Source organism: Manacus candei, unplaced genomic scaffold (assembly GCF_025592945.1).
Source record: "Manacus candei isolate 608988 ecotype Guabito, Panama unplaced genomic scaffold, ASM2559294v1 h1tg000024l, whole genome shotgun sequence".
Lineage (NCBI taxonomy): Eukaryota > Metazoa > Chordata > Aves > Passeriformes > Pipridae > Manacus > Manacus candei.
Genome location: NW_026138072.1, coordinates 2,253,630 through 2,533,804, shown reverse-complemented (window position 1 = coordinate 2,533,804; position 280,175 = coordinate 2,253,630). Strand labels below are relative to the sequence as shown.

Below are 280,175 nucleotides of genomic sequence, written 5' to 3'. Positions count from 1 at the left end.
ATCCCTTTGCCAGGACCACTGCCGTTGCAGTAGAACACTATGCATGCTACGGTAGGCAAGGCCCAACACTTTAAATAAAAATTTAAATAAAGTTTAAAGTTTAAATAAATTAATCCACTGAAGCAGATACAGGAATTCTAGCTCCATTGACAGAACGCTCTTATATGGGGCCATATACTCTCACAGAGAACCAGAGCACGTACAAGGAAGAAGTAATCTCTTCTCTTTGTTAGACCTCCTAGCCTGTAGTCGTGATTGTGGCTTCTTGTACTGATTCAGAATGAATTTTAAAAAGCAAAAGGAAACAAATCGGCCCTGTGGAAATGCCAGATCTCAGATTCATACTGTAAACAAGGCACAGCTATAGATGAGATTGCTATATCTCAGATAATTTTGGGCACTGCCACCAGTGAAACCATGACATATAGTCTGCATTAGTGAAAGCTGAAATAGAATAGGATAAGTGCTATCTACCACAGCAAGTACCCAACAAGGAAACAGCAACAAAGATCAGAAACATTAGAAAGAACAAATTATAAGATCCAAATGCGAAATAAAGGAAAACATATGACCAAAGTAAGAAGAAATGCAATAGTCTTTGAATAAAGAGTAGACTGTATTTTTCATATGTATTGGGGAAATGTGTTCAGCATTTGGTTTGACGTATGCTGTCTGTTCAGGAATATTTTCACCCCTTTTAATTCTTGAGCCTTAAAATGTTTACCATAACTCATTTGTCTTGTGATAACAAGACAATGTTAATTACTTTAAGAGCTACAACTTTTATGTTTGCTTATCTTTTTTTTTTACCAGCACTGTTCTGGTGTCTTTCTTTGTTCTGTTAGGTCAAATTTTTTCATGTACTGAACTGGGAATTGGGTTGTTGCCTGTGTTGACTCGAAGGAAAGAAGTCTGTCCCATAGCAACAAAAACCTTTTATAGCCACACAATTCTGATTCAGTTGATCTGGTGACCTGAGGTGTCCCCTCTGCAAAATGGCAGAAGTTACTGATGGATCTTCTTAAAGCTAGATTATGGAAGCCCAGTCCAGCTCTGATTTGATGCCAATATAACAGAACTTGCTGTGGACTTGAAGCTTACTTTCTGTTAAGGAAAAATATTTTGTATCAGCTTGCAAATGTTGCAGCAGAACTGAACCAGCACCATTAACTGAGCAAGTTAACTAAGCAAGGTCTTTCAGTTTAACCATTAAGCTCATAATGCATCACTAGTATAGTACACCTGAGTTTTAGATGAAAACATATTTCTACAGTTGTTTCATGTAAAATGTCTTTCAGATAGAAATATGGATACTCAAAATTAATTCAGCCGTTCCCCATGGTGCTGTATTTTGAAGTTCAAATTCTCATTCTGCCACTGAACAGGATATTCCAGTTCCTCTTATAATGCAGTTATCATTTGAAGAATGGCATAGACTTACTATAAGATGATGATTGTTAACCTGAGCTATTGAAAAAAGCATCTTGCAAAAAATTTCTAAAAGTAAATTGACTTAACTAAACCACTCCAAGAATTACAATACAATTAATGTATTGTTTTGCTAATAAAAGCAAAACCAGTTTTAAAACCCAGTACTTCTAAATGAGGCATTTCCTACATGTGAATACTTTGTTTGCAATCACCTTTGTTTCAAAATGTAAATTACTTAGACTTTAAAAAAAATCTAGAAGAGAATAAATTGAAAAATTTGTAGGTATTTTGACTGACTTGATCTGTCTTGTCTTTCAGCTCTCAAATAAAAGTCTTTCAATGCAAGCCTTTCTATTATTGTTAGAAAAGGCAGAGAAATTGTATTTTACATTTTTTAGGAAAGTTAGTTCCCTAGTAGTGGACCTTTATTGAGAAGTATGATCTCATGGATACCACAATTCAGGTTGTTTTCTGGAAATTTTACTTAGTCACCACTACAGTTGTAAGTCTCTAATTACTGTGAAATTGTTCTAAGGAACATTTTCACGGAAACTTGCATGCAAATTGATTTACAAAACTCAAACACGAAAAATTCCCTGAAAACATATTTCTGATAACTGATAATTGATTTAATGCTATGTCAACATCACTGCTCTGTGATGTTGTATAAGTCAGGTCCGACTTACAAAATTGCCTGTTACTATTCATCTAATCGGGAGAAACAAGGAAGGAAGGAAGGAAGGGACTGAGGAAGGGAGACAGGATAATCATCAATCATTAACCTAACAGAAAAAGCAACTGTTGTAAAAAGAACATCCTCCAAAATGTCCAAATACTGCGGGAAGTTTATTCAGATAAATTTGTGCATAGCAGAGAAAATCAAGACCAATGTCCATTTCAAAACTACAACAATATCGTCACTCAAATTAGATATCTTAGAATCACTGACTAATTTTTTCTTTTCCAGTGTTACTGACAGACCAGTCCCATCACTCTTGTTTTCAACAAGTAATTCCACAGAAATACTCATGCAAGGGCATTGAATGCTAGGCCAATGTGGGGAAGAAGCAGAATCTGAACATGGACCCAAGCCATGGTCTCTGTCCTCACTCTAGTCCTGCCATGAGTGGAGCAAGCAACTGACTCTTTAATTTGCCTTAACAGCAGCTTGGAATGTGACTCACCAGCATGGGAGAGAAAACAAAATGTAATTCGTGGGAGTCGAAGTAAGCTCATTCTCCAATCATGCAAGGGGGTATGCAATGCTTCTCCTCTGAATATGTCACCTTATTAGCAAGAGCACCATTTTGCTTATTTACACAGCTTGCTTAGATCACTACCTGTTATGCATTCTTTGTAGGTTAAGGAAAAATAAAAACTGAGAAGTTGAAGTCTTACTCCATGTGCTAGATTTGCTAGATGGCTATGTGGACCAAACCAGGCACTGCTGTGCAATGACTTTTGCTGAATATCTGAACTCCACGACATAGTGGATATGCTTCTGGACCGCTTCTCATTAGGCAGACCATCTGGATTGGCACAAGGGGATCAAGGGTGGAATAAATGCTTAATTGATAAAAATACTGTAAGTAGTATATGGTTCAAATTTTTCCTGGTATTGTTCAGTAACATTTGTTTAAGATCTGCTAGATTCAATCAGTCAAATGAGCTGTAAAATTTGTATAATTGTTTAGACTCACACTAACCACTTAGGACATTTGCAGAGTGCATCTTCTGGGAAGAAAGTCTGATTTTTCACTTGAGTTTATGTTGTGAATTATACACAGACATGAGTTAGGGTTTTTTTTAATCTTTTTTTAGTGGGGATTAAAAATAAATTAATACCAGAAAGTTCAGAATAGAATGATGACCCATCAGCACATGCAATGTTTGTTGCTGTCATTTAATTAAGTACCGATTGGGAAGTAACATGATTCAAGGGTGGAAAGAGTTATAATGGGGAGTTATAATGAGTAAGGAAAAGGCTAGGGATGGGAAGGTAGTATACAGCCTCATGATCTCCTTTCTTGAACTCTGTTCAAGAAAGCCTGACAGAGTTCAAGAAGTGTTTGGACAACTCTCTCAGACACATGGTGTGAGTCTTGGGGTGTCCTGTGCAGGGCCAGGAGTTGGACTTTGATGATCCTTGTGGGTTCCTTCCAGCTCAGAATATTCTATTATTCTGGGGTTCTGACTGGAGGAGAAGGCTGTTTGTACTGCCAAGTAAGCACCATGTTGTCAAGGCCTGATTTAGGAGGAACTTACTTCATATACACTGTGGAAGACTTACACTTCCATTTGTGGTTATTTACCAATTATGTCATGAGTTAAGAGTAGAAACTTTATCTATATGATTGGCATTCCAGCACATAATGTGGAAAGAACAAAGCACAACCTACAGACTGTTCCTACTGCTGCAGACCTGCAGATTTTAGATCTGATTTTCAGAGGTGCAAGAAATAGGTACTACCAACACCTCACCACTGCATCCAAAAAGAGTGACATATGATTTGGCCTTCCAGGCTGTAATGCTCAGATGGCATCATGTTCTGTAACTATGACAAAATATGTCTTACAGGTGCTGCTAACTGAATGGCCTCTTGTTATAGGTTATAAATCTGAGAGAGAAATTTTTCTTTCCCTGCTTCCCTGTAAGAGAAACAGAGTTCGAATAGGGAAGGGGAAAGGGAATCAATTAGCCTTACAAAAGAAATGGCTGGCCAGGCTGCATTCCATGCTAATGGCCCGTTGAATGCTGGAGTGAGGGGGGGAAGGTTTTGGAGATTTGGGGAGCTGGCCACTCTGACAGAGGACAGGTCAGACTGCGGAGTTCTCTCACCAAGTCAGAGACAGGGACTGTGTCCGGGCATTTCTGGAGGAAAAGCCTGGGAGCCAGTCTTTCTGGTTCTTTCGTCCTGGGGAGGCCTGACCACTGGCCTTGCGCCGCCACTGCCTCGTGACTCCAGCTGGGACCTACTGGTTTTTTTTTTCATCAGAGAGGTCTGTGCTTGCTGGGAGAGAAGGGGAGAGCCTTGGAACACCATCATCTGGGAACAGTGAGTCCCGTAGGGGTGAACTGCTTTCCCTTCTGCCTTTCTCCCATTAGGAGAAGGGTCCCCATTTTCCTTTCGGCTTCTCCCGCGATCCCAGACCCCCCCAGACCCCCTTCCCGCGCGGTGACCGCCAGAGCCCGACAGCGCCCCCTGCAGGCCAGCACCGAGAACGGCAGCTCTGCACCTCCGGCGACCCAACAGCGCCCCTGCAGGCCACGGTCAGGACTGCGCCAAAGACAGAGGAGTATTCAGACCTTTTCTTTTGTTTGAAGGGAACTTCTGAGTACAGGACTATTGTTTAGTTGTTTTTATGTTCTGTTACTGTTCTTGCCAATATACATATATCTTTTAATAAAGGGTTGTTATTTCTTCTGGTTTTTTTCCACACTTCCTCGATTAAAGCCCCTTAATTTTGAATTTACAATTGTTGAGAGAGAGAAGTTTGGTCTATCTCATAACTCATCCTCTTTAGTAAACATTCCAGTCTCATCAGACTGTGACACCTCTTCCACATCGTAACCCACTTGTGCACTGCAAATTCCTGGCAAACAAATAACTTCAAGGTCTAAATTCCACTCCTTACAAGTGAGCACATTCTCTATGTATGTCTATCTTTCTCAGTGGTGGAATTACTGAGTGAAAATTACTGAATGAAAATCTCAGCTGAGACACAATGATTTGTTTGATCCTGGGAGCCTGGGCAGTGATAATACAGAAATGAGACACTCGTTCTCAAATTCATCCTGTCTATCTACCTACTAACCCAGGGATGCTAAGTAGTAAAGGTAGCAGGAAAACTGCTAGGTTTCTTGCTGTACTGACAGATTAGTACATGAAACAGAGACTGAATTTATAGTAGAGATCTATTGTCCATCCGTTTTAGAAGCCCATGATTTTAACATTAGGTCAAAGCCTATAAGAAGTTTAAAAACTCAGAGGAAGAAATGTTTCCACAACACCCCTTCACAAACATATCTGAAGGAAATTACACACTCAACATAACGATTGGTTCAGGGATTCCTTGTCTTATACCAGCTTCTACAACAACATAGCAAGGTAAGTAAAGCAAAATGCCATTGCCCTGCTCTGAGTCTAAGTGTCTCTGACAAGAACTCAAAGCAGTATGTAAAAACAACTCCTTTGAATGGGGGAGGATTTTAAAAGTAGCTTTATTTGGGAGTTTTTGGGGAAGTCACAATACGTTTAAGTCCCTCAATTTACCAATCAAGTTAACTGGTGTTTTAGAAAGCACTTAGAGACCTAGGGATTAAAATGCCCTATTTTAAACAAGGCTCCCAAACAGAATTCCAGTGATCCTTAAAAAGTGTCAATTTTATGGTTTTGATCACTTTGCATAGTTGCTTAACTGTTTGCTTTCGGTGTTTTTGCACCCACTGAAAAATGAATAGTTAACTTCACTATATGGGCTGTGTCTGACCCGGACAAAGCACGTGAGATTTTTCTCTTCTTAAGATTTCTCCTCCGCCTCATGTCAAAGGTCAAGTAATTTTTCAGCATACATAATCTAAATTCTACATGAGAAATTGATTTTGCCAGGGAACTTGTTGTATACTCTGACAATAGCTGATGAAAAGAAGAAAAATTTCTCACAGCAACACACCATATCTGCTAATAACCTTTCCACATCCAAGTGAGTCTGTTTCTGGCCACCAATGAGGTTAGACAGCACTGCTTCAAAATTATAAAAATAATCCAAAGGTCCAAACAAAAATCAGACAAAATGAGTCAAAGATGTAATTTCCAGATACCTCAGGAGATTTGGGTCTGAGCCCTGGTTTGCAGCTGAAACCCCCACGTGGCTGCAGGTGCCACCATGAGGTGGGGAAAGTGGTAAAGCAGCGCCTCCTTCTGTGGGGATATCTTCTCCATCAACCTCTGTTGAGGCTCTGCCCACAGGAAAAGACTGATTTCATTTTCCCTTATGTACCATATCCTCTGGCTCATCTCTGAGAAGTTTGCTCTCACTTCTCACTACCTGCAAGCCAGGAAATGTGCTTGGTTAGGTACGGCAGATTAGTTGGAGGGGGAACCTTCAGGCCCTGGGTGCCAGCCCATTACTTGGAGGTGAATGCTCTTCCCCCCTGCCCCCACCACGTGGCCCGGCGACCCATAAGGAGCTCACACAGACCACCAGGGAGGGACGGACGAAAGAGGAAGTTTATTGTGGGGATAGGGGTTTATAAGGCTTTTAGGAGGGTTAAAAGGGGACCAATTACAGGTTCAGGGTCTTACAGAAAAACCAATCAGGTAAAGAGTTAACAGCCAATAGGAAGGGATTAACAAAGGCCAGTGAGAAACATCTCAGGACATCTTCCCAGGGCACTCCTGCATGGGAGATAAGAGTCCTTCACAGAGGGTGTCGAGAAGAAGGAACAGTGACTTTGCTGAAATACAAAAAGCCATTTTGAAACGTTTAAACCACAGTTTCTCATATAATACAGATTTACTGCCACAGTTAGGGATAACCATTTGAATGTTCACCTTTGGAAACTTTTGTCAGACAAACTAACTCTTTGTTTTGGTGTGTCTTCCATTCCTGGTCTTGCCTAACCTTTCATCTAGTCTCAGATAAACCCAGGGTAACTTCAGATTTTCTTATTTGTATTCTTATATTCCATGAAAGTGTAAGTGGAAAAAAAAATTGATGTGCTGTGGAAAATAAGTGTGGCTGTACTTGGCAGTTGCAATAAAAGGATAGCTGAAGTAAAATAATAAAATGCAGGTGTGAAGTAGGGCATTTCCTTTAGATTGCCAGAAACACTGAGTTAATGTATATATTTATACCTGTAGTCCACACCTGTGTCGAAGTCTTCAGCACCTACTGCTGCAAAAATGAATTTGTCATGGAACTGGCTTGAACAAGTCTGTCATGTTTAGACCACAATGCATTTAGGGAATTAACAGGCTGGCTTACTTATTCTAGAACTACCAGTTCTTTTTCCCAGGATGCTCCTCTTGCCCAGAAGTGGAGGGTTATTTCTATCTACCTCTTTTACCAAGGGTGCTCGTTTGACTTGCTCTTGTTGACCTTTTGTGGTGGCACATCCCCCACCCCCACCCTAACCCTGTTGCCTGTCAGGTTTTACTTTGAATCAGATTATGTCGATAATGCCAATTCCCATCTAGTCTCTTCCATGGCCACATGATTAATGAGCAAACACCTACTAGACTGGCAATGTACTAGGGCTTCTGGACCTTTATTTTTAGTTTTTCTCCAGTGTTGAAGCTATCCCTGCCTCAAGACAAAATAATTTTTCTGGCATGACTTGGGCCAAAGTTTACAAGCTTGTCTTTCAGTATTCCTAAGATCACATTCAAGTGGAAGGTGCTGGAAGCATACTTAACAACATATGACAATTTCTTCTTTACAATAGCCATTGTTAGAAATAGTTGGAAAGAGGCTCACATAAATTTGGAGTTGGGTCTTTGAGGACCCCATACACATTTTCTTCGTGTAATCTCTAAATCAAGGGTGCATTATGGCAGAGCATAATTTCTCATCCATCCTACCCTTTCCCAGCAGCGCTGTATGCATCCTTTCCTGCATGCCAAACCCTGGGTAGAATCCAGCATCCCAGGTTTAACATTTGTGATTTTCCTGATTCCGTCAGTGTAATTGCCTTTAACTGGTCCAAAGCAGGGGTGCTTTATTTGGCAGTTCTTCAAAGAGCATAAGCCGATGCAGCTTTATTGATATATGCAAAGCTAAACCAAGCAACAGGAGCTGTAAACCACTACACCATGAGTAGTATATTACAGATGAGAGTACAGACGATTACAAACGATATGCCACTGTACATCCTGTAGCATCAGGAATAACTGGGGAGAGTGGGGAGAACAATAAACTAAAAAGATGCTATAGAGAAGCATCTGTCCAGTTTTTAAAGAACATGGTTAAAGTTATCCCTCTTCCTACAGTGGGGGGTGTGGAAAGCTAAAGCTTACCTTCTCAGGCACCTTTGACATCAAAATTCAATCATGTAATGATGTCAGTGAAGTCCTTCAAAAAATGTGAAGTCAGTATTCTATTTTAGAAGAAAGGGGAAAGAATTTGCAGGGAAAAAAAAATCTCACTGTGATTTTAGACTGAACCACCAGTAAAGGGATACAGGTTTTTTTAGTCTTCATAAATCCTTTATTATACAGAAAGGGCATAACATTAAAATCAGACATAGAATTTCCTAGAAGACTAAATCCACATCATTGCAAAGCTAACAAACAGTTGCTGAAATAAATGTTACCACTAGATGACAGCAAATATCTGTTTACTGTGACATTTTCCTACCTGTGAGCAGATCAATTACTAGAAGGCAAAAACAGGCAAAGAAATGGAGGAGCTGGGATAAATCCCCATTTGGAAACAAATTCTGTTTCTCATGGAGACAACAGTTTTTCATTGAGTAAAATTTACTTACTGGGTAGTAAATTCTTTTTTAGCCCAGGTAACATGTGGCTTTACAGTCTTAACTTTCAAGGAGTTGTCCTCTGAGATATTAGGTTTTCTGATAGTCTTGTTTGCAAACCGGAACTCCAGAAACGGCGTCAGTTTGGATTTTTACTCACCTTCCTCCAGTTCCTTCTAAGGCAAATGCTGATCCCACAGGTGTGTTTTTGGGAACAAGTAGCAGAATTTTTACAAAGAGGCAAATAAAAATATTATGACTTAAGCAGCTTTATTTATCCAGGCTATTATTTCTAAGCAACCTGACCTAGTCGAAGATGTCCCTGCTCAGTGCAGGGGGTTGACTTTTAAAAACTATTTTATAATTCTGTGATTCTATGGTTATAACTGAGTCCTCCTGGAAAATACAGTTTAAATGTCACATGAATGTCCAGCCTTGGTTCAGGTAGCCCCCAATACACTGATGACAGCAATATCAGTCAACAACAATCAGGTCCCTTCATCTTGTTATAACATTAGAATGGCATTAAGTTGTTATACAACCCACATTTTAGACCAATATTTATAAGTAAATACAAGCAACAAGTGGGTTTTTTTTCATTTCTTAACAGGCAATACTCATCCTAGACTGCTTGATGCTTGATCTGTTACACTTGCATTCTTTTCCCAAAATTTCTATGGATGTTGGTGGATGCAGGACTGAGATCATGGTGCACTGGAGCACTGATGCCTCAAGCAGGTTGTCTTTGTGAAGCTGCTGGCCACAGCCAGACTTGGACTTCCTCTTTGTTCCCCTTACCTGCATGTTCACAGCTGGAAGAACAAAGGACCACATGTAGGGCATTGGGGTATAACTTTGTCATCATGTAGTATGCCACTGCCACTGTCAGTAACAGGCCATAAGCTTTGAACTGAGTGTGCAGCACATCAGGGCTGAGGTTTGTCACATCTGGTCTGGCAAATCTTTTCTTGGCCTGCCTAAAGTTTTGTGTGACAAAGAGAAACTGTGACAGCAGTTTCTCTAACTGGCCGTTGATAAATTGCTAATGTGTTTTACTTTTTTATTCTTATGTTACAACCGTAGTTTTTTACAGCTAGCAGTAATACGCTGCCATTCTGTGTAGGATGAGGTATTTATGGCTGTAATGTAATGAAGAAGGACAGAGAAACACGACTGATACAGAATCAGTGGCCTTCAGAAGTAGAGACAAGGACCTGGTGTAGTGGAGTACAGGCATGAGGTGAGTAAGAAAGGGGCACAGGCACTGGAATGCCACTGTTATAAACAATTCACCTACAAACAGTGCAGACTGGGACCTGTATATAGTGTATATAATGTATATATAATTTATATAGTAAATTTGGATGCAGTGTGAAGCTGCAGAGCAGTGCAGGATCAGCAAAGTATGGTAGCAAACGTACAAAAAATGATGCCTAAATGGATTTTAGGGAGGAAGAAGAAACAATGGACACTGCTTAGGCCAACACTCCTGGTAGCAGGAGTGGCCCATGAGAGGAGGCAGGTGCTGCTGCTGTGGGCTCTGCAGGGCACCTGGGCTGATCACAGCAGCAGAGAAACAGGGTGGCTCATGGGGACAGCAGGAGGCTGGGACCCCACCGCCAATCTTCCTGTCTCCTCTAGCCACATCCTGCCTACAGGAATTGGGAGGGGACATGCACAACAACCTGCTCCAGCGCAATGAGAGGTTATAAATAAGGATTAAAAAGTAAGAATCTAGTGCCAAATCTACCAAATTCAGAACTGCTTAAATTTTAAAGGGCATAATAAAACAGAAAAATTAAACCTCATCCATCTCCTTGGGCAATTCCTGAAGATTAAAACCGACGGGTGATATAAACAAATGGCACAAGAGTTAGTGCAAGGGCAACATTTCTGTTAGTTTCACATTTAATAGAGCTTACAAAAACATGTGGAAAGTAGAATACTGTGGAGAAAAACACTGTTATGGAAAGTTGATTTCTGTAGACATTTGATATTCTTGAAAGCACAGTGGTGATTAAATCATTGCAATTTGCCTCTAAGACAGAACCGCCTCTGCTAAGCAACAAAATGTGTGTGATTTGTTGACAAGATCATTTTGTACCTATTACTTCATGTGTTTTGATAGAGGGGCACAAACCACTATTATCCTGGGAGTTATTTGGCTGGGAAGTAAACCCAGGTGTGGGTGGCCACCACTTCTTTAGGAGAAGGTTCAGCTTGCTCCCTGCTATGACCCTCTTAGGACCTGCAAGGGGAGAAATGCTAACGCATTTCCTCACCAGACTCCTCCTCATCCCATCCTGAGCATCCCTGAGCTGCCCCACCATCCATGCCACCACAACCTCAGGACAGGACTGAGTGGTGCCAACCTGTCCCCTCCAGTCTCCTGCACACTCTCACCTTAAACCAATTCCAGTTCCTTGGAGAAGGGCATCCTTGACATAACTCCCAGTAACACAAATATTGCAACCAGTTCACTGCAGGCAGCTTTTACTGCTGTCATTTACCTTTCCTCCTCTTTCCGTTTTGGCATGATGCAAAACAAGACTTAGGACCCCAGGCTGGACATGAAGAACAGACCGGAAAACACTGGTAAACAAATATCCCAGAAAAGAAAACAGTGGTCTTCTTGAGAGAAGAGGATAAAGATGAGGCCTTTGGCTGTGACACCAGTATCATTATGTGTCAAGAGAATGGAAGACAAAGCACTGGGCCTCCTGTCAGCTAGCAAGTACAAGAGGCGTACATACTCCCACCCTGCCTGGGAGCTGCTTGTTCTCTGTCCCAAGGGATCCCTGGAAATATGAAGGCAGTTTACAAGAGACAAGCAGAGACAAAGCCGTGCACATTGACTAAAGATTCTCTGACACTACCACTTGCAAGCAAGGCAGGTAAAGTCCTAGTGAGAAAGAGCAGCATCAAGATGAGCTATACAGATTCCGGCTGCAGAGATGCCCCACTACAGCAACAACAACAAAAAAATAACCCAGTGTACTGACAGTCATTGTGGGAATTTTAGAGTGTGTTGGAGTGTGGGGCTGGTAAGTAAATATTAAAATATAAGCATCTAAAATATGACAGTGGCTTTTGCCCTTATGACTCATGGTTGAAGCTCTTCTTATTAAATCTCTGAACTTTTTTTCAAACAGAAAGTTAATGATAGCTGGGCATTTCAGAGACTAATCTTTCTAAAGAGAACAGAGTTCTTCAATTACATGAGGCATTGCTAAAGATAGAAGGTATTTGATTACTTTCCCTATGACAAATGGCAGAATTAAAAAGAGCAGCAGAAAATACAAATGCATTATCCATAATTTTACGCATACACGATCTTATTATTCAGTCAATAACACCGATGGTAATCATTTGACAAATTTTCATGCAGGATTGTCATTTATGCAGTCCAAAACATATATCAGTGTGAGAACACGTATTAGTTTTCAAAATTAAGAGATGCAATTGCTAAGGTAAACTGTCACAGTATCACTCAGAAATATACCCACTTCACTGAAATACCACGAAGCTCTGCTAAACAGAAAGGAACGTTGTAAGCAGGTTGTTCTTCCTTTTTACCTTGCTTTAGTTTAGAGAAAATAGTTTCTGGAAATTACTTCAAGCTATCTAAAATTACTTTCAATGTGAAGAATGAAGTCATGCCTGCTAACATATCCACAGGGAGACTGAAGAGCTCTATCTTAGTTAAGAACATGACAAATATTTTAATCAAATGAAACACCAACTCCTGACAGCAAAAGATTGTCTCCTTCCGCAGCTCTTTCAAAAACAAACTCCAAAGTCATATATTTTAATAAAAGTAAAATGAAAAATTTTAAGACTGTTGATAAGGCAATGGCCCCCTTTCTTTTTTTTTCATGTTGGGTATGGGACAAGTAACAGATCTCTAGAACCTAAAACAAATTTCTACTTATTTAGACATCAGCAAGCATTCATGTAGAACCATGTAGTAAGACTTCATTCTTCAGAATTGCATCTCCTAGTGTTTTGCTTAGAAACATTTTTAATTCCACATTATTTTTTGGAATTCACTCATTTTGCTTTCACCCAGCTGCAGTCAAAATATCTCTAAAGCTAATGGAAAAGGAAGAATACTGCAGATGGTACAGGGCAGGAAGTTCAATTCTAAATTGTAACGAGTACAGAGATAAAAAACATCAAACTAAGTTTTCAAAGCAGTGTCACAGAACCCCATAACAAATCACGCAGGGCAGCCTGGACAACACAGTGAAAATGTGCTGTTGCTGATCCCCCAGATCCTGGACTGGGAGGGTCGTGGCCTAGAAGATCTAAGAGTTCAGCTACATCCTTCAGCCCATTGACTATGTGATCAAACACTGCATTCACAGCTTTTATGCAGATAGCATATATTCCACGTGGTCTTGAGCCTCTGCTATCTATGTATTTTTAGTTTCATATACACAACAGGTTTAGTGGTACCTGGGATGAATATTCATTCAAAAATCACAATACAAGTGGAAAGAGATGGAAGACAGTTTAATAGTAAACACTAAATAATTTTTACTGTGATTACATCACTGGTAATAATAACTATTGCTTTATTTCAAGTAGTAGAAGACAGTTAGTTAGGGAAAGCACTAGGCTTCAAACACATTTACCATATCCCTATTACAATATTTCATGTATAGCATAAGCAACAGTCTTTTGCCTATCTGCACTTCTGCACAGGTGCATGATGTAACTGACATAACTTAAGCCAAATCCAAAATGGTAGAACTGTGTTTGATTCTAGACCATAGGAGCTAATGTTTAAGTAGTCAGTCAGCTTGGATTCTTAGGAAGACTTCAGGGTTTAACTGTTGTATAAACTGAAAAAGGACAGAGAAACTGCTATATCCCATGTCATTCAGTTTTCTCTGTCATAAACAGATTGTAGGATTAAGAATAGACATTTAATCTTTTCCGTAGTTTGATGTCAACTGTTTCGTTGTTCTTCTCTTACAGTGGCTATGAATACTTCTTTAATGGTCTCTTTGTCCAAGTTCCTGCCTAAAAAGAGAAATAAAATAGCTAACTGTATTTTAAAGTGCATCAGAAAAAAATGCATGTAAGTAGCAACCTGCCAGTCTTCTCAGCAAACAAAATATTTATTATACAAATGAATGAGAACAGCAGTAATAAAATTAAGCTGCAGATAACAAGGTAACTTTAGATTTTATGGGCAACAGCAGACTTCAAGCTGTACAAGGGAAAGGAGGAAAAAATGGGTTATTTTTGATCATAAAACACTTTGCAAAGCAGAGATTAGTAAGTAGAAAATAGAAACACAGCACATTGCTATGAAGCTTTTGAGAAACAAAACTGATTTTACACATTTTAATGGCTATAATCACTTTCCTTACAGTTGCTGAATATTTGATTCATTCAAACCATCCCAATCACCTAATTTATAATTACGGATTTTAAAAATAACATTAAAGATGCCAAAATAATTTAAAACTACATGGAATTTTATCTTCTTTTAGTGTCACTAAAACAGATCATGTAGATCCATCTCATCTGGAATATTAAAACTGCAGGAAGTTTTGATGAATAAGCCTTTGACTAGAGGTTATGCTGAACATACTGCAATTATTCTGGTGAGTTTAATCTGGTTGCTTTTCATTGGACAAGTCACAGGACTGCCTGTGAAAAAACAGCTTCTTAAAGTCAAACAAGAAGATGTGTAATTTCCTCTTACCAATTAGAACTAGTCTATTTGTCCTCTTTTCATCTTCTTTCCAGGTTACTTTAGTCTCTTCCAGATCATAGAGCTCATGGACAGCTTGGACAATCACCTGATGAGATTTGCCTTGAATAGATACCAGTCCCTTATCAGAAAAATAACTGTTAGGATATATAAACAAACCTTCAAAAATAAAGTGTGTAAGAGGGGGGAAAAAACCTTTGAAACTAGTCCCAGGAGAGAATAATATTTCTAGCAATATCACCCGTTAGTCAAAATAACCATGTATTATCATCACTTCTACTCATAACATACATTCTCACACCTCCTTATTTTGTTAGAGACTAATAACTACACTTAACCATACTGTGCTTTCTATCCCTCGTTTGGTCAGTACCTAGCATGCTTGGGCAAAAATAAAATGTCATCAGCTACTACGCCACCTTGAGCATATATATGGTGTATGACATGGGAGCCCATGAAAGCCTGACTGACAGCAATGACGTAAAATGAGCAAAATACTTGATTTCAGATTATTCTGATTAAGCTCTCATGCTCAACTTTTCTGAAATACAGTCTTTGAATACTGGAGAAAGAAGTGAAGTAAAACAACTAGTAAAAGAATTAGAAGAGATTACTGTCAGAGTGAGTCCATTAACCCCCATATCAACTGTTCTATTAAAGCAGTTTTCATCACTTCATAGTAAAACTTTCTGAAATATTCTAGTGGAACACATTCTGTAAAACATGTCTTATACTTCCCCTAAAAAAAAAAAAAGGTTTAAAATATTTAATATATAAAGGTCTGCATTTGACCTATCAGTTTGAATTCTATGTCTATTACTGCCCAAAGGATTATGACTGCAGATAAAATATAAATATAAAAGCAACAAACTTTGGAACCCATTCTGTAATGAATTACTTGGGGGTCATTTTCTTTGCCATATGGGACAGCTGGCTCTGTGACAGAGCCAGCACACAGCTTATCAGAGGTCTCAGATTTCCTAAAGAATTATTTTGATTCCAATGCTCAGCACAACGAAAACGTACTTGCACATGGCATTACTGTTTTCAGATGGCTTAAGGTGCATCAGTGGCTATTTTCTTCTATTTATCAGGAAGGGGAAGGCAAGGATATTCTAATTTTGTTGCTGAAAGAGCAAGAAAACAACCTGCCTTCCAATGAAATGAAAATAATTATGTTGCTATCTACAATGCACAAGTCTTCTCAGGAAACAAATCAGAGCATACTTTCTTTTATTTCTTACAGCCTACCAAATGACTGACTTGATTCTCATTTTTTAATTATTTACTTGGCAGCTTGGTATAAGGAAAATGATAATAAATCCTTAATTGTCATCTCTACTCCTCTCAAAACCATGCAGCTGAGAAACTTATGAAGTGCCCACAAAGATGAATCCTTACGAGATGCATCTTTAAAACTACAGTCTGACAATATTGTAAGAAGTTGTTAAGTGTAGATCACAACTAGTATTGCACTCCTACGTTATGCCAAATTCAGCTTCTGCATATTATTGCAACAACCATAATTACACCTAGCAATCTATAGGACCAATCTATGGTATCCAAACCCTAGATATATGAGATGGATGGAATCTTTCAAAGGAATAGAGATGAAAAATGGAAAGTAATATAACCATATCTTGATTATTAACTCTGCCACTGATGTTTGGGACTGTATATCTGCTCTCTCTCTCTCCAAAGCAAATAGGATCAATATTTGCTTTTATGCCAGCTATCTCCTTCTGAGTTGTCCCTGGAACAATGGCAATTAGCTATTCCCTACTTCATATGCTCTGCTACAGTGATCCAGTAACACCTTTGAAATGTCTGGTACTGACAAAACACTGCAGCTTTAGTTTTTTTGTAAAGAGAAAGAGCAGCTGATAATTTCTAACTAACCTTCAGTCTTATGACATCCATGGTGCGTCCAGTCTTATCTTTCACATTCTTTTCCCACAGAAGATTCTATGAAAAGAAATGTTGTTTTCATAAACAAAACAGCATTGGATGATATCTACAACATGATTTTTGAGTTGACAGTGATGTATTCCTTACCTGAATAAAGAGATTTAAGTTTTCCTCTTTTATATTTCCTGGAACTTCAAATGTTACTGTAGTTATAGCCTGCAAATTGAAAGATCCACTTATTATTACCTATTAAACTGAATAAACATCTCATTACAGTCATTTCAAAAGGTGTTCTTTGTAACTTGGCCTCATGAAAAATAGCAACTACATACCCATGTCAAATTAAAAAAAGAAATCTCTATCTCTGTTCTGCTCTAATTTTCTAAATTATGCTCTATCTTTTGTTACTTGTTTGGGTGTGCACTTAATATACGCAATACTTTGAATAGTTTAATGCCATTAGCTTCTAAGATGCAATGTTTTGCTGTAGCTGATGTTTGTTCTCAAAGAAAGCCTACAAATCTTAATTACTGGACGCTAGTAAGCTCTATCTTTCAAATATGGATAAGTGCTGTATTCTTGGCATACTGATCTTCATGACAATTCTGTCAGACAAAAAATAATCAAGATAGTTTTCATCCATCTGCATAGATTCGGAAAATAAACATGTCTGAAGTTATGTTTCGTTCCAAAGCAACCACTGGCTTACTGCTCAGGACTAATTATTATCAAAAGAGAATATGAAAATAAAACATGTAATATAAAATTAACAATTTATTTTAAAAAGAAATAATGTGTTTAATTTTTGTCACTATTACCTCTCAATGGCATGGAAGAATAAAGAATAACTTTCAGTACAACTTAAAATTCTTTCAAACAATTACTTTCAGTTGACTCATCTAACTTAAGGAAAAAAAATAAAAGCAACAAGCAGCAAATGTCTATCTAATGACCAAGTAAAGTAATCTAAACCACCAAAAGCCAACACAAGAGCAGCTTTAAAACACAACAGAAGTTCACTGGCTCCACACATAATGCAGTTTGCTTCTGCTGACCTTCCACATGAAGATAATAAGCACACACTATCAGCCAACAAGGACTTGCAGCCTACCACGAGAGCTGTTCTGCTCTCATTTATGCCTCGTCTGTCTCAACAATCATCTTAAATATGTGGGTGTTAAACTAAATAGAGATAGTAACAATCAACTCTCACTGTTTCCTACTGGTTGAATGGCTCCACACTACAAAACTAACAATAATCTTTTTAATAATACAAGGACGCTATAACTTGTAACATTCAGGAAGGCTTCTACCTAACTTGTTTAACTACTTTAGGGAATTATTAAGACTCTATAACTGAGTATGTTTAAGACTTTTAATGAAACAAAAACTGTGAACTTAAGACTGTCATAGCAATTATAGTTAAGCATGAAACTGATTTTATATTTAATCTTTAGTTCCAAAAGGAGATTTGCCTTTTCCTGTTTTCAAGACTAGTAACTTCACAGTCAAGATCTGCAGTTCAAAAAGAAAAATGAAGGCATTGTATGCATCATATTTTAAACTTAAAATTAAATTTAATCATAGCAAGTTTCTAGAAGGAAAGCACACTTTTCTAAGATAATTTACAAAAATAAAAGTTTTTATTTTTTTGCAGCCCTTGAAGGAACTGTTACCTATGTGTGAATCCCACCCATCTGGGGATACCCCAGGGAGGACTGTGACCCACAGTTGAACCACAAAGATTTTGTTTTGGACAGAAAACCTACAAGATAAAGACTGGCTACAAATTTAGGATTTGTTTCTACAAATATTAAAAAGAGTAGTGCTATTTATTTCAGTAATACCCTCTATGTGAATCAGTGAATGATGTGACTGTCTGGAGCAGTGGAAGCCTCTAAGCTATTTTTGAAAGTAAGACAATATAGCCATTTAGAATCTTGTCTAAAACAAAGCACATTCTTTTATGTATCCTAAGTAATCTTCCAAATATCTTAGAACACATTACTTCCTAACTGAAGCCTTCTGAAAAGGTACCATAATCAGCATGCAAAGCTTGCAATTACCTTGAACAACCCTGTTGTTACAAAAACATGGAAGGAGTATTTTTGGTAATTACCTTATCCAGATGCGCATGTGTTGTCTTCACATGCTCCAGCTTTTTCTGCAAACTGAAAATAAGTAAAGTTAAATGTCACTTTTGAGTAAAGGTGGGCAAAGTGTCATTTCAAAATTTTAAAAACTCCAGTATTGCAGAGCAAAACTAAAGTATCAAAAATATACCCAGAAAAAGCTTCAACTGTTAATTCCATTTTAATCTCAAAATAGAAATGTTTGATTGTATTTGTTTGATATAGTTAACTATTTGTGTTAGAAAACTATGTTCTTTTAAAATATAAACAGAATCAGAGTCCTGATGTGCAGTGTCTTTGGTATTAAAAATATGTATACTTCAATGAGTATAGGACCCTGGATGTTCCTTTGTGTAAGAATATTGCCCATAAAAATGCCTCCTCCTAATTTGATGACTGTAAAATTTAAGAAGCCTTTAATGGTGGGGAAAAGAGGCATTCTAGGCTACTGAAGTAACATTTCACATTCCTACTTCTCCCATCTTCCTTGCTTTGCTGTCTTCTTCTCATACTGCCCTCCACCGAACACAGAATTCTTGATCCGTTTCTGTGACTTCAGGGGATGTACAGACTGCAAGGTTGTACCAGTACAAATACACTGATCAGATGTTATACCTCTCTGCTATGCTGGCAGAAATCCTTACTGCAGTATGCAGTTAAAAGAACAATTTTATTAGTGTACTGGTTCTGTATTTAAGAACTGATACGAGGGTAAGCAATTTTCCTGTACAGAGTTCAACCATAAAGTAAATTGAACTTCTTGGTGCTTTTAGAATGTGTCTTTAAATGTTGACATTTTAGAGTGTTTCCTTTGGTTTAATATCAAATATCGAGAACCTCTAAAGGAACTATGAGTGAGATATGAGAGAAGACTAGACTGAGGAAAGCAAGAAAGTTTTGGTTTTGGGTTTTTTTGTCAGCTACTTAAGAACTTTCTCAGATTTGAAGAATGCAGCATTTCCTAGTAAACCTTGCAGACCACCACCTAATATTACATGTAATCAGATCCAGCTATCAATTGACATTATCAAGAACAATTCTTTTCTGGTTCACATCTTCTTACTGTTTTATCCCTGTCGTGTGGCTTCAGGACAAGTCAATTTAGTTAGCTGACTCATTATAAGAACTCAGGACATGGGTTTATGATCTGGCTTATGAACTAATATCTATCTATTGCCCTTAAAGGATATATTGGCCTTCCTTTCTCTTGGATGCCTAGTCTGTAACTTCCCTGGTGTTGCCATTGGTACCAATCTCAGTGGGCCATTTAAGGAGCACAAAAGAGACAAACACTACTTTTCACTGATCAGACAAAAGCCGACGGCAGTAAAAAAAATAAAAAAAGAAAAAACAAAAAAAGGGTAGCACTTCGGATAGTACTGCACCAGTTCACAGGGAAATCTCATAAGCACCTTACCTACTAGAGGTTACTAACTTGCATGTCCTGCAGTTCTCCCTTCTGTGAGTAAGGAAGTGGCTACAATTCCTTTCCTGACATGAACAGTCTGCATCTAGGAAGAAAAATGAAGCTGATACTGCCCTCAGCTGCATATTCCTTCCTTTCCTTTATGATTACTCCAGTACTTCTCATTCTCTTTGCTGAACAACTTAACTACGCAAAATAAACAGAAAGCCCTTTACCCTTGCTTCCAGTTTTACTTTTGCATCCATCCAACATGCTGAAGCATGCAGTTGGCATTAAAAAAACCCAGGACCATGGAACACAGTAACCAGAATTTGCAGTGCCTTTGTTCGCTGTGGAACCTCAGTTCTTCATTCTTTTCTGTGAAATCTAAAGAGGCCTCCAGGTCATCAAGATGTCACTTTAAAAAGTGACTAAATTCGAGTTTTTAACAAAAACTCAAATGTGAATTTGAGCCAGGATTTGAGGGTGTCTATTTCATATATGTATTTATACAATGGTTATTATTTCTAATAGAAGACAGCAAAATTATCACCCTACCTTATTCCAGATAAACTGTCAAAAGCATGTAGGTCCAAGACATTGGAGAGATCAACTCTAAACAGAATGAAAAACAAAAGCTTTGTATTTTAGATGCATTTAAATATCATGTATACTTAAATAATAATTTTTAAAGGGGTTCACTGAAGCTTTGTTTTCCTGTCGATCAGACTAATGCCATACATACTTAGCCTTATTGTTGGATGTTGGTGGTTGGTACTGTTTCCTACAAGGAAATGCTGTGTTTATTTACACAGTAAGTACAGAAACAAAATTTTTAAAAATACAGCAAAATACAAAATATTTCCAAGAAATATGATAAAATCCCCTATAATGGATGCCTGAAAAAAACCCTGATTTTCCCTAAATGGGAAAAGGAATCCTGACTCTCTCAAGACAGACACAAACCCCTGGAATATATGTAGCTTATACTGACATGCTGTTAGCAAAGAAAACTGAAATAACTATATGAGGCAAGTGCTACTAAGTGGAATTTCAACTCTAAAATCTGAAGCAGACAAATGAAAAATTTAATACAGAACAGACAATTCTGATCATATTTGCTTGTAAGAACAGCTATGTATAAACTTGCATAAGAAACTTTTTTTTATAAAGAAATATAGACTATAGGTTTCACTGCCAAAAGGAATTGATAGCTTATCAAATGCAATTAGTGGCATGTGGCTAAATAAAAAGAGGATGAAAGGTTTAAAAAAGCCACCTCCAGAGCATAGCCAGAATTATTAAACTTTTACATTCAACAGCAGTTTTACAAAGCAGTTTCTAAGATAAAAGATTTATAATGTAATACACAAACAATTCCTGTGTAAAATTCATGACCAGCTCAGTGCCAGTTGTTTGTTCTCAGTAGCTGTCTGAAAAATCATACCAAAACTCTCAAGGAAGTGCTATGTTAGTCCCTTTTAAATGTGGGCTTTTGAGGGACAAACTCTCCTAATAAAAAAAGATATGTTCTCAAATAAAATTCCAATAAGTTAATTTTGCGCTTATTTCACTTTTGGAATGTTTAATCGTGGAAGAGACATTATGTGTCATTTACTAAAGAATATTTACAAGTAACAAAGAGTCGTCAATGAGGACTGAATCTGAGTCCCACTTAATCTCATATCCAAAATTTAGTGCTGGTTGGCATCAGATGCCAGAGAATATGTTAACACATCTCATACTGGATGTCTTCCAAACGGACATTTAAGACACAAAGCATGGTATTTAATACCTTCTTCAAAATTGGTCATTCCTGATCACTCAACAACTGCAAGTTCTTTTGTCTACATTTTCCAACTACATTTGACAACAACTTTAAAAATTGAAGTATATTTTATTATGCCTACGATTTTCCCTTTAAAAATTGCTTGAATCAAGAACCTGTATTATGGAAACATTTATCACAATGTAGTCAAATAACTGATGTAAAAGTACACAAATCAGTCCCTAGCAGTCTGGAAGATACACTGTTCTCGTAACATTCCTGAGAGTACAATATCAATTTAACTCCTTATTAAAGAAGAAATCTGAGTCAGAATTTCAATTTAAAAAAAAACAAAACCGGTGCAATGATTTTCCTCATTCTTATAAACTTCCTTCCATTGTTTTCAAAGTAATTTTGCAGTAACAACTCATTTGCAGCAGCAATCATGAGAAAAATATTTAAGCTGACACAACAGAAAGAAAACACTATATTGTGTATGACCCATTATTAGCTCATAGACACTGCGGCCTTGCAAGCTGCTCTTCAGTTATAAGACCTGGTTAACAGTGTGCCCTTGTGGCCAAGAAGGCCAATGGCATACTGGAGTGTTGCCAGCAGGCTGAAGGAAGTGACTCCAGCCCTAGCGAGGCCACATCTGGAGTGCTGTGTCCAGTTCTGGGCTGCTCAGGACAAGAGAGACATGGAGTTCCCACAGCAGGTCCAACAGAGGCTACGAAGATGATGAGGGGATTGGAGCATCTCTCTTACAAGGAAAGGCTGAGGGAGCTGGACCTGTTCAGCCTCAAAACAGATGGCTGAGAGGGGCCTCATCAATGTATAAGAGTATCTGAAGGGGGGGTACCAAGAGGATGGAGCCGGGCTCTTCTTGGTGGTGCAAACAATAGGACAAGAGGCAATGGGCAGAAAACCTGATGCACAGGGAGTTCACCTGAACACGAGGAAGAACTTCATTACTGATTCTTTACCAAGCACTGGAATAGGTTGCCCAGAGAGGCTCAAGAACCCTCTGGATACAATCCTGTGCCATGTGCTCTACAATGACCCTGCTGTTTGATCAGGGAAGTGGGACCAGATGACCCACTGTGGTCCCTTCCAACCTGACCCATTCCATGAGTCTGCAATATGAAAACTAACAAAAAAAGAAAAGAAAAATACATTTTTACTTATTTAAAAGAATTCTTTTATCTGGATGTTTATTCATAAAATGAATATTGAATTAAATATTTCTAATTCAATAGTTTTTCTTTAAGCAAGCTGATCTAATAGAACACTTAAAACTGTCACAAAAGAAGCAGGATCTAGTACCTAGTAATACTGGCCATTTAATACCTTGATCTTTGTGTCTCTAGAATTTTAACAAGTCCATTTATTGACCTAAAATAAAACAGAAAAATCATTAGTTAGATGAAAATACAACTGTGATATATTGCTTGAATATGTTAACCATGGACAGCACCATGTAAAATAGCACCCCAACTCTGTTATCAACCTGTAGGTCAAACCAAGACAATTGGTTTGAGATAACTGGTTTCCCCTCAGAGTTGGGAAACTACAAGTTCTGACAAGATAGTACCAGTGAGAACAGCATTTTCTTATCCAAGGCTCCTCAGGATACGCTGTACTGGGTCTAAGCATTTTTACTTTCAGATTTCAAACAACTATACAGTTGTAAAGTATTTAAAAATTTAAATATTTTATTTGGGTTGTCATGGTATTGATAGAAAAGGGTCATGTCTTTGATCACTAATTTGATTCACACTGGTTCAGATTGGTTCCTCTGCTCCCATGACAATTTTTTGTGACTTCCTTGGTATATCTTTGCACTTCCTAGTGAATTCTCAATTACCATCAGGGTTTTTTTTCCCTGATGCTAATTCTGAAAAATGGCAACAGATGCCCAGAAATGTAAAAGTATGGACACTTAAGACAAAGGCCTGTACTTAGTAAATAACATCAGATCTTACCTAAAGAGGCAAACTGCTAAGGCTGTATAAGCACACAGAAGTATTGAAATTCCATTAGAAAGAGGCAGTCTCTTTTCCCTTACAAGCTAACAATTTGTGTCAATGTAATCATGAGATCTAATTTCTGTACCAACAGCAAGAAGTAACTAACTATGTTTAAATTAAAATAATGTTATGGTTATACCAAAAGCTTCGTACCTCACAGATGTTCTGACTTTATTCAATTCTTCCTCTGAAACCAAATCTGTTTTATTGATAATTATAAGATCAGCTAATGCAACCTGCCTGTGTATTAAAAAAAAAAAAGACAATGTGAACAAACACTATATCTGTAAGGCAGAAACATCATCTCTCCCATGGCCCCAAAAAATAATATCAACTTTGTTAATACAGAAGGGCAAGCATTAATCAAACTATGATTAAAGTACTACTGGCTTCTCCTTGAGGTGTTATTCTATGTCCTAAGAGACCAAATCAAAGTTTGCTAGATTTTTTGTTTCAGGGTGTTTTTTTCAAGGGTTTTTTTTTGTTTGTTTGCTTAGATGGGTTTTTTACATCATCTAATCCAAAGTGCTTACTGATCTAACAACTTCAGAAGTTCCTATCTCTCTTGCATGCAGTCTTTGTAAAGTGATACTTTAAGTCTCTTCGCTTTATGAAAACTTCAGTTGTTACAATTATACTTAATTATTGTGGCTCCACATCTATCAAAAAATATTCCTCTACCTCCAGTTCTACTTTGAGCATCAGATAGATCCTAACATGAAATTTTTTCTTCCCCCCCCTACACAGGTGTTTTCCCCTCACTTACGCAAAATCCCATCACTTTTAAAGCAGAAGAGTCAGATCTTGGCAGAAAGATCAAATGGAGCATGAAGTCACTTTTCTATATTCTGCCTCATTACACCATAAACCAACTTTGGTTTAAAGCAAAGGAGGAGAAAAAAACCTTATAAAAGAAAAAGAAACCAGTTCCGATGAACTTCTATACAGTGCAATTCCTAACTGTGATATATATAATTAATTTCTACATCCATACCGAGATGCTTCATTGACAAGGCCTTCTGGCTTCTCCTCTGTCAAGTGCTAGATAAAAAGTAAAACAATTGGATTAATCATATTCTAATTACATTTAAATTAATTTGAAACTAAGGGAGGTCAAACCCAATTCAGCTCAGGTTTTTCGACAAGGTATTGAGGAAGATGGCACCTATAATTTTTTCTGAAAATTATGGTGATAAAGTATATTTATACATTCACCAATACAGAAGCTTATAATTACTTTTATGAAAACTATTCTAAATAATTTTATTATTATAATGCAAAAGAGTTGAAAAACTGTATTATATTTTAATTACTTTTCAGCTTTATAATGCAGTAAAAAAGTCACCATAACATACAGTAACCATGAAAAAAATGAAAGTTCAGTAGTTTCACAAATCAGTGTGACCTCAATTATCTGTTAAAAATGGGTTAGGCTTGCAGTACAGTATTTCATATGCATAACTTGAATCACACTCCTTTTCTCTGAAAGAGCTGACAAACTTTACTTTGACAGCAAAAACTGGTAACCCTTTTTCCAGGTTTGTATGAATAAACCACTACTCCTTGGCAAGTCTGCCCAATATCAGAAGCTTCTGGTCATGCCGCACGAGTTAAGTATCATCTGCAGTTTTGTGCTCCACTTGTCTGCCCAAGCTAATGTCCTCAAAGAAGAATCAGTGAAAGGGAGAAAAATTCCTGCATCTCAAGCAGTAGCCTGAAGTTTAGCAATATAAAGCCTTATTTAATTTAGCCACAGCAACAGACTATGCTGAAGCAGCAAAGGTTTAGCTTCAAGTTATTCTCTGCCCCTTAACATGGAGGCAGCAATCTACAGGAGAGAAATGTTACAGACATCTGGAGGAAGTAAAACTTTAAACCAACACTGTACCATTAGTAAGAACTCGCCACTTACACCTCTGGGAAGACTAGAATCCTTGCGTTCCTCCATCAAATATAAATACACCAGGAATATTACTTTAAAATTTGACTTTCAAGATACAGAAATACCAAATTAAAGTGGAATTAATTGTCATGGAAGATATATAGATTAAAAGAAGAAACCCAGAAAATTGGTTTTTTCTTCGAGTGGAATTATCAGGTATCTAACAATATTTTACTTGAAAAACAAAAATAGATTATTGAGTGAGTCTGTCACCTTAAAACAAATAAAAGTGCTTTCTGATTTTGCACAGCCTAAGCAGAGTGTAACTACAAGATGTCTGTCAGGAAACCTCTCCTCTGACCTTTTCTTTGTATTCCTCTGTGTATTGATTCTATTGAATTACATGTTGTCAGATTTGTTGTCCTGAAAAGAACAATGTCCATAGTCGAGATGTCAAGTCGGGGAAGTAGACAAATGCGACTTCAAGTTGTCCAGCTGTTCGCCCTCGATTAAAAAACTGAGTATTTCAGATTGCTGGGTGACAAATTCATTACAGTGATAACCCATGATATCAATTACCACTTCAGTTTCAATTTAGCTGACTGGTCACAAGGCTATTTGTCAGCTTTTCTTTTGATGGGTTAGTTCTTCAAAGCATGACAACTTAAATTGCAGCCTATTATCTCAATATCATTACCTGTACAGCTTTCAAAATTCTTTGAATCACAAGCAGCTGTTGAGGTCAAGCTTTGCAATCAGAGGAATTGCTCAAGTTAGCACATCCTTTATACAAGGCAAAAGTTGTTTACTTGGTATATAACTGAGAAAATCTGGAATTCCTACTATTCTGAGTAAATGTCAGTGTTTTACAGGCTTCCTGACTAGATAATGTAAGAGCTTTCAGTGAGCTGTCAAAGATAACAGTACATTGAAAAACCGAATGTTTCTAAACATTTTTGTGTTGTTTCTGATATATTACTTGAAAGTTTAAATATTTTTAAAATTATTTTTCAAACAGTAACAATGTAGTGCTGCTACGTGCAACACAATTATATTTCATTCAAGACAAGAAGTCAGTATTACATGAAAAGAAAGACAAACAGAACAACATTCCTGCAAGTAATAAAACACATCCTAATTAGTATGTGGGCACTCTGCTGAAAAGGGGCTGACCTAAGACACAACATGATTTCTTGTGATGGTTGAGCTGATTTAGAAGATGGTTCTTGCTTAAAAGGGCCAACCCTTTCCCCCATGTAAAATGTAGAAATATTAAAAACACTTCCATAGCATGACGAACTTTTCAAACCATGGAGGCATCTTTTCTTGTGGTTACTTTTATTTTGAATCCTGCAAAATTAATACCCAATCGAGGCAGTAATTTCCAAACTTATTATGTTGCTGATAACTATATTAACATGTACCTATTATAAAAAAAAAGTTGAACTATTTGATTTAATCATAATTTTTTTGTTAATCAAGTTCACTGTTCTGTATGTCTGTTTTTACACTATACTTTATATAAATTACTCTAATGCCTACCCTTTTTGTCTGCTTCCATAAAATGAAATAATAATTTCATACAATGCAGTACCAGGACACTGGTGTTTTCATCGCCACAACTGCCATTACATCAGCACCCTTCCCAGTCTAAGCCCTAACTCAATTGTTATCACATTGGTATGCCTGTTCTCAGTCCTCTCCTTTCAACTAATATGGACCAAAGACACTCTGCAAGACCAATTTCTTCACTGTTTTTACAGTAATCCAAATGCCTATTTGGAATAAAAGCAAGATTCCTGAGTGAAGTGATAGAACTAGAAGGAACCAAGTACTTAGCAACCTGACAACTCTTAGCAAACATTAGTTGTGTCAGTAAGAATCTAAAGTCCTATGAATATCAGTAACCCCTTGTTCCCATTCAAAACACAGTACTAATGAAACATCCTCATTCACAGTAAGAATTACAGCTACTGTAAAAATTAATTCATCCACAGAAACATTATCGCAATAGGTGTTCTAATGCTGCAGTTTTAAAACATGTAATAAATCCAGTAACTTACCTGCAATCCATGCTTTGCGTCAACAACACATAAAATTCCTAAAAGAAAACATTAAAATGGAATAGAAATTTGCTGAAAGCAGGCGACAGTTTTAACAACTGGTAAACAATACCAGCACATTTACAATTGGTTATAATAAAATGGAAGCATTGAAAGTATCTGAACTCTAGACTTGTCACCCAAACATTTTTTTATTTGTCACTCACATCTGTGGTAACAAAATGTCTACAAAACCAGGTGAGATAAATTCTCACAAAGTGGATGCCTCTTTTTCCACAACAGCAAATTGGCAAAGGTATGCTTTTACAGGATATTGAAACAAATTAAGAGAACTGTCTGAGGTATGCAGATATTCTAAGTGACCAGGAATTTGCAAGTCTCTGGCAGAATTTTAGGAAGCTCTTTCTTATTCAACTCAGTGTTTCCTTCCTTGGGCAAATGGGTATTTCACAGACTGACCAAAGCATTGGTAGGACATTTGTTTAAGCCAAAAATTAAATATTTTTTCCTACATTAAAAAAATGCCCTTTAACTACATATAGTGATGATTTATATTTCAGTAAATGCAGATTTTTATTGGAACACAGCAAATACTAGAGCTAACAAGAGTCCAGTAGGCAGAGAAAGCGAAAAACAAAAGGCAGAATCATCCAGATGTTGACAAGTCATGAGTTCAGAAAAAAAGGAAACCACTTAGGAAACATTGCATGGGGGGGGGAGAAAGAAAAAGGAAAAAAGCATGCTCTAATATTACTCATAAATAATGTTTTATAACATCTAGCTAATGAGGATCAAGAGACAATCAAGATCTCTCCATATCTGATCCCCTGGCAAAGCACTACAAAACTTCTATTGGATTTAGCAAACTGAAATATTTTGTCAAGGAGACAAACAAGCATCAGAATAAGCAAGGGTATCTCTGTGGCCAAAACAGATGTGAGAACCAACTTCATGCATTTCAAACATTGTCTGAAACCCTGCCTTAAATGCTAAGACTATATTACACCAAACGCAGATACGGAATGCAAATACATAGGAAAACAAGTTTGCACTTCTTACCATCAAGGTAGATGTCACTTCCCAGTTCAGAATCAACCCAGAACATGGAGGCCACAGCTCCTAAGAAGTGTAGTATACATACAGTTGCAAAATTGAGATTTTCCAGTAAACTACCACCATGCAGACATTTCATAGAAAAACTGCATTTGTAGTGCTGTACTTGAAATTGCTCTCTTCAAATTCAGAAATCACAGATGTCAAGTACCCTGTGTCAAGCCACACATTTGACCTAACAAAAGCTACCAAAGCATTGCACTGGTGTACACGTCCACAGCTATGACTACAAAAAGCTTTAAAAATCTTTAAAATCTTCATCATTTCTAAATAGCCTGTACTTCCCCTCTTCATCTTTCAGCCCCTGTTTATAGGTCATGGCACAGAGATACACACGTCCACTCCCACCCTACCAGCCAAAAAGGAGATATCCACTGAATTTCCATGAAGATGAGGTGTTTCTGAATAATGAAACACACAGTACTCTGTCTTTTTTTGTACAGTAAAATGTAAAATGGCAAATGTTAAATTGACAAGTCAGGAGAAAAAAAGAATTAGCAAGTATTTGGACAAGTGGGACCACATCCTATCAAAGACCTGGAATGTGTGACCTGACACCTGTACTACACATGGCCTAGGAGTAGGCTAATCCTTTTTTCTGCTAAAATAGCCCTGTAAAGCAGATTCTAGTTCAAACTCCTCTGCCATGGGCAGGGACACCTTCCACTAGACCAGGTTGCTCAATGTCCTATCAGGCTAAGACTGTTGAACATGTCAGAAGAAAAAAAAATAAAATCAGTAACTAAAGTCATTCCAACACCTAAAATTGCCCACCTGAAGTGATAACATGCAGTCCTTCAAACATCACTCTGTATCAACACCAAATACCTGTCAGTTGTTCACAGTGCTTACTCATGCAAGATATAGCAAGGGCGACAACATGTAATGGTTTTCTGATATCTATTGATTTTTTTCCAAAATGCTTAATAGTTTTCCAATTTGATTCAAACAGAATTTGTGTGTAACAGAGGCCAAATCAATATCCTGTCTTTTGAAGAAAATTACTTTACCATGACAACTATTTAGCTTTGAGCTGAAAGGCATCAGTCTCCTAAAGGGGAAACAATTGGATTTCTGATAAGAATTTCCTTCACTCTCCATCAACAACACATTTTTAATTGGGATGGTTTGGATAAAATTGTTTTAGATAGTTATTATTAACATGAGCTTAAGTTTAAACACCTTTTTATAATAAATATCACTAGAGTACACAAAGACTTTGTAAAATGTATTACTGCTCTGTAAGAAGAATGTATTGGTCTGTTTCACACTGTATTTTAGGACTTCACAAAACATAAGGCCTATCACAATCAGTGTAACAATACAATAGATGATAACAATTTACATTTTAAAAGGAGTAATGTAGAACATTAAAAGTCTACTGAAAACTACTAGTTTCAGAGAGTGCTCCTCTTCTCTAAGACCAGTGTCTTTTCTTGATAGAAATATATTTTAACTGGATTTCTGTTAACCTTTAGAGTCAATTAGGAGCAACTTCAACAAAACAAAACACAACTAAACAACCCATACACAATCCCACATCTGCCCTTATCCACACAGCAATCAAAGCATATATGCCTGACAACTCACCATTTTATATTACATTTTGCAAAGTGAACTGACTGGTGAGCAAATAAACATTCCATAAAAACAGAATAATTATCATGGTTATTAAAGTCAGAATGTGAACTACCTGGATCTGCCAAACCAGTTGTTTCTAATAATATATAGTCAAATTTTCCTCTCCTTTGCATCAAGTTCTCAATAGCCTTCACACCATTGTCCCTGTAAGAAGAAACAAACCTCAGAACAGAGAAAACAAGCTAAAACGTGCATTAACATGTATCTTCTGATGCAGAACACAGTGTTAGTATCATCAAAGCCAAAGTCCTGAGTCAGGACTTACAGTCTACAATGAAAATTTAGTCATCATATTGCTACTATAATATTAGGCAAATTTTAGTTTTCTATTTTATTTTAGTCTGAAAATAGTACTTGCCTACTCTCACCAGGCATAATAAAGGTGACTCAAATGAAGATTTATTTTCAAACACTGAATACTCTGTAAAGGACAGTAGGGACCTGTGTAGATATGTAATATATCTGGGTTGGCAGCTGAGATTACAGAAAAAAGGGATGGGGTGGAACTGAACCACGTTCCTCTTCCCACCTTTCCATCTCACCTATACCAAAATTAAGATGTGCCATTTACTCAAATCGCAGCTGATGAAGTCAGCCTGAAGCAGAAATTTATAGCATAAGAAACAATGTATATAGAACATAGTAGCAATGGTACCCTTCCTTACACTCCAGCAGAACACAATGCAATAGGGACTTCCGTTTACCACTTATTACCTATTATTAGCTTAGGCACAGGACCAATTCTTCCAAATTTTTAGGACAAACACGCCATGACTTTTATTATAAGGTTAGCACAAACAATCTAGCATTCAAACAAATAGGGTAAAAACCATGCCAAAGAAACAAATACTCTCCTGCTTTTTAACATGACCATCAGCTTACAATTTTGAATATTGTGTTTCATTAGGTTGCAAAAGGTTCTCCATTCACCCCTTCTGATGCATACAATATGCAAGTATTAACCACCATACAGAGAAAGAAACACAGAGTAAGTATTTAACGTGAAAACTGGAAAACCTGAGTCCTAATTCCAGCCTCCTTGAATCTTTAGCTCTCTATATGCAAGTACATAATACTAATAGAAGAGGGACAGAATAGAAGAGCTCTCTACTCTCCAATACCCCAATAGCGTATGCACCAGTATTTAGATTAGTTTTCTAGAAGACACTAACTCCACATCAGTAAGGCAACAAAAGGAAATAAATTTCTATCTCCCTAATTCCAATTCTTGTTTCATCTGACAAAAGTCTCAATCAATACTACCCTCAGTTTTAGGAACTAAATCCTGGATATCTTTTCCTTTCCTCAATTCCCCCCAAGACTCACTGTAAGAACTTGTACAACAGTCATTCCTTACTTTACTGAACAGCACAGGCAGCCATTTCTGAGCTCCAGCCATTCTTCATAGAGTTCTCCCCCTTGACTGATTGCCAGAGATTTCTCCAAGGCACTTCCTGAAAATACAAGTAGTACTATATTTTTAATCTACAATCTTGCATGCCAATGCCTGTAAGAGAAAGAAAAAGATTCAAGTTGGTACACATTACTACTCTTAAATTATATTCTTTTCTTCTGAGACCATGCTTCTGACATGTGCTTTGGAAATTAGCATTTTCCATTTTATGACAAATTTAAAAGCCAAGGTAAAGTTGGTTCTACAAAGACCAAAACTCACAGGATGATGTACATCATAAGTGCCACAAACTTTGCTAAAAGAAAGGGAATTTAGCCAGTGCCTCTGTATCAAATAAAGGATCTGTCTCTACATTTTATTTAGGCTCCAGGACCAGAAAAACAGCATGCATCTTCGCTGATGAAAACAAAGAAACAAAGAGCCCAGCACCAACACAGAGCAAACTGTAAGCACCTCTGACTACGGCACAGATAGGAAATTACAGCCATAGCAATTAAAAATCCTGAAAGCAAAGAGTTCAAAGAACCATAGATACCAAGCACACGTTTCCCCCCATTTCTTGGTCTAAGATAATTTGTGATCTGTAAATGGCTCAGGGGAAAGTAAATAAAATATTATCTACCACCACGTTATTTTAATTTCCATTTGCTTGAAACTGGGTTGGACAAATGGAGGTATAGCACTTCCAACAGGGTGATATATTCATTTACTTTACTCTGAGAGCCTGAATTTAAGTGCAAAACAGATTAATGTGTAGCACTGTTTTAGGAACACCAGCAAAAGGATTTTCTGCACTTCTGAAGACTATGGGGTATATCAATAATTTCATTAATGGATTTCAAATTACAATGGTCTTGATTACAGCAATTTTATATACTTGTCATTTTGTGGCAAAAAAAAAGTTTCTGCATGTTTACATACCTTCTCCAAATTCATTCAGGATAACTGCTATTCTTTTATTATGCTGTTCTGTCAGTATGTAATTTAGAAGAGTAGTTTTCCCAGCTCCTAGAACACAGACCATATTTCTATTAAAATGTAAAAAAAAAAAAAAAGGCTTAAATTTTCAAATAAAAAACAAATACTGTTATGCACATGCACAGTTCGGGTAAATCTCTTCTGAAATATTAGTTCTCGTTCTAATATCCTACATTCTATTGTAACGATGTAGAAATTAATTTGTAGAGATATTTGACCTCATGGACCCCATTAAATCTCAGTCTTAAATCATGCATTGTTTTCCACTCACTAAGTGTCAGTGCTTGATACAATTCAAAAGTCCACTGTGAGCTTGGCAGTCTTTTCACAGAAAACTAACTTTTGTGTTTTTTCTTAACAAAAGGCACACTTTATCTTCTCCCTCCCATTGCCTTCTCTGACAACTCTTCTGTCGTTAGCAACCACAGACGTGCCACTAGCTGCCTTTAAACAGAACACTGTTAAACACACAACCCATAACTTCTGCAACACCACCTTACCAACATCCATCCCATGCACAAAATCACAGAATTGTTACGTCTGGAAGGCACCTAGACTAGATCATCTAGTTCGAATTGGATGATCATCACATGTTGGGGAATTTGGTAAGGCAATCTTCTTTCCCTCCCCTTAGGGTTTTCCTGAAGGAGCGCGATGCAGCATCAGAAAAGTGCTGGCGATCCTACATTGAACCAGATCCTTACCGTCCACAACTGTGACTGTGTAGCACAGAGTAACCGTGTTGGTCTGAGGGAGGGACGCCGAACCTCACTTTTTCAGACTACAAATCAGTCTGCATTTAACTGAGCCAGACATGTTACAACACCCTGACGTTAAGTGGTCAAAAGCCATTTGTCAATCGTGACCCGAACGAGGCGCACCGTGAACACAAAGTGCTAAAAGCAGCGCTCAAAATCGTCCTGCAAACACACCCGTGGCGGTGCGAGGGCCCCGCGCTGCTCCCCCAGCCCGCGGAGGGGTGGGGGCGGCCGCGGGTCCCGCTCCCTCGCCGCCGCCGCACCGGCCGCGCTGCAGCCCCGGCCCCGCTCGGGGCTCCCCTGCCCGCACGCGGTCCCTGCCATGCGCCCCTCACGCTGCTCACCCAGGTACCCCGTGATGATCGTCACCGGGATCCTCCTGCCGGGGCCCGGCTCAGTGTCCCCTGCGCCGCCGATCGGCACCAGGTCGGGGCACTCCTCGTCCTCCATGCGAGCGGAGCGGCCCGGCCCGGCCAGAACGGCCGCGCCAGTGAAGCCACCCGAGTGACGTCACGCCCCCTGCGGCGGCCCCGCCCCCGCCGGGCTCTGCCGCGCAGGCGCGGTAGGGGAGCGGGGCGGTGCCAGGAACAGATGTCGGCTTAGAGCCCCGGAGCGGGCCCCGGGGGGACATCCCGTCCTGCTTCCTTGCTCGAGCACACGGCGTGGGTTTGCATCCAGGCGGTTCTTGGAGATCTCCAGTGAAGGAGAGTCCACAACCTCTCTGGGCAAGCTGTTCAGTGCTCGGTCACCCGCACAGCAAAGTTGTTCTTCCTCATGTTTAGGTGGAACTTCCTGTGCATCAGTTTTTGCCCTGTGACTGCTCACCTGTTGTTTGCACCACTGAGAAGAGCCGGGCTCCATCCTCTTGGCACTATCCCTTCAGATTCTTGCATACATTACCATGGTCAGCTCTGAGTCACTTTTTCTTCAGGCTGAACACGCCCAGCTCTCTCAGCCTTTCCCCATAACTGAGGTACTCTAGTTGCTTAATTACCTTAGTAGGCCTCCACTGGACTTGCTCCAGGAACTCTATGTCTCTCCTGTCCAGAGGAGCCTAGAACTGGACCCAGCACTCCAGATGAGGCCTCACCAGGGCTGAGTAGAGGGGCAGAATCAGCTCCCTCGACCTCATGGCAATGCTCTTCCTAATGCATCCCAGGATACCATTGGCCTTCCAGGCCACAGGGGCACACTGCTGGCTCATGGACAGCTAGTTGACCCCCAGGACACCCAGGTCCTTCTCTGCAGAGCTGCTTTCCGGCAGATCAGCCCCAAGCTTGGTTCAGACAGACCAGGAGCACTGAAGGCACCAGCCCCCGTTTGATTAACAATCCTGGTGCAGGTGCATGCGCTGTCTTTTATCTGTAATCAAATAAAGATAACCAACAAGTTTGCTGGCTTTCTCTGTTCTCCATTAGGGACCGTGAGGGGGCACATCCATGTATAAGACATAGCTAATTGCTAATTTTAACAGTGTTGTGCATTCCTCAGGTTTTTGTGGGCCATAGGTTTAGCAAATAGGTCACGCATCTTCCATTTCTCCGTGTCAGAAGGTATAAATTTAACAGCATTGTGGGAGGCACAGAGGAGAGATTGGCCTGATGCGTGCTGATATGCCCCAAAACCCAGGTGGGGTTCTCTGCTCTCAAAATAAGGTCCAATAGCCCTGGTTTGAGTATTGTTATGGTAATGTATGCTGGGCTTCATCATGTTTGTATGTTTATTGGCTAGTATGGCAGTAAATACACTTAGTATTTATCCTTGACTCTTCATCTACTTGTGTAGGTTAAAATAGTTAATACTGATAATATTTTATGACATTCCACTCTAAATAGTTGGCTTCTACCTTAGTCATTTTAATAACAAGTATGTGAAAGTCTGCTTTAAAAAACTGTAAAAATAACTTTTAAAAATTATAAAATAACTTATTTAATCTATTGATTCAGCTTGTCTTTGGAGATACAACTGCATTTATTCCAACAGAAATACCTATAGCTACATGACTGTGTATATAATAAGTTCAAAAGCAAAGTATTAAAATCTCTATTTGTGGGAGAAATGGGATTTTTTTTTTTTACATGGGTTGTGGTTGAAATAACTCATGTTGTCCTGCACTATAAAATCTTCTGCCAGCTCTGTGTCAGCAGTGGCACCAAAGTGAAACTTTTGAGTTTAGCAAGCCAGCAAGGTTAGGTATCTTTTAGTAAATAACGGTGACTGACAAGAATCAGCTGTGGAGTTCCTGTTCCCTTAACTGGAAGATGGTAAATCTCAATCATTCATTATAGGGTCTAAGTATATAGTCAGTTGATTTCTAGACTTTTAGGTCCAATACATGGTTAAATTTCTCTTTTGCATTCTTGTTTCAGCCACTCAGGTTATCCTCTTGTATGATACATCCTATTTTAAAGGAAAAATCTGATCAGCTTCTCAAAGCTGTATCTGTTAGAACCCTGCCTGATGGTAGTTTTCCTGTCTTGGGACTGCACAGCTTTACCTAGTTCTGTTATTAAGGAATTGATTATGGAAAATTAGAAGATTTTCACTGCAAGAAGGCTACGGGGTAAAAGAGGAAAAACTCAGAAAGGCATTGAGAATGTGCAGTTTGGCATTGCAGAGTATATAAAAAGAAGGGTGTAAGTTGTTTTAAAATTGAGACAAGAAATACTGAAATTTCAGTTACATGTCAGTGAGATGTTGGGTATTGGAAAAGAAAAATGTGATGAAACCTTTGTCATGGTTCTTTCAGCAGTTCTGCTTTTCATCAGCTCACATAGCACTGTTCAGTATTTTTTCTTTTGAACAAAATTACCTAAAATAAATACTGGGGTTTTGGGCTTCATTTGGTTTCTTTAAAGTTTATATTCAAATACTAGAACTTTGCTATAAGTATTAACTGTCATTTTATTTCTGCTGAACTGAATTTCTGCAATGAAATCTACTTTGTAAATATAACTGTAAAACCTGCATATTTTATTGTGGTGGCAGCTCAAATGAGCATAGCAAACTAAAATCTGGGTACAGTTGAAGTGTTTTATGCCAAGATATTTGAAGACAAGACATACAATATCAAAAACCAGTAAAGTGTTGATGGGTACCAGGAAGTTGTATTTAATTATTACCTTAGATGGCTGCAATTGAAATAATCTAGTCTCTTCCCAAATACTGGAGGTCTCAGTGCAAGCAAAACCATTTGCTTCAGACTAATTTGGATGATGGACAAAAGAATTTAAGACTTTAGAGGAGAATTGGGGAAAATGGCTTTCACGAGAAAATAAGGAAGAGGATGCATTGAACAGCACTGCAACTTGCTCATTCCTGATACGGTAGCAAGGGGAGCACAATCACATCAAAACAGCAGGAGAAGAAAATCATTGGCATTTCAATATTACGTGGAATATGAGTTTTAAAGCATAATGGCTACGTGAGAAGGAGGTTCCTATACAGTACAATGTACAAAATTCAGAGAAATTTTCCTCAGAGAAAGGAATTGCAAATTCATACAATGATACCAGTTAACCTGCAAAGCAATGTGGAAACAGACATCAAGTTAAGTTTTGTGATCTCAAAATATAAACTTGTAAAGAGAGGCATAACTTCAGTATGATTTGCATACCCCTTAGAGTAAATTTACTTCCTCCTTTTCTGTTATCTGTATTAACTATTCCTATATTAAACTATTTCTATTTTCTTATCTGTACTTGCATTGACAGTTTCTCCTGACAACTAGACTTTATTTTTCTTTGAAGAATGTAGACAATTCACATGCCATTTAAGAGAAGAAAGATCTTACTTCAGCCAGTGCACCTGCTTTTTAACACTGCTGCTTTTTAGGACTTATGTGCTCAATATGCTGTTACAATGTGAAACTTAGTAAAACTGACAATATTAGAATAAGGGTATGGCTTACTGTAAAGATTTAAATATCATACATTATTTAGCAAGTTGCCTTGTATTTGAGAAGATGGTGACAGTAAGGGAAAATTTTGTTCTGCTTGAGTTTTGTTCACTGTGAAGGTGAACAAAGAAACATTTCTGTTCGAGAAACTGTCTAATGTGAATCTGGCCAGTAACCTTTCTATTCCTCCAGAATAATTTGCACAGACAAATGGACAGTCACATGGACTGTTTTTCCTCTTTTAGAGTTAAGTGTTTCATAAAAAAATCCCAGAAGCCTGAAAAATGATCTAAGTTCCTTTTCTTCTGTTTCACCAACACAAAAATGAAACTTAAACCTAGGAGGTTTTAAGTCTATTTTTTAAGGGCAGTTTTGTATTGCATTGTCAATCTATTTAAAACATTAATAGGAATAATGGAAAATTACACTTATTTTTCTGAGATTTAGCCTACTAAATTTCTTATGATATTTTTTATTTAAAACAGTCTTGAATAAATCACTTAGATTTTACTAGCTACATTATAAAAAATATTGAGAAAACTCCCATGGACCTAACTCAGTTGCTGGTCAAGCATCAAAGGTACATCCTCTGCAAATAAGCAGGTGACTTTTAAAACTTAAGCAGGGCTTTGTTGGGATACAATCCATAAGTATGCTGAGACAGAATGTTGTGTTTAATGATGTGCATGGTGCTATGATAATCTACCATGCAGTAGCATTCTTTGCAGGGATACCACCGCTAATTTTCTCTTTTAAGAGAAAAGATGTTTGGAAATATGTGCCTTAACAGAAAAAAAAAATAAAAATCCCCTGGTAGGTGGCACGTAGACATTCAAGTTATTGTCTCTTCCAGTGTTTCCTCTACCCCAGCCTGCAAATTCCTTCAAAACAATACACAGCAGTCATCTTTCTGCCCAGGCACTCATACCCAACCTGTGCTGTCCTTACCACCACTCAGCTGCTCTTTGTGGCTGGGCCTGCAACTCCTCAGCCTGCCCAGGTACAGCAGCCAACTGGCCATGGAACCACCACCTCCAGGTCAGGTGGCAGAAGGAAGACCAAAGCATGGTGAAAGCAATTGAAACCCAAGAGGAATTACAGAGAAGTGTAGCTTTATGACTGATTCTAGGGCTGAAGTGATGTAGTAAGTTTGGGACCATCATTTGGGACACATGTGTGTGTGATAGAAGGATGGGGGTGAGGAAATGGGGAATGTAAGCATGGTTTCCACTGTATTGCATACAAAACCTACCAATAGCTGTTGACATCAAAACATGCTAATTTGGAAAACCATGGCCTGTTCTGAATTGCACTGTTTTCTTTAGTTTTGATTTTTTGCTGCCCTTACTGGAACCTGGTTTGATATAATTTTTAAATCTCCTGACTGGAAAGATCTTGTTCTACTTTTTGTTCTAAACGAGTGTTTAGACTTCATTGCCTTGTATTTAGTAGGTTGGTTTGTTGCAGAAATTCAAACAATAGTGTTTGTTGAACAATAAACTGGAGCACTAGTATTGACGATATTTAATTGAATAAGATAGCTTAAAAAAATCATTTCACCAACTTCTCATCTCATAGTATTCCAATAAGTTAAAACCATGTAAACTTTCTTGATAAAATTCTTTCCTTTTTCTTCTTTTTTTTTTCTCTCCGAAAAAGGCAATGTAATTGATGACATAATCAATGAAAAGGAGTATTTGATGAGTTTTGCTGCTCATATGTTGAAGTAGGCTTCTGATAATTCGGTTCATCCAAAAAGATGAAAACATAAAATAATCTAAGTGTTTGTTCTGTATTTGCTGAATATATGTGCTGGTTTTGGCTATTTGGGGGGGGGTTGTTTTGTTTTTGTTTGTTTGTTTGTAGAATTAATTTTCTTCATAGTAGCTAGTATGGGGCTGTGTACTGGATTTATGCTGGAAAAAGTGTTGATAACAAGGTGATGTTTTGTTATTGCTGAGCAGCACTTTTCTACTTCTCACCTCACCCCACCAGTGAGGAGGCTGGGGCTGCACAAGGGGTGGGGAGGGGGACACAGCAGGGATAGCTGACTCCAACTGACCACAAGGATATCCCAGACCATAAGGCATCATGCTCAGCATACAAAGCTGGGGGAAGAAGAAGGAAGGTGGGAGTTGTTCAGAATGATGGCATTTGTCTTCCCAAGTCACCATTGCATGTGATGGAGCCCAGCTTTCCTGGGGATGGCTGAACACCCACCTACCCATGGGAAGCAGAGAATTAAGTCCTTGTTTTGTTTTGCTTGCATGCACACCATTTGCTTTTCCTATTAAACTGTCTTTCTCTCAACCCACAGGTTTTCTCACTTCCGATTCTCTCCTCCCCACCCCACCAGGGCAGAGTGCGCGGGAAGCTGTGTCAGACTTATTTGCTGGCTGGGGTTAAACCACAACAGTACACTGGCTACATACTAGCCAAAATTATAAAGTTTTGGAAACTACTTTTGTGTGTCTCCTCAGGCATGTTTTCCTGTATGTGGCAAAACATTTTTGAGCAATCTTTTTGTCCATGCTTACCAAGAATGCATGAAACTGCAAAATAACAATTGGATCACTCCTAAATGGATGTATTTGTGCACACTGGTATATTATCTGCATTGCTGCTAGCTCTATTTCTGAGGCAAGATTTAACAATCAAGGAAAGTCCTATTTCATGCCACATGAGCTGCTGAAATGAAGCCCAAACTCTTTTTTATAGCTTCAATAAAAAATGAGGTAATATCTTGCCACAGCCAACAATTATGACATTCAAAATTTTCTTGTCACCAATACACACGTCAAATCACAGCTACTGATTTAGCTACAAATCAGTGATTTGTAACTAAGTGATATTTAAGTTCAGATTACATGTAGGTAAGTGGCTTTAGCTTTATCTTGGTGACGTAAAGAAAGGATGGGTGTGGTAGATAAATTCCATGAAATAAAGTGTCCAATTTATTCTTCCCAAAGCAAATATTTGTTAGTTAACAACATTCTATTAATAGTAGGTTTTAAGATTTTCTTTCTGAAGTTTCTCTGAAGTATTTTAGGTCTTGTTCTGCTGTAGATCCTTGTGGGAGTTTTCTACAAAAGATACCCATATTTATTTTCATTTTCAACTCTTTTTATTTAATTCTGGGTTTTTGTTAAGTCTTTTACCTCTTATGCCTCTCTGCACTTCTCTAAGGGCTGTTAGCTACTGCTCTTCCAAGACTATAGAGGTCAACATTCATATTTGAGACCACACATACTTAATAGTGCTCTAAAGAATAGTGAATCCTACACAGTAAAAGGTAATTGTTAGTCACACGATTTTAGGCCTTCACTCTTTGATAAGCTTCTGTTCCTTGCCTCATATACCGCTGTTTTCCTCTAGATACTCTTCAGTTTACAGTGGAGATGTCTGCCTTCCAATAGGTGAATCCTAATGCTGTTGCTACCAAAGCCCAGATGTAAAACATGACAACCTAGAACTGAATTGCTTCTACTACCTCAGAATTCATCTGTAGAAACCATGTTTAGCTTCTGTTTCCCCTTTCAAATGAAGTCTGAGTTCTGCTTATCTGCAGCAGCAGTTAAATCTGCACCATGGCAGAAAGAAAAATACCAGTTAGGAAATGTCACTTGGTAACCCAACCTCAAGATACTCAATAAAAATGGCCTTTTTAAAAATCTGAGCAGAAAGTGCTAGTGAAGGGAGCAGCAGTGAGGCCAGCTTTGTGCCAAGCTGAGCTGGTATCTGATGTTAGTACTGTGAGTTCTTCTTACACACTTAGTTGATGTGTAAGAGAAACACACAGTCTGGGTGCACCCGTGTATTGGCAAAATATCATCCCAGGTAAAGAGCTGACATATATTTACTTCTTACGCCTTGCTGTCCCTATCTGTCCGAACAACTCCATCCCTGGGCCAGCACGGCCGAAGGAAGGACCGTAACTATCTCTCTTGCTTGAAGGGCGGTAGACGCGGTTCTGCCCTGCTCCGAGCAGCCCTACTCAGGCCTACCCTGCCCGATCCTGCTTGGCCCTGCCCGGCGGCCACGCCTGCTCCGCCTGGCAGGACGGGCTGGATCGGCGGCGCCCGGGGGCGGCGCGGGGCCGGTCTGGAGCCCGGTGGTGTCCGCTGCTTCCCCACCTGCCGCAGCAGAGCAGCGCTCGACCTCCGGAGGGGGCGTGTGTGTATGTGTGGGGGGTGTGGTGGGGTGGAGGCCGAGGTGTCTGACACCCGCACTGCGTTTTCCAAAAGAAAAAGGGCTGGTGGGATGCGTAGGGATTCCCGCAGCTGTGCGCGTCCAGAAGTACACGGCGCCTTCCCTTCCTGACCGTGCCTAAGCACTTGCCTTCCTCGCTGCTTCCCTCCAAAATGCCCACGGGCGGTTCGAAGTTCGCCTGTGTTAGAGAGGGAGGGGACGTTCCCGCTCCCTCCCAGTGCCCGTGGGCAGCCGGCAGGAGCCCCCGGGGCACAGGGTGCGCGGGATGCCGGGTGGGCGCTGCTGGCGGCGGGGCAGACGCGCTGGGGCAGAGCCCTCCCACTCCAGCCAATTTCGGTGAGGAAGGTGAAATGCGGAAGTTGACACCCATAACTGTCAGCAGATCGTCCGGTTTTTAGCCCGGAGCATGCAGTTAAGAAAGATAAATAAATGAAATAAAGCCGTCCTTCGTGCGTACAGCTGGTCTCGGTCCTCATCGGCAGGCGACACGCGCGGCTACTCGCCCGTATGGCGACGTTACCCGCCGCGGACAGGAGGGCGTTCGCCCTGAAAATCAACAGGTAAGGGGCTTTCACGATTCCTCGCCACTCTTAGCCCCGCCAAGGCAGGTGATCAGGTGGCGGGAGTAGGGACGGAACGGCTCCTTCCCTGGAGACCCCCGGGAGCCACCTGCCAGCTCCAGACAGCTGGGCTGGCCAGCCCTCGGGCGGCATCCCTCCGCTGCTGGGCTGCTCCTGCGGGGAGTTGCACCCTCGGGGTGCGCTTCTGCAGCAAGGTTTGCTCTGACGAAGCCGGTTGAGGGTCCGTGTCCTCCCACAGGGACATGACTTGCAGTCTCACCTAGGAGCTTGTTCCCCATCTGTTCTGTCTGAGCAAGTCCCTGGAGGGGCTGCTCGCTGGCTATGAAGTGGGGCGTTGGCGTTCCCCCTCCGCAAGAAGTGGCAAAATGATGTGGTCTCTAAATTAGCACTCCTGAGAAAATGAGGACTTTATGTAGGGCATCAATACTGCAATGACATACATCCCCGGGTTGTTTTTTTTTTCTTTTTTTTTCTTTTCATCCTTCCATCTGTGAAAAGAAAAAAATTCCCGGATGACTGAAAATATATCTACCTCCTCCGTTCCCTCCGTAAATCAAATAAATTAGAGCTCAGCTGTTGGAACACCATACTCTTGAAACTAAACTTGCTGTCTCATAGACTTTGGTGTCTTTTCCCAGGGAAGTGCTGACTCTCAGTTGGTCTGTGCTCTGTGGTGGCACTATGAAATCAAGACCATTATTTTTATATTGTTAGGTTAAAGGAAAAAACAGGCCTCCTTTTCAAGAGTCTTGTTATCTTGAGACAAAAACTGTGTTTCCAGGGTGTTGATGTAAGTACCAGGTATCTGAGTTTGCTGACACATAAAAGAACAAATAGTATAATGGTAATATAAACTGAAGATTTGTGAACTGTGCCAGAGAGAAAAGTATGCAGAGAAACTCCACCTCCTCAGCAATTTGTTGGAAGACATGAGGTTTGCAGTCAGAGAGGATAAAATTAGCTCCTCTGTGATGTGCCTTTCCCATGGCAGAATATGCATCAGTGTACCTTTCTGTATCCTTCGGGAGTTATTTTTAAATTTATGGTGGAATATTCACAAGAGTGAGACCTCATATTTGGGAGCTGTCAGATGAACAGTTCACTACAGTATCCTGCCTCAATTCCTGATCATTTGGAGACTTGCTTGAACAAAAAGCATAACTAGCTGATATTTAAAGGGTTTGAGTTATTTTCTTTCTTCCTATTTTTAGGGTCAGCTTTCTGGCAGCTTTCCTGAGCTGTGGTGAGGGTCACAAAGCCTTACAAAGTAGTGGAATCATAACGATTAATCCAGCTTCGTTTCACAAAGGCTCACAAAAATTTTGGTAGTGAGAACTGTTGTGAAATTAAACTACTGTTATAATTTTTTTAATTTCTTTTTCTTTTGAGTTGATAGTGAAATATTCAGTATTTTTCATGGCAAGTTAAATGTTGAAATATATTATCAGTGTGTTCTGAATATTATTCCGATTTAACCATATGCCTGTTTATTTTGCAAGTATGAATATTCTCTTTGACACAGTTTAGTAGAAAGTAAATGTATTTGCTAGCAGAACATGTTTCCCTTTCTTCAAAAGGAGCAGGACATTTTTACGTGACTCTAGTGCAGTTTGTTCCGTAGAGTGATAGATCTTCACAAGACGCATTTTTAATGTAGTGTTTTAGATTTTTTTTTTTAAGTAATCTTCAGAATCAGGGGAATAATAGGTCAATGTGTTAGCTTTCTTCCTATACACAAAAGACTATTTTACAGCTGTAAAATTTTGTTCCTTTCTCTTCAGAGTTCCGGAATCTACTTCTTCAAAATGCAACTCTGAGTGAAAATTGAATGTTACTGGCAAGGCATCATTTACAGGAGTTAGTATATTGCCCGTATAATTACTCTGCATTCATTACAGATTCGCATGCAAACTCTCCTGGTTTTTTCCTCACCTTTTCTCTTGCCAGTGACTTAACTAAGCTATATACTGTTTTTATGAGGAACAACAGAATTTTAGGCTCTGTTCTGGTTCCTCGGTACATCATCAGCCTGCTAGTTACATAAGTTGTACCCTGTATCTTGGTGAGCCATGATACATATCTGACCAACCTATGAACTATGCATAACACTGTTCTGTAAAAAATTAGCAATGATGTTATCCATAATGTGTTAATGGTCTCATCATACTTTAAATTTAGTGTGTGTTATCGATCATGAGCACCAGCACTGCAGATGCTTCAAGAACAGCTGTTGCATGACAAGCAAGACGTTTGTCTAAAGCTAGGTCAAACTTTAAAAACAGGCCTTCAAATGCCTTCAAACTTGTGTATGCAGCCTGCCCATGTAACCATGTCTTCCTATCACTTTATTCTTCCTTCCACCCATCTGATGTCTGTTGCCCCAACCTGTTGCTTCCTGCCTTTTTTAATCCTGCAAAGACTTGCACATATGTTTTTAATGCATGTATGTGAGTAGTTCCTTCTGTTTTAATAGCATAGCTTTTATGAATAATGATGTTCATCTCATATGTAGAAGTGACGGAACAAACCTTTAGTGTCCCTCAAGTTAGGCAGCTAGAAGTCAGCATGGGGCGTGAAAAAACAGATCTTCCTTGCTGAGTTGAATCCAAGATAGTAATTAGGTATCTGCATTGTGTAATGTAAATTTATCTACTTTCCAATCACAGCATTTGTACCCAGCAATCAGGAAAGTTGAAAAATAATTTTATAAACTGCTGAGAAAAAAAACAAATCGCCATTGCTAGAAGTGTGGGCTCTAACATGTACCAGCTGAGCAGTTTGAGAGACCAGAAAAGATGAGTTTTAATCAGTTTGCCTCAGCTATGTGTTGGGATAAACACAATATTCACGGAAGAGATTTTATATTTATTATTATTTTTATTATTACACTTTAGCTAGTGTAATTTACTATGTTACTTTTTATATAGATTTTGCAGTAGTAGTTATTTGTTTTGACTTCAAGTGAAGAAAATTGTGCTTTAGGCACCTACCTGGGGCACTGGTCACCAATGCTGTACATTCAAAACATTTCAACATGCAAATTCCAAAACAGAAAATTATCAAGAACAGCAGTACAGCTCCCTAACATTTTTCACTTCCAGGCATGTTAACTTCTGCAGTTAAAAACCCTCCCAACAGACATACTCCTCAACTGTCTCTATGGAAAACCATTGCCTGCATTTCACAAGTGTTATAAAACAAATTTTCAACATTTACTTCTATAATTTCATTTCCTTGTTCCTGAAACGGTCCAGTTGCCAAGCAAAATTTTCTTTTCCTGTTCTAGTTTTAAGACGTGTACTTAAGGATGAGTTTATATGCATAGATTTATATTAAAAAGAACAATGATCCCACACTACCAATATTAAAGAAAACATTTAGCTAAAGATTTCAAATTTTAAAAAGCTTACATTAAAAGTCGAACTCATACCAAATTCTCAAATTGTGCCATGAATCCTTCTTTCCATTAATGATGAATATACATTTAAATTATTTCTACCTGAAATGAAAAGGTGAACTTAAATATTATATTATACAAAGTTTCAGGTCTGAAGATTCACAAGAAATTACCCTAAATGATAAAGGCTGTTGGAAAGGAGTTAAGTACAGTGCAAGAATTGTCTTGGTGGCAGAACAGGCCATTTCCTATGTACTCTGACAGCAGATTTCTGTTCAGTGCAACCCCTTTACAGGGCTAAGGCCAGCAAATTTTGCTTGAATTTCAGTAAAACCCTGGTTATATGGATATTAAAAAATGTGAATTACTTATAAGCATTGTCCAGACTCCATTGTATACACCAAGCTATTTCTGTTAATTATTTTTTCTTTTCAAACTTTACATATATTAAATAAGCTGCAGAGAGAACCTCAGTCTTTTGTACATGTAATAAATTTATGTAGTAAGTATAAAAATCTAGTACACACACACACATGTGTGGAATAGTAGTGGGTTTGTATTTGGTACAAATATTAAATGTAACAGATTAAAGAGAAAAAAGTAAGATGTACATGTTTCATATGTTAGGTATAGCAATCTGTTAGTAATAGTTTATAGTAAAAGGGCATTTTTCGTAGACTTCCACAAAAATAAGTGAGATTATTTTTTTAAATCCTTTGGAGAATTACATGAAGTTCATGTGCATGGGATATAAAGATCAAGTTTACGTCTCAGAACCCTAAAAAGGCTTGGGTTGGAAGGGACCTTCAATGATCATGTAGTTCCAAACCCTTTGCTATTGTGAGGGACATCTTTCATTAATCAGATTGTTCAAAGCCCCAACAAGCCTAGGGCATCACAACTTCTCTGGGCCACTTGTTCAAGTGCCTACTCACCCTCACAGTAAAGCATTTCTTCTTAGTATCTAATCTAAACCTACCCGCTTTCACTTTAAAGCCTTTCCTCCTTGTGCTATCACTACAGGCCCATGTAAAAAGCCCCTCCCCGTATTTCCTGTAGGTCCCCTTTAGATTCTGGAAGGCTGCTATTGGGTCTTCCCAGAGCCTTCACTTTTCCAGGCTGAACAACCCCAGGTCTCTCAGCCCCTCTTCACAGGAGGGGTGCTCCAGCTCTCCTCTGGACTCACTTTACCAGGTCAATTTCCTTTGCTGTTCTGGGGACCCCAAAGCTGGATGCAGCACTCCAGGTGGGATCTTACAAGAACAAAGTAGAGGGGCAGAATCCCCTCCCTCTACCTGCTGCCCACACTGCTTTTGATGCAACCCAGGATGCTGTTGGCTTTCCAGGCTGTGAGTGCACAGGGCCAGGTCATGTCCAGCTTTTCATTCACCAGTACCCTCACTTTCTTCTCTGGATAACTGCTCTCAATCCATTCATTGCCTGTCTGTACATGTCTTGGGGGTTGACCTGACCCTGTTCAGTGCCTTGCACTTGGCATTGTTGAACTTCACTAGGTTCACATGAACCCGCTTCTCAAGTCTGTCAGGGTCCCTCTCTCTTGGCAGTATCTCTTCCATCATGTGAATCAGCTGCTGCACTCAGCTTGATGTGCCGGTTGAAAAGTAAACTAGCAGGAGTAATTAACACAACTCAAGAGAGATTACAAGTCAGAGTTACAATTTACTAAAAAGATTACAAAAAAATACAGTGATACAGAATAAAACTGGTGTTAACCCACAAAGACAGATGTATAACCCCGCACCGTGGGATAAGAACAGAATGGTGTTTGTCAACCCCTGTGCTCAGCACCACATGGCCTCCCTGGGTGTGAAGTAAAAGGAAGAGAAACCTCTTGGTCCAGATGATGGTCACAGTTCTGTTGAAGTAATGATCACAATCTTGTTGAGAGTGGCAGTCGCAGTCCTGTTGGAGTTCTGATCCTCCTCTGGATCTGATGAGTGGTACTAGAAGTCCCAAACCCCCAAGATTATATATGCTCAGGTTCAGGTGGGAATGCCCAGTACCTCCCCCGGGGGGAGTTTCACAATGGGTGATTTAACTCTGTGAGTCATGGGATATTTTTGGAGTCTGATGGTCTAGCTCCTTACAGCTGCCTATTATGCCAGTCCAGTAGTGCCCATTAGCAGAGATGACCCCTCAGGCTGAGTGTGAAGGTGCTAAGGCCTCTCCAGAGGGAGTTATCACAGTTGAGTCATTAGTGTGAAGACAAAGAAACACTCCTTGCAGAGTTCTTTAACACCCAGCTTGTAGCCTGAGCTGTCAGGTGTGCCCTGGGCAGCTGCTGCAAGTGATCCATTATTAACAGTCCATCAGAAATTACATAGAGGGTGTAGAATACACAGTTTTAGTTATACCCACATAGTGATAAACTTGTCTGGGCCCCTGTAACCAGAACATCTGCAGGCAAGTCGATGGTGCACTCCCACTATCTATGTCATTAATGAAGATATTAATTAATATTGCTCCCTGTACTTACCCTTGAGGAACACCACTCATTACTGGTTTCTGTTTGGTCATTGAACCATTCACTGCAGATGAAGCTGTCAAGCGAGTTCTTTCTACTGCTAAGACTCCATCGATCAAATACATGTCTCTCCAATTTAGAGATAAGAAAGTTATGGGGGATCATACAGAAATTCAGGTGGGTAACATCAGTTGCTCTTCCCATGTCACTCCATTGTAGAAGGTCACTAGGGGAATCCAGTACTACTTGTCCCATTTGTTTGAGAATCTTTTAATTTGGCTATAGAAATATTGGAGTATACAGGAATATCACTATAATTTTCTTCACCTTTCATTAGCTTTTATATTCAATTTTATCCAGTTTTTCAGCTGAGTTCAGCATGTGTTTCTTTCCAATTGCCAGAGTGCGTATTTTCCATTTCTGGTTTATAGGGATAGATTATAAACTGACCAAAGAATCTACTTATTTCTTGCACAGATTCATATAATAGTTGAGGTTGGAAGGGATCTCTGGAGGTTATCTTCTTGTCCAGCCCTCTGCTCAAGCAGGGTCACTTAGAGCTGGCTGCCTATGACCACATCCAGTTGGCTTTTAAGACCTCCAAGGAGTCAGACTCCACAGTTTCTATGGACAACTTTTGCCAGGGCTCAGTCACCCTCATGGGAAAAAATGTTTCAGGTGGAACCTCCCATGTCTCAGGTTGTGCCCATTGCCTCTGGTGCTGTCACTGGGAACCACTGAGAAGAGCCTGGCTCTGTCTTCTTTACTCTGCCCCCTCAGATATTTGTATACATTGATAAGATCCCCCCTGAGCTGAGCCTTCTCTAGGCTGAACAGTCCCAGCTCTCTCAGCCATTCCCCACTGGAGAGATGCTGTGGTCCCTTCATCACCTTCATCACCCTTGACCAGCCTCTGTCCAGCACATCCATGTCTCTCTTGTACTAAGGAGTCCAGACTTGGACACAGAACCTAGACATGTCTCAGCAGCACTGAGCAGAGGGTGGGGATCATCTCCTTGAACCTGCTGTCAGTACTCCGCCTGCTGCACCCCAGGATAACATTTGGCTTCTTTGCCACCATGGCACACTGCTGGCTCATGCTCAACTTCGATGAAGTTGTGGTCTCCTAGGACCAATGTGGTCATGGTCCTCTAGGACCTGTGGGTCCTTTCCTGCAAAGTGGCTTTCCAGCTGGGTGCCCTCCATCATATATTGGTGCATGGGGATGGTCCTGGTGCAGGGCTTTGCACTTGTTGAACTTTGTAAAGTTTCCATCAGTCCATTACTCTAGCCCTTTGAGGTCCCTCTGAATGGCAGCATGACCCCGTGGTGCATCAATCTCTCCTCCCATTTTTGTGTCATCAGCAAACTTTTTGAGGGTACACTCTGCCCCATCATCCAGATCATTAATGAAGATGTTAATCACGACTGGACCCACTATTGACCCCTGAGGTTTACTGCTATTTAATGGCCTTCATGCCACTGATCATCACTAATGATCACCAGCTCTTCGTGAAGTTTTCAGTCCAACTCATTGTCTGCTCATGCAGCTCATACTTCACCAGCTTTAAATATGATTCCTTTAGACAAATGAAGGACCCAATGTCCTTCGCAGAAAAAGTTACTCCTGTCTTCCTGGCTTACTTCAAGCTGTTTTGTCCTAGCTTGTTACGGCATCACTGTTTTGGTGTCTTCTGGATTTGTATTGAGCAAAGGAATAGATTGTACCTGGCTCTAAAGCAGGTGTAGAGAATGGAGAGAAGACAGGGAGCTCTGCTCCTTCATATGCTACTCATAAAGGCCAATCCCCACTGATGCCTCTGCAAATGGATGCTTTACTGTCCGTCCCACCTCTGTTTGGAATCAAGGCAATTTGAGTGAGCAGAAGACATAAGGAGGACTTCATACCATGTTTTCATCCCTGCTGTATCAGTTTACAAGTGCTCACTACATGTGAATGACTAAATAGCCATTAAAAGTCACAAATGGCTCTTATTAACCTGTCTCTCATCTTTTTGGACGTTTTTACAGGTACTCCTCCACTTCAAGGGAGGGATGTAAACTGCAAAAATAACAACTTTCTAAATCTACCACAAAGTCAAGAATATTAAAGCACGCTAGGGATGGATCCAATCTATTCTAAATAGCTCTAATGTTAATAGAGGAGACTTCTTAATGCCTCTGAGATTATCTTTTTGTTAGCCCTAGAGATAGTTCATTTGCCTTTGCTAGAGTGTTTCCAGTGAGCAGTCAAATTAGATTAAATCTATGTCAGTGCAACACTTCTAAATATGTTTTACATGTTTTGAGCAAACGACAAATTTATGCAATATACATTCGCTGGTCACTGTGTATAATTGAAACCAGTATCAGCTGATTTGCATCTCACATTCTGGCATTGGTAATTATTGCAGTTCAGATCAGCTATATCAAAGCCTGTCTGCATCCTCACAGCCTGTTGAATGGTACCTGAGAGCAAGCTGTGCTGTAGGCCATATGAGCTTGAATGTGTCTAGAAGCCACAAGAGAGACAATTACATGAAAGGAGGAACACTGCTGCAATATTTCTTGCGGCCTAGGCTCGGGTTGCAAGCTGTCGTGTTTTACACAAGCACAAAAATAATAAAAAGAAAAGCAGATAATGTGCAAAGCCATGTTAGTCTGTGCAAGACTGTCCTTACTTCTAATTCTGACTGGAAACTCTGTGAACATTGCTTCCTTCTCTAGCAGAGTGGATTGTAAGTAAGTTACAGGAGTAAGCTGAAGAAGAAAGCAATATCATATATCAAGATTATGCCATAGATTATTATTTCATACTGTTGTTAGAGATTCCCGTATCTCCTCATTTTTCAAAGATAAGGTTATCCAAGATGCTCCTTCTACATTTGACATTGTAGTGTCCATCATGAAGACTTAATGCACAGACCTTTCCTTTGGCACACTCTGCAAAAGATTGTGACACTTCCTGCCTAAAATACAACTAACTTTTAGGAAGTAGAAAAGAAACAGCAAGAAAATGCCCTCTTAATTACTTTTCAGAGGATACTAGTGCCTTTGGTTATTCACAGTGACTTACTTTTGGTTTGTATTGCTTACCCCAAATTTATGATTGCCCTTTCTGGAGTGGTCTGCCTGCCACACAATCAAGGTGATAGTAGTCACATTTTTAAATAACGAGTTGAAGACAAACAGAGGCCCACCCAGCCATATCTGTGAAAAATTACAAGTGCAGGAAAGATAGGCTCCATAATACAAGTGTACACTTTATCGGCTGGTAGGCAGCTGTAGAAACAGTCTTTAGAGAACAGTTGGTCATGCAAGCAGAATACTGCTGTTACAAGTGAGACAGATGTCACTGACAGCTAGGAAGCTCTCTGACTGCATACTGAGTACTTACATAGTGTTCAAAATATAACCATCTATTTTCTATTACAGTTGTTAAAGATTGGTGTTCTGTAGTACTTGCATATCTGTGCAATCACTGGAATCAGACCTGATACATGATTAGAGTAATAAGATTTTTACTTTTTCTCTGGAAGATGGTTGGTGAGCAGGAAATAGACTTTAGGCTCTGAGCAGAAAAGCTGCATTCTAAAATCATTTTATAAGACATTATGTCCCTCCTAGACTTCAGATATCTATGTACATGGTAAAGGTTAGGCCACAGTTTAAGATTGTGAAGTTCTTTTTTTTTTTTTTTTTTGGCATATGAAACCTGAAGCTTACCAAAGGAAAATGTAGATGCAAATGAGAACCATTTTTATGTCCACCAGGTTCTGTGTATGGACATTTTTTATTTGTCATTCCGAACAGTTTCCATTTTTGACTATGAAGGGAGAACTAGCAAGAAAGAAATATTTAATGTTGTATTTTATACCTTCTACCATTTTCAGGTTTTAGGGTCATTAAAAATTACAGTTCATGAGCATAGGTCAGTATAGTTGTCCTTTTTTTCTGTTCTGACTTGATTTTTTTTTAAATTTGATTTGAAAAACACACACCAGACTATACAGTGGTCTGTAGCAGTAAAAAAAAGGATAGCCTGTGAAAGTGCTTACTGATAACATAATTACACTAAATGCTTGCCATCATGAATTCAGTTACAGAAAAATAATTTTTGTAATTTCTGGACTGATCCAGGCCTAGATCAGCTTTTGGGCCAAGTTCATGCAAAAAAGTCCACAATACTTTTCCTCATGACTTTTGTAGAATAATACTTGCATATGATGAATCACAGTTTTCTGAACTTCAGTAATAATGGCCTGGAGACTTCTTATAAGGGAGTAAGCACACCTGGACTTAATATTAGTATTTTTCCCCAAAGTCAAGCAAACTGGATTAGGTAAGAGCACATATTATTTCAGTTGTCACATGATCTGAGCTTTACAATCAGTATGGAACCAAAACCTCATGTTTATAAGATTTAGTAAAATGTAGCTTTTCTCCACGCTTGAAATTTTCCAGATAAATCATTAAGTGAAATTCAGTTTATAACTTACGATGTAAAATGTTTTACATCATCCAAATATGTTTGTGAGGGTATGTAATATAATTTTTATGAAATATTTGTCATTGTAGTGATAGCTAGCAGATACAAAAATACATTCTTTTTAACAACATAATTGTTAGCATATGCCAGATTCTTTAGACAGATTCTTATTTTTAAAAGTGTGAGCAAAAGATCCAGCTTTCAAATGTGTCTTAGTTATTGCTCAGGCTCTCACTGAAGTTGAATCAAAATTCCGTGTTCTAGAATCATAAAATCATAGAATCAATTGGGTTGGAAAAGACCTCCAAAATCATCAAATCCAACCCTTGACCAAACACGACTGTGGTTACTAGAAAATAGCAGTATATCTTCACATACTAGCAATTGGGCTAATTTTTCTTCAGGTATAATGTCTTAGTAAATGATTCTACTTTTGCTAGTTAAACTTACATCTCTTAATAAAAAAAAATGTTATTCTAAGAAGTAACTGGAAAAAAAAAAAGAAAGCAACCCTCATGGATTTCCCTTGACAGAAAGGTCACACTGAAGCTCTGCAAATTTGTGTTCTTAGGAAATGAGGGGCCAAATATTAACAGAAATTAGTTTTCTACTTCTGTCCCATTTGCATTATCTCCTCCTCTGGCTCTTCAAGTACTCAGTATTAAAGACCCATTTGTAAATTTATTGTGAATTTCTTTGAAGTTGACAGCCATGAAAGAGACAAAATAGACTTTTTTTTGATTGATAAAAATACCAACCTTAACCTTGATTAAAAAAAAATAAAACCAGTCTTATAGGAACAAAAAGAAAAATTTCCTTAGAATAACAGTTACATGGTCTTTATTTTGGTATTTTTTATTGTTGTTATTAATGAAGGCTTTTTTCACTTATTAATAGTTGTTTCTTATGAAAATAAGGCACAAGAACTGTTAAACTTTTTATGGGTTTTACAAAATTATCAGCATTACAGTAGCATTTTCTTAGTGAAGCCCTTTGAAGCTCAGATAATACATGTGAGCTGGAAGATAAGTCCTTACACTTATTTAGTAATCACCATGTTATGAATTGGTGGCATAATGCAGACAAAACAAAAATCTAAAAGAGCAAACTGTTTTTTAAACTATTACTTTCAAAGCACAGTGCAAAAGGAGGATGGCACATGTATTCAGTGATGGTTTTGAAATTGCCATTATCTTTGTTGCAGAGAATCTAAGCTTTTGGAAGACTTTTCAACAGTTTAGCAAGGAACAAGGGGAAGGGGGAAAAAAAGGAGGGGGGAAAGAAAGCAAAGTTTTGGAATGGAATATAAACGTGGAGAATCATCTAGAGACTTTAGTGGCACATTTGTTAGAAAGCCTTTCTTCAGACATCTTGGTTGAAAGAAAATAATGAAGAACTAATATGAGCTTTAGTACTTCAAGCAGAGAGTGTTCTGACCAACCACGGAAAATGATCCTCAGATAAACTGAGGTTAATCCCTTCAGAATGAAAGATTTGCATACATATTGCTGTATGCTGATAGATATTAAGGCAGCGGGGACAACAAAAGAATTCTGATGTTTTCACTCATTTATCTTCTATTAGGATGGTTAATTAGCACATGTGAGATATTAATTAGAAAGTTTGTATTGTGTATCAGTTTAAGTCTGTAATAGGATGACAGATAAGATTGATTTATACTCTCTGATTTCCAGAGGTACCACTAAACTATCATATGAAACATTACACCTAAAACCACTTTCATTGCAACAGCCAGTCACCTATGCATACGCAGTGTCTTCTCAAATAGCTTTTCCATAGTTTCCATATAGTGAATAAAAAGTGCATAAAAGCATTGTTCATCAGTACCAAATCATAAGTCTTCAGTTTCTCTGCATAGCTAGGATTTAAAAATTATTTTTATGTGTGCTTATGTCTCTTCCTGAGGGAGAAACAGCAAAACTGAAAGGCATAGAAAACCAGTCACTTAATAAATGTCATACATGACCTGGGACAAAAATAAAAATTGACCTCTTGCCCATTTTACTTTATAGCAAGTTGTTGACAGCATGATGAACTCAACGATTTCCTCTTCTAGATTTCTTTCTTTGTTCCCGCACCATTTCTTGCAGGAAGATTGTTGTTAAATTTCAACCATCTCGAATAGGATCTTTATTGCTTTAGCTGATACAGTCTTAATGTGGTAGACCCCGAAGTAGGTGTGTGCCTGAGGTCGTACAGCCTGCTGGAGCCATCAAGGAAACAGCAGCGAGTTCAGATCGACCACTGCTGTAAACAGTGACTAACAAAGCAGAGCTCTGGTGCTTTAAGGACTAATTAGAAACTTACAAGAAAAACAGGCAGTTCCACTGGCGGTAAGAAAAGGACTTCTAAACAACATTCCCATATTTGCTAGTTAAAGATCTGGATCATTGCCCAAAACTTTGTGTGTGTTTGCATGTGGGAGTGAAGGAGAGCAGTAGGTAATTGTTGTATTTTTCTCTTCCAGAGCTTTTTTAGTTGCTTGTTTTCAGCTGTAACTGGAGCAGTTTCATCCTAGGGTCAGAAAAAAAAAACAAAAGTTAGTTGTGAATTTTGTGTGTCAGTGTCAGATGAAAGGGATTGTTCCTCAGGGTAGCCAAGACTGAATATTTTACCTGTTAAGTAAAAGTTTTCACTATTTTGCTTTATGATTCCGCCATCTGTGTACATTTAAATGTAAATGTTTCTCCATCTTTGGGGATAGTTCTTGTACTCTCTTTTTATTCGTTTTTTTCCATCTTTCCTTGCTGTCTAATTGTGTATGCAGCTTTTGCAGAAGACATCTCACTGTTTCTCAGTCTGCTGGAAGGGATTGTAAGGTTGTTAAGGATTACACTTCCTGCCTCTCTTCTAATAGTAAGTAACTTTGGAGAATTTCATCCAATAGGCATGTTTTTTTTCTTATGAAGTTTGTGATTTGCAGTTAATAGCTGATCTTTAAAGCTGTTCTCTTTCTCTTTTATTTCTAAATCACTGCTCTCTGTTTAAATTTTCATTTTATATATATATATTAACAAAATACCCATTGTACCTGCTTTTAAACTACATATTTCAAAGACCTATATCATTGAGCAGAATTTCAATGAAACTGCAGAACCAGCTTTTGCATTATAAGCATTTCTATAATTTTAATTATAGAACCAGCATCGTTCAGCCACAGATCTAACATATGTTAAAGGGAGAAAATAAATGGCTGTTTTATTTTCCTTTCCTGATACCTCATCTAGGCCCAACTAATAACCCAAATCTCCAAATTCCCAATCCTTCAATGAGCTCTACCCTGAGAAACATCCCAGAATTTGACCTACAAGATGAATTTAATTTTAAGTACCTCCAGGTGTAGTCTGTTATTTTGGTTATACTGTTGTTTTAATATATTATGCAAACTCTACACTTTGCATTGGAGAGTATTTGTGAAATACAGACTCTGTTTCAACTTTTTGTTAGCAGTTACTGAAGTTTTACATCTACCTGTGGGACAGACACTGGTGAAATTTGAATTAAGCAGCACCAGTTTTGGTTTTGGGTTTTGTTTTGGCTGATTGAGTTTTTTTGGGTGGATCAGGAAGTCTGGTGAGTTCCAGCTTTTTCAATATTTGCATCGGAGAAGTATGTCGTCATCATTCAGGTAGGGTCATGACATCGTAGAGTGGAACAATGAATTCCAGTTGATGTTATTTTGCTCCAACACCATGGTTCAGCCAAGGACCTAAACCCTCCAGAAGATCCATAGGTTGCTATCATCTCCCATCTTTCTACAGGCTTACACTATTTTTCAACATGCCATGTAAATGGTGATGAACTGTGAATTCAGAATGACCTTTGTGAAAAAATCTTCAACAAATCTACACCTTTTTAGTTTCAGTTAGTGAAAAGGGACAGCTGTCAGTATAGGTGGTCTCTAGAGCTATTGACACTGCTGAGTCCCGTTGCTGGTCTTAGAAAGGGTTGCAGTTGCCCAGATGCTATTGCTCCAGGTAGTTCAGAGACATGATTTACACCACTGTGCTCTTGTCACTGTGCATTCTTACTTAGCTACTTACTTGGCTACTTAGTATCACAGAATTGTTTGGGCTGGAAAGTACCATAAAGATCATCTAGATCCAACCCTCCTCTTCCTTGCAGGGATACCACCAACTAGATCAGGTTGCTCAGAGCCCCATCCAATCTGGCCTTGAACACTTCCAGGGATGGGGGCATCCACAACTTCTCTGGGCAGCCTGTCCAGTGCATCCCCATCTTCACAGTAAAGAATTTCTTCCTAACATCTAATCTATATCTCTCCTCTATCGGTTTCAAACTGTTCCCCCTTTGTCCTATCACTGTTTGCCTGTGTTGCAATCGGATATGCCTATCTCATATTGGCCTCATAAGCCACCAGCGTGCCTGTAACAAATGTGGATAGAGCCTTCCTAAATCTTCGTTCACGAAGCCCAGCCATGATTTGCCTGTGTGAAAACTTGCTCTCCCTTCTTTAAACGTGCTTCCTTTAGGTACTGAAAGGCCACAATGAGGTCTCCCCAGAGATTTCTCCAGGCTGAACAATGCCAGCTCTCTTAACCTGTCTTTGGCTGGAGAGGTGCTCCAGCCCTCTGATCACCTCCATTGCCCTCCTTTGGACCTGCTTCAACAGATCCATGTCTTTATTGTACTAAGGACCCCAGACTTGGATGCAGTAATATAGGCAGGTCTCACAAGGGCATAGTAGAGACAAAATCCCCTCCCTCAACTTGCTGACTGTTTACCTTTTGATGCAGCCCAGGATGTGGTTGGCATTCTGGGCTGTGAACACACATTGCCAGCTCATGTCCAGGTTTTCATCCATGAGAATCCCCAATTCTTTCTCTATAGGACTGCTCTCAGTGAGTTCTTCTATCAGTTTGTACTTGTGACTGGAATTGTCCTGACCCGAGGGTAGCACTTTGCACTTGGACTTGTTGAACTTCATGGGGTTCTTGTGGGCCCGCTTCTCAAACTTGTCTGGGTCCATCTGGATGGCATCCCTTCCTTTTGTTGTGTAAACTGCAGCACACAGCTTCATGTTATCTGCAAACCTGTTGATGTCTTGATGAAGATATTGAAGAGAACCAGTCTGAGCTCTGAAAGGCACCACTCCTCACTCACCTCCGCCTGGAGGCTCCACAACAGCCGTCGACTGCAACTCTTTGGCGATGTCCCTCCAACCAATTTCTTATCCCCTGGATAGTCTATCTGTCATAGCCATGTCTCTCCAATTTGGAGATAAGATGTCATGTGGGACCACATCGAAGACCTTACACAAACAAAGGTATATGCCATCCATAGCTCTTTAGTTGTGGACCATTGCAGACACTCCATCATAGAAGGCTGCCAGATTGGCTAGGTAAAGTTTGCCCTTAGTAAAGCTGTGTTGGCAGCCCTGGATCACCTCCTTGTCTTGCATGTGCCTTAACATTGCTTTCATGAGGATCTACTCCATGATCTTCCTGGGCACAGAGATGAGGCTTGCCAGTGTGCAGTTCCCCAGATCTTCCTTTCTCCCCTTTTTAAAAAAAGAGAGCAATGTTTCCCTTTTTCCAGATAGCTGGGACTTCACCTGACCACCATGACTTTTCAAATATGATGGAAAATGGCTTGGCATCAACATCAGCCAGTTCCTTCCTGTTGCAGTAGGAACTTTTTTCCTAGTAACTTATTAGCACTTTCTTGCTTCAATTTAAGCACATTACTTTTTCTCTCCATGGATATGAATTACTCACTGTTTTCTTTACACCTTGCTACCTTTCACATAGTCAAGGACAACTGCTGTCTCCCATCATCTGTTTTATGACACATCTGTTTTTTCAGTCTTTCCTCCTCAGTCATCCTTCCCAAAAGTTTTAGCATTCTGACTGTGGTCTTTTGAAGCCTTTTAGATTTTATTGTACCTCACTCTGCGGTGTTATAGGAGTGTAAATCAGCCTAAGCACTGTCTCATTGGCTTAAATTAACAGAAATAACATCACTTTTTCATCGCTTGTGGTACTTTGTTAGTAAGTATCCCCATATACTTCCCAGTAAATGGCATGCTATTTTTTTAGACAGTTAATTTTCCTTTCTGTATTTCTGCATTTGATTTTTTTTCCTTCCTAAGTTTAGGGCTTTACATTTATTGTTATTGAATTTAGCTGTGCTGATTTCAGACTGTTTCTACAATATTTTAGAGAGTATTTTAGTGTGATGTGATGCCCAGCTTTTAGTCCTGTGTTATCTAAATCATCATCCATGTTGTAAAATAAAGTATGTACTGGAACTAGACTGAGGAAAAATTAACTTGCTTCTCACAGTAAAATTTCTTCGTAATCTTCTTTTGAACTATTGATGACTATGCCTTGAATATGTTTTATTAACCAGTTCTGGAACCAACTGTGATGATTCCATCTAGCCACTATCTCTTTACTTTGTTTATGGGAATGTCATGAGGGACAGTATCAAGAACCTTACTGAACCAGTTAAACTATCACAGAAAAGCATTAGATTGGCTTTATGTGACTGCCCTTTGATAAATCCATATTGGCTGTTCATCATCTCCTAATAATTGCCAGTAATACACCAATAATTGCCAGACTTTTTGGACCATAGTTTTCTACAGTCCACATTTTCTAGTTGCACACCATGCATTTCATCATCAGACTATTAATAAACAGGCATGTCTAAGGTGATGTACATTTTAATGTTTAGTGCAATTTCATGCTCCCCTTGCTGTGGATGGAAACCACAGGGTTTTTCTCAGATTTTTCAGTGACTTACCTTCATTTCTTATTGCCTTCTTTTCTTATGGCTTTTTAGCACATAAAATAGACCTTGTTGCAGCTAAGGGTGACTGTAAAGCTCTCCGCAGTATCAGACAGGGCTGCTGTACAGACAAGGAGGGTAAAAGTATAGCCATGGACTGCAGCCTCCACAAAAGCTAGGGCATGACATGCACTAGGTTAATATGAACCACCATTTTCCTGAAGGTACAAGGGACAGTGTCTAAGGTAGTTGTTTGGTCAGAAAACAGGCATGTCACAGACAACAACCACTCTGGCATTATCAAAGAACCACCCAGAAGGACCTCTGTTTACACCTCACTTCTCAGGTTTTCCAAAGTTTCTATGCTTGTCTCTGACTGTTACACCCACCTTTTCTCCATGTCGGTGTACCTAACTTGTGCTTGTGGTTTAGTGTCTTTTAGCAACTGTGTCTTTCAGTTGTATAATCCTAGCAGATCTAACCAGTCATTTCTGAATTGGTTCAAACAAATTTTACTGTCTTCTTAGTGTATTTTGCTGTTATTCTTACTGTATTTCTTCTCCCTTTCTTCCTTCAGTCACAGGAAAGCTATGAAATCAATCAACTGAACTATTCTTATCTGAAAGTCACCATTATAGATTACAAAATTTGTTGTCTGTTGGACTGATTTAGTTTGCAGGTTATTTCTACTGGTGAGACAGTGGAACTGATGTCAGTGCTCCTGAGAAATGTATTGCTCTCAATTAGCTGGCCTTGTACAAGCTTTTACCAGACAGCAAATTTGGCACTTCATCCATATTTGTGCTTCCTCTTGTGTAGTTGAAAATTCATACAGTTTTTCTCTTCAAAGGGTCTGATGACCCCATATCTGGTGTAATTCAGGGATGACTTATATAGTTGTTTACAGCAGCAACTTCTGCAATAGACTTTTTTACATACATTAAGCCAACATCTGCTAGTACATCTGTTATTTTCATCAGTAACAAATACTTCTACACAAGGTAGAAACTGACTCTGCAGGAAATTAATAATTTTGAATAATTTGAGTTTTGTACATACATTCATTATCAGAGATTATTTGCAGTGGAAAAATGAGTAACAGTACCCCTAATATACAAGCAGGTTTGTTTGGTTTGGTTTGGGGTTTTTTTAATAGGTCAAAGATAATATAAGGAGTGCACAGAATTTGTTACTTTCCCTACATGGCTTGTTGCTTATATAATTATTGAATATCCTTTAAAAAAATCCCATTTTTATTTTTGATATGTCAGTGATGAGTAGAAAATTCTCTTCCAAATGGACCTCTTCTCTTTGTAACTCTGGCTTTATTCTGTCTGCAATTACTTCTGCCTTCAGGTTGGAGCGATGTCTCACTCACACCTGGCATGGTCTTTTGGCCTACAAGGAACTACTCTCATTTATGCAACTTTTGTTTCCTCAATCAGGCCTAATACCTCTAATGCCTTTAATACAATGCCTTCTGTAAAGTGCCTGTCTCTTAACATGAGCAGAAATGCATTGAGCCAAGTTTAGATTTTTGTCATGCTTGCTAAGAAAAGCAGTAGTAAGTGTCACAGAATAGGTACATGACTCATACGAATCAGGAGGCCACAGAGGAGAGAAAGTGCAGACCAAGCAGGCAGACTGTCCAGTGGTATCTGGTGCTTCTAAGATGTCTGTTAATGCTTCCTGGAGTTGGAAGAGTCTCATATGACAGGGAATGTCTTTTTACCTCTCTATTTTCCTGTCTCCCATTTGACTGCCCTGGTGGGCTGCAGGCTATTATTTTTAATTGAAATCTGCTTAACTGCATTTTGTGTTAAAAGTCTTATCCTGAACACTCATGGTGAAATATATTGTAGATGTTTTACCATTTCATATCTGATTGTTCTTAAACTGATTATTCTAAACTAAATAATTATTAGTTTTCATGAAAAATGACCAAGCTACTCTGATTACTGAATTTTCAGACTGGGTACATTATCATCAACCTGGGATTACTGAAGAATTCTGTACTGGCCTCTTTCTACTTCCAATGAGATTGGTTAATTAACACTTAAGAAGACTTTCCCTCAAGTGTTCAGCTGATACAGTGTAGGCTGATTTTTAAATTCATACTTTGGTTTGTCTTGGGCTTTTCACAGCAAGCTGCATTATTAGCATAAGTCGGGGCTTACACTGTTCAGTGAGTGGTCTTCTCTTGTTTTTAATCCCTTGATCAATTAAAATATTTGCCTCTGTGATGTTCATTTTCCTTCCTCTGCTTTATCATCCTGTATTTCTGCTTTGCAGAAGTGAATCTTGCAAGTATTGCTATCCGGGTTGCAGTCACACTTCACTTAAGGGCAAGGTTGTTCTTTCTTGCATAGCTTTTCCCAGTTGTGAGGGTTGCAATATAGTGATAGAAATCTGTTGGAACAGTGACAGAATCTTAATTATATAGAACTGCAAATGTTTTTTAAAGTTTGCATCAACTACAAGACAAGAGGAGTCTAGACCATCACCAAAATACACTTCTAAACACTGGGACAGGAGACCAAATTGACTAAACTCTGGCATTTGTTATTTGTATGGGAATAATTGTAATTACAAGGATTTTTCTCTGCTTAATTAAAGGCACTCTTCTGCAGAAATAAGAAAGCAATTTACTCTCCAGCCAGGCTTTACACAGTTCTGTCAACGAAGTTTAAGCACCCCTGGCTTTTCTGCACTTCATCTGGTAAGTTTTGCGTTTATCTTCTTTACACTGATTTGGCATCTACATTGCTTGATGGTTTTAAGGTAAATAAAGTGATTTTCTGAAGTTGTCTTGCTTTCCACTATCTTCTGTCTGAAACTGGTAAAAAGTACTCTCAGGTGAGCTGAGGAAATTATGCATTTCAAAAAACTGAGAATGTTCCTTGGAGCCTGAAATAGATAGTCTTTTTGTATATTACTATAAATCAAAGTTAATTAGTAAATGTTGGAGTATATTACATTCTTTCCTTCTTGGAAACATTCAGGTTCATCAAATAAATGCTTTGTGTGGTGATCACAGGTCATTTGCAAAGGGAGGTTGTGTTGCCAGGCAGCAGGTAAGTTCCAATACAGCCTCTCACTCACACCACCACTCTCCTCCTGGTGCGATCGGGGAGAGAATAGGAAGAGTAAAAGTGAGAAAACTCATGGGTTGAGGAAAAGACAGTTTAATAGGTAAAGCAAAAGCCTTGTGCACAAGCAAAACAAAACAAGGAATTCAGTCACCACTTCCCACAGGCAGGCAGGTGTTTAGCCATCTCCAGGAGAGCAGGGCTCCAGCATGCATAATGGTGACTTGGGAAGACAAATGCTATCATTCTGAACATTCCCCCCTTCCTCCTTCTTCCCCCGGTTTTATATACTGAGCACGATTCCATATGGTCTGAAATATCCCTGTGGTCAGTTGGGGTCAACTGTCCCGGCTGTGTCCCCTCCCAGCTTCTTGTACATCTCTGCACTGATAGGGTGGTGTGAGGAGCAGAAGTCTTGGCTCTTTGTAAGCACTGCTCAGCAATAATGAAAACATCACTGTGTTATCAAACTGTTTTCAGCATAAATCCAAAACACAGCCCCATAATATTTACTGGGAAGAAAATTATCTGTACTGTACCCTTGCCAAAACCCACACAGAGAGAAAAAAGAAAGGTGGAGGCTCAATTATCTTGACTTAATACACCGTTTGCAGGGCTAGCAGCAGGGACAGCACGCTGACTGTTCTTCAGTTCTGTAGAGGAATCATGTTAAGTGAGAAATGCCCTGATTGGCATAGATGTAATTGAGTCAACTGTTACATGTCTCCAAATCATCTCCAGCCCTATGACACTGCCCTTATGACAAAGGGGAAAAATCCCAGATCTTTTTATTGCCTTTCAGTAGTATAAGTATTCTACAAACATACTATAGCATAAATGAAACTAACTACAATTTTGGTACTCTTCCTCTCTCTACCCTTTTAATTTTTATTTCTTTTTGTGAGACCTAGTAAGTAGAAGCAGGAAAAGTCTTTGTGCACCAGTGAATGTGAAAGATGTAGAACACTAGATGTAAGCAGTTGCTTCCTGTGTGTTGGGGCCTCCCGCCACTACTCACTTCCTTAATCTGAAATGCTGTGGTGTCTAACTTGTTCCTTGCGGTTAGAGGCTGGGTTCCTTCTTCTGCATGCAGACAACTGCTTTTGCTCCTGAGAAACCTGGTAACGTTGCATTTACCAAGTATTACACCGTAGCCGCCATTTTGTGTGCTGTCACAATCTACATGCCTCTAATTCATCATCCTTAAAAAGGTATGTTTGCAGTAATGATTTATGGCATTTTCTGTGTAAAATTGTTTTGCACACTTCTACGATGAGTGAACAGGAGTGTTGGCTTCTTAGTTAAACCATTATCTCTGTTTCCTTTGAAAATTTGCACCAATTGTTAGGGAGACCATTACCCTCCACCTGCATTTACTTTTTACACTATCTTTTTTACATTTGTGACTAATTTACAATAGTCAAAAGCACATATTACTAATGATTAAAGATTATTGTTAACAGTTGAACTAGAAAAAGAAGACAATGAAATGCGATGGATTTGACTCATCAGAATGGAAAAGTGTGATTTCTGAAAGGGAGTGCAATGCTTAATTGAAAATTAGATTGAATTAAGCAAAAATATTTTGCATATAAAACATTACATCTTCAGCAACTGAAAAGATGTAGTATATGTACATTTTAAGCAGTTTTGCTTTAACCTTTTGGGATTTACTTTTTTAGTAGATCTAAATATATAAGATATATTTATTTTTAATATACTTTATTTATATATTTTTAATATATTTAGATCTATAAATCTCTACATCTCTAATCTGTACATGTATATACACTAACATGTAATGTTTTACCTACTGGAAGTAGGAGAGCTTCAGGGATATTATGCTGATAATTAATAAAAAAAATAGCAGTAGCCACAGTATCGTGGCTCTTTACAGGCAAGGATGATTTGATAGCTAGTGTTTGCTAGAATTCTTCCTCCTAGTATAAAAGTTATTCCAGTGCTATTATTCAAATGCTGTAACTAATTTTCTGCATTCTTACTATGCTGAGGTTTCATCAGCCTTTCTGGAACTCACAGAACATTAACTATAAGTTTTCTAAAGCTGTAGTTTTTAGATCTGTTTTTGACTTGTCAAGAAAATCAACTATAAGAGATTTTAGTCTCTGTACTCAACTGGACAGATGTTTTATTTCCTAAAGAGATACACAGTATTTTTATTGACTATACAGCAAGTAAAATAATTTTCAGTTTTATCTGAAGACAGAATAACATATACTTACATGAAGTCACATTTATGTGTATATGAAACCACTCTAGGTACCAAATCAAACAAGATTTTCTGCCTCTGTTTTTTACATTAAACAGATGAAAAGAACCAGACAGCTTAATAGCGTGTGTGAGTGGTAGAGCTTGTACTTGTTGAGCTTTGTTCTGATCAGACATTCTGTGTAAAAATGGCTAATTAAATGTAATGAGATACAACAATGCCATGTGGTGTAGAAATGGTGAATATCTCAGGTTTGCAGTAACAACTTTAGTAGTTCCATGTAATATTTTGCGCATGTACTCCACAAACCCTTGACAAATATGATAAAATTAGAACTCCAATAATATACAAATCAATAACATTCTTACTGAAATAGTTAGGAAAAACCAATAGAAATAATCATTTTTTCTGATTTTGAGTATAGTCCTCAACTTTGTTGGCAGTTGAAAGCACACAGTCTTTAGTTGGTCCTTAACTCTGAAGAGTTAACTTCCTTGTTATTCACAGTGTGTTTTGTCTCCTCTCTCCTGTCCATCGGCAGCTCCCTGCCAGCTAGTGCTGTCTGTCACTGTCATTTTGGTCACCTTCCCTTATCCTTTTTTATTCCTAGGTGAGAAGGTTAGAAGTTTGTTTCTGATGTTTAATACATAATGGGACAATTACAATAATTAAATAAATAAGCCTAAATTACACTATCAGGAAAAACCATCTGTTGCTAAAATAAATGCCTCTTTATTTCTCATTAGCCTTCCTTTTATGACGCAGTAGACCCAGTAGATTTTGAAGGCTTCCTAATGACACAGCTGAACAACTTGGACTCAGAACTAGCACAAGAACTTGGGGATTTTCCTGAAGATGACTTGGATGTTCTCTTTACACCCAAAGAGTGCAGGACTTTGCAACCTTCTGTGCCAGAAGATGGGTAAGGAGAGTTTTTCTCCCTCTGAAATGCAGCAGGTGTAAAAATAATTTTGAAGATGTTGATCCAAACACTTCACTCTACCATCCATCCATCCACTACACAGTTGATGAATGTTTGAACTTTGCCATTGATTCTGTTAGGCCTCTTTACATGCTTAAAATTATGCAAGTGTTTACACAACTTCCTAAGCTTGCTGGTAGCGGCAGAAATGAGATAGATGTAAACCAGAAATAAGAGTAAAGAAGGGCAGGAGAATAGTATGAAAAGTAATTTTTATAGCTGTGATGCCAGAGATGGAAGTTGATTCTGATTATGTAGTAAGCACAGGATTGAAGGGTTTTACTTTTTTTTTTTTCTTTTTTCAGCTTTGTGTTACATGACATTGATCAGATCACTAAGACACTTTCTCAGTAACTGTCTTGCTTAAATGGGGTGAAATAGTTCATACTTCTCAAGGTTTGGAGAGAAAAAAAGTGTTAATTTCTAGTGTGGAAGTAATTTTTGGTTTCCGACTGACACTGATAAAATAATTCCACTGCTTTCAACAGCTTCAATTAAATGGGTAGCATGTGCTGACAGTAGCGCTCAACGGTCCTGCAAATATTTAAACAGGCACATCATCAGCAACAGAATTTTTCAGAATAAGAAAATCCGTAAGAGAGTTTTCTGATGTGGTTTAAGTGAGTCTATCGTTTGTATACAAAATACTCTTCAAGGACTGTTTCACTGTAAATGGTACCTTTAAGTAGAACCTCAAAGACCTATTGAATTTTGCAAGCAGTAACCATGAGATAAACTTGAAGTCAGCACCAGTTTAACCCCAAACTGTTATGTCTGTAAAGATGGCTAAGTGTGCAATGTGTTTGGGATGGGGGGTGCACTCCTACCAGTTTATTCAGGAAATGAACAGCACAGTCTATATTCTCTGCTGTGTTGAGCCTGAACAATGAAGGGACAGACTTAGTTTATGGTGTCTTGGCTCACAGGGCAGACCTGCATTCCCCTCTGTTCCTGCAAATGCTACAGGCTGCTCTAATTCACCAGCCAGCTGTATAAATTAGAGACCTATACAACAACAGTATTTGTGCAGTGTTTTCTGCCCAACACACTAAATGCAATGAGGCTAAGCAGGAAACAAAGTTTGTATGATTTTTGCCAGCTGTATGTAAACTAGCTGAGAATCCCTCTCTAAACAAGGTCTTGGTCTGCAAGTCTCTTCTTGGCCCAGTGCATCTCTCGGGAAGTTCAGGAGAGCAAAGGCAGTAGAGATGAGGTGTCACACTAGGTCACCTGAGAATCATACAGTTCCTAGGGGATTGTCTAACCTTTGCAGAAAAGGTGATTTTCACCTGAATTTACTCACAGAAAAAGTTCCGATCTTTATAATGAATTCTTGTTTTCCTGTGCATTGGAGAGAGAGAATTGATGTGGGAGACAGTGAATATTTTGCTGCTTGAAGTTCCCATTTATTTAAATGATGAACAAAAATATTTTAAAAAGTATCCAGCTTTTGAAATTAGATCTGAAATATTTTTCCCTGTTTCCAGGGTTACTTCCCAACATACCTGATGTTTGAAACAGCCTGATGTTTGAAAATTATCTGTTTGTTTTTCCAGTAGGAGAACGTGTAGACTCATGCTGTACAATCAGTTTTAAGCCTGATTTACACCACAGAGACATTAAGGGGTTTTTTTACACAGTAGCTTGCCATTTAGCTGTTCACATTGCTATCACTGATATTAGTGTTTTCACAGAAAATCCTGATCAAGGATGCGAGGATATGTTAGGGAAGATGAGAACACAGAAGGAGCATGCACCAAAGATTGGCCTGCAGGCAGTGCAGTCTTTGATGTCTTTGTGCACCGAGAGCAGGAAGCAGATACCACTGACCGAACTGGGTTAACATGCTGCCTGCTTGCAAACATACCTCCTACCCAAACCAGATACAGAAACCACGATGGCAGGGCCACAGAGCAGCCTGGCATCAGCCAAGCCTCTGTCCTGCACACATGAACCCACATCAGCTGTTACCCGGTCTTGGTAATCAGTTGCAAATCTATGACATGTTCTGTATGGAAAGTGTATTTTGCAGCAACATCAGTATTATATTTATGAAATAAATAGTGTGGCACATGGTTACCTCTATTAATGTATGTTTGTCAATTTATAAATGCAGTAACAAAAACATGCAGCAGGGAATTCATGCAGTACACAGAATTTTTTGAACATCAAACAATAGTTTAGCAGTAAAATAAATACACAGAAGAGGACTAATAGAGAGTCCTTTTTCTGAACAGCATGTTTATATAAATTTCTTTGTCCTGAAAGTATGACTTAGGTGCTAAAATATTTACAATATGTTGCTTTTTCCACAGGGTTGAACTGGACTCACATGTCAAAGACTGTGTTCAGACATATATCCGTGAGTGGCTGATTGTGAATCGAAAGTAAGCTACATATAATTAAATAAAATCAAAAATACATTCCATCTTATTTATCAGAGAGGAGATCTTGCTGTTATAAGTAATCCTAAAGACTGATGATTTTAATCAGTGGTTGAAGACAAGAACTGACTTTTCATTGAGCTATTTCATCTGCTTCTTAATTATCAGGCACTCTGGGAATTAAGTAGGAAGAAATTCACATCAACTTATATAATGCTGATTTATCTAAATCAGGAATACTAGTACAATGTGATCCCACTAAAAGGAAAGATAACAGGGATAAAGATTACATTTGCATGCTTTTCTCCTATCCATGCCCTGAAAATTCAACACAATCTGATTTCTAATGGTGTCTGAAAACTCAAGGACTATGGGCTTTCCCATCAGTGACTGAGTGTATTCATGGGATTATTAATGTTATAGCCTACTTTACTATTTTACGTAAGTAAAAAAAAATTATTTCTGCATTTGAGGTCAGTGTAATTCAACACACAGAACTGCATCTGTAGTCTTTCTAAATGACTTAATTTCCTTTCATTTACCATATTATATTATATTATATTATATTATCCATTACATATGGTAAATGTGAAAGGTACTCTCAGTCAGTGTTTTCTATGCAAGGTTGCCTGTCCCCAGACTCTTAGGGGAGTCTGGGGAATGGGGATATCTTGCCTTCTTCCCCGTCACCCCATCTTGTTCTTCAGAAAGAGGGTTTTGGAGCTCTGTTTTTCTGTAATACTTCCATTCATCCCCTCATGCACTCGTAACCTGTTCTCAAGAAGCAGTAGGAGCAGGTGATAGTGGAGTGCTGGCACATTTGCTGCCATTGTGTTGTGCCCCTTCACCCGCCCTTGCTGCTCTCTGCTTTTCTGACATAACGTACATCAGCAGTCAGTGCTGTATGGGTTGACTCCTGGTTATTGTAAAGGAATTGCATTGTTTAACTGCGCAGCTTGTGCTCCTCAGCGGAGCAGCTGCTGAGGGTTATCAAGATACTTCCTCCAGGGGTGCTGATGAAATTGATTGAATTCTCAGAACTGTTTCACAGTGAGTCACCAAAAATAGGCTCATGGGTTTTGCAGGCTCTCCATCTATATTGCTCTTTCACACAGCATTGTTCTGAGCACACTGTAAAGAGCGAGTGTGCAGCTTTGTTCATGCACTTTGTTGAGTGAACAGTAAAGTAGGTAAGGTGAAAAATAGAACATAGCTGTTTCTGCATTCAGGTGTACTGGTAGAAATGTGAATGGAACCATAGAAATATACATATGTGGAAAGTTTTGTTGCATGTTTTAGTATTTCATTCATTCAGATAAGGTAAATTTGCATTCAGAAACTTTTTTTGCAGTGGACTCTGTGGTAAACATGATGATGGACTATGCCAGAGAGCTGAGCTTTGATGGCTGTGGCTAACAATGCAAGCAAGTTATTAAAAATTGGAAAGAACAAGACAGTGTCAAATATGCTGCAGTGGCACATAAAAAAATTATGGATTGTTATTGGTAATCTCATGTTAGTGCTTGGACACTACTCTCAGAACAGGAAGGAGAAGAAAAGATATCAAGAGAGGAGTGAGAAAAAAAGTAATTATAGAAGGCTTTCCATTGTCTTGAGAAAGGCTGGAGAAACTGGAGTTGCCTACATAGGAAGCAGATTCATAGGATAGGTTGCTGATTGGTGAGCTATGGATGAGAGGAGTGCGTAAGTGATTTTCATGTATTCATGAATGAGAAGGTTCAGAAGAGGAGACTGGGGAATCTTCAGTGAGTGGTGTGAGCAGAGGTGGTCCTTGTGCCTGAGAGCAGAGAGATATGTGGCAGAGAAGCTGGACACAGGTGGAGTCCATGTGTTTTTGCCAGAGGCTGCATGGGGGGCTTGTTCCTGTGCCTGTCTGTTTCTCCTTTCAGTTGTCCTTTGTTCCTTTTCCTCATTCCATTTACTTAATTCAGTGTGTGGCCATTAAATTGACATGTGTGGTAAAAGCATGGTTTGCCACTTGGTGAGTTTTAATTGCTACCATGCTTTTCAAAATAAATAAACAATATAAATAAATTTTCCAGGATTACTTTAGGGGAAAGGCATCTCTATTGTAGCTTGTAAACCAGAGGCAAAGTGTGAACTCAGGTACATAAATTTCTTGATTAATCATTTGCCACTGGAGGTAGTGAGAAAATTATCTACACAACCTCTTTTGGATGCTTAAATACCTTAAAGTCATGCAGAATTCCTGTCTTCCATTTTGGAGTATTATGGTGGCTCCAAAACAAGGTCACATCCAAGGAGAGCTGGGATTGTCTCTTTTATGACTTCAGTTTTCATTGCAGTGAACTGATAAATGATTAAAATGCAAACAATTAAAACTAAAACACATCAGAGCATATAATTCAGTTACTCCCAAAATGTAATAAAAAAGGTGTCTCCATGATCAATAATTGCTTATTGTGGCTTCTTTATGAAAGTACTCAAATGTTTAACTATCACCTTGGGAGGGCAAATGAACAAAGCAGGATCATGTAACTAAGGTGGCTGATTGTAAAAAGGCCATCAAAGGATTTAGCAAATTGTATACTAAAGTGAAAGAAGCAGAGCTCTGGGTGCATCTGGTATATTTTTTTTTCAGGATTTTCCATCTGCCTCAAAAATGGAACTTGAAATTGGTACCTTGCTGCAAAATTTTGCAAAGTTGCCAGCAGAGAGCATTACATTGTGCCATAGCAATAGCCCTCTTCAAAAACGGGCATTGTTTGAAAGGTGTAGATTGTTGCCTGTGTTTAACTTGGGATGCTAGCTAGGTCCAGGATAAGAGCACTAAGCTTTTGGATGTATAATTGCAGAAGCAGATCCAGCCAAAAGATAAGTGATCCAAATCCATGTTCTTAAGGTCACTGAAATAATCATTGTGTCTAATGAGGAGATCAGGGCTGAATTTGTACCTAGGTCTGGTTTTGGTGCTGTCTCAGGTTCGTGGTCTTTGCAAAAGTGATCTGAATGAATTTGCTTCCTTTTAAAACTGTTCTTAATATACATGATAGAGTTGCAGTGGTTTGTTAAAAGAAATTAAAGTTGTGAAATGTCACATTTTTGCATAAAAGCTGTGCCGTGCTGCTCTTTTGCAGAACAATGTTTACAGTTCTTTAATATTTTTTTATTTGTCTTTTCTGTTTTATTTTCCCTTAACTCCTCCTCATGATATCCTGACTTTCTTGGGCTTGTCTGAGAAAGGAACCAAGGGAATTCAGATACATGTAGCCTGAAAAATAGGGGATCCCGAAAAGATTTTCACAAGACGCTTCAAAAACAAACCTTTGAATCAGAAACAGTGGATTCTGGCGATGCAAGTTTCCAGGTACATTTTCTTAACTTTGGGAGAAGTAACCAAATACTGCAACTTCCCTCAAAAGAATCATCCCAGGATCTCTGTAATGGCATCAAGCGGATTACCATGCTCGCCATTAGGCCTCATGGCAAAGGCGGCGTTAAGATCCCCTCTGCCAGACCACCAAGAGGCGTTCCCTGGCACCCTGGTGCTCAAGCCACAGCTTGCCATGTTGCTGCTTTCCAACAGGTGGGACCCCAACACGTCCATGCTCTCCCTGAGGAGGCCTCCAGGACGACCCTTGCCTCCTCTTACTTCGAGCTCCGCAGCCTGCAGCCAGACCCCCGCTTGGAGAATCTGCTGCGGCACGTCAGCGCTGAGGAGTTTGAGAGGCAGAATGAGGAGGCACGGCGCACCAACAGGCACCCTGAGCTGCTCGCCCTCTACCCCTCTGTGGATGAGGTGAGCTGGGAGGCTGGCTGTCCTATTGGTTTTCCCCAGCTGGCTGTCCTGGCATTAGTCAGGTTAAAGCTACACCACAGTTCAAACACAGGGTTTATGGTCTGGATAGGTGTCTCCCTTGGATAATAACAGGGTGAAGACATGTCATCATGGGCTCCTGTCAGCTGTCTTCAGTTTTCATGGGGCGGTTTGAACTTGGACTCGCAGTGTTGCCTGAGGCCCCGTTGTACCCCTCTCAGTGTGGGTCAAGCCACATGCTGGTGATAGGGCTATGTGAGGGTGTTACCCTTCCCTGTAACTCTCACTGGGGGTCCAGAAGTGTAAATATTTGGTGTAAATGCCAGATGGGGGTTAGGAATGTAAATATTTAGAAATAGTAAATCAATTATTTTTCATCTCTGGAGAGATTAAATGCCCACTGAGTGGGGGAAGGTGCTAGTCTGTAGCAGCAGCCCCACTACCATTACATAAAGGTTTTATCCAAGTATATAAATTTACAGTTGTTTTGATTGAGTATTACTATAATTACTGTGTAATTATAGGAAGATGCAGTGGAAATACGGCCAGTGCCGGATCGCCCAAAGGAACATCTGGGCAACAGGATTTTGGTGAAGCTGCAGACTCTGAAGTAAGTATCCTTCACAAGCTTCGATCACCATTTCTCAGAAATTCTCTGCCCACTGCGACACCACTGCAGGTGTCCTGTACAGCAATTCACATGCTCACATGTTCTTCCTTAGGGTAGCAGAGGACTATTTCTGTCCCTCTTTACAGAACTCTTTAACTTGTCAGGGTGAAAAGGAGTTGGGAGTGAACCCAAATTATATATTTCAAACAAACCAGATTGGTTCCTACACACTACTGGACTTTTGTCATGGTTTCACCCCTGCTGGCAACCAAGCCCTACGTGGCCACTCACTCACTCCCCCACCAGTGATACTGGGGAGAGAATCAAAAAGCTAGAAAACTCGTTGGTTAAGGCACAGACAGCTTAGTGGGAAAAGCAAAAGCTGCATATGCAAGCAGAGCAAAAAGAAAGGAATTAACTCACTGCTTCCTGTGTGGGCAGGCATACCCAGGAGAGCAGGGACCCATCACATGTAACAGTTATGTGGGAAGACAAACACCATCACTCCAAACATCCCCTCCTTTCCTCCTTCTTCTCCCCACTTTTTATACTGAGCATGATGTCATACCTGGAATATGGTGTGGAATATCCTTTTCATCGATTGGGGTCATCCGTCCAGGCTGTGTCTCCTCCCAGCCTCCCATGCACCCTAGTCTCCTCACCATCTATATGTATAACATCCCTATATTATCAACACTGTATTCAACCCAAATCTAAAACACAGCCCCACACCAAGCACTGTGAAGAAAATTAATTCTACCCCAGCCAAAACCAGCACAACTTCATACACAGAAAAAAAAGCAAGAAAGATACAATAATTTTAACTGATATCTGAGGTCAGTTTCTGTCAAATTTAGAAAATACACAGAATACAGTTTACTTCCATTCTTTTCCTCTTGAAATCTTATAATATAATGCACTAATAAAAAAATCCTCCACACTTGGAGAGAGCTGAGGTCTGGAACTAAGTATTTCTCCTTATTTTCTAACAAAAGTGCCAGTCAAAATAAAGCCCTTTTATTTTTTTTTTTTATACGTAACCACAGGAGTGCAGTATCCATCAGTGTCTTGTGTGTCTGTCCCTAACAGGTTTGATATAGAGATCGAACCTTTATTTGCATGCATAGCTCTCTATGACATAAAGGAAAGAAAAAAGGTAAGTGTGCATACAATATTTTTGTGGAGTTGGCTTGGGTTTTTAGCTCTGGAGTAGTAATTTAGGAAACCTTACAAAAAAATCTGCAACTGTTTCACACGTAGTCTGATCCACGATTCCTTTTATTTAGTCAAGGTCACATGCTTGCAGTTGTTTGTAGTTCTAGATACTGCTTTTGACTTGTTTTAAAATAAAATTTGAAGCACTTTTTCTCTGCAATGTATTTTAATCCTTTTTCTTTTCAAGATCTCAGAAAATTTTCATTGTGACCTCAACTCTGACTCATTAAGAGGATTCTTGCGTTCTCATACACCCTCCATTGACTTGTCTACTCAGGCAAGATCGGCAGTATTTTCTGTCACATATCCTTCATCAGATATATATCTGGTAATAAAGGTATGTTACAGCGCTGCTTTGACACTGTCCTTCCAGTTTTCAGCTGTGCCTGTTGTCTGAGTTCATGAAGCCGACAAACATGGGTTTCCTCTAGATGAGATGAATTCTAGTAGTTTTAATAGTATCTGTGCAGGTGTCCACTTGGTATACCTCACTTTAAAGCTTAGAAGTTATATCAATACCCTGTCTTCTAGTTATACAAAATACTTAGAATTTCCTATCTTTGCCAAAAGGAAATTAAAAGTATAGTGAAATAAGGCACTTTTAAAAATTTTATTTACATTCTGTGGAAGTTTTTTGGCTCTGATTTATTTCTCTTTGCATCATTTTGTGTGTTTAATTCTGAAACTTATTTAACCTGAACCACTTAATTTGGAATGTGTTAATTTTCCTGATTTCAGTGAAAATGCAGTAGTAACTGATTGACAGTGTTGTCACATATATGTTTTCTGCCCAACAGATGGAAGACTAAGAGGTCTAGTATCAGTCACTCCATAAACATTTTGTGTTGTACATTTAGGCAGGCTATTTCATATTGCTAGAGAAACAGTATGTTACTATTTGGGTGATATTTTTTATGCGTGTCTTATTTTCCTGGGTTTTGTAGATAGAAAAAGTGCTTCAGCAAGGAGAAATTGGAGACTGTGCAGAACCCTATATGGTTCTTAAAGAAAGTGAGGCTGGCAAGGTAAGTAAATAACTATAAAGAATGTTTGGATGAAAAAATGCATGATCAAGGTGAAAAAAAACCCAAACAGATAAAGATCAGACCCTTTGGAATAGGATAGAATATCAGAAGCACTGGAGGGGAAGCCAGTTAGTGTATCCATGGTTTGGTGTCTGTGACCAACAGAAGTCAGGAGAAGGGAAGGTGCATTTTCATTACTGACCCCTTTGGAAATTAATGCTGACAAAGTCGTGAGTTATGAAGCAGGTAGGGGTGAGCAAGGGAGATGACTAGAATGTAGAATTCACAGAAATATTTGTACCTCAGAGACATGTTACTGGTTTGGTTGGGCAGACAATCTGTTGTGGTGTGTAGTGGCTAGTTCAGTACTGTCATTCATAGATAACATGAGCTCTATTCAAGGAATTCATGGTCACTTACTTCCATGGAACAGGCTGAAACTGTTTGTTGGACTTCCATACGTCTCACCTTTAGAATATTGCTTTCAATAGCAGTAGAATATTTTTTCAATATCTGATGAAAGATATAGAACCTGCTAATGTTTCATGGTGATAGTTCATACTGGACTTGTTGGTCACTCCAGAAAGATCAGATGCAAATGAACTCATTGAAAAGAAATCTAATTGAATGTACAAATCAAAACAGCTACAATTCTGACAGTGACAAGAAAACATGAGAGATAGCTGCAAATTATTTACTGAACTGTAAACATGTAATTTACATTTTTATCTATGATAGCATTACAATAATTGATAGCTTTTTTTTTTACCAGTCATTATTTTATTTGTCTTAGACAAAAGAAAAGATTGAAAAACTGAAAGCACAAGCTGAATCCTTTTGTCAGCGGTTGGGGAAATACAGAATGCCATTTGCCTGGATTCCCATAAGCCTAACTAATTTCTTCAACCTTTCAACACTTGAACGAGAAATACCTGACACTGAAGGTTTAAACGGTAATTGTCCAACTTTTCTAAGTAACGCAAAATTACTCTTCAGTAGGACTGAATATAGGAAACAATATCATTCACTCTAGCATCGAGAGTGAATAACAGATTCAAAGTCATGTCTTCTCAATCTTCCTTCAGTGCTACAACCACTTACAAGTCAGTGTCCTCACTGTTTCATCTCTGCATATTAATTTTTATGTCTGCTAAATATTCTTTGTTGGTTTACACCTGATTTTCACTGAACACTGGCTTTGTAGTAGTAAAACTCCCTTTACCACATGGAGTTCGTTAGCTATACTGGGCAATCAAAATACCTATCATCTTAGTTTCTGGGGTATTCAGGACCATTGTTCGACACCGTTGACTAATGGGCTTCATAACCCATGAACTAAAAATTTGAGTAAACTTGTGCTCTGCAGCAGAAATAATGTCACTTCTCTAGGTGTGTCCTGGCATTCCACTATTTCACATAGTCTGAAATAAAAGTGCAATGTTTTAGGTACTCTATCCTCTGATGTTGCTGGGAAGTTGTGGTTTTCTAGGTATTCTTGTAATCTTTGTACTGCAGCAAAAGCAAAAAGCAAGATGACGTTTCATTTAATTTCCATTTGAAGGGAAGGGGTCCACTAGTGACAAGAGGGCAACACTGCTGCAGGCAAGAAGGCCTTCTGAGAGAAGTCTCGGCTCAGAGGACAGCTATCCAGCATCCAATTTCAAAACAATCTCTCTGACCCTTGGCACCTTCTTTAAACAGGTACTGGATTCTCTTTCTGTTTTCCTTAGAAATTTTTCATCTATGTAATGTGAATTGTGTTGGGAAAAATTACCAGTTGTATTTGTGTGGGGACAGAGAATAACATGTCAAGTGCACAGTAATGCACTTGCTTTGCATGCCTCAGGAACACAGTTCACTTACAAACCTTTTCTCAGTGTTATGGTGTGTTGTTATAAAGGTACTGATTTTTGTCTTTCTCCTGGTAGGAGGGAGACAGGCTCAGTGATGAAGATCTGTTCAAATTTTTAGCTGATTTCAAAAGATCATCTTCCTTGCAAAGACGAATTAAGACTTTACCAGGTATGTAGTTAATTGTGGATGGAAAGGGTTATGTGTATTTTTCTCCCCTAAATTGTTCTGTAAATTCCAACCTCAAAATATAATTAACTTGGGTTTAAAGCCTATAATGGGTGCCATTTAGGAACTTCCTGGGTTCCCAGTGTCAACCTGAACACAGATGATTTTGAATTTTTTTTCTGTGTGAATTAGTATGCAGAGTTATATTTAGCTTGATATTCTAAAATTATTTGCTTTCCTTGCTAATTTACAGTGTATCTACTGGATGTCTTTTCTTATTGTTCAAGCAAATTTCTAAGATCCTTGTCATTTCCCTTCAATACTTTGAAATGGCTCATATTTTGTAGAGAGAGATTAAAATGTATACACTGTTCATCTTAGTTTGGTATTTGAGTCAGTGTTAGTTAGCAAAGTAGAGAGGCAGAGACAGTGTTTGGCTACTGTCAAACCCCTGACGAGCTTAATTTTTCATTTTATATAAATTACAGTTCAGGCACTTCTGGGTCACAGAGGAACCTTAAAAAATATGAACTGAGGGCAAAGCTGCTTTTCCTTTCTAACTGATTGCCAGAAATGGCAAGTCTGAGCTCCACAAACGGTTTTCAGTTATCACAGCACAGAATTTAAACAGATAGTCTGTTGATACTTGGGTAAATGTTATCAGTATTAACTGTTTAACTGCTGACCACTACAAACCTGGCTGTCCTGGTGGGTGGTGTCTAATTTGGCAGAGATTAATCAGAGCAGAATCTGAGGGGAGCGAGTAGAGTGAGAGAGAACTGTATTAGACAGCAGCCCTTTTATCTTTATTTGTCTCCCAGACAAATGTTGTATTATTTGTGTGTAAAAGATACTAGAATATCAACCCAGCATATAGTATTCCTTCCTTTTTTCTATTTACCTGAAATAGTACAGGGTAGGCATAAAAAGCCATATTTTGTCCTGATGTAAAGGGATGTGTGTAGGCTACTTCCTCTGTAGTCTTTCTACACTTATGCTTTCCTTCTCATGCAGCCCAAGATCCAGTTCTTATTCCTGCTCCGTTGCTATGTAACCTCATATATTGTTTTCATCTTTCTTTTATTATACATTGATTATTTTTTATATTTTTACTGAGATTTTATGATTTAATTTTAAAGGAACACTTAAACTGGAGATTTCCCCAGCTCCAGAAAACCTTAGTTATTGTCTGACACCAGAACTTCTGCCAGTGAAGCCATTTCCAGAAAACCGTAATCGTCCCCACAAAGAGATTTTGGAATTCCCAGTTAGAGAAGTGTATGTTCCCCATACCATTTATAGGTAAGAAAGAATGTATATTTTTTAAATTTTTAAAGATCTATTTTAAAAAATAATTGTGACTTAGATTTTTTTTCAGAAATAGAAACTAAATATATATATAAAAAAGAAAGACTATGCATTAGGCTGACAATTTAACCGTATTAGCTATTTCAAGATAAAATACCTGCAGGATATTCCATAATGCATTTATTAATCTAATTGTTTTGTCCCTTGAAAATTTTTCTCTTTCTCTTTTTCTCTCTTTCTCTTTTTCTCTCTTTCTCTCTTGGAGTCTGAGATTAAACTAAACTATGCAAAGTGACTCTGAATTTAAATAGAACCACATATGAAGTGTTTTTGTTATTTTATTCCCTTTCCTCTAATCTGAAAAGTAGAATCATCCTGTCTTATTTAAGCAATTTAGTCATAACTGATTCTCATGGTCTCGTAGTGTGATACGGCTGATTTAATGTTTCCTAATTTTTTGATTGTAAGTTCTGCAAACCATTGCTATGCATGCAGACATTAAAAAGAATGAAAAATGAATAAAATAATTACCTGTTTTCTATCAACATTACCATGAATATAGAAATGTACTTGAATACCAAATAAATGAAAACCTATAAAAATGCAAACTGGCATAACTATGCCTGTGCAAATGTCCAGACAAATACTAGTGAAACACCTATCTTCAGTTTTATTCCTGAATCTTTAGAAGAAATGCAAAGGTTGTGTTTACTTCTTTGTTGGTTTTTTTTGCCAAAGTAAGGTATTTCAGAGGAAAAAAGTCTCCTTTTTTTCTAATAATAGCTTTTTCCTTTGTGATAGGAGAAGTGGAGTCTTCTGTTATAGTCTTTGAACTCAGCTCTTGCTAGCTTTTTTTACTGGTGTAATGCCATTATTTTAAATGATGCTATTTCTGATTTATGCCAGAGAGATCAGCCAGCCCACTGTCTTTGTGCTCTGTGAAATTGAGCACTTCTTTTTGTTGTGTACTTATATTTCTTTAATAAAAATACTTCCCTGAAAATGTCAAAACATTCCAAGATTTATTTCTTTCATACCCTTCTATTTTTAATAGAAAAAATCATATAATTTAAAGGTTGTTTGTCATTTTATTTTCTCATTAAGTATAAATGAAAATTATGCTGTTTACTGCCACTATGAAATGTTGGTGCTGAGGAAGAGGGATTTGTCACATCACTTCAGCAGTAACTCAGCTTAACCAGCACAGAAGTCCTCTCTTTAATGAGGAAGTGGCTAACACTTTGGGGACTTTTAGAGGAAGGGGGAAAAAACCCTTTCCTTTGCTGTTTTGTTTCATTTAATTGCAAACCACTCAGTGCTGCACTCAGACTTGCTGTAGTCTGCAATGTGAGCTGGAGGCCTTCTACTTTGGTGGTAGTCATTCTACCCCATTCTTGACTAGTTTGGGATGAGGAAAGACTGTTGGTGTATAATGGTCTCTCACTCCTGTTACTGCTGTCACAGCATTATCTACTCTTTTCTGCCTCTCTGCCCATGGAATCCAGAGATAGCATAGTAGCCCTATGAGTCTTCTGCAGGCCCATTGGTCATCTCTTCAGGTGATTCAAAATTTTAGCAGCGTGAGAAAAATCATTCAGATGCTTATCCAAATTATCTATAGTAAGGTACAGAATATATGACACATGCCCATCCTCTTGAATGTGACAAGTTGAAGTTCTGTCATTGTGCTGACTAGAGCAGGTTTCCATATTTAGTTAACTATTTATGATGTGCATTTTAACTTTCAGGGGTTTTTTCCCTGAAGATTCCTCACCAAAACTGTAGAGGAATCAGTGAATAATGAAAATTGTAACTAATGGATGTATCAGTTTTTGTTTCTAGTACCGTAAGTTTTACATGTCAACATTAACCCATCCATCATTGTTCACCTGCAGGACATTTCTGTTTTTTTTCAATAGGGACTACTTGCACATATGCTGTATTTTGTTATGTATGGAATTCTTGTCACAGTCATCAATGAACATGCCTACTATTCAGTGGAAGTTTGAGATGCGCTTGTTGACACCTCACACAAGGTGTAATTTAGCAAGGGGAAGGATTTTGTTATGTCACACATATGAACAAGCAATATTTATAAATAGGAATATTCAATGAGAAGGGTCACAGACTTGAAACTCTGAATGATTTTATTTTGGCAGAAGATAGGTCTGCATTGCTTTGCCCATAGGAAGTGATCAAATCACTGCTAAGTCCCATGAAAGTGTAGGAAGGTCAGCAAATTTGAGTGAGAATTGCTGCATTGTGTCCTGTACGAGGCTGGGTGGGCCCTTAGCTTTCTCTGCAAGTAACTGATTCTGAAATAGCCTCTTCTCTATCATACATCTGCTGGGTCAGTCTCCAACCCAGAGTAGCTGTCTGGATCTGTGTCTCACCCAGGACTCTGCTGGCCTTTGGGACTCTGTTCTCAGTGATGTTGGGTACTCTGCCATGGCTTTTGTAGACTCATGCTGACCCCTGAATGGCTCTTTTGCCTTTTAAGCACATCTAACTGTATCTGGAGGTAGAGCTCTGCACTTTCTGTATGGGGAGTGAGGGGAGAAATTTAATCACACTGAACAAAAGTAATTTCTGTGGCATGTTGTTTGAATATTTCTGCTCAGCGAAGAACCTCAAGGGAAACACAATGCCTCCTGGAGCTCACTACATCCTTATGGGTATCCTAGCTGTCCTGTTATTTAAAAGACAGCAGTATTTGCTGCCCCAATGCCCCTGCTAACTGCCATGTGAAATGCTCCTTGTCTTTGCTTCCTCTCAGGTTTTTGGAGTTTATGGATGCTGGCAGGCAGTAGGACTTAGGCAGTGGTCAGCAGTAGGTCTACAATTCATGCTTGTGTCAGGGAACCTCTTTTGATCATCTCCTCACCTTTCTGCTTTAGAAGTCAGCCATCACTTTCATCTCTTCGGGATATCCAGTCAGCATTTATCTCTATTCTTCTTCAGTGCTGATGTGTTTAATACACATGTAAGCAAAATCTTTAAAACTGCTTGAGCATAAATGGCACCAGCTTCAGCTTTTCAGTAGAGTACTTACTGGAATAATGCTTCCTTGGTTGTGTAGTCAGCAGAGAGCTCTCTATGTTTTTACATATCTTTAATCTCAAGCCACGTCTAAAGGTAAAATCCAGTGCTCAGGTACATTATATGGATTTGTGACATCTTGTCCCAGGCTGCAGATTAATGAAGCAATGCCTGGATTATTCAGCCTCCCCCACATGTATTTCTTCACCTCTGGCAGATGTAATATTGACAATATCCTTCACTTAATACGTCATTCCCCTGAGTATAATTCAGTGGAGGTTACCAATATATTTTTCTCTTTCACTTAGCTTTCCTTAACATCATATTGGAGAGAGTTTGGCAAAGCAGAAATTGCACTTGAGATGGTAAGGAGGAAAGTGCATTAGTGTGACAGGCAGGAGTACCATTCTGAAGGAAGGGAAAGGCAAGTTACATGCTATTTTTTTTGCTAAGGCATGCCATGGCCCATATAGGGTATGTTGGTTAAAAGAAGTAGCTTGGACTGTGTAGTATCTGTTGTGACACATTGCAATAAGGAGAATCAACAAGAGTTTTCCAGGTCTTGGGATATAATAAATGGAAAATGGACTGACTTAATGGCAATATTCTCCAAAGCTGCTCACCCTTGTCAGCTGATAGTGGTGCTGAGGAGATGTCTGGGATAAGAACAGAGCGATTCTGTGTGCAGCTTCTGACTGTCACAAAGAGAAAGCATGAAAGCCCATGAGAAGTCTTCATTGTTTCTCACTGAAAGCCAGCATGCTCCCACCAACACTAGTCTTATTCCTTACACTTGGAGGATGAACAGTGAAAACCCTATACCAGACTGGGAAAACAAGACACTAAATAGACATAATCATGATTCCAGAATGTATGTGTAATCCAGGGTTACCTGAAATCCCATATTTGCCATAAACTTTACTGGAGAAAAATCTTTCTGTTAGCATTTTGACTCTTCTACTAGAATTGTTGGGTTTTGAACTTGGAAGACTATCTACGCTGCCAAATTCCTCACAGAAATTTGAAGTGTAGTGATGTATTCTCATACAGAAGCTAGTAAACAGCAAAGTATGCTGTGTTTCAAAGCGTTATTCATATACATTACTTAAAAAAGGAAGTTTATAGAATTACAGTTCAAAATTTCTTATTTGTATTTACTCAGGTTCATTGATACTGCTTTTTGATTTGTATAATCTAGAAATATATGCTTTTTTTTTTGCTATAAGCTACAAATGTATGAACTTCGGTTGTTGTTTTCCTTGTTTTTATCACCTCTGAGTGATTCCTTCCCCCTTCCAAAATCTGATTATTCACATCTCAGAAAGGAGCTGCTTTCTCGAGAGGTTCCTACTTTTCATTACATGAAGCAAAGACAATAGTTCATTTGTAACAGTTCATTTGTTACATATTAAAAAAATAAAAAAAAGAGGCAGAGAGGAAGACTACCTTCTCAAAGACATAGCTTACCGTATGAGAAATCTTAAACATAGAATGTTCTATGTGTCACAGCAAGAACTTAGCTTTTCCTTGTGAACTTTTGAAATGAAATTCTGGCAAATCTCTCACTATGTAGGTGGAATTGAAGGACAGGGAGAGAAGTCAGCAAGATGCTAGTTTGTGCACCTTATTTTCAAACAGAAATGCCTGCCATTTACCCATTCTATTCTTTCTTATCTTTCTTTCAGAAATCTCCTGTATGTTTACCCTCAGAGGCTGAATTTTGCTAACCGCCTTGCTTCTGCAAGAAACATTACCATCAAGATACAGTTTATGTGTGGTGAAGAGCCTTCCTGTGCAATGCCGGTAATAAGTGCTGACATTTCTTAGCAGACTTCTGTTTACATGCATTCCTGAGGAACCTCTGAAGAGAGGAATCATCATTCACCACAGTTTCTAGTGGGACCCTAGGAAACCTAACATCAGAGAGCTTGTGAAGCTTTCCATGCTCATCAGAAAGCAGGGCTGTACTCCTTACCCACAACAAGAAAAACTTGTCATTCTAGTGGAACCAGAGGCCTCTCTTTCTTAGATAAGTCTTCCTACCTTTTGACATCATATTGCATCAATATTCTGTTGGAAACTCCAATGGTAAAATTCACAGAGCTTCAGAGACCTTTTAAGAATAGGTGCACAATCATGCAGTGTAGGTAGAGTTTTCCGTGTTTGAAACACACTGTGTTTAAAGGCGTATGTGTACACTACTAGCAGAGCAGGCAGTACTGTCTGTGTTTAGGTTATGCAGCATCTCTTATTGTAACATCCTCCATTCAAATTTACCAAGCTGGAGATCTTCAGTTTGAAGTGTTTAAACCCAGATGTCTCTTCAGCCTGAATTTTTGGGGACATTTTCTGACAGTGTTTTTGGCTATTTGAGAATGACATTGAGAAAAAAGTCTTCTGTGATTTTATGTATTAGAGAAGGAAAAAATGAGTGGAAATATTACTTTGAGGAGACTTTAGTCCAACAATTTGTTGTACCAAGGACTATCACCCAACCAGCCTTTATCAGTGAGCTGATGTTGCTTCACAGCCTTACTCCACATGACCTGTGGAACTGAAATCAGTGTTTTCCCAAGCCACACTTCTTCCAGAGCTGGAGCTGTGCCTTTTGAGTGTCACACCTTTTACACAATACTGCATCATTAGTTTCCTTAGACTCTGCCCATACTATGATTAGGTTTTTAACAAATGCTTGGGACAGACACAGTTCATCTGGCTTCCCTCTCCACTGTGAGCTGCATCTCAATACATATGGGTTTGCACCGTACAGAGATTCTTGTATAAGCTCATGTCTCAGGGCTCCCTTTAAAGTTACTGGATTCCAGGACCTTACCATGGGCCTGAGTATGAAATGAGGGAAGCAAATCTAGCACCAGAAATGCCTGTTTCTCCTCACTGATTGTAAAGGAACTTTAGAGCTCTAAGGTAAGATGACATGTGTCTCACCCTAAATAAACAGACGACAGCTGAAAAACAAAACTTTAAAAAATACTTTAAATTTGAGCACTTAGTTAAAGGCAGTGTGATAATGTGTAAGTGGCTTACCATAACTTTTTTCCTGCAATTTCTAACTTATTAGTGCATGACTGGAGAATGATGTGAGGGAGTCAATGACTCTGAAGATAACTCTGCTCCATTTTTCTGGCGTTTTACCCTGAATGGTGTGTGGGGAAGGTGCTTGGTAATAAGACATTTGTGCTAGTGAGCTAAGATAAAATTGAGGAGTCATTTTAAGTCTTCAGATACCGTCTTAAAATTTATAGAAGATGATGGTGATTAAATGCTTTAGTTCTGATTGCTGTGACTTTCTTTTCTTCATAATGTAGGTAATTTTTGGGAAATCTTCAGGTCCAGAATTTGTCCAAGAAATATACACGGCTATCACATATCATAATAAGTAAGTGTTGTTACTATTCCTAGGACTTGAGAAGTATTAATCATTATCTCTTTACATAATTGTTAGCCTACATAGTTCATCAAGGAATGCTGTTACTAATCCATTTTAAACAGTTACATTTTATGTGATTTATGATATCTAATTAGGTTTGCTACATGCATTTGCATAAGCAACCATTGCTTTTTTTGTTTGAAGCTTTTCAGTAGTTGAGAATATTCTTAATAAGAAGATTAATAAGCAGGAACAGAAAGCAATACAACTTTTAATGTAATTCACTTCAATGAATTCACAGATCTAAAAGAGCTGATGGGACATTGTTGTTCTCATTCTCATTATTGTGAACTTGGGATTTAGGATTTGCACAGCAGTAATTCTGGAATCCAAAATTAAGATTGAATGTTTTTGAAAGTATAGAGATGGGGGTGAAGCTAAAACAGTCCAGCTGATACTATCTATTCTCTTCCTGATTCAAAGCTGTACATAGTTCACAGCTGCTGGCAAATTTGCCTCTTGTTCCGTCTCATGCTTGCATAGGAAACATGCTTGGCATTTTTTTTAAACAGGTCCCCTGACTTTTACGAAGAAGTGAAAATTAAGCTGCCAGCAAAACTCACAGAGAAACACCATCTATTGTTCACATTTTATCACATCAGCTGCCAACCAAAGCAAGGAGCATCTGTGGAAACCCTCCTAGGGTATTCAGTAAGTTCCATGTGATGCATAAGTGTGTGTATGTGTGTGTGCATATCTACATCCCATGCAAACAGACTCTTTGCTTGTGAGGAATTTTGTCATTTATTCTCTTTCTGGTTATGGCAATACATCAAAGCAAATGGAAGGTCTTAATGTGAATTCATAGAAACTAGATGCAACCTGAGCTAGATTATATCCTCATCCTGTAATTTTACAATGCTAAATGTCTTTGAACTTAATGAATTCACCTGATTCAACTGAAGCATGTACCGAAACATTTGTGACAACAATACTTTATAGCATATAATCTAATTCTGTTAGATTCCATTTACTGCAAAAAAAATACCTTAAAACATATGCAATTACATTTATTACTGTTATGTTCATACATGAGGCAATAGCTAATAGAATACTCTAATGAGGTTTTATACGGTGTATAACTTCTGTTCTAAATTGTCTTTTATCCACATAAAAATTAAAAACCCAGAAAGAATCTAAAAACTAAAATGTAATTCCTTTGCATTCTTTATCTTCATGTTGAGACTAGCATGTTGTAGGTTTAGAAGTACATATTATAGCATAGTCTCTTTGACCTTTTTCTTTATCAATCAGTATTTCCAACTGGAGAGAATATAAAAGGAAAGCATAGAAGATGATAATACCTCAGATTTGAAAATGTCCTAGAGCTGTGGTCAGCAATTGAGCTGTGGGGCCAGAGAAGCACTTTCCATGAAGTTTGGGTGTTGTTTGTGTTTGTGGATTTTGTTTGGTTGTTGTTGGCTTTTGGTATTTTTTAATCCCAGTACTGAAAATCCTTTCAAATTGGCTTTATTTTATGGACAGTTATAGTCCCACCAGTGTCAGTGGAATTGTTAAGAAATAAATTAGTTTGTAGTTCAGGAACAAGACTTGACATAGGCGAGGACTTAATTTTCAAGTTTCTGTTAACCTAAATACAAAATGTTTCTTCCCTGTGATATTCAAATGCACAGCCTCTTTCAGACCTGACTAAGACAAAAATTAAATGCATCCAAATATGAATGCAGGGTCATATGAATATGAATGATAAGTCAGTCTGGCTTTAATCCTCATAGTGACCACACTGAAGATGTTCAATTCATGATAAGCAAAACTTCAAATCTGTTGCTTTGCTTCAAAACCAAGGATCAGTGTATTCAAGATACACAACTTTTTATATAAAAACATGAACTCTGCTAAATCCTTCTGGTAGGATTTATTAGAAAAATATGTGTCACACATGAGAAGCTCTGTGTTTGTTTTCTTCAAAAGAGATGGTTTGTAAAGCAGCTTTTAACATTTTTGCGCAGTAGCTATCAGTGAATTTAAAATACAAAGAAATTACTGTGGAATATGTTAGAGCAGTGAAACTTGGGTCAATATCTCATTTGTTGTTTTGTTGACTGTACCTAACAAATTAGATAAATAGCTCTTATCATATATCATGCTGAATATTGCTGTGTTTTCTCTTCATTTGTTTCAGTGGCTGCCAATTCTATTAAATGATCGTCTTCAAACTGGACATTATAGTCTTCCTGTTGCATTGGATAAGCTGCCTTTACACTATTCAATTCACTCTCCTGAGGTAACAAACAAAATTATTAAAAGATAATATTTTCCTAATGTAAGTGTTTTACAAACTAACATTGTTGTCTGCTTGTAGGCAATGCCTCTTGTTTGTCCTTTAAAAGGAGGAAGGTCTGGAGAAAAATGTTGTTGTTATTATTGTCACTGGTGTTATTATTTTATGTTGTTATATTTTTTTTTAAAGTTAGTTATTCAAGCAAATTCTCGTAAATTGTCTAATCAGGGATACATTTGTTTAGAGAGTGTCAAGTCAATAATTTGATTTCTTCCATATAAGCATGATTTGCTCGGGTTTCTTTGTGGCTGTGTGGGAGAGGGAATCAGGTGCTGCTACTGGAGGAGAAAACTGTGCCCTCTGAGTAAACATAGCTAGTAGGAAACTGTCCAGAGGGTTTAAACTGCACCACAGCACCATGGAGTGCCTTTGGTGGTGCGTTGACTGGGAAATTTTAGCCTTAAAAATATCCTATCAGAAGATGTATGTTCACACAGTCTGTGCTAGGCATCCCACTAAAATTCTCAAAATTTCCCCGATCAGTGCATCAACTTCTCTCCAACTACTGTATCAGAACAAGATGATGCCTAGCTGTGGACCTCTGTGTGGCACTGAATTTGGACATCTAAAGTGAAGTGAATACTGTGAATAGACTATAGAACCCCATGTAAACAGACTTTCTGTTTCGTTAAAAGGAAGATGACTCCCATATTTCTTTTCCATCACAGAAAATGCCATCTCAGACACCACCTATTAAGTGGGTTGAAGGACACAAAGGTGTTTTCATTGTTGAAGTGCAAGCTGTTTCATCTGTTCATACTCAGGTAATCCATCAGAAGCAACACATAGCTGTAGTTTCATTTCACAGAAAATTCAAATATCCTAGGCCAACTTTGTAGGTTTATGAAATGAAGATGTTTAAGCTCACACAGGTTTAAAAAAAACTTAAGAGCTTTGGAAATAACCGGATATCCTCGGTGAATGAAATCCTTTGGTGAAATGAAAGAGATACTAAGCAAGTTTAGAGATGACACAAAACTGGGAGGAGCTGTTGACTCCCTCGAAGGCAGGGAGGCCCTGCAGAGAGACCAAGACAAATTAGAGGACTGGGCAATCACCAACCATATGAAGTTAAACAGGGGAAAGTGCTGGATTCTGCACCTGGGATGAGGCAACCCTGGATATATATACCAACTGGGGAATGAGATGCTGGAAAGCAGTGCCATGGAAAGGGACCTGGGAGTCCTGGTTGATGTCAAGTTGAATCTGAGTCATCAGTGCCCTGGCAGCCAGGAGGACAAACTGTGTCCTGGGAGGCATCAGGCAAAGCGTCGACAGCTGGTCAAGGGAGGGGATCGTCCTGCTCTGCTCTGCACTGAGGTGACCTCACCTTGGATATTGTGTGCAGTTTTGGGTACCATAATGTAAGAAAGATATTGAGCTATTAGAGAATGTCCAAAGGAGGACAACAGAGATGGTGAAGGGCCTTGAGGGGAAGGCTGAGGTCACTTGGTCTGTTCAGCCTGGAGAAGAGGAGACTGAGGGGAGACCTCATTGCAGTCTCCAACTTCCTCATGAAGGGAAGAGGAGGGGCAGGCACTGATCTCTTCTCTGTGGTGACCAGAGACAGGACAGCAGGGAATGGCCTGAAGTTGTGTCAGGGAAGCTATAGGTTGGATATCAGGAAGAGGTTCTTCACCCAGAGGGTGGTTGGGCGCTGGAACAGGCTTCTCAGAGACGTGGTCACAGCACCAAGCCTGACAGAATTTGAGGAGTGTTTGGATGATACTCTCAGGCATATGGTGTGATTCTTGGGGGATGGTCTGATGCAGGGCTAAAGGTTGGACTTGATAATCCTTAGGGGTCCCTTCCAACTCAGCATATTCTGTGATTCTATGAAATCTATTGATAGAAGTGAACAAATGAGCACTCTCAGCAGCAAGTCACATCAAACAATAGGGGATCCTGGTGTCCTCTCAGCTCAGCAGGAGTCTGCTTAAGCTGTGTTTGAAAGACATTGGCAGGGCACAGTGCCAGTTTCTTCAGTCTGCATCTTCTATTCTGCAAGGCTGGTTCAGATACTGTGTCCACATCTCCAGAGACAGAGCACCTCCCTGCCTCCATGGACAGGTTCTACACTGCCAGCATGCATTAGGCAGCTCACTTGTGAAAGCCACATCATGTGGTAACATAAGCTTAGTTCTGGATGAGAACTCAATGATTCTGGTCATTCAGGACATTGGATCTTTGCCCATCTCATTGAAATACTGGTTTGAGGCAGAGCAGCCTTATTTTATTTCTGCTGCTTTTCGGTGTCTCTTACCCATCATGACATTGTAGTTAATCCCGATAGCTAGTCCTGTCAGCTAGAGCCTTGTGTCTGATGCAGGTCCATCACCTCTTTGCAGCATGCTTTTTAAATAAATACAAGTAGGGCATACTCATAGGGCACATAAATTATATGCAGCTGGAACTTAGATGTGAGTTGCAGGGGGACTATAGACGTATGATGACAGAGTTTTATCTGATAGAAGGAACAGTCTTTTTGATAAATGAAGCAATCACTTTAGTAAGGGCTTTAACTTTTCTGCCTTTAAGTTGATCTAACCACAGTCTGCAGTTGAGCCAGATGAAAAGGAGCAAACAAAAGGCTGTGACGGTTGCTTTACAAATTGATCACAAAGAGCAGCCACCACTGAAAACCAGGTTGAAAATCTTTTCTTTCACCCATCAGATGGTACAATAAGGCTTTGCTTAGCTACCAGTAGCCTGAACTGTATCAACTTTGTTAACTGTGAGTGCACTGTATTTGCAGGACAACCACCTGGAGAAGTTCTTCACTTTGTGCCATTCTCTGGAAAGTCAAGTGACGTTCCCCATTCGACTGATGGATCAGAAGATTACAGAGGCTTCACTGGAACATGAATTGAAACTCAGCATTATTTGTTTGAATTCTTCACGCCTTGAACCTCTTGTCTTGTTTTTGCATTTGGTACTAGATAAACTTTTCCAGCTGGCTGTGCAGCCCATGGTTATAGCTGGCCAGACAGGTATTTACTGGTTCATGGCCTTCAAGTGGCAGTGCAAGCAATCTAGAAATGTGGGGGAAATGATTGCTAAATATCCAGGCTCAGATTTAATATTTGGGGTGGTCCACTGCAGAAAGAGTCGTGCTTCTCAAGACACAGTTTTGCTGCACAATTTAATCAGGTTTAGCTGAGTTCCTGCCTTCTCTCCTTTTCCCCTACATATAAGACTCTCAGACTCTGACTGGGAGATACATTAAACTGTAGTAGTTTACTTACCTGAAAATACAGATCAGAAAGTGGTTGCGGTTCAACTTTGTATGGAGTTCAGTTGTTTTGCAAGTAAAACAGTAGCAAAATCATTATCGTACAGCTGACACTTGCTGTCTGCACCATATCTTCTGTCCAAATATCTTTAGAGAGTGTTGAATGAGCACAAAACAGAGGCTATAGTAGTGCACACTGATTTTTCTGTTACTGAGGGTGCCAGTTACCTATCACATATGTTAGCTCTGGAGGGAAGGCATACTTGGAGACAGTGGTGCAGTTTGTTTCCTATCTTATTTTGGTAATCAGTGCTTGCCATCTACTACAATATTTGTGCAAAAGCTTGCTACCTTGTATTTGTCGGCCGGAGAGCAATGAGTCTTAGTGTTCTTTAGGTAGGTAGTTTTTAGGAAATGTGTGAAGGCTGCTAGAAATTATAATTAACAGTTAGAATCTGCTTTTATGTAGCACAGAGTGACAGAATAGCAGTGATTGTGTTGAAAGTCAGTGGATCTGCTGAAGAGTGTTTATTGGCCTATGTAGACTTTGGGTCTGGTCAGGTAGAGCACTTACTGTCTAGAGCTCTGAATTTTTAAAGGATTGAATTGAAGCTTATAGGATTAGTTGTTGCTGCAAAGAATACCCTCACCTAATTACATTATACCCTTCAGTATTATACCCTGACACTAATTCTTGTCTTTGTTTCACAGCCAACTTCTCACAGTTTGCTTTTGAATCTGTGGTTGCAATAGTGAACAGTCTTCACAACAGCAAAGAGCTGAGCAAAGATCAGCATGGGAGGAATTGCCTCCTGGCATCTTATGTGTACTACATATTTCGTCTGCCAGAACCTCAAAGGGAAGTGGTCAAACCAGGTATTATTGGTGCAAGGGTTGCAAAAGTATTCTTTTTTCTTGATACATGCTATTCAACGTGATACTTGTAAGAGGAGGACCTAAGGAACTGATCTATAAGATAGCAAACAACTTCTTAGACCCTAACTGCATACTGTTTAAGCACTGTACTGTTCTGATGTATCATTTTTCTCAGAGGTAGCTCAGGAATATCAGGGCTGCAAAGAGCAACATGGACTTGCCACTCATAATCTCCAACTCTCAGTTGTTCATTTAAGATGCAGGGTTGAGGTGAGAAAACTCCACAGCTTCAGGCAATGTTGTAGCTTAATGAAGATGAAAGCAAGAGATGTTGCCTAAACTGAAGCTTTCTCTAGAGGAATTTCCTTCATAAATTAAAATGACCTTAAGATGCCAATTTCTTACTGGCCTGTACATCGGTAAATTACTTTCTGTGCAAACTAACTTACTGCCAAGTGGTATAGGGTCAAGCTCAACCAATTTCTCCATTGTATTAAGGATGTCATAAGAGGATAAAATGCTGTATGCTGGCCAGCAGGTTGAGACAGATGATCCTTCTCCTCTTCTCAGCCCTGCTGAGGCCATACCTAGGGTGCTGTGTACAGTTTTGGACTCCCCAGTACAAGAGACACATGAACATGTTGGACAGAGACCAGCCAAGGGCGACAAAGGTGACAAAGGGACCGGAGTGTCTCTTCAATGAAGAAAGGCTAAGAGAGCTGGGACTGTTCAGCCTGGAGAAGAGAATGGTCAGGAAGGATCTTCAGCGTACACAAGATGCTAAAGGGAGAGTGCAAAAAAGACAGAACGTGGCTGTTTCCAGTGACACCTAGTGACAAGATCAGAGGCAATGGGCACGCACTGAAACACAGTGAGCATGAAGAAGTACTTCTTTCCTGTGAGGATGTCTGAGCACTGGCACAGGTTTCCCAGAGAGGTTGCCCAAGCCTCTCATCTTGGAGATAGCAGAAAGCAGTTTAGACATGGTCTGGGCAGCTGACTGAAGGTGATCTTGCTGGAGCAGAGGGTTTGGACCAGAGGGCCTTCAGAGGGCCCTTCCAACCTCAACCGCTCTGTTATTCTGCTGCAGTCATTGTCCTAAAGCCTACAGGATTCATTTAATCAATTGGTATATATTAAATGACTTACCACCAAGCAGCTGTGCCGTGGGAGCTAAAGATATGTACGCCTTTTTCTCTTGCAAGTATTCATTTAAATCCCCCTTGAGGGACATTTAGGCTGATGTTACGATGTGCTAAAATCTCTGAGCTCGCATACACTTGGAAATTCTTTATCCTGGGAAAATAAGGTCCATAGTGAAACTGAAAACTAGATAATCATTTAGTGAAATTCCTGATGGCAGTGCTCCCTGCCTCCTTGGACACTTTGCACGTGGTATTAAATGTTATATGTTGAAGGTGGTATTTTGTGTTTAGGCCTGTGAATATTGTCTTCATCTACAGCAAATTAAAAGGATCTGAAGGGAAGAAAGAGCTATTGTAATAGTGCTGCTGCTCAGGTAGCCATATTAATCTTTTGTTACTACTTGTGCAATCACCCTGTGAACTGTCAACTGCGATAATATCTGCAACTTGTCATTCAATGCCTGTGTAATTTGTTAATGAAGCAGTTGGTGGTGGGATTTTCAGAAGCTTTCATCTTTTCAAAATGCTATAACAGCACTGAGCAAAACTGGCTTGAATCTCATGTTTGTCTCATATATATGTCCTTTAGTCTTAATTCAAACATCTCCCTATGGGCAGGTGCAGGCAGCAGTACCATTTCGACCGAGTCTCGTTATTACACATTTGGACGCACTTCCGCAATGTCTGTTGGAAGTAAACTCCTGCAGAGCCGAGTGATCAGCTGCAGCAATCCTGACATCACTGTTACACAAACTGCTACTGATGAGGAGGTCAAAAACATCATGTCATCCAAGGTAAGAGAACAAAGTCAAATATCAGGAGAGTGGTACAGTCCAAAACTTAATAATCCAGATTTTGTCTTTGAGGGTTGGATTTGCGTCTTGTAAATGCTTCTGGTATGTATCACCAGAAGCATTTGCTGTTTATCTGATGTGTCATAGACCCATGTTAAATCCCAATGCTAAATTCTGATGTCTCTTATCAGTGAAGAGCAAGAGGTAGGAACTCTGTCTCTTGTTTGTGGCTCAGACCTCCCACTGAGGGATCTGGTTTTTTGACATGCCTCACTCTCCTGTTATTCCAGACATTTAGGTTCTGTTCATATCTGCTGACCTGGTCTGCTTCAAGTTGCACAGAGTCAGTGCAGCCACAGACCTTCTTTCTTTTTTTTTTCTTTTTTTCCTTCTTCTATTTTGTTATTTACATATTTATTTTTATGTTTGGTGCTAAATAGTTTTGTGTTTAAAAAAAAAAAGTAGGCAATTATATGACACTGGCCCTATAATTTTATACTGGCTATAGTACAGGTGCCATGTGCTTAGTTTGTAACTGGTCTTTTCAAACTACTTCACTCAACCACAGAATGAAACACAAGCTTCTTCTGGCTTTCTCATCCGCAACTACATATGCCACCAACAGCTTGCAGGACAGAAAGGTTGATGACATCTGAGAAACGGGATTTTGCTTCCCTGTTTGGTACCTGGTACTTCCTGGTCTGCAGCATCCCAGGCTCGTCTCAGAGCTTTATGAAGATGGTTATGCTCAGCTCTCTGGGGAACCAAAATCTAGAGGTTCCCGTTCAGCTGGAGCTGGGAAGCTGTGCCTCTGACAAAAGCAGGATTTTTTTTACCTGTGCAGGGAGCCTGCTGCTAGCTGCACCCCTGGCAGTGCTCTACAGCAGCAGGTCTGATGAACTCTGAACCCTACCCCACCTTGCTTTTCTGTGTTACATTTGTAAAATACTGCTTCTCGAGTAGGTTATTTTCAGAAACATTTTGAAGTCTTTTCTCCATGGAATGACTATATGTCTTTCTGGTTAAAGTGAATGGGTACCTGTCTTTGGCAAATGAAACCAGAACTAGTATGATGCACAGGCTTTGACAGTTTATTTGGTTTGTTCATATGGGCATATGTATTCACCCATAGCAACTTTTAATAACATAGACTTGAATTTAATAGCCTTATGACTTTTACTCTAATGTACTCTGTCCTGGGGGGGGGGTGAACCCAAACCCCAGAGCTCAAGGCATGCTTCCAAATTAACACAAAATTAAAATGTTTCATATTACAGCTCCATCCCATTGATAAATGTGGCAATTTACAATTGGCTACTGCTGTTTCACTGCCTTTTTAATTTGCGTTGCTTTTAATGGAAGGAAGACTAATTTCAGATGTAGCACCAGAGGATAAATTTACACCCTTTTCAAGGGTGAATCGTATCTTTGTAAGTACAGCTGCAGTGCTGCCATTGGGCACGCGATGGCAGTGCTGGCATTTGCACCCTCCTGTGGCTCGTGCTTTCAGGGGGTCTTCAGCCTCCAGGGGGAAGAGGGACGGGGAGAAGGAAAGAAAAGAACTGTTTAGGTGAACATCTGTGCATACCTTAAAAAAAATCCAACAAACTACAAACAAAAAAACCCCAAAACAAACAAAAACCCTCAAAAAACAAAAACCAAAACACAAAACAAAACAAAGAACAACAACAAAAAAACCACAAAAACAAAAAAAGAAAAAAACAACCAACAAACAACCCGCTGCTGCTGATTTCTTCTCTGTTAATGAGCTTAAGTCATTTATTAACTTACTATTATGTTTTTCTTCTGACTGTGTCCCCCAGCCTGTGGATCACAGCTCCAGTCGGATGTCTTACTATGTTGAAGGGACAAATGACATGTCAAGTATTTGTGCAAACCCAAGACCATCCAATAAAAAGGTAGGCTAAAAAGATACCACTATGTGTGAGGGAACTCATTAACAGAACATGGAGCATCCTGTGGCAGTGCTGGCAATTGGCATTTCTAAATGAGGAGAGGGGAGAAACAGAACAGAATGACAACCAGTTTTATCAAACAAGGCATTTGTGGTGGAATATTGAATCATTGGGTAAATATTACTCAAACTTTTCTGCTTCTACTCCAGAGTCTTTAGACTGTTTTTCCAGGACAGATTTAGACAAGTAGCAGCGGACTGTTTGGATCCTACTTTGCTCTCTTTCTCAAGATCTTAGAGCTTTTCCACTGCTGTTTACCCTTGGATACTTGCCTTTACATGTTACAGTAAACTCGATTCAGAAGTATTTGCCACCTCTTTCTTCTGTAGAGTGTTCTTCTTTGTCCCTTTTTGTAGCTTTTAGAACCAAGAAATTCCATCCTGACCTCTGTACAAGGTCTGCTGTGGTTATTGCTGTGTCCTTCCCTCCCACCACAGACTCAATCTTACTTCTACCTCCTCTCAAAAACACATGGATGTGCTAAATGAAAACACTTAGTGGGTAGTGGGAAACATGACTACTCTCTGTCATACAAACAGCCAGTGGCCTGAGGATAGACCAAAGGCATTTCCCTGTTCAGTTATTCGGAGTTCTGGATCAACAGAAAAATGGGTCCCAAAGGCTGTGTGTCACTAACATTCTTTAAATGTCATTTTGGTCAAATCTACCTTCTTATCCTACATCCACACATCCCCATCCAGCTGCAGACTCCCCAGTATGGAGGAGTTTCCCACAGGGAAGATGGGGAAATGTTGAAAATGGAAGACGAGCTGATTGAGAAGCCATTTTCCAACAGTCTGTGTTTATTATCTAGCATTTCCACGAGGAGCTGGCACTGCAGATGGTGGTCAGCACAGGCATGGTGAGAGAATCTGTCTTCAAGTATGCCTGGTTCTTCTTTGAGCTTCTGGTAAGATTTGACAATGATATTTCACAGTTAGTTAATGGTGAAATGCAGTAGGTACTTCAGGCACAGATTTAGTTGGGTGGTGACCTCTTTAGTTATTCAACCCCACTGCATAAAGGAAGGTCTCAAATAATGGAAGTACAACTAAAGAATTCTTCATATTCACCCCCATTCCACACTGATGGCTGTGGTGCAAAAGTTCTGCATGAACTACATGAGCAGTGGTCCACAGCTTCCAAAAGACTGAGACACTCATCAAACCAAGCCCTTCCTTTTCTGTGAATACCTGTTCCTGTCTTTTCCATTTTGTTAATAACATGGGAGCAGTGACAAAGCTCCACAAACACACAGTTTTACAGAGCCCTGAGGTGATGTATGTCAGTGGAAATTGCATACTGATTTCCACTGGCAGCATATATGTAACCCAACATCAAGTCAAAAAATAAGAATTCCACGCATGTCACTCCCTGTCCATCATGGAGGGAAAAAGATGCAAACGGCAGCATTTCAGAACTGCAGATGTAAGGGTCTGGGGGAGGGTGATTCTGATTTCAGGTGCTGAGAGTAGCCAACTGCATGAATATGGACAGAAATCAATGTCTGTCTGTGTTTGAGTCTTAAGCTCTCTCTTGTCATTGCCACTACAAGTAGGATTTATCACAACAGCTCTGAGAAGACGAGTGATTACATTGAGGGAAAAAGAAGTAGGAAATATTACTTCCATGAACAAACTTAAAGCAGAATTTTACCCCCGGTTTGGGCATTTTTTTAGTATTTTTTTCTACTTTACAGATAAAAAGTATGGCTCAGTATGTTCATAACATAGAGAAGCAAGACAACCCACGAAGAACTCGGTTTTCCGATCGCTTCAAAGATGATATTACCACTATAGTTAGTGTGATTACTTCAGAGATTGCTGCACTTTTAGTCAAACCACCAAAAGTAAGTGCATGGAATAATCAACATGGATCCTTGCTACTGACCTTGTGTAACCCTGAGCTATATTTAATCCCATTTAAACTTCAGGAGTCTTGCTAGAATTAGGCCAATACTGAGGCAATATTTTCACATGGATCTTAAGTTAGAGTTGTGGCAAGGCAAAGGTCAGCCTTGCACTCCTTTGGCAGATCGTTTTTCTTCAGCTCAGTTCCCCAGCTTGCTTCTCAGTGTGGCTGCAACATGGAGGGAGAGAACTCCCTTTCCCATTGACAGGAAAGGCTGAGCATCCATTTTCAGTGGCAGTGATGCTTTATGCCAGGTTAACCAGAGCATCAGACTGCAGCCCAAGCAGGGCTTCTTGCTCTTATCCCCCTTTACAGTCACCCTCATTCCTACTGCATTGTGTTTTATTCCTCGTTTGAGTTCTCTGTAGCAGTGGACTCTGCAATATTAAGGCAGAGTTCCTCATGAGGGTTGCAAAAGCAAGTGATCTAACCCCTGATCTCTGTAAAGAGGCACTGGCTACTTGAAAGTTAAAGACAAAAAATAAGCCCTAAGTCCCATGAAATTCTTTCTCTTTTTAACGAGTTGCACTGATATAACAGATTATAAAGTGGAAGGGATCACAAATTGCAGTTTATATTTTAACATTGCTACTGTCAGCTTATACCACTGATACCACTCCACACTGGCCTGTAGACAAAATTTAGGCTACAGTTAGGCATTGAGTCACTGTTTGCTTAGTTGTTGCAACCAACTTGATTTCATGTCCCAGAGCTGCCAAATGCACTGTGCTAGCCCAGCAGAGTGCTCTACCACAGAGCAGAGCAGGCTGGAGAGCTGGCCTGCCATATCACTTATCAACCAGCTCAGTTTCCTGATCCACTTTCTCCAAGTGTGCACTGCCGTGCTGTTGAGGAGCAGAAACTGGGAAAAGGCAAGACCAGACAAATGGAAGCAGAGAATGGCAGAAGGGGTTGTCACTGTCCACCAAAAAGTTGTTCCTAAAGCTTTAACCTTTGCTCAGTCATTTGATGTGCTTCCGTGATAGCACATGCAGAGAAATCATTTCCACATAAATGTTTACTTAAGGCACCAGTGACTTTTTTTTTTAAATATGTTATGAAATAAAAATTTGTTACATTAAAAATATTTTAACAGAACTGTAGTCTCTGCTAACACACTAGTATTTATTGCTTCCTTACAAGAAATACACAAGTTATTGTGGCCTGTTAGTTCAATTTGATTTTGATAGAGTGAGTTTGATAGAACCTGCTTATGTGTGAAAATCCCACTGCAGTGTCTTCAGTATTAGGGCCATTGGTTAGTTGTACGAGCAGTAGGTAATGGGTGTTTGATTTTTAAATCCAAGCAGTAATAATCAATGTTATGATACGTGGTTGAGCATGTCAGATTGCCCTGGATTTCTACAGTTATATGTCTGGCATATGCTAGCCTGTCCAATAAGGTCGTGGAAACTAGTTTTTTCTTCACATATTTTGCTGTGTAAATTCTGTACTGTGTATTCCTGAAGAGCAACAAAAAGGTTGAAAAATGAAGAATTAAATTGTGGCCACCCTGAGGTGAGGCACACCTGTTCTCACTAGTCAGAGGTGCCAGTAGGGGCAATATTTTTCTCAGTCATCTCCTCTGTCAGTTTTGAGTGAGCTCCCCTGAAGGCTCTGAACATTAAATGAGTGCAGATCCCTCAGGCATCTCCATTAATTCCTCTTGGGAAACTACATATGCTACTGAGATTTTATGATTTAAATTGGTATGTTTGAAGTAACTGTAGCCTCATTTTAGAGACCACATGAGTTCTGTGTGATTGTTACTTGAGGCTGTGTATCTCTGGTAATCAGGCCAATTCTAAGCATGCAACAGCTTAGCTGCTGAATAATAAACCTCTCAAGATTTATCTTAGCAGTGTTTTGTTACTGTAAGTTTTACACTTAGAATTTCTAAACAAAATACTTGGCATTCCATCAGCAAAGACAGCACAGGTTTTTATTAATATTTTAGAGCAATATTTTATGTTTTAAGTACCTGAACTGGCATTCTCTGAGACTCAATAGGAAAAAAAAAAAAAAGTCATATGCAGGATTGCAGCCAATAGGGAATTCAGAAGTCTCACATTCCATTTCATTGTTGTCACCCCAAAGGTTTGCATAGATGAACTTGTTCATTCATCCCATGATATTGCTCTATGAAAGCTACAAGACTTGAAATAATTTACAGAAGTGATTTTGTGCAATTTTAATAAGATTATGTGAACTGGAGAGCCGAAACAATCTTGTTCTTTATGTCCCATGAGATGAGGGGAGCTGGCCCCTATGCTACTTTTTCATGACTCTAAATAAAGTCTTCCACCTTTATGTAAGTTTTATACATCAAAACTGATTTTTTTTCTTTTTTTTTTTTCAAGGAAAGTGAACAAGCAGAAAAAATTAATATCAGCCTGGCATTTTTCTTGTATGATCTTCTTTCTTTAATGGACCGAGGATTTGTGTTCAATCTCATCAAGCATTACTGCAATCAGGTAGGCACCATGCATGATTGGGATTGCATTTGGCTTATGACCAGTCCTGTATTCTGTTCTGTTTGATTAGTTTATCCATCAAGATCCTTTGAGTTGTGTTAAAGGTCCAGGTAAATTTCCTATTTCCTATTGCATATGCAGTGAGTTTAAACCTCTTTTGATTTGTAGTCTGCCGGAAAAACAATTGAGTGGAGGTGAAGACTCTTTTAGAAATGTCATACTTTGCACTGCTGCAGAGCATCCATGGAACAACTTTTCTTCCCTTACTTTTTTACATCCCTTAGCAGTAGGGTCTGCAGGCTGTACAGATCAACTTTTAGTCTCTGAGTCCTCTACTGCAGTGAGGACAGTATTTAGATTTGGGGTAGTCAACCAAAATGATACATCTCTGTCTTCTCCAAAAAATTAGAAATAGATGATGATGCAGGATGTTGTGACAAGATTATTTGTTGTATTTGAAGGGGAACGTTTCCTTCTGTTTTGTGAACCCTTACACATGCTGTAGTTTTCTACCAACGGAAGGCCCTCTGTCAGCTGATGGTAGGAGAATGCAAGGTGGCTACCATCCCATTTTCTGTAGTATGTACAATACTTCACTGATGTCACTGCTGATATGAAGAGACATGACAAGACCACTGATGCCCTGTGTTGCTTAGCAGGACTTTTTATGAGTTTGCCACAGACTCAGAAAAGTTTAGTTTGTTTTTCATTTTTGTGATAGGCAAAAGAGAAAAATATTGTCTGTTTTTCTCTTGGGACAAAAAAGGAAAGAAACAATTTATTATCTCTTGGGAACTTGGGAAGTCAGCTGGGGAGCAGGGAGAGAGACACCATCACTTTGAAACGAAGAGCAGCTAATGTATGGAAGCTAGTTAGGTACAGTGAACGTTTTAATGTATGCTGGGCTATATGTCTATTTCCTTTTCAGGGAGCAGGATATTTCACTGCATGGTAATTGCATGTAAATGCCCATCACTTTAGACTTTTTTGTTTGTTTTTCTAGCTTTCAAACAAGCTGAATTCACTCTCCACCCTGATTTCCATGAGACTTGAGTTCCTGAGAATTCTCTGCAGCCACGAGCATTACCTCAATCTGAACTTCTTCTTCATGACATCTGCATCTGCTCCAGCATCTCCTTCTCCCTCCTTATCCTCCCAGGTAGTCATCCATTTGATTATATTGTATGAATGTCACATGAAGCACACATGTAGAGAAAGACTTCTGTTGCTCTGCATTCAAATATTTAGTTTCAAATTAGGCGCTGTTGGATCAGGGAGAAAAACTTCCCTCTTGAAAAAAGAAGGAGGAATAGGAGTACTACTGCAAAACTGCAGCTACACAAGTTAAAACTTAACATGATCCAGATACATACTTTTCTAGAAACATGCACACAGAAAATGACTGTTAAGGTAGACATAGCAGGTCGAAAAGGAACATAGCTCTGAAGGCTAATTTACAGGCACACCTTTATCCCATCCATACACAACCACAAGTTTGGTTACAGTATGGTGCTAATAACACCAAGATTGGGGGTTTGATCCCCATTTAGTTGAGAATTGGACTTGATGATCCTTGTTGGTCCCTTCCAACTTTGAATATTCTCTGAATTCTGTGAATTTCATTATCTGTTTTGGAGAATTATGGCATGCAGCAGTGCACAGAAAACTTTCTGTGTGTTTGCCTTCTAACTGATCTTCTAATTCTCCAAGTGGATGTGGATGTTACCATTATTAAGTTAGTGACTAATACACTGCATTTTTCAATATCTTGGAATAGTGAATTTCTGTTGCACCTTCCTGTTGCTTAGAGCAGGATTATCATACTTTCTTTTTCCAGTAGCAGCATTCTTTGTTCTGGGTTCCTACCCCCTGCAGTAGTACACATGATGCTGTGACTTTGTCCATGATTTCTCTGTGTTTGGACAGTGTTTTCATTTTTATTTTTAACTTTATGATTTTCTGTGTGGAAACACTCAGGTATCCTGAGTAGATCTCTCCAAGCAGTATCCATCATTTCTCATTTCTCCCAGGATGTCATCCCCAGTACATGCAGATTTTTCCAGACTTGGCCTGATACTGACACAACTCTAGATTTCCTGAATATCAGGACCTTCCTGACCATGGAGTTCATGAACACATTCAAAAGAGAAATATTGACTGGCATGCCACACATTATTTTACCAGTCTTGCGCTCTTCTCAACATTTTACTTAGATGGTATCTTGCTTTTTTACTATGGGGCAAACCCTCTATCGAAGGGTGCTAGCCTGTCTGTTTTCCACGTCGGTGGTTTTGCAGGGGTCAGGACTGGGATGAAGCAATTCAGTGCAATGCTCCATAACTGCCATAACCCTTGGAGACAGGGGAATAGAATTGAAACTAAAAACAATGGGAAGTACAAAAACACTCAGAGTAATGGAGCAGTTAAAATTCATGGTTTCTTTTTCAAGTATCATTCCCAAAGAATTGGTTGAATGCTACATCTCATACCTTAAGGGTTCTCACAGGTCAATAATAGTATACAGTATTTTCTTGAAGTTTTTCCTGGTCTTTAAAGTAAAGCTTGAAGGTCGTAGAGTTGAGGTTTCCCAATACATTTGGTTAATGCTAATCCCAGATGCCAAAGAACGAGAAATGTGACTCTTCAGCTTATGAGGCAAAAAAAGGTCAGCATAGCTTTTATAACTAGTTCTAACAAGTCAGAGCTGGGAAGACACCAGTTTAATTAATCATTCCTTCAAGCAACATCGTCAACTTTTTTTCTCCTTTAGGAGTAACCTATTTTTTTGGCCCTTGGATGATTTAATATGTTAGCTGACCACCCTTGCAGTAATTTTGATCTGTCAGCAGGAGTGCTGCCTACCTAGAGTGAGATTTTAAGTAGAAATATGGCCTTGTGAATAAATCTCTTTAAATTCTTGGAGAGAAGCCAAATGCACTTAATGGGTGCTCTACACTTTAGTGTTATTCCACACAAACATAGTGCAGCCATAGTACAGTCTGCTTGAGGTTGAATTTGAGTGGGTTGAAGCACAAATATGGGGCTGCTCAGAGACATGCATCTTATTTGACCCCATATGCTGGAAGACAGCTGCCGCTGTGCGGTATACTGATACTTTATGTGTTTGTGTTTTGGGACTATTCTTAGGTGACTGGCAGAAATATTGGGGAAGAATATTGAAGAGTATAAATTAAAAGCTAAATCTGGACTCTTACAACCAAGAAGTTGCAGTGGGAAATAGAGTTTAAGACTTCTACTCACCTGATCAGGGTGACAAAAACATTCCAGGTGACCTGTGGCACACACCGGTGATTGGAGAAGCTAAGAAGTTCACAATACATATATAGCAGCAACTTTCCGTTCCTGGGCTGGCTGTATATCAGTCAAAGCTCTAAGTTACAGCAGTTTGAAGGCTGTTCTAAATTGTGCCAGCTGCCAGCAAGCTCAGCCAAGGATTTCCAGGCTGAAAGGAAACACTGTTCACATCTTTCCTGGCCTTACTTCCATGCTAGGCATCATGGATGCTGAAGACACCAAAGTCCCACTTAATGTATAGGCAGCCTCTTGCTGTATGATACACAATGGCTGCTCTGCAATAGTAAGAGCAATATTAAAAATTGTAAACATGGAGAAAATTTTCACTTCACATCCTTTCGAAATGAGTGAATACAGGGTAGGAATTTTACATCTCAAAAAATGTCAAGTACTTGAGTTACTGGTACAGAATGAAAAGGATGAGATTGCATCCTAGCTGGAGACTCATTTGAAATTAGGTAGTTTTTATTTCACACCCAGTTGTTCTCCTCCAAAATGTCCAACCTTTCTTCAAGTCTGTGGTTTTCCTCTGGTAGAGATTTTCTGTTAGCTACATGGACTGTGACTATAGCCTCTTTAAGAACCTTGATTTTGGTGATCATACTTTAACACTTCTAATATACTTCTGCAGAACTCCAGCTCCTGCTCTAGTTTCCAGGACCAGAAAATCACTGGTATGTTTGACCTCTCAGCCGAATATCGCCAGCAACACTTTCTGACTGGCTTACTTTTCACTGAATTGGCAGCAGCGCTGGACGCAGACAGCGAGGGGTGTGTATCTCAATTTGCAGATTTTAGAATGGAATTGAGTCACATTGTTACTCTTGGCAAGGTCATACTTTGATTCCAGTGCAGTCCCGTTTCCCCCACTCTTTTCAATGAGTCACTCTGTAACACAGCAATGACCCAGTCATTGTTTTATCTGCTCGGAGTGAATAAAAATATGCTATTTGTTGTGATAGTATTGGCTAAGTATGTGAATTGAGAACACAAAATTTCGGTTGCTCTTCTCTCTGAGACACTTATGCCTTTGTCTGAGCTTACGAGTTTAACCAAACCTTCACCAGAGTTTGATGGTTTTCTTTAAGCACCTCTCTTCACCATACTGAATTTTTATGGGAAGTTTGAAAGACTTAGGTACTCCTTGATTGTAGTAAAGGAGCTTGGAGATTTAAGATACCTGTCTTTTGAAGGAAACATGAATCTCTGATCAGAATGGAAGGGATTATCCAATGAATATTGGTGTATTAATTTGTTTCTTTAATCTCCACTCTGTTTATTACATCTTTGATTTATAAGTGATTTGTGCATAATCCATAAATGGAGCTCATGGATGGTTTCTATGTTGACAGGATTAACAAGGTGCAAAGAAAAGCTGTCAGTGCTATCCTTAGCCTGCTGAGTTCTCATGACCTAGATCCACGTTGCTCCAAAAAAGAGGTGAAGATTAAAATTGCAGCTCTTTACCTCCCTTTGGTTGGTATAATTTTGGATTCACTACCACAACTCCATGATTTTACAAGTAAGACCTTTTTCCCTTTGGATTTTTTAGCTTTTTAGTGCAACTTGTTTAAGCAGTTTATCAAACACAAAATAGATCACACTAAGTGCAGAAATTCCCTATGGTCTAGTAAAGCTGAATATTTATTTACTTAGAAGTAAACTGAATTTTTACAGACAGGAAAAGCTTTGGTGTCCTCACTTCATGAGTAAATGATAGACCAGAGATGAAACTGTAAGTACTCCTACATATCTCTTAGTGTAAATTTTATGATCTTGCAAATAAAGCCTACAGGGTCTGCATGAAATATTGAGATCTAGGTAGGCTTAGCAGACAGTAGGGAAGAAAACAAGAGTGATACTGACATCCTGTTATATCACAATTAAAGAAATTGGATTGTATTCTTTCTGTCTTCTTCTATTGCTCCTTAGTGCTATTAACATGATACAAAAATTAATTAATTAAAGGTATAAACTCTGAAGAATATATTTTTGTCACTGTCCTGAAAATATTTTGTGTTTAGACATCTGAACAAAAAACTTACTAATGTGAAAGTATTATTTAGCACTTTCAGTTTGATAAGGTCGAAGTATTTAGTCTACACTAACTAATCAGATCTCACATCATTCATCTAATCTAAATATTATCCTCATACCATAGACGAAAAGAGATATTATGAGGAAGCCCAGGTGTACCCATATGGCTAAGTTTTAGAGTGTCCTTCTTTTTAAGTATCTGTTGCAAGAGGCTGCTGATCTCATTCTGAACACGCAGGGTCCAACTGGTCACTCAGTTTCACTGAAACACAGGACTTGCAAAACACAAAATGGATGCTTAGAATCAGAGGAGATTTTTACAAAACTTAGGTATAAGTAACTTTATTTGCTGATAGTGATGTCAAGACTAGTAGGGAATAGAAGCAGCTAGATGCTTGAAATTAAACTTTTTCTTTAGTCATCAGGCAATACTGGCTCTGTCACCTGTTAGTACTGACTTACGTACTTTGTTGAGTATCACCAAATCCATGTATGGCTTCTATGTTTATTCTTTTCTTGGAACTGGGTGGTTTCAAGTCTTACAAAGCACTGCCTTAGCTTTGAATTTCGGAGACAACCTCACATTTGCTACCACCTTTTATTTATTTGAATAATTTGGCAGTCTTTGCAGATAGCTGCAATCTGTCTTGCTAATGCTGTGCCTCTTTTACGGCTTGGTACATCAGCCAAACACTCTCAGGGGTGGAGGCACTAATTGTTTTGTTAGGTTACAGACGAATGGAAAACTGTGACGTGAGCAGCAACAACTGGATTGCTCCTGAAGTTCCAATGGGATATTTGAAATCTAGTTTCAGATATCCGCAGTGGAAAGGGACGCACAGGAAGCCCAGAAGAGGAACAAGAGTCTGCAGGTGCAATCAACCAAAATGTGGCCCTTGCCATTGCAGGGAATCAGTTCAACATCAGGAACTCTGGAATACCTCTGGTGTCCCTGGTATGTCCACTTCTCTACCAATCTCCTTTCTTGTATCTGTTTTCCTCTTTCTTTTTTTCTCCTTTTATCCTTTCTTGTCACTAATAACTACAGTCATGAGAAACTGCATTTTTGTTTCCTCCAGCCCCAAAGAATCCCTCATATTCCGCCTGTCATCTTCTCCTCTTCTCTTCTAGTCATTTAATTACTGCTTTACCACACAAAGTTCTCTTTTTCTCCCACATTTGTTTCAATTTCCACACCAAGCCTAGACTCACTTCCAGATCAGCAAATGAGTGCCACATTGCTTCCCAGTTCCAGCCTCAGCTGAATACATGGATCTAGGACTCAGATCCTTCTTTTTCTCTCTCTATCTCTTTCCTCATTGTTTTTTTAATCTACTGGGCAATTTGACACAACTAGATGGCAGGAGGAAACCAAACAGTTAAAGAATCTTCTTCTACATTATTCCAGGGAAATGAAAATACAAATGTCTAGCAAACAGTGCTCTTGTGCCTCTCTCAGTCTTTCAAATGCATTCAACTGCTCCTTTCACTAATGATACATACATTCAAAAAATACAATAATTGTAAACCGGAAGAGGTCAAACTTACTGAAGTCCAGTTCTGAGATTTGATTTGACTATCATTTAAATAACATTATCACCTGAATGACCTTCTTCTCCTTTTTCTTTTTTCAACTGACATTTATCTGCTTCTAGCCCTACAGACAGAGTGCCACATTAGGTCCTGAAACTACTCGCAATCTTTTGATCTGTTTCCTCTGGATCATGAAGAATGCTGATCAGAATCTAATACAGAAATGGATTGCAGACCTTCCACCCATGCAGTTGAACAGAATTTTAGACCTTCTCTTCATTTGTGTCTCATGCTTTGAGTACAAGGTAAGTGAAACATGGTGTGGTTTTGTGGTCCTGCTTTGGTTCAGGTTTTTTTCCATAAATTCCAGCTGTCTGGGGTAAATTTGTTATCAGCAGTGGTTAGATTAGCACTACTGCAAATGGACAAATTAATTGAGATAAAATAACTGACACTAGCCTTCAAGCAAAATACAGCCAAAACCTTCAAGGAAGTCCTATGACTTTGGCTTAAGCTGTTTTATTATTTTCCTTTACCTGGGTATTTGAGGGCTATTTTTGGTGGGAAGTATATGGACAGCTCCTGTAAGTAGTGGACAGGACACTAAGAATGACTCTTTAATTAAGAGCTGGGACTTGATTTCAGGCCTCTGTGAGAGGGTCTGTCTGAAACTGACCAAATAACCTTCACTCTGATTTCTCTCTCTAGTACTGAGCTACATCTATGTGTCTCTTAGCAGTACATATGCTACCTCTTTCCTTATTTGCAACATTTATTAGCCTTTGTATGTTAGTCAGTCATATTCATTGCTTTCTGCCCTTTCTACAGATCTCTCCTCTTGTGTCTCATTCTGGAGATGTAGTTTGGACTCAGGTCCAAAGATGGAGGCATTGGTAGCAACTGGTTTGACTTTACTTTCAGGGCAAGCAAACCTCAGATAAAGTTAGCACCCAAGCACTCCAGAAGTCCCGAGATGTTAAAGCCCGACTAGAAGAGGCTTTACTGAGAGGTGAAGGAGCCAGAGGAGAAATGATGAAGCGCTGCAGAATACCAGCTGGTACTTCATACCCCTCTTTCCCCATGTCTTTTGAGAGGAACTCAAATGGTTGTAGACATAAATGAGTTTGTTGGGTTTTATGCACATTACCCATTTTCATCCTTATATTTTTTACCCACAGTCCTTTCTCTTGCAAACCTTTGTTGGTTTTGTGTGGATAAAAATATCTTTAACTTTCAACTATCCAAGGTGTAGCTAGGACTGAACTCTTTTCATGTAAAGAATATGATCCAAGAAAGAAGTTTTAAGATGTTCTGAAAAATTGTGGTGGTGTCTAATCAAGAGCCAAGAAATGGTGTCAAAATTATCAGTAAGAACAAATTGTTCATAGCAAAAAAGGTTGTTTCATTTAATAAATGGAATAATCTGTGGTTTGATTTTTGAAGATATTAAGCAAGCTAATGTTCTAAAAATCCTCAATGAAGTAAGTGATGGGGTCCTGTCTTTTTACTAGAGCCTTGAAGCTGTAAAGTTGGATGGTTTTAATTCTGACAGAGTGCTACAGAAATATATCTCCTTCTCTTGCTGAGTTATCAGACTTTAGGTGTTGCTTTTTGCTTTAATCTCACTGACATATGTTGCACTCTCAGGGAATGACAGATCAGCGGGGCTAAATGAAAACCTGCGCTGGAGAAAGGAGCAGACTCAGTGGCGGCAGGCAAATGAGAGGCAAGATAAGTAAGTAATTTAATAAAGACATATTGCTTTTATTAGAGCCAAGCTGTTTGGGGATTTTATGTTTTATTCTTTCTCTTATGATATTTTATTACAAAATCAGCAGTTTCAATCCTTTCCCTCTTCTGTCAAAGAGGACAAAATAGAAAATGTTAATGTAGCTGTTGCTATGACACAACAAAGAGGTCACAAATACGTGAATGAGAAGTTTAAATAGCTATCTATGCATTTTTTTCCTTCTTCTTAACAGTGTGGAAAACACTAGTTAGTGATACAGGTTGTATCAAGTACTCCACAGAGGCTTGGTATGACATTTATTTTGGTGTTGCTGTGGGTTCTTCACTATATACAGTACTGTAGTATATGCTTTGCCACATGAAATCAGCTAAGCTGGGTTTGACATGCCGTGTTAATATCAAGAAGCACTGTTAGCAGGAGTCAGGGAGGATAATGTTTTGGGATTGTAGTAGCAGCTGTAAACTATGTGTCATGTCAGGGAAGATCTAGTCAGCATGGTCAATGTGCAAGGCTCCGTGGTTGCTGGAAGTGGTTCAAACAGCTATACTGTTCGCTCAATTTGTTCAGTTCTTGCTCATGTTTGGTGATCTCTGGCTTGATTAGAGCACCATCCTTTTGGCAGATCCTTCTGTTCTTTGTTGCTTTGAGTCAGTCATTGTAAATAGTAACCATATTACTACCCTGATTTCCTTTCCTAGCCATCAGCAGAATTATCTGCTTGTGCCCTAAAGGATGGCTCTACTTTTCTGGTTTTATTTTTGGGTAAATGAACGTAGCAGAGCTGCTACAGATTTTGAAGTTGCTCAGAAGTGTGATTGTAAGAGTGTTGCTCCAACCACAGAAATGCACCTTAGGAAATCTGTCCCAAGTCAGAGGATCTCTGTTCTCAAGCTCTAGGCATCCTCTGGCCAGGCAACATTTTTTGAGCAGTTTAGGGAAAAGTACAAAGCCTCCTCTTTGTGTTTCTGGCATAAAAGAGATGTCTGAAAATGCACTTTTGTTAGGAGCTTCACCTATGCTTAGAATATTCAGCTGCACAGGAGCTATGTTGCAGACATTGTCCTTGAGTCTCAATGAAGAAGGTATTATGCATTGCCTTAACCACCATTTTCTATATCTTTTATACATATTTCAGTTCTCTTTTAAATGGCCTGAGGTACTGCTGTATTGACCCCAGTGGACCTGCTGTCTCAAGAAACATTTTAAATTGCCTACGTTAAACACTGCTTCTGTGGCACTGAAGCAATTTCCACTTTGTCCTAGTCTGCCGTTGTTACTTTTTTTCTTCTGAAATTGTCAGAACAGTCACCCTTATTCCATTTCAGGTTTTTGTGTCCTGCTACAGGCAATGTATTCAGAAATTACAGCGCAGTTTATTGAACAATTGAACATGATATTGAGTAGCCATTACCCAGAGGACAATTAAGGAAGCAAAAGGATCTATTTGAGCTATCTAGAGGCCTAGTTTTGGATGTTCCCTTTGAGACTTCCCTTCTACAATATCAGCTTTCCTCAACTGACTCTATAGTTTTGAAGAAATACTGTTGAACACTATTGCCATTGTTTGCTCTTACAGGATCATTCAGAATGGTATCATTTCTATTTTGGCTTTGTTTAAAGAGCTGTCTGTCTGCAGGGTACTGTCTGCATGCTTAAATTAGGACATCTTTTTGCAGGACCAAAGCTGAGCTAGATCAAGAAGCCCTGATCAGTGGAAACTTGGCAACTGAAGCTAACCTGATCATTCTCGATATGCAAGAGAACATCATCCAGGTGAGAAATGGCAGAGCTGGCTTGGTACCAGTCCCTGCTCCCTCAGAAGGCAGTGGAAGCAAGATTCATTTCTTCTTTTGTTTCTTAGACAATGCAAAATATTTTAATTCAAGATCTTCTGTAAACTTGTATAGTCTTGAAAAGAAAAAAAAAAAGAAGATAAGAAAAATATGAATAAGAATGAATCCAAAGATTAAATTGCTGCCTGTCTTATACTGTCACTACAAGACCTTTCTGCTATAGGTATTGCACTACTGTGAATAAAAGGGAAATCTACCACCTTGTCTTCAGTAGATGTTTTTGAAAGCCTTTTCCACTGTCTTACAATGATCCTGGAGTTTGGAGAGGATGAGAGAAGAAAAACCTTCATTTATGCCAGGAATGTAGCTGAAGATATTAGAAATCTAGAACTGTAGTGCTGGATGGCCTTTGGGCCATCATACATCATACTCACATGTATGATCCTAGACATAAGGATTTAAGAGACAAAAAGATTTAACCTTGAATGCTCTGTGCAGGAAAGTATCTCCCACCTCTGGAGTCCTGAAAAGAGATGTGCCCTCCTAAAGCAATGTAATGTGCAGAATGTATTTAACAGCTAGGAGTCAGATGCAGTAAAATTTCACAGGTCCTTTGACCCCTGTGAAAAGTGATAGTTGACTCTGCTTAGGCATAACCTCCCAGTTTAGGAGAGACAATCCAAATTCATGGATATGGGAATACTACTGTGGGACCCACACACATAGATAGTGAGGAGAAAACTCGGTGCTTGAAAACATATTAGTAGAAGAGCATTTAGCTAGTAGAATGTTGTTGTACTGGGCATTGCTTTCACATGACACCACTCACAGCACCTAGTCTACCCAGTATTTGGGTTGTGGGTTGGATCAGAACATACCAGTATGCCTGTTAGCCTAGATGCCCAGGAAATCAGAGCATGAGGAGGCAAGGGAAAGGATGATGCTTGCCTGTCACAGGATCAGTTCCTAATACAAGGTACATGAAGGATTGGACAAAATGTGAACAGAGCTTCAAGAATCACTGCAGAAACTGGCTGAGCTTAAAAATACATTGGAGGGGCTGCAGAAATTGGGAAATGTTTGGGACATGTTCTGCTCTGTCTTCCTGATCACTACAGAATTGTTTTGAAATTCCTCTGAAGCAGATGTTAACAAGTGAAAAAACTGCAAATTCTAAACTCCTGGATGTCTCATGGACTGGAAAGCAGAACTTCAGCTCCTATGTTCTAGTTCCTTGCTGAACTATCTCATACAGTTATTGTTTTTCTCCTCCATATGTAGGCAAGCTTTGCGGTAGAGTGCAGAGATAATCTTTTGGGAGGAGTTTTGAAGGTCCTGGTAAATTCTCTTGGCTTCGATCAGAGCACCACTTACCTGACTCATTGCTTTGCTACACTCAGAGCACTCATTGCCAAGGTATGCTCCTGACATATTTTTGTTTTCTTGCTTCCAGTCAAATTATTAGAGCAGCATTTCTAGAGCAGAGCTGTGTGCACTTACTACTTTTTTTTGGCATTCATTAAATATATTTTGCATATGTAAATACAAATTACTGTCTATAGGGTTGTTACAGGATTTCTACAGCTATTGTAAGGTTATTTCACTGAGCACACATGATGGAATAACTGAGTCGGAATAATCTTGTGAGTTTAGCAGTCTGCTCTCAAATATAGAAGATTTACTAATAGAAAGATAAAAGACTCCACATATTTTATTTCAAATGCATTCTGATTTTAATGAGGGCTCTTAATGCCAGGGTTTGCACAATTTCCATAAAGTCAAATTTAAGTTATTATATCATCAGGACTTGTTTCCAACCAGTTGAGCAGCAGAGAAATCAAAGATCATGAGAGATCTGGGGCATCATGCTAGGTTTCTACTTCTAAGATATGTTCCAAAATTCTAAGTAGATTCTAAGATGTTGACAGTTTTCATCTTTGTTCTACCTGAAAACTAGGCCAAATCCTAGTCTCCCTTTTATTTCTCTATCACCAATTTACAAAACCTCCAAAACACAACAACCACCAAAACCAAAAGATCAAAAGAGAAAAAAATAACAAAACAAAAACAAAACAAAACAAAAAAAACCACATGAACTTCAAAATGTATATGGGGATAGAAATTGACCCAATGTTTCATAATGTAGGTCAAAATGGGTTGGGTGCTTCATGAAGATTCTAAAATCTTTTTAAGATTCATTCTCCAACAAAGAAAAGCAATTCCACAAAGGAAGAATCCATGAAACGTTGATTTTCCTCTAAACTATTCTGAAATGCAAATAAGAAACAGGATACTCCTGTCCAATTAATGTCTGTCTGCTCTCAAGTGCAGATTGGGTGACAAAGTCTAATTGGTAGATTGGGTAGATACCTGAGTAGTTATGAAACTAATAATTATGTTTTCATTGTACTTTATCTTTAAAAGCTAACTTCCAATTACAATAATGAATTTTGTGAAGCAATCATTATTCTCATTGAAATAGATCTTCTAGTTAAGCTGACTCAGTTCTGTATTTTCTGAAGCAATCATTGTAATTATTTCTATTACTTCTATTACACTGTAGGCATGTAGATGTTATTTTACAAATAAAAATGGTAAAACCCTGTGCCACCAGGCTTGTAATATAAATTAGACATAAAACAGTGAGATAATGGACTGAAAAAAGTTGAGAACTGGAAAATGGGTCTGCAAATTAGACCCATATAATAATATCTTGTGTTCACTCACCCACCTTTATCAGTCCTATGTGTGTGTATGATACTGGTGCATCTGTGCTTCTATGGTGAGAGTTTCTTAGGACAGACATCTTGCCCCCTGAGCTTATTGTCTGCTGTGTGCATTGTGAAGACGCTGTAAAGGAGGGTCTTGTGTGAAAACTGGGCAGTGGAAGTTTTGTGGCACACTGTAGGTGGAAGAACATGCTGGAGGCCTGGGGAAGGGTAGGGCGTTGGTGTAAAAAGCTAGTAATTGCTCCATATGCTTAAGGAAGTATTTGCATGTTTCATCAACCATTATGTATTCTGAGAATAGCAACTCTACTACTTCTAAGAATTTTACAATATTTGATGTTTTTGAAAGTGCCTGGGGCCATCCCACTCTGAGAAATGTTGTCATTCTGTCTGTTTCTCTCTTTTTCAAAACACAAAGGCTATTTCCAAACCCTTCTTTTCTGTAGAAAAGCTTAAAAATCAAACCTATAGCATCACAGGAATCAGAAGTCCAAATTTAAAAAAAAATATAAAATGTTGATTTTGAAAAATTTAGTCTTTTGCTGAATCCCGTGATTTTTGTGCACTAAGCTAATGATGTTTTAATGCTAGAAATGAGAGTAATGAATGTTTTCTTCTCTGTTTCCCTTAGTTTGGAGATTTGCTGTTTGAAGAGGAGGTTGAACAGTGTGCTGACCTGTGTCAAAGAGTTCTCCATCACTGCAGCAGCAGCATAGATATTACACGGACTCAAGCCTGTGCCACTCTCTATCTCCTCATGAGATACAGTTTCAGCTCTACCAGTGTAAGATTTTTAGAAAGCAGTATGTTCTGTGACACCTTTTTGTGATCAATTGAAACAGAGACTGCAGTTGCCATAGCAAATAGAATGCATCTGCAGACAATCACATGGTCTGCTGTTTCATACATTTGAGCCAGGAGAAGTGCTAGAAGTATAGGGGAAAAGTAGTTTTAATTATTTTTCATTGCCTTGTTTAGGAAAATGTGACTTTTTCCTGCAACATCTGTAAATGCAGCTTCAAACGGAACGGCATTAGGCCTCTGACAGCAAAGCCTATACAATGCTTAAGCAATACTCTTCATTCTCTCACTTTTTTTTTCACTTCTGTGTCACAACTACTTAGTCTAGTTCTATTCTAATGCAATTACAATCTCAGTAGTACTGCATACTTGTATTAATGGGAATTCTTCGCCAAGTTCTTGGACTCTGATTTTTGCCACACATATGAAATAAAAATGTGTACATTATGCATGTAGGTTCATAGTGTTCTAGCATGAAAGTACATGCATTAGCATTTTGGACAGCATCTGATCTCACGCAATCTAAACTGTTAACAATCTTTAACAATTGTTAAAGTAACAACTCTACTAGTTGTTACTTTAAAGGCCTTGGATATGTAGGCCTTGGATATTTCTTCTTTGCAGAAGAAAAATGTACTGTGGAGACACTGTGATTAGCAAGGTGTAATGCATCACCGATTGAAGCCCTCAGAGGCCTTTTGCTTCCTAGACCTGTTTCCAGAATGTTTTCCCAGTCATGCTTCCTCTTCTTCTCCTCTGTGGGTGATCTGATCGTCACACCCACTGGCCTCAAGCTTTTTTTGGTCACTCCCTTTGTCTCAAGCAAGCATGTGTATTCGAAAGAACACTCTAGTCCCAAAGTACAGACATGTCAGAATTAGGAAACTTTGGCTTAAATGGGTAAAGCAGGACTGGATTTGAAGTACCACAGGCCACTTGTATGAGTGGCAAGTTTAATGCACTCAATGTGGGCAGGAGAAAGTGGGTTTGTTTTAAACAGGAGACAGAGATATGCATGATGCAGTGCAGCCATCATTCTTTCATGTTGTTGTTTTGTCTTCTGAAAGAATTTTGCAAGAGTGAAGATGCAGGTGACTATGTCACTAGCTTCTCTGGTTGGAAAATCACCTGAGTTTAATGAGGAATTCCTTCGACGGTCCTTACGAACCATCTTAGCCTATGCAGAGGAAGATATGGATATGCAGGCAACTCCATTTCCCATCCAGGTAAAATCTTCTTTAACACGTATGTCTTCTATCAGGAGCTTTCACATAGGAGTGTGCTTGAAGCGAGTTCTAGATTTTGGTCTTTCAAAGCAACAAAAATAAGGATGCACTGGTTATTGCATGAGTTTACACAACAATAAGCAGGGAAGAAGTGGATGACTAAATTCCTTAGTATAAACTCTTGAGAATGTCCTCTGAAATCACATTACAGGAGAATCATCTCTTAGTTTTGAGTACAGCTTTCTTCTGGACCCCAGTAGGAACTGTAAGAATATCCCAAGGTGGAATTTGATTCATTATGTTTTCAGACAAGTACCATGGAAATTTCTCTCTCTTTGCCAACTCATAAGGTGTCAGCAGCAATAATGACAAACATTTCAAGCAATTGTCAGATGATTTGCTAAAATTCTTACAGTAACTCAGCTTGTGCTGAAGACTTACAAAAACATCTGGTTTATTATCAGATCAAAGATCAACTAAAGCTGAACTCCATTAGCACATAGGTTTGATTTTTTTCATTCAGAAATAAATAGATCAAAGGATTTCAACTCATTTTGTTTAATAAAAATATGTGTGTAAGATTTGCTATGTCAGCAGTCTTCGCTGCATTGAATATAGCTGAAAAAAAAACATATCTTGCAGCAATTCAGCATCCTGACATTCCCTTGGGTAAAAGAGACTTAAAGAGAGTAACATCAGCTGGTGCATATGCTGTTATTTTTCCAGAAGGAAAAAATGAACCCCTGAGAAATGCACATTGATCTTTATATTACTGCAGGTAGAGGAGCTACTGTGTAATCTGAACAGCATCCTATCAGATACGGTGAAAATGAGGGAATTTCAGGAAGACCCGGAGATGCTGATGGACCTCATGTACAGGTGAATCTGTTTAGAATTGCAACTGAGGGAATTCTGCAGTGAGGTGAGCACAAGACCTGTGCATTTTAGGGACATGCTGTGGACAAACCCTCTAGCTGTTCTGGATTTGTACATTCCCTCTTTAGCACGGCTGATCTGTCACAGGGAGCCCAGGCTGCAGCAGTGAGCACACTGCAGTGGAACCACTGGGAGGTCGGCATATATTTGAGCAAGGATGGAGTCAGGGACTGGTAAACACTGAAGAGTGTTAGGTGCAGCAGTTTTACTATTGTCATGGGCCCTGGGTATCCTGCCTACCACTGCCTAACCATTTCTTTTGCATCGTGTTTAGTGAATTATACAGAATAAAGACAGAGATGGCTTCCTCCATTTCACCCAGGTGAAGAATTATGAAGGTATTTCTGTTATTTGAGGAGTGATTGTTCACAGCTCCTTTCTGCCCTCTGTTGTTAGAATTGCAAAAGGATACCAGACATCACCAGACTTGAGGCTGACTTGGCTGCAGAACATGGCAGAGAAGCACACCAAGAGGAAGTGCTACACAGAAGCAGCCATGTGCTTGGTCCATGCTGCAGCACTGGTGGCAGAGTACCTGAGCATGCTTGAGGATCGAAACTATCTCCCAGTGGGCAGTGTCAGCTTTCAGGTAAAAAGCTTTGACTACATAAGACTGGGATGATGTGTTCTGATGTGTGTATTCCTTCTTGCGTTAAGTAAAGTAGAAATGCATGTATGAGGGGGAAAAGTTACAATGGCAGTGTAGCAACACTACTCTTGGTAGGTTATTCCAATGATTTATGTTGATAAAGCCTAGTCCTTTAGTATCCAACTGCTTCTAACTTTTATTTCCAGCATTTCAGTACTGTAATCTCTGACTTGCTAAGTAGAGCCCCTCTGTTTTCACATGCCTTTTCTTAGGGCTGTTACTTGTCAACTGTGACAGATGCATCGTTCAAACTCCTTTCTTAAAATCTGGGTAATTGGAGCTACTCAGTTCTTTTAGGCATATTCTCCAATCCTTTGATGGTCCTCGAATTACTAACCAGCCCTTTTTTATTGATGAATAACACAATCACTGTAGTCTATACACAGTACATCCAAGTCCAATAAAAATGTCCCATGAATTCTTTCAGTGTGAGAAGTAGCTCTCAGATTATCTCTCCAAAGACTCCACTGGTTCTTTCGGGGTTGTTGAGCTCTTTACTAAGTAATACATTGATCTTTTCCAGACAGTTTTCTTGTGTTTTGTTTTTCACCTTACTCTTCTACATCACATAGATGAAAGCATAACTCTTGATTGTTAAAGTTAGACATTTTGAAATGCAGATATATATATACTTTTTTATCAAGTTATGCATTTTTGTTACTCTTAACTGAACTGTCTTCATATGCAAATTCAATGATTTTACTGCTTTTTTTTTCACATACTATTAAAAATAGAAATAGTCAAACCCTTAATACATTCCCTTGTGTTAATTCCTCCTTTATCATTATTTGCTAAGACCAGTGGAGACCATTGTTAATTTACAGAGTGTTGGCTGCAATGATTATAAATCATTTCAACTAATTAGTGGAAATATTTTGCAGAATCAGCTCAGATGTTGTATGGATATCTATTATTACCTTTATAAGATTGTAATCTCTTTTTTTAGAAAGTATCAGGTTTCTGTAGTCTAGTGTTGATTCAGACTAACTACAATCCCTTTAATGTTTTCTTTAGTAATTTTGTATCAGTATTTCCACCATTTTGTAGGTAAACCTACCACTATCTGCTGCATCTTGTACACTTTTAACAACATGGGACCCGAAAGGGTATTTCCTCTTCTGGGACTTCTCCAGTTTTCTAAAACATGGCAAGTCTGTATTCATTGCTTGATTACCCTTTTGCTGAGCTCTTTTGAACAGTTAAAGAGCACATTTTATTGTCAAGGTGATTTTGAAATGGCTAATTCTAAGGTTGGTGCATTCATCATCCCTTGATATAACTATACCACCTGGGGTTTTTTCCCTTCAAAATAGTAAATGTGAACATGATTGAACCACTTTGCATTTTGCATTTAATTTAGTTTGTTGGGCATTAGTATTTGCAATTTCTCCTTAGCAATTGGGTGATGGACTAGTGTTATTCTTGATTTTCTTCAGTATCAGAATATCTGTTTGTACTCTTTTTATCGGCTAAACTTCCGACCATAGATTTATACTTCTGCCATTTTGCATCCCTTGTCAGTTTTGTATATCTTCTAACTTCCATTCATTACTTCTATTTACTTCTTTTCTCTCTGCTTGTTACATACTATCATTATGTAGATATAAGTAAACTCTGCATTCCCTTCGAAATGTCATTCTGCTCCCAGGCTGCCTTGAGTACTTGTAAACTCAACACATTTGACCAGAATGCAATTCCTCCCTCCATTGCTCCTAAACTATGCAGATTGCCATGAATGGATATGTTTTCAATTATTTTAGCAATCTGAAGTCTATTCTACAAGGCACTAGGAAAGCAAAAATGTAGGAGTTTAAAAGCAGCAAATCAATCTCTCTCATCAAAATCCTTGTGTAAATACGTGTTTGCCAATGGAACAGTTGCCTCATAGGAGAGAGGTAGTAAAATGCCTTAATGACCAGAACCTGATTGCACAAGTCTTCATCTGACAGCATAATTTTGAATTTCAGTTTGCTCAATAACAATAATTAACTATAATAACACTTTGCATTTCTACATAGGCTTTCAAGAAAAGAGCTCCCATTCTTTACAAACAGGTTTGTGTTTTGTAGCACCTGTGAAGTTCTTACTCAGTTGACCTTGTTAAAAGAGAGAAAGACTGCGCAGATTGCCATGGCTTTACCCAGAGTTACAGATCTCTGCCCTAGACTCTTTCTGTGATCATTTCTTCATTTGGCTCAGATATGAAATTAATTAATATCAGTGATATATATTTAGTTGTGGAACTGAGGATGATAATAATGTGTACAAAAATATTATTCTGGATGAGCAGAAGTGTTATCTCCTTTTTACAAATGAGTAAAATAAGGCAGCAAAGGATCAAATCAGTTGACCTAGGTCTTCTGCAGTGAGTCTGTTAGCATTCAGAAAACTGATTATCACTAGACTAACACTTTTCCTTTTGTGCCAGACAAAACTATCCCTCAAAATCAGAATGGAGTCACTTTCAATGAAATTCCCTTTGAGCTTAATTCATGTTTACACTAAATCCCCTTTGCAAGTGATAAAGCAAAATTAGTGAGAATATGAATTGCATATGGAATGGTTTTAAAGTCATTTTATATTACCACAGATAAGTACTTAGTGTGTGTGTGTCTACCTGCTGAGGCAGAGCTAATTAGTCATGGCTCAGCAGTAGCTTAATTGGACTTTGCTGTTTTGGGGATCTAGGTTGCAGGTTACCATGGCCACATTTAACATGGTGATATGGGCTGGGGATCACGGGGTTTTTTGAGTTTACATAAGTGGTTCTTTTTCTTAAAGAAAACTAGGCCTTGTGAAGTCCAAAATAATTGCTGATGAAGTACATGGCAATTTATATATTGCCTTTATTATATAAGGGACATATAAAATTCTTCAATATGAAAGGTAGATCAAGGCTAAAGTTGGTGAGGCATGCCCACTTTGCAAAAGATCACACAAGCACTAGGAGTACATCATGAAGGCTCTCTCCTGCTAGAGTGCCCGGACTGTAAAATGCCTGACATTAGTTAAAGGTGAATAAGGGATAATTGGTGTCTGTGACTTTCTTGTTACTTTCATGAATAAATCATTTCTCTGGACTCTTTTCCATTTGCTACAAAAGGGGGGGGGGGGAAGGGCCACCAGAGATCACATGAAAATTGTCCTTAATGACCACTGTTAAAGAAAGGAAAACCAGAAATTGATCTGCAACATGGGTCGTGAGTTGCCATACGTATGTGAGGCTAAGTCTGGTTGAAGCCACTATCTTCAATGAGACTGGTGGGTAAAAAGTGGCATGGGTGTGCTACATGTGCTGCAGTTTTCCCTCTGGCCAAAATTCAGACATATCCTTAACTCCCGTGAATATTGTCCTGAGGTTTATGCTCAGCCTTCCAGTGGAACTGACAGGATGTGCAGATTAGGCACTGTGATGGCAGCACGGTTGGAGTAAATTTCACCCATGGAGAAATAAATACATCCACAAAACCCAAGGGGGAAGTCCAATGTTGCTAGTGATGTGTGGTGCCAATTCTTTATCTGAATCTGATCAATAGTAACAGCCCTCAGTGCCTCTGCCATTTTATAAAGATGTCTTTAAGGACTTAGCTAGCTAGCCAGCTGGCATCCATCTTGCACTCAGACAGATCGTCATTGCCAGTTTCTGCTGAAGTGAGACACTATGACACTAATATAACTCCTTTTAATTAATAGCAAATCGAAGCTTAGCATTTCTGCTGCTGTTGATAGTTACATATGCCAGTCCCATACTGTATGCACACATATTTTAGTGTTAATGTACATGTACTTCTATGTATTATAAAATTTTTATTGTGGATGCTACCCAGTGTCATTTATTCAAAGGAATCCTGAAGAACAATAGACGTGTTATTCCATGTTTTAGAATCCTGAAACAGTGACTGACACTGTGTACTTCATTTAGTTCTATTTAAATGCATGATAACTTTAACAAGAAACCAAGTAAATTCTGCAGGATCAAAGTGTAATATGGCAGAGGATGAAAAAAGAAGCAGCATTCAGTTATTGGAGATTTTAGAGCAATATGGTCTGTGTCCTACTTCTCCTCTGCTTGCAAAAGTCTAATCAAAACTTGAAAGCTCAAGTCAAGTAGTAAAGCTAAGTTCAAGCAGGTGGCAGGAGGTCCAGAGTGCAGCTTGGAATTCCCCACCCCCAGGTGCCAGCAGCAGGAAGGGCACATTGGTTGTGACCGCAGAGGCATTGGAGATTGAGCTCACTGTAGCTCCATGGAAATCCAGCCACCAGAGGAGAGCCAGTTTGAGACCCACAGGAGCCTGCCTTTTAAACCTTAGACAAGAAAGAAAATTCATGATTCTTGTAGCAAAACTCATGATCTGCCATTTATAGAGATTTATGATGTTATATTCAATTCTAAAAGGAATTTAACTGTGTGTCCCCTGACTGCACTTGTATAACCTCATTCTTCTTCCTATCATGTAAATATGTTGAAACTGTTTCTGCCTCGATCTTTATAATATACTGTTGATCTAGGTTTCTGATTTCTGTGCTCTGTTGTATTTTAGAACATTTCAACCAATGTACTGGAGGAATCTGCTGTTTCAGATGATGTTTTGTCTCCAGATGAAGATGGCATATGTTCTGGAAGGTATTTCTCAGAAAGCGGACTGGTAGGGCTGCTGGAACAAGCTGCAGAGCTCTTCAGCACGGTGAGTGAGGGCCAAAATCACCAGGAGGGGATAGTGGACTACTTGGGCCACATCCATATTTTCTTGTGCATGAGGAAACAAAGTCTTACTGCTAAACCAAGTGCTACAGATCTGCCACACTCCAGATAACAAGAGGCCACATTTTATAGCCATCCCAGTCCTGCTTCAGTCAGATCAATGAAGCTAGGCTTTTCAGGTAGCCTAGTTTAGCCATATATCTACCTCTGCTGTGCATACTACAGGCAGCATCAAGAGAAAGTGGTTGTCTCATGCATGAACAAAGCTTTTTGATTAATATTTTCATGGGATAGTATATTTAAGAAAAAATCTTGCTTAAACTATAATTTTTACAAAGCATGTGAGAGTTACTCCTATGTTTTTGCACAGCATGCAACCACCAGTCTCATAGTTTCCACTTAAAGAGTCATGATATTAATACTGAAGTAGCTCAACATTTTAACATTGTGCTAAAGAAGATGTGTGATTTAGCACCTCTCAAGATATCAGTTGGGCTCCTTTTGTCCGGACACAGCTCTGGTTGGCCTGCATTTCTAACTCTTCTAATCCTGAAGTAGAAACCATGTGCATTAGACAGGAGTTTAGGCTTGAGAGCCCAACAGATCAGAAATCCCAAATACATCCATATGGTTGTTTGCTATTCAAAACTACCCATTTACTATTACTAGTTTTTAGAAAGCTAAAACAAGCAACATAGCAGATTAACAGATGAGTCCCATAAATTCTCTTTTCAGACAAGGCATTAATGAAGATGTAATTTCTTTTCAGAGTGCATGGGGACTAATTTCTTTTCTTCTTTTCTTTTTTTCCTTTTTTATTTTCTCCCAAGGGAGGATTGTATGAAACTGTGAATGAGGTGTACAAAATCGTCATTCCCATACTGGAGGCACATCGAGACTTCAGGAAACTTACCTTGACTCACAGCAAGCTACAGAAGGCCTTTGACAGCATAATTAATAAGGTACCTGTGAGGCAAAGCACTGCTAGCAAGACACATTGCTGGGTCACACTGTTTGTTTAAGACTGGTGTTAATAAAACTGTGAACCCATATGTATTGGGTTTGTGTTGGCAGCTTTTGGTAGTGGAGGGGAAGGGTTACAGGGATGGCTTTTATTAGAAGCTGCTAGAAGCTTTCCCGGTGTCCAGCAAAGCCAATGCCAGCCGGCTCCATGATGAACCTGCTGCTGGCCAAGGCCGAGCCCATCAGAGAAGGTAGTAGCACCTCTGTGACAATATAATTAAGAAGGGAAAACAAGTTATTGAAGAGATGTAATTGCATTCAGAGGAGAAAGCAGTGAAAATATGTGAGAGGAACAACTGTGCAGACACCAAGGTCAGAGGAGATGGAAAAGGGAGGAGATGCTCCAGGCACTGGAGCTGAGATTCCCCTGCAGCCCATGGTGAAGACCATGGTGAGGCAGCTGCCCCCCTTCAGTCCATGAAGGTCAGTGGGAGTGCAGAGATCCACCTGCTGCCCATGCAGGACCCCACGTGGGAGCAGGTGGATGCCTGAAAGAGGATGTGATGCTGTGGGAAACTGTCATGGTTTGAGATAGCCCCAAAATCCAATTCCCTAGCTCCATTCCCCCCTCCCACATCTCAACCTAATGTGAGATGGGTTTTTCCAGACAAAACACACCAGACTCAAAGTGGGGGAAAAGGGAATATATTACAATGACTGTACAAATAAATACCATATCACATTATACACACGATTACAACTATCTCTACCATGACATATCATATGTATCTACACTGATCAGATCTCTTCTCCCCTCCAAATAAAAGTCCAGGAGGGAAAGAAGGGCAGATCCCTTTCAGTCTTTGAACAGCAGTATCTTCTGAGGCAGCAGTCTGTCTGTCTTCTCCACATGCAGCAGCTGATAGCTGGATCTCTGCCAGCATCCACGAGGGAGGTATTCAAGCCTCTCTCGGCCCCATCGCCTCCAACCGAGGGGTCTTCCGTGGGCTTCGTAACCCCAGACAAGGTCGTATCACCACGTCATATCACGAAGACACAGGGGGGTCTTCGTGACGGTCTGGTATCTCCAGGAGACTCAGCTCCTTGCAGGGCCTCTGTGCCCTGTCTCTCAGGCTGCCACCATGGCAGCAGTGCAAGGGGGGGAGCCAAGGTCAACTCCCCCCGCATTCCTCTGGCCGTCCTGGTCCAGCTCCAGGACGCTCTGAGCTTCTCAGCTCCTCTCTCTCTCTGGTGCTGCATGTCTAAAACTCTTCTCCTAAATAGGAGTCCATGTCCCTCTTCTCCAAGAGGGGTCTCAAGGGAGTTTTACGGGATCTGGTACAGTCTTACCCCCAGAACTCTGTCTCTCAGCTGCTGGCTCTCTTTCTCCTCGGCTCTCTTTCCAGGAGTCCTTTCTGCGGTGCTCCATGTTGGTTCTGCTGCTCCCCTGGTTCAGGTTCTTATCTCCTGGCTCTCTGCCACCGTATCTCTGGTCAGTGCTGGCTGCTGCTCTGTGCCCATGGAGAAAACATCTCCCGGCATAACTACAGGCACCTAGCCCAGCTTTATGCTGTTCCAGGTCCCTGCAGCCCCCCCCAGCCAGGGGCTGGGAGGGCCCAGAGGGCCCAAGGGGCTCAGAGCCCCTTCCTCGTGGCTCTACAACATGGCCACCTCTCCTCAACAACCAAACTACAACTCCTCTCTTCCGGTGAGCTTGTGATATGTTTACATTTCTGCAGGAGCGCCCATTGGGCAGAACTTCAAAACTTCCAGGGGTTTCCACCCCTTGGGGTCTACCACTTAATTTAGCCTCTGGGGGAAAACAAGATTCAAACCACGACAGAAACCCACACTGGAGCAGGCTCCTGGCAGGGACCTGCAGGCCCATGGAGAGAGGAGCCCATGCTGGAGCAGGTTTCCTTGTAGGACTTGTGACCGTGTCAAGGACTCACTCAGGAGCTGACTGTGCCTGAAGGACTGCACCCCCTGGAAAGGGACCCATGTTGGAGCAGTCATGTAGAGAACTATGGGAAGTCATGTAGCCTATTGGAAGGACTAGCGCTGGGGAAGTTTGTGGAGAACTGTCTCCCATGGGAGAGACAGCACAGTGCTGTGATGTAATGGTTTGTGATCTCTGTGCTTCTAATCCATCTGCACTGTTGATATATAGAAGTGGCTTTGAAATGGGGAAAATGTAGGACTAGTGGGGTTTTTTATACATCAATTGGGAAAAAAATGGCATCCAAATACTATGACATTCACATAAAAAAAAATCAGTTGTAAATTTCCTCTTTCTTTTTAATAATTAGGGTCAAAAACGAATGTTTGGAACTTACTTCCGTGTTGGTTTCTATGGATCCAAATTTGGGGACTTGGATGAACAGGAATTTGTTTATAAGGAGCCTGCAATTACCAAGCTTCCTGAGATTTCTCACAGATTAGAGGTAAAGATAAAAACATTATGTTAAGATGGTCTCAAATGTTATGTTATACTTTCCAATGAACCCACACACTCCTAATAGTATTATTGCTATATAATCAGTAACTAACTGATTTGTATCATAAGATACAATAAAAACATTCTAAATAAAAACATTTTGGGATAATTCTGTTCCCTTTCCAGGGATTTTATGGCCAGTGTTTTGGGGAGGATGCTGTGGAAGTGATTAAGGACTCTGCTCCTGTCGACAGAAGAAAGCTGGATCCCAATAAGGTAGGGAAAGTACTACCAAGAGTGTTGAGTGCTTTGTCACAGAAGAGAAAGGAAGAGAAGGGCCCCCCTTGCAACTTTTATGCTTAAACATTAAGGCACCAAAAAACAAAACAAAACAAAACAAAACAAAACAAAACAAAACAAACAAACAAACAAAAAAACCAAAAAAAAACCAAAAAAAACCCAACCAAACCTGACAATATCTCTGTGCCCAGGAGTGTTAAAGCCTCTGTGACAGGCTTTGTTTGGTAGCTTATCACAGAGTATGAAAATTAGAAGATCTGATCTCTGGTCTCTGCTCTGGTCCTGATCCAGGTTAAGCTGTACCCTCCTAGATGCAAGTTTCATCAACTCTGAATACGAGAAGGATCCCTGAAGGATTTGCAGCTCTGTGGTCTTCCAGACCATCCTTAGCCAATGCGAACTACAGGATATTTCATGTGCCATTCCTTTTACACTCCTTGAGCTGTAAAGTAGTGTAATGGTTCTTCCCTCTTTTCATAGGCATACATACAAATTACTTTTGTGGAGCCATATTTTGATGAGTACGAGATGAAGGACAGAGTTACCTATTTTGAGAAGAACTTCAACATCTGTCGCTTCATGTACACTACGCCTTTCACCAAGGATGGGCGTCCCCGAGGAGAGCTTAGTGAGCAGTACAAGAGGAACACCATCCTAACCACAATGCATGCTTTCCCCTACATCAAAACTAGAATCAATGTCCTTGAAAGAGAAGAGGTAATTGGGTTTTGAAGACAAGATCTAATTTCTCAGGGGCTGAATGAGTCTCTGGGTAGGAAGACTTTCAAATTCTATGCTTGGCAGAAAAAAAAAGAATGCTGAATTTCTCAGATGTTGCTCTCATAAACAGGAGTGTTACAGAAAGGTAGAAAAATGCAAAATAGATACTTACTATGGAGAAGAAAGGATAGTAATTGTACATTCTTCTTCTGGCCTCCTAGTTGTAATGCTGCGTAGGAGGACGAGTGGAGTTCTGTTTATAGCTGATAAAGTAGAATTAGCTAGAAGTACAGTCAGAGAACTAGATTGGGATCAGAGCTGGTTTAGAGATGGGAAGCTTTATGCTGTAGAAAGGGCAATTTCAGACATGAAGTCAGCAGAATAATAATGAATTTATGCAAACAGGGAGTCTGATTCACACCCTATTATTGCAAATGATAAGATGGGAAAGAGCTTTGGATCAGATGCAGATATCTTCCAAGATGACATTTAGATCGAACAGTCTTCCTGGGTTTTGCAACTATTGCTTTTGACATGGAAGAATGATAGTGATATTGTCAGATTTAGAACAAGTCAACTGCATGCATGATTAAGGTAATGAAGCATCTTTTCTTCCATTTCCATTAGCTTGTTTTAACCCCAATTGAAGTTGCCATTGAAGATATGCGTAAAAAAACACAGGAACTAACTGCAGCCACCAACCAAGAACCACCAGATGCCAAAATGCTCCAGATGGTTTTGCAGGGCTCAGTTGGAGCCACTGTAAACCAGGTAAGGGATCCAGATAAGCCAGATGAAGAGCTTCTGCGTACTTCTCTCATTGTTTCTTTTTTGTTGTTATCTCTTGCACTGGAAGAAGTACATCTAGTCAGATACGTTTAGTCACAATGTGCATTTGAACTTCAGCCCTTGATATTTAGTCGTTGTATATTGTTCATTAGGTATGCTTTTGGTGAAAGTGCTTGTGGAAACGCTGCCTTGATTGTAGACGCTCACAGAAGCCTTGCGAATGCAACCAAGTATTTTCCATTTCTAACACTCTAGCCATCTCAGCCATTTTGTTCACTCCAGAGATATCCTTGGGCAATGGGAATAATAGTAACAATTCTGCCGTGGGACCACTGCAAACTCAGTTTTACAGAAGTTAAGTCAATAAATGAAGTCAAGACCTGAATGCCCAAAAAGAAAGCTGAGATGCAATAACTATAACTTAAATATACATGCTAACAAAAAACCCCAGGCAATTAAAATTTTTTTAATGAAAGCATGGAGACATAACTGAGCAAAAACTTGGTATTATGCACAATTTCACAAAGCTTGGTTTCTTTGCTAAAATCCTAAATACTCTCAATTTCTCCAGATTCTTCATCAACCAAAGTGTCTGAAATAACACGTTGCTATAAGCTTTGGAAAGAGTGGTCCTTTTCTGTGCTGGGCTTATTTAACTCCCTTGAGATCTTGTAATACCACACATAGGAGCTGTGTTTCTCTAACCTAACCGGGTTTGTCAGTATCCCAGCTCTTCTCTGTTGAGTAGGATTTTCTGTTCCCTTTGTTGTGGGGCTGGAGGAGAAATAAAAACAGGAGAGGATAAGATGTGATGGGCAAAAACTCTGCTTGCAAAAGGAAATATCGGGGGTAAGGGAGCAAAAACCTGTTATGGTAACTATGCATGGGATTTTTTTCTTTCATAATCCCACTCATGAAATAACAAACAGCTTGAACAACGTGTGGTCTGTTTTCAGTCTAAGTGTTTTTAACATTTTCCTGTGTTATTCCTATAAGGGACCGCTAGAGGTAGCACAAGTGTTCCTGGCCGAAATTCCAGCAGACCCCAAACTTTATCGACATCACAACAAGCTGAGGTTGTGTTTCAAAGAGTTTATAATGAGGTCAGTAAAACAAAATTGAAATGCTGAATTGCATCAATAAAGTCAATAATAGCAATAATTCAACGATAATATAACTAGTTATTAATTATACATGTTAGCATCATGAATTCTGGCATCTCACACTTTAGACACTTGGGCCAGACTTGTTATCTTCTGCTTCGTGTCAAATGCTTAGGTAGGCATTGCATCCCAAATGGGAGAAAAATTGAACACTCCGAACAAATAATGTATAAATTAAGATGTTCCATTTGTTTTATCTTTTGACATTTTTACAGAAATCAAGCATTTCAGACTACACCCTTGATTTTACTTTCAATGAAGTGACATTTAGAAGCTATAAAGAAAGGTGTTCATAAGAAAACATTTGACCCTATCTGTCAAACCTACACAGTGGTAGTGGCAGACATATATGTCCTTTGCTTCAGATATGCTGGTAAATCTTAACAAGCATACTCTTATACCAAAGTACTCCTCTCCTTAGTCCAAACAAAGCATAATTGCTGAAGCATAAGCTTGAGTTAAATAATGCAACAGATACAGCTTCTGCTTTCTGCTGTTGTCACTGCATCTGTTTATGCTAAGTAAGCAGCTAGCTCAGTATTCTGCAGTCATTGTATTTGTTTTTACTAGGTCTGTCATGTTTTTCTGATGTTTAAAAAATATAATCTCAATTTGTGTACTTGGAAAAGACAGAGGTTTCTTATTAATTCATTATCACTTTGGTCTTAACAAGTTACCAGAGGAGTGCCTAGATCAAAAGACCTGTATCCTTGTCCGTTCAAAATACCTAATACAAAGTGAATGAGTTTAACAAAAGTAGAGATGATACATGACATTCCTTTCTGATTTTTCTTTTGCCTAGGTGTGGTGAAGCAGTGGAGAAAAATAAGCAACTTATTACTGCTGACCAGCGGGAATATCATCAAGAGCTCAAAAGGAACTATATGAAGCTGAAGGAGAATCTTAGGCCCATGATTGAGAGGAAGATTCCAGAGCTGTACAAACCTGTAGTGAAAGTCCATAGCACAAGGTACAATTAGGGCAGGGTTATCTGTTGTGGGTATACAAAAATATGCTATTTTTTGCAAGGAAGAAAGGGAGTTTCACTATCTGCTGAAACCAGGCCATAATATACACTGCCAACTCCATTCCTGATTAAAGAAATCTGCTGACTTCCACTGGAGCTGATTGTAGTGTTAACTGTGTTTCTCAAGCTGCTCATTCCTGGTGTAGAGGATTTATGTAATTTTAATGCATCATTAGATAAGATTTCCTCCTTACCCTAACGAAAAGATATTGGAAACATTTTGTGATTTCTTCTGCATTTGAAGCTAGAAGTAGATAGAACAGGTATGGCACCATGTGGTATTAGTTAGCATGAACTAAGAATGATCCTTTCATTCCAAGAAAACATAGATCTTTTTAGTCACATGACTGAGACAGAATAGTCTTATGTTCTTATGAATATGTGCTTCTTCACAAAGCCACTGTGCCCAGTGTGGGGTGAGAGGAAAAGAAGGAATGACAACTCTGACCTGCCAGCACATAACATGTTTCAGCTGAAGATTTGTCAGCTAGCTGCTTCTTTTCACAAGGCAGGTATTTCTTGGACTGTTTTTCATGTGCCAACTTTATTTCATTGCAGGGAATCTTTTCGTAACCACAGTTTTAGGAAATACGATGCCCAGACTTCTTCACAAAGCACCTAAGAACCAGCTGCTTTGGCCAAGGAAGAGCTTCATGCTGCAAGCCAGAAGTGATGGAGTATTTTATTCCACATCTGTGAAATCAGAAAACTCTCAAAGGACAGCATGTGCACTTTCTGGACAACATGCAGAAAAGCATTTACACAAGATCACTGAATGAAAACTAGGGGATAATTCCTAATCAAGCACAAAGCATGAGGGCTTGAAACGAAGGGGATGCTTTTTAGATACTTTTGTATATATTGTAAAATAATCACTTACTGCAGAAGGGGTGGACAAGTCATCACTAACTAACAGACGTAGAATTTGGCATGGTTTGGTTGAGGTGAATCCAAATAACATGTCTAAAGAATGACAAGTTGTATGTGTTTGTGGTCCCTTTCCAAGGCAGCATTTATCTATGTGCTTTTGGCAATGCTGCACATGCTGCAAGTTAATCACATGCCTAAATGTTGTCTTAATGAGGATAAACATGGTCCTCTGCTCTGCGTTTGCTGAGTTGACACTTCAGGAAAGAATAATTTCCTCAGTCAGTTTCTGTCACCAGTTTCTATCATGATCCTTAACTGCAGGGAGTTCTGCACAAGTTTTCTCAACCAAAGCTTGAAAAGCAAGAAGTAGTAATAAATAATTCTTATAGATCTTCTAAATTTTTTTTCTAAGTATACAGACTATGCAGTTGGGTTTCCTAATAATCTGTGACATATTTAGCAGAGAAGCTAACATATAATAGTTTAAAAAGAAGATGCTAAGCTATGAGTGATTGTTTTATTATACAATGCTTTTATGTAGATAGCCTTATCCAAAATTAGCTACAGGAGCTCGCAGTGGGGATTTCCTGCAAAGCGCTTAGCTCAGGCTTTACTGCAGCCTAAGAGAAATTAGCACATAATTTATAATACCTAATAGTTAGTATTTTCTGAGCCATAAGCAAACACTTTGCTAAATAACCTTTAGAGCGCTTCTCTGAAGTATGAAAATGTTGTTACAATTTTGCAGATGAGGATGCTGAGAGAGATTAGAACTCATTTAGTGAGGCCATGACAGAGCCACAATTTGTACTGTGACTATGCTTACCACATAATATTTGTATTTTGAAACCAAGTTCCATAAAAGCATCCCTCAATATTACTTCCTCCCATCCATGTTTTCAGTGTTTTGGAAATTATAATTTAATGCTGATTAGAGAAACCAATTCCATTTGCCCAAACACAGAATTTAATGTTAAATTTAATGCTGGAATTTTTTCCTTTATATTTCATTTTAGAAAATGACAGTGAATTTTCTGTGAGCTGATGCCATGTGTTTCTAAAGGCAAGGCCTATTTGCTCTGAAAGTGTAAGGGAGATTGAGGCTGTTGATTTTAGGGGAAACATTTTGACTTTTTACAGTCACCTGCAGCCTTGGCATTTGGTAACAGGAATATTCCAAGCACTTCATTGACATTTGTGTCAGATTTTGAATGTGCTATGTAGAAGATTCACAAGGATGATCAAAAAAGATGAGACATGGAAATAGGCAAAATAAACCGTACTTACATGGCACTTGGAGTGTAAGAAAATAATTTCCCTCCTTATTAACAATAGTATTGTTAAATGCACTAATCAGGAATAAGTACTTTCTGATTTTGAAGTGAACACATCCAAAGTACATAAGCAAATGGTATAAAAAGCTCAGAGCAAAAGACGCCTCCATGGCAGAGTGGCTTCTCTATATTCAAGTTGGTTTGAAACAGCTTTAAATTAAAAAGCTTACTAATTTCCCAAAGTTTTGAAGCTATGAGATGTCTGCCTATCAGAACCTAGCCCTTTATCTATCACTTTTAACAGCCAGTTGAGGAGAAAGGTCAGAATACTGTAATCTATCAACCCCATAGTGCAACCTCATTGTTTACAAGATGCTTATACTTTACAGCCTAATTAACAGAAACCTCAATTAAACAAAATCCCTTGCTGGTGTACAATATACTAGGTAAAAGTAATGAAGTGTTTCCACAAAGTGAAATAACACTCAAGATAGTATGAATACTGAAGCACTCTTCACTCACATTTTACAAGCTGAGCACCCCTCAGTCAGTTGGCCAGTCTCACTCTCAGTTTGTATTTCATGTTGTCCATTCTACAAATGGAATATGGCTTGTATATTTCTTTCAAAAGCTGAATTATGTCAAATGTAAATTTTCTACCTTATGATACTCATTTTGCAATAAAGTGACTGTTACACAGGATATTCAGAAGTTCCTTTGTGTTGCACCTTATACCTCAACAGAACACAGCTAGAAAGAAAATTTCAGTAGGAACAATCTTTTCTTGTAGAAGCACCATTTTGCAAAAAATACAAAAATCTGGGCAGAGAACGTGTTGGTCGGTCTTTAGGATAAATTGTGTCTATTGCAGCAATGACAGGTAACAAGTTGCTTCCTAACTGTTTTTTCATCCAGTGTTCATGAAAAATGTCAGTGGGACACTCAGTGATAGGAGAGCCCTCCTTTCTTCTTCTGGTCTGTAGCTGTAGAGCAGAAACATTCCTGATTCCTGAATTCAGTGTCTGGGTGATTCAAGACTAGGTAGAGTTTTGTCCACACTAGGTCCAGGGCTAAACTGCTGAGGCTGTCTTAGGGAACCAGCAGGTGAGGCACAGAATTACACCATCCTGGCCTAGACATGCCCAGAGCTCACCACAGCTCTTACTCCTTGCATTTAGCATCAGCAAGCACCAGTTTTAGGGAGCATGGTGCTGGTTATGGGGCAGGAATCCTCTGGCTTAGCATGGGTGCCTCTCTGTTGACCACGCCAGCCATGCCCCATCCTCCTGCAGTGCACAGGGGCAAGCAGTGACCAGCAGTGAAAACCGGTGTTATTATCACTCAAAACTGGTAGGTCTGGGTTACATGTCCGCTTCCTGGAAGCTGAATGCTTTCTTATTTGGCTTCTCACCAGCTGTGAAGGTTTGGAAAAGTGAAAGCAGACATTTAAACTTTTTTTGTTTTTCTTTTCCTTTTTGTCTGTTTGAAGTATCGTCTCAAATATTTCATGTAAGGGAATTAAAGCTTAGCAGAGAGCCTGCCACAGAGCCAGCTAGGGATTTTTTAGGTGCTACAATCTCTCAAAGCAATGCTTGTTATGAAAAGGAAGCACACAATAATAGTGTTTTACTGGAGTTTACTGCACTACAGTGCTGATGCCTTCTGGTAGAGAGATACACATACAAAGAGTGTTCATAGGGTGTTGCCCCTAGGACTGAATTTGGGAGTGGGGCAACTCAGGGAGTAGCTTGGCTGACTATGTTTTAACTGTCTTTTAAACCCGTCAAACAGAATGCTTAAAAAATAATCAACAGGTCTTGAATAAGTCATCTCAGGTTGGGTAATGCTCCAGTCTAATCAGTGCACTGAAAGGAGAAGGGCGCCTGTGAAAAAAGTTGTTTATGATTACACAAATAAAGGTAATACACTCTCACAGTAGAACCCAGTTAGTGTTTGGGAAGGTTACAGTGAATTCTGGCATTTATTGAGCACTTGACATAGTGAATTGAATATGTTTCTGTGACTCTTCATGTTCTTAGTGAGGTTTAAATGACTCATTTCTCATTCAAAACCAGACTGTTTGCGCCAAGTGTTCAAGAATCAAAAAAGTAACCTTGAAGAAGTTTTTTACAAAGTCATCACTCAGTAATGCTCAGTAAAAAATCCTGAAAACCTCAAACTGTTTAGCTGATCAAAACAAGCAAACTAAACCTCCAAAGATCCCCAATAGTAATTTTTCTAGGAAAGCTTTGAAAGTTGTACCATTTTGTTCTGCTTCTCTGTTCTAAGCAATCTGCTGCTTTGCACCCTTCAAAACAAAATCATCCCTTTAGAAAAAAAAAAAGGAAAGTTGAATTCTACTTTTATTTTTCTTTAAATTCCCCTTTACGAACTTAGAAGATACCTAAATCATTATACAGCATTTTTTTATGCTATAAAATTGATTTAATATTTCTGTGTATCTCTGGATCTAATACTTCTTTTAGAACCATGTCTTTTTACAGGAATAAGGTTTTTCCGTATCAACTTCTATTAATGGAATATTTCTAAACATGCACTGGATGCCTACTACTCATGAAATCCAAATTACAAAGAAAGTTAAGCCCTAATAATCAGAGGGACAAGGTATTTCAGCTGGATGAAAGGAGGACTATGTCTTGTGTATTTAACAGACACTTGCAAAACAACTGGAAGGGAAGATTTTCTATCACACATTTCCAGCTTTCCCAAATGTGAACATCTGTGGAAATTTCTGTTTGCCTATGAGAGCTCAGTGGGGAAAAAAAAAAAAAAAAGGAAAAAAAAAAAGAAAAAGCAAGCTTAGCATTGCTGATAAATCTAGTATTTGAAAGTGACACAAAGCTATCTTAAAACCTCAAGCAAACAAGTTCTTTTGGACTTAATGACAAAAGGAAGTAGGCACAAAACCATATCCTTTACTTTGTTTGCAGCTCAACTTTTAGGGAGAAGAACCCCTTCTCAGGTATCAAAGTAAGGTTGGAAATGCTCCCAAAGGAGTGTGTTCCTTCTCGAGTTAAGGTATAAAATCCTGGACTTAAACCTAAATCCTTGGGATGGCATTTTTCCCAGTGGGGGAAGGGGAAGGGGAAAGGAAAGGGAAGAGGCTGCCAGCAAGAACAGCTTTACAAAAATTAAGTCCACAGTGCTTAACTCAGAGGCTGGAGATTTCTTGGCAGCCTAGAAAGATGGCATTTTCACTGTACTTCAGCCAGCCAGCTTTTAACATTGTGAGAATAACATTAAATCAGTAGTGTCTAAAAGATTTCAAAGAGGTTGGTTTAGGTAAGAGGCTTCAACAACTTAAACTAGGAAGAACAAAACTCTTGTAATCTGTGGCAGGTTAACCACTATTAAAGTCAGTCCTCCATGACCACGTAGAAAGGATTGCTCAGCTCAGGTTGTAGGGAAACCCAGTTGCCTCAAGGCCTGCTGCAGCCTAGGGCAAAGGCTGCAGCTGAGTGAAAGAAATCCATCCATAAAGAAATTAATAACCAATTAGAGAGCAAAATATCAAAAACCCAACACACTGATGGGAACAAAAGAAGTAGTACTTTAATTCTATGGAAATGGAATTAAAGGCAGGATAAGTGCTGAATGCATCTTACTTTCTAGACCATGTGGGGCACTTAGCACCAAACCAAGGACTGTTGTGCTTTAATGAAAGCTATCAGGCAAAAAGTAATCACAAAAGAGCTAAATAAAGAAATAAATACAATAGAGAAAACTCTGTTTTCCTAATAAAAATATTTTTAGCTTTTGTGGATTTGGTGGGTTTGGGGGTTTTTCTGGTCTTATGTTTTTAATGCTGACTGCCTGGATTTTGCGAGTTTCCACCAAGAACTGGCAAAGTGCAAAAGCAACAAACAAAAGGCACACTGTACCTTCCCTTTGCTCCTTTGAAGGAAGCAGACTAAGCATTGGGATTGTTGCTTCCAGTGCAAGATCCAGTCTGTCTAGGAGCAGTGGCATGGCCCTGCAAGTCTCCTGCAGTAACAGATGCCAAGAGTGACTACTTGTTCCATGTCCTATGTGCAAAAGGGATGCTATTGATGGAAATACAGTCATAGACAGGCATAGTTTGAGGAAACAGAGGGCAAAGGCAGCATGTCCTGTTATTCCCACTAGTTTTGGTTCACTGATAATTTTATGTATTACTAATTAGTGGTGGATGCACCCAAATGTACCCACCAGTGGTTTTGCAGTTACTGAGATCCTTACAAGCCAGGTACAATCACTGGGGTACTGGCCCTGCAGCACCAGCTGTGTTTCACTGATAGAGGAAATCTTCCTAGAAAGGCCATCTGAGCCTTCCTACAATGCTGATCATTCCCACAGCCTGGTAAGGAAAAGCATTTAACATAAGGAAAAGCATTTAACATCAGGTACTCATGGCTGCAAAACTGGAGCTTGTTTAATCCTCTGTTTAACTTCAGCAGTTCACTTTCAAACAGTTCCCATCCCTGCTCTCCATGACACTGCTGTAACTCACCCCCTGCCCAAGATCCCTTTACTGGACTTCTGTGAGCGTACATGTGGTTGGGTAGGACAGTCCAGTGTAGGAGGGAGCATCCACGGGAATGGTGGTGTGGCTCACAAGTCTGCGGGCTTGGCTGCAGGAGAGCACTGTGGGGACTGCGCAGAAGAGCCAGGACATGCCACTACATGCTACTGAGGGGGCTGCTCCATGCCTCTGCTGGAAGGAGGGTGGAGAACTTCCCAAACGCAAAAAATGCTTTGGGGATTAACTCATTTTTTTGAATCCTCAGCAGTGCTCTGCATTAGTAAAGTACCAAAGTGCGCTTCCTGCATCCAGAGAGGAGAATTGCACACCACTGTGTTTGAAACGGGGACTCTTCATGTGTTCCAGGGTGGTCTGAAACAGGGAGGGAATGCCTGAAACAGTGAGAAAACCTGTATCCATACAACTGCCAGGTCCCAGATAAGCCATCTGGCTACCAAAAATAAAGTGATGAGTTAGCTTAATGGAGGAATCCGCACATTGTCAGAAGGTACATTTGAAGACTGAAGGCTTACACTGATAGTCATGAGTTTGCTGAAACACAAATGTATTGTTACTAGACCAGGCATGTTGTACCCCTACTGGTGCAGAGCCAGTATTGGATGCTTCAGGATGAAGAATTTCTGTGAGTTATGAGAGCAGATCTAAATTCACATCCAGCGCTATAAATCACAGATTAATCAGTATGGCATACATTTTAAGAACATCTCAAACTGTCACCAGTCTCTGCAAAGCAGCTTCACACTGATGTCTATGAAACATGAACAAAGGATCTGTTCTCTTCTTCAGCTTGATCTCTAGTCAAGGCAAGACCTTTAGTGTTCAGAGTCATCCCCAAAGGATGACTTTGGGGCCTTAGTTGTTAAGTCAGTCATCAGGTAAGAAAAACAGAAGATATCTCCACCACCCTTCTAAAAAAATGCCCAAATACATCAAGGTTTTTTCACTTTTACAGGCCCTCGATATCCCAATCTCATTTTTTTAAAACTGATACCATGCCTTTAAGTTTAAATCCTCTAGTGAATTTGGAACTAGAAAGAAGGTTGAGAAACCCCATTCAAAGACCAGAATTGGCTAATGAATTTGATGAAATCAAAATACCATTACAGGAATAAAGTCATCATTTGTACAAAGTAAATAAATCTGCCTGTGCATAAGAGCAGTCCTTGCTCACCCAGTTCTGGCACAGAGCACATTTTAATTTGAGAATTTGCAGTGTACGAAGATAGAAAACTCCAAATATCTCATGTGTAAAATGCAAGGGTCCTCCAAAATGTCCTTCTGATGTGGACATCTCCTGATGTGGAGCCAGCATGAGGGAGGAACTCCTCAAACGACCCATGCATCAGGGAAAAAAAGGCTGGGGTCATTAGTTTCCCAATTCTGCCATTCCTTGGTGTGAACATGTACAAATTTATGATCATGCTAACTGAGTCTAACTTTGGGAGTTAATTTTACAAATTCCTTGCTCCAACAAGAAATTGCCAAGGCTTTTTCTTTCCTACTTTCTTCCTGTAGTTGTTGCTTTTGCCTTTTACTATGGGTCTCAAGTTTGCTGTCAGGGTGCTGTGAAGTATTTTCTGCTTGCCCTGGTATGTAAGACAGGTGTCCTGTGAACTCAGTCAAGCCAACTCTGCCTCTCATGAGCTGGCATGTGGACCTGCTCAACTCTCCTAGCACAGGCATCCAAATAGACTTTTAATGAGAACTTTAGCATGATTTCCCAATGTACTTCAAGACCCCAGTTGCTGTATGCACATACCCATTAAGGAAATTAATCTCTCCGACAACTCATGATAGACATTAAGTCCCAGTAAAGCTTTTTGCAGAGACTAAGCTTGGTAATACAACTTCATTACAGGCTGATACAACTACATTAAACTGCAGTGGCCTCTTCACCCTGCTCAAAAATAAAGGTCTGGAAGCTCTGGAGAATCAACCATACTTTACAATATTTCAGGGATGAAAGTTTGATAAAATCTAGAAAGCAAAGTTGTGGCAACTTTTCCTCTATCTTATTAGAGGTGGTCATACCAGGAGGAATGTATTTTGACACTGGTCCTTTGAAGATAAGGGGAAAGGCAAGTGCTACATTGCACCTAGTAAATAATTTCTGGAGTTACATTCCTGTGCATTCATGCACAATCAAGAACACTGTTGTGCCTCAAATATCCATAGGCCTAATGGTGAAATCCAAGACAATGTGTGGCAAACAGCAACGCATACCCTCTAGCACTGAAAACTCCAATGATGGAAATTCAGGAGCACTGCTGTATTCTTTCATTTCACTGTGGACTGTCAGGGAAGCATATGGTACTGTTTCCCTGCTGCCACCGATGTGAGCCCTGAACCAGGGCAGAAAAAATGCCTTGCCTTCTTTTGTGTTTGTGTAACATCCCTCCTTTGCAGATGGGGCTCAGAAACCAGCCATGCAGTGTGAATTGTCACTAGTGTGCTGTGCTGAGACAGGAGAGTCAGAGTGTACACCTACTGAAACTGCTCCATCCCTAAAAGCAAGTCAGAACAGCAGGTGTAGAGAGAAAGAAAAAGCTGGGCTTTTACAGACTTGCCAGAGGAGAAGATTACTGTGCTTTCTCAGCTGCCATGCCCACTGTGTGGGGTCATTCACACCAGTGCAATGTATTACTCCTGCTTTTCACTATGGTGTGCAGAATATTCAGGTCCAGTACTTTTAAAATTGAGTTTTACTTAATTCCTAAGGTTCCTACTCAGCTTTGGCATTGGCAGCTGCTTGGCAAAGATCAGCACTTCAAAATGTCCTTCAGAGGTCGAGGTGCAAAGCCCCTGATAGGGAACACTGCCAGCAGCACAGCCTTGCCCTGCTCAGCCCCTCTCTGTGTCAGACACCACAAAGGCAGGGAGGATTTGTGGGGGCAAGGACAAGGGTCACAAGGACTTTATTAAAGTCTTGTCAGGCTCAGGCAGGTGCTGTGAACACCACTTCCTACATGCCAAAGCTTCTTTTTGTGTAAAAAAATACTGCTTTTTTCAGGTTTTTTTTTCTAGAATGGACAAAATAAGGCACAGGAAAGCATTATCATTTCCTATGGAATGAACATTTCAAATTTTGTTTTGTTTGGCAAAACCAGAATGGTTCTTGTTATAAAATTTTAATAGGATTGATTTGGTTACAGGCAGGGCTGTTTCCACTACCTCAACAAATCAAGTGAAGTTTGCTGCAGCTTCAAGGGCTTCCCTGGAACTGTGGGCCTTGTAGGACTGACAGCATCTCAGATTTTCTGAATGTTGTGGACGGGTGGGAGAAGGGAACATTATACAACATGTGAGTTAGCCTGATGAGTAGCTGCTTGGTGGGGAGCCATAGACATATATCCCAGTTCATGGAAGACCTAAGGCAACTCATCTAAGATAACTGTGGCCACTCATGCTCCTGTATGGTGGCAGCAATGCAAAAAATTGCTGTCAAATACAGCAGCAGAGGGAATATCTAATCCCTCTCCTTCCCACTCTTCCAAAAAGGCCACGGGCCACAGCTGGGAGCAGCCTGCCTCTAAATTTATCCCCCAGGTCACATGCACTCAGGTGCACTTCCAGAATGCTGATGTGATTGACCTTCATGTTCCAGCAGCCCAGTAGCTCCTGAGTAAGCTGTGTGGGATGTCCAGCACAAAACAGTTTTCAGGCATGGTAAGTGTTAAAACCCAGAGGGATGGGGCCTGAGAGTCCATGGGAACTCCGTTCTGCCTAAGCCTCTGCTCAATGCACAGCAGAAGGGTGGGATGACTTAAGTCTTGTATTTAATATATGTGCTATATGTGCAGAGGGTTTATCTGTATTGTGGCAACCTGAAATCTCACTGAAAACTCTGCCAAAGCATACACGATATTTATCTGGACCAGATCCAGATCATAGAAAAATGCAACATGTTATCTCTCTTCAAAGTATTACCTTTACTTACTTCTAGACGTGCCACTTATCATTTTCTACTCACAGAGACAGGGCATCTGGCTTTTTGAAGGAAATACATGGGTTTGGGTTTTTTGGGGGTGGTAAGAGCTGTTTTTTTCTGAATGGTTAATAGTCCAGACTTCCTACTTGCCAGAGAAGGTCCCAAATAAAAAACACTCCAGGGAGCTAGAAAAACCCTGCAAAAGCACCCATTCCTGCTCAGTGTCTCTTGCTGGTGCCTAGGCTGAACAAAGCAAACTCACTCACTCCCACAGCCCCAGGTAGATGGTGGGGGCATCTCCGAAGGTCACAAGGCCAGTGCCAGTGGCCCAGCCAGGGCAAGCCCAGCTGCGAAGGAGCACCCTGCTCCTCACAGCTCAAACCTGTGAAAGAGTAGCAACACACTGACATCATACTCCTCCACTCTTCTTGAGGCTTTGCCTGGGTTAATTTAGACTGAAGCGAGTTTCTTTTTTTGTGCTCTACAGGGTGGGGTCTATGTCTCCTCTCCCAACTTTCCCTATGTGCATGTGCTTGGGAGACCAGGGCAGATGGAGCAGATTGGCAGGTGCTTACTGGCCCTCCTCACTTTGTGCTCTGCCCCACGTGGCAGATCCCCAGGCTCCCAGTTCTGCACTCTGCAAGATCTCTGCAATGCCAGATGAGCCCCAAGTAGCTAAAGGGTGAACAAAGACCTGCCGGTTTTAATTGCACCATCAAAGGAAAAAGTCCCATCCACTGCATGACCACACTGAAAGTCTTTCCCTGTCACTGTTACATAGGTAATGCAACAATTGACTTCTTCATTTAATTTCAGTTGTTTTAACTATCAAGAGCTGGCAGCTCCTGAAAGAAAGGATTAAGTGGGAGAAGTGGAAAGAGTCCTATCTGCTTGCTCTGATGATTGCCATAGTTTGGAGTGCTTTCATTCTGTGTTTGTACAGTTTCTGGTATGACATGGTCCTGACCCGACTGTTTGGATCAATAAGCTGATGGTAAGGAGTTGTTTGCTGCTCTGAGTATACTTTCTTTTTGGTTGTTAATATAAATAATTGTAAGTGGTGCTCACTGTTGTTTCAACTACTTCTTTCATCAGTACCACATTTTTTCTAGAGCTGGTAACTCAGCCATAAAAAATAGTCTCTGGATGGAAAGTTAGCAGTCGGGATTAATAATTATTAGCTTCTTAAGGAGCTGCAGGGCAAGGTCTGCTTGCAGATTGAGACTGCAAATATTTCTAAAAATATATAGGTTTGAATTAAAATGTATAAAAGCTTATGTTTTTAATAAAAGCTCAGCTTTTAATAAAAGCTCATCTCTCAGGTTTGAGATATGGTTTATATCAATGTCACAGGAGCTTTACTTACAAAAATACTTGATGTGATTTAATCTCTAAAATGTTCTAGCGGCTTCAGAGATTTCAGAAGAAATACTGGAAACTGTTTAGATGGAAATGTCACTGAGCCTATTAGCTTTTTATAGAACCATTACTCACATGAGGTCCACTGGAAAAAACAGAAAGATTTTCAAATTTCCTTAATATACTCCTTACTCTATTCTGGAATCAATATTCTTTAAGAGAAACTTTGCTGGTCTCCATTCACGAGCTTCAGGTATCACGTCTGAAAAAAAATAAATCTGGAAATATGCATAGCTTCTGGAAAATTAACCAGGGAAAGGAAGAAGAAAAGCAGAGGAATAACAGAAAGAAGGAAATGAGAAGGGAGGATCAGGAGGTGCCAGCATTTCACAGCACAGTACAGGGAAAATCAGAAGAAGTGAGGAAAGAGACACGACAGCTCTGTCCTTTTGCACTGCAAAGTAACAATAATCACCTTGCAGGGTCTCATATCCAGAGCTGGAAAACAAGACCAGATGTTGTCACATTCCTGACTTTGATGAGTCTCCTGCATCTTGCTTACTCCTAACCTGTGGATTCACTTTCTAACCTGCATTTGGGACAGACTGTCCTACTCTGTGCTATGAAACCCTTCCTGGCATCACCACAAAGCTTCTGAGTCATTTGCTCCTGGAGACCTTGGAGCCCTGGAGCAATGAAGATAGTACCTGAGATAAGAGAGGGAGGGGTGAAACAAACCATTCTGAATATTCAAGCCCTTAAGCAAAAAAATTCAAGGCACACAAAACCAGGGACTTCTATCATTTCGCAGCCAAAAAGGCTTTAGAAATGGTCTCTTTTGGCCAGTAAAGATCAAGGTACAAGTTTAAAAACTTTGCTTCTAAGTTGAGGTTCACAAAGCAGTGCAGAGGGAGCTGATGGTAAGTGGTGCTCTTTTTGAAAGCCTTGGCTGAGGACCCCGTCCAGCCCTGCACAGAATAGCTGGCACCCGGAGGGCACATTCTGCCGAGGCTCTGACACCGATAAAAGCACTTCACGTGACAGCCTTCAGTGGGGAATCCCAGTCCCTTGGCACTGGGCCATACCAGCCTTAGCCAGATAGTGAATTCGACCCCAATCCTGCTGAGGCCAACGCTCCCTTCGTGGGCTTCGAACGACTCCCTCCAATAGAGCAGACTTCAGCTGCGTTAGTTCCAGGCAGGTTTTCCCAAGGATGCTGCGTTTCCAGGCGCAGCCCCGACGGCAACCCTGCTTTCCCTGGCAGGGAGCTCCTACATCCCGGCGAGCCGCTGGCCCAGGCTCTCAGACAGGAGGCAAGAACGCTTCTCTCTGACGCCGCCGGCGGCCCCCGCACTCCACCACATCTCCGGGGCTTCAGGGGGGTACACGCCGCGGCCACCCACGACGTGCCGAGCGCCCACCTAACCTATCCAAAACCCTCCCCACACCCGCGGCGGGGCAGAAGGGATGGGGGAATGGACGAAGGCGTGGAGAGACCGCACTATCCGAGCACTGGGGGTTGCACTGCTAGGATGTGGGAGGGTCGGGGGTGGCCCCAGGCGAACACACGTCCCTGCCGGGGCGGGCGGGTCGCGGGTCCCTGGAGGCGCCGTGTTGATTTTGGGCAGCGCGCAGTCGCAGTGCGGCCGCCGGCGGGTACAAAGCGGCGGCCGGAGGAGTTTGCGGAGTCCCAGCGGTGCGGGCTGCCGGGAGGTAGGGGCTGAAGTTTTGCGGAGGTCCCGAGAGCCCCCACCACTACCATCCCGCCACCACTTCCTCTCTGGGGCGCGGAGCCTAGAGGTGAGCGGCGGGCGGGGGTTGGGATGGGATGCGGCGGGAGAGAGGCACTCGGTCGAGGCGGGGGGGCAGCGGCAAGGGCGCTGCTGCCGCCCCTCTCGTCGGACGGAGCAGCATCGTCGCGGGGAGCGGACGGTCTGCTGCGGCGCTGCCCCGCTGCCAGGGAGGCGGCGGTCCCGGCGGACCGGTATGTGAGTGTGTCGCGGAGAATTGTTGATACCCATCCCCGTTTTGAGTAAAAACGCTCGATTTTGCCGAGCGGGGCACGGCCGCGCGTGTTCGGTGCATCGCCGCATCCTGGCGGCGCTCGGAGCAGCGGAGGCGCGTCCCGGCCCCGCGCGGGCCCCCGCCGGCCCCCAGCGCTGGCTGCCCATGGAAGTGCTGCCATGGAAGCACCTGGGCGGGGGAGAGGAGGGAGACCGGGTACCGCGGTGGGCGGAATGGATCACGTGTGGGAGCTGTGTTCACCGGTGCTTTGTTCAAATGGACCGTCGCTAACTTGTGAGCTGGCACTTCAGAAAGAGTAGGGACTTTTTTTTTTGGGGGGGGGGGGATTGGGACAAGGGCAAGGCTTTGATGCTCAGCCTTAACTTTGGCTTCTCTTCACAGATCTCAAAAAAACGCCAACCCCCCCCACAAACTGTTACAGACATCCTGAAATGTTTGAAAACTGCTTTATTCTTTTTGAAACAACATTGTGAGACCCTATAGCTTGATACACACTTACGTGTAAAATCTAATTCAGGCAATTACAGGCTTCAGTAATGACAGTGGCTTTCTTGTGACTGCTTTGTCCCTGAGTTACACATAAGACCAATTTTTCTTGTACTGCTGTTAAGGTCAGGGGTAGTGTGCTTTTTGTTAAATTGAAACTCTCAAACATTTAAATAACAGCAGAGTCCATCTGGCAGTTCTGTAGCATAATTGACAACATTGCATCTTGGCAAGCCATAAAAGGTACCATGACAAGTTGCTGATTAAAAATATCGGGTGTATCTTACCCTTTTATTTCACTGTTTCTGGCAAGATGACTGGGTCTAACTAAAGGTTGTGCAGGTGCGGGTTGTGAAGAAAGGAGAATATGAGAAAAGTGAGAGGAGGCTGATTGGGTTAATGTGAGTTTTAGAAAGGTCAAACTAATTTAATAAGTGCTCAAGGTGTGCAAAGAAGGACATGACATTTTTGTTGGGGTGGGGTTTCAAGCCCTTAGAAATGCTGCTTGGGTCTTCAGGTCTGGAGTTAGTTTTTCAAAGTGAGTGGGTGCCAGCAGGGCACAGTGGGCTGTTTGGTTGGAGTCAGGCTGCACCCAATCCATGCTGCAAGCAGCATCTTTGAAGTCTTGTCTCTCTCCTAGCTGGGAACATCTGCTAGACATTAGTGATTAAGTGAAATGGGATCCTACCCAAAAACTGCATCCTCAGCAGGAGATGGGGTGGTGTTGTATGGCAGGGAAGCCTGGGTCCTTCCTCCACTGGTTTTGAGTGAGAGAGGTTGCAGTTCTGGTGCATGAAGGTGTGGAGGAGATTGGGTGTGGAAACTTGTTGTGTGAGCATTCCACAGAGTGCTGCGTGTAGGTCATACCAGCGCTGGGGGCAGCAGCCCCGAGCAGCAGCACAACCCCAGCTGCTGGAGTGCAGCTTGGGCTGAAGTGTGGGTGGATAGTGAAGTGAGGCTCTTGTACACCTCAAAATCTGTGACTTTGATGACAGTTTGCTTGGTGGGATTTGATACTATGTTGAACTCTGTTTCATTTATCTGACATCACAGCACAATTTACCATCCCTTTTTATTGCTAGATATCTAACTAGATGGAATTTCATACTAAGGTGGATGTTCCTTCTAGTGTCAAACAGGATACTGCCATTAAATAGATTATTGGTGACCACTCTGTGTAATTTAGTAACAACTTCTGTAGCATTCCAGCCCGTATGGGAGTCCCTAGTGTCTTAGTTTTTAAATTTGTATGCGTCTGCTTTCGTTTAAGATTAGGCTTTACTTTGAAATTGCACAGGTTAAACTGTGAATGAAACCGGGTCCTTAGATTGAAAACTGAATATGGACTGGTTTTATGTGGCAGTTTAGTGTGTCTCTAAAAATCCCACCTCCTTTGGAGAAGCAGCAGTGAAGGTATTTCTCATACAACAAATGACTTCTGTGTGAGATGAGTTGGTTCATTTGCTCCCTCTCAGTATCTGTTTGCCTTTTTCCACTCTGGAAGTTTTCTCAGGTTTGTAAGCTTCTGGTACAGCTTGTGGTCTCAATTTCTGCAGTGCCCTGCATGTCTAAATAATAGATGCTGAAAGTGAAATGAAAACGTCTAAATGAAGAGTCTATTTTTCAAATGATGCAGAGCCACTGTGAAGAGCTGTCAGGAATGGGCATCTGATCATGCTTTTAGTTGCTAAAACATTAGTTGTTAATTGAGGACAGTTGCAGATTTTCTTGTGGTGTCAGCACCTGTTGTAGCCCTAGGTCAGGGAGAAAGAGGGCTTTTTTCCTACTCATTTAGCTAATGGAATTGACTAATGGGCCAGAGGAGGTGTTTGAGGCGTCACTGCTCATGCTGTCCAATTCTAAAGCCTGTATGCTTTAGAAAAGGAAGTGGCTTGAAAGCCTGTGTGACTGTAGGTGCAGGGGTATGAATTTTATCTAAAATTTTTGTGGGTTGTGGCAAGATGACAAGTACTAAGCTAATAACTAGATTTTCATGTCATAATGATGGGGAGAAGTTCAGGTGGAATTGGAACACAAAATAGCAGTGAACAACTTGCAAAGTTTTGATTCCACCTAACTTCCTAAAGTTGCAATACATGTAGTTTACGAATGACTTTAAATGACAACTGTAATTTTTTTACAGGATTTACTTGAAAAGTTTTCTGTTTGAGCTATATAAAAATATATCTAAAAATCATAGTATCTTTTTATGAACCATATGCATATAATCTTATTTCATAAGTCTTTATGAAATAAGAAAATTATTGAGCATTATGAAATAAGTTTATCTTGACTACAGATTGAGGTCTATGATGAGATTTATAATGTGCTTGGTTCTAGTGGAAAATGATTAATTTTAAGTATCTTTTAAGTATCTTAATAGTATCAGCTTGCATGATACTATTGAATAATTGGCGGCGCTGTAAAAGGCATTTAGGCATCTCATGGAGAAATAGGGGAAACAACTTAGGCTTGTCAACTCTGATGTGTCACAGTTGTGTCTTGCTCCCATTATGGAAGCTATACATTGAGGGGAAATAACATGCAAATTATGCGACTGTTCCCAGCTGTCAAAAGACTAGCACCTGAAGAGAAATAAATATGTGTTAGGAATGAACAGTCAGCTAATTGATTTTTTTTTTTTTCCCCAGCTTATATATTTTATGCAGACTACTTACATATACAGCAGTGTTATATTATGAATTATACTCTAATGTCTATCTAACTCTGAATGCTACCTGTGTATTTTACCTTGGGAAACTGTGTCTGCAATCATGACAATAGTTTTGAGGCTCATGGTCAAATCTGAATACTGATTTAGGGCATTTTTACATTTTTACTTTGCCAAAGGTTCCCTGTCAAATTCCGCATAGCAGAAAGATGTATGTGGTGATAGTTACTTTTTCACTATTAAAGGTGTACTTATCTGTGATAAGGAAAGGGGGAAATTACATACAAGGTGCTGTGGGGAGTGCTGGAAATGTTTTCTGAGCTTTGCCAGTAGTGAAAAAATTTTGTCATTTCAGAAGGGGTGGCAAAGGCATCTGATCTTTCTTCCAGGCTGCCACAGGCTCTGGGCTCTTAACCTTGTATTAAGCCCAATAACTATTTTGGCTAAAGCACAGCTTAGAAGGCGGCATCCTGTTAGACTTAAAATGCACCCACAGGCTTCCCTTGTCAGTAAATGCCTTTTTTTTTGGTGTCTTTCTGAGCTCAAAAATTTGTTTCTGATTTCTAATTAGAGCTGTACTGAGGAAGGATAGCTGACAATTAAACATGAGTCATGAAAGCATGTTTTCAATGTCCCTTTAATTCTTTTTTTTATAAGACAAACTGCTGTTCACATACTTTTCTGGTGTATGGGCTCCCTATTGCACCCAGGAGCCAAAACTAGACCTGGATATCTGCCCTGACGGGTTTGGTTGGTCTTTCCCTGAAAAAGGCATCCCCACAAAATGTTCTGGTGAGGGTGATGGTAGGAGGGAGGATATTGGCCAGTGGGAGTGTCCCAGCCTGTATTTTAGGACTCAGGGATGGTGCCTCTGTTCCATTCCATACACATATGGAGATGTCTGTGCTGTCCTGGAGCACTGGGGTGTTGCTGCATGACACACAGAGCTCAGGAGGAAGAAATGTGAGAGAAGTCTCCTACATGCAAAACATGGACTGTTTCTCCATCTCCTCTACAGCTGTGCATGCCATGAGCTGCAGGCATCTTTGGTGGTGTTCGGAGGTGGTTGGTGTCCAGGAGGGCAGTGGGGACACCTTGTTGGGTTTCTTGGGCAAATGCTTATAGCACTACACTTTCTGGGATGGATTGCTAGTCTGCTCTGGGTTAGTGGTATCTTGAACCTGCTTTATCCTGTGCTAGTGCTCTGAAGTAGAGGATGTTCTTTCTGGCTGTAGATGCCCTGCTGTTGGTTGTGGAAATCCAAAAGGATTTACTGTTGAGTTCTTCACTGCACAAATGTACACACTCCTCATCCCAAGGACCTGAGGTTTTCTTACTGGTCTACCATCTTCTATGCCCAAAGGGTCTGATGTATTTACATGAAGCAGTATTGCCCTGGCAGGAATGGACTGTGCTGTGCTGCTGAGTTTTCCAAGGAGATGCAAGCAGTCAAAATGTTGGTTACTGGACAAGGTGCTACCTCTAGTAAAGTTGCTTTGTGTTGAGAGGTTTTTTAGCAGAGGCCTTTAACAAATTTGAGGTAACCATACATGTAAGACTAATGAGGCATAATCTACTCCTTATGTCTTGTACGTGTTTGTGATTAGTAAACATTGACTTTTAAACCCTAAGTCCCTGGACTCTTCTTTTTTTTTTTTTTCCCGGAATACTTCAGGTAGTGTTCCTAAGTTTAGCTCCAGACAGGGCTGTTACCCACACAAGTGACCAGTCCTTCTCATGGTCTCACTGAGCTGGTAGCCTTCATGGCTGCTATGCACTGATAATTACTTCTGTAATGTGTGCATGCACACATTTCAACCTCCTAATTGCATAGCTTGATCATCCCTTCTTGACATAAGGACAAACACTGATTTAGCTTTTATGCACCATTCGTTATTTTGCATAATTCACCACCCACTTCCAAATTATGTCTGTTTGTTCTGTGAAAAACTGAAGTGTTTTTTGAAACCTCTTTCATGATTTATATGTATTTCTGATCCTTTCCCAATTCTGCAGTGTCATTAAGGGGGAGGATGTTGCCCAGATTGACTCAGATAATTTTGCAGCACGGATTCCTAAGTGGCGCCAGAACTGTTTTAGTTGGTATCCATACAGATCTGCACATCTCCTAGCTCTTTCCCGTTGACTGCAGCTACCTATGCCACAGGGGCCATACAGGGACTACAGATAGGCAGCAAATCTGTGCCTGGCTGAAAGCAGCGAGCTCTCCTCTTGCACTTCTGCTGCCAGCTTCTTTGTCTTGTTGCTAATATTTATGTGGCTCCGTGACAAAACAGATTGGAGCACTGATCTGGCTGGAAACAAACGTGCTAAAATATGCAGCCCCCACCCCGGCTGTTTGCTGTCCCATGTGCTGTGCCAGCATAGCATGAGAGGGCGAGAAGCCTCAGCAGTAGTACAGGGTTGTGTCAGAAATTAATAGGCATGAAATCATGGTGCTATGATTGCCTCCCGAGCCTGGAAGCTGTTGGAAACCCATGTGATGTGTTCTAAAGTTTGGTCCATTGGAATCTTCTTGGCAGACGCTGATCAGAAGCACCCTGCTCCATGGGTGGGACTGGGAAAGCTCCTTGCTTTGCATTTCCTACTCAGCATACCACCAGCCTGCAACTTGTTATTCTCAAAGGTAGAAGAGTTTAGTTTTAAACAATTATTTCCCCCGAGTTATTCTGATTCTTTCTTTTTTTTAACTGCAAATCTTTTCCCAGTTAACAGCTGGAAGTCTCCCTGACTTGAGAATGTCAGAGGTTGAATGTGTTTGTTTAGGTGCATAAACATGGCTGTACATGGTGGGGCTTCCATCAGTGTTTTCATTCACTTTGTGAGCTGTTAAATGAGAAAAGGATGGTGCTCATTCCTGAGCTGTTTTGGAACAGCTGTGTCAAAAAGCCCCAAGGACCTCAGACAATAGTGAACTCTCTGCAAATGATGCTCTTTTCATCCCTGTCTCAGCGTATGGTGATGCAGAGGATCTCTAAGAGTTATACCAAACTAATCTATTTTGGACAGTGACGGAAAGATACATGAGTGTTTTATGTGGCTCTTCTTCTCCAGAGAGAATTTGCCAAGTAGTGCACTGATTGGGGAACATAATATTTGGATTCAAACTAGAGAGCCTTTCTATTTGTGGCTTTTGAGTGTTTTAAAATTGCTGATACCACCCAAGGAGTCTTTCTGCTGTGCCTTTTGCAACCAGACTTGTCTATCTCGCGTTGGCCTCTTTAGCCACCAGCGCACTTGTAGCAAATGTGGGTAGAGTCCTTCCCAAATCTTTGTTCACAAAGCCCGGCCATGATGATGATAAAAAGCAGCAAAGGACAGTCAAGATGTTGATTGTGAGACAAAAGTATGGGCACTTGACCCATGCATAGTTGTTTAATGAAACAATATTGCAGAATTTTTCTCCCAATTTCCTGACTTCCAATAGAAGAGAAATTGGAATGAAGGAGTCTCTGTTTTGCAGCTTGGCAAATGCAATTTAAGCCTTTGGGTGTTTTCTCACCAGTGCTTTGTTATTAACCCTACTGCTAGTAGACAGGTATTGTTTAAACTCCTCCTCTTCAGGATCCTTGCAATGTTAATAGATTGATACATTAAGACATAACCTTCTCCACTTCAATCCAGCTTTTGCAGGGCTGCATTAGAGCACAGCCTTGTTTTTTTCTTGGTTTTTTTTCCTTTTTTTTTTTTTTTTTCAGCGTGCATTTACCTCAATAGACACAGCAAAATACCTGCTGAGAGAAGATGCTTAATTTAGCTGAATCTTTCTTCAGAGTAGAAACTGATGCTGGGGTCAACCCTACTGTGGTGGGTTTTTTTGCTTGGTTGATTTGTTTGTTTGTTTTAGCAGAGTGCTTCAATGGATGATGACTCATATATTGGAATTTGACTTTTCACTCCAATTAGCCACAGATACACCAAGATGCATCTGCCATACTGCAATAGATAACTTCAGTGTGCATTGTTTACATTCAGATACCAAACCAGGGTGAAAATCAGGCTGTTCATTCATTGGGACATGTCATGTAGCTGAGTGTGAGTGCACATCCCTTCAGGCTCCATTAGCGTGAGTTAACTTTGTAATTGGGTTTCTGGGGCAAACAGGGACAGGAAGCAGAAGTAATTTGGCAGGCAAGGCTTAGATTTTTTTTTTTTTCTGGGTGGTGTAGGTGCACAAGAGAGCAGAAGTAAAAGATGAGTGCAGAATGGCTGGAGAAACCCTAAAAAAGTGGAAGACAGTTGTGTAAACTTCATGTGGATATTGTGGAATATCATGCAGCTATACCAAGGTGGGATTTTACAGCTATATTAAAGCACAATTTCTGTAGCTCCCATGCTTCTCTTGCTGCTCTGTTTTTCAGCTTGCTGTCTGGCAGTAGCACTGTGTTTTGTGGAGTCTAGCAACCAAAAATGAATTTGCTGAATGAAAAGCAGTTGTCACTGAAACTGCTTAACTGTGAAAGTTAAAGAACTGTAAGTTTTGAAGTTGTTCTTAAACTCTGTTCATAATCTCTAGTTTTCATAATCTCTAGTTTTCCACGACCAAAGGGGGGGAAACAATCCAGCCCAAACTGTAAATTGTTAGTGTCTTGGGCAGGGGAGTCAGGTTTTTTTGTTTCCTTTTTTTTTTAGGGCATTGAGAGTCATATGGCTCTTTTCAGGTGTTCAGTCTGGATTTCATGGCTAGGCTTTGCGAATGAAGATTTGGGAGTCTGGATTTACATGAGTGTGATTAGAATTAAGCTGCTTTATGGTATTTTTTTTAAAACCACACTTAACATTTTTCAATAAATAACTTCACTTTTAAAACAATAGCCTTTATCTTAGACTAATCTTAAGATTTAAGCTAAAAATCTCGTATTGCTTTTTCCAAGTCTTAAGATTCCATAAAGGTCCATTCCTTCCTGACATGTGGGGCTGAACTTGTTCTTAAACTTTTAACTTTCTGGTTGGTTTTTTATTTTCCCCTCATGATAAACTCCTGAAGGGTTTTCTCTCCTCGGATGAACGTCAGTCTTACTCTGGCATCCTGGCCATTTTCTCAATGTGTATTCTACCAGCAGTCTGCTCAGACTGCTTTCTATGCATGGCAAGTCGGTAACATTCACAGATGATATAAAATCACCTTCGGGAAAACCAAGATCGAATCTCTTTGAAACCTGGAGATGCTGGAAACGATGTAGGCATGATTAGCTGCAGTTTATGTATTGTCAGCATCGTTTAACCGGGCTGACAAACTTGATGCATACTTATCACTTTTTTCTTGTGGTGCTGCTTTACTCATGATTTTTTTACCAGTAGACAAGGGCTCTGCTGCGTGCCCGTGAGTGGAGTGAGAGTTGCCTTAGTCTTGATCCTGATCCCATCTGTGATTTATCACTGTCTTTGTCTCCTTTGTGTTTTTCTTGCAGTTTCTCACCCTATCACTGTTGGTGCTTGTGCCCACTGTCATGTTTTTAGGAAATGTTGCGAGATCACATCAACAAAAATACTAGTGGCTGCCGGGAGCCTTCTCACTGGGGAAATTTAAGGAAAACAATCCCTTCTTTGTGTCGGTGCACACATCATGACTGTCACGAGTTATGCGGTAGGCGTGCTAAGGAGATGCAGTCCGTGCTCACTCCGGCCAGATCCGACGGTGGGAGGTGCCCACCGGCTGCTGGCATGAACCCCTTCTGGGTAGCTGCTTCTCCAGCCAGATAGGCAGTGCTCAGTGGTTGGACGAGGACCGAGGGATCAAGAAAATGTGGTAGAAATAAAATGGAGTTCTTCAAGAACCTTAAAAATAAGCAGGTGACTGAATGTTTTGCATGTTGTAAGGGATTGCTGGTTTTGGCTAAAGCAGAGTCGAGAGGGTTTCAGGTCTCTTATTTGTAGCAACTCCATTTTTTGTTAGCCTGGGGGAGGAAAAGGTTTGTTCTTGTGCAGCTGAATATTAAATCTCTGGCTCAGAAAGTGTTAAGTGTATGTGTTTATTACTCTTAATGCTGGTATGTTTTTCATGTCAGCAACTAGCCAAAAACTGGGGAGATTTATGCAGTTTTTTTCAGCTGGTAGAAATTAATGACACACAGATTTATTGCAAAGCTACATGTGAAATTTTGTTTCCGCAAGCATAGGGTGAGTGGGACAAAAAGGGACCCTTGCTGGTTTGCAGCCTGTAGTTGAGCCTTGTGACCCCTCCACAGGGAGCCCTATAATTCTGCAGCAACCCCAGCTGCCTCTTGGTCTTTTTGTGTTGTTTCCCTAGTACCCACTCCCATCCCTTTCTCCGGGGCAGCAAAGCCCCCTGGCCCTCGGTCCACACTGCTCACATTCCCAAGCTCTTCGTGCACACCCATGGGGCAGCTAAGCTGGTCCTCTGCTCTGGCTAGGAAACGGCTGTTGTGAAGCAGTCTGCCTGCTCCTGTCCTCCCTTCATACCCATCTGAGCCCCCGCTGCCCACATACCTCACATTCCTGAGCTGTGTTTTATTTGGGGTGGTGTTTTGCTTTGGAGGCTGTTACTGCTTGGTAAAGAGATTTCCTTGTAGCTACATCTTCATGGAAGGGCAGTGATTTATATGCCCTGGTTTAACACATTTGGTGCCCGTTCTGGGTGGTTCAAGGTCTGTTCAGTGACTGCAGGTGAGCGAGATGGCAGATGCATGCAGCAGTGAGGAGAGTGCAGTCAGGGGCCAGAGGTTTGGCTGTGCAGGGATGGAAGGAAAGCAGTGGAGTCCTGGAGGAGGCTCCATAGGAGCTGGTGTCTGTGACTGTTGTGTAGGGAGGAAGTTGCATTGTAATTTTGCTTAAAAGACTTTTCCCCCCTCACCTCTTCCTCCAAGCAACTTGCTAATTTGCATCACAAAAGTGAGCTGGGGTTGTCTCCTTACTGTGTAGCAGAAAATATCATCTCTTCAGCTCTTTGGGGGACAATGAGACAATTTATGGGTTGCTTTATGCATACTGCTGCATTCAAGTGCAACTATAAATATTGTTTTACCATAATGTCCAGTTATGGCCATTCTTACATCAGTGCTGAGAGAGTCTCATTGCAAGGAGGAGACCTGGCTGGCCTGTGTTACTGTTGTTGCTGTGTAGAAGAACCAGCTGGGTATGTAAGGCACATCCAGTCTTTAGAAACAGTGGGCTGATACTCTCCATTTCTTACTAAAGCTCTGCCAGAGATTCTTTGAGCAAATAAAAAATAGCAATAATAATGTATTTATACACAGCTAGGAGTACACTGCTGCTGCTACTAACAATGTTCTGTCACCTAACAACCATTTTGTATCTATATTAAAGCTTAGTCAAATTGACTTTGGTGGAGCTGGAGCATCTCATCACTTGGATTTCAGTGCAGAAGTTGTCAAGCCACAAAGCTGTTCTGATATTCCTGCCTGGAGTTTCTGTAAATAGGTGTGTGACCAGTGTATATATACTGTAGGTCAGAGGCAGTAGTTACTCTCCCCTTTGTATAAATCTCTGGATCTTTACCTAAAACCCAGAATAGTACAGAGACTACAAAAGGGACCAGAGCTAAGGGATGGAGTCTGTGTTCTGCATTGCCTCAAGATTCATGTTTCTGTGCTGTGTTGCAAAATTGTCGTGTTTAATGCTCTTGCTCTGAACGGAAAGCCTCTTGTGGCTGGCTAAACTTTGGAAAAGCAGTAGGTTCAAGGAGGAACATTTTCCTTCCTTCCCCAGGTAAAATGTTCTCCTATACTGATGCTTGAATGCTTATGTTTGGCTGTCTTTGCCCTCTCAAAATCCAACTGTTTTTCTTTGCCAAAAATTAGGTAAGCTCCAGATAAAACTTCACATGTAATGAGTTATCTAATTCCTTTAAGAACTGTGTTCTCTCTCAGTGAATTACTCACATAAAAGCACTTGCTAAACCATGTCTAGACTGCAAAGACCTGGATTTGACTGAATCTAATTAAAGCAATGGTGGCTTTCAGGTGCGGATTTAACTGCAGTATGTTATCCTGGCTTTTGCTAGAAAGAGATTGACCTTAGCTGAGGTGGGTTTGACTTGCATGCAGAGGTAAATTGAAGTCACATACCTGAAATGGTACTTCTTCCCACCTGCTTAGCCTGCCCCATGTAGAGCATCATCTGCCCACAGAAGGATGGCTGAGCAGCTCATGGAGATGTGGGTTTCAGCATAGTCTGAGAAAAATTGAAATCAACTTCCTGCTGGTTTTGGAGAGTTAGTTGAATAATTTTGAGAGTTACCAGGAAGTTTCTGACTGCAGTGGAGAGATAGGAGGAGGCTTAAAATATCGCTTCTAGAAAGACTAGTTTTGATACTGGAGGTTAAACATGCTCAGTGCACACAGCTCTAACTGGTCCATGCTGGCCAGCCACCCTCATGACTAGGCTTATGAGTTCATTGTCCCATCTGTGCCCATCGCCTCATCTTGACTACTTAAGCCAGGGTGATGACCAGCTGCCTATTGATTAAGAGGGATTAGAGGAGGCCTGGATGTCTAACACAGCTGGTTTCTCCATCTCTGAATAAGCTGCTGGATTGGAAGTTGCAGGGTTGTCCGTGGATCCCTCCTGGGAGATATTCAGGGTAGGTTTTACTGGAGTATGAAGAAGCACAATGTAACTCCAGGCTTCTGGTAGTTTTACCTCACGGCCTTGAACATTTGCCCAGACACGTCTGTGAAGCATCTTGGCTGTTCTCATGCTTTTGCTATTCCTCCGTCTCGGCTCTCTGGACTCCTTTTATTTCCTGTAACTTTTCTATCTAGTGCACACTTTGTTCACTGTCCATCAAGTTGTGCCTGTTCCTCTTCTTTCACCCTGCCCCTCTGAATGCTTGCTCTGTTTATTCAAAGTCTCTAAGACAATACAGAAAAGGGAGGGCAACAAGAAGAAAATGGAAGAAATAAAAGGGAGAAGTGAAAGAGCTGTCTCTGACAGAATTCAGGCTCCTCTGTCTAAACTGACAAGTAAAACTTTTTCTTGAGAAACTGTCCTTTGCTTTACATTTTCAGCCTGTCATCAAATTTCTACCAGTTTTAAACTGCAGGAGCAGAAGTAATGAGCCAGTAGTGCAATTCCTTTTCTCCTCACTGCAAGTGTGTGTGTGTGTGTAAACACACAGCTGCCTCTCACTGTAACAGCAATAGTGTGTGACTACCGTGACTTTTCAGACTGCTGCAGTCTTACAAGATGTTCTAGTTTGGAAATGGAAAAAGAATACATACTGGACTATTCTTGGTACAAAGTTCAAGGCTCAGCATTGCAAAGAAAATTTATGTATGGCTAATAAAAGATACACATACTACTTCACGGCAGTGCGCAGAGAGGAAATTTTTCCTGGCAAGTAATGTTGGCCTGATCTTGTCTTGTCCGTGGGTGTCTTGAGAACTTGCATTTTTGTCATCTTCTCAGCAAGATAAACCACATAAGGGCCAGGGATCATAACACAAATACTCAGAGGTACCACAGTTGCTTTAGTGAGTACTCCCTAGCCTCAATTGTTTGCAGCTGGGTAGTGGGGGCTGTGGACTACCCCCTTGCTGCCCTCTCCTCTGGCCATGGGCTGTGACCAGCTGTGCCTGTGGCACAAAACATGTGCTTGCTCTGCCAGCTGCTCTCTTAAGCTCTTCCTACTTTCTGCAGGAATCTGGTGTTTTCTTAGCTGTGAACACTCCTCCAGCCTGAGTTATGCATGATTTTTTGAACTGACCTTTTGATTTCCTTTCACTATTAACGTGTTAATTGAGAGCTTGTTCTTACAGGGCATATGTTCCGGATGAAAAATAGCCCCAAATTGTGTTGTACATTCCTGTATTATGTTTTGTTACTGTGGAAAGAAGGCTGTTGTGCTGCATGACTGGTTTATAATTCCTCTTGGATGGCCCAATCAGGACTGAAGTTGGATGAAGTGAATGGTGGCTGGTGCTGATGTTGAAGATGGAGTTACAGGCAAAGAGGCTCCAAGTTATCTTTCTTACCATAAAAAAAGCTATAGTCTTCATTCGCTAGGCTGAGATGCTGAGCTTCCCTCTGATCTAGAAAACTCATCTATTTCCTCAATAGTTTCTTGAAAATTTAATTTTAAATCATGGCTGTTTGTGGTTTTTTTGTGTGTGGTTTTTTGTTTGTTTGATTGTTTTCCATAAGGGAGAAAACTTCGCTTACTTTTGTCTTGCTGTCTGTCGGAAGTGACAGAAATTGCATCAGAGCCTGGATGGGGTTTTTTTGTAGATGAGTTTGTCTTCCTTGTGGCTCTGGCATTCATCACTTCTGTTCCTGATAGAAGTTGCAGGTCATTGAGATATTTTAACTCCTGACCTAATACCATGTGAGTGTTTTCTCTGCTCTTGCCCAGTTTGCTCAATTCCCTGTTTGGTCAGCAGCTGGGGAGCTGCTGGGAGCTTGGCTGGAGATGGGCTGGTCTTGGCTCCAGGTCACACACAGAGCTGGCTTGTTGCTTGTTGCTGGTATTAGCCTGTCTGCCGGCCGGTGTGACTGGCGGGCTGAGCAGAAGGCTGCAAAGTTAAAATGCTGTCAGTGCTCTCAGCCCACGCGCAGGGCTGGGTGACAGGGGGAAAGGGTGACGTGAGTGCACACCTCATACTGGGGAAGCGAAGCCGGCTGAGCCTGCGGTCGTCATACCTGTGTTTCCTTACGTTTGCTGAAGTGTAATTGTAAACAGCTGTTTCCTATTTTCTTTGTAGATCTTTCTTTGATGTTCTTTTTAACCCGGATTTTTCCTTCAGCTTGCCAGTTACTTATAACTCCTAATTCTAGTTTAATGACTTTTTTGTGTCTGGGGATTGTACATTATTTGCATCACAACAGAGCCCCATGAAAGGCTTGGAGTAATGTCAGCTCTGGATCTGGTGTTAGGCAGTTCAAAGTGCCGAGCATGAGTTTTGTCAAGTTGGTCCCTTTGTGCTGCTAAGTGTAAAGGCACTGATCTCGTTGGAAGTAGGCAGGTGGCAGGTCAAGCAGCACATCTGAGAGTTGCCTGAAAAGTAATAGGTTTGTCATAAGGAGAACTTTCAGGAGTTCTATTTTACGACATCTCTAGTAAAAATAAGCTAATAAACATCAAGAGATCAAGAGCATCTCAAGGGTTAGTCAGTCCCCTCTTTTTCATTTTGTGTATTATGGCCTATCGATTTAATGGGATTGTAGAATCAATTTCTCAAAGGCTGGTGATAAAACACATCAGTTAAAAAGAGAGTGAGATTGAAGCTTGGAAGGAACCACATAGTTCTGTGGACTGTTTCTTTCAACACTTTGAATTAATATTTTCTTTAATTAAGAGTTCATCATACTAGAACTATGTAGCAAAATATGTTTCTAATCTGCTTCCCCCCAAGCTGCATTTCTTTTTAATTGCCAAGTGCTCTATTTACCAGTAGAAGTACAGGGAAATATTAATATATCTGTACTGAGAATATTTGAAGAATAATGTTGAAGTCTGCTAGCATCAGGATTTTTTTTAAGGTACAAGTGTGTGAATGTTTCATTTTAAGCAGGAGGAAAGGAGGTCTGCTTTCACTTTTCCCAGCTACTGTCTGAGATCTCTGTTAAGCTCACTTCTTGTTTTCCTCACTCAGCTCAGGCTCAAAGGTTGCAAATGGGTCATTGCATTTTGAAATCTTTCTATTCAATTTCTAAGCATCCTTTAGAGATCAAAGCAAAAAAACCCATCTCTAGCTCACAACATCCCCAGCTGTAGTACATCCAACAAGTTTTGCAATACTTCAGTACTGTCAAAGTAGTGCAGCTACTTGCTTTCTGTTGGTGAGTTTTGATGGATCCCCGTTCTTTCAGCTTGCTTCAGATAGGTAGCAAGAGCAGGAATCACCTCTCCGAAGGAATTTCTCACATGCTGTGAATGCAAAGGGACCATTTGGTCTCCTCCCACCATCTAAATCTTTCCTCTTGGCTCTATGGGATTTAGTGCCAGCTCACAACACAAGTGTGACAGCTGGTTGGTGTCCAAAGTCCTTTGTATTGTTCCATCTTTAACTAGGAAATGTTTTATCAGAGGATCAAAATGCTCTTGGGTGAATTAACTTTTTTTTTTGCCAAACTGTTATTTGACACGTGTAAATATTGTCTAATATTTATAGGAAGTACCAGTACTCCTGGCACAGGAGTGATTTTTGGCTATCACCCAAATAAAATACTGGGTTTTACACTGCTAATTTCACAGAGTAGCCTGCATGGACTGCTAGAGATCACATCTGGAAATAAGATCAGGTGTGCCAGTAAGTTGCATGCAGATAGACAGGTGAAGGTCTCCTAGCTTGTCTCATGATACAACTCTGAAAGCAGCAAACGAGCTTCCATTGTCAACTGTGACTTGTTTCTTTGCCTTCCCTTCTGCTTCTGTTTCTGAAAGAAAGTCACATATCACTTTGCACTGCTCTGGCCTTTGGAGACTTTGTGAAGCTATGGAGGTGTGACATCACTCCTGCTCCTCTGTGAATTGCAGGGTTTATGAGTGTTCCTTGTGCAAAAATGCAGTAAAAGAAGACCCCTTGAGCAGGATTTTGCAAACACGGAAGCTGTGAACACTGCAGTGTTTTATTGGAAATGCCACACTGTGGAAGTAGAATGAGAGAAGGGGTGAGATCCTGTGCCTGGGATTCCCTTGGGATTCTTGGGACAGGTTGTGTGCATGCCAGTGGAGGTGTCAGTGCTGGTGGGAGAAGCATGAGCTGCAAGCACAGATGGAGGTGGTCTTCAGCTCAAGGCTGTGTGCTGCGAGGAAATGAAGCTGAATAAGGTTGTGTTGGTGCCTGGGGAAAAGGTGGGAGTGGGGAGGTCAGGTTGCAAGGCAGTGAGGTACTGCCTGGGGTAACACCACTTTTCAGACTTTTCAGCAGCTGTTACTGGAAAACTTCTTGGGGGGGTGATGCCTTTTGTCCGTACCAGCACATAGCTTTGGATGACTGTTCAAGAGAGCAGTCCCATTATGAAAGATAGACACCTTCTCTTCAATATTTAGGAACAGGTTGATTTTTTTTTCCTATAGAAATTGAATTTGGGTGAAATAGACCCAAAACTGAAGTATGCTGTTTTTCCCTGCTCTCTGATTTGAAGTATCATGTTTGTCAGTCACCTTGAAGTAACTCCCCTCCACGTACAAGCACACACACACTCTCTGGGCAGGAGGCCCCGGCCCCACTCTCCAGAAACAAATGGATGATACACTGCATGGTGGTTCAGCTGCTGGTGTCTATGAGGTATCTGCACGTACCGTCCCCTGACACCTCTTCTTCCCATTTTATGCATGGAAATCTGGGATGGCAGCACTGTTCTGCTGCCTGCAGTGCCCTTGGGGATGTGAAAGGCTTGTGCTGCAGGACTGTGTAGTTGCAAGAAGGTGGGGTTTGTCCTCTGGAGAGGGGGGGAGAAAATTGCTGGTACATGGTGAACTCTGGGCTATTGAGTTAGTATTTGTCTGATACACCTGAGGGCAAAATCGTAAGAAATGCATGGTGTCAGGATGCCTGACTGATGTGAGAAGAGTTGGACTGGGGCACGCAGAAAAGACTTTAAGTGAGATGTTAATCAGTAACAAACTGAGTCATCCTGCAACAGCTTGCAATGCCAAGTAGAGACGAACACAGTATAAAAGGAAGGAATGTTCATAAGTGTGTTTATTCCAAGTAGGAGAGGACTCTCCCTCACTCTTACACTCAAACCCAGGGCATTTGATTGCTTTTGAAAAGAAATAATAGAGTTCAGTAGGAAGCGTGTCCCTATACCTTTTGTTCTCTGTCATGTTCTCCAGATCTGACAGCCTTGGTGTGAAATGCCTGGTAATCACCCAGAGGGTAGTGTATTATTTCTCCTTACCCAGTCTGGGTCCTGGCTACCTGATCAGCATTCCCGATCCAGCCTGCTGCACCTTCAGGGTCCTTTAGCTGACCTCTTACTGGTTACCTGTCCAAAGAAGGGCTTGAAGCCAGTCAGTTTGTCAGAGAGAGGAGCTGGTACAGGGGAATTCATTAACCTACAATGGTGTATCCTGCAGTGGAGCATTTCTGCATTAAAAGGAAAGAACCCAGAATAAATAGTATTCCTATTGTTTGCCTGGCACAAAATCTGGTTTGTTTTAAGAAAATATCTTGTCCTTGACATTTTTATTCCCCTGCTGTTGGCTCTGAATTACGCACCTGAGACTGAACTGCAGGTGTCTTCAGGTTCAAATGAAGTAAAACATGCTTGCTTCTCAGATTTCAGTGAAATTTGTGTGCTGTGGTAAGGCCAGAAACTATAACCCTTTTTTTTTCAGGGGAAGATAGGTGGCTGAGATTGCTCTGTGAGTGAGTAGAAAGAAAAGGATGGGGACAAAGGGATGAAAAATTGCTGTGAGAAAACACAGCTGGCTAGGCTGCACATCTCCTGTGCTTTGAGCAAGCACTCTGTGTACCCATAGGGTGATAACACAGAAAAAAAAATCCTTTCCATTGCCTGTGTTTATCCACTTGGCCTGTTGCCCACTTGCACTTAGGCAGTTGTGAAGAGGTGGTCTTGATGCTCCTGCTTCACCCCAGGTAGTAGCAGTAGTGAAGAGAAATAGTGCTAGGAGCATTTAAATGTAACTGGAAAAGGGTGGTGAGATTAGAGCTACTTTGGGTATGGCACAAGGTTATAGCCTGTCCTGCCTCATCAAAAAAACCCACAATCTAAATATTAATTTAAATAACTCCATGGTTTTTGTGCCAGCTAAAATGAGGGACATCTCAGTCTTAAATAAAGTGAGAAGAAGGAAAATATTTTGGATTATTGAGTCTTTGCTCATGCAGGATTGTTCTTCAAATTTTTAATGACTGTGGTGTCTCTTTGACCCTCCAAAAGGCTACAGCTGAGCTGCAGATGTTTCAGATGATATTTAACTTTGAGGCTATATCTGCCTAATGACAACTGGGAGTTTTGACTCTTGCTATTGAGTGTTCTATTGTTTCTACTGTGATAGTACTAACAGTGCGGCCTTGATATGCAAACAAACTATTGCTAGTTGCAGAGTGCTGGAGGTCCTCAGTGCTAAAAGTGTGCTGAACTCTCTTTTTGTTGGGTCCATTGGTGTTTTTCCATTATTGTTCTGTCTGACTCATCTCTTGTTTTAGTGCTGTATCCAAGGAGCTTTTTATAGCCTTTGATCCAAGATAACTGAGCACCTAAGACAACAGTCTTGCTTCCTTTAGCTGCCCATGTCTTAAATTGGCATGTCACTTGCAATTGCACTCTGGTTCTGCCCTTATGCCAAGGCATCTCTATGCTGTTCCAACTTGTTCAGAAATAGTTTATTTCAGGGAAGCTTGTTCAACTAACAGATGATACGAAAACTCTTCCTCGTGTAAAGTTACACTTTTGAAAGCATCTATGCCTGTGGTGTGCTGACCTCCCATCAAAATCACTGTGCATGGTAAGTTGGTGCTCTGAAAACTAATCAAGCAAGAGTGATGTTGCTTTTCATTCACCTTTTCTCACTGCTTATAGGGAAAATCATCTTGTGAGATGATTTAGTCTCTAAATGGCATTTTTCAGAACAACTGAAGCTTCTCTTTTAATGCTGTCAAGTGCTATTCCTACATGAGCAGATACTTTGCAGCTAGAAGCTTTGCCTGGATGAGGAGGAATTAATTAGCAGCCCTCTTGCTAGATGGTGTCCTCTTTCAGTCTTCTCGGATTGCAAAGGTTAAGAATGAGGAGGAAAAAACCCTTCTGATTATCTCTTTTCATGACTTGATGCTGGCCAACCTGAGACAGTTTATACCAAGCATGCTGAGTAGGGTTCAGTTAAATTTTCCACCAGCCAGAGCCTTTGCAAAGCTGAGCTGTTGCCATTCTCACCTCGCACACCCCTCCTGCCTATGCTGCCCTTCCCCTGGAGCAGTCCTTGTTACTCACTGCTGAGAAGTGCTGGGGAAGGAGAGCATGGCTGCTGTGGTATGAAGGGCAAGTAGCAGCATTGTCACTGCAGGCTGCAGCTGTGCTTGTGCTCATGAGATTTCACCAGGGATTTACTGTGATGTGGCCCAAGGGCTAAAAAACCCAACACTTTTTCTCCAAACTCTCCCTCTCTCTGCTTAGCACTTCACTGTCAGAGCAAGAAGTAGCCTTTCCCTTGGCTTCATTTTGTTCACTAATAATTGCTCTAAGAAAACAAGTCTTTAATTCATTACTGCTTTGATAGGGTCTGGATATTCGAGAATAAAACATGAAAGTGAATCTAAATTTTTTTTCCACCTGCAGAGTAAAAATGAAATACCTGCAACTGCCTTCAGAAAAACAACTTTTAATTTATGGTTATGTATAAGCTGTTGCATGGCAGTCTTTGAGTGTGTCTGCATGTCCCCCCTTACCTCCCTAAAACTTGTTGGCCCTATTGTTAGAGAAGGGTTTTGCTGATAGTACAGATATATTAGCTTTGTAGCAGGACATGCACAAGCTGCTACTCTTGACCCCTAAGGTTTTTGTGGAAGGTCACAATGAAGAGGCTGGAATTCCTGCCTTAATTACATTGAAGCAGAATATCCATGCTGGTTTTCCCAAAAGATTAAAAGAATGATACTGCATTGCTTTGAAATGTGATCTCAGAGCATCCAGCTCTCAGGACAGCTTCTCTCATGTTTAACACATGCATGGATTTTGTGTATTTTTAAATGTAACTACTAGTCATTGGAATAAAATGTGAAGGGTAGTTTATCACACTGGTTGTCTGCTATTGTCTTTGTCTTTCTTGCCAGAAGCTTTAGGTGCTCTCCTATGGTGCAGCAGTGAAGCAGAAGACTTTGTTTCCCTGGTTTTATGGAGGGAATATTTTAAGGTAGCTAAGCTACACCTATTATGCTGTTACTGTAATATGCAGGAAGGTACAGCTCTACAGGTTTGAAAAATAAACACGCAAAGAATTGCTCAGTGGTTAGGCTTGATAGACTGCAAAGATGCCTGCAGGACTGCAGCTAAACAGAAGGCCCTGGTGTTGCTGTCCTAGGACTTTGTGGAAAACATGCTAGAGAGAACTGTGTGCCTTTCCCTCCTTATATATAGATTGGCTCACACAGCAAATAGATTCTTGCCTCCAATCCAGCTATGCTGTGAAATGTGGTATCAAAGTATCTGCTGCATGGTGAACAACTGTTTTATTAATTGTGGGCCTTTGCATGGTCAACACAGCTTTTGTGTCTTCTTCTTTAACTTCTGGATGTCAAGAGCACTTCCATACTGGACTGCATCTCCAGGGCAAAGCTGAACATACCTATTTTCTCTGCTGTTTCCCCCCCAGAGCAGTCTAGTCTCCAACCATTCTGGAAATAGTCTCTTTTTAATAATGATACAAGGCTCACTCTTTCTCAGAAGTTAAGAACTGATAAGGAAGATTGGAAAACTTTTTTGTGCACCTGAATTACCCCTCCTCCCTTTCACCCCAAACCCTTGTGTACGTATAGACAAGCTACAGATGACAACAGTTTTTGGATTGAAGCCCACAATAATACCGTTTTCTTTTTGTCACTGTTGATGAAACAGTGTCATGAAGATGCTGCAGGGCAGAAGGGGGGAGGGAGGTATTCGAGGTTCTCCTGGGTACTCCAGATGTTTATGTAATATGCCTAAGCTTGTAGTGGAATACAAACTATTTGTTAAAGGCCCCCAGGTCTATCCATGGATAAGCTATTTGTCTAGGTTTTCTGAGCAGAACAGAAAAAAGAGCTTAACTGGCAAGCCCTAATTAGCTCTGTGCTCTAGCAGCTCTTTCCCGGGAAAATGACTTGAGGAAGGCTGTTACCAAACCACTAAACTGAAATTTAAAACTCTAACATTGACTTTTCCCTTCTTTTGTGTTTATTCGAATAGCAAATACTGAAATGGACTGGAGAAATTCCTGCTTTTACACAGTGGCAATTAAATTATTCCAACCAGGATTTGATGCAGACTTGGATCTTTACTCTGTTTCCTCTCTTTTCACCACAAGCCACTTTTGTTTGACTTAAAGCATTTTCATCACATTGCTCAGACATTCTGAATAGATATTTTAAGTAGGGCTTAAGATGGTTGCTCTGTCACCTTTTAATTCTTTTTTAGGTTATGTGGAAGAAGGAAAGAACATTCAAAATAAAGCTATCTGCAGTTTTCACAAGTATGTATGAAAGAATGCAGGGTTTAAACTCTGCATAAACCATTATTTGCAAAAACAGATTTAAAACTCACAAAAAAATTGTTCAGCAAGTTCTGTTTATATGGTCATAATAATTTGACAATGACCAATTTTCATATCTTGAGATTTCAAATACATGTGGAAAATAGTCCCCGAAGTATTACCTTCTTTCTACATGGTCACTGTGGCAACTTGTGTTCCCTGAGATACATAGTTATCCTGCTTAAAGGGAAAACACAGGTCATTGAAACTACAAAATCTGACTTAGGGAAGTACCTCTCAATATTCTATGTGCATTGTTATGAATTCCAAAGTTTTTGAAGTATATAAAGAAGGGCAAGAAATACAGGCAACTAGACTGCTTGAAAAACAGCAGAAGAATGATTCTAGAATTGTTCATGTGTCTCTGCTGGAGCAGTGTTCCAGATGCATGCATTGTCCCTAGTGCATGAGGAATCAGCTGAAATAAATACCTTGTATTACATATGTGTTTGTACAAAGCACCAAGAATGAAATGAGCTGAATCAAGAATGCTGGAATTTCCATCATAGAAAGGGGATACTTGAGTTAGTTGCCCAGAACAGCAACATACGGATGCTGGTATCAAAATAAGTTCAGGGACAACTGGGATCTCAACAGCTATAGATACTATTGCATCTTATTTGTCAGGAGTGCAGCTAGGTCTTGGTTTTGAGGAATATGAAAACTTAATATTACAGAAGACTGAGTTTGACACGTGTATGCAGTTCTCTTGTTTGAACTGCATTTTCTCTCTCTGAAGAAAAAAAGCTGCATTTTTATGTTGTCTTCTAGCCTTAAAAGTTCTGAAAGTTTTGTGTATTTCACTAGGTTTCAGCTGTGAATACTGGATTGTGGTATTTCACTTATCTTCTGCTGCCCAAAACTTGAAAGGTGAATGCTGTTTTCTTCTAAGAGAAGGCTACATGCAGAGGGCACCCTGTATGCTTGGTGAGAAGGGGGTACTGCCATAGGCATAAGCAGCTGTGAAGTGAGTTGTGGATGCTGGTGGAGTTAGAAGCCATGGTGTCTTCTCTTCATGCATCTACCCCGTTTCCCCTCCCAGTGGGTCCCATCCAGTCCTGTGGATGGTCTGATTCTGCCAGAAGTCCTTTGGTTGTGCTGAGGAGCAGGCAGGCGCCACACAGGAGTGCAAGAGGCATCACAGCGCAGGAAGAGGTGGATGATGAATGATGGGATGTGGCTGGTCCTGTGGCAGGCATCCTCACAAGTGCTGCATGAATGATTTGTGGGGTCAGAGGAAAACAAAGTGACACTATGTTATCACTGGTGGGCAGAAAGCTCAACATCCATGGTTTAGCCCACTTGGCTTTGTGCTTCAGCAGTGACATTTTGTCTTTGTAATGTATGTACAGTTAAGTCCAGAGAAAATTTCTCCTGCCCAAAAAATTTTGTTCTCTCAGGAGCTCACGAAAAACCTTCTTAATTGATGGTTTGGACATAATCTAAGCCTGGAGTGTCAGTGTGACTTTTCCATTCATATTGGTTCACGGATGAAAGAATGTGTGGCAAATACTCAGCGTAATTATGCATGTTTCTAATGTTTCAGCTTGAATAATACCGCCCACCTTCCCAGAGAGGTCAAGTTACTGTTTCAGGCATTGCAGTTAAATAATGTACGTTTTGGTGTGCCAGAGAAAAACGGTGGACTATCAGACCTGTAAGTTTAGTATTTTATTTCTTGCTCTTTGAAGAAATAGTGAAAGCTGATCTGGTTTGTGTCACTGAGTAGGTTTTGGTGTTGCAATCTAATGGAATATTTAAATTATATCTAAATGAGAGAGTATTTGTAGCTTGAAGTGGTGATTTGTTTTTGAAAGGCAGTACTTAATGTCGAAGGTGTATTAGAGTGTGTGTGTGTGCACGAGCATGCAAAATCCCCTGGTTGGTATCTCTTTCTGGTGGACAAACTGTTTGCAAACTGCTGCAACAAGCCGGATAGTCCTGCATAAATCAAAGTATGCTCAACAGAAGCTGTGGTGGGACAGCAATTAAACTGGTAATTTTTCATCCACAATGACCCTGAGTACCTGCAAGTGTGCTGAACCCTCACACCAGTGCTGCAAAGCTTGTGCTGGCATTTTCATCTGCTTTTCCACTCTGTCCTCTCCCTCCCCTGCCTTTTGCTGGCTGCCCTCACAAGGGAGAGCCTGCAACTTTTCAGGAAGAATCATTTGAGGTTGCTTTGCTCGGTGACCTTCATGTTTTATGCATTGTATGAGTCGAGGGGACTTTTGCAATTTTATATGGCATATTTTTTAACTGCTCAGGAGAAATATATGTTGAAAATCACTGTACATGCATGTTTTCCCCAGTCTAGTTTGAGACATTATGTTGTTAGACTACAACCTTAATGTCTGTGAGCTGGAGCATGAAAATCTAGTGTTTAATGTATTTATTTATTTTTTTCCTGTATGTGGAGAGAGAGAGTACTAACTTCATTGTTATGAATCTCACTACTTATTTTTTGGCAGAAAGGATGGGAATATTAGTGGACGAGAAGCTGGACATGAGCCAGCAATGTGTGCTCACAGCCCAGAAAGCCAATTGTATCCTGGGCTGCATCAAAAGCAGTGTGGCCAGCAGGTCAAGGGAGGGGATTCTGCCCCTGTACTGTGATGAGACCCGCCTGGAGTGCTGCATCCAGCTCTGGTGTCCTCAGCACAGGAATGACCTGTAGGAGTGAGTCCAGAGGAGGGACACTAAGATGATTAGAGGGTTGGAGCACCTCTCCTATGAGGAAAAGCCGAGAGAATTGAGTTTGTTCAGCATGGAAAACAGAAGGCTTAGGGGTGACCTAATTGTGATCTTCCAGTACCTGAAGGGAGCCTACAAGAAAGGTGGAGAGGGACTTTTTACAGTGACATGTAGTGACAGGGCAAGGGGGAATAGATTCAAACTGAGAGTAGGTTTAAATTAGATATTAGGAAAAAATTCTTTACTGTGAGGGTGCTGTACACTGGGACAGGTTGCCCAGAGAAGTTGTCGGTGCCCCATCCCTGGGTGTGTTCTAGGCAAGGCTGGACAACTTCTGAGAAACCTGGTCTAGTGAAAGATGTCCCTACCTAGAGCAGAGGGAATGAGGTGATCTTTAAGGACCCTTCCAACCCAAACCATTCTATGAATATTGCTGTTTGTGGAGTTCCCAATCAATGCCATTGCTAAATATGCTATTCATGATAACCATTTCAGCAGAGAAGAACATCCTGACCAGCACTGCCTGTGTCCTGTTTGTCCTCCCCTTGCTAATCCTTCTTGCTTATGCTAGGACTCACTACTGTCCTGCTTTGTTTCTGAGGGACACTGACAAATGTCTTAGAGTGACAGGACTTGAAGTTTAATTGGAGAAAGCTGTTTTCTTAGGAGCTACTAGTGGAACTCTAAGGAATAATATGTCCTTTTCCTTGGAGGCCACATGTTTGGTTATTTAATTTTCCTGGTCACTGAATCCTTGGAAATGCTTGGTTTTGTCTACCACCCCTCATCCAAAATGTCTTTTTTACTGTTTTGTCTAGAACACAGTGCTCTTGAAGGAGTAAGAACATACAGTGTTATCCTGGATTAGCTTGCTTCACAGGAAGTAAATTCAGAATGACCTTATTATTAGTTCTTCTTGTTCAAATAATTGATTCAGAACATCAGATGAGACAGCTGTCATATTTGGCTGTTATTAGCTTTTACACAAGGGAAACAGTATTACCATAAGAGTGGCCCTCAGTGATATATGACTTTTGAAGATCCTTCTTGCAGCCTCCTGTAGCAAGGAGCATACCACCCAATAGCACTGTGCAGTTTGGAGTTCATCAGTTCATTGCTTTTTCAAAGCTGTCTGCCAGCTGAAAATCTGTTTTGCAGTGGTGGTTGTGTCATGGCACTGTTTGTCCTACCAAGCAAAGATCTCCTTTCACAAAGCCCACGGTGGACTCCACAGTTTGTATAGGGAAGGTACTGGAGGAGGAAGTGGGACATCTATCTGACCTGAGTGTACAATGAATGGTGCTTCACCTGACTTGGCAGCTAAAAGCGTTAAGATTCAGCACATCTGTTTGTATGGCTTGCTGGGTTTTACTGTATTGTCACAATCTTGACCAGTTTTTGTTTGGAGACTGAAGTGTTTACCTGTCTTGTTACTTTTACTGTGTACAATTCACAGTCAGCCTTTGGGTAAAAAAAATCTGAAGGAAACAGCCCTTTATTAGGTAGTTGTAAACTTACATGTACATCTGATGTTTTGATGCCTTAATGTTTTTGAAAGTGACTGGATAGCAAATGTATCTTACGCCATCTTCCTATTTTTCATGAGCTGAAGTATTTGGGTCTAAGTGTGAGAAGTACTTCTTTAACACCTACTTATCAAATGCAATTTAATGTCTCATAAGTGAATGATGATGCTTTTTACAGGGGTGTAGGATTTGTATTCATCCATGCTGGATCTGGTAGACTTACTTGAGTATTTGTCTGCTCTGCTGAGACTGTAAAAGTCTCAAGAAGTCTTTTGATACTGCTTAATTGACATGACTTCTCCTTGTCTCAATGCAGCACACTTTGTGCTAGGTAGTTGTCCCTGTGCTTTTGCCACAAGAAACAGCCTACGTGTTGAAACACTGTAGTACAAGCCCTGAACACTATAGTACAAGCCCTGGGCCAAAGCAAAACTGCCCTTTCTGGTGCTGTGACCTCTGTCTGTGCAAAACTGACTGACACGTGAGAAGCCAGCCTTGCCTGCCAGGTTCTAGCTGAACTGGTGTATCGCATTTACCAGCAACATGAGTCACCTTGCTCAGGTAACTCCTGCTAAATTCATGGGGCTGTGCTTTGCAGAAGGTCTGTGTTTACTGAGAGAGGCTGTAAGAACAGGATTGTCTCAGAAATACCTTAGTTTTAGATATGTATTTGTGGGGAGGAGGAAGAGGGGACTAGACAGGGACACTTCAGAATCTGAAATTGTCTGTTCTGCTTGGCAGTAAAACAATTCCCTGGCTTTGGCTTGTCTGTGCCCCAGGGAATGACCCTTCTGCGCCTTTCTATCCTGTAGTATGGGCAGGCTGTGAGGCTTTGTTCTGCTGCAGGTTGTAATGTGTGTGTTCCTCTCCTCTTGCTCTCTGGTTGCTCAAAACCAGTTCCTATCGGGATAAGCACTTCAAGCTACTGCGGAGTACCTTATTCCTTAATGTATGTGTTTTAACAAGTCATAAGAAGCTCAAAGTCCATTTGCAGTACTGGAGGAGCAGGCCTCTCTACCAAGAGGTGGCATCAAGTACAGCAGATAAAATGTTCTGGCATTAGCCCAGGGCTTGTTTTATCACAAGAATGTTGAAAGGAAAGTCGCTTTGGCAACACTTTTAACTTTTTCTACTGTGCTAACAACCACACTATTATCTGCTACTTGGAGCTGACTAGGTGGAGAAAAATTATACTAGTGCTAGAAGGTCTCTCCTTGCTTTATTTTGAGACTAGGTGAGAAATTTAAATGTGGTGTGAATTGCCTCAGATGATTGTCAGACAATCACCATTATCATTATACATAGCTCCTCTGAGGTACTGTCCTGGACCTTTCCTCCTGGGGCCCAGGAGAGTGTCCATAGGTATACCCTGTCACATTCGTCCTCTAGCAGCCAAGGATCCTCAGTAATACCTGTCAATTATTTTACTGTTTGTCAAGAATTGGTGCAATGTACAGTACTGACTGCTGAAGGTCATAGACCTCAATAAAAATGAGCAGTGCCACAGTTTCCGAGAGGAAACACCCCTCCATGGAGGGTTCATCCTAGGTGGAAGACCCGTCTTTCATGTGAAAGAGACTGCTTGGGGTGGGAGGTGGGGTATCCAAATGGCAGCAAGGATGCATCACCATGGGGAGATTCCCTGTGCAGAGTAGTCATGTTACTGTGGGCCCTGCCGAGATTAATTAGTGTCTCTGCAGGGTTAATTAGTATGGTGCTTTGTGTCGCACAGACATAGCCTTAGTTATTTCCTGTAGCAATTATGAGAACTTATGCCAGTGAAGTGTACAAAGGCTGAATAGTGCTTTTGACTACTTAAAAGCTTTCTGTCCAAAAATGTAGAATATATTCACCAAGAAATAGTGTTTTTACCATTGGAAGTGTTATCTTCAAATTTATTTTAAAATAATGTCTTCTTCACACCAAAAATTTAAATACCTTCTGGTGCTATGCAGGGTGTCTTTAACTGACTTAGAAGATGTTTGTTGGACACAACATCTGAGGCATATCTCAATAAGTTATCCAGCCATATCCTTTCAGTTGAGGGGGCTGGTGTTTTTTTCAGACCAGCATAAATTCCTCTTTAGATAAGTGAATCAGGCTGCAGGAGAGAGGTGGGTGTGTTGGAGGAACATGTGGGAGGAAGTGTTAAACAGTGTTAAAATGAAAAAGGAGAGAGGATGGAATACGTGTGTTAGCTGCCTATAGTGAACTTGTCAAGCTAGTGAAGTATGCTGTGAAATATGTGGACTTTCCATTAAGATTGGTGACAACATGTCCTTGAGAGTTTAAGGAATATCTGTTGCATAGTAAGCTTTGTTTAAATCTAAAATTTTATGAAGGTTATGACTTTCTGTAAAAATTACAACTTTATCAGCAAATAGACTCCTTTTCTGTATGCAATATCTCTGCTTAACTGTTTGCCCATGTTTGTTTTCATTTCTGCTTTTCTTTCCTTCTACTTAGGACTTGGTAATACTAATCACTGAGTAAGTTTTCTGCTTGGAAATGAAATCAGATTGCCATTTGTGAAGCAGTTTACAAGAACAGTTACTTTTTTATGTGAGAAACATACATCCATTTTATACAGATTAAAATTTTGCTTACAGTATTACATATATTTTTTTAAATCCCTATTGTAACAGAATGTTTTCTAATGTTTAGTGTTTTTGTTAATACCTGTTAGGTGTGGTTTGTTCTCCCCTTAAGGGAAAAAATGGGTGTGCATTGTAATGTTTTTTGTTTTGGTTGTGCTTGGATGTGTAGGAGTCAGATGATTGTGTATACATGTATGCTGTGATTTGTTTTGGATAAAAAGCAAAAGTGAAGCATTCTTTCCATCTGGCATGGAAAATATTAAGGTATGTGATAAATCTTAGCTCCCAGAGGATTTCTGACTTTTGATCACTCCTCTTTGATAAAGATGGGCAATTTGCACAAAGTTCTCACTACTTCATCTTGTGGCTCAAACTGTGTCCTAGTTCTGGCTTTTGGTGTTGCACAGTTACTGTGTTTTCAAGCTTATCTGGACCAGGTCGGGGCACAAGGTCTCTTCAGCTGAATTACAGAGAGTGCCTGGTACAGAGTTTTGGTAGCTGTGGGGAAATGTGCAAAATGTGAAATCTGCCGGAGAAAAATTAACCTGTGCAGAATACCTGAATGATGGTGACATCATGGTATGGGAACACATGGCACCAGGGGTTTGAAAGTCAGGTTTTTATGTCCTTGAACAGCAGCTGAGGATGTGTGACCATTGATCTGTACCGCTTTATACAGAAGTGTAGTGCAGAGGTTATACAGAAATGCAATGATTGTGGTACTTCCTATTATCTGTGAATATATAGCTCCAAGGATATAATTTGCTTTCTGTAATCTCAAGTTCCCTAATGCATTACAGTTTTTAATATTATGTATATGGAGATACTTGTAATCAGTTTAGAATGTACCCCTATTCTAAGAAAAGCATTTTGGAGGTATCATGGATAGGTAACATGCTGCATAAAACGTTTATATTTTACATGAATAGCTAAAAGTATAACTAAATGTATTGAGAAAGTGTTAGAGAGAAGAAGAAATTGAAGAAATTGACTACCATTCCTTGGGGTAACTTTAGAACACTGTTTAAAGCTCATCTAAACTTGGGGCTTTTGGATTTCTGGGTTTGTAACAGATGTTACCTTTCTAGACAGTAATTTTCCCCTCCCAACCTCACAAAAACAGACCCTTGTAATTTCCCTTCAAATGCTACTTGTTATTTTAGTTTATGAAGACAACCCTTAGGAGGCTGTTTTAGGGATTTGTAAGCAGTGTATGACCAGAACAATGCATGTATATCTATGTAGGGACAGGGGTCTGTAACATGCTTTTGGTACTGGTTTTTTAATTAATTTATAATAAAAATTCTTTAGTTCTTAACTGGTATGATTCTCTTGCACTCCATGAAGGTCCCATTTCTGTAGTTTTACAGACTGGGACAGCAATCACCCTGTATGTTCATACCAAAGCTTTAGCAAAGTATTTAGTAACCTGGATGATAAGTGTCTTTTACTTGAAAATGATCTTTAAAATTCTCCTGAGTAACCATGCTAGATATAGAGGAGTTGTTCTGCTGGCCCATCCCTCCATTGCTGTCAGATGTCAAAGCAGAGTCATTGTGTAACTGTTCAACATCAGCGCTGCCTCAGGGTGCAGCTGACTCCCACTGTACCTGTGAGTGGTTGTGTGCTGGGATATCTCAAAGCAAGGAACCGTGTCTGTGTGTATGTGCACACACCCTGTGTGTGTATGTGCACACGCTTGCACTTTTGGAAATTTACTCGTTTGAGGATTAAACACTGCAAATGAGTTGGAGCTGAAAAACAAATGACTAACTCTTTGTGATGGAACATCTTAGTTGAATTGCTGTGAGAGAAGAAAGCTGCCTTACGTGCTATAGCGGTGCAGGCATGAACTCTGCTGCCGTTGGAGTGTCTTTATGCATTATGAGTCGAGATTCATAAGTATGAGTCCTTACAAGATGAGAATTTTGAAAAAAGCCTGTTCAGGAAAATGAGACGTGTCTGTAGATGTCCTTCCTTTTCCTGTAGTCTATAAAGTACTTCCATGTGTCTTCCATGTACACCAACATCCTGGCTTATGTAGCGCTAATACTTAGCTCACATGGCCTTCTGATGCATTTCCCAGTTCAAACTAGTACTGGGTTACACACATTTACTCTTGTGTTTCTGTGACTGGCATGGCTGGTGTATCCTGACATGCCTGGAGCTTTGTTTCTGTTCATTCACATGGACTGTTGTTTGAACAAAGAAGATTTAAATTGGGAAGGCAGTGCATGGTGACCTAGCTATTGCAAGATGCATGCTTTCTTTCCAGGGTGCTGTAGCCAAAATGTGGCTTGTGCATTTCACCTTGGAAACAAAAAATGCCTCAGCTTTTCATATTTGTGATTGTTGGTACCTTTTTATTGTTTAGCAGCATGGCTCTACCAAGCATCAGAGGTTTTAAGCATGAGATATAATGCCCAGCATGTACAATTATTAATCGGTGCTTTTCATTTCTCTTCTTGTAGGATGACTCTCAGATTCCTGAATGTTCTGTCAACTACCGACACATTGCATTAGCTGAATCTGCTGCATTATGTTTGATGCCTAAAAACCCCTAAAGGAGAGACTGGCACTTCTGTTACAATCTTTTAAGGTAAGATATGATTTCTTTTGCTGAGGGCAGAGGGAAGAAGATAGACATGGTCGCACAGACTGTCCTAGCCCCACCTCTTGCTCTGTAATCAACCTGTCATGGTTTAACCCCACAGAGCTGCTCGCTCACTCCCTCACCAGCAGGATGGAGGAGAGAACTGGAAGGGTAAAAGTGAGAACTTGTGCACTGAGACAAAACCAGTTTAACAGGAAAGCAAAAGCCATGCGCACAAGCAAAGTAAAACAGGGAATTAATTCACTCCTTCCTGTGAGCAGGCAGGTGTTCAGCCCTCCCCAGAAAAGCAGGATCCCATCTCACGTAACAGTGTGACTTGGAAAGACAAATACCATCACTCCAAATGTTCCCTCTTCCTTCTTTTCCTGGCTTTATATGCTGAGCATGATGCCATATGGTTTGGAGTATCTCTGGGATCAGCTATCCTGGCTGTATCCCCTCCCAACTCCTTGTGCACCCCCACCCTCCTCTGATGGGATGTTATGAGGAGCATAAAAGGCCATAGCTGTGCATGCATTGCTCAGCAGTAACTAAAAGGTTCCTGTGTTATCAGTGGTGCTACCAGCACATATCTAAACCACAGCTCTTTATCAACTACTGTAAAGAAAATTAACTCTACCCTAGCCAAATTTGGCACAGAACTATATGAACCTCAAGCCATGTACTGAACCAACTATCAGTATTTGTTAGTTATAAGTAAATTCACTGACTTCGGTAAGGCAAAATTGATGCAGTGAAGAAACAATTTATTTTCTTTCTCTAAATCACAAATTCTACACTCTTAAGTGCTTGTATACCTTTCCATTAGAATGCCTTAGTCTTTTGATCCGTGTATTAATAACATTTTAGTAGTAAAAAGATGTAACCTTCATTCTCTGAGATGCCAGACTGAGATTCTCCACCAGGAAAAATATGGATAAGAAGTTATACGTAAGTGCAGCTAGAAAAGTGACCATTCTACTTTGACTAGAGCTGCTGCTGCAATCTTTCATTAATTATCCATGTTTGTACCCATATACTGGATTCAGAGCTGGATCGTCGGCTGCACTGCAGTGCTGCTACGTTTTCTCAGCAGCACAGCAGACTAGCCAAAGACTAGGCTAACAGAGTATGTTTGTGCAGTGCCCAGTGCACAGCATGGCCTCTTATCACTGCAGAATTGTTTCAGTGACCAGAGACTGGGGGTGTAAGTTTCTCAGCAGGACAGAGCTGTACAGATTTATTTTTTTTTTAAATAATGTGCAAAGATCAGGTTAAGAGCAACACAAAAAGGAGGGCCTAAGTTTAAATCAGTAGTAAATAAAACCCAGATGGGTAAAGGCTGTGTAAAGCCTCTTTGCTACAGACTCCTGGATTCCCTCAGGTTTGTCAGCTGCTGTTTGAGGTGGCAGCTGAATCCTGTTTATGCTTTCTTTTGGTGAATATCACTGTCTGCCCACCTTGTTACATGCACTGCAGTATGCTGCAGGTTCGGATGAGAGGTAAGATGCCTAAAACATTTCTTGAAGAGCGAACATTTCATCTCTGGACAGTTCTGACTATTTAGGATAGCTAATTGCAGGTTAACTCTTGTCTAGTGCTGCTTTTGCTGCTTTAATCAGTGTGCAACCAAGCAGTGGGGACAGTCTGTTTGGTTTTTGGGCGTAAAGTAAATCTTGTGCTTACAGATGTGGCCTTGAATTGCTGACAGCTTTTGGGGCAGGTAGAGGGCTCCTGAGTCTAGTGATTCCAAAAATGCAGGGGCACCAGTTTTTCCCCAAACTGTGAAACTCATTAAGCGTGGAAAAGCAGATCTCCTACCTTTCTTCATTACTCTCTGAACTTACCATTTAGATGAGGGGACGCATGGGGGGTTGTGTATGTGCATACATGCAGACTCCACTGACTCTCCCTTTGGCTATCTTGTTCAAAACTCGGTTCAGAGAGGGGGCAGAGGGTATTGCAATGCACCTGGAGCAAGCTTCTGTGACTGGGAAGCTTGTGTGCATTTCTACTGCAGACCTCACACCAGCATGTTTTGGATTGGGCCTGGGCTCTTGCTTATAGAGCAGTGTCTATTCTTCCTTGCAGGGTGCTGTTATTTACTTGGGTGTACCAGGGCTCTCGCTCTTCTGGGGATGATTCTTTTCATCTGTAGGTGAATTTTTCTTTTCTGGTGGCAAAGAAATGCTTTGTTACAGGAGTTGGGGGAAAAGCATGACTGCTTCTAGGCCTCGAGGCAGGGCTGTAGCTGGCAGGGAAGATAAATGCTCAGAAAAGGCTAAATAAGGAAACTTATCACTGTGACTAGACTTGTCCCAGTTCCTCTGTGGCTGTGTGCCACAGCCATGTCCTGGCTGTAGAAGTGAATAGCCTCAGCCAAGTGTGGGCTTCTAAAATGAAGGAAATGTGTGTATGTGCCTAGAGGGGCTGCTCAGGTTGCCCTTGAGGGTCCCCAGACGTGGCTGCCCAATGCACTGCAGCAGGTGCCAGTAATGTAGGGCAGTCACAGCCTGGATTTCGAGTGGGGTGCAGTGGGTGCCCTGCAAGGTACAGGGTTAGGGTTGGGTGAGGGTGCTGTAAGGGAACATATGCAGACAGAGAGGAAGAGTATGATTGCAGAAAGGCTGGAAAACCCAGAGCAGACTTGTGTCTGCTGTGGGGGAGCTGACATCAGGGATGATTGCTGACTTGCCTGGTGGCCCGTCGGAAAGCACAGGACCGCTGTGTACAGTTGCTAAGAAATGGACAGTAAGGGCAACTCCTGTGTCAGCTCTTGTCACAAGACTTGATATGGAGAGGAGCAGGGGGAAAAGATTTGCTTCTCAGGTGCTCTGAATTTAAGTACTCTTCAAGTTATATAGATACATATGTATCTTTGCTTGTCCTTAATCGAGTGGCATAGTGAGCTCTCCCATTCTATATTTCAGTAGTGCTGGATTGTAACTTGGTGTTAGAGAGAGCAGGAAAAGTGCAGGCACTAATGGCAACAGCCATCAGTGCAGAGAGGTACTCCAAATTAATGTCAGTACCCTAGGGGTACTAATTTAGCAAGTCTTTGGAGAAGTGGGCTTAATTTCTTTCCATAAAATACTGTATTTCAAGACAGTGTGTGCCATTATTGCACGTAACACAGTAACATTTCATTGTGCCCAAGGTGTTTTGCATATATACAGTTAACTGATAACTTGAAATACTAATGTTACCACCTCAGTGGTTTTTGCCTATGAGTTCTAAAGCCAGAATCCCACTGGTGTGACACTCTGTGGAGAGGGCCCAAGAGTATTTTGTCTGTCTTTGAACTTCACTGAATGTGACCCCTGTGCAGGTCATTAAAGCAATGCACTTCTAATTGGATCACAGACTTTGGCAATGTGAGATGAGCAACGGACTTATTAAAATTAATTTCCACTCATAAAGCCATGGTTGCTTCACTGGCATTGCCTAGGCTTTCTCAAAGCTGTGTCCTGCAGCCTTGATTTAGCCAAAGATTTTACTGCAATATCATCAGACTATAAAACAGCAGTTTCACTTTTCACAGCAGAAACTCAACCTTTTTAACAGAAAAAAACCAACTAAAGAAACAAAAAATGACAACCAACCTTCTGAAGAAAAGCTAGCACTTCTGACAGATTAAAATACAAATGCTCAGCAGTTGCTTTGCTTGGCTAATTCTTAATCCGTAGGTTTCTTAAACTTCTGCTTACTTTGTAATCTGGCTCTTCACTTTCTGAATTTTCTAGGCTTGATGGAGCAGTTAAATAGGAGTTTTACACATTGATTAGTTGGCTTTAGAGGTCCATGAGATACTTTCATGTGCAAAGGAGATCTGATTTTTGAGAAAGTGTATGTATTGTAAGTGAAGTTAAACTTTGCTCAAATCCAAATACCACTGAACAGAGTTGATTTTTCTTCTCTCAACACCTGCACAATAAATGCAGTAATGTTTTTTTATTTGGCCAAATATTTCCACTTGACCAACTTAAAACAGATGTGGCTCAAGCTCTGGCTCTTTCATCCTTCCTGCTCTTATTTGTGGTTGTGCTTAGATATGCCACAAAGCCATTGAGTGTGCATCCATGCTGCACTATATCTTCCACGTTCCCATGTTGTACAAAAGCGTTTTTTCCAGGCACGGATGTCATCTTGTCATGCTAGTTGCCAGAGACACCTGCTCCCACCTGGAGTGGTGCTCTGGGTATAAAAAGGTTGTCACAAACCTCATGCTTGCCAATACTTTTTATAGGGAAACTGTGCATCGTGACTGTAAAAGACATAGAAGTCTGCAAGTGATCCAAACCCACCTCCTGGTGGTGCTGCCATCCGTATTCTGGCTGCTTACACCTGACTGCACATCAGAAGCCAGGCTAGCGAGGACTCAGGTGGCATGTTGGTCACTGCCAGAGCAGAGCTCGAGTGAAACTGTTGGATTGTGCAGGCCTGGCACCTGCCTCCTTTTGCTGCTGGTGGCCAGCATGTGCACTCCAAGTTCCTTGATGCTTTCTTGCATTTCAGGCATTCAAGTGCTGGGACTGCTATTGTAGAAAGCAGTGGCACTGACCAAAAGCATCCACCTTGTGCCATACTGTATTTTGGTTAATTTGACCTCTGGAAGACACTTCTCACTTGTTTACTGGTGCCATAAATGTTGCTGAGCCTATTTTGGTACAATAACTAGTTTTTTATCTTGATGAAAGCTTTGTATGCTTTTCTGATTTATATGACCTGTAAAGGATTAAGAAAAGAAGTCTTTGGAGCTACCTAAATGTAAAAAAAATCCTGTCAAACCATCTTTGGTTTTAGCTGTTTTGCTGTGAGAACCTGACTGGTTCAGCACCTCTCAGGATTTTCTGAGACTGACAATCATTTTCTAGTATAGAAAATAAATTCTCTTGCTTCATATTTTAATCTTAACAAGGTCAGGGTTTTGAACTGTTGTCTATATATTTTTTATTTTCCCCTTTGCTTTTTCTCTACATGTAAGGCACAAGAGTAACTCTTCTCTCTTTCTGCTTAAATGTACTTTTACTTCTTCAAAGAAGGTGCTTTGTCCACTAGGAACTGTGTCTCAGCATGCTAATAAAACTCACTTTATGCCTTTAAAATGTTTATTCAAGTGGCCTGGCTGGCTTACAGTAGCTGTGTGGGTGGACTGTCCTTGAATTTTGTAGACTTAATTTAGTACTGCACAATACCCAGTGATGGAAAACAGCTATAAATTGTCTGTGCGCAGCCATGCATTATTGATAAAGGGTAGAATAAGCTCTACAATTTCTTTATTTGATGTTGTTAGTGCAACAGCTGGCTGATTTGTAAAGACATTTTTCCCCCTATTGGCAGTAAAATATCTCTTCATTTTGAACTCTGAATTTTCTCCTGAATTTTGATTTGTATGGGAGTGAAAACCGCTTTTTCTCCAGTGCTACTAGATGTAATGGAAATGTTTTCACAGACTAGAAACAAACTGAAGTCCAGGGAGAGCTAAGCAAACAGTAAGTTTGACTACATGCAGAAGACAGCACTTTTCTATCTCAAATATTTAGAAATAGAAAATGGAGCAAAAAGTCCTGTAGTACTTCTAGAAGAAAAAAATCCTTTAATATACTTCACTTGGCACATGCTTGTAAGAAAATACATTACAGTGAGTTCAGCATGCTTTCTAATTTCAGTGTTCCTTCAAAAGTTTATGAAAAAATCTCAAGTCTTAAATCTGTCTTGCTTCTTTTCCTATTGACACTTATGATGAATCTCTACTGAATATAATTTGCATATAAAACTGTGCTGTAAATTAAACAGTTCTTTCCCTGTAGTTGAACAAAGGTACAATGAACTGCTAAAAACACTGGAATTAATAAATATGTAGAAAAAATAAACTGCCAGCAAAATTACAAAATGCTTAGTATTCCCAACAAGTTTCCAGCACTGAAACTTCTTTTAAGCTATAATTTTTGGAATCATAGCTTCCCACAGGTTCTGTTACAGCCAAGGGATGTACAATTTGTGGCAAGCAAAGATTGTATTGAAGTATGGAATTCTTTCTTTCCCTCCTTTATGTATGTACATACATACTGTTTGGTAGAAGCATTCTAGACCTCTATAGATTTTTACTTTTTTTTTTTTGTCTTTGTAAAAGTGTTAGGGTAGTAAATTCACAAGCTATATTGATGTTCATAATGGATTCCTCTATTCTATGGAGAATTGTTATGTATTGGTTTAACTTTCTGTATTTACAGTCTTTTAAGGTTAGAAGTCATTAAGTAATAGAGCAATTAAACTGGTTGTGTAGTTTCAATCAGGAGGCAGAAAAAACTACCAGGAAAAAGACTGACAGAGGCTTGCTAGAGATTTACATTGAGAATAACTCATTCTTCAAAACTTTTTCATTTTCTGATGGAAATTGTGGAGTAAATCAAATACAGTGGCTATGAGTGATTAAAATGTGAAACTTATGACTTCTTACTGACTTTGTAAATCTGACTCCTTCCTTCACTGTTAATATAAAATCATTTATCTTAAAGGGGTCTTGAGGCTGGGAAGATTTAAATGAAAACTTCAACTCCTGAAGAAGGTTATTTTGATATTAAAGATCATTAATTTTGTGGCTTGCAGAGAAAGCTGTTTTAGAAGGGGAGACAGGAGATTATCCATAGGTCATCTGGTAGGTCTGTGGTAATTCACTTGATAAATCAAAGTGGCAAATTTTACAGCAGTTTAATATTTATTCAATTCAGATTTTACATCTAAAAAGTCTGTGCTGGTTGAAGAGGATACCTTTGGTTTGATCCTACAGCAAATACAAACAAGTGGGCATTGACTTGCCTGTGATTTTGTTTTTGAAGCTAGCGTGCAGCTGTTTGTGGGTTTCTTACAGAAGGGCAGACTTCAGCCATGTTATTTCAATTCTGTCTTTGTTACAAGCTTATTCTGTTCTGACAAGTTTGGGAGTATGAGTGTGTGCGTGTGTGTGCGTGTGTGTGTGTAATTTTTGTCTGAAACAAGTCTAGTTTGGTGGTGGAATACAATTTTGAAAATCCTTTGTTCCTGGTGTTTCTTCGAAAGAGCATCTTTGACTGGCAATGTTTACAGCTACTGTAATGAAAAAACTGTAAGATAAGGATAAGATAAGGAAATATGTGGAGTTGGATTCTCCTCTGTATGTGCACTCTCTTCAGGCAGTGCATGGATGAAGTTACTCAGACCTCTTCATTTACCTGCCTGGAAGTCAATCAGAAGTAGTCTGAAAAACATGAAAGAGCTTTAATGCAATTTGACATTTTTTATTTTCTTCATGCTGACAAAATATGGCTTAGTGCAGGAAGGCTGAGTGACTTTCAGAAAGTTACCTAGATTAAAAATGTATTGTGCAAATGACCTGAGTGTTGCTTGCTACCACACAAAATTCTTTACCCTTGGGAATGCCATTGAGGAGGAGAGTGGGATGGATGAGGTGGTAAGAGATCAGCTTAGCATACTCTGCAGCTCATGTTCAAACACAAGGGGAGCTGCAGCAAAATCTTGATTGTAATCCCATACAACTAGTGTAGATGTTGCAGGAATGACATGATGCAAAAGGAACTGAAAGTAGTTGATTTAAAAACAAGTAAATAAAATATAAAAATATTAGTTTTCCCAAGGGGGATCATAGAGACCTTTCCTAGCAGTCAATATGTGAAAAATTCGTAGGGGATCAGTGAGACAGGTGGGCTTGGCTTGTGAACAGAAGTTCTCTGGAAACCTTCCATTATTTTTAAGGCAGTATTTCCAGTTTCTTTTCAACTGCGTCAAAATAGAATGTTAAATTTTTTTCTTTCCACTATAGGAATTAAGGTGTGTATAGACATCCTTCAGTTATTTCTGAAAGGTACTGCCTAAAATATTGTCTTTGAGAGCATAGGGCAGGAGGGTAAACTGTGTGTGGTTGCATCCATCCACACCCAGGTGTAACACCAAGTGCTTTGTCTCTGACAAGCTGTGGCATGCCCTACTCTAAGGGAGAGAAAACTGCTTTCCCTTGTCTTGGTACAAAAAAAAAAGTATAAAACTTGTTTGGGTGGAACAAACTTCAGAAGCTTCTTCCATGTTTGATTAGTACTACAAAACTTGGTTATAACACAGATTACCTCACATTATCCTGTGAATCACAGGGACATCATCATGGACAAGATCTCTTTTCTTCCTTTTGTTGTTACACTATATTGTCCTCCACTAATTTGAAAGAGGTGGGGAGCATAATGAATTATCCACTGATTTTGGCAAATTACTATTTCAACAATGCGATTATCTGCTCTAAGAGGTTCTTCTGTCCCAGCAACTGATTCTTAATGAGACTATCTAGAACTTTCAGCTGTAGAAGTAATGAATTTCCTGCAAAACTTGCTTTAAGTAGAGCTATGTCCTTGTCTAATGTCTGTAACCTGATAACTCATCATGTTTTGTCCTTCTAGAGGACTCTATTGATTATCTTTCCACAATGAAGTTGGTGAGTCCTTTGTTTCTGCAGAGTACAGAGCACTTTTTAACCCTTTTTCTCCCAACCGTTTCACTGTTTTGGCTGCACTTCTGTGCAGTTTCCATGAAATGTGGTGGTCAAGGCATGTTACCCATCTGCTATGCATAACTCACATATAGCCACAAGTTGCTTTGCTGTTTTCCTTCTGTTCCTCTTTTCCTCCTCCCTTCTGTGCTGCTCTTAATGAGGTACTAAGTGATGGCTGCGCAGATTTTCCCAGTATGCATCAATACAGACACATCTAAGCTGTATGCAGTATAATCATACAATGTTAGCTATGGCAGAAAAAGTGCTGGGTAGGTAAAAACTGAGTTATGTTGTTTGGGAAAATTATTGGGCCTCTGACTAATTACAAAATAATTGAATAAGTGTTTATGTGTTGCCTCACTGCAAACTTTAAGTATCTGAAACATGATCTGTTTTTTAGTGCTGAAGTTTGATTTGCAATGTAAAATTGAGTAAATAAGTTTTGGATCCAGCATAATCCTCTGCTGTTCTTCAAGATTTCTCACCTTCCTCCTTCTGGTTTAACCCAGGATATTCTTGTGCACCTGGAAAACTGCTATAAAAATATATAGTTTTGTTTGTAAAGTTTTAGTTATTTTGTGCTAGAGAAATTACATTCCTGAAAGCTTTCTGCAGTGTACCTATAGGAAAGGTAGGTGAGGCTTAAAAATCCAGAATAGGCTGAAGAATTCCATTTTAAAGGGACATCATGAATGACAGGGCTTAATGTGTCTTACACCCAAGGAATTTCCTCCCCCAGCAGTTTTAGGGTAAGTACTACTTTAAGGAGCCTCTGGTTACTTTGGAGTGAAATCACAAGTGACTTCAGGTTTTGTTCCAGCTTTCTCTGTTTTCTTTGCCTTGGCCTCAAATGTTTTGACACCTTCTGCTGCCTTGCTTCCAAATAGGAACCACAGCTGCCTCAGTCGAGGTGCAACAGCAATGATAAGTTATCTTCCACAACAAAGAAGAATGCCAGGGAAAGACTGCACATTGTTCCTTCCCAAAGATCAGAGTGACATTTCAGATGCTAACAATGTCATGAGCATGCGAGACAGATCTGGGAACAAGCGCTAAGGAGTTATTAAGCTGAATGTAGCTGTTAGTCTGAGAGTGTAAAAGAAAAATTTGTCCTTGACTTTTTTGAAAGACGAGTTCCTACCATGCTTGAAAGATTCCTCAAAAGCTTTAAAGTTAATTCCCTGAGAGGTAAACCTGTAATGTTGCATTGTTGATTTTCTGAATCAATTTGTAAACTTCAGAATAACTTAAAGGATTGATGAAAAATAAATTTTTCATTCCACTGCTGGAATGTGTCCGTGAATCCCAAAGGGTGTAAAAAAGTTCCTGTGCCAAATTCAAAAGAGTAGCAAGAGATCTCATTTTAAGTCTGTCCTCCGTGAAGGATGAATTATGGCTTGTTCTGACCAAATTAAAAATTGTAGGAAAGAAGAAAGTGTTTTCTGACAGGTTATCTCTCATTTGTGAGAAATGCTACTATCCTAAGCTTGTTTCTCTATTTTATTCAGGTTAACGACTCACTTCAAATTAATTAAGTACCAACTTCCCTCTGCTTAACAAGGAAAAAAAAGGGCATATTTCAGAAGATGGGTGTTTTAAAGAGAGATGGAGAATCCAGGTGACTGTCTTTCAAAGACAGTAATTGATGGGATTTCTATTCAGGGAGGAGTTTGGCTTGTTTAACGTAACTTTGCAGCAGAAGCATGCATCTCATTATCTTATGTGTCTGTATTTATTTAACTTTTGGCTGTGTATTTTAAGGTACTTGTAAAGTTTCTTTTACTTATGACTGAGAGCAGACTAAGCAGGTGAGCATATGTTTAAATGCATAATATTGAGCTTTGGCTGAGGTTGGTTAACTTGTCTTCTATTTGAAAATCATAGACATAAGAATCAGTAATGTATTTAAAATAGAAATCTCCTTTTGGATAGCACAAGCAAGTTTTCTTTATGATAAAAAGAAAGGGAGCTACTAGGCATTGCTAGGTATCAGAAACAATTTATGATCTATCAGTGATCAATTAGTAATTATTTGAACTTTATTGGAGATAGTTTTTAGACATTTAAAAAGAAAAAGGCTCAGAAGTTCAAGGAATCTTGAAGGCAAAAATATCTTACAAAATCAAGAGAACTTAAAAGAAATACATTGTAAATTAACTGTGGTCTGAAGGAGTTGAGAGAGGAAAAGCAGTTTTCTTCTGCTGGTTCACTCTGCAGCCATGACCACCTCTTCTTTCCTAAGAAGAAAACTGATTTGCTTAACTCATTCTAGCCCAGCACTAGCTATGGTGCTAACCTGCCTTTACAGCATTTTTTGAATATGTAAAGTGACTTAATTATGTAGGGATTTGTGCATGTGCTTTAGAGATGGGTAATTGTTTTGGTTTTCTTTCTTTTTTTTTTTTTTTTAATTTCAAGATTACTAATCCATTGAACAATAAAAGCTTTAAACCTAGATTTTGAAAGGAATATTATAAACATTATTTCAGCTCTAAAGAGCTTCAGAGGTTGACTTTCATGCTTTTCTTGTGTAGATGATTAAGGTTTGCCTAATAGCGTACTATGAAATCATCTGTTCTTGGCTAGGGCACTCTGAAAAGGCTCTCTGAGAGTGATGATACAGATGATTCATTTAAGTCAGATATGAGCTGATGACAGCAGTTGTTATCCAGGGAATTCTACACTCTGAGCCTTGGTCTCCAAGTGCATGTGCCCTTTATATAAGAAAATGAATATACAGGCAGAACCTTATAACAAGACAAGGTGAGAGTCTGTGAAAGCATATGTAGGAGACAGTAGGACTTAACATACAAAATATCTCAGCAGCAACTAGTCTGTAAGGAGACCGAGAAGAAAGAGATAAGGATCTGAAAGTTAAAATTCTTCATAGCATTTTAATCCAAATAAACATGAAATAGGTCATAATCCATTAATTTCCCATTCCAGTGTTTGGGGGTTTTTTACATTTTGAAAAAACAAAGTCAAAAGTAGTTTTCAGTACAGTATCACTCTGTGTCTAGGGAGTGACTTTCCCCCCTTCCCCTTACATTTCTGGTAATGGTTTGTTTAATGGGCTTTTTCCCTGCCTCTTGCTCTGTGGAACAATTTTCAGACAAAACTGGAGAAATAGATTTATATTCTAGTGAGGTAGATGCAGTACATCATAAGTTTTTGACATTTTTTTAAAAGTAAAGTATATCAAAACAGAAATTATGTTGTCTTTTCTGTTAGTTATTAGCAGTGGGTAAGACTCCTCAGACAGGGAACTGCTGTCTCTGATCAGGCCAGGGAGGAATAAAAAAAAAATAAAAGAAAAAAAAGAAAAAAGGTGTTTAAAATTATGAAAATTGTTCAATCTGTCACTAGTTGGTAAATCCCAAATGTAAGTTGTGAGTTTCTTTTTAGTAATTATGTGGTTAAAATTAGTTTATAGTAGGGAATGTGTTGATATTCACTTTATCTGTACAGCCTACAGCTGTTCTTTTTTGTAAACTGTAAAAGATACCACCGTGGTACTAGAGGAATGAATAACTGGGAAAGCAAAAATAGCTTCAGTAAGAACACAAGAACTTTACGGTAGATTCTACTTGTTGTTTTGCTGCAGATGAGTTCTGCTTCATGAGAAAGTAAAAGATTTTTTTTCCTATGTTCTGTAATTCTTTCTTCTGTTTTCCCTGTACATACTATAATCTCAGTCTTCCTTGTATTTCTTCTACTGAGTACTTTGGAAAGGCATTCTGATTCAATAATTGTATTTTATCATTAATATTGCTGCACCATGATATTTTGCAGGTGTTCCCTATAGAGCATTGAGAAGTAGTAGCTGCTAAGTGGATTAAATAAATTAAAGGAGCTGTCATTCCAAGAGCTGTATTAATGTTCTTTCTCTATTAGTACCCTGTATCACAAAAGAGATGCAGGAAAGCAAGAGATGCAGATTTTAAGCAATCTCCTGGCATTTAGTAGAATTTTTCCTAAATTGGTCATCCCTTTGCAGGATCATGCTGAAGTTTATGGAGCTTCTTCAGCCATGTGTGCTGCAGAGACAGGGCAGCTCTCATCTCAGAAGTCAGCCTTGGTTGTGAGCTTTTCAGTGAATAGGGGGGTGAGTGACCTCAGGTGGCAGTACCTCAGCAGATGGCCAGTGATCACAACTCTTGCAAGGCTCTTTTGTGTTCTTGAGCTTATCAATGAGACCTAACAGTTGTGTATCCTACCCTGACAACCTCATAGTTACTGAGGTTATAAAACATACACCTTTCTTTAGCACTGAATTTTAAAACTGGCCCTGTAAATATTTAGTGTTTGTTTTAAAGTTGTGTTTTTGGACAGAGTAGGTATTGGTGTTATTGAGTGAAGGACTCTAGTGCAGGAAGTGCATGTTTGTCTTGCACTGTGTTTTTGAAAGGCATAGATTGGGTTGGGGGGATATCACAGAAAGACAGGAGTACTAGGAAAAAGCTCTTCTTTAGGGAAAACAGGAAAAGGAGGTGCATATGTGAATTCTGCATACAGCAGGCTGTCCTCCAGCAGGTTGTTCAGCTGGAAAGGTTTTCTAGTCTGAGTCAAGGCTGGACAATTGTGCCCTGGAAAGACAGGGAGGGCAAGATAATGCACAGTTGGGAAAGTGGGCAATGCTAATTCAGCATGCTGCTCAGAAAACTAACTTGACAAAAGAAAGATTTCTACTGCGTTAGTGAAATGAATCAGTTGAGTAAGATTTAGATGGAGAACCTGGCTAATGAATAGGAGAGAATTGTGTGACAGTGGTAATTTATCTGAATTGTTTTCTGTTTTGGTGTTCACTCGTTTGGTTGTTTTTTTTTTTCCTTCACACAGAAGAAATCAGGGAAATACTGAGTGCTGGGTTTTAGTGTGCAGTTGCAAAAGTCTGATTCTTAAGCAATGGAGAGTGAAATGTAAAATTACTCAGTTTCATTTTGAGAGGCAGTAGTTGTTAATGCTTCAGTCCATAAAAATAGTCTCTTAGAAATGACCTTCAGGTGTGTCAAAGATCATGGGTGCATTTTTGGATCATTTTTTATAGCCAATAAAAACTGTTTCTATCTGACTACTGTTAATCTTGGGCATCTGTGATCTTTCCTTCTGTGTGATCAGGAAAAGTTAAATCCCTACAGAGGTTTTCCAAGCAAGATATACCCATAGTCTGATTACTTTCCCTCTTTTTTTGGGAAGCGAGGGATCATTTTGTTCTTGAATCTAAACCACTGCATATAAAAATGTGCATGTTTAGAAAGAAAATCAACTTTTTCCCAGGAGACTACTGGTATGCTTTTGTTGCTTAGTCTGTGTGAGTCTGTTTCCCAAAATGGTATATATTGTTGTGGAATTCAGGAGATTTTGACGTATCACAGTTCCCAGTCATGAACCCAGTGACAACTTTGCAGGAGCAGGGTGCTATTCTGTGTGTGTTGTAAAAGGATGATTTCAAGCCTTGGACTTGTGCTTGGGGCAGATGTGGCAGTGTCCATTAGGTGGCTCTCAGTTATGGTACATACCTTTTAAACTACATGCAGGCTAATGTTAAAAGGTATTAGGTGTGTTTGTGTCCTGTCAGGCAGTTGGAATATATCAAGAAGCCACAAATTCAGACTTTCAAGAAAGTTGGTATCCTGAACAGCTCTGCAAATACTGTATTTGCCTGCTTCTGTTGTTTGTAAACTGTTCTCTGTTGCAGATTCCACAAGTGAGATAAGATGGAGATAGCATTACTACCTGTTACAAGGCACTGGAAAATATTATGCTGCTTAATTATGAAAAATGCCTTTTTCATTAGAAACTGAAAAGGGAACAAAAGCACTAAGGGGATTGTGATTCCTTTCTAAGTGGAGCAAGGCTGCTACAAAATTCAAGCTGCTTTCTTGTTTGCTCTTTGAATTAAAATCTGATACAAAAATGAGGAAGCAGGTGATACTCATCCCTTAGAATGTCAGGCATGCTGGAGCAACCACTGAGTGAACTAATCTGTCCCTTTCCATTCCTTGGGCAATTAACATTGGAAAATAAGAATTGCAATTTAAATACTGGTAATTAGTGCATGGACAGTTACATGTTTTGTCCGTGATGGTTAGACTGGTCTTTAGATGCTGTTCTCCATGCAAAGCACACTGCTGAAAGTGCCTGTCACAGCACTGTGAGTACTGCCACAGGTGCTGCTCCGAAGAATAGTGGGAGAAAGCAGTAAAATAATGGCTGTATATGACAGTTCCTTGATTCTTCAGACTGCACCAATATGGCGAAGCCATAAGCTTTATTTCTTATCATCATCATCATGGCTGGGCTTTGCGACTGAAGATTTGGGAAGGGCTCTGCCCACGTTTGTTACAAGCGCTCTGGTGGCTAAAAAGGCCAATATGAGACAGGCACGTTTAGTTGCAAAAGGCACAGCAGAAAGACTCCTTAGAAAGACTTATATTCTGCAAGGCATGATTCTTTCTACGTTGTCTTTTCCCCTCAAGAGTGATCCTGTGTGTGTTCTCAAAAACATCAGCAGCGTTATAGATGGTGTGTCTCCAGGCCTCCCGATTGGAGGCCAGAGTAGACCAGTTATGGTGGTCAGTATGGCCAAGGCTGAGATGTTGTTTCAGGGAGTCCTTGTATCTTTTCTTCAGGGCTCCTCTCATGCGGCAGCCGGTGGCAAGTTCACCATAAAGCAGGATCTTAGGGAGGCTGTGGTCCTTCATCCTGGAGACGTGCCCTGCCCAGTGCAGCTGTGTTCTCAGCAACATGGCCTCAATACTTGTGACTGCTGCTTGTTCTAGAACAGACATGTTAGTCACATAATCTGACCCAGTGTATGTTTAGGATTGTACAGAGGCAGCATTGATGGAAGTGTTCTAGGAGTCGCAGGTGGTGGCGGTAGATGACCCATGATTCAGATCCATATAAAAGAGTAGTCAGCACTATGGCTCTGTAAACACTGATCTTGGTACTTTTCTTCAAGTGTTTATTTCACCAGACTCTTTTATGAAGCTTTCCAAAAGCACTATATGCCTTTGCTAACCTGTTATCTATCTCTCCGTCAATCTTACCATCCGAGGAGATGAGGCTGCCTAGGTAATTAAACAGCTGGACTGATTTGAGCTCTGATTCACCAATGGTGATGTGGGGATGATGGGAGACTTCCTGAGGTGCCGGTTGACAGAGAACTTCTGTCTTCTTTAAGCTGACTTCCAGCCCAAAGAGCTCAGCAGCGTCTGCAAAGCAGGATGTTAAACGCTGCAGAGCTACTTCTGTGTGGGCAACAAGGGCAGCATCATCAGCATAAAGCAGCTTTATTTCTACATCTTATACAAAATGTGGAGGGATCTTTATCTCTGCAATCTCAGGGAGAAACCTTGGAAGCATTGACTTGCCTTGACTGAGCTTTGCAAGAGGGACAAACAAACTCTTTTGGGGAACATTGGAGGGTGAAAGAGCACAAGTTTCTTGCTGTATCCTCACTGTCATCCTGAGAGTAGGCACAAGGCAGAGTAGATGAGAGATCTAGCTGTCTGCCTGCCTAGTGAGCTTGCAGTGAGGCACCCAGGGAGCCACCAGATCCAGACAGAATGGTGGGGCTGGAAAGACTTCTCCTTTCCATAGCAGGCTAGGTCAGCTGAGGTGTCTGTAGGACTCTGGGGTTAAGGACTGCTGCTGGCTGTCTTCACGGGGATGCCTTGCTGTCTGTTCTGTTCTCTGCCTTGTCCAGGGAGCAGAGGTGGTGGTTTTCCTAGCAACTCATATGCCTCATGCGCACAGGGCTGCATTTTTTTGAAGGAGGAGGTTGTGGAGGAAATGGGGACTTTTTTTTCTTTTTGGTCTATTTGTATCAAATAGCTTTCTGGGGGAAAGTAGGGCTGCTGGCTTGGGTTTCTATAAGGGAGGAGATAAGCTTTAGAGAAACTGAGTTCCTGAGAATTGTATATCAGTAGCAAAGTAGAGAAAAACTACAAGGAATAATGTTACTTATTGTGGAGTTTGGGGCCTTTACCAAGAGACAATATGGAGATAAATTTAACTTTTTTTTTATTTCAGCAAGTATACACAGTTTATATTACATCTGTTATGCATGATTATTCCTTATGTATCTTCTGTGATAGTACACACATAAGGACTAGGCAGCACTGTCAAAATGGTTTAATTACTGAAAGACAGCTTGTATACTCTGTTCTTATTTGATACTCTACATAGGATATATGGAAGTATAGTAAGAATTCACTGTACAGCTTCAATCATTGCAGGTTAGTAATCAACAACTGTTCCACTGGTGGAATGTTCTTTTGTTATGAGAATTTAGTGTTAATTCCAACAGTGTAGTACTTCATGCTTGAAAGCGTTTTTATAAATCTGTGTTACAAGCTTGTCACTAGATACATGTAATGTATGAAGGAAACAGAAGACTGTTCACATGGATCATGGGAAAACTAGTCTAAACTCTTGTCTAAACAGGAAAGACAATTTGCCAGCTCTCATGTGCTTGGGTAAATTGAAACTCATGGTTTCTTCTGTGCTTACTACAGACTGTCCTTAATAAAGAGAATTATCTTGGCAGTGTTGTTGTAGGTTTAGATGACAGCAACAACAGATATCAGAGAAATCTCCTTGTTTAGTTTTTTTTTTTAAATTAGGTTTTGCATATATATTTGCCTAAGTTTTGAGTAATAATAATGTTAAAAGTTGCATCCAAGCACTGTCTCCATGTGTGTATATTGGCTTCTTGATTAATTTTGTCAGTCTTTCTGTTTTCTCCTGATATTTATACATAAAAGCACAACTTCCCTCCAAAATAGTCACAAGTTTTGAAACTTGGCTGTAAGGTTTCAGAAGTGTGGTTCACTTCACACTGAAAGCATTAAAGGCAGTGATATATAGTGGGACAGTTCCCAGGGATTCTAAGGCATCCATATCAACGCTGCCAAAAATGTTCTTGCTAGGGGGAACAGGAGAGTGGGTGGACCTTAGCATTCATTATGAGACTTACAGCCTGGAACTGAAAGGAAATCAGAGGTATGCAGTATTTGCCCTCAGTCCAGGAGCACCTGAGCAGTCTGGATCCAATCCTTGGAGTTAGACAAAGCTCCTTCTGGCACACATGTACTGTAGCAAAGCTGGTGCCACCATGCTGCTTCAATACCTCTCCTAATTCCTGGTGTTTTCAGTGCTCTGAACAAAGGCATACTTCCAACGAGCACAACAGCCACTCACTGATAGGCAGTTTGAATGATGTGTCATCCTAAAGTCCTCTTCGGGCTTGCCTGTGGAACAAATCTGGACACTTGAGGAGAGGAAGTGTAGCTTTTATCAACTGTGTGGTATTTGCTGTTAAGTGCTGTGTCTCTGTGAACACAGTAGTTCACGGTCTCTTCAGGGGTCAGCCATCCTCCTTTGGCTGCAATGGGGCATTGCCTATGCTGTTACACTCAGCAGCAGCATCTCTAAATGGTGTTACCCACCCAGCACCCAGGGGTGCTCCACACATACTCCCTTCTGTCTCCTTAGGGTTTTCCACAACTCACAGCTGTGCCTGTTCTATAGGATGGAGTGTCCTTGGTCAGTCTTCCCAAAATGTTTAGAATGAGTCTTTAGGTCCCAAAGATACTGTACATAAACTGATCTATATTAGCTGTCAGATGCCCTGCAGGACTGACAGTTTTGACCAATGTGAAAATAGGATTGTTCTTAATCTAATCTGCATTGGATTGTTTAAAAAATATTAATATTGCACAGTATTACTACTATACAAATCATTCTGCATCGGCTTCAATATCATATGCAAGAGAATTAGTGTAAGGGTTTGGATGTGACTCATTAATCAGTCTCCTGTTAGCCTCCTTGTCTCCTAGTAGAGAAACCACAAGGGGTGAGCCTGGCAGAAAAGTGTGAGTACAGATGGATTTCATAGGTTTATACAGTAAGTGCAGTTACTGAAACCCAGAGATTTGTCCATGGCATCTGTGACAGGGACACAACTGATGTCTGGATGAGAACTGTGCACTGTGCATATGAGTGTGCTGCCCCTCTGCCTTTGAATGGAAGATAATGCAGTTTGGGATTCATGGATGCTCATGGTAAACCTGTGTGAACAGTCTTTTTTAAAAATACGTTGAAAGCTTTGCTTTTTAATTGTTAGCACATTCTGAGCAGAAAACTGCTCCAGAGGCTTGGCTTCCCTTTAGGGCTGTGCCCTTCTCTTGCTGAAAGTCCTGGTGTTTGCAGTAGGCAGCTCAGCAGAGAATAAGGTGCTGCATGAAGTAATCGAGATATACAACTTATAGTGAGGAAGAGCCAAGAATGAACAAAGCAACCTTCAGAGGTTCCAAGGAGACTATGTACCAGTTGTGAGGAGAGTGAGCAGCCTCAGCAGTTTGGCAACAAGTGCCTGTTTTTCTCAAGAGCCAGGCTGCTCTAGGACTAAGCTATCAGGTAATATCTGTGTAAATCTGCATGAGTATGCCCTGAAGGATGTTCTCTCTCTCTGTTCAACAGGATGGCCTCCTTTGCAAACATTGTTTTTCATAACATGCTGTGTATATAAATAAATCATGATAATTAGAAAGGTGAGCAGATTTTCCTCTCCATCTGAGAAGAACAAATTTGTAGCACAGCATGCTGTGGGAGTGAAAAGAACCTTTATTTTCTACTTGGTGATAATCCCTAGATTTGCCAGGCTTCTCTCAAATGTCTAACTTAGGTTAGGCATTCCTTAGCAAATGCCCTATTTGTAGATGAACAACACCCCTACAAACAAGTTTTGTCTGTGGGCACTCGCGCAACCTGATGGAGAGCTAGTAAAATATTTCCATGCCTTTGAAATTTAGTTAGCAATTATGGATAAGTTTTGGCATGTGTCTGTGGAGATGCGATACAGAGCTTATGCCTCCTTTGAAATGTTGTTCCAAATTGCTTGGAAATGCTGAGCATTGATTTTAAAAAAACCCCAAACAACCCCTCCCCACAGAAAACCCCCCACCAAAACCAACCAACCAACCAACCAAAAAACCAAAAAACACAAAACCACCAAAACAAAAAAACACCACCAGGAAGTCAGCTGTCTGGAAAGCTTTCAGAGAAGTGCAGGTTTGCTACACTATCTTTAGGCTCTTTCTGTAGTTACAGAGTTCAGCATGCATTTGCCCATAAAAAAAATAAGGTTCAATACTTCAAAATTATACAGTCACTTCAAACCACTTCTGTTAAGGCTGCCACTAGTGGAAGAAAAGATCTGAAGTGTTGCTTTCCCTTTCTGACTTTATTCTATTTTATTTATACAGGTCTGTCTGTATTGGATCAGGCCAAGGTCCACAGGGTTCACTCTTTTCCCTGGCAGTGACCAGAGAAAAGTGCCCAGGGAGTTTAACATAAGAACAGGGCAGGCACATAGTGGATTCCTTCAACATACCACTAATCTCTAACAATTTGTGGTTCAGCACTTTCTCAAGCCACAAGTAGGCCTTTCTTTGTTTCAATAGCTTTTGGTGGGCAAATACATTGTATTTTTCTTTCATCTGGTGTTTTTAAATACAGGTGACTTTTAGCACAGTCAACATCCTGTGGCAAGGAGTTTCATGGACTACTTCGCTTGCATGAATGCACCTCATTTTTATTTTCTCCTTTTATCCTGCCTGACATCCTCTTGTTTTTGCAAACTTGGGAAACATTTCCACCGTGTAAATCATCTGTTCATAAATCTGCTTTTAAGCCACATATTCAATGTCTCTTTATTAATGGAAGTTCATAGAATACCGTGAGCTGGAAGGGACCCACACGGATCACTGAGTCCAGCTCCTGGCCCTGCACAGGACCACCCCAAGAATCACACCTTGTGTCTGAGAGCATTTTCCCAATGTTCCTTGAACTCTGGCAGGCTTGGTGGTGTGACCACTGGCCTGGGAAACCTGTTCCAGTAACTAACCACCCTGTTGGTGCAGAACCTTCTCCTGATATCTAACCTAAACCTCTCCTTACAGAGATTCAGGCCATTCCCTTGACACCACCATCCTGTTACTGGTCACCACAGAGAAGAGATCAGTGCCTGCCCCTCCTCTTCCCCTCACAAGGAAGTTGTAGACTGCAGTGAGGTCTCCCCTCAGTCTCCTCCAGGCTGTACAGACTAAGTGACCTCAGCCACTCCTCCTACAGCTTCCCCTCAAGGCCCTTCACCATCTTCATTGCCCTCCTTTAGACACTCTCTAATAGCTCAATATCTTTCTTATATTGTGGTGCCCAAAACTGCACACAATATTTAAGGTGACAGTGCAGAGCAGAGCAGGACAATCCCCTCCCTCGACAGGCTGGCGATGCTTTGCCTGATGCCCCCCAGGACACGGTTGGCCCTCCTGGCTGCCAGGGCACTGCTGACTCAGATTCAATTTGCCATTGACCAGGACCCCCAGGTCTCTTTCCACAGTGCTGCTCTCCCAACCTTTTGTATCCCAGTCTGTACATACATCCAAGTCTGCCCCATCCCAGGTGCAGGATGTGGCACTTGTCTTCATTAAACTTCATATGGTTGGTGATTGCCCAGTCCTCTAATTTGTCTTGGTCTCTCTGCTGGGCCTCTCTGCCTTCGATAGCTTCTCCCAGTTTAGCACTGTCACCAAACTTGCTTAGTATACCTTTGGTTCTAGGTTGACTATGAAGATATTGGAAGAGCACAGGGCCCAAGATGGAGCCCTGTGGAACCCCAGTAGTGAGCAGTCACCAGCCTGATGTTACCTCAGTTACTGTAAACCTTTGTGCCTGGCCCATCAGCCAGTTGCTCACCCATTGCATGGTGTGTCCCGCTGTGTGCCGGACATTTTGTCCAGGAGGATCCTGTGAGAGACAGTATCAAAAGCTTTACTGAAATCCAAAAAAATTACATTACCTGGCTTCCTCTCAATAACTAGGTGGGTGGTCATAAAAGGAAGTGAAGTTTGACAAGCAGGACTTTTCTGTCATGAAGCTGTGCTGGCTCTGACCAATGACTGTGTTGTCCTTCAGGTGTTTTTCAATACCTCCCAGAAAAATCTTTTCTGTAATTTTGCCATCACTGAAGTGAGACTGATAGGCCTGTAGTTTCCAGGACCATTCTTGCCCTTCTTGAAAACTGGGACAATGTTAGGCAGCTTCCAGTCAGCTGGGACCTCTCCAGATTCTCAAGACTTCAAAAATCGCTGAGAGGCCTCATGCTGACATCAGCCAGTTTTAAGTATTTCTGGATGAATCCCATCAGGCCCCATAGACTTACCGGGATCCAGCTGGAGCAGCAGATCCCACAGAAGTTCATGTCCCTGTTTGTGAGGTGACCATCCTTATCCTGTAATGGGCTACTGTTATTTCTGCACTGCCTTTTGCTAGTAATGTATTTTAAAAAAAACTCTTTTTGTCTTCCACCACAGTACTGGCCAGCTTCAACTCCTGTTGAGCTATGGCCACACAAATTTTCTCCATTAAGTGGCAAACAGCATCTTTGTATCTCAAATAATAATTTTAAAAAATTACTAAAATAAAAAAATTAAAAGTAGTTAAAATGGAGGGTGGGAAGGTATATTGGTATTGTACACAATTTTTCCTTCCTGCCTAATCTTGTTTTGATAGCTGAATACTGGGAAAAATACATGGTTTTCCTTAATGCTGTTGAAGACTTGTTTAACTGTAAAAAGATGATTGCAGAGCTTCCAGATGTATTTCTTTTGTCCTGTATTTTGAACTATTTTGAGTATTTCTAGCATAGTACAAGGAGGAGGGGGGCAGGAATCAAGGAGATCCTATTTTGCTTGTGCATACAATCACAGAGATGAGGTGTTTTACATATTTAACGAAGACTTGTTTCTTATTTCATAGCATTTGGTAGTCACTGTTTTAGTGTGAGAGAAGGAAACACTGTCAGTGTGATTCGTCTCCTTCCTTGCAGCTCAGGTTTGGTCTCTCAATTGCCATATCAGTTGCATCACCACTCCTCAGCTCTGCCTGCAGATAGTGAGACCCGAGTTGCCAATCTGGTGAGCTCGCCAAGGAGTTACCAAATCCTTCTCCCTCCCAGAGACTATTTCCCTTCCTGTCAGCTTTATGGCTGATCAACAGCAGGATAGATAGAAGTGACTTGTCCACACACAACAAGTATTAGTCTGTTGCTCACAAAAGTGACAGGTTTTACCAGGCAACTCTCTGTACCATGGACTAGTTTACTTTTCTCTGCAGTGCCGTCCACACTCCTGAAGCAAACACTTTCCTGTTACCAAACAAAAAGCTTTGTAATTCCACTTGAAAGAAAGGTGCCAGACTTTGGGGCACATCCACTGATAGCACATTCACTGATAGCTCATCTCACTTCTCTGGGTTGTTCAGCAGTGTAGGTAAGCTAAGTGGCACAGAAAGCAAGCAGTTTCCATGACGTACAAATGCACATGGACTCCATTGGATCCTCTCCAATGATTTTTAGGGCATAACAGAGAATATCTGTATCTCTAATATCTGATTAAAGTGCAGAGTCTCCTTCAGACTGTGCTGGTAAGTTAGCAAAGTATTTGTTTTCTTTTAAGAAGCTTTAGACTCCACACCTGTATATTTGTTGTAAACTAGTGGACTTTATTTCTTTATAACAAAACCAAAAAAACTTGCCATTCTCTTCTGGGATGCTATTGAGAGAGTAAGTATCACTGGATCACTGCTCTCACAGTCTCTGGCCCCAAGGTGGGAAGTAAACTCATGCAGAAGATTTGGTCTAGGGAGAGCCATCCTTTCACAGCAGGAAGACCACTCTGATCTCACACAGGTGCTGAGAACCATGCTCTCCTGCCTGAGAACCATCGGTAGGGAGGCTTATTTGGACACCAGATCTCCTGGTATAATTTTTGGTGACCAATTCAGCACATAATAAAAATGACAAGTGCTGCTGATTTAAGGAGTTTTTTCACTGTTACAGGTGGTTTATTTTGGATGCCGTACTAGAGGAAGGCATTACAGTTTGTGCACAAACATTCCTGCTTTTCATCTAGAAAAACTCTAGAAATGCTAGAACCTAGATGCATTCTGGGCCCTACAGAGGCATCACTTTACCTGAAGTGAAGTGCAAATGGGGAGCTAAATGTTAGAGACATGAAAATGGAAACAGCCAATACTGACAATACTTTTTTGGGATACTAGACAATAGATGCTTGTCTCGATACCTCATTGGCAATATGATCTCCTTACTCATCTTACTGCTCAGAAAGGTGGCTAAATAGCCGGTGTGGACCCCTCAGCATCTCATGATGATCCACTCTGGTAGGGTGTGGAGCACTAAGTGACCAGAGCCATGTCCCACAGCTCTGCCTTGCCCATGGCAGGTAGCTGGGCAGAAATGGGCCCAAGGTGTGGCTTGCTGCCTTAACCTGCTCATTCCTGTCTCTCTATCCCCTTGGCAGCAGTGGCTCACAAACCACTCCAGGAAGGGGCAGATCCCATGTTGAGTTTTTCCACATTGCAGCTGTGTAACCCTCATCCTGTGCAGTTTACTTTTGACAGCAAGGACAGCCAGCAGAGCTTTGGCTTCAGATGTAGCGCAATGATTAGTGTAACACGCAAATAATAATTTTGTTGTAACATCTGCCATCCTCTCAGGGTGAGGCTGTGTGTTTTACCCGTGGGCTGACAGTTGCTGGATGCATTTCATTAGGTTCCCAGACACACCCTGGTTTCTGTATAATTTATGTGCTTATTAAAAAGGGAACAGAAAAACCTCTTCTGTTCCCAATACCTGATTTAATAATAAACTCTCCTTTCTGTCTGTGAACAAGTCTTTTTTCCCAACTCTCATCTCACAGCTTTGGCTGTTGTGATCTGCAGTTACAACAGTAGGAGATAATCTGTGTTGGCCATTGAAAGTATAGGATAAGAGAGTTTTGCAATTTTTATATCTCTTTGCTGTTGTGTATAGGAGAAACACACTGAAAACCTACTCCCTTAACACTAGCAGTTTCATCCTTTTCAAAAAACAAAACAAACAAAAGAACCCACACAGACACAAAAAAACCTCAAGCAGCTCTTTGCACTAGATGGCAGTTTGGATAGTTCAATGGGAAAGTTGTTTTATTTCAGAAAATCATAAGAATGATGATAAACAGTATTCAGTATAAAAGTAACTTTCTGGTGATGACAAAATCACTTTTCACTGCTTATCCACCACACATTTGTGTTGGGGAAGATTGTGTATTCCATATCTGAAAAGCTCAGGTAGGAGGTGCCAGTTCTCAGAGTTGCAAATAATTCTATTTTTCTCCTTTTCATTTCCTCCTCTAATATCTCAAAAGAGCTAAGGTCCTATACAGCTGAGCATTCATTTGCTCACTTTTAAAGAAGTGTTGCTGCTGTCCCACAGATGTAACCCTGAGGAGAATTCTGAGGAATGAAGAGAGACAATTGCTAAATATTGAGAAGTAAGCTAAAATTGCTGGCCATGACTAGACATTACTGGCCAAGGATTAGCAATAGATAAACAGGTGCCTCAAGTGCAGAGATCTTGAAGGAATTATCAACATTAATCTATAATTAAGAAAAACATCGCATCCTTCTATATATAAAAATATTAAGCCCAATAGATAAACTTAGTTAAATAACAGGATGTTAGCCCCATATCTGAGTGACAATGTGAGAGTAAAACCTGATGAACACTGGCATTCTTTTATTGAAATTCAATAGTGCTACTTTACATTGAAATAATAAATTGAAGGGCAGACCTGAACTGTGACATGGTTTGTGAAGTTCTCCTCTGATGAGTTGGCCATGAACCTTTTGGATGCTGGAAAAAATAAAGGTCCTCATTCTGAGCCACTCATACCAAGGAATGTCTGGCTGTGAGATGGTGGGGTTTGTGGTCCCACTTTTGCTCTTAAGAGCAAGACCTGTCTACCAGAAGAGAGAGGGGATCCACCTGGAAAGGAAGTCTAGATAATCAATGACAAATGTACTTGCATTTATTTTGAGTTAGGAAAAAAAGTTGCTATAAGGTGTAGGAAACTTTTTTTGCTCAACCTATCTCTTGTGCATTATTAGAAAAAGTACCATGTAGGCACCTCTGCAAAAAACTTGCATTTGTCTTAGATGTGTAAAAGTGTATTTTCACCAAGCGTTTTGTGGTATGTCCTTAAGCTCTTATGCATAATACAAATAGGAAATTAAGATTAGTGATTTGAGACTGATTATCAAAACGTTTTAGGGTTAAGATAATTATGTTGTTAGGGCAGAGAATTATGAAACTTTTAATTGCAAATAGGTATCCAATAAATAAGTATCCACCGTATGCAGTACTCAGATGCTCTTACACTGAAGTAACAGCATCTTTTCATGGCTTGTGCTATCTGCATGAGGTAAAAGATAAAATAATTTTAAAAAAAGGCAGGCAATCAACAGTAGGAATAAATCTCAGTTTACAGACTATCAAACCTGACATCTATTAAGCAAAAGCTAATTATAACACTTGTAATGTTGTGTGTGTCTATATAACAAAAGCTTTCAAATAAAAATGCTCCTTGTTTTTGTAAAAATACTGAGAAGAAAGCAAGCAGGTTTGGGAAAAATAAAAGTATTTAATTGATGTTCTTGACCTGGCCAATGTATTTCATGAAAAAATGTTTTGATCTGTAAGGCCAGTCAAGTAGAAATGAAATGGTCAGAATGCTGATTTTAAGAAGCTTAATTTTTGTATTTATAGGGTCCATATTCTTTCCCTATCTTATTCAGATGTCTGCTAGTTAACACACTGGATTATTCATTAATTTGAATACAATTCAAAGTTTGTCCACAAATGTATGCTATTGGAATGAGTAGTTATTCTCTATTGCCCATTGCTCTTATTAAGCTTCTTAATATAAAGTTTCTTAATCAGGAAGAAATTACTGTGTGATACAGATATGTAGATGCAGACTGCATTTCTTTCAAGTGAAGAGAGCAAATGGTATGACATTTATTTGCATTCTCTAAATGATTGTAAGGGGCACTGCTGAGAAATGGTCTATATTTCAGTGCTTTGAATGAAAATTTGCAAAATACTGGTGCTCTGTCACAGCTCTGTCTTCCTAGGCAGTGACTTAAAGTATATCTGTGGGAAGACATGACAGGCAAAGAAGGACCCCAGATGTTTTAAAGGAACTTCTCGTGTAGTTGCTCTGCTTTGACTGAGTAGCAAAGCTAGAGGACTGTGGAAAATGATTAGTGCTTGAATGTGAAACTCCTGCTTTGCTACTCCAGGAAATCTTTGCGTTTTAAAAAAGCCCTATTGTTACTATAAGTTAACTGAAAACACAGACAAAGATTAGGCACTCGCTGAAGAAGCATGTCGTATCTAAGCACAGCTTGTGATTGCAGTCTCAGCTAACCTTTTCTGCAGGCTGCTGGGCAGACAGCTGGTACTAGTCTGTGGTTCTGCTGGTACCTGCTAGTTTCCTCATCCTCTGCTTAATTCCCCTCTTAAATGTGTCTCTGCCACAATTCACAGCCATGCAGAAAGTTGCCATCCTTCATGCTACTAATAAATTTGGGCTAGAGACACGTAGGAAATGTCACTTTTTGCTTAACTGTTAAACTAATTGATGTTGTGGTCTAGTCAAGGGTGCAATTTATTCGGCTGTCATCATGAAAAGATACTGCATTGTTTATTTTAAATGTCTAGGATTTTGCTTAAATACAAAATAAAACAATCTATAACTTTATCACTTTGTTCCGAGATAGATAACGAGGTTAGAGCCACAACATATTATGTGGTCAGATCAGTGTACATTTCTATATGTGTCCAGCTGTCCTTCTGAAGTGAATAAGCAGTGACCGGTTTCATAGAAAAAGTTAGGAAAGATATTCTGAGTAAAGAGAATGCAGTTAGTTTTGTCCATAAACTCTACAACATGTCCAAGTTCAAAAAAAAAAAAAAAATTAGGAGAAAAGATGCTTCAGTTTTCACTTCATACAAACCTTCTCTTTTCTCTGCCTGCATTGTATTGGAAAAGGATAACAAAACTAGTATGTGTTATTTTTCTTCTCTCCTTTTTTAAATAAAAATCTGTTACAGCAGGCAGACCCCCGGGAGTTTCCCAGTGTCCCCTCCCTACCTATGCATCAATTCATGGAATTCCCACATATTTGTACCTTGAATATAGAGAATGAATTAATTTAAGACATTATGAAGAAGAAAAAAATAACTCAGACCCAAGAAAACTTTACTTGTTTTGGAAACTCTAAAAAAGCTCTTTTTAAAATAATACATGATGGATGATTTGTCAGTTCAGAAATACAGATTACCAAAAGCGTATGAAACCTATCTTCTATTTAAAAATCCACACACACCCTCTCTGCTCTGTTTCTCTTTCATGATCTCCTCCACCAATACATAATTTGCACTGTATCCAGTATAGAGGAATATTTCTGGACAACTGTTTCCCTAGGGGTGCTTATGAAGAGTCATTGCTCTTTATTTTGCTCTGCGGTACTAAACAAACAGAAAACTCAACCCCTCCTTCCAATTTAGAGTTACAGATGACATTAAAAGAGACCTAGCAGTGCCAATGAAAAGATTGTGGTCTACCAAAGATAAATGGAAATGCATACATGCTATAATATAAAAGTTACAGAAAATTGGGTAATAACTGGTTTATGTTATGCTGTAACCACTGGGCTGTGTGTGCTCGAAGTCAAGTATATTTCTGTGAGCAAGAGGGAAAGAATTTGTTGACAGGAACAATTGTTAAATGCCAGTGCTTTGACCTGGGGCAAAAGGAAGCTTGATTTGCACAGCTGTGTCTCACTGATAGGACATCTCCTGCAGAACTGAAGCCTCTGTAGGAAAAGATCGAGTTATTCCAAAGAAAACTCTACCCAGTACTCTCTGCACATTTTTTTAGAAAATTGTCTTGATTTGATACTGATTGAATTAATTTGAACTGAAAGGAACATAAAATTTTCCTGAAGAAGCAGACACAATGCTGGGAAATGAGATTTTTGGTCCTTTTATCTGTTGATTATTCACCATCGATCACTAAATAAGATTGATATTACCACGAGGTTTTACACTACCTTAGCTAGTTCTGCCCTCAGTAGTTTAAATTGTGCTGAAAAACTTATATTTTCCAGGTAGAGCAGAGAATAGGTATGTATATACATGTGTATAGATAGCCTTTTATTTTTGTATTTGAGTCTTGGACTACTTAGTGGAAAATGGTCACACCTTTCAAAATATAGAGGCATCTGCAGCTGAAAGGGCTGGTCATCATTTTGAATGCTTTGCCCAGAGCTGTTGACCAAACTTAGGGAAGGTAGTAGCAAAGTGAGGGTTTACAACTTTGGAGACTTCTCTGTCTGAGAGAAATTTTGTCTGCAAATTTTTCCTTCACTTAATGAAGTTCAATCATTCAGTGAATTATTGGGCAATTAAACCATTTTCAGAGAGGGCAACACACCAAGAAACAGACCCCTGTGAGGTCAGCCACGCTGTTCACATAGGAGCTCTGATCTCAGCGGAGTGTGTTGTGTACACGGCAACTGCTTTGAACCTGGGCTCAACTCCACTGTGAGTTTACTAAAACAGCTGCTTATCAGTTGGCATGGGTCGCTGCTTTCACATTTTTACCACTAATGCCTGGGAAAATTGGGTGTTTGTGCATCATGTACTTGCCTATTGTTAAAATTCCTTATGACATTCTGTGAAATACATGGGAATAGTAATACCTGAGCACTTGCTGTTAGCTTTTAGTTTATCAGCTCCCAGTATCCCCTGGCTTAAGCTAAAAGAAATGGCTGGGCTGGAGGGCAGGATGGGGGCAGCCCAGGCTTGGGTTTGGGAGCTGTGCATATGCACGCTGCCTTCAGCAGTGCTGCCCAGTGCTGCAGGCTGGTCTGGGAAGTGAATTACGAAATTGGCAGTGTCTCCCTGTGGGTGTTTTTGCTCCTGTTCTCACTCTCTGCACCTGCTGTGGGATCTTAGCCATCTTGCAAGAGTGAAGCCAACATACTGCAAAACTATTAGCGGTGCAGATCACAGGCAAGCTGTGGGGAGCAGCCACCATGTCCTGTGAAACTTACAAGCCCCTAAAGCTAGGGAGGCTTACAGGTATTTGGGTCAAAATTCAGAGGTTTTTACGTGTGTTAAAGTGTAGTGTGCACACACAGTGTTTTACTAGCCTAACTGTTTTAGTTAATTCCTACTCTTTGAAAATCAAACAGAGTCTTCATAATTCCATTAAATCTTGCCATTTTTAGCTGAGGAGTCTCCACATTTGGATAGAAAATGTTCCTGGCAGAAATGTCATGTGTCTCTTTGCTTGCACCACATCTCCCTATCCTGTTTTGCTTTGAATTGTGGTGGTTGGGAATATTAGGTAGTCTACTGCAGCACCTGTGGTATGGGGGCAGGACCTACAGGCCCTGCCAAATGTAGAGGTATTTTCCTGTTTATACAAATAGAGACACTTGGGAATTTTCTCTTGAAAGTTTGCTAAAACTAGCACAAGGCTGCCACAAGTTATTGTGATGCGCTTTGATTTTGTAATATACATAAATAACTGTCATTTAATCAGCAGATCTGGCAAGGTCAAGAATAGGACTGACTAGAACATAAAGTATAGACAATAAATAAAATTAATAAACAATCTCATCTAGGATTAGAGGTTGGTGTGAGAGAGTGGGCAGGAAATAATTAAAACACATTCACTGGGAGATTTGCTTATCTGTTATTCCTCCTACTTTTCACTAAGGCAAATTTCTGCCGGTGCTGTAAGTACAAGCAGGTGTGAAACATGGCTGGACCTGAGGGATAATGAGAAGCCTGATGCCTGTTCCCCCCCATAGTCCCTTTAGTGGTTCCACTGTAGAGGTATGCACTGCTATGCCCACTGATGATTTTGGAATGAACTGTGTGGGTTCCACCTGATGGAGAGTGGAAACCACCTGCCTTGTCACCAAAGCTGAAAAAAAAAAAGTAATTGCTTCATAGTTTTAAGTGTTGTGGTTTGAAGTTAAAAGTGAATTTTTGCTGCCATTAATCACTTTGGATGAGTTTGAATCACTGTCAGCATCAGTTTGGATGCTGAAGAGGGTGACATCGTAAGCATTTTGTGAGGTCACTTTCTTGAACTGTGAAACTTTGTTTAAAAAGAAAAAACCTAATTTTTGTAGAAAGTGCCATCACCATTGGGTGCTTTGGACATAACTTTTGTTCTTGTGGAAACAATTGTTTGTTCTGCTCTGGTACTCTGAAATCTCACTCTGAGATGCAGTTTTTCTTTGGGGTCAGGTTTTTCCAAGTTCCTTTATACACAGACAAAGCCGTGCAGCTGCCACTTGGTGATATCACGCAGAACTGCAAGTGCATTGTGGAGTGTTTCCCATTTGTGGAGAGAAGATGGTGTTCAGTAGCCTGACAGGATTTTTTTAAGATGAGCTCTAATCAGTACTGCATTGTGCAGCAGTTTGTATTAGCAAGACCAGTGCTTCTCAGTGCTGCAAAGAGCTCAAGAATCTGTCATCCTCGTCACAAGTGATAATACAGATGAGTACAGCGGATCACTGAACATGTTTTCCTACAGTACTTTGCTCTGCATGATGAACGGATGAAACTAAAAATGTTTCTGAAGGACTGTTCAAGTATCTTTGTGCTGCTTGTTGTGTCTCTGATTTTATTTTGTCCTCACTTCAGACACAGGCAAACAGATTAATGTCTAATTTCTAAGTAAGTACAAAACTCAGCCTGCAATATTTCCTTTTCGGGAACTAAGGCCTTGAAAGTTGTTCCCAGGGAGAAATTAATTATGTCTTTAGACAGCAGTTGTCTCCTTCCATCATGAGTCAACTCTAACTTTCACTATTTATCAACACTTTTTAATACAATGAAATTTATACTTACAGATAATATTCATATGCATAGAGTAGCAGTGTTTCCTAGGGATTTTTTATTTTTAAAATGTGTTATCGTGGTTGCAGCTTTGAATGGTATTTTGTTATTGCAGCAAGGTAAGTACATACGAATCTCACGTCTTCTGGGAGGGGCTGGGTGGTGTCTTCACAGGTCTAGAGAGTATAGGGAGCAATTTCTGCTGTTCTGTCCCACCTTGCCTCAACAACCTGCGTGCTGCTGAGAATGAACAAAATGTTCTCCCCATGGTCACATTCCTTCTGCCACTGTTCACTGCTGCAAGTCAATAAAACAAAGTGGAATTTCTTAGAGCTGCCTTTTTTTTTGTTGTTTTTTTGAAAACCTGTAATGCTTTTTGCTTTGCAAGTAAAGAACTGCTGACGCCAAATGTTACATGTCTTCAGGTTGTGCCTTCCCATGTATTTGCTAATTGGCACTTTTGGAAAGGATTGTTTCTTTGTTTCTGCAGCTTCTTTTGAGCATAGCAGCCACATGTAAAATCCTTCAGCAGCGGTGGTGGTGGAGCCACGTTCACATGCACAGCAGTGTTTATTTCGGTATGAGCTAAAAACTGCCCAGCTCCAAAATACACTAGCCAAAGGGGAGCACCACCAGAGCAACTGTAGGTCACCTTATATAGGGAGTCAGGGTTTATGTGTCTGCCCTGCAGCAAGGCCAGCAGCCTCAAGCTCTCAGTGGAGAGAAGTAAGCACCATGAAGAGCACTGCATTTGTGGGTGTCACTGAGCTGATGAGAGATAATGGTGGGAGGCACCTTGAAAACATTGATGCATTTCTATAGCTCTTGTGTGAAAAGCCAACTCCTACTTGAGACAAAAATCCCATTAGTTATGCAACAAGAAATCTTGCCAATAACAGTGATGCTAAGAAATTTGTTTTGACTGCTTTTTATGCTACTCCTTTCCCTGCACCTGGGAGCAGACTAGATCACATCTCTTGCAGCTTGGGGAGTCCTTGCTGTAATTTGATTATCAGCAGTTCTCTGAGTAAGCTTTGAAAGTTCTTTGCTGCTTCTGCAAGTCCTGGATGAGCTCCGTAAGGAAAATGAAGGACCAAATACCTCTTGAAGATCTGCAGTCTACTTTTTGTATCTACTAAGTTAACATTTTATGTTTCTATCATACTTTTTCAAGAAGGTATTCTGGTATCTGAGTTATAATACAAGGTGACTTTGTTGTCTTACTCTGAATCTCCCACCTATTTCTAAAAAAAACCCAACCAAAACAGCCAGCCACTACAAATTTTGGCAGTAATCATAGCTACCTGGTTACTATTCTAAAGCAATTGTTGATGTGTGATTTATGCACCAAAAGATACCATGATTCTCTTAAAACTTGCTGAAAGCTGGTTCTAAGCAAATAGATGTATGCAAAATTTTGGGGCTTTATGCTGCAGCTACTTCAGTTAAGGATAAAGTTTGCAATCATCCGTTTCTTTATTCACTCTCAGCCATGAGCATAGTTCACAGTGTGGTCTGACTTCACATATCATTTTGAGAGATGCATGGTGCCCAGTAAAGCTTGACCAACTGTCCACATTTAACATTTAACATTTGCTTTCCTAATTTTGGTGGGAGTTGAGACAATGTAAACTGAAGAAGCTTTCGTAGGAGTTTTGCTTTTTAAGTGCCATTTACCTTTTTTAAAATTGGCCCTTTAAGAGCATGCCTTACTTGACAGTTGATGATTAAAATAGTGCTCGTCTGTGTGTCCTTAAAGGATCATATGCCTGACCTATCATATGATGAATTTTAGCTATATTTACAAGGAAATTAATGCTGGTTTTCACTCTTTAAGAACTTCATTTCAATGTGTGACCTAGCTAGCCTTTTCTTTCTTGGAAAGGTCTTATTTTCATAGCAATCATTGTTCAGTGTGATGGCAGCAGGTAAGAATCATACCAATGTCCTCAGATAACTGAAAATAACTTTCATCTGGTTTTGTATTTTTTCCCAATTATAAATGTGCTGTAAAATAGTTATTATATTGCAAGAATAAGCACTTAAATTGTAATTGTGACATACATAAATATAATCTGCTTCTTAAATCAGAGTTTTAAAATAATAATAGTAATAATAATAACAACAACAGTAATTCATGCAGTGTTCAGCACTTCAGTTCTTAAGGTTTGTCTTCTGCAAACTTTGTCTTAGCATTGTTTGCCTGATATTTTTCCTTTCTTCTCCTTACACTTCTCTGGTGAAGCAGATGCCCCTTTTACTATGTTGGAAATATTGTTGACCTGTTTACAAGCAAGTATTTTGTACTGCTAATTCTCTTCTGGTAGAGGTAAGCTGTAGCAGTTCTTGTACCTGTACTTGTGTAGTCTCTGAAAATCAGATCATGTTCTTTTCAACAAGGTGTTTCCTCGGCTTAAACGATTGCAGAAAGCTTCCACCTTAATGGCAGCCTTCCTCCCTGAAAGAGGAACTGCTTCTCTAAGTAGGGAAATGGAGAATATTTCTAAATACTATGCAATCTAATATCTTAAATTTTTTATTTATCGTATTGCTCAATGGCAAAGGGATATGCCATATGTGTAAATATGTAGATACGAGACATGATGGCATTTAGAAATAGGAAATGGAAAATGAAATGCTTACTTAAGGAAAATTTTGCCTGCTTACACCTTTTCAGCTTTTGAAACTTCACTGCAGGCTAACATCAGCATGCTGCCTTCATTTTAATTGTCTTGGCAACATTTTGATACTGGTTGCACATTTTCAGAAAGAAAGGGCAAAACATGGATTAATAATTAGCAATAAATGCCCACAGAAGTTCAGTTGTAACTTCTGTGGTTGCTTTTGTTATTGTCTTGAGAAGAGGGGAAAAAAGTCATTCCAGTATAGCAGAGAGGAGGAGCAAAAAGTAAATGTTAGTTTATCATGTGGTGATTAAATAGCTTTAGAAACTTAAGAAGTTAAAAGCAGGAGGAGGGTCTTTCTTTAATCCTGTCATGCAGCGCTGCTTTGTTACAGTTTTGGTTGTCTGTTGTCTTCCCTTGCAGTAAAAAAGTGCAGAAGTGTAACAATTCCCATTGCTTGCTGTTTGGCACTGGACCTGTTGCTCCCAAGAATGGAAGCAGGTGGAAATTAGGGCTGATTAGCCCAAATGAGTTGCATATATCCTTGGTGACAGAACAGTGAAAATAAAGTAGTTCCTCCAAATAAGTAAGGTGGGGAAAATAGAAAGGACTTCTAAGAACAAAGCTAGGGAGAGAACATCTGTTGTAACACTGCTGTCCCATGAAAACTTTCCTCAAGATTTAAAATCACTAAAAGATTATCTGTATTGCTAAAAAGGGCTATTTTTAGACTTGTTAAGGAAATTACAGTGGCTGCAGAAGGGACCCTTAAGTTTTGCTCTGACCCAGAAAACCAGAATCTAAATCTTAAAAACTTCTTTTTTTATCAGACTGCGTCAGACCTTGTTCAAATTCAGCTGCCCTCTTCTAGATTATGCATGGAATGAGGGAAAAGGAGGACAGGTATAAATAAATTGTGTATTTTCTATTTTGCAGTTTTCAAGAAGACAGATGGATGTGCTTTTAGCTCTGTATTTTTTTGTTTACTGTGGCCAGGTGTTTATCACATATCTGTGGGCACTGGGGCTGGGGAGAACTCAAAATACAGCTTAGCTTCCTGGGGAAGTGGGATGTGCATAGGAATCATCTGAACAAAAAAAGTGCCCCTCTGCTACGACCTTTGTAGTATGGTTTGAGGAGGGCATTGATAATTGTGCAGCAGCTTATTCTGCTCTACAGATAATGTGAATGAATATGAAAGCCATTCTTTTGTTACTAAGAACATCTGAATTAGTTTTATATGCACATAGTCTCCTGCTCAGGAGTTGCTTTCTGTGAGGAAAGCGATCACATTGAAAATGCATTGTTTCATTCACAGTCCTGCCGTGTTGCTCTTCAGAGCAACAAGTTCTTGCTTTGTTTTTTTTCCTGGAATTTGGTTCATTGTGCAAGACACATTGCCATCTATTTGTCTGTTTGCTCACACAGCGACTGATAAAGATACATTTTATTCTATTTCTTTATTAATGTTCTGCTATTTAATAACAGATCAATTGAAAAGACTTTAAAGGTAACTCATTTTTGGCACGCTGTAGAAAGGAATTTTTTTTGCAGTTTGTGCTGGACTCGATCCACAGAGTTATAAGAAGGTGAGTTTCACATCCATACATCATTTGGAGAATTACAAATTAGATTCTAACTCAACATGCTCTGTAAGATATAGATGGCTCCTTCTCTGTAGAGTGTATCAGCTCGTGAGATGTAGTTTTGGCTGACTGACAATGTGAATGGAAGCTCAGTTTATTGAGATGTGACTGACTGGTGCAGAAATGAGTGTCAGCACTGCCAGACTCGACACTGCACATGGCAGTCATACCACACACATCCCAACAGCTGGATCCCCACTTGTGTATCAGCACCTCTCCTTCCTGGCGCTCTGTGGCAGAGCAGTGGTGTGCCTCATGCCAGCAACCAGATGCAGGGCCTTAGAATAGAATTTTCAGGTAACATACGTAATTCACCAAGTTTTAAGTACCATCTCCCTAAGGTGAAAATTTCTTGTGCAGTAAGTTGATGGGCACACACTGGCACTCTCAGATCTTGCCATCATACATCTATTTTAAAAAGATGGGAACTGTGAGCATGAGAAGATGTTGTGAATAATTAATACAAGCATTAGCTTACCTTCTCACTGAGAAGGAGGAAGACAGGTTATGTGAACTCTGTGCTGACTTAAATTACTTGGATTAAGTGACAAAATCTGTGAGCACTAGAACAGGTTGTTTTAATGTTGGTTTGACTAGGCGGCAGTGAGGAACACCCCCTGTGAGGGACAAGTGTGTTGCCTCAACTTGTGGTCCCCTCCTTTGGGTGGGTAAATTCCTTGCAGGTGGCCACATGCAGTTTTTGGTCTCATGCAATGCAGAGGCTGTGTGACACTTGTCTGACAAGCTGACACGTCTTTCTCCATGAGCTGATGAGCAGGAAGAGTTTGGAGATACCCGGCTATCCTGGCACCGCCATGCTCTGCTGCAGGTGCTGCCTCATGGTCTCCAGTTGAGTCATGCCAGCTCCAAATCAAAGTGCTGGCAAGGTTTGGTGACCCTTTGCATACTCAGTTACGAGAGGCCATGGGTGTGGTGGGGTGGCTGGCAGGTTTTTGCTGCTGTGATACCCTGTCTCCCTCTTGCCAGAGTGTGCAGCCTTGCAGTCCATAGGCTGTGGTGGGGAGATATGGAGGCTTTGAAGGCAGGACCAGAGAAACCTGCTCACCCCTGGGATCAGTGTGAAAAGCCTCACAAGAGAGGGTTTGTGGCTGAGGGAGGAGGCAAGAAAAATTGTGCACATGTGCTAGCTGTTCTTGAGGGATGCAGTGTGATGGAGTAGGAAGGTAGAGCAGTCTGGAGGATGTCTGGAGTGTGTTCCCTGGCCAAGCTGAAGCTGTGGGGTTGTGATCCCAGTCCAGTGGGTAGGTTGTGGTAAGTGGGGTTTCCCTGCATATCTGAAGGGCCAAATCAACTTAAAGGGAAGTGTGCTGTGTTAATATTGAGGCTGTAGGTACAGTCTAGCACTTGGGGATGGATGCTGGCAGTGTGGGCTATAGAGTTTAATGGAGAGTAGGCCTTCACAGTCCTCTGTTGTAAACTGTGATAGATGAAAAGTGAGAGCCCCCCCTTGCAATATTGTCTCCTTGCCCCTACAATTTTCCACTTTCACTGTGGAAAAAGCCTATAATTTCTCTGTTCGAGTAAAGTTGATACCCAAGTCCATAGTACCCTTATTAGTAGTACAAAAAGCAAAAGAGATACAAGGATTTGGATATTATTGTGGGGAAGGAAGCAGCACTTAGGGCTAGATGAGGACAAAGCTGATCTGGTGAAGCTGTCTCAGGCAAAGATATACCTTCAGATGGGGTCACCACTGAATAGTTATATGGGTAAATGCTGCTAGACAAAAGTCTTTGTCTTTGAACTCGCCAGCTGTCCCATATCATCGCCCTTTTGTCATATCAGATTTATGGTTGCTCTGTATGTATAGCATGTATAACATGCTATGTAAAGCATCTCAGACCTAAAATCAGAAAAAGAGATAGACTGAGATTTGGCTGTCTGCCTTTAAATATGTTTCACGCTTATGCTACCATGTTTGAAATGTCACCAAAGACTAAATACTTAGACGCTTTATAGAAGAGTTAAATTTGTCTGTTTACCAGAATTTGTGCCTTAGAATTTGTCTTAGATGCAAAGTCTAAATGAGATCACAGTGCATTTCATAAACCGTTTATAAACATCCTTGATTGGTTTGGTCATCTCAGCCTTCAACTTTATCTGCCTTTAAATTCACTTCAAATAAGTGAATTAATTTTAAAGTACTGGGATCTGCTATGCGTTTTTACACCTGTTGTTCAGCTTCTAAGGTTTAAAGATAGAGTGAAAATGATGCTGTGTTTTGTCCTGCCCCACTGAGTGAACAGATGTGATGGGCAGTTTATGTACATGCCATAGAGGAGAAGGTGGAAATGCTTCTTGTGCCAGGCAGAATAATTCCTGGGTTGTCAGCACTGGGAGGCAGCTGGCACTCATGCATCATCCCCAACATGCATTTGTTCCTCTTCTAACTTTTTGGAAGCCTTTTCATTTTGTTGTTGGTGCTGGACTTCAGTCTTTGGATGCCGTCTTATCTCTCCTGCTTTTCCACAAAAAAAAAATGTGAATAACCCAGTTGCATCCTTTGGGTTCCCTGTCACAGCAAGCATTACAACCCATAGCAATATCATACTGGCTTGAATTCATGTACTTTCATGTGACTCATTATTCACTGGCATAAACAAAAGGGAGTGTCTTCTACATCACCCATTAGGAATTTCAGGTATAAAAAAAACCTTGTTTTTTTCCTACCTCGGATTGTGTTTCTTTTTCTAGTTGATTTTTCCTCTCCCTAATATAAACAGGAATTGGTTTCTGAGTTGCAAAACCATGCAGCCTTCTGAAGCTTTTTTTTTAATTCTGTAATGTAACATGATGACAGTGATGTTGTCAGGAATTATTTCCAAAAGAGATGGGTGGTCTGAAATGCTTGCAGGGTGTGGGGGGCTTTGCAGCACTGTTTGATAGGTGTCATCCAAACATACCTGTCACAGCCTGTGAGCAAAGATCATGATCCTGCACGTTAGACAAGGGCCACCAAGTCATCACACTGGAGAAAGCAAGAAGATTTTAGCCCTACAGTTCTTGTATCACAAGTGACAAGAGCAGGCCAACTATGATGTACAGAATCTGTGCAAAAACTTTCTTTTACCAATGAATGGTGAACCTGTTTAAAACAAAAAAAAAGGTATGCAGTGGATATTAACAGCTTGGGACTTCCTGCCCCAAAAGGCAGGTCGCTTCAGCAGGGTCAGAAAGAAGCTAGTCAAATCCACAGGCAATTTATGTGGGTATTAAAATGACATAATAAGGACATACCTTTAAATATTCCCAATCCAATCATTGTTGATGCTGGGAGAACACAGAAGCATGGACACATCATCAGCTACATGTACTCTCCTTCAATGGTATCTCTTGTTGCCCGTATTGAAAACAATGTAAGTCTAGATGTATCATTTGTCTGGCTCCACAGAATGCTTGTATGTTTATTTCTGCTGGGTCCTATTTTGAAATCCTTTCCCCATTTCTTGGTACCAACAAGCCAATGAGTGATTTGTGTAGGACACCGATTTCTCCTCTGGATCCATCAGATACAGATAGGATTAACTTCATGTGGAAGGGAAACTAAAATCCAGCAGCTGATGGGAGAGCACTTCTGCCATTGCTAGCAAATGTGACAAAGCAATATGTGAAGAAATTCAGAAAATAGCTGGGTTATTTAGAGTAGCTAGAAGGATCTGGTGCCTTTGAAAGATTTTCATATATGTCCATTTTCTGAGGCATTTTCTGTACTGAAAGTTGCCCAGTAAACCCAGTTCCTGTCCAGTAGATAGGTGGCTTGGGAGAGTGAAGTAGAAGCTTTGTAGAACTCAGCTCAGGAGATGAGAAGACTGTTTTCAAGTATGCAGAAGAAAACCCCTCAGATCCCTACATTACTGAAGGTTGTACATTTATTCTCTGCTTGCAGAAATAACAAGGTAGGCAGATTAATGCAAGTCTGCTTAAGATGGGGGTAGAGGGACTGGGGGAGAAGACAGTTGAGGACATTCCCATGAAAGTCACTAATGTTTAAGTCCAACGTAACTTGAAAATTGGAGCCTGGCATTACAGTATTTAGGAGTTTAGGGTTCAAAAGCAACAAAGCTCAGCGTTGGGTCTGACCTTTTTTTGTTGTTTTTTGGCAGAAGGGAAGCATGTGCCCTGGCTGGGAGCATACTGACTGTTCTTTACTTCAGCTTGCTGACTCAGGTCCCAGAGTTTCTGAGCCATCACTCTCTTCTTAACAGAGCTTAGCTCAGCTTTTGCCTGGAGCTCTGCTGTAAAAAAAGACCTTTTACAGGCCAGTGCCATTAAGTGGAGGGAGTGAGGAAGGCAGGTAGGTAAATTAATGCTGACCGTAGCCATATCTTGTTAATTAACTTGCTTGTTGAAAGGATTTACAAGGCTTCTTTTGCTCTCATCATGCAGATTCTGCAGAAAAAAAACCATAGTGAGAGATGGCTTGTTTTGGTTGATTGCTTAAATACAGTCTGAAATAAATTGCCTGTCATATTGCATATAGTGAGAATCATCTCTGTATCATCTCTGTGATGGTGAGACTGAATCACAAGTGACTGCTGCCTGAGAGACACAGAAGGAAACACTGTCCCAAGGAGTTTTTACTTCTGCATTTTAAGGTGGCCTAGACAAACAACCCATGCTACTGATTTATTTTGTTCAGTAAGTGAGTCTTCAGCAGAAACTTGCATAGTTTTGCGTCTGATTTGGCTGCAACATTAAAAAGACATTTGCTTTAGAAAATATGTGAATGGATTAATTGTTACATAGTTAAATAATTAAGTGAAATTTAAAATCATTCACAGTTTACCCTTATCTCAAAGTTGATTACTCTGTGACTGACCTGAAAAAATCTTCATATGCCTGCATTCTTACTTGATTTTTTACCTTTAATTCTAAAAAAAGGACATATAAAAAAAGATATTTCTCCCTTACGAATGTTGTCTCTCCGTTTATTGGCCACTTGTTTTGAGAAGTGTAAAGATAAGAGGAACACAACCACGGGAGGGGTAAGATGGAAAAGAAAGCATCAGTGAGATACAGTCATTATCCCAGGGTAGATATCAACCGCAGAGCAACTCCCCACATACTTTCTCTTTTGCTGTTGTTGGCTTCAGCCCTTCTTCATTTAAATTGTAGCTGGTATATTTGATTGACTGTACAAATTAGGTTGCAGACATTCCTGTTTCCTGTAGAGAAGCACAAGTTTGGAAAATGCTTGCCATTCTAGCAGGAGCAGGAGGAGGGATTCCCAGTACCAGTTTCTTCTTGCAGGTAGAGAAATTACCATCCGTGTGTTTGGATGGATTTTGCATGTATCTTGGCTCTTGTTTGCAAATGTTATCAGTGTCTTGCAGAATGAAACTGGGCAAGTTCTACTGCCAGGATGACCCACGTGTGAGTATGAAGTCTGAGGCAGAAGTCATGTTACACTGATGTATAATAGGAATGGAGCAGTACCAGTTCTTCTTGAGTGTTGCATCTCATGGGTTGACTTGCTCTGTCAAGCCCCTCTGTCCTAGGCCTGCTTAATCACTGCTTTGCACTTGCTGGACAGGATTGCAGAGCTGGTTTCCCTCCTGGGACCATTCCCTGACTGAATCCGTCTGAACAATTAGGAGTCAGTACCTTTGAATCCTTCACAGTTCCACCCCACAATGCTCTCACTTTTAGTCCAGATCTTAAGCAATGGAATCTTAGTGTCTGAGCCACAGTCACCCTGTCAGTGGTTCAAGATATCTTCAGATCTAGAGCTTGTGTTGAGTGGTTGACATGACTGTTTACTCTGAAAAGTCTGCATGCCGTGAGAAAAAAAGAAATTATATGCATATCTATTTAGCCTAAAGCCCTGTTGCCTGGGAAGCAAAAGCCTGTCTTCTTAAATCCCACAAACAACTCTGTGTCCATCACCATTTCCCACATGTGACTGCAGCTCCTGGACAGAAGGACTTTCATGATTGCTTTTCTGGGTTAAAAGCTGAGTTATATTTCTCTTTTAATTACCATCTTACCAACATGCCATTCCAAAACTGCTCTTAGAAAACCTCAACTGTTTTCTATCTTAAGTATCTCTTGGAAACATCACACTAAAGTGTGAGACTGGATTTTCTGCAAGGTCTGTGCCACTTAAGGCTACATCTCTGCTGTGTGGATGTATTTATACTCAAATACTTCTAGTATTTGCTGAAACACTAGCATAGGTGTCAGTGACCTGAAGCACAAAGGAGGAGTAAGATTCTTGTCTCTTGTGACTTGGACAGGATTAGGACATTGGCTTTATGTTTTGCCTAAAAAATCACCATTCTGGAAAAACCTGTAAAAGCTGGGGTGTCATGAAAGTTTGTAGAAACTGAGGATCATGTGTGTTTAAGGTTTCTGCTATTGAACCTCAGGGCAGAAGAGAGTTTGAATATCTAATTCAAAACACTTTAAACAACTGCTTCATTGAGCAATAACTTGTCATATAGCTAGTCTCTGCTTGTTTTGCATTTGCCCTAGAATCTGTAAATCACAGTATTCTCAGTCAGGCATAGGGTGAATGTAAAAACATATGGGCAGAAAGTTGAAGAGTTGGGAATGGAATATCACAGAATCACAGAAGATGTTAAGTTGGAAGGGACCCACAAGGATCATTGAGTCCAACTTCTAGCCCTGCACAGGACCATGCCCAGAAGTCACACCTTGTGCCTGAGAGTATCATCAAATGCTTCTTGAACTCTGTCAGGCTTAGTGCTGTGACCACTTCCTTGTTCCAGCATCCACAGCTACCCCCTGGGTGAAGAACCCTTTTCTAATATCCAACGTAAATCTCCCATGACACAGCTTCAGGCCATTGCCTCTGGTCCTGTCACTGATTACCACAGAGAAGAGATCAGTGCCTGCCCCTCCTCTTCCCCTCACAAGGAAGTTGTAGACTGCAGTGAGGTCTCCCCTCAGTCTCCTCCAGGCTGAACAGACCAAGTGACCTCAGCCACTCCTCCTACAGCTTCCCCTCAAGGCCCTTCACTGTCTCTGTTGCTCTCCTCTGCACACTCTCTAATAGCTCAATATCTTTCTTATATTGTGGTGCCCAAAACTGCACACAATATTCAAGGTGAGGCTACCCCAGTGCAGAGCAGAGCGGGACAATTCCCTCCCTTGACTGGCTGGCGATGCTTTACCTGATGCCCCCAGGACACGGTTGGCCCTTCTGACTGGCAGGGTACTGCTGACTCAGATTCAACTTGCCATCAACCAGGACTCCCAGGTCCCTTTCCATGGCACTGCTTTCCAGCATCTCATTCCCCAGTCTGTAGATATATCCAGGGTTGCCTCATCTCAGGTGCAGAATCCAGCACCTTTGCTTGTTGAACTTCATATGGTTGGTGATTGCCCAGTCCTCTAATTTATTGAGGTCTCTCTGCAGGGCCTCCCTGCCTTCGAAGGAGTCAACAGCTCTTCCCAGTTTTGTGTCATCTGCAAACTTGCTTAGTATCCCTTCCCGTCCTGCATCCAGGTCATTTATGAAGATGCTGAAGAGCACAGGGCCTAAGATAGAGCCCTGCGGAACCCCACTAGTGACAGGTCACCAGTCTGATGTCACCCTATTCACTATTACCCTCCATGTCTGACCTGTGAGCCAATTGCTCACCCACCATGGGATGTGTTTATCCAGCTGTGTGCAGGACATTTTGTCTAGAAGGATCTTGTAAGAGACAGTATCGACAGCTTTACTGAAATCCAAAAGCCATCAAGGCTTCCCTTGATCAACAAGGGAACAAGGGTTATCTTGTCATAGAAGGAAATCAGGTTTCATAAGCATTACTTTCCTCTCATGAAGCCATGCTGGCTGTGACCAATGACTGCATTATCTTTCAGGTGTTTTTAATACTTCCCAGAATAATCTTCGCTATAACTTTCCCAGGCACTGAAGTGAGACTGACAGGCCTGTAGTTTCCAGGGCCCTCTTTCTTGAAAAGCAGGACACTATTCACCAGCTTCCAGTCATCTGGGACCTCTCCAGATTCCCGAGACTGCTCAGAAAGTTTTGCAGTGACATCAGCCAGCTCTTTGTGGCTTCTTGGATGAATCCCATCAGGCCCCATAGATTTTTAGGGATCCAGCTGGAGCAGTAGGTCCTGGACAATTTCAGGGTCAACTGAGAGTTGATCATTCTCACAGTCATGCTCCTCCAGCTCAGGGCATGAGACCCCCTTGGTCTGTCATCCGTAAGACAGACATAAAAAAAGCACTAAACACCTCTGCCTTGTCTCTGTCCCTCTTCGGGAGATACCATCTTCATCCTGGAATGGGCCAATGATATTTCTATACTGCCTATGGTCATTAATGTATTTGAAAAAACTCTTTTCATTGTCCCCCACATTTCTGACCAGCTGCAACTCCAGTTGGACTTTGGCCACACAAATTTTCTCCCTACAACAGCAAGTAGCATCTCTGAATTCTTCCCATATAAGCTTATATATATATAAATACATAATATATAAGAGCATATAAGCTCCTTTACTAATCTTCTTTTCTAAGATGTCTCTACTGGAGAATATGGTTTGCTGTAGAGTGGGCTAAGTCTTTCTTCTCTGTGTATTCTTGCTGGCCTCTGGTATTGTCCTGCATTTCACCTACATGAAAGACTTCTGTCCAAGTGCAGCTACTGGGGTGTGTATCACTAGGGAATTACATATGACACCTTTCTAAAAATGATCATGTGTGTGTTAGTGCAATTTCAGAAATTTAGTTCCCAGTGTACTATTGTGGCTCAAAACAGTCTGAATTCCCTTCCTCCGTATGTCTGCTGAGCTCGATCAGACTTTTTCTGTAAAGGGCAGATTGTCAATTCTGGTTGCATTTAATTAAAAAAACAAACAAATCACCAAACCAAATCAATTCTTCCACTTAGCTGGCAAATTATTACATCCTAATTAGATCTTATGTTTTTCTTTGTTTTTTTTCTTTTCTCCTATCTGTTGAACTGAATTTGCTTCCTGAATTATTTTATTAATCCTCATTTAAGCTCAGAAGCATCATTATTTTAACTAAAAGTGAGTTCGCTTGAGGTACTTAAGCCTGATTAGCTTCAAAACTAGTAGAAGTGTATACACAAGTGAGTTTGTACCAAGTCAATTGCATCTTTCTAAGTCACTACAAAATGTAGGTCTTAGGCCCTGTTTTGGCTTTCAGCAGTGTCTTGATTAACTTTATGTCAATTCTCACCTCAGTTATATTTGCTTTTTGCTATTAGGAAGCTCTCCTCATGCGTGCCCATGAATGCTGACTAGTGTTTTTAACAGATTTTACTTTTAAACCCATGAGGAGTTTCCAGGCACACCATAGTCGGGGCTCATTTTTGTCATTGACACACTCATAATTTGGGATTGCACTGCACCTGAAAGAGGTGGGTCCCCCCCAGGGTCCCCTCCCACTCAACTGTCTGTACACATCCCTGGGTCCATGCTCTCAGGTCTCCCCTTGTACAATGCATATAAGGGAAACACACCTTTTACAGTGCTACTGAGAAAGCACAGAGCTGTGATGAACAAATTAGAAGTGAGTAAATTAATTCATTCCTCTTTACCCTTGGGTGCACTGCTGGTAGAGTCTGATACAGTGGCTGTTCTGAGAAACTTGATATGGTGATGGACGATAATTTTTCAGTAAGCGTGTATTGTGACTCAGTAAAAACTGCCTGTCTTCAACTTAAAGCATAACTTTATATCCTGATGGCAGCAGCTGAGGTGGGAGTGATGCTTTAAAATTTCTCCCTTTGAAAGGAAGTAGTTAATATTTTCCTAAAAGCTCACAAATTTAAAACTTCTGTCCTGGCTGCAAACTCTGCCAGCAACATGTTTTTCTATTTTTTTCTTGCCGTGCTTCATTGTTTCAGAAATCTGATAATTATTGTTATGCCTGGACTCTTGTGATGGGCGTCTGCATCATGGCCTGTGGTGGATGTCTGCCTTATTTTGCTGTTCGTAGCTTTTGCTTGTACAGTCTTTCTGGCAGCTTCATGTCCTGCCCTCCACTGAACAAGAGATCATAAACTTAAGGGTATATGGCAGAGCTAGTGGAGGAGGAGTTGCAGCGAAGGTCTTTCTGCATTCTTGGAAAACTGATGTCAGGATTGTACTAAAATTAAAGGGATTTGTGCTTGTGTTCCTTGAAGGGGGAAACAAAGCTATATTAGCTTATGTGATGAAGCTCTATCAGTTTTAATAGACAGGTAGTTTCTCTATCACTTAGTCTAGCTTTGACTCAGATCCACATGGTCCTTGCACTCATTAATTTCTCAATTTTTCTTTTCCTTTGCTAATCTGCTTAGCTTTTAAATACTTCCATGCACATACTGTCAGACCCAAGTCCAATATGATTGGAAAAATGTGACTGGTTTGTTGAGGAGCTGTCAGCCCAAGTCAGACAGGGGGTCAGCAAAGCAGGGCGTTCTTCACACAGCTAAGCTCGACCTATCTGAGTCAACAAAATGAAATGCTGTTTGAACTTTAGAAAACGTGAAGAGAAAGAATCTCCGCAGCCCCAGACGAGTCAGATCTGTTGCTCTGAGGATGAGGATTGTGATCAGGCTGCCTCTGTGGTGGGCGGGGAAGGAGGAACAGGAGCCCTGTTGCAGAGCAAACGAGGCTGCTTTGCAGAGCCAGCCAGCAGGCAACTAGCCACAAACCTGTTGTTTTAGCTTCTGCCTCTCACTTGACTTCTGCTCGGCAGCCACCCGCCCAGGGCGACAGCGTCCTTTTTCTGTACCCACAGCCCGAGCTTCGGGCTTCTGAACCTGCTTCTTGTTCAGTCTGCCACGTGTGGGTTGGAAGAAAACCTCACACCCAGAAAACCTGTTGCTGCTGGGACTTGCTTTGGAGAGGTCTTGAAGTCAGACATGCACCATCCCTGACAGTGTCCGGGCCATCTCTGGCCCCCCACCCTGCCAACTCCCACATGGTAGCTGTCAGTGTCTGGGTTTGTCAGGCAGTGGGATACATGTGCCTGCTCTGGCTGCATCTGTGATGGGGTTCTTCTGCCCTGGCCTCCCCTGAGGGATAGCTGAGCTCAGAAATTACAACTAGTCCCCCACTCGTGGGTACAGCTCTTCTGTAGGTGCTGCTCACCTAAAAATCCTCTAACCCTGCCTAAGTAAGCTGCTGGGTAATCTAAAACTTTATATATGTGCCAGCAAATGTGAGGAAGCTGTGGTGGTACAGGCGGAGTTAGAGACATGGTGCAAAAAGCTAAGGGCAGGTGAGAAAAAAAAATAAGGCCAATTGCAAATTCAGCTAGTTATATCCTCACTGAAGGCAGCTGTGGAGGCTGTCAGAGAACACAGTTCAGCTTCAGTCATTAGGACAGCTGGAGGTTTGTGATAGCTAGGATGCTGATTAAGGGGAGCATGTTACTGCTTTGGTGAAGTTTGCACAGAAGATGAGACTTTAAACACTCAGAAATTCCTATTGCTTAATGTACCCAACTTCTTAAAATTGTATCTTTTTAACTGCTTTTTACTTGTCTATTCCAGGTTGCATGTCTGGTTGGACTAGATGCATGGCATTTGCATGACACCAAGCAGCCTAGCTCTGGATGTATCACTGAGCAAACATGGCCTACCCAGCAAATACTAACGGCAGTGCTACAGGTAACTAAGTGGGAACACTTTCCCCCTTTGAATTATTAATTAAAAAAAAAATCCTAAAATCGTGAGAGCAGGAAAAGGAAGTAGTGGAAGTTTAAATACTGAAAACTAGTTTCCTGGTAGATCAGAGCCTTCCTGTTTCCCCCATCCCCCACCCCAATAATCTTTTAAATATTTAAAGCATGGAAAGTTGTTTGGGGAGGCTTAAGGGCTGGCACTCAGTTATTCAGCATGCAGTGCTCTGCTCTCAAGGGCCTACATAGGCTTACTGCAGACTCTGGGAGGCCTAGGGCTTTGCTGCAGAGTCATGTGGTTGTTATCCTGTGTCTGTAATTAACTTTTGAGATTAACCACCTCTTACACATCAAATCTGCAGCCCTTCCTGGTCACCCTTACTGGCCAGTCTGATTTTTGTTGCCTGCCTGTCAACAAAGCATAAAAGCATTTTTCAAGCAGTATCAAGAGGAGATGTTCATTTCACTTTTTCATTATTTTTAAGAAGCTCCCAAAGTGGCTGTTTTGGTTGTGTGATACTCTGTGAAATAGATCGTTTGGCATGTTCAAAGGTTGCTGAGGACGACTGGCAGGTCAGGAGGGGGCAGAGATTGCAGAAAGACTGATAACAGCGCAGCAGCAGTGTTACTCCTGTGCTTGTGTCAATATTTTCCTCTTCTGATTACTGCACAAACATAGTTTTAACCCACTAAATCTGAGGCTGCTACAGTGAGATTACATGGAAAATTTTGAGTGCATGACAGGAACTTGTGTATGCTCTTTTGAGACCTCCTAATGTAGGTATGATGGAAAACGGATTAATCAGTCAAGGCTGGGGTGGCTTTGAGAGCTTTGAATATCTTGGGAAGGGACATGAAATATCTCTTTTATTGTCCATGTAGACAGAAATGTCATCTATTTTTCTCCCCCTAAGGCTCATGTACTTGTGTTCAAATGCTACCTGCTAGATCATGACATACACATACTGAGGTTTGGTTTATATGGTGGATTTTAGCACCAACCTCCTTTGCAAGTATGCTTTAGTATGGAGAGAAATATTAAGTTGCTCACTGTGCTTCCTGTAGAATTATTCTAATTAGAGCGTGGGATTAAAACATTTTGTGTGCAGGAAATTTGAAATACAGAGTGTCATTATCTACAATTTATGCAAAACAAGAAGTCTTTTTTAAAGGCTAGTGAAAGTTACATTAAGTCATTGGAATTACTATTATCTGTTGATAATTTAAATTTAACCATCTGTTGGTGGTTAAATTTACCAGTCTTGTTAAATCTTGAGACGGCTGAAATAGGATATTTTCGATTTCCCTCCTCCACCCCCTTTTTATATAATTAGGTGTATATAAGATAGAAACCATATCCTTTTGTAACCTTGTGTAATCCTTTTGAGAAGGCGGACTGCAAAACCTCTGCTGTGTGACTTAAGTGTAGCTGTTTGCTGCCTAAACCCCCCATGTAACTTGACTTTTCTTAGTAATACGCCTTTAACTGAAGTCATGCAGAACAATTTTCTCTGCTTACAAGGAAAGAAGAATTGTGCATAGAGTGTTACTGATTGGTTTACTAAATTTTTTTCTCCCTGCAGTAGAACTGTCTACTGGAAAAGTTGGCTAGTTGACCTGTAAGCCTAAAAGAAGCTAAGTGCTTGTGCTGGGGGATGTGTTAATGCAAGATGAAGTTTTAGTTTCAGGACTGTTATGCAAACAAGGCTTCTTGCAGGGTAAAGCTGTTTGTTCATAGAAAGACGCTATAATAAATTGCAATTATTTAATTCAAAACTAAATTGGACAACATTTTGCAGAGACTGTCTGGACTTGTTGGCTTTGCAAACCCTTGAGGCCGGCGTTCTAACATGCAGCTATGTACGCCTGTGTCTCCAAATCCTCAGCAGCTCATAACAGACAGAATACTGGGCTGCAAATACCTGTGATTTGTTGTGCTGCTGTGCTGCCTGGGAGAGAATCCTTTTGGATGAGCAAGAACTGATTTGGGCGTTGAAGGTATTGAAGCAAGTTTTTTAATTGCATGGAGCTCCAGGAGTGAAAAGACAAACTTGAGGGGTGGTGTTTTTCTGCACCCTCTGCATCAATCGGCAACAGGAAAAAGAACTAGAAAGACTTGTTAGGGACTACTAAGCTGCGTTTGCGTTACTTGAATATTTTGGCAAGTCTCACCACATGTTCAGCTTCATTCAAGTATGAAGTGACTAAGAAGCAGTGGTTTGCCTTGGTTAACTCGAGAATGTGAGTACTTGCACTATTAAATGATTATGTCTATGTGCCATTTCGGTAATTTTTTCAGAATACAAGCCTATATGTACTACTATTGCTGCAGATAAAATCTGTAGAGGAATGCTTGAATTTGGAACTTGTTTCCAGGAAAGGATCTAGCTATTTTGCATTTGTATAGTGTTGGGGGTTTTTTTAAAGGATATTTATGGGAAGAACATTTGCTGTAAATATTTTCAGTGAGTGTGTATTCGAGATAACCCACAAAGCAAGTAAGGACTTTATCATGAAAGCACCTATCATAAATTTCTCTGTTTCTTGCCTATCTCAGTAAAGACATGAACTTTAAAAATATGGTGAAGAATTAACAGAGACTGTGATTTATGCTTCAGTACTGTTTGTCAATAGTTTTGTTTGCTGCTGACTTAAAAGTTTTATCACTCTGTTCATGTTTTTATTGCACAGAGGTCTTGTCATGAACTGTATTTCTGTGAGCTGCAAGCTTATTCGTTCATTTTTACATATTTTAGAAGTTGGATTGGCAACTTGGTACTGATTTTGGACTAGACTTCAAAGTTGTGCTATCTGCTCAGAAACAGCTGAAGTCTCTCTAGCACTAACAATAGATAAATTTGTGCTTGCAGAAAAATTTGCTTTATTTTATCAGTCGAGTGCTGGGTAGTCACAGCTGTTTGCTGTTTAGAGTGTGCCCTGGTGGCATGTGAGTTTACTGCTCAGTCCAGTAAACTCACCAGGATTAAGGAGTGCAGTGCAAGTCCAGACTGTGCTGTGCAGCCATCTATGCTGTGAGAAGTCTGCCTCCGGAGCTAGGAAATATTCTACATCTGTGGGGAGCTACTGGGAGGCTGAAGTTGATTTGGTACATGGTACAAATTAATTTCTTTTTGCATAGTACAAGAGAAAAAATAATAATAAATGAGGTGATTGTTTCTCTAAATAGTATTAGTGTCTCCATTAACTGCTGGGTGAAACTTCCAGCAATTGTTAGCTTCTGTGCTTGCCAGGACTGATGCATAATTCATCTATTTATTGAGGCTCTGCTAATATTTCTGTAGTGATATCTGTAGAAACATCTTCCAGTCAGCAAAAAAATGCAGAGTGCACATTGCACACCAGTGGAAAACTTACAGGACAGTTTGGAAATTGTTTTGGACGGATTTTCATTCTTTTCACTAGTAACTGATTTGCAGAAACTTTCTTTTCAAAATATGTGTTCTGAAAAGCATGAGATGGAGTAAAATTCCAGTCCAATTCCATTTATTCTGATGTGGAAAACAAGGAAGCATCAAAACAAACATAGGAGACTGATTTAAGAAGACAAAGGATTTAAAGCTGTATTTGTTACTAACCATAATAAAACCATCTGTTTTATTTGACTTCCCTAAGCACCTCATGCTCTGTATCCAGAAACCACAGAATTGTCAGTCATCTCTTTAATAGACATAAGAAAGTGTTTCAACAGAAAAGCTTTTCCAATTTTCCTGAGTAGGATGGGCTGCAGGGGTCAGTATAGCAAGGCTGTTGCACAAACCCATTCTTTGCTTTGCTGTAAAGCAAATGCATATTGTTCTCTGTACATAGTATCTGAGATTTTCCTGATCCTTTCTCTTTCCACCCTTCTGTCTGTGCCTCCTCCTCAGTCTTGTTTATGGATTTACGTTTTCATGTCTTCCCATTCCATTTTTAACGTGCTTCTACATACAGGAGCATTACATCTTACACAGATTCATTTGAACTGTTCCCCTGCGTGTTTAACTCCTCTCTGTGCTTTAGATCTTTCAGATTCCTGCACAGTTCTTAAAGCAGTGGCATCATAGCACCTGAACATCATTTTTAGTCTTAGTCTCCTTCCACTCATAAAACAAGGAACTCTTGTTGTAATAGCCAGCCCGCAGCTGTCACATGTCTTTGCTCTTTTCACTCCCAGCAGATCTGGGCATCCACCTCCATTCTTCAGACCGTGCCATGGCTGTGGAACCTAAGGTGGTTTGATGACAGATAACAACTGTATCTGGACCGCTGTTTCCTCTGCAGCAGCCTGGCCCCCCTCTGGTTACTCTGCAGCACCCTGTGGGCCTCTGGAAAGATTTTTCCTGTATCTGAGCAGTTTTCTTGCCTCCTAAGTGAAGTTATAACCACATACCAGTCAGTCAGAGAATGAGGCCATTACAAGAGGCTGCTGCCTGAATTAATGTTTTTTAAGATATTAACGTCACCATGACTCAAAGACCAAATGTTTAATAAATGTGTTTTCCATCTGCTGGTACATAAATGCTTAAGCAACTGTTGAAAAGTATTATGAAAACCCCTGTTGACTTATTAACCCTTTTACTGAAGCCAATAAATAGAACACGCATTTACTTAAAGCAAATGTTTTTATCATACACATCCTCAGCATTACTTTGTAACAACTCTTACCAAACATTTGTAGACATATCTTTCTTTCAGTTACTGTATTATTGAAGTTAAGAGTCTCTCCTATGATTCAGTTTCCTGATTCATATAATCTTAGGCAATATGCACGGAGTTTTGCATGATTTCCATCCTAATGATGTGAAGTATAGTTTAAGAAGAAATTGTTGTGCACCAGAACATTACTACTATTACTAACTTCAGCAGAATATCCACCATTTTTCATTACAGACTGTCACTCAATAAATGGGAACTTACAGACCTGAAGGAGTTGGCAATAGAAAGTGTTTGATTGCTAGGTAGTAATCAGTCTGATGGAGCCTTTACTCCTGAGTATTGCAGATGCCTGCCCCGAGAGCCCAACTGACAGCCACTCTCCACTGCTTTCCTGCAGGGTAGATGTCACTGAGGTATCACTGCAGTGCTACTGACCCCAAGCTCTGAGCTCGGCAGCCTCTGAGTTTGCTTAGGGTAGCAGATGCAAACGACCAGGAATAAGTGAGTTGTAATTTTTAGCAAATCAGCCCTGTGAGCAAGGGTAATTTGTTTGAGACAGGACTGTGTGATGAGAGACTATTTATACCTAGCCTTGCTCCCCTGCTATGCTCCCTGCTCCAAGCCCACTTCCAGTAACCTTGAGAGTTAAAGCAGATGGGTGTGTGCCCAAGGTGTACTTTGGCAGCTCATGGGAGACTCTTGCCATCAGGAGACCCTGCTGAATTTCCATGTAGTCTTGTGCTTTCTGGATGGGCAGATGGCATGCAGGGCTGTCACTGTGATCCAGCTGCCGCCTCAACCAAGAGTGATCTTGTGAGTCACTCTGGTGGTGCCCAGTATCTAAAAACAAGCTAGGGTGGGACCCTGAAATCTGTAGGGTGAAGGGTGAGTGAGCCTCCAGTGATTTCACATAATTTCTGTCATAAGGCATATCAAAACTTTCATCAGTATACTGTAGTACACTCAACTGATGCCAGATCTGCCTTAAGGACAGGTGGCTGGAGCTGAAGCACACGATCTCACAGCCAATGCCAACTTTTTACTTGAATTAATAATTGTTTCTGCAATTGCTAGTTGATACCTGTAATACAAGGGTGCATTTGCCATAGCAGCAGAAGGCTTGAGAATGCATTGACTTGCATTTGCCCAACCTAGAGGCCTTCACCAGACTGCAGAGGACCAGGGACTATGCATTCTATTTTACACAGGGCTTGTTGCCTGAAGAATGCCCTAGAGGTCTGATTTTGAAATGTGCTGGAAAGAGAAGGGGCAGGAGGAAGTTAAAAAGGATACAGTAATTACAGTGTCATTGAGAGCTTGAGGACATAGCGGTCTGGCCTGAATAGCCCAGACCTTAGAAAAGGAAATTGGATGTGATGGAAAGCAGATATAAGCCATATAAGATGCTGATGTTCTGCAGAAGGACAGAGTGCCACAGGAAAAGGAACAGATTTAATTGTTCTGTCTTTTGTTCAGAGATTACTGCAATTGTGTCTTGTTCTGGATTATTTTTTGCAGCTGCCCAGAAGCTTCTTACATCTCACCTGACAGAGGACTGTGTTCATTCTCTCTGACGCAAGGTTGCTCATGGAGCAATGCACGCTTTCCTTCTCTGAGCTGTTACCATGCACTTGCCTGGGCAGCACCTGGACCTTCTAATGTGGCATGTGGAAATACATGCCCTCTACACCCTGGGAGGCAGCTAAGGGTGCTCATCTTGTATCTTTAAGCCAGTAGTGTTCTAGGGACTCATCAGGCATGCCTTGCTGTTAATGGTACCCTGCAGCCTTACTGAACTGGTGGAGATTAACAGTGATAAAAACCCTAAGTTCTTAGGATGGAAGTCACTGCTTTACACAGTCTGGTGGCAGCTGGGTGAGGTGCCTCTGTGGAGGACCAGCCTTTGGGGCTGGGTAAGAGGCAAGCACCAGTAGCAGGGCAGGCACATGTCATGGGAAAAATGCAGAGAATAAATTTTTTCTAGACTTGAAAAATTACTCTCTCTGCATTGTCTTCCTTCCCCTCACTTTCAAGATACGCAACTCAGTAAATCTTCCCCAAACCTATTCTACAGTATTCCTCACTTACTTCACAGATTCTTCTGCAGAAAGCAGTTTATGAATAATGCATATGAATCTCCTCCCTGTGGGAAGTGAGGGTATTTTGTTTTCCCTTAAAAAAAGACTACGATCCCTCAGGAAAATTACTTGGACTGAAATTGCCTGATTACAGTTGGTTGTCTTTGTGTGAACACTGAGTGCCTACATTTAAATATGTTCCTTACAGAATGGTTACTACTGGAGCAGAAGTCCTTGGGAGGCTTTTTTTAATGGCCACCTCTCCCCTCCCCCCCCTTCAAGCCATTTCTAAGGATTTGGATTAGAGATGACAGAAGGGCAGCCCTTCCCATATCATGTTTTCACAGCACTTTTAGGGGCTGAGGGAGCACTCGGGCTGCCCACGTGTGCATTGCTTCTGTATCTCCCATTTCCTTCCTTTCGAAACATGACTCCCCTTGATGGCAGAGTACAGATTCCTGCCAGGATGTCCCTGTGTGACCAGCTCTGAGCTTTGCAAGAGAAGTACACTTGTGTCCATCCTTCCCATTTTCTCTGCCATTCCCTCCTCTGATTTCAACCGGAAATCACACTTACTACATGGGTTGAAAGCAATGGTTGGCCTCTGCTGTGGGATGAGGGTTGCAGTCTCGGGGGTGAATTAGCAGATCAACCAGGTCCAAAATAGGCTCTCCCCCTCCCAGTCTCTAACTCTTCAAAACACTTCCTGGCATATGCTCAGTCTCTTGAGAATTTTCTTCATCTGACTCTTCAGACAGATTTCAACAAAAATAAGGGCTCAGACACTTGGAGAGGTAGGTGAGTGTCATATTCTTTCATGCTTTCAGTCTATCCTTGTCCACTTTTGCAAAGTGTTCTTACCTGTAGAAGTAGGTAATGCGACCATTACACCTTCTGACAGCCCATCCCTTTATTTTGCTCAGTTTCTCCTCCCTAGTTACCTCATGCTGTAATGAATGTTTTATGTAATTGCCTTCTCTTTTTTTTAATTAATATATTCCTGTATGTTTTTTCTTTATAACAACATATTGCTTTCCTTCAACATGCAGGGCTTGTCTGTGATATTTTGTATTGCCCTTTGCTATTTGCTTGAAAGCAGGAGATGGAGGGCTAGAGAGAAGGGGTGGAAACTCTTTTAATATTTGGGTTTGAAGGTTTGGTCAGATTAGGGGGAGAATCAGATTAACTGATAATTGAGAACAGATTGTACTCCCTATGTAAACCAGACATCTCTAGTCTGGAGTAGTCTCTTACTGCTGAGGGGCATGTTTGTTGATGTACTCCTAGCCCCTTCCCTACCCTCATTTCACACAACCAACCCCTCTGCCTGGAGCACTGCCATATGGTTTGCAGAAGGTCAAATAATAGAAAGGAAACACTTGTACAATTTAGCTGCTGTTACTGAAATTTCAGGTCTAATCCTAGCAAATAGGTCAAGTTTTAACACTTCATGTACACTGCTTGGTAAATCTAAAGTGTGTAGCTTAAAAAAAAAAGTACAGTGCAAGAAAATACAGTAAAATGCATGGCCTTGACTGAAAAAGTGGACTAATATTTCTATATGATAGAAGCATAAAGACAAGATCAGGGCAGTCAGGTTTCAAGGGCTTATAAGGATCAACAAGTTTTTTTCACTTCAAGAAGTCCGTGGCTAAGTCCTTTCTCCCCCTCCCCTCCCTCCAGCAGAACTGATTCTTAAATTTTACATATCTTTTTCCATACCTTAAGTTAAAAAGTTAAGAAAAAAGGGTGTATTCTACAATCATTCTCTTCTATTACTGTTCTCTGGTTTTTGTTCATGGAGACAGGTGGCTGTTACATAGCTTTTAGAATTGTTACGACTTGAATGTGCTCACAAGACTGTGCATCCACTGCATTGCCCTTTAGACTTTAACAACTCTCCCTTTCTATCATTAGTTACAGTTCTGTTCCCTTCCTCTCTCTCAGACAGTGTGTCTGCCATTCAGGAAGCTCACCCTTCTCTTTTTGTTCCCTGATACTCCTCTCAGCACCTATTTCCAGTGCTTGGTCTCACCGCAGGGACACACACAAGGACTTCTCCATGCCTGTAGTCTCTGAAGAGCCCTTCTCTGTCCTTGCTCTGCCTGTAATACTCAGACACTTCCTGGCGACCCATCTGCAGCACTATGGAAAATGCACTGTTGATGATTATGGAAAATTACTTACCTATCCCCTTACAGAGAAAAGTTGTAAGGCTACAACTCTACAAGCACATGCGTGGCTCAGCCAGACCATCTCAGCCCATAGAACAAGACACACAAAACAGCCTGCTCCACAGCAGCAGGAGAGACATCTTTTTGAGAAACTGAGTGTAGCATCTTCTGCTCCACTCCAGCTTTACTGTCCTTCTCCGATCCTGCTACAGTGTGAAGTACTGCATCCACTGGTATCAGTTGTATTAATAGGACGTGTGTAGTCTTGCCCATGGATCCCATTAGGCAGGTCCTGCTTATCTGACCTGATCTCCTTCTATGACAAGGGGACTTGCTTAGTGGATGGGGGAAACGTTGTGGATGTTTCTACCTGGACTTTAGGAAAGCCTTTGACACCATTTCCAATAGCATTCTCTTGGAGAAACTGGATGCTCTGCACTGTTCACTGGGTAAAAGCTGGTGAATGGTCTGGAGCACACATCTGATGAAGAGCAGCTGAGGGGGCTGGGGCTGTTAAATCTGGAGAAAAGGAGGATGAGGGGGGGACCTTCTCACTCTCTACAACTACCTGAAAGGAGGCTGTAGATGGAGGGTTGTTTCTTCTCCCAGATACCAAGTGACAGGATGAGAGGAAAAGACCTCAAGTTGTGCTAGGGGAGGTTTAGATTGGATATTAGGGAAAATTTTTTCACCAAAAGGGTTGTCAAGCTTTGGAACAGGCCTCCCAGGGAATTGGTGGAATCACCATCCCTGGAGGGATTTAAAAGACATGTAGACATGGTGCTTAGGGAGAGACATGTTCTAGTGGTGAACTTTGCAGTGCTGGATTAACAGTTGATGATCTCAAAAGTCTTCTCCAACCTAAACATTTCTACAATTCTGTGATTATAAGAAAAAAATATTTCACCAGATCTGAAGGCTTGAATGGTTTACTTACTCCCACAAGAAGACTTCTGACCATAAGCTTTGCAGCAGTCATGCTCAGAGAACAGTAGGGATCATTACTTGTCTAAGGACACACAAAATACTAACTTGTTGAATTTCCTTCTGTGGGAAGCTAAACTATACAGACACCTAGCGATGATACGGGGTGCATTTTCAATGATGATATGGGGTGCATTTTTCAGTTGCATCCTCTCTCTGGTTAGATGCTAACTGGTGAGGGACCCAATTGTAGCATGCAAAGTCTATTTTATGAAGGTTTTTAATGTTATGTAGTGATTGGGTCGGATTAATCATCCATAACTGTATATCCAGGCACTGACCAGTAGATCTCCTTACAGTATGAACACATCAGCTGCAGTCTGACATTTTGAACAAATTTATTGAATACCTCCCAGCTACCCTGAAGACATCACATTTGACACTGTGACTTAAAATGCATCCTGGCCCATCCCAGCTCCGGAAGTCTTCTGGGTTGCAGGTTCCTGGAAGCTGAGAGGAGAAATGTTGCTGTATGTTTGCTTTCTTCTTACGCCCTTCCAGAGCCATCTGCTAGGGAGGAGAAGATGGGTAGGCCAGATCAGTTTCAGGTCCAGCCTGAATGGCTAGCAGGTTTTAAATCATTCTGTGGAAACCGGCTGCCAGATTCTGGAAGGCTGTGAAGAAAAACAAACAACAAACCCACAGCAATGCCACTCCTCTCTCACAAATTAAAACTGAGAAGAACCCCATATCCAATCTTCATCAAAATGCAGCAGCTGTTTCGAAACATATACCTGACAATGGTGGGTAAGGCCAAGCTCTGTGCCCCTCTGGACTGGATCACTGTAGTCAGGCAGCTTAGCTAATTCTTTCCAAGCAGAGCCACTGCATTGCTGAGGAAAGCATGTGTTTTAAAAAGCTGTGTTTCATCCATCGCCTTTCACAGATCCATTGTGCCTTTTGTTTTCAAAAGGGGTGTCAACTTGTTCTTTAGATAAGAATTTATCAGCTGGATGGCTGCCATACACCAAACTTTATATTCACCCTGCTTCAGACCAAGTCAGGTTTTTTGGTCACTGGGGAGCTGTGCTCTGACCTCAGTTCTGTTTCTACTGCAAACAGTAGCTGAATGAGTTTATTTGATACTGTAATGGTCTCGAAGGCCAAGAAAATAAATATGCATGTGCTCTATGCCTTCAGGTTTTACTGGTGCCAACCCAGACATGTGCCTCCATATTTGAATTGCTGGACAAGGGATGAAGTGCTGATACCCCTTATGGGTTATTACATGCACTCGTGGCAGGTCTTTTTCAGCCTGCTGAGCTAACAGAGCTTTGAGGAGAGTCCACTCAAGGTGCAGGACTTGATGCAGTGCTCATTCAAATGTCGAGCCCTTGAAACCACAGAGTAATGATAAACACATGGAGCATGTGGAGACAGCTGCTGAAATCTGTTCCTCTCTAAACTGGATATCATGCTGTCTTTTTTTAAAAAAAATGAAATCATATAATGTTTAGAGAATTTTTTTATTTCTTCTGAGCAGAATCCTAACTCTTGAGAAGAATTTTCTGGCATACCTTTGTCTCCTCATATTCTATTCCAGATGTCATGTTTGTTTTCACAACAGAAAACTAGATGGGTCTTTTCATGTTCTACCCTGCCTGGTGTGATTAACCTGCTGATGGAGCTAGAGATGCCCACCAGTAACACCCAGTGCTGCTGTACTTTGCTTGTCCCCACCTGGCTGGCTGAAAGATGGGGCTTGAAGGCCAGTGAGCACAAAGTGGTGGCTGCAGGCTCCACACAGTGTTTCAAGGGCTGAATTTTTGCTTTTTTCCTGAACTGAAAGCATGGGTTGGGTTTCAGCTGCCCTAGAGTTTTTCTGTCTTCTAGGGGAAACTTCAAAACATGGTTAGAAGCTGTTCCCAAAAAATTTTTTATGGAGAGCTGCTTTTTTTAGTGGATGGTGTGATTAGAGCAGAGACCAAACCAAATTCACTTAAAATTCAGTACCTTTGTGGTCCGTACATACGATAAGTTGGCTACATCAACAGACCTTCTTCGGATTTTTTTGGAAGCTCATGTTTTATACCATACACATCAATGACTTGTAATTCAAGGAAATAAATTTAAAATTATCTAGAGGGCAGGACCTACTTTATAGTCCAAAAGCTGATGCCTGGAAGTATTATATATTACTTTGCTTCGTATAAAATACCACTGAAGCCATTACACATATTCAGGAAATACTTTTATTGGAAGTCTGTACCATTTTTGCTGAAGGCACTGTGGAGGACTTAGAGTTCTCTCCTGTTATTTCAGCAGAAGATCCTGCTTCTGCTTGAAGCACAGCTCTTCTAATCTGCACTGATCTTGGAAATTGTTTTGACAATTCACGTCTCTTTTTTTGTTTCTTTTTTAACTGTTCTTGGGAATCTGCATGGAAGGCATCATAATAAAGTTCTTTTCCTTCAGTCCTGTGAAGTCTTAGGACCTTTATCCTTGTTAAATTAGTCTGTCCCCCTGTCTGTTTACTTTTAGAGTCCTTGTTTGGCTGTCCTACAGCAACTTTTACTGTATGCAGAAGTGAAGAGAGATGGAGCTGAGGGCTTTGGGGATCTTTTTATGATGCTGAGAAGTGACTCTTCTTGCATCTGAAATCCCAGTTATCCTTACTTCTAACACCTATACTTGGTGTTATGTGGAAACAAGAAAATTGAATATGAAAAAATCAGATATGTTTGTCCATTGTTTTGAAAGTGCTTGTACTAGCACCAAGTATATCTTGTGCATTTTGGCTGTTTCGGGCAAAAAAGAAAACATATACTGGAAGCTTTTTATTTTTATCCCTCAAATTATAAGCTGCATTTGAGAACCATAAATAAAACAGACAGAATTGCAAGCGGTGGTAGTTACAACAGAGGTAACTGTTCTCCCCAAATTATATCAATGAACCTTTCTGTGCTCTCAGTCCACATGTGGGAGTGAGAAATAAGAGGTGGGGGTGAAGGGCTTGGGGAGGAAAGGAGAACGGGTGGAAGAGAAGTGACCTGAACTTATAATTGCCTTTTGGGAATTAAATCTGTCTTCTTCAGAGAGAAAAAAACAACCAAACTAACTCTTTTTAGTGTGTAATTTGGTATGTTTCCTTTTACCCTGCTGCCCATTTCATGTATTTTAACCCTTGGGGAGCCAGAGGCATTGCACAGCATGTGAAGTGCTGTGAAGGAAATCACTGGCGCTGCACTGGGCTGGCTGCCAGGCTGGGACTGTCTCAGGAAATTCCAAATGAGTATAAATAAATGCGCTGTAGCAACCACTGGGCTCCCTGCCTGCTGATGTGTCAGGAATACTCACTCCCTTTAAGGCAAAGGAAAGTGTGCTTCAGACTTAATTTCCTGAAAAACTAAACGTGGCAACGTCGAGGGGTTCGCTTCTCGGTGGATCGGTGAGTGAGACCCTCGAACAGGGTTGGGGGAGTGGCTGGCTCTGCTAGTGCTGCAGGATGGGGAGCACCCTGGGACAGCACAGCTGAAACCAGCCAGCCCTTGATGTTCTTATAGGATATTGAGTTGAGATGGGTAGAGATTTTTTTCTGTATTTAAACAGTGCCAGTTTAGCTGGGTTGTCCCACGAATGCTACTGTCTGAAGGGAGTTTGCAGTTGGGGTTTCACACACCTCTGGTAGCCTCTTTGTTTTTGTCCTTACATACAGAGGAGTTTGTTTCCTTCAACAAGCACAGGTTTTCTAGTGGAAGATTGGTGTTGTGAAAACTCCAGTGAAGGGAGCAGAATGCTGCACCTATTTGCTACAACACAGTGGTTCAAAAGCAGAAAGGTAGCTGTTATCCTCAGAGTTACTAATTTTGAATATTTTTCCACAGACTTTCAATTATAAGCCACTGGTTTTAGCTATTTAGAATGTACATAAAGAAAAAATTCTAATAATGACGTTTTCCATATTTTCTCTGCTGATTGCTTTTTAAACTTTTTTGAGAAAATCAGTTTGTTTGTCCAAACTATTTTAAATGTAGAAAAAAAGCTTTCAGGTTTTTTTGGCAAATGCAAATAGCTTATGCTTTTGAAGTTTGGAAAGCAGCACATGTCTTATCTCATAGAAGGAATCAGTACTAGATTAATATAAAAAAGAGTAGGAGGGAACAATTCCTGGTATTTGAAATATCATGCTGATTATGCAGCATAAACCATATTCCTTATGGAGGCAAGCATGTGACAAAACAATGTCTTTCCAGGACTTATACATACAAATATTTGTTGAACCATTCTTGCAGAAGAAAATTCTCCCATTTTTTCCATTCTGTGCACAGCTGTAAGACCAAACTGAAACTGTAAATCAGTTTTAATATTCCATGGCAGGTTTATATCCCAAGAGTCCAGGTTCTTTCCCAATGGTTACTCCTGTTACAATAGCCCTACGTACCTGTTCTCCACTTCTCACCTCTTCACAGATTTATGGGCACATAAGAGTAATGACATTATAAATCTAAATATTTTGGTTTTGTGATTCAGTTGTTCTTGGCTAGAAAGCAAATACAACCTTCTTTGCTTGTGCTTCAGCATGTACCACTGATGCACCTTTGTGTCAAAAGACATTTTCAGGCAAACACCCAGCCTGCATCCATGACTCCTTTGTCCCCCACAGGGAGATGATTTGGATGAGTGAGGACGGAAGAGACAAAACTGGGGATTTGCTCCTCTTTTGCTTTGCCAGACTTCTATCTGAGTTTTGTGAAGCCCATGTGCATGCAAGCCCTGGACTTTGTAACTGTTTTTTCCTGTGTCACTTGTATTGTGACAGTGAAGTGGTGTAAAACAACAAGGGATAATGTACTGTTGGAAGAGCGAGGCAGGTATGCCACATTTTCAAGGGCTGGCAAGGGAGGGGAGCTTTGGTGTTTCTCCTGTGACACAGAGGATAGCAAGGTTGTTCTTTACTAACACTGGGAGTCGGCCTTGTGTTCATCAGCACCACTGGCTGACACGGTTAGCCCAGATCTGTTGGGATGTATTTACAGAAAGGAGGACTATGGTGGTCTGAAGCTCAGATCTAATGAGATGCCTTTTTATAAAGGAGGGCCATGGTGGTCTGAAACTGAACTGCTCTCCTACTGTATTCTGTAGATCACTTTGCATCTCTTTCTCCCAGGCTGCAAGGAACTTGCGATTGGTATCTACTGTTCGCCATAACTTACATTATTTTGCCAGGCCTGAGTTAGTCTGATTTAGAAAGTGTCTTTAAATTGAATGCACTTCCTTTGTCACAAATGTGAAAAAGCATGCACACAGTAGTAAGTGAATGAAATAAATACAGGGAATGACGAAGGACACTTCTCAAGCAGACAAATACTGCAAGATGAAAAAAAGTGCACATGGAATCAGGTGCTTGGAAAGAATAAATTCATACTGGTTTGAACTTGCCATGTTGGCATCTAGTTTCTCAGCATTAGTAAAGAGGATGGAGATGGAAGTAAAGGATGACTGTTGACACCTCACTGCTCCTCCCAGTGATAAGTGAGAGAGCAGGAGGATGACTTTACTATGAGGAAATGTACATCTTTCAGGGAAGAGCATTTTCTGTGTCTCAGCCTGTCACCATTTCAGTGGTTTGCTTTCAGTGTAAGGTAAGCTCTTTCTTCCTCGGGTACATTTCTTGATATGAGACATTACTTAAAGTGGCATTGTCGGAGAATGATTTGGGAAGTGCAACAGTGAAATGCAACTGAAGCTGCTTCTGACTTGCTTGATGGTGGACCTGCTGGTCATGCTCAAAGCCACAGGACACTCACAGGCTGATTTGTGACAACAATTTGCCCAAGTTGCCACTATTTTTAGAGTCGTTTCTACCAGAGGTGTCAGTGCTGTTGGTAACAGCAGCAGCCCCACCATGGTTTCTGCTCTGCTCTTCCTTGCTGCCTGTGGGGCACTTAACACAGTACGCTAGTGACTATATCCCTTCCCACCCATGCCTTGCTTCCTGCCACCCGTAGTTTGATTTCCCTTGCTACCTCTGAGTCAGAAACTGGGATGGAGGCAAAACAGACTAGCCTCTTAGTTTTCAGTTTCTGTGGTTAACAGCCTTGAGGTGGTGTGCACACAAGACATCCCAGCACAGAGCTGCCAGATCTAGAGCTGTTCCCAGAATGTGAGAGCAGTTGAAAAGGAGATTTATTATTGGCCCCAAATAAGGGAGTAGTCAAGAATATAAAGCAGATTTTGTGAACTTTGATAAGGGGGCATATTGCAGTCATTCTCAAGACAATTGTGCTTTTTTTTTCCCCCAGAAACATATTTCTCATAAAAAAGATTAATTCTTTATTCAAGGTTAATTAATTTGCACAATTTTCTTATAGTATGTATTTTCTAGTTTAAATGAACTTCTGTTTGAGCTGTACCTTTTCAGTTCAGACATCCTAGAAGTAAAAGTTTTAGACATCAAAAAGAGGGTTAAGAGGTGTATTTTTTTGAAAGGTAGTTTTTGCTTTCAGCTCACAGAAATAATTTTTAGTTGTGGTTATATGACATTCAGATATAAATTCTGTAGGTAATTCTTTTTGTACCATGTGAAAGAAAACATTTAATGGTGTGACAAAAAAAGGCAATGTGACCTTGAAAGACCCTCTCCTAACATCAAAAAGGCTATTCATTACATATATGCTCCTTTGAGCAGCTGGCTGGTGAGCATTCTGAGCATTTTCTATGTGATACCAGAATGTTCTGGTTGTCACAGCATGTAGCAAAGGGTGAAGAATAATAAAAGCCAGAGTCTCCTCTGCAAGGTTAAGAAATAGTTCTGTGGTTGAGAAATTGACCCCCGAAGAGGAGGTGAGAGTGGGACATCCAGATTAGTGCATCCATCTGATCACTAGTACCAAGGTGAGAGCTGGGCTCGTTGTTTTTGCTAAACTCGGGGAACCACAGGCCAGCCAGCCTCACTCTCAAGCCCAGCAAGATCATGGAGCAGATACTCTTGGAAATTATGTACATGGAAAATGAGGAGGCGATTGCTGACAGTCATTCAATATGGCTTCACTAAGGGCAAACCAATTTGCCTGACAAATCTGGGGGCCTTCTACTTTGGGGTTACAGTGGATGGTGGGATGAGGGAAGACTGACTGACATCGCCTACCTGGACTTGTGCAAAGTATTTGACACTGTCCTGCAGAAAACCCTGGTCTCTAAACTGAAGAGACATGGATTTGATGGATAGAATTGACTGGAAGGTTGGAGTCAAAGAGTTGCGGTCAACAGCTCGATGTCTAAGTGAAGATCAGTGACAACTGGCATTCTTTGGGGGTCAGTATTGGGACTGGTGCTCTTTAAAGTCTTTATTAATGACATGGTCAGTGGGACCATCCTCAGCGAGCTGCTGATGACACCAAGCTGTGTGGGCAGGAGGGCAGGAATGCCATCCAGAGGGACCTGGACAGGCTGGAGAGATGGGTCTGTGCGAACCTCATGAAGTTCAGCAAGACCAAATATAAGGTCCTGGGTCAGGGCAATCCCAAGCACAAATACAGGCTGGGCAGAGAATGGATTGAGGGAAGCTTGGGGGAGAAGGGCTTGGGGATGTTGTTTGGCAAGAAGCTCAAAATGACCCAGCAATGTGTGTTTGCAGCCCAGAAAGCCAACCACATCCTGGGCTGCATTGATAGAAGTGTGATCAGCAGGTCAAGCGAGGTGATTCTTCCCCTTTTCTCCACTCTTGTGAGACCCCACCCTGGAGTCCTGTGTCCAAGTCTGGAACCCCCAGCATAAGAAGGATGTGGACCTGCTGGAGTGAGCAGAGGATCCTGAAGATGATCAGAGGACTGGAGTATCTCTCCTGTGAAGACAGGCTGAGAGAGTTGGCTTGTTGAGCCTGGCCTGGAAAAGTGAAGGCTTCAGGGGGACCTTCTAACAGCCTTCCAGTACCTAGAAGGGGCCTGTAAGAGAGCTTGAGAGACACTTTTTACAAGGGCATGTAGTGATGCTTTTAATGTCATTTGCATTGTGGCTGTGATTGTTTTGAGCTTTTCTCCTCATTTAAAGAATAAATATGGGGTCTTAATACCATGCTCTTTCTAGAAGTAGGATGATTACAATCCTACTTCTAGAAAGAGTATGGTATTAAGACACCATATTTATTCTTTAAATTCCTCCTTTTACCAGTGTTGCGTGGTAAATGTGCCATCTTAGCACAGTGCCCTAGTGTTTGCATTTCACAGAGCAAGCAAAACACAGCAGCCACATGAACTATCTCTCTTCAACTTTGATGCTACTTATGTTCGTTTACTTAAGGTACTGTCCTTAATTCGCATCTCTAAGGCTTACTGCTGCACATATCTGAGCTGGAGCATCTACATCATGAAATAAACCCCTATTTATTATACAGTGATGTAACTTCAGCCCTTCTCTGTTGTTATTATCAGGGAAGTTTCTGTTCCCCATTTTGTGATTACAACTCCCACCCTAAGCACTATTTAGACGTTAGATTTAAAAGTCAGCTCCCCAGTTGGGGTATTGACACATAAATTTTTGAAAGTAATCTAAAAACAACATATAAATTTTTTCTCAGTTTTCTGCTACTCATTTTTCTTTTCAGCTACTCATTTTTTAAATTTACAGAGAACATTTTACACTGGAGATTTATTTCTTCAGTAAAATGTGCAGTAAATGGAATTCCTCTGTAATAGGAGAATTCTCTGCACCTGTAACTGCAGGTTTGGTAGCAGGGTCTGTCATCCCTCTTTGGTTGGGGAGTTCTGATTTGGATTGTAGTACCTCATACACCACAGCCAGTGCATCAGGAATCAAATCCCATCTGCTCCAGGCATAGCTGTAGCTGGCAGTAGCAAAACAGATTATCTTTCTTACCAGATGGTATTTATTGGTTGTTTTTCCATAGCAGAACAAGAGAGGGAGGTGTTACCAGCCACATCCAGAGTATAGTGTAGTGTTCTGGGCAATTGTGCCATTGCTTGTACAAGCAGAGCAAGGTCTTCCAGGCATCACAGCCTGGTGCTGCAGGAGGCCAGCACCCAGCATCAGGGTATGATCATGGGCAGCTTGGTGGCTTGCCTGCTGTGCTACAGTGGCTCTCCTCCTTTTGGAAGATGAGCACACACTGCAGGCAGTGTGTGCTCCACACCTATGGTGTGCTTCACAGTGCCACTCTGTGCTTTAACTGCAAGGGGAAAAACAAAACACTCAATGCTCCTACTATGTCTGGCAAAGTACAGAAATTGCTTGCCATTTCTGTAAGTTTTCCTCTCTCTGTTGTTGGAATAAAATAAAACCAAATCTGTTAGGTTGATTGTTTGGGTTTTGGACTTTATTAACCCCTCAACTCCCTTGGAAAACAATGGAGAGCTAGGCTGAATTGTTGGGGAACTAGAAGCATCTTCTACATATTGTTATAGAGACCAGAAAGCTGGTCAATTGAATGTGGAAGTCTAAAGTCTACTTTCCAAGAGGTTTTGCTGTTGTTGTTTTGTTTAACTTACATTCAAACATCCCAAAACTTGAAAAGGAGAATGAAAGAAAAGTGGTCAATTGTTCTATTCTGCTTTTTCTTTTTAAAAAAGTGCTTGGCTTCATGAGTTTTGGATGTTTCAAAAGGTGAGGCTGATGCTCATTTATATATGCAGAAGAACAGAAAAAGAAAAGAACAAAAGTAGTATAGGAGATGGGAGGAGGAGAAAACCCATCAATTTATTCTCTAGTAAGGAATCAAAAAGTCAGAAGTGGTTTGTTTTTTTTTAATCTCTTCTTTTCCTGCCCCAGATAACCTTTCAAACTGAAGTTAAGCATATAAAAATACTGATCTGACTCCATTTATGCAAACTATTGCCTTTGTATTTTTCCTTTGCAGCATTCCTTATGAATTGTCTTAGACCATAACTCTGGAAGGAGACTCTGTTATTCATAACAGTATTTCAATGGAAAAGACTTCTTTAATAACAGTCAGATCCAAGATAAAAATGCCTTAGAGCAGATACCGCAATCAGATGGGGAGAGAAGGCTTTAGATGTGATGTCTCTATTTTTCAAGGCACTCTTGGACTTTTAGCTTTGGAAATATATCTTCATTTGCTTCTCTTTGCTCTTTTTGGACCTTCCAAGGCAGCTCTACAATAAAGTTTTTCTAGCCTCCAGAACCAAAACTCAATGTGCGGCCACATTTTCCCTTCTTTCATCTTCCTCAAAAGTCTTGAAGCACGTCAACTAAATATTCTATTTTTTTTCCAGTTCTGCTGGTCTGAAAGCAGACATGATTAGTGTGGACTCAGGTAGGGCTGACTCAATATTTTAATGTACTGATGTTCTTGTGTAGTGCATTGGATAGGATATAATTGAATAGAAGTTGGTAAGACTGGAATGTTTGGACAGAGCCAGTCCCAGCAGTGCAGAAGGTGAGAATTGAAGAGAGCATTTTTTAAATGCTGCTTGTGTCCTGCCCATGGTTATCCTGTAGCAGGGAGAGGGAAATGAAGTCTTTGCATACTTCTGCAGAAACACATTAATAATGACAGTACCACAATGAAGTCTCTGTGCTTCACAGAGTGTTTTACTTTACACATATTGGCTTAAAAACATGATGTATTTGTGTCCATTGCATTTGAACTTGATGACCTTAAACGTCTTTTCCAACTCAAATTATTCCATAAAAGCTAGAGTGTCTGCAGCATTTTCACAGACAAAAGTGTATGTGTTTGTGCATCTGCACATGTGATTAATATTTGCCTGATCTACTACAGAGGCTAGAGAATAGGTTTTTTTAAATTTTAGCAGTGTCCATGATCAGCTGGCCAAGAATGAGACAAGGCACAAAACAAGAGTGTTTGTACTGCCTGGTATTTTCTGCAATATTTCTCTGTGTGTTGGGATAGAAATCTTTTGCTTACTTGAGGTCTCTGGGCATGAAGGGAAATGGACACAGCTACCTCTGAAGTCAGTCTGGGGTACCTGCTGATGTAGCACTTGGTACTCACCCATCAAATCTAGGGAGTAAGCACATCCATGGTTCATCCAGAACCTAAGGGCTGAGAAGAAGGAGAGCTGCACTCTTACCAGGTGCTTATTTATTTCATTTTTATTAGATTTTTTCTTTTTGGAACCAGCAAAACCATTTTTATTGCTTCAAAACAGCCATCCATTTTGCTTTGTTTCACATTTAACAGGCACACCCATTTTGGCCCTTTCTCTGAGACAGCAAAATGCACAAAGGCTTGGCACAGCTCCTGCACGCTGCCATCAGTGTTGTGTTGGTGGTAGTGGATTGCATGCCTCATCCTCGTTTGTCTTCATGTATCAAGAAACAACTCAAGAGATCAGCTCATAATACTGGGATTGTGATGGTGGAATGCTCACTGTGTTGTTTTAAGGAGAAGCAGTAGGCAGTCAGCTCCATGCACCTTCTTGTGCTTGTGCTACAGCAGACACTGTGTCCTGGCAGTGCTGCCAGCTTAAGCTGAGAACCAAAGAGATTTCATTGTCAAGACATTGAACTGCCTGCATGTGTTGTGGAGAGGTTTAGTGAGGGTTTCAATGTCACTGTAGTTATTTTTTTATTATTTATTTTTTATACATTTCTGTTAAGCAATCTTAATACCATTCCCTGCAGAAGAAAAGTACATCTGAGATCCAGTTTGGCTCTCATGACTGAAGATGAGATTTGCATGTCTTTTTAGAGATTTCATGAATATTTTTCCAAAGATGCATTAATTCTTAAGCTCTGTGACTTTCAAAGAGTTTGTTCTTCCCTCCCTCATTCAACATTTATGCATTGTGCCTGAGGACAGTTTAGAGCAGCTGCCTGACTTCAATGGTGTAGTGATGGGAGAATTGGAGATGTTGCTGAATAGGAAGACAAGGACCAAGACAAACAAAGGAAAGGAATGAGGGAAATGGGACAACAGGTAGAACTGATGTAGCTTGAATTTACATGGGCTAGGTGAAGTGACTAAAACCAAGTCTGGGATGAGGGGTGAGAGATAACCAGATTTTGGTGTGGATTGGTAGAGCAAGCAAATGGATGTAAGTAGAGAAAATGGTCGAGAAATCCAAAGCATGGGAAGAAGGCAGAAAGAGCCCAGATGAGGGACAGTGAGAAAGTGGGGACAAACCCAGGGTGCAGGAGGGACCAACCTAGGGTATGGAGCTGTGGAGTGCGGAAAGAAGAGTTGCTTGGCTTTGGGGAATGGAACCAGGATGAGAGTCTGGAAACAGTGCACTGAATGTGGGGCTGAAGAGGAGTACTTCAGAGAAGTTCTCTCCTTGTCAGTGGGAGTCCTGGAGACTTTTTCTCTGCCTGACAATGAGACAGTTCTGCTGTAAGGAGCCAAGCAGTGTGTCCTTATGTGTTTGAAGTGTCTCTGTATGCATGTATTTTTGCTTCCAGTCTGGTATTTAGATGGCTATTTTGGGTGTATCTGTAAGTAAACACCACAGCATACTGAGACTCCAGTCTTTCAGCCGAATCATGTGGTCTGCGGGGGGGTTGTTTGTGCCTGTCGAACCGTCTGTCTTCACTGCAGAACCGAGGTACTAAGGTGCTCCGGTCGGCGCCACCGCTGTGGCTGTCACACGTGCATGTCTGTGTCTGTGCCTCCACCCTATTCTTTTCCCGAACCGATGAAGGTAGGTTCTTCCTGAGCAGAGTCCTCCTCCCATCGGCTTCTCGGGATGTCGTGTGGTAGCCCGAAGTATGACGGATCGCCATGAAAGCAGTTATACTGTCTGTAGGCAAAGCTTTTCTTAAGTATGCCAGGGAAACTGGAAAAACAGGAGTTCCCGCCCCCCCCCCCCCCCCGTAAACCTTTTTAGTACAACATTAAGTCACTTCCTGTAGTTGCAGTAAGTCGAGAGTTTCTTTTTTTTTTTTTTCCTATTTTTTTATTTTGTTCTCTCCCCCCCCCCCCCACCTCCCTCCGCCTTCCCCGAGGCTTATATTCCTTTAAGAAGACACGGCTTCCAAGCCTCGCCTTTCAAAAACGAAACGCAGAGCTAAGTCCGCGTCCCGCACGGCACCATCGCGGCGCTCCCCGCGGAGGGCGGCGCGGGGGCGGGAGCGCGGGGGCGGACGGCGCTTCCTTATGGGGAGAAGCAGGAGCGAGCCGGAGGGAGGCAGGTCTCCGCCGTGTGACACATGAATCTGGGACAGCCATACGTGGCTGGAAAATTTGCAGTGTGGGGGCAGAGGCATGTGGCTAAGTCAGGTAACCGGAAAGCTGGCTTTTATTATTTCTCCAGCGAATAACTTGAAACAGTTGTTTTTGGCTTTTTATTTCTTTTTTTTTTTTTCCGTATTTTTCTCCTGCCAAGTGGGCCTGGAGGAACAGGTTGTATAGCAGCGCTGCATATAAATATGCAGCCTGAGAAAACCCAGTGGATCTGTTGAAGTTTTATTTAGATTGCTTCACAGACAGGTGAGTCCTGCATCTGGAGGGCAGGTGGGTGCTCCTCTTGTGCGAGGCTACAGCCTTCCTCAGCAGTGGGATTTGGGACCCTGCTGAAAGGGGGTCCCACCACCTGTTGTGGTGATGGGGGCTTCATGCAGTTTAAAATGAAAGAGGCAGAGGCGCTGGTGGAAGTAATACGAGCTGAGGTGAGAGCAAACTGGTGTTTCTGCTCTTGTGGTAGCACTTCCCACAGCCATAAAACAGCTGCAGAGCTGCGTAAAGTCTACTGGCATCAGTTGCATAAGGAGCAGGGTCAGAGTTCCCTTCGCCTGCTCTAATGCACCCTCTAGAGAACTTTGTCTCCGGATGATTCGTGTACATTGTGATCCTATGGTCTTTACTTAATAACATAGTGTGTGTGACAGCTGGGTTTGAGACGGGAAGGGTGGAAGGATTTGGGCAAGGACAGCTTTGAGCTACTGGCTGTGCTCCTTCATTAACAGGCGCTGTCTATGTTTATGCGTGTGTACACATTTATGTGGGTATGCACTTCTCAGCATTTGAAAACCTACTGATTAACGTCTAAAAAGTTAATCAGGATTTAGTGTTGAGGGTCAGTCAGCGGAAAGTTGGTCTGCTCGATGAGCTGCAGCAGCAATTTCTGCCTCTGGCGTGCTGTGAGGACCCATCTTTATATGCTTGTGTGTTAGTGTGTAGTTTACTGAATGCTGATTTTGTTTCTTCTTTTCCAGAAAAAGAGGAAGTTATTATAAATGGAGAAGATGAAAAAGAACGGAAAGACCCATATTTTGTGGAAACACCTTACGGATACCAGCTAGACTTAGATTTTCTGAAGTATGTGGATGATATACAAAAGGGGAATACCATTAAGAAACTAAATATCCGAAAGAGGAGGAAAGCTGTACCAGCTTCTGTGGGCACCAAGAACTCTAGTGGCCAGTGCAGTGGCTGGACCTCTGCAGAGTCTCTCTCTTCATCGAACAGTGATGAGAACAAGCAGTCTTCTTTGGCAGCGAGGAGTCAAGTAACCTTGTCCGTCCCTGCAAGACCCTTGGTTTCCTTTGAAGTATCTCCTACCTACTTAACTGTCCCTGAGAATAAACAGCTTCCTCCTCCCTCCCCCCAGCCTCCTCGGCACAACCTCCTTGTAACCAAAACTCTCATGGAAACACGGAGGCGACTGGAGCAGGAGAGGATGATGCAGGTCACACCTGGAGATGTCCGCAGGCCGCGGCTTTCCAGCTTTGGAGGCATGGGCTCCACAAGCTCCCTCCCCTCTTTTGTGGGATCCAGTGGGTACAGTCACATGTCTCAGCAGCTGCAGAATGGTTATCAGGGTAATGGTGACTACAGTGCCTGTTTCAGCTCCTCCTTGGGCAGTTCTATTCGTCACAGCCCCATGAGCTCAGGAATATCCACGCCAGTCACCAATGTGAGCCCGGTACATCTGCAGCACATCAGGGAGCAAATGGCAGTTGCCCTCAAGCGTCTCAAGGAGCTTGAGGAGCAAGTCAAGACTATTCCTGTGCTACAGGTCAAAATTTCAGTGTTGCAGGAGGAGAAGAGGCACATGATGGCTGAACTCAAAAACCACAGGAAAGCCACTCAAAATGACACATACGGTTTCAGAAAACGGTCCTACAGTGCTGGAAATGCAGAGCAGTGGGAACACATGTCTCAGGTGAGAAGAGGTGGAGAACTGTATATAGATTGTGAGGAAGATATGGAGAGTGTGGAGCAGAGCTCTCAAAGGATAGAGGAGTTCAGGCAGCTGACTGCTGAGATGCAAGCCCTGGAGAAAAAAATCCAGGATAGCAACTATGAAAGTCCAGCAAACCTTCAGGTGAACCGAGAAAATCTGACAAAAGAAGCCCGATCTGTTGCTGTGGGTGCTGATGAGAACATGAATGATGTGGTTATATACAACAGATCTGCAAGGCAACACAAGGAAGTTTCTGTGGGGACAGAGAAAGAAATGAGGGAGTGTGGGGTCGGGGTGACAGAGGCCATGCTCGGATTGTCTACAGAGGTTGAGAAAGAGATAGAACTTCAGCAGCAGACCATCGAAGCCCTTAAGGAGAAGATTTATAGACTAGAGGTTCAGTTAAAGGAAACCACCCATGACAGGGAAATGACCAAATTAAAACAGGAGTTGCAAGCAGCTGGTTCTAGAAAAAAGGTGGATAAAGCCATGATGGCTCAGCCCCATGTCATCAGTAGGATGGTGGAGGCTGTCATACAAACGAGAGACCAAATGGTAGGAGATCATGTGGATGTTGCTGATTCGTCAGTGGGAGACCACCTGCAGATGAGCAGCATTGGCTCCTCCTGCATACCTGCCATGCGGAGCACGGCTGTGGGCCCTGAGCTGCTGATGAGCCAGTGGCTGGTGAGGGAGAGGGCAGAGGTGCAAGATCAGGGTACAGGAAGGTCTGTGGAGCTGCATGATAAGGCAGTGGGCACAGAGACAAGCATCTGTGAGACAGGCGTCAACACAGAGGAGGCAGCAGATGTGCCAAGCCTCTGCCAGAGGGCACAGGCGGTTGGAGCAGTGAGATCTGTGGGCTGCGGGGACTGCTTGGTGGATGTGGTGGTTTGCGTGCCCAAGGAGTGCGTGTCCCGTGAAATGTCCACAGAAGCTGTGCCCAGGGCAGAGGCGATGGTGATGGCCGTGCCTTCCATGGCTAGCCAGCAAACCAGCACTGCTTTGGAGATGGTGAGCCAGTGCACCAGCACGGAGGCGGCCTGCCTGGCTGACTGTGGGACTAACACCGCTCTGAGCAGCTGTGATAAACAGACTAGCACGGACAGTGTGGAGATGCGGAGTGTGGCAGTGGGGGATGGCCGAGTGAAGGATATACATGCATCTGCTAAAATGCGTTCAGTTGGAGTGGGCACTGTGCTTTCCAGCCACCCTGGCTTTGACAAGCCCTCTGCAATAAAAACCAAAGACTGTGGCATTGGACAGATAAGTGTTCATGAGAACTACCTGGTTGGTCTGAAAATGAGGAGCATTGCCTGCGGACCCCCTCCATTGCCAGTTGTGCCAACTAGCACCAGGAGTATCGGTGTTGGTGTAGAGTCTGTGTACGAGCCGGTCAGTGGTCAGTTGGAAAGCCCTCTGCCTCCGCCTGAGCTGAGGACAGGCTTGGACCACTACATTGAACGTGTGCAGAAGCTGCTGCAGGAACAGCAGATGCTGCTTGCTGAAAATTACAGTGAATTGGCAGAAGCCTTTGGGGAGCCCCACTCCCAGATTGGATCTCTCAATTCACAGCTCATCAGCACCCTCACCTCCATCAACTCTGTCATGAAATACACCAGCACAGAGGAGCTGCGGAGCCTGGACCTTCAGAAGCAGTGCATGGAGAGAAGCACCACGTCAGGTAAGCCCAGCATCTGGGCACACCTTTGGTCTGCTCCTTCCTAGAGCTGCAGGTCAGTTGCTTCCTAGGCTCTCTTAGTCTGAAAGCCACTGTGTAATCCTCCCCAAGGAAGCACAGAGCATAACATAGTTGCTGAATGTGGCCATTGGATATCTGTCTAGCCCCATTGCTTGTAGCTGAAGAACCAGAGGCGGCTTTATCTTTCCCAGTCCAGCAGACTCTGAAGGTCTTAATGATGGTGCCATGGCTCTGACTATGCAAGAGTGGTGCCTAAAACTATGAAGGGTTTAATCACCCTGCAAGGTGTTGACTTCATTTTATAACTTTAAGAGTATTTGAGGTTAATGCTTGTGGGTTTGGAATTTTAAACTTGGCATGCAATTTTTAAAAACTTCAGTGTCAGATTTGACAGAGTTGAAAGTCATATACAGTGTCTCTATCAAAATTACTTGCTTCCACAGACGTTTCCGTAGTGTTTCTTTCATTACCTTTGTTCCTTATGCTGCTCAGAGCAAGCTATGGGGTGCTTTCCCCATTCCAGCCAGCAGGGCTGATTGCTTTATAATAGGCAACTCCAGAGCACTTCGCAGAAACCACATCTTGCATCTTCTCTGTTCCAGTAACTGTTTGTCGTAATCCCTAATTACAGCCTCATGTTTGAAGGGCATAATTACTGCTGAAGGTTTTGGTGATACTGAAGAAAGGCGAGAATTGAGATTTAAATACTCCTTGCTTTTTATTTATTAATTTTAAAATATAGACAATTAGTTTGAGGGATTCTTTATTCCCTGGGGTAAAGTTGATTACTTCTTAAATTATTATTATTATGACTATTATTATTATTAGTGTGTCTGATAGTCTAGTTTAAATATTAGCCAATTTTTTCTAGTATCTTATTGGTGAAGCCAATCACATTACTATTAAATTTATAAACAGTGGCTTGCTGGAAACCACTGTGTAATACCTAGCAGTGACTGTTAGATACTACCTTCGTGGTCCTGCCATACAGTGACTGAAAGAAGAGGTTAAGGGAATGGGAAAAACTAGTGCAAATTCATTTGTATTGTGGATCCTGAATTGGGAAAAAAACCCTGAGTAAATACCATTTAATGTCAGCATAATATTATTGGCTAATCCACAGCTATATAAAGCTCTTGCAGCTTATTTACTGTCTTAAAAATTACCTATTTTTGTTAAAATGCAGGTTGGTAAATCTGATTCTTTTCAGTACATGTGCTAAATAGAATCATCCATTAAATGAGCTGAAGTAAAAGGTTTGGCTTCCCATAGTAAAGCAATAAGCGACACTAGTGTAGTGGTAAAGAAAATGTATCATATTCTGTCTGCACACATGCAGTATGACACAGTATATGTAATATTATTAGCTTTCTGGTATGCACTTTGTATTTTGGTCTACTTACAAGTAGTGATATAATAGTAAGGGTATCTAGCAGACACCAAAAGTGTCCGTAAAACCATGAACCAGAATTATCACTAGCTGTAACTCCATAATTCCATTCCCAGCTTTTACTGCACAGTATCAGATGTGTAGTCTAGGGACTTGAAAGTATTTAGACACAGGTGGAGCAATGGATCATATTTTACTAAAAATGTTTGTAGTTGGATTCAGATTTCGCATTCTTGATAAAATTATTCCGGAATAATTTTATTTTAACTTGTAATGCCATTATCTTTAGCTGTGGATGCTGAGTGTAAAATTTCTTTATTTTTAGTCCCTGGTGAGAACTATATGCCTGCATTGCATACATAAATCAAGCACTAGGCTCTAACAGTTTAGACCCATGGAGAATTGGAGTGGAAAAGAGGTCTTAAGCCTGAAATGTTACCCCATCTCTTTCTATTAATCTTGAAAATATTGTCTTTACTGCATTTATCTGCTGGTCTTGCTGCCTGTTCCTGTGGTTTTACAGATCATGTGTTACATATTTCTGTAGCAGGATTTTTGCTGAACAAGCACTAACTTAAATGATCTGTAAACACTGGAACTAATAAAGCCTTTTTTTTCCCCCATGCATCAGTATCTCGTGATAGCTTGTGAGGTCTTAATAAGTCTTTCCTCACATTTAGGTCTCTTGGATGTAGCTTTTCAGGTGTCTCATGGGAACTAAGCCAATGCCCTTTCTCCAGGCCTGGCATCTCAGGCTGATTTCTGTAAAGCTTCTATAAACAAAAAATCTTTCAGAGCACTGAGTCTCTGTTCTGGTTTGGCTAAAATAAGCAATCAAGTTTAAGTTATTGAGAGAAGTGTGATCTCACAAGCTTCATTTTCTTAGAAAAAACAGGCTCAAAATAGAGGCAGAAGTGTCTAGTTTCCAATTAGCATCAGTAGCATTAATGTTTTATTCAAAGAGCGTCCATAGGAAGCATCTCTTAGATGCCAGTTCCTTTTAGGGCAAAAATACCTGAGCTGACTTTGAGGCATGTGATTTGGGTACTAGTTTGCTGTGTTAATGGCTTAGTGGTCTGTTCCACTTCTGAGGTGGACCATCAATCAAATTCTCAGCTTTACAGTTTTTTCTTTCTGTTAGTGCTGGGGAGAGGGTGTGCTGCAGGGGCCTCTGCCATCTCACACCCTCTGACACAGCTTGTGGCAGGTGATGGAGATGCCGGCAGGAGAGCTGGAGCCTGCTGACCGGGACATGGGTTGGCAGTTTTTGTTTCTAGGCACCTGTGACCTCTGAGGTGATCTCTGAAACAAGTCCATTAGCAATTAGTATTTTGCTTGTTGCAAAATAATCACTTTCACTTCTGTAATTAGGCAACTTATATTTACATATGCACTGTCTTTCAGAAGCCCTAGTGACCTCAGGGAAATCAAACCCACTGGCCAGACGAGATGATTTCCACTCTGCAAAGTCATGTTAGAATGCATTGGCAGCCTGTGTGTCCAGCTGGATGTGGGCCACAAACCTAGGTGCTAACTGATCCCTATTCTTAGACCAGACAGCATATAGCAGGACTAAGAGAGGCGAGTGCATTCAGCTTCTCTGTTTGTTGCATGGATTTTTAAAGAAATTTCAGAATGTTGCATTTGAATGTGCATGTGATGTGTTTTGCAAAATACCAGCCAGAGGCCTAATGTCACTTGTAGGGGTGTTAATTACATGAACTTTTCACAAGTCTTGTAGATGAATGTCTTTCACTGTCAAGGAGTTTTCAAGGATGGTATTTAAAAACAACTTATCTACCATTGCCCTGAAAAATTATTTGAGCATATTGGACCTGAAAATGCATAGTTATTTTGCCTCAGTGCTCTCTGGATATCAGTTTTATGGTTGCTGACTGAGCACCTCAGTGGAAACATTACACTAGTTAATCATCATGAGGAAGGAGGCAACTTCTTGAGTTAATATTTGAGGGAGTGAAAGGAAGTGGGAAACAAATGGTATCAGAAAGTCTCAAGGGTAAGGAAATCTTGATGTGCCATCTGGTGGAAAGATCTTCCAAAGTTTTTAAGACTTAAGTTTCAGCCAGAGTGGGGGAGGCAGGCTGAGGGACAATGAAAAGACCGAAGGACTGATGGTGGTCTGAGAAGCCTCTGGTTGTCCAAAATTGCTGTGTAGGACTAATTAAATATTGTGGCTATGGTTGTCTCTCTGTTGTCATTTGTAATGCAGGAAATTGGACAAAGTTGGTTTTTTTTCTTTACAGCTCTTCTGTTTGGCAGTTCTTTCTCTCAAAGACTGTGTAGCTTGATGGATTGGTAGCTCCTCTCCTGGCAGCATGGACCACACTATTGGAGTTGAAGACCTGGGGCTTACCTCAGGCTCAGGAGGCAGGGCTGATATGGTGCAGGCATGTTGGTGGACCCAGTAAAGCTGTGGGCTGCTACAAATCACACTGGTTGTCTGCATCTATGCAAGTGAAGGAAGCCCTCAGCTTCAGCTCTGCCACAGATGCACGCCTTAAATCACCAGTTGAAGCTTCTGTACAGATGTGTTTTTTTCATGTAACAAACAGGATCTATCCATCTGTCTGGTGGGAAGAAGGTGACTGGCATGAAGCATTTTCCATATTCCCTGGAAGGTAGTACATGATACAAAACAGCCATACAGATGTCCCACCTGTGTGCCAAATGAGTACTGTTCATTTACATGTGTCTGGTTGGCATCTTGGAGAATGCAGTGCCTCCTCTGCTTTCTTCATATAGTGGGTTGGTATCTCTTGACCTGCTAGTAGTGACAACATGGAAAGCTTAAAAGGATATGTTGTTAAAAAATGGTAGCAACCTCCATATTAGGAGCCAAGGTGTTTAGCAGAGTTTTTTTGGTTTTAAATATCCATACCGTTATACCAGAAGAGAAGCAGAGACCTGATCAGTCATTGTCCTATAAAGGCATTATTCAAATTAAACTCCATAAACCTCCTTACAGACATTTCACATACCTCCCCTGGTCATGTGTTAACAGAAACTTACTACTATTGTCCTTACAATATTTGCTGTTTTCATTCTGTGGCAGCACTAAATGTAGAGTTTGAATCTGAAAGCTGCTCTATCCCCTTATTTCTGCTTCAGTCAATAAATAGCATAATTTGCCACAGTATAAATTATTTTTCCCTTCAGATCTATTGCTGCTGAGAGAGTGGCAAGGCTGCAGCCTGCTAGGCTATTAGATAAAACCCCAGTTCCCTCCCTATGCTGTGGCACAGGTTCATAATGATCAGGCACTGAGCTTTGTTTAGAGTTCAACTCCCATGGTAACAGGCACATCTATGAATATTTAATGAAAGGAGATTCCCGTTTTTCCAAGGAAGCGTTGTCATATTTTAGCAATAATAAAGCATCATCTGAGAAGATCAAATTCTCATGAATGAGAAAGAAAGAAGTACTCTGAGATGACCTTCCTGCTGTGCATCATGAGGTACTTTGATCCACCACTCATCAGGGAAATGAAGGATGGCTTTCACCAAGCTTCACACACAGTTGTCTTGGGAAAGACAGCATTTCATAAATAAGATTATTTGCTGCTTCACCAATGTGTGATTTTTTTTTTGTGGTCTAGCTAAAGGAATTGGTTTTAACTTATAGTTTCAACAAACTGGATTCACAATATAATTTGGGGATGGAAAGCAGCTTCTCAACACAGAAAAAACAGTTAAAGTGAGAGTGAAAATGAGATTGTTCTTGCAGTCCTCTCAAAGGTACCCTCATCCTGTTAGAAGGAGTGTTTTCCCTGGAGCCAAATGGTAGTTCAGCATTTGCCTATGCCTGGGCCCTGGGTGACTCTACCTTCTGCCAGTTTATTGTATAAAAAGCACATCCGTGGCAGGTTTTTGTTCTGAAATTTTAAATAGGCTGACTTTTAACCAGGAATGGCTCAAAAGTACCTTTTAAAATGAAACTACGTCTTCTGAAGGTAACATATTTATCAGTTGGATGGGTTACTATAAATCATTGTAAATGTTTAAATGTAACATGTTTGTTCATCTCTGCCTTTTTATTTACCTTAGTAGAATGGGCTTTTTCTTAAATAGTTCTGATTTGTTTACCAAATGGAAAGTGAATTAAAATTATTTTTATGCAACAATAACTTTTTAAGCATAAAGCAAAATAAGATTTAAAACCACTGGAGGAGACTTTGGGTTCTTCAGTTACAATAATTTCCTAAGTAGCTTATTGCTACCATGGAGAAATCATGCAGTGTGAAAGAGAAGTATTTCCTTGCTGTAAGTGCTCCAGACAATATTTATACACTTCCTTTATTCCCTCCACTCTGTGGGGAATGTATAACTTTTATCATTGATCATTATAAATATATTATGGAAATAAATGCTTGCACTGATCAACAGGTTAAAAATAAAATCTTTGTGCAGTTACTACATAGGCAGTAACCTGTTGCTCTCTTTTAAGCTAGAAGCCTGTGATGCTTCAGCCAGAGAGCTAGATTCTCATCCTGAGGCTGTTTAATTCCCTGGCCTTGTTTGCACTTCTCCTGATTTCCAGTGGTATGAAAGTATTGTCAAACTAAATTGGTTTTATAATAATGTTTAGATTTGCTTCCATCAGTCTAAATGGAAATCTTCAAAAGTAGGTAAAGGCCAGACTTCTGTTACCATGAATTCATCAGAAATTCCAGGGAATCCAAATGAGTTCCCTGAACCAGCTTATGCTATCACAAATGGGAAGAAAGATCTGCAGTTAGGAAGGGAAATTGCATCTTAATAACAATAAACAGATTTTATATGTACTAGAAATGGCATGGTAATCTGCTCCTGCTCTATAGTAGTTTTGCAGTCACCCTGGTTTAAATTGGTGAGATTTTCAAAAGAAGCACAAGTGATTGATGAGAGGAGGTTCCTTCTAAAAAATTAAAACCATGTGCTCTAATTCCCTCAAACCACTGAAGATGCTTCAGTCACTTTTTTCCCTCTGAAACTGATGAAACCATCTTTCTGTGTAAGTGTTCATGAGCAGTTGAAGTATTTAAGTTTTTTGTTTTGTCGTACTTCTGCCTCTAAATTACTCCTGAAATTTTCTAAGATCCCCTGCTATGTTGCAAAATATATTCATAAATTCTTGGCAGCTCCATGCTGTAGTTAGCTATGCTATATCAGTACTTAGAAACTTGTGTCAAGTTTGCAGTATTTGCCCGCAACAGTAGCCTAAGGAAAAGCAGCAGGGCAGGTCTTCCCGATAGGCAGTGTCTAGCTAAGCATTGAACTTGTTGGCTGATTTGCACCGTGACCTGGAGAAGGATTCTGCTCAAGCAGACTTTAGACTTCTGTGAGGTGAGAGGAAGAGTCTGTTTTAAGATCTGTGTAGACTAATGGTAATCTTCAGCCAGGGTTTTGTTTCTCCTCTGGAGAGGTGCCTCCAGCCCCAACAGCAACTCTGCAGTCCTGTTGGAGGAAGAGGGAACTTGGCTCATTCAGCTTTATGGTTTGCATAGCAGTAGATTAGTCTATTAAATCATTGACTGTAAGGTTGAATGGTGCAGCTCCTTCCTTCATCTTTTTTTCTGAGTGATCGGCCTTGGTTGGTGCTCTCCAAGCATCTTTACATTGGCTGTTTTGAAAAGGGGAAGCTCTGGGAGCTAACATTAAATGCTAATTAAAGGCTTGCAGTTTTAGTGCTGAGTTGGGCCCAAAGCTCTCTTTCCCTCATCGTTGGGTACTGTGGATGAAGTAAGTGTAGAGTAACAGCATTGCTGGGACAATGAGAGCACTGACCGGTTTATCTAATGCACACTTGTTGTCTGCTTGCCCTCAAGTCTTGATGTCATCCTCTTTTGTCCAGCTGAGAAGGACCTCTTTTCTTTTTCATTGGAAGGCATAGATGTCATGCCCTAGATCCTGAACTCAGTGTGGTGCCCCTCAGCCACTGATGCATGAGCCAGAGGAGGGGACCTACAGGGGTCTTGTTGCATTGGTGGCAGGTTTAGCTAATAGAGAGGCTGTGAGTCTGGGGAGAGAAGGCTGCTACTGTCCCTCTCCTTTCTCTCTGTCCTACCCTGCAGCTCCATCCTCCGTGTGTCCCAGGGCAGGAGGGAGACACCTGGGAAAATTCATGCTTTGGGGTTATGACAGGGCACACCAAGGTGCTGTTGGTTTACCTCAGGGTGGAGCCCCACTCTGTCCTGCTGGAGTCCTGCCAGCTGCCCTCAGCTCTGGCACACACAAACCCACCTGACCTGCCACAGTTGTCACAGCTGCTTTTGTAGGAGAACTGTGATGCATGACAGAGGATGCAGAGAGTTCTACTGAAAGCAAACCTGGGCACCTTTGGAAGCTTTGCATATCCCTGATACTTCAGAGCAGGTTTCCTCTGCTCCTTCCCACGTTCTCGGAGGCAAGGCTGGAGCAGAAGGGGTGACCTGGTAAAACCACCCTGAGCAGCCCCACCACCAGCTACAGCTGGACATGGTTACTGTGTTTGATACTCTTTCATTGTAGCTGTCATCATTCCAAGCAAGTGGAGGGAGAGACAGTTCCCTTGTTTTTCAGCTAAGGGAATTTAAAAATCCTTGGGTTTGGCTTGGGGCTCCACCACCTTGGCAGCCCTCTTCTCCTTGGCTGTTGGATAAGGAATGATGCTTACTGTTGGGAAGGGACCCAACCAAAGTCAGTTGCAAAATGGGGAGAGGTGGGGGGACAAGGGATTCCCCTCTTGCTTCATATGTGTGTCCATTTTGTCCCAAGTGCACAGACGTGTCTCTAGAAGAGTTACTCCTCCCCAGGGGGCTCTGGGGCAGCTGTCGCCTTCAACACACACAAACACCACTCCCTATTCCCACTTAAGTAGAAGCTTTTTGACTATACCTGTGGTGATATATGGCTGTTGATGCCCTGCTGTGTGCCTTTCCCTGCAGACAGCTTCCCACTGTAGCTTGGAGGAGCTATAAGCTATGGTGGAAGTTTGCAATAGGTCTCACTTCTGGAGAAGGTGCCTTGGGAAATGCATGTTCCCAGACTCAGCTGGGAACTCAAAGACTTGGTTGGGAATGGGAGCAACTGGGAGGAAGCTGCTGGGAAGTGACAATGTTCGGAAAAATCAACTTCAATAGCAAGAACAGCTTGCTAGACAAAGATGTAGCTGTGTTTCTAAAAATTAAGGTTTGGAATTTACCTTACTACAGTAGGTTAGCACACTGTACAGTGTCATTCAAGTGGATGCCAATGTGGAGGCTGTGGCTTAATTCTTGATAAATACAAAGGCAGAAAAATATGGAGGCACATGTGATTGAATGCTAACAAGATCACTTAGGGAGGAATATGTGTGTAAAAAAAAACAACCCAGTGTGTTCCACAAACAAAAGCATTTGTACAGATTTGTAGAGCATTTGTAATAGCACAGCTGGAGGAGCTCCAGGGGAATCTGTAAAAGTCTGTGCGTAATTAGCACTGCCTTTTAAATACACAAAGGGAAAAAATGGAGTGAATGCCAGCAAATCAGCGAGGGGAAGAAAATATAACCCAAACATTTGGAATTTGATTTAAATACAACTACTAGCTCAGTACAATCCTGTCAAAAAAAAAGGAAAGAAAGACATATAGTGGTTGTGAGTTTATTGCAGTTGTCTCAGTAACTTGGTTAAGCATATAGGTTTCAGAATTAGTCAGAGTGATGGCAAAAAGGAAAATTTCCTGAAAAATTTCAGGTTTCATGGAAAATTACATTCCCTAATAAACAACTGCAATAAAAAGCTTACTACTCTTGGAGAAAGACCATGCAGAGGAACTGTGAATGTGCTGTGCTCTTCAGGCATGTCAGTGAGGACCAGCTCAGTGAGCCCACCCTGAGCAAGGGTGGCAGGAGCTGGGGTCATTGTTGATACTGAAAGAGAAGGAAAAGGAAGCACCATTCCTTTCATGCATTTTAAAGCCCATATCTTTATAGTTTTTCCTTGTATTGTATATTTTCACCAAAAGAAGAACTCACAGCTTTTTTTTTGCATTTTCTGAAAGCAATCGTGGTCTTTTCCATATCAGGTCCTTAGAAAAGAGTGTTTTAAAGCACAAGGGGTGCCCTTTCTTTTCCAGTTTGGGGTTTTTTCTGCCTGTTGATCACAATACTGGCAGAAGTACTTTGGTCTGACTCCTCCATGATGCTTACTGTCTTCTCTGGCAGGTGCTACTTTGGAGTACATCCCACATGGTCAACTTGCAAACACCCACTTAACTTCAAATTTGCGAACACTGAAATTGGAGCAGGACATTGTACCTGCTCAGGAGGAGAGGAAGACTCCCCTGGTGGAAACTGTTCGGGGAAGGAAGTCCTTTTCTTCTCAGGATAAAACTCTTGCTCCAATTAACCTGACAGATGACCAGCTTGCCTCAGGCCTTTATGGTAATAACTGACTCACATTCACCTTTCATCATTCTGGTGGAGTCTGAGTATGAAATACAGTTTAAAAAGCTTTTCAGTATTACCAAAAATGTAAAAGCAGGAAAAGATGCAGCTACAGGGAAAGTCACAATTTGAGACCCTGTGTCTGCAGATAGTGGTTAGGTTTTAAATGGCAGATTGTAGCATCAGTGAAATATCATTTAGTGTCTTTAAAGAAGAATGGGTTAATAATTATTTTTTTAAATACTTAAATTTGTATGAATGTTTTACCTGTCTTACGCTTAGAGATTGCTTTAAAAGTTGTTTCAATGAATACTAAAATCTAAAAGACCAGCCTTGATTGAATCTCCCTACCCCGTTGAATAGTTTATTGTTAAATATGCTTTCTGTATTGTTTAAATGTGCTGTCTGTACTAATGCATTCATTCTGGCAAAGAGCTGCTGCTCTCTGACACCAAGAATCAAGATTTTCTTAATTGACCAGAGTAACCATTTCAGCATTAGAAGTTTTTCACAAATAGCGAAGAAAAACAAAAAGCTCATATCTTTTCTTAAAGTTTTCTAAAGCATCATAAAGATTAACAGCATGTTGGAAGATGGGAAATCTAGGCTACACTGGTTTCCAGAGTTGATTTTGGAACTGTTCTTTGATATTTCCAATATGCATCTCACACCATGTAAAAAATATTGGAAAACTCAGCTTCAGTTGGTAAATTAAACAGAGAGCTGTTTGTTATGAAAAATTGTCTAAAGCTGCTGCAAAACTGGCTACAGATTTGTACTAATATGTGTGCTTTGTCTCCCTCTTTAACAGTATGTACCAATAATGAAAACACGCTTAAATCTATCATGAAGAAAAGGGATGGGAAGAAGGATTTGAGCAACACCAAGAAGAACCTGCAGTTTGTTGGCATTAATGGCGGGTAAGAGACCTGTCTCCAAAACATCTGTCACTATAGCACTGTACTGCTTTCACAGCGGGTAGGACAGGAAGAACCCAGGAGCACATGCATAGCTTTGGCCTGTCCTTCAGGCTGAGGTGCATCTGCTGAGTGTAGGTATCAGAAGGAAGAACGAGACAGCTGAGCTCCTCTTAATCCTCTTGTGCATTCAAGTGATATATGGCATCAGTCTCAAGTACCTGTACATGAGACTGCTGCCAAATTTAACTCAGGAAAATGAAATGAGTTCAGCCATGGGGACATTCTTCAGGCAATGCTTTATTAAGGAAAACTTGTAAATATGTTTGGCAGCTGACAAGCACAACACTGTAAAATTAAACAATACAGCAAGAGATGGCATTGCCCAAAAATTGATTTTTCTGGCTTTGTGTTAGATAAATACAGAAACTTTACTACACAAATACAGAAAACAGTATGGAAAATTTTCATCTTTTAAAATACCTTGCCCTTGCAGAATGTTGCAAAGAACTTGAAAATGGTTTCATCAAATTGTTTTATATAGCTTGTCTAGCCCTTTCCTCAGATTAGTTTTTCTTTAGTACAAGTGCTTTGTGCAGTATATAGCCTAAATATCCCAATTACATAATTTCATACATATTGAATAAAAGTATCATTACTTATAGTGGGGGAGTGTTACCACAGGTTTGTTATCTTCTGCTTATATCTGACTAGTAAGGCAACAACACAATTTACTCTGAACAAAGTAATTTCAGTTTGGGGATAGGACAATGTCTGACAGACTGTTAAGACTTTTGTTTAAAAAAGGTTGTTCTTCTTTCATTACACACTGTGTACATACTAATGACAGTTATCAGTTAGCCTTGACACTGAGTTCAGTGAGTAGAAAAGGTCTCTGAGAGGAAAACAGGAGGACTAAGCCTTTGCAAGACATTTTTCCACTTGCACCAGTGCAAGCAGGTACTGTCCACTGCTGAATGGCACTGAGCAAGCGCCCCTGCCCATTTTTCCCACAGGTACGAGACCACATCCAGCGATGACTCCAGCTCGGAGGAGAGCTCCTCCTCAGATTCAGAGGAGGAGTGCGAGGGCCACGAGTATCCCTGCGACCGGCACACAGAGGAGAAGCAGCCCACCCCACACACTGCAGAGGTCTGTGCCGTGGGGGCAGAGAAGGACAGTCCTCTCCCAGAGTGTGAGGCCGAGGAGGTGGAAATCAGAGAGAGGTAGGCTGCTCGCCCCCTCCAGAGTGCCTCTGAGGAGGTCACTGCTGCCTCGTGGCATGGGGTAAGCAGTGGGCTCTGCTCATACTGGTGGAGAAAGCATCAGCCCCATCATTGGTTGACTGCTGCTGACTTCCCTCCTGCTCGAGTGGATAGTCAGAGGCGGTTTCATGGCAGAACAGCCATGTGTGAGCAGGGAGAAGGTGTCAGAGGGTGTCCTTTGCAGCAGCTGATCCCACTGACTTTAAATGGTCCATTAACAGTGAGACCCAGGTGGCTCACCCAGCAGAGACTCTTCCGGGACACAAATGGCACTTGTTTGGGAGCTGGCAATGCCTTGAGAATGGCCTGGTCTGTAAAATGAACAAGCAAATGAGTCTGGAGCCGTGCACACCAGGTCAGCAGCCTGCTGGGAGTACATCTTGCATTTGCACCTTCCACGGCATCTCAGCCATGGCTGGTACTGCTCAGTAAGAGGATGGGGTACAGAAGTAAGGACATTGTCCAGCCCTCAGATCATATGCTTCATGTGAGATCACATACTGTACTATACTTCTAAGGTCACTATCACACACTTCTTCAGCATTTCATGTCTAAGCTACTTTTCAAATTGCTGGTAATGGACTGTGTAAGATAGGATTTGACAGACAAGGCTTTTCTGTTTTGGTGTACGGAAAGCAAACCATTGTCACGAGTTTTTACTGATTCTTCATTAGTAAATGGTAAAAGGAAGTATAAACATGGACAGGGAAGGGATATTTTATAGGTAATGGTTTTACCAGTGGTTTACAAGTGTGCTAGCTTGGAAAATTATGTAGGTGGAATAATAACAGTAAAATTAATGTCATGTTTCACTGAAGGTGTAGCTTAGCATCAAGTTCTCTGTAATTGTCAGCTGCTAAATAAAAGAGATGCAGAAATTAATAATTAAGAGCTTGGAGGCCTTGGAGCTGTGTCTTTTGAAGTGCTCTGAGCTTGCTTTATACAGTACTGTAGGATAGCTTGTTATTTTACAGGTGGCATAGAAAGATGGGCAGTTTCTCAAAAGAGGTCTCTAATTTACATTTATCCTAGCAGGGGGTGGTTGTGAAGAGGAGTAGCAGGACAGCTTAGATAGCCATGTGTACTTGAGGAACATGTTCTCTGCAAGCTGACTGCCCTGGCAATGCCCTTTGAGGGGAAGGAACAGGGCACATGGCTACGCATGGACATGGTCCATGCTGCGGTGGAGCATTTCATTGCACTGGAAGCACTAGCAGCTGGCGTGTAACCCAGGAGGGCTAAAATTCCCACCTTACACACAGAGTGTCCTAGTTGCTCTGCTTTCTGGGAGAATTTTCCTAAAAAATTCTGCCATCATCCTCTCTGCAGGTTATAGGCAGAGATGGTTGGCCACAGTGACATGTGGGACAGGCACAGACCTTATTTTCAGCACTACTATGAGTAGCGAAGAGCTGCCAGAGTGGCTTCTGCATGGCAGATTGCTTGCCTGGAAACATTAATCCCCAGAGAACTTTCAGAAAGATAAATGTTTCTATGCTGAAACGTTAAGAGAAAAATTGAAACATGCAGTATATGTTGCTGTCTCCCTCAGATACGAGCTAAGTGAAAAGATGCTTTCTGCCTGTCACTTGCTGAGAAACAACATTGATGACCCCAAGACATTAACCAACAAAGATGTGGTAAGCAATGCAGGACAAAATTCTCTCTGAGATGCAATAGAAAACTTGAGGGAAGGATAACTTGTGGTTTTGCAGGACCAACCTTGCAGTGGGTAAGCAGATGAGGATTTCATCTTTCCTGCGACGGTCACAAAACTCTTTCTATCAGGAGACTTTTGTCCAGAGAATGTACTTGTGCTTTGTGCACTTGGGTGTTGTCACGCAAGGCACACACATAAAAATAGTAACGTGAAAGTGCAGTTTCAACACATCTGTGTATTCCTGTGTTATTATTGTGTCACTTTAGCACTGCTGTGGGCAGCTCTTAGATCTCACATTAGGAGACTATATGCCGTAAGAAGACTGTTACTTCCTATGACAAAAGCTCATAGTCTGTTCTGAAACTGTGGTGATCTGCCTCCTTCTAAGCACAGGGGTCTTGTTTGTCTGACTTACTGCACTGGTGGTTTTATCAGTGCTGCAGAGAGTAAGGAGTATTCATTGTTAATACGCATTCTCAAGAAATAAAATTGTATTTGCCTCATATAGGAATTGCCTATACTGCCTTGTGAGGGCGATCTGAGAACAAAGGAACACTGCTTAGTGATATGAAACTGAATTTTGCATTTCTTACAGTTGTGTGGTGATGTAAAAGGCAACAACCCACTGATCTCCTCTACTGTAGAGCATCTGCAGCTTCTTAAAGACAGTTATGTTGTGTGCATGACACAGCAGTATTGTCTGTGTCCAGTTCTGACATTTGTGGTCCAAGGAATGTTTTGAAAGGTTGTTCAATACAGTTGTGACAGTTTTTAATCATGTATTTGTCCTTCAGGAGTAGTTTAGGCATTCAAACAACAAATGGTTTAGGCCCTGTTGGAGTTGTGTCAAAAATGGCATAACCACATGATGATCTCTGCCTTGGAAGTGTAATTTGAATTTACATTTTTCTTTCTTGTGCTTAAAGTGTCTTCCAGCACAAGTAGTGCTTTGTAGGTGGAAACTACAGACTCATCAGCTCTTGTTCTCTGTCTGTCTGCTGATAAAGGAGTCTTGTCCAAACAGACTAAATGTCAGTACAGCTAAGGATCTATATAAGTTGTCCCAACCTCTTCCAGCATACTCAGCTCTTATGGCTTCTGATTACACCAGGAAGAGCTGTGGATTGCTTATTTTGGAATGTGCTGGATTACATGAATAAAAAGAAGTGTGCTATTTACTTAATAATGTGTGTGATGCTGTGACTAAAAATAATTTCTTAGTGGTATTTTGCACTCAGTAGCGCTTAAAATTAAAAAAATTATATTGTGTCGCTTTATGACCACTTTTTTGTTCAATTCTGTGTGTTCACAATACATGTGATCCAACTCAAATAGTTGTACCTTGTCAGTTTTCATTCTGTAAATGTGTTTCTGTAGTACAGTTATATATGTAGTACTGATGTATGTAGAATATTCTCCCTTTACTGGACACGCGCCACCTCTAGAGCTACTGCAGTGTTTTCCCTAGAGGCTAGATAAGCTTTCTGAGTGCCTTCTCTGTAAAATTGTCCTTGAATTTACTGGCCACCTTGCACATGGGGGGTTATGAAGAGGATATGGTGGTCCTTCCAGGTTACAGAAACTGCCTCTCAAAGTCAGAGCTGGTGGTGACTGTGGAAGCCTCCTTGGCTCACAGCAAGATCTGCTCTACCTACATTTTTCACAACAGATAAGTTACCTGGCCTAAGAGGCTCATACTCCTTCACCCCTAGTCAATACCAATGTGAAAGTTTATCCTGAATGTGTAGCCTGCATCTTCTCATTGCAGCTAAAATCTCTTGCTACGACAGCCAGCCATCCTTCAGGTGAAGAACAGGTTCTTTCTTTTCTTACTGCAACAGTTTTTTGCCTATGAAAATGTTACAGGGTTCCTTTTCCCAGCAGTTCTTTCAGCATAGCATCTCCAGTCCTTCCTGTCTGTCCCATAGGTCAGATTTCCTTGACTTCTTATCATTCTTGCTGTTCACCTTTGAAATTGTTTTAGCCAAATCTTTTGTGTCATTCAGTGATCAGACCAGACAAAGTAGTCCAGCTGTTACCTTCACAGCAATAGGCAGAGAAGAGACTGCATCAAATGGTGTGCAAGCTATAAATATGTTTATTCGCCCCAAAACAGTATTTGCCTTTTTCATTACACTATGATGTTGTTGTCTTTGGTTCAGCTTGTAATACCCAGCTCTTCTCCTGCAGAACTGCTGTCCAACCAGTTCTCATATACTTGAGGCATTTGATAATTTGTGCCTCAAAACTGGGCCTAATTGACTTAGCATGCTGTTGTTTTAAGTCCAGTCAGAAATGCATTTTCCCTGTTCTCCGTCTTGTGTTTATTAGTGATTCATAAACTTAGTTAAGTATTTGATGGAAATGGTTACTCCAAGTCTTTTTTCTGTTCACCAGCATTTGATAACCGTTAATTCCGAGAGGATGAGATTAATTCTGGGAGTAATCTCATCCATGTCCTCAGAGGGGAATAATTCCTGAAAATCAAGTGAAGTGAGAGGAAGTAAACAATTGGTTTTAAAGAAGGCTTTAGTCAGAGGGGAAGCTTCAGTCTGTCATCTTGTTTGTGAGCTGAATGCTTTCTTCCCACATTGGACTAAAAATGGCTTGACCTGCATTGTTGACTTGTGGGATGGAAAATCCTTTAAACAGATTGCCCATATGTAAATTTTTCTGTTTTGGTTTTGGCAGAGGTTTTGTTTAAATACCATCCAGCATGAGTGGTTTCGTGTCTCAAGTCAGAAGTCTGCTGTCCCTGAAATGGTTGGAGACTACATAACTGCTTTTGAAGAGATTTCTCCTGCTGTCCTCAGACATATCATCAATATGGCAGATGGAAATGGAAACACAGCTCTGCATTACAGTGTCTCACATTCTAACTTTGAAATTGTAAAGCTTCTTCTGGATGCAAGTAGGTTAACAGGTTTGCTTATTTTTTTTTTTTAATTATTATTGGGTTTTGCAATTCTCATAGGTGAAACTGAAAAGTTTTAACTGTTAACAGTTATATGGTGGCTCACTTGAGTAATCTGGAATCTTTGTTTCTAGCACTAGCTTTTGAGATGATGTTTCTTGAAAAAGGTACAAAAACACTCAGGTAAATTATACAGAATTGGCTGGTGTCTGAGACTTACAGTTAGATCCCTGACTTTTGGACTGTAGTTCCAAGCTCAGCAATACCAGCCTCTAGCACTAGTTTTCTCTGGAGGCAGTGCAGCTGCTGCTCAGTCGGGTGTAGGGTGCTGGAGGAGGAAGATTCATTGAGGTATAAACATCCATCTTAAACACTCAGACCAGTCTAGTTTTATCTTACTAAAGCGATGCAAAACCTTTTTTTGGCCACCACCTTGACACATCTCTGCTGCCTTTCTGAGAAACTGGAGCAGTATGGCATTCTGTCACAGAAGAGCATTTTCCTGATCCATAAGCAATGTGATGATGCTTCATGTAGTTGCTTTTGTTGTTGCTTCCTTTTCTCAATCCCCTTGCAGAGAGGGTAGTGACCAAGGAGAGACTCCAGAGCATCTGCTCCCCACATGCAATGTGCCAGATGGCAGCCAGCAGAAGGTATCACACTGGAAATGGTCCTAGGCAGGATGTGATCTGTTTAAGCTCCCTCTTTGCTCCCTGAGTGAAGTTGGTTTCTCTAAACTAGTTATAAAACCTGTCACAGTTGATTGTGAAAGGTTAACTAGGCCAATAACATGTCTGGAGTGTAAGCCAAGCAATATTCATAAATACAGAAGGGTAGCACCAGATAAACAAGGATATTAATGATACAAATCCCAGATTTCAAAACCCAGCACATCTGTCACACATGCAGAGATTTCCTCAGCAGCAAAGTGAGCACTTTGAAATCTCTGGTCCTGTTTGAAGGCCCTCTTCCTGTTGGGAAGAATGAGTCATGGCAGGGGAATTCAGGGAATGTCAGGAGCACAGTGAAATGCAGCAGGCTGGCTCTGCAGCACAGCGGTGGTGGGAGGGAACTGCCCCTCCCTTCCCTAGGTATCTCAGGGTAGCAGAAACATGCTCATCTCTTGCTGGAAGTCACAACCTCCTGTAGGTTCCAGCAGCTAGTGTATGCCTGTGGACACCAGGGGTTAACTGTAAAATACAACAACCGTGACTAGTGCCAGGTACTCCTCTGCGGGAGAACTACTTGTGCCAGCACTTGGAAAATGTTTTCAAACAGGCAGATTCCTTCAGGTTTCAGCAGTCTTCCTCTGGACTGTGTCTGAATGGTCACTGTGATCAGCTTTGCAGTGTGGTTATATCACAGGCAGACTGTTGGTCCAAGACTCCGTGTCTGTGTTTGGTGGGAAGAAAGAACGAGATCAGAGAATCCTCCATATCACCAAGCAGAGTCACCAAGAGGACAAGTAGGAGAACAGTTTTGTTCATTAGCCATATAGAAAAGGAGCTGGAATGTGACCTCAGAAAACACACTCTGCTGAAGTAGTCAGGGTAGGAACACATCACTTCTAAAAATTATTCATTACTCATGATATAATGCATGTAGCAAGTGTGTTGTGTGGCTTCATGGAAGTGATGTCTAAAAGTAGTAAGGTAACATCACTGATGTCTATGAAACATTAAAAATGTGCATTTTCTTACATCTGCACTTGTAATGCTTCTGAAATGTTCTTTTCACTGAAAAAGAAAATCCTTTGGCAATAAATCCATAGAATTTCTTGGAACATTTCTGCAACTGTGGTGCAATTTAACCCCTAATCTAGAGATACTGTTTATGTAAGTCTGAGTCCCTGCTTTTCAATAAGATAAGCACACTGAAAACCCTGCTCCCTGGTAAACCAATAAGGTCTGATGAATTTCTGCAGAATTTTAGGAACAGAAAGAGACTGGAGGTAAGATTTGAACAAAAAGGAGAACTCTTGTCAGTTGCTGTCATGGTCAGAGTGCTTGCCTGTATTTGTTCCCAGGGTAGTTTTGCTCACAGTCAGATACGCTGTAGAACTGGAAGCAGCCTTTAATTTAAAGGGGTTTTTTTGGCAACTCTAAGACATGTTGAAGTACACTTGCAGATTTTCAAAATAACACCAATTACAGGAAAATGTTTGTGCTGAGGAGAAATAACTTTTCAACTGACCCTGTTGCTGAACCGTTTTTGTTTTGCAGTGTGGATGCCCTCAGGAGAAGAGCTTAAGGACTCTCCTGATGGTATTTCTGGTGGCAGAACCATGACCCTGATGGCCATGTCAGATTTCAGACCACTTGCTTTTACAAAAGAATAAACAAACGTACAAAGAAAGCCCTAAATGATAACATATAAAATGGCTTTGTGCTCTCCCTTGTGTTATACATATAGTAGAAAAGAATTCTTTTCTTTCTCAGGCTCAAGAGCTCCCCTGTTTATTTTTTATTTTTCCACTTTCCCTTGAATTGCTTCCATTATGAAAGCAGTTGCTGCTTTTTCTTTTTATAGGCTGCTCTACCAACAGTTTATTCAGTTGATTAGCACAATTACTGCTTTTTGGGTTCTTGCTTTCCAAAGAAATTATGTCATCCCTCTGCAGATGTCTGTAATGTAAATCATCAGAACAAGGCTGGTTATACTCCCATCATGCTTGCTGCGCTTGCAGCTGTGGAAGCGGAGAAGGACATGAGGATAGTGGAGGAACTGTTCAGCTGTGGAGACGTGAATGCTAAAGCCAGCCAGGTCAGTCAAATGGTTCACGAGGCACAGTTTGCATTCCTGTGACCTTTTATCTTTCCTTCCACGCTCCCATCCCTGCTCTGTCAGTTCAGCTTTTGCGCACATTGACTTTCACCATCTGTGGGTTCTGTGTGTTTGTTTTTGATTGCTGTGTACAAAACAAAGCCATGGAAGAACAGTTGAGCCTCAGGTCTGGACCTCTTCTAAAAATGAAGGTTGAATATTATATGAAAGAACTATTACTGAATTTTAGGAGGCATTTAGCTCCTTCCAAAGAACTGTAGATGTCTGGAAATAGTTTGGATATCTTTCACTAATTCAATAAATAGCTAAGTGAATGTGGGATATTTGATGCATAAAAGGTATTTAAATAATGGCAATCCAAGCCTTGAGAGTACTGTTTAAGATAACGATTTGTTTTCCCCAGAAGAAGCATAGTGCCAAAAAAATGTGTTCATGCTTTGTCAGTGATTGTCTTTATTTGGGTTTTCTTCTTCTCTTCATGCAGGCTGGTCAGACTGCACTGATGCTAGCTGTGAGTCATGGTCGGATAGACATGGTTAAAGCTTTGCTGGCCTGTGGTGCAGATGTCAATATCCAGGATGATGAGGGCTCTACAGCTCTGATGTGTGCTAGTGAGCATGGACATGTGGAGATTGTTAAACTTCTGCTGGCTCAGCCTGGGTGTAATGGCACCCTGGAGGACAATGTGAGTTGCCTTTCCATACTGTACTACTGAAATCTGCTTAGGTGAATCTCTGACTCAGAGAGTGCTAAAGTACCAGCCACATGAATCTTAATGGTAGTAAGTGCTGTGATTATTTGGCTAGTATTTTTACTTTTCTAACAGACCTAGCTGGTAGCCATTTCTGTGGTTAGCTGTAGGTATTTAGTGGCCAGAACAGAAAAAAGTATTTGTTAGCTCATAGTAAAATATCTTCCTTTCATACATTCCTTCTCCCTTCCACAGGAGTTTTCCCATTTTCAGTTAGGACCTTATCTAGTGACTTTGAGGCCTTTCTGTATTGCTTTTCTGTGCCTGTGGCAAATATCAGTTCTCTTGATATGACATTCACACTGTATCTACACAACGACTTTTAGAGTACAGGTTTGGTCTCAGTCACGGAGCTCTGTTGTCCTGACAATAAAGAGATACAGACTGTGACTTCCGTGCCAAGTGAGACACTTGTATATTTTTTGTTTGCAAGGATCATCGCAGCCTACACTGTCAGCAGAATATTTGATCTGTAGAATTCTCAAGCTTGAAAATGTTGACTTACTTGATCTCTTACCAGTACTATATTCCTGTTAACAACATTTCTTGGGTACTTTTCTATTCTTCCTATTGCATTACCCACTGCAATGGTTTGGGATTTTGGAGGGCAGTGGGTGTGTGGTTGTTGACTCTGTTGCAGAGAGGCAGAGACATCATTTCTCTTCATTCACTGACCTGCTGCAGGAGGCAGCTCAGCTGTCTGATAGTACTAGCAGTGTGTAACGGCTGGCCTGAGGAGAAAATGTAAGAAGACTTCAGTGTAACAAACACTTCTGGGGCAATCTAGATAACTGCAGCCAGGATGCTGTTAGCACTCTTAGTTATGAAGTCAATAATTTAAAAATCTTTATGGGGACACGACACTTAAGTATTCCTGTAGCCAGTTTCACACTCTTTCCCAAGCACAGTTTGACTGCTGCTTATTCATTTTATAATGGGCTTGTCTGTGCTGTGAGATTTTGAGAGTTTTAGCGTTCTCCTAGCTATTCTGAATGTCACAGCGAGGCTTTTCCAGTCTGCGTGATCAGTAGTAAGCTGAGCATTATCCTACTAATGTGTTCCATTCTGACTGTGATTCAGCATCTCTCTTTAAGCACATGTGTTGCCTGTGGAGTGTTGTGCATTTGTAGTGCATTATATTGCATTGTAGTGGACAGCTATTCTAGCTCCCTGTCTGCTTTATGTATAATTGCCTCCTGTAGTCTCATAAGGAGATTTTCCATGTGGATGCTGTCTGTCGTGTCCTGTGCTGGAGAAAGGGTTTACAGTTTAAAAACTTGAGCCAACCTCTCCAATACCAATACCAATACCAGAGCTATGGCCATGGCTGGAATATGTGGTCCATCCCTGTGAGAGCACATTTCAAATACGGGCATTACTGTAGAAACTTCTGTGTGCAAGAGCCAAAAGGCAGGCAGGGAACCAACCAGCAAGCCAGGGGATGCCTGACATCTACTTCTTCCTGGACCAAACACGGTCTAAAGGAAAAACTGCAGATCAATAAATTATCCTTTCAGCAAACCCAGTTTTTGCTTCTAGCACCCTCAACAACTGTGGTTTCTGAAAGCAGTAATATCTTCTGAGAAACTGAGGTGACAGTATTTAACCATGAAATTATATTTAGACTTCCATTAAGGAACATTTGGAATTATGAGTGCAAATTCTCCTAGTGTTAATGGGACCTCTAACACAACAATTATCATTGTAATAGAGCAATTATCATTATATTTGATTAGCATTTATCCCTCCCTTATCTTCTCTTCCACTTGTTACTGACATTGTAGTTTCTCTCAGACAGCCCAATCTTCTGAAATCACTGGTCTTACACAGCACTACACGTAACGTTATTATGATAATGGTGTGCTTATTCTTCCTCAGCAGTAATCAAGAGTACTCATTGAGAGAAATTATTAGGCCTCTGACAATTGGACTACCTCATAAAACAGCAGTGCAAGGCTTATAATAAAAGAAATGAAACAAGACTCTAAATTAACCTAACTGTCTGTATGAGCACCAGGGCCTCCACTTCATAACTTCCCTTCTCTGTGGGCTGATGGGACTTTTAAGAGATCTGTTAATGCATACAAGCACTAATTCTCCTGTTTCTTCCTTTTTTCTCTCAGGATGGCAGCACAGCACTTTCAATAGCCCTGGAAGCTGGACATAAGGACATAGCAGTTCTCCTTTACGCGCACCTCAACTTTTCCAAAACCCAGTCACCGGTTAGTATACAACCTCCTGTAGTTTATGTTTTAACTTGCTGCTCCTGAACATAATAGTAAAATGTAAACAAGAAATTAACCCCCTGGTAGCTATACAGCAGTATAACACATGAAATTTCAAGTTTAATCACAGGATCATTTTTGTGCTGGTAAGTGGACTGTACTTTTTAAAATGCAGATTGACTGCACAAGGCTGAAGCCTGGCTGAGGGATACTTCCTCCTCCTCTTCTTCCTCCTCCTCCCGTTTATTTAGAGATACAGATAACTCACTAGCAAGGTTCACTGACACTGCCTTGTGGATAGGATGCTGTTGTATTACTGTAATGCTAATTATTGACCTGGTCACCCAAAGATAGCTGTTTCTGGCATTAGAGCTGTCCTAGGTGTTCTGGCAACTACCTACCCCTTCTCTAGCCCTGACTCGCTCTTCTCATAAACTGCTGCTAAGCATTTCACTGTCTAAAAAACATGCACTAGTGCCTGTAGGCTGTATGATAGCTGGCACTGTTCTTCCTAAAATTAAAAAAAAAAAAAGTCAAAAAAAGATTTATCTGTACAATTAAAGGCAAGGGATTGAACAGAGTAATTTTGAGTGTTGTGTTCACTAGCAGCTGGCTGGAATAATTTGTCTTTGATGAATTGTTCTTCTTTTCTAGGGCACTCCTAGGCTTAGCAGAAGGACATCTCCTGGTCCCACCCACAGAGCCACGTTTGAGTAGTAGTGCATGAATATCTGTAAAAAATCTCTATGCCATCTGTAAGCTGCTAAATGTTACTGTTTTACTGAGACAGATACTGAATGTAATTGTCTTGTGCCTGAACTCACCAGCAAAGTGAAAGCAGAGATCTAGTGCTAAAGAGAGAAAACTGTAAACTTGAAGTAAGCCTATAGTTAAGTAGTGCTCAGCAGAGAACCCTTCTGTTCTTTTGCTCACATAGTCATCATTCTGTACACTGGCATAAATCCTGTTTTTCTTTGCTGTAGATTATCCTCTCCTGTGTTATGTGCGCCTTAAGACTTCTAAAGCTATCCATGCAGGGGTGTCCCAGTGGCTTCTTTTTAGTCATTCTAAAATATATTTACTGTGCCTAGACTTTATCACAGTAAACTTTTCATAGATTTCATTCCAACATGATTTTCATGTTTTTAATTATTTGAAATTCAGAAGTTGCAGTTGCTTATATAGTCAGCTCCGTGGATCTTGAGCTGGTGGGTGAGTGGGTAGGTATTGGGGATAGAGCCTTTTGTCAGGTCTGAAGTTCACTAAATAAGTTGTTGCTAATTGGGGATAATGTATAACTTTTTATATAAAAGATACTAGTGTCTATAAAATTAATTCGCACAGTATTTTCAACATTTTATATTCCTTAATAATTAAAATCTAGATGAAGAATTACATGTCCTGTTACCATATTTTTATTAACTGTGTCAGTCTATAAGCTCCATACACATTTATTGGAGAATAAAATTAGAGGTACCAGTTGTATATTCCCCTTGAGTGGAATTGAGCGTAGTTCTCAGTGCGTATTTATGGAATGCTATTACCTTGTCACATTCACTTTAGTCATGAGTATTGAAATGTTTGAAGTGCCTTAGAGTCTTGCCATATTTTCAGAATAAAATTTCATTATGCTGGTTTACTCCTCTCCTGTTTTACTTGTGATTTGTGCTCATCCAGAAATGCTGCACACTTCAACTTCAGCAGGAAAACAAACTAGATTGGTAAATTAAGGCAGGGAGGACAGCTCAACCCTTGGGGGCTGCTGATGTGAGCAGCATTGGTGCCCACCCGAGTTTTTTCCTGCTGACTGGAAGAAAGCTTTGCCCAAGGTGATCTGCCTTTGCTGGTATTGCACAGGTTGCGAAGGCTGGGCCCTTTGCTGTTTGGGTGAGAAGTGGCCTCTCTCTCAGCCATGCAAAGCATCATGGGGAGGCACCAAAGGACCATGTTCAAGCAGTTTACTGGAACTGAAAAACAGTTACCAACTGCAATAAAAGCCTTTGAGCTTTATCTTGCAAACAATCCTGGCAGCATAGTGAAAGGGGTGCTTTCTAAATGGTATTGGAGCAAGTTCTAAGCTTCATACCCTTGTCAGTTCAGACCTACCTGACGCGACAGAGAAACACACCTCAGTGCCTTCCTTCAGGGGATCTAAACAGTTCTGTTACTCTGTGTCCTTTCTCCTTCTCACCTTAAATTCTTATCAACAGCTTTTCCCTTTGAAACAAGGACCCACTGAAGCCATTCTCACTTGGCCTACATTGACTAAGTGACTTGGACTGCCAAGAAGTTTCTGTGAACTTTCTCAGATCTGGTTTGGTCCAGTGCTGCAGGTACTGTGTGATAACATAGTATCACAGTAACCTAAGGCAGGTGAAATATCTCTGTTGAGGGAAGACATATCTTAAAACAGTGGTCCTAAACAAGCCACTCCACCCTTTGAAGTCAGTCAGTTTTTACTATGATATGTTTTGAAGCTGGCTCCCTGCCAAGTCTCGAAACCTTACCACAAGAAGTTCACACACACCCCCCCCCAAAACCTCAGGGAGAAGAGGGAAAAAACAACCAAGAAAACTGAAACGAAAGAGACAGCTAAAGCAATATATATAAATATATTTACACTTATATTACAGTTATATACAATTGAAATATATACAATTTCACAAGGGAAAGGGAAGGGGGAAGGGAAAAGGAACAAAACCAAAATAAAAAATATATATATCCCAATCAGCAGCCTGAGACCTAGCAACTAAAAGAAATTAGCAAAAGACTATCTTACTACTCTCCTTGGGACAACAGAGAGTCACGCTGGAACGATTGCCGGCAACCTCCATCTCCCAGGGTCGACAAGGCCCTACCAGGCCTCGCTCCCCAACACGACAGACTCAACAGCAGGGAACCTGCACCTCCAAGCCGCCAGAAGGAAAGAGAGCGAAGGCCTTTCCTCCTTTCTTCTTATAGCCTGGCTTATGTAAAAATCGTAGGGAATACCGGGTAAATCTGGGCACTTCCTTGGTTACAAACTGGTCACCAAGGAAGGCCTAGACCAAACTACCACACTGTTGCACCCCTCTGGCCAATGTTTCTTCTCACTCTTCACTTAGCATGTAATGTGTGGATGCTCTCTCACCTGCATCCTACACACTAGTTATAGAGGTATGTCACCCAACGAGCCAAATTACTGTGAAAATAAGGTCTTCCCTCTGACACCAGACTGAGAGCAAACAGCAGTAGTAGCTGCAAAAAAAATAATTAAACAGAAAAATGTCCCTCACTTTGCCATGCATACACTCTCAGAGACAGTGGGTGCAGGCTGTCCTGTGTAGCAGGGAGCTGAGCTGTGCTGCACACATGCAACCACCCAGTGACCTGAGACTGGGTCACACGCAGTAAAGAACACCAGCACAAGCTTCCCAATGAATTCCTCATTCACTTAGGACCTGTGTGGATTTCTTGTTCAACAGAATTACTGCAAGTTGGATCTCCCTTTGGCATGGCAAAACTGGATTTTGGGTCATTTTCAGATCTGTCGATCTGCCATCTCTTGCCCCAGTTCAAACAGTTGTCTGGAAAGCAAAGTCAAAATAACGTGTTCTTGTCTTCATGATTTTAAAATACACACAGTGCTAGAGATAAACAAATCAATCTGATGAAGTAGAGAAAATGGATGGCTGCTTTAAACATTTTCCAGAACTTAATCTAATTTTACAGAAAATCCAGTTCACTTATTTATACATGCTTGCCTGTATCTCGTGGATTAAATTCTTGTCTAGTGGAGAAACAAGGCATATTGCCAGGACAGATTTTGGAACAGGAAGAGGTTTGTAATTTCAGTTTTACCAAGAATGTAATTTTTATTTACCACCGAGTTGACCAAAATCAGTCTAATTGTGCTTTCTTCAGGGAGTTAGTGATCATACATGTAACTCTTGCTTACATCTCCTGGCAGTAGTTTTAGGTAGTCCTTTGAGGAGCACGTAGTTGAACTTGGTGCTCCCTTCCAATATGAGATATGCTGAGATTCTGTGATTCTATGATAGCAGTTTTAAAGAATGTAGAGTATGTTCCAAAGTCTGACTTTGATGAAGTGTATGCTGAGCTGTCTGATAATGTCCTCTTCAGTAGTCCCACTGTATTGCTGTATAAAATAGGTTAATTAGTAACATGTCCAATAGATCTTTGCCCCAAAAATATTTTTTTAAACTATGATCTCCATTGCTGCCTAGTACCTTGCTAATGTGCTTCATATGCAGACACTATTTGTATGTACTGTAGCCTAACCTCCTATTCGTACATAATGGAGCTAAAAAGAATTTGAAATGCCCATGAATATAGCTTTGCAGGGTAGAGGGCCATGACTATTATTTTCCAGGTTGGAACAGAACTCTCTCCCCTGACAAATCAATGAGAGTCCTGGGCATGATGGAAGTCCTGGATGTGCAGCTATCATACACAGGTTTAAAACAACTGGTCTGGTTGTTTAGGTGACTAATGACACAGGGAGAGTCACCAAATGTGCTCTTTTTTTTTTTTTTAACTTGGAAAATCATAAGAAGAGGAATATGAAAATGAACATTCATTCCTTTTTGTTCCTTCCCCTCACCTCCTGCCCCTTTAGAGAACTGGTGTATCAGAAATCAACACATAGGAGCTAACATTTTCTAAGTGATTGCATTTTCTAATGTCATTGATTGACAGAAATCTGGGGAGGAATCTGACCGTTCTAACACCATACAAGTGTCAGATTATGCAATTTGGGAGTGCCTAGAGTTAGCTTAGGTGCCATTTTCCCGGTAAACAAGAGAAACTGACTGCCTAGAGTTTAAAAAATGTTAGATGAAGCTGTGGACTCTGCACTTCTGTGTAGTGTTCAGTTTCACTCCAAAAACCTCGTTGTCTTGGGCTAAAATGCCTTGTAAAGCAAAGTGCTCCCAGTTTTAGCTGTATCATGAAGTAAGCCATTGTGGTATGCCATGTCAGGAAGATTGCCAAAAGGAATGAAATTTTGATTGTGTTAGTGGATATAGGTGAAAAGTACAAAATTAACTTGACTGTTTTACTCAAGTCAGGAAATGTAATTTCTGGCCTAAAATTCTATTAGGATAGACTTAATGAAAAAAAAAAAAAGAAAAGAAAAAATAATCCCTTAGAATTCTGTTCTCTTGAAGCACCCTCCTGTCTCCAAGACATTGGCACCTGAAGCAGTTCATACTGTGGAAGTTGGGCTCTTCCCCAGGAAATAGTTAAGAGGTTCCCAAAAGTGTTTGTATTCACTGATACCCTCTGCAAGTCAAGTTTAATTCCACCTGCTAATGATGAACAGCATTTATCACAAGTGCACGGATTAAGGGGTTTACGTGCATACCAGCTCTGAACTGAGCTCCCTCTACACATTCATCAGCATTTGTTTTTTCAGGTCAGGTCAGATAATGATTGACTCTCACTATATCCAAGCATGATGTTGTCATCACCTTTGAATTCTAACTGTCAGTGAATATACTTGGCACTTTTTCAAGACTGTAAAATATGTTGCTGTCTTTTTCCAGTTACACTGTCATACACTAAGTGAATCTGCCACTTACAATCACCCTAAGAGATAAAAGGTGAGAGTTACTGATATTGAGTTTTAAATCATGGAAATTAGCCAACACAATATTCATCTAAACGCAACAACTAAAAAAAGCATTTTTGCAAGATGTACTTTCAGAGGTGTTATCTTCTTGGTACTGCTGGAAGAACTCAAGTTATTCTAGAAATACCTTCTATGTCTGTTTCTCCTGATGGTTCCTACTTTTGGCTGAGAAGTCTGGCTGTTAAAAGTCCAGTTCAGCCATGGGGTGAATTAATGCAAAGCCTTGGCATCAATCCCTGACACACAGGACTGGCTCTGTTTGCTGGGAAGGAAGTGGCCCAAAGGTAACAGGCATCCTCCTGCCTTTGAAAGGCAGCAGTAAAGTTGGCTGAAACAGCATTCACAGTCCCACTGCAGCTGCGAGCAGTTCTCTTCAGTGACTGTGTCTCTCCTTGTAGGTCTGTAAACTTGTCTTATGCTGTATACGTATGTGGTGGTTTGACCCAGGCTGGATGCTAGGTGCCCACCAAAATGACTCAGTCACTCCCCTCCTCAGATGGACAGGGATGAGAGAATATAAGGAAAGTCTTGTGGGTTGAGACAAGGACAGGGAGAGATCACTTAGCAATTACAATGGGCAAAACAGACTCGACTTGGGGAAATACTGCCAATCAAATCAGAGTAGGATAATGAGAAAATAAAAACCAAATCTTAAGACATCTTCTCCCCCAACCCCTCCCTTCTTCCCAGGCCCAACTTTACTACTGAATTCTCTGCCTGCTCCCTACCAGTGGCACAGGAAGACTGGAATGGGGGTTGTGGTTAGTCCATTACACTTTGCTCTTGCAGTTCCTTCCTCCTCTTCCCTTGCTCTAGCACGGGGATCCCTCCCACAGGAGACAGTCCTCCACGAATTCTTGAACAGGAGTCCTTTCAATAGGCTGCAGTTTTTCACAAACTGTTCCAGCATGGCTCCCCCACAGGGTTACAAATTCTGCCAACAAACCTGTTCCTCTCTCCATGCATGCACAGGTCCTGCCAGGAGACTGCTCCAGAGTCTTCCAACAGAGTCACAGCTTCTTTTGGGCATCCACCTGCTCTGCCATGGGGTTCTCCACAGGCTGCGGGTGGATATCTGCTTCTCCATGGACCTCCATGGGCTGCAGGGGGACAGCCTGCTTTACCATGGTCTGCACCAGGGGCTCCAGTGCCTGGAGCACCTTCTCCTCCTTCACTGACTTTGGTGCCTGCATAGCAGTTTCTCTTAAATACTCTCAAACCTCTATTCCAGCTGCTGTTGCGCAGCAGCTTTTCCCTCTTCTTATACGTATTATCCCAGAGGTGCTACCACCATTGCTGATGGGCTCAGCTTTGGCCAGTGGAAGGTCTGTTTTGGAGCCGGCTGGCACAGGCTCTCTTATGTGGTGAAAGCTTTTGGCATCTTCTCACAGAAGACACCTCTGTAGTGCTCCACTACCAAAACCTGTACAACAACCCAGTGCAACAAACCTTTTGCAATATATCAGATGCTTCTTTACTATAGGAGATTAATGAATTCTCAAAATCTCTGTTGTAAATGTTCTATTTCCTTAACAATTTTCAGCTTTTCCTGTTAAAAGAAAAAGCATGTTTCCACACATCAACACCCCCACCCTATGTATGAACCCTGAAGAGATCTCAGGAAAGAGAAAGTCATCAGGAAAAACAGGAGCCTTTAGGTAGCTGATACCTGCTGTGAGCACTTCATCTGGGGCCTTAAAGCAAGTTAGGGTGTGGCAGACAAGCTTGATTAACCTTTTTTCTCTCTTATTTTATCCACCTTGTTCCTTTGCCCTGTGCTACTGTATGAGTGATAGCCATTCCCCTTGAGAACCATAACTGTATATTTTCTGTTTGGTTAGCCAGCACAGTCAACACCAGCAAAAATAAATTGCCTTTTAAAAATATTTCTTACAATACAAAACTGCCCTTCAAGGACCTTTATGTAGAGACCTGCAATTAAGGCATCATTATACTCTTAAGCAGAGCATGATTAAATACATTCAGCCATGAATAATAGACCTCAATGTCCATGTGCACCAAACACCACTACACTAATTTGCAAGATTATTACTTAGATAACACAAGGGGTAACATTTTTTTAAAGCAGTGCATGTGCTTTGGAATCCGTAAGTATTGATCTGAATGTAAGTAGCAAAGAAGTATTTCTAGGAGATATACTGGTAATTTTTTTTTCAGCCTTTCACTTAATGGTTTTAGCCACTCTTGCAGAAGCAACCCATGATGTATTCTCCTCAAGAGCTTTGGCTAGCCGAAAAGCCAAAAGGGTAGCTCACGCTCCCCCAGTAATACTGTCCTTCCTTAATGAGCCACATTAACTTAACTGAGATGAAGATATGCAGTTGCATTTGCATGCCATGGCAGAAGAGGGAGATTTAATAAAGATCCTTCTCTACTTCCTGGCCATGGTATCCTGAAAAGCTACCTGCTGTGTCTGGCAGTCATCCTGCAGTGCTCCTGCATCACTCTTGGGCATTTTCTGGGGCTGGAACAGCAACTTTTCTCCAGTCCCAAAGGTGAGCAACACTTGGAATCAGACAGTTACAATCCACTGGTACTGAGGAGGTGTGAGAAGGCAGGGGCTGGCCCTGGAAATGGCTTGCCCCCCACCTCCACCATGCACTTATTATTGCAAATTTATCATGAGAATTTTCCAGTCCAACCAGTTATATCTGCTCAGATGCTCTTTATTATGCTGGCTTAATCTGCATCACTAGCCTAGCAGGAGGAGCAAGAAGCATGTTAATGCCTTCTGCAATGGCAGCTGATTTGGGAGAAGTGTGAGCAGAACAGCTGTACAAAGAGAGAGACTAGAAACATGAATGCGATTTGGTTTAGGAAAACCAGACTGAAACAACTGAGGAAAAATATCTGTGGGCATGAAAGAAAGTTGGAAATCTGTGCTGTTGAAAGATAACTTGCCAGAGAGTGAATTAAACAAGAATTGGCAGTGTGATGAGAGCAAGAAGTGGTCTGTGCATTTTTTGTCCATTTCAAATGGAGCAGACACACCTGACACTGGAAGATACAATGCAACTTGACATCTTTACAGTCACTGCTCCAAAGGCTGCCACCATCAACAGGACAAACAAGAGCTGCTAAGAAGTTGGAAGCCGAAAATAAGGAAGAAGTTTAAAAGAGTAGTTTTGGTTTGGTAAGAGACAAATCCTGTAAATAAGGAATTTAGAACATCTCACATTATGTGAGTGCTGAAATCACAAGCTGAAATCATAATTTGCAAAGGGACAGTTAGGCAAAAAGATACAGAAAGGTCTACAGATTAGTTCTGCAAAAACAGGTTTTAGTTCTTGGGAAGCTTAGGTGAGGTTTTAAATGAATATGAGTTCATTGCCATCTCTGGCTGTTGTGTCACAAGGTAACATTCTGGCCTTCACACAACAACTCATTTGGTCAGAATACAGTCAGGAATTGGAAATAAAGAAGACATATGTAGTCATATTAAATGTGTGTGAGTTTCTGAAGACAAGCTACAGATATGACTGTAAATGCCTCCTTTAAGCTGTCTGAAAAAAATCATCCAGTGCCTTCCTGCAGTGCCCGTGTATCTGATGGAGAACCCAGCTGCACCCCAGCAGGATGCTAGCTGTTCTTCCTCTACCCTAACCTCCCCCATGACTTCTATGTGGAGTGGGGAGACCTCTGCAGACAGGACAAACCCAACATTGCTGCAAGCATGTCAGAGTCAGACTCTCTGACAGAACAATTAGTTATGGGGGTTTGTTGGGGTTTGGGTTTTTGTTTGGTTGGTTTGGGGTTTGGGTTGTTTTTTTGATTGGTTGGTTGGGGGTTTTGTTTGTTTGTTTGTTTTAGTATTCTGGTATTGTTTCATTCATTCTTCCTCTTTTAATAACCCCCTTTCAACTGCTGACATGTCAGGGCCTGCATGTATGAGTCTGCATGTATGTCATATGCAGATCTTGGTCTACACTATTTTCTTTAACTGAACATTGAACTGCTTTCCACCCAAATTTTGTGTTTAACAAGGAGACCCAGCAGTGTCCTCCCAAGATCTGGGGTCAGGAGATGGAAAAATGCTGTGCCCTGTACCCCAGCATTGCCTTTGGAAGAAGTGAAAGCATTGTAAAACACCTGCTAACAGAAATGTAAGCTCCATAGACAGAGAAAGGAACCTTGCCATGTAACCCTGTGCTAAACCGCAAAACCTCTACAGCTCTTCTACCAAGTCAGCTTGGAAGAAGCTCAGGAGCCTGAAATTACCTTCTGGGGAATCTCTAAGGGTCATATTCTTTTACTGGTAAGGAACCAGTCTACCCAAGTCCAAGAGGTATTAGGATGGCTACCCAGGCTCTGAGATCTACCTCTGCTCCAGAAATTAAAATTTCTCTTCGAATAACAAGATGTTTTTCTTGAGGATGCTAACACCTGCCATGCAGTCTGATGCAGGAGACATGTTTCTGGTGTCCAGGTGCCCTTTTCCAGCTAAAGCATGATAAACACACAAACAGGTCACCCCCCCACCCCAGCCCCTGAGTTACAACCTACCTCAGAAAGTCATGATAGCCCAGGTTCTTGTAAATAAATCTCTTGGGGCAGATTAGAGTAAAATGACACTGAATGATCCGAGTTTGTAAATATATATATACATATATGTAAGTCTTATTTTGGAACAATTTGGTTGCAATGGAAAGCAGGTATGTAGCTGTTTTGGTTATTACTATCTATAATAATATAGCAACAGGAAAGCATAAAAATACCACATAAGAAAATGTATGAAAGAAAGAAAGAGGAAGAAAGAAAAAGGAAAAGAGTAAAAACATATCGCCACCCATATATCTCAGTGACAAGAGTTCTTTGTTGCAATATAGTTGTCTGTTGGTCAAAGTGATAGTCTTGATCCATTGGGGCTGGGGGAAGAAGCCTGTGAAACACAAAGTGTGATGCGTTAATATACCCTTACATTCAGGTCGGAATGGTACCTTCCGTGTGTGCAGGGGGAGCTTTCAGTCCCTCTGGTGGAAGGCCTCAGAAACAAGTTTGGGGACGCTTCTCGTGTCTTTGATGGTGTATGACACCTTCTAAAGACACAGCTGCCTCTCACATCAGAGCAGTTTAGCCAGTAAATGCTCCATCAGACCTCCCTCAGGGGAATGAGGAGGGAGTTCTACAACTGAGCAAAGGGCAACTACCATGATAAAGAGAACCGTCTGGTCTCAGAGGGTCTGCTTCTTATGGCATAATGAGGTTGTTCTTCCTCTGCTTTGATTG

General features: G+C 40.7%; 3 protein-coding genes and 2 long non-coding RNA genes across 23 annotated transcripts; 3 read left to right on the top strand and 2 right to left on the bottom strand.

Moving 5' to 3' along the window:
* Positions 1–13,406: 13,406 nt before the first annotated feature.
* LOC127471471 (zinc-regulated GTPase metalloprotein activator 1A-like) lies at positions 13,407–34,247 on the bottom strand. Of its 4 annotated transcripts, none has more exons than XR_007904665.1 (15): positions 34,073–34,247; positions 32,914–33,000; positions 31,936–32,032; positions 30,631–30,722; positions 28,884–28,943; positions 27,825–27,862; positions 24,874–24,920; positions 24,033–24,119; positions 23,200–23,244; positions 20,640–20,696; positions 18,664–18,715; positions 16,692–16,760; positions 16,536–16,601; positions 14,628–14,738; positions 13,407–13,936 (listed from the first exon to the last, which is right to left on the bottom strand). XR_007904665.1 is itself a non-coding variant. In XM_051788397.1 (15 exons), exons 1-15 carry the CDS (start codon positions 34,176–34,178, stop codon positions 13,863–13,865), a joined length of 1,107 nt encoding a protein of 368 aa, XP_051644357.1. In that variant the 5' UTR covers positions 34,179–34,247; the 3' UTR covers positions 13,407–13,862. The 4 variants fall into 4 exon arrangements, 3 of the variants coding, with proteins under 3 accessions (XP_051644357.1, XP_051644359.1, XP_051644358.1); XM_051788397.1 differs by having other exon boundaries at positions 14,628–14,757; XM_051788399.1 differs by having other exon boundaries at positions 14,628–14,757; positions 31,936–32,085; positions 34,073–34,105.
* A 7,895-nt stretch (positions 34,248–42,142) lies between these two features.
* DOCK8 (dedicator of cytokinesis 8) lies at positions 42,143–131,193 on the top strand. 6 transcript variants are annotated; one of them, XM_051788373.1, is made up of 49 exons: positions 42,143–42,395; positions 55,576–55,664; positions 62,178–62,280; positions 65,627–65,802; positions 68,178–68,249; positions 71,472–71,595; positions 71,815–72,027; positions 72,570–72,655; positions 73,745–73,811; positions 74,058–74,207; positions 74,815–74,895; positions 75,689–75,848; positions 76,457–76,596; positions 76,824–76,917; positions 78,054–78,216; positions 82,947–83,064; positions 84,588–84,658; positions 85,222–85,360; positions 86,853–86,954; positions 87,680–87,775; positions 89,767–90,001; positions 90,955–91,119; positions 92,883–93,058; positions 94,882–94,977; positions 95,849–95,944; positions 96,734–96,883; positions 99,306–99,419; positions 100,423–100,578; positions 103,366–103,505; positions 104,087–104,256; positions 105,581–105,726; positions 106,427–106,609; positions 107,226–107,361; positions 107,952–108,039; positions 109,731–109,827; positions 111,129–111,263; positions 113,208–113,360; positions 114,445–114,603; positions 115,382–115,482; positions 115,936–116,128; positions 120,730–120,873; positions 121,721–121,852; positions 124,163–124,297; positions 124,477–124,566; positions 125,071–125,307; positions 125,938–126,081; positions 127,096–127,202; positions 128,065–128,232; positions 128,848–131,193. In XM_051788373.1, the coding sequence occupies exons 4-49, from the start codon at positions 65,675–65,677 to the stop codon at positions 128,909–128,911; spliced, it is 6,114 nt and encodes a 2,037-aa protein (XP_051644333.1). In that variant the 5' UTR covers positions 42,143–42,395; positions 55,576–55,664; positions 62,178–62,280; positions 65,627–65,674; the 3' UTR covers positions 128,912–131,193. The 6 variants fall into 6 exon arrangements, with proteins under 6 accessions (XP_051644333.1, XP_051644334.1, XP_051644331.1 ...); XM_051788374.1 differs by lacking the exon at positions 55,576–55,664 and having other exon boundaries at positions 62,222–62,280; XM_051788371.1 differs by lacking the exon at positions 55,576–55,664.
* LOC127471476 (uncharacterized) lies at positions 55,217–56,237 on the bottom strand. The gene is made up of 3 exons (XR_007904667.1): positions 56,140–56,237; positions 55,424–55,610; positions 55,217–55,322 (listed from the first exon to the last, which is right to left on the bottom strand). It is a non-coding gene; the product is annotated as an uncharacterized LOC127471476 (long non-coding RNA).
* A 10,735-nt stretch (positions 131,194–141,928) lies between the features above and the next one.
* Positions 141,929–270,935, top strand: KANK1 (KN motif and ankyrin repeat domains 1). 11 transcript variants are annotated; one of them, XM_051788458.1, is made up of 14 exons: positions 206,229–206,352; positions 206,673–206,753; positions 207,879–207,951; positions 220,204–220,320; positions 244,315–246,969; positions 256,559–256,777; positions 257,592–257,700; positions 258,714–258,923; positions 260,515–260,602; positions 263,314–263,545; positions 266,157–266,299; positions 266,805–267,005; positions 269,195–269,293; positions 269,951–270,935. In XM_051788458.1, the coding sequence occupies exons 4-14, from the start codon at positions 220,284–220,286 to the stop codon at positions 270,011–270,013; spliced, it is 4,056 nt and encodes a 1,351-aa protein (XP_051644418.1). In that variant the 5' UTR covers positions 206,229–206,352; positions 206,673–206,753; positions 207,879–207,951; positions 220,204–220,283; the 3' UTR covers positions 270,014–270,935. The 11 variants fall into 11 exon arrangements, with proteins under 11 accessions (XP_051644417.1, XP_051644421.1, XP_051644419.1 ...); XM_051788460.1 differs by having other exon boundaries at positions 206,670–206,753; XM_051788457.1 differs by lacking the exons at positions 206,229–206,352; positions 206,673–206,753; positions 207,879–207,951 and adding exons at positions 141,929–142,063; positions 172,930–173,057.
* LOC127471510 (uncharacterized) lies at positions 220,382–226,188 on the top strand. The gene is made up of 3 exons (XR_007904679.1): positions 220,382–221,112; positions 222,131–222,329; positions 224,509–226,188. It is a non-coding gene; the product is annotated as an uncharacterized LOC127471510 (long non-coding RNA).
* Positions 270,936–280,175: the final 9,240 nt, after the last annotated feature.

Excerpts from the sequence above, each read along its gene's own strand:
- DOCK8 (XM_051788371.1), top strand. The coding sequence starts at position 42,343 with ATGGCGACGTTACCCGCCGCGGACAGGAGGGCGTTCGCCCTGAAAATC. Across the intron at positions 76,597-76,823 it reads TTGGCACCTTCTTTAAACAG|GAGGGAGACAGGCTCAGTGA; the intron begins GTACTGGATTCT and ends TTCTCCTGGTAG. Across the intron at positions 96,884-99,305 it reads TTTTAGTCAAACCACCAAAA|GAAAGTGAACAAGCAGAAAA; the intron begins GTAAGTGCATGG and ends TTTTTTTTCAAG.
- KANK1 (XM_051788454.1), top strand. The coding sequence starts at position 243,310 with ATGAATCTGGGACAGCCATACGTGGCTGGAAAATTTGCAGTGTGGGGG. Across the intron at positions 246,970-256,558 it reads GGAGAGAAGCACCACGTCAG|GTGCTACTTTGGAGTACATC; the intron begins GTAAGCCCAGCA and ends CTTCTCTGGCAG. Across the intron at positions 269,294-269,950 it reads TTTCCAAAACCCAGTCACCG|GGCACTCCTAGGCTTAGCAG; the intron begins GTTAGTATACAA and ends CTTCTTTTCTAG.
- LOC127471471 (XM_051788397.1), bottom strand. The coding sequence starts at position 34,178 with ATGGAGGACGAGGAGTGCCCCGACCTGGTGCCGATCGGCGGCGCAGGG. Across the intron at positions 18,716-20,639 it reads GACAGTTTATCTGGAATAAG|TTTGCAGAAAAAGCTGGAGC; the intron begins GTAGGGTGATAA and ends ACTTATTTTCAG. Across the intron at positions 14,758-16,535 it reads TGGATGTCATAAGACTGAAG|GGACTGGTATCTATTCAAGG; the intron begins GTTAGTTAGAAA and ends TTTTCTGATAAG.